At 38.1% G+C, this 244139-nt stretch overlaps 7 protein-coding genes and 1 long non-coding RNA gene across 12 annotated transcripts; 6 read left to right on the forward strand and 2 right to left on the reverse strand.

Moving 5' to 3' along the window:
- The first annotated feature begins 53815 nt into the window (after nucleotides 1-53815).
- Nucleotides 53816-73519, forward strand: shd (shade). Its single transcript, XM_065234941.1, has 8 exons — nucleotides 53816-53974; nucleotides 71134-71656; nucleotides 71719-71909; nucleotides 71971-72172; nucleotides 72235-72397; nucleotides 72524-72760; nucleotides 72818-73042; nucleotides 73103-73519. The coding sequence occupies exons 1-8, from the start codon at nucleotides 53971-53973 to the stop codon at nucleotides 73208-73210; spliced, it is 1653 nt and encodes a 550-aa protein (XP_065091013.1). The 5' UTR covers nucleotides 53816-53970; the 3' UTR covers nucleotides 73211-73519.
- On the forward strand, nucleotides 59954-61151 carry LOC135711978 (uncharacterized). Its single transcript, XM_065234953.1, has 2 exons — nucleotides 59954-60341; nucleotides 60414-61151. Exons 1-2 carry the CDS (start codon nucleotides 59954-59956, stop codon nucleotides 61067-61069), a joined length of 1044 nt encoding a protein of 347 aa, XP_065091025.1. The 3' UTR covers nucleotides 61070-61151.
- Nucleotides 73520-84502: 10983 nt separating the features above from the next.
- Nucleotides 84503-85562, forward strand: LOC135711968 (uncharacterized). The gene is made up of 3 exons (XR_010518517.1): nucleotides 84503-84614; nucleotides 84851-84977; nucleotides 85456-85562. It is a non-coding gene; the product is annotated as an uncharacterized LOC135711968 (long non-coding RNA).
- Nucleotides 85563-100712: 15150 nt separating this feature from the next.
- On the reverse strand, nucleotides 100713-152434 carry Klp64D (kinesin-like protein 64D). The gene is made up of 5 exons (XM_065234940.1): nucleotides 152290-152434; nucleotides 152017-152229; nucleotides 102167-103311; nucleotides 101691-102108; nucleotides 100713-101629 (listed from the first exon to the last, which is right to left on the reverse strand). The coding sequence occupies exons 1-5, from the start codon at nucleotides 152293-152295 to the stop codon at nucleotides 101372-101374; spliced, it is 2040 nt and encodes a 679-aa protein (XP_065091012.1). The 5' UTR covers nucleotides 152296-152434; the 3' UTR covers nucleotides 100713-101371.
- On the forward strand, nucleotides 115540-137469 carry LOC135711973 (uncharacterized). Of its 2 annotated transcripts, none has more exons than XM_065234947.1 (5): nucleotides 115540-115656; nucleotides 131094-131230; nucleotides 136907-137067; nucleotides 137126-137254; nucleotides 137321-137469. In XM_065234947.1, the coding sequence occupies exons 2-5, from the start codon at nucleotides 131111-131113 to the stop codon at nucleotides 137427-137429; spliced, it is 519 nt and encodes a 172-aa protein (XP_065091019.1). In that variant the 5' UTR covers nucleotides 115540-115656; nucleotides 131094-131110; the 3' UTR covers nucleotides 137430-137469. The 2 variants fall into 2 exon arrangements, with proteins under 2 accessions (XP_065091019.1, XP_065091020.1); XM_065234948.1 differs by having other exon boundaries at nucleotides 115654-115720.
- A 5003-nt stretch (nucleotides 152435-157437) lies between the features above and the next one.
- Nucleotides 157438-158688, forward strand: LOC135711976 (protein OPI10 homolog). Its single transcript, XM_065234951.1, has 4 exons — nucleotides 157438-157664; nucleotides 157727-157856; nucleotides 157925-158157; nucleotides 158224-158688. The coding sequence occupies exons 1-4, from the start codon at nucleotides 157626-157628 to the stop codon at nucleotides 158419-158421; spliced, it is 600 nt and encodes a 199-aa protein (XP_065091023.1). The 5' UTR covers nucleotides 157438-157625; the 3' UTR covers nucleotides 158422-158688.
- A 7838-nt stretch (nucleotides 158689-166526) lies between these two features.
- Nucleotides 166527-175199, forward strand: LOC135711977 (acidic amino acid decarboxylase GADL1). The gene is made up of 5 exons (XM_065234952.1): nucleotides 166527-166875; nucleotides 173511-173698; nucleotides 173763-173985; nucleotides 174045-174791; nucleotides 174879-175199. The coding sequence occupies exons 1-5, from the start codon at nucleotides 166759-166761 to the stop codon at nucleotides 175059-175061; spliced, it is 1458 nt and encodes a 485-aa protein (XP_065091024.1). The 5' UTR covers nucleotides 166527-166758; the 3' UTR covers nucleotides 175062-175199.
- An 11301-nt stretch (nucleotides 175200-186500) lies between these two features.
- Nucleotides 186501-243194, reverse strand: LOC135711972 (muscle calcium channel subunit alpha-1-like). Of its 4 annotated transcripts, XM_065234942.1 has the most exons (9): nucleotides 241360-243194; nucleotides 241212-241299; nucleotides 240881-240988; nucleotides 203726-203833; nucleotides 187917-187969; nucleotides 187714-187860; nucleotides 187183-187654; nucleotides 187021-187122; nucleotides 186501-186836 (listed from the first exon to the last, which is right to left on the reverse strand). In XM_065234942.1, exons 1-9 carry the CDS (start codon nucleotides 241587-241589, stop codon nucleotides 186516-186518), a joined length of 1629 nt encoding a protein of 542 aa, XP_065091014.1. In that variant the 5' UTR covers nucleotides 241590-243194; the 3' UTR covers nucleotides 186501-186515. The 4 variants fall into 4 exon arrangements, with proteins under 4 accessions (XP_065091014.1, XP_065091016.1, XP_065091015.1 ...); XM_065234944.1 differs by lacking the exon at nucleotides 240881-240988; XM_065234943.1 differs by lacking the exon at nucleotides 203726-203833 and having other exon boundaries at nucleotides 241360-242096.
- Nucleotides 243195-244139: the final 945 nt, after the last annotated feature.

Genomic DNA, 244139 nt, shown 5'->3' on the forward strand with positions numbered 1-244139 from the left:
TTAAAATCAAATGTAAAATTCATGACTCCCTATTATGATAATCACCCGAAATGACTAAAAGGAACCTGATGATTAAACTGCAGCATCGCATGTGAAAAACTTATATCAATGACACATAACCAGTTTTAAGTAAAACTGACACCTTCTACTTCCCTATTTACGTCAATTCATGATCATTTCCTCCTTCGGTGCCCCCTTTCAGATTCACATCAGCAAGTAAGTGAGAGTTGGCAGAACATCGCGAAAACGATTTCTTCTCCCGCCATCCTTCCAAGAACCTGCGGTATACGGGTATACCTGCAAGCAATCGCACGGCCTGGGCATTCGCTCCAGCCAAGGTCAATGTCCTGCGACCCGCGCAAATTGCCGCCACTGCAGCTTCGTCGTCGGCACGGGAAACCCACGGTAACAGTAAAATCTCTCACACATTCTGCCCGTGTCGGAGTGTTATGTAATTTCATCATGACCATCATTGGTTACGATCGGCTATTTGTTGTTGTTGTTGTTGTTGTTGTTGTTGTGTTGGTTTGTTATTCTTGTTATTGCCATTTGGCATGGCTTTCGTTTGTGCCCTGCGCTTGTGCTGTTATTCGTTCTTGTCTCTTAGTTTTTCTTCGTTTTTGTTCTCGATGGTAGCTTATTCGTTTGTTTGCTGGGAGTTTAGGTATAGCAAGCAAGAGCAGAGGAGTACGGCAAGTGCCAAGATAGCATACAAACACAACATTCCAGTATCACTCGCACCATGACTAATCGTTACGACTGATGACTGCAGAATATCATATAATTACTTGCCAGGGTTACTGATTTTTATTTATTCAAATATGAGCATAAACATACCAAATAGGTGAATCAATTTGTGTATACAATGATTTCAATAGCCGATTTCTCATGAATCACTTATGGTGGTAACTTCCAAGAATGTCCAGCTGCCTCGATATCGACAAGATCACCAAACAGGGTCGCTATTAAGAGTTGGAGCTTACCGTCATTACCCGAGTAACACAAATTCATAGAATTGTGTTGAGTAAACTGCTATACAACCAAAACTAGTCATACAAAGGTTATTTTATGTTATGCTATTTTGAGTGGGTTAGCTTTTGTTCTTTGGAAATGAAATGAGGAACAAAAGCAATGTGGCCGTTTTGGAGTGTTGGTCATTATATTTTTGATAAATTATGTTTGTGCTAGGTTATGTTTTGGCTTCTCACACTTGAGTGAGTTTAAGCTACTTTATGTTCTCTTAACCCGACGTTTTGTTGTTTTTTTTAGTCCGATATCGTTTTCGAACTTTTAATCATCGCTTGAGAGTTACATTTTCTTATGCTGTTTGATCAGAAAATTTTCATTACAGATCACAGTATCGGATTTCGGTCTACACTTTGTACTTTCTTTTACTTTGGTGCAATAGGAAAAGTTAACAAATAACTAATTTTAATGTAAGTTTGAAAATGTCAAAAATTATATCAAAAACGATAAAAATCGAGATTTTGGAATTTAAAGTTTATCAGACAAAGTAACTAGAAGTATTACTGTTCAGTTATTACGATGGATCCCAAACTACCTACACGCGCTACAAACAGCAAATAAATCATAATGCAGATCTTCTCCATAAGAACTTACCTTCCTCTTTCATTGCCCCCAGAGCAAATCGATCCATTCAATCTTAGCAGTGCAAAACACTTCTTCTAATGACTATCTGTCACTCGAAGCCAACCACAATTTATTTTTTGCTTTCGGTACCTGACCGACAGTTGGTAATGGAAAGTAATTGTACAAAAGCCAACCAAGAATCCAACCGAAGAGTATTGGTAGGTACTGACGATGGTAAATATTTACTTGATCGTGAAATAACAGGAAAAAAAAACGCAACAACACTGCCAAACAACATAGATCACAAACACATTGGCAGAAAAATCGACCGGCCAATGAACTCTGTCATTCTTGTGCTCTGGCGATGATGGCAGCAGAGCAGCACTCGGTCGGTCAATGGCCAGTTTTGGCCAGCTGAGCGAGCGCGCACATGTGGAACACTAATTTCAGTGGGACGAAAGTAAGCAAGCGACGAACCTTAAATTCGAAGTTTGCCAGTCGAAATATTTACCATAATTATATAGGTAGCAGAACATACTTTTTTATAATTTCCGATGCGCATCTTTGTGGTTCAAACTTTGTTTGGAAAAAGCGGATAAAAATAAAATTTCAAAAATTAACTATAATTTGTGATATTATTTGAACCCACTTCTAGCCAACATCTGTTTCATTTTATTTACCTTTGGTCCATATATGTACAATACATAAAGAAAACCAATCAACATTGACAGATTGACAATGCAGATGAGAATATTTCAGCTTGGCAGTCTAATAGCGATCAAATCGGTGCTCTAGGCTCAACGATCTATAACATTGCAAGGGTTAGTTAGAAACATGTTTTTTTTGTCAGGTGGTGGTAACTACACAATGTTGAACAATCGATAAATCAATTGACAAATTGGGGACCGCCCCGGCGTATTTAGTGGTAAACATCCATACTTCTCACGTCAAAGTCACGAGTTCAAATCTCATCCGGACAAGTCACGAATGATCCATTGAGAGTTAAAGTGACAATAGTGCTGATCCAAGGTTTTATTTGAATTTTATGTCCTTCGAAAATAACAAAATATTTAAGGGCAAAAAAATCAGTGCTATTCAGAATCCTCACTCGCTCTGCACTTACATTCAAAATTACACAATTTTGTTTACCCATTTATTAATGAATTATTAAATGAGTTGTTCAGACTTTTTTTTTCGTACTATCCTTACCAACCAAGCTAAGGCCTTGATTTCCTCTGCTGTTAGAAAAAGTCTTGCCCGCTGCGCACCTCTTCTTCTTATTCCTGATAGATCGCTTACGAGAACCATTTTCACTGGGTCGTCATTCGGGATTCTTACTACGTGCCCAGTCCACCATAGCTGCCCAATTTTTGCAGTGTGAACTCCCAGCAGCTGGTGCAATTCGTGGTTCCTTTGCGTTCCGTCATCCATCTGCATTGCACCGTGGATGGTACGCAACACTTTCCGTTCGGAAACACCGTTGGTCATCCACGAGCATAGTCCAGGTCTCGTGAACGTAGAGGACCACCGGTTATCAGCGTCTTGTAGATAGCCAACTTCATGCGGTGGTGAATTTTATTCGACCGGAGCGTCCTCCAGAGTAAAAAAAAAGTAGGCACGATTCCAGGCACCAGTGAGCTCAAATACACAAACTCATCGACCGCCTCGATTTCACCACCATCAATCTGAACTCGGAGTGGGAGGCTAACATAGTCTTCCCATGAACCTTTTCCATGTATTTCGTCTTCGATGCGTTGATGACAAGTCCAATCCTCGTCGTGTCAGCATTCAGTCTGCTATACGTTTTCGCCATCGTATACAATGTTACATGCCATGATGTCAATGTCATCGGCGAAGCCAAGAAGCTGGATGGATTCCCTGAAGATCATGCCACTCGTATCTATCCCAGCTCTTCTTATCACACCTTCTAACGCGATGTTGAATAGCATACACGAAAGTACATCACCTTGCCGTAACCTCCTTCGAGATTCAAATGTACTCAAGAGTGTCCCCGATACTCGAACAACGCACATCTCCTTAACCAACCGCGCCCGTTTATCCGGAAATCCGTACTCGTGCATAATCTGCCATAGCTGATCAATTGTGTCGTATGCGGATTTGAAATCTATGAAAAAAAATATTTATACGGTGGTATTACGAGCACCCACGAATCCCGTTTGGTATTGGCCCTCGAACTCTCTTGCAAATGGTGACAGGCGGTGGCATAGAATTTAAGAGAGTATACCTTGTAAATGGAGCTCAGCAATCCAACTTGTCAACCTTTTTTTAGATTGTGCATACAACACCTTTCATCCACTCCTCCGGTAACATCTCCTCCTCCCAAATCTTGGAAATTACCCAGTGCAGCGCTCTAGCCAGTGCTTCTCCACCGTATTTTAGTAGCTCGCTTCGCTTTTGGCCAACTTTTGGGTTAATAACTCCTTTGTGACGTCGATTGATTCAACAGAAAAAAGAAAACCATATACAATATATCGGGACGCCCTGCTGAGAGAATAACTGGAGCGGCCTGTTGATTTGACAGGAGTTGAAAATTAACTCCCACCGCACGAAATTGTCTATCTACAAAACGCTAATTGAACCGGTGCGGTAGTCCTCTACGGCCACGAGACCTCTGCTCGTGCAAAACCACACGTAGATGTTTTCGGACGGAAGATGTTGCGTACCAACTAAGAAGGTATGCAGATGAATTATGGAACGAAGATCAGCTGAATGAACCGTATATTACACCAGTTGCCGGGCCATCGTCCACCATTTTGGGATACATCCCCAATCAATTTTTGAATTCTTTCCAGAATTTTTTGTCATATCTACCTTGACACACTCACTAGAATTGTATTGAAGATCATTTTACAATTATTTAAGATTTCTTCTCTGAATCACTTTGAATTCTAGTCAGAACTTCATCGGACATCTTTCTTGGAATTTTCCTCGGAATTTATTTGGCGGCGCCGATGGTGTAGTGGTAAACGTGATTACCTCTCACCCCTAGCAGGCCTGTGTTCAATCCCAGTCGGCACCGCCAGGATGTTTTGAGGCATAACATCTCTGATGACGCTTGAGGGAAGTAAAGCCGTTGGGCCCCGGTTCATGAGTTGATGGGTCAATAGGTAGGGTCCAGGTGTGGGAGCTGCCTCCCTGGCGTCGGTGGCATTTGTGCTCAGCTCGGAAAACAATATCGACGGAAAACAAATCAAGGAAAAAAAAGGTAAAATGAATCTAGTGTCTGAATCTTGTCTGCATATTTGCACCTACCTGCCGTCAAACCGACACACTGGTCGCAATCATATTCGAGTAACAACTATGAATGTTATCAACTAATACTACTGTGTTACCTGACTTATAACGAATATACGTTGTATACAAGTACCCCGAATACAACGTATAACTCGTCTAATTTTACATAGCATTTTCAATGTAAAATTAGATAAACTATACGTTGTTTTCGTTGAGTTAAGTTGAGAGCATGCAATAAGCTAATATGCGATGAACAATAAGGTTGAAATGCGAAGAAGAAGAGGAAGAATGAGAAATCCCGACGGTGACGACTAGGTTTGAATCCAGGCCCTTTGGAGTGAGAGGCAGTCACGCTTACCACTACACCCTGGGCCGGATTTGAGGAGCGGGCAAAGGGAGAAATAGCCATTTTTAATTCAGTCCGCATCGTGCTCTCTTGCCGTGCGGATCTATTTGCTTTTTGCTGAATGAAGTGTTACTACTACCTAAAGCTACAACAAATTTAAAAAACACTTCAGTGCTCGACCTGTAAAAAATTGTCTACATTGTTCAACTCTTATTCCTCTTCGATCCTTGTTTGGACGCTACCCGAAGTAATCCTTCTTGGATATCGATTTGAAAAATTCCTCTTCGATCCTTCAGATTCTTATAGTAATCTGCTTGGAAGTCGATTTGGATAAAAATTTACTGGCGCCATGGCGCCTAAACGCAAAAGAAAAGGGCAAACTCTTGACCCCCCTTCTGATGAAATTAATTTGAGTAATCAATTTGATTTGCTGATGGATGATGAGAATGATCCATCATCCAAGAAAAATTCTAGTAAACTTTTCCGGCTTAATGCCAAGAAGGAAAAGATTCCCCCTATTGTGATAACCACTTCCGATTTCCATGCTCTTCGCATGGAACTTTTGAATTTCGTGAAAGTTAAGTTTTCACTACAAATTGGACGTCAGGGTGAATGCCGTGTATTGGCTGAAACCTTGGACGGATTTAAATGTCTTCTCAAGTATCTTACTGAGAAGAAGCACAAATTTTTTACTTACGACACCAAAACTGAACGTGTGTTCAAGGTTGTCATGAAAGGACTGCCCAGTGGTGAATCCCTGGATCAGATCAAAGATGAACTGGCAAAATTACTTGGAGTTGTGCCACTCCAAGTAATCAAAATGAAAATGAAATCCCGTCCTGGCGATTCGCGCAACGGGATTTCTAATGATTTTGATTTAGTTCACTTCAAGTCTTGTGAACTAAACAACCTTAAGGCCTTAGAAAAAGCTAGCCTTATGCTCCATGTCCCAGTGAAGTGGGAACACTTCAGGAAGACTGGAGGAAATTTCCAAAACCTCACCCAGTGCCGTAAGTGCCAAGGATGGGGTCACGGAACTAAAAATTGCTACATGCCAGCTAAATGCATGAATTGTGGTAATTCCTCTCACGCAAAGGACGACTGTCCTGTGAAGGAAGATCCTAAGAAATTTAAATGTTCAAATTGTTGTGAAAACCACAAATCCAATTTTTGGGAATGTAAGACTCGCAAAGCGATCCTACAATCTCGTTCTAACCGTCAGGTAGGAAACGCTCCACGTTTCCGACCAGGTACAAATTCCTCTGCTGTTAACAACGGTCAGCGAGGAACAAATTCTACATTCGTACCCGTAGGTACAAATATCACCCCTGCTTCAAATGTTTCATCTGTACCTACTCCCCTCGCTGCTAACAATGTTCAGCGAGTTAATGGAGCTACCTATGCTGCTATTGCAGCGGGTAGAAATCAAAACATTAACCAACGTTCTAACGGAAATTTTGACAATTTTGACTTAGGAAGCATTACTGCCCCTAAAATGGAATTTTTACAGAATTCATTAATTGACATGATTTCTGATTTGCTTAAATCTAACTCCATGTTTGATGCTATTCAAACTGGAGTAAAATTTGCTAATAATATTGTCATGACTTTAAAATTCAGTAATGGATTTTAAAGCTTTAAATATTTTAAATTGGAATGCTCGATCTCTTAAAGATAATGAAGATGAGCTATTTAACCTTTTGAGAGTTCATAACGTGCATATTGCCGTTATAACTGAAACGTTCCTTAAACCTGACCATAAGGTTAAGAAGGACTCAAATTATTTAATTTATATGTAGAAATGATCGTCTTGATGGACCCTGTGGTGGCGTTGCCATCATTGTTCATAGACGAATCAAACATAAAATTCTTTCTTCATTTGAAACCAAAGTTTTTGAAACTTTGGGAGTTTCTGTTGAAACAAAATTTGGACAACTTACGTTTATAGCTGCCTATTTGCCATTCCAATGCGTAGGCAAGCAAAAGAATTTTCTCAAGGGTGACCTACAGAAACTTACCCGTCATAGGTATAAATTCTTCATTATTGGTGATTTTAATGCAAAACACCGCTCATGGAATAATGCTCAAAGCAATTCCAATGGTAATATTCTGTTTGATGATTGTTCTGCAGGTTATTACACTATTCAATATCCAAAAGCCCAACATGCTTTTTTTCTGCAAGAAATCCCTCCACTATTGATTTGGTCGTAACTGATTCATGTCAACTTTGTATCCAATTGGTTACCCATGCTGACTTGGGTTCTGATCACCTTCCAGTAACTTTTGAAATATCCCAAGAAATAATTTGTAATCCCAACAGCTCTACTTTCAATTACCATAGAGCTGATTGGGAGCAATATCGAACATTTATGGAATATAACTTCGATCCAAACATTCCTTTAGACAATATCAAAGAACACGCGATCTGCCATGAAAGTTATCTGGCGGGATTTGCAAAAACAAATTAAAAAGCGATTCTCTGCCCTGAGGAACAAAAATTTTGAAAATAATGTTTCTTAATTAGACCCGAGTTCCAAAATTTTGAAAAAACCTCAAAAGCCAATTCCAATGCTTAAAGAAGGTGGTAAAATTTTGATCACAAATTTGAAAAAAGCTCAGAAACTTGCTAAGCAATTTGAGAGTTCCCATAATTTCAGTTTGGGTCTTACTAGTCCTATTGAGAATCTGATTTTCTGAATATTTTCTCTCGGGAAAATATTTTATTCCTAGGGGACTGATTTGGACAAAGTAAGGTCTATAACTAAAAAGTTTCAAAATATGAAAGCTCCAGGTGATGATGGAATTTTCTATATCCTCATCAAAAAACTCCCAGAGAGTACCTTGTCTTTCTTGGTAAAATTATTTACCAGATGTTTCCATTTGGCATACTTTCCTGATAAATGGAAAAATGCAAAAGTTGTTCCAATTTTGAAGCCTGATAAAAATCCAGCTGAAGCTTCTAGCTACCGTCCAATAAGTTTGCTTTCTTCAATAAGTAAACTTTTTGAAAAGATAATTTTAAATAGAATGATGCTTCACATCAATACGAACTCAATTTTTGCAGATGAGTAGTTTGGATTTCGCCATGGGCATTCAACTACTCATCAACTCTTAAGAGTTACCAATTTAATTCGTTCAAACAAATCTTAAGGCCACTCAACTGGAGTTGCTCTTCTAGACATAGAAAAAGCATTCGACAGTGTTTGGCATGAAGGTTTCATTGCTAAATTGAAAAAGTTTAATTTTCCATTTTATATTATGAAATTAGTTCAAAATTATTTAACTGACAGAACTCTGCAGGTAAATTATCAAAATTCCAAATCTAATCGACTACCTGTTAGAGCAGGAGTTCCTCAGGGTAGTATTCTTGGGCCTATATTGTATAACATTTTCACTTCGGACCTCCCTGATTTGCCTCAGGGTTGCCACAAATCTTTGTTCGCTGATGACACAGGCATTTCCGCTAAAGGTAGAAGTCTTCGTGTTATTTGCAGCAGACTGCAGAAAAGTTTAGATATTTTCTCTTCTTATTTACAAAAATGGAAGATTTCTCCCAACGATTCCAAAACTCGACTTATAATATTTCCACATAAGCCTAGAGCTTAGCTAGTAGTAGTCACATAGTCACTGTGAACGGAGTTCCAATTTCCTGGTCAAACCAAGTGAAATATCTTGGATTAATACTTGACCAAAAATTAACTTTTAAAGATCACATTGAGGGCATTCAAGCCAAATGTAACAAATATATAAAATGTTTGCATCCTCTTATAAACAGGAAATCCAAACTTTGCCTGTCTAATAAACTTCTAATATTTAAACAAGTTTTTAGACCGGCCATGCTTTACGCTGTGCCAATATGGTCTTGTTGTTGCACTACCAGGAAAAAAAGCACTTCAAAGGATTCAGAACAAAGTTCTGAAAATGATTTTGAAGTTGCCTCCCTGGTACAGTACTACCGAAGTACATAGAATTTCGAATGTTGAGACTTTAGAACAAATGTCCAACAAAATAATTAATAGTTTCAGGCAAAAATCGTTGCAATCCTCAATTGCAACGATTAATTCCCTTTATACTTAGATAAGATTTAGTTTTAGTTTTTAGTTTCAAGATATCAATTGTTATACTGACATGCAGGTTTAAAAAACCTGTTTAAAATACTGAATTGCCAAGACAGGAACAATGTAAAAACACATAGCTGTATATCATAACAATTAAGGCTGGTAAGTTACTGTAGTAACTGGAGCACCTAGGTTAAAATGAAATGTAATTTATTTTGAATTTAGAACAAATAAAGAGTTAAAAAAAAGCAATTTTTAAAATATCATATTTTTCCTGCTAAAGCAAATAATTTTCATTTTACATTCAATCATAAAGTTTAGTTCTGAACTTCTGATTTAATTTTATACGTAGGCTTGCCAATATATCTGAGCTTGTTAGTAATCGAAATTGTTTTGCAAGCTTGTATACAACATTCCTGATTTATGCAAAATCGCGCTTACATGATATATCGTATACATTTACGCCACATATAGGGTTAATTAAGTGTGTGCTAGATATTGCCGAATGTAACATGATTTTTTTCAAACGGTGTGAGGTAAAAGATCTTTCAGCAAATTAGCTTTGAGTGATTGCAAATTAAGGTCATTGAGGACATCGATAACTGAGTGATGACTGAGTTCTTTTTTTTTAGCTGTGGTAGTTCGCCGTATGGGTCATTTCACCAAATTTCACAACTCGAAAGAACTGCTCATGTTTAAAAGAAGGAAAGCATTCCATTTTTTTTTTGTTAGAGAGAAGCATTCCAATAAATCAAAAATTTTGATTATTGAAAAATTTCTGAAATCAGTAGAACTCGAAAGAACTCCTCATGCTCAAAAGAAAGAAGCATTACATTTGAATAGCTTGCAAGGTTGAAAAAAAATCGAACCTTCTCAATCTTTTTTCGAGACTGATTTGATAATTTACTGTGCTTTGAGAAAAGTTCACACCCGTGGAAATGGCCCATTCGATTAATTGACCTTCGATGAAATGTCGCCCTACCCTTTTTGTTTGCTGAACATCGAAAGTAATGCTCTTAAGGAGACTGATTTTGAAGCATTGAAGCTAAATGTAGGCATCAATGCTTCATGGATGTTTCCAATTATTTTTACTGATTTGTATTGTTTTTATGTAGCATTAACAAAAAGAGGGTAAATGCAACTCTAAATTGAATACCGTTATTAAATTGATCACAAAAAACGTAAATATGGAAATTCATTCCTACATTAAATAAAACTGACAAACATATGAGCATGAGCATGATTGACCGCCCACGATTGCTGCTCTGTTATTGCCAGATCAGCTGTAACTACACAGAAAACCAATAGACAATGCTTGGGACTAGAAATAATCCTCACGTCAATCTATCCAGCGGGACAAACTTAACGAATTTCAAAGTTGATATGTGTTTTGGAATGTACCAATAGCGTACCATAGCGTACCTTCAAGGATTTTGAACGTACCTCAAAGCTTCCCGGAAAACCCGTGTCTTGCTGGATAGACATACGATTTCAGCAATGACCAAGTCGATCGACTAAATTTCTACGGAAATGTGACGTATCAAATGCGTACTTTACGAATCAGTAATTCATTTTTAACGTACCTCTTATTTTAACTTAAATGCTTATACTAAACATTTTAAATCGGTTTATATATGAATCCTGGACACGGAATTGGATTCCTTGGAAAATTTAAGCCCGATTTCATATAATAAATCATTATACTTAAGTGCATTGTAGCCAATTTGAGGACCAAACCAGTTTTTTTTAATTGTATCCTCTAAAATTATACTAATTTTGAACAAAACCGTTAATTTCATGAATAATTATGGAGACGCACGGTGCTGCTTGGAAAACTCCATCATGAAAAATGCCTTGAAAACTTTCTGATCGGACATGACCAACGTACGTAACTGGAATTCACTTTCTGATAAAATTTACCAGTGATTTAAATAAAAAAAATTATATTATTTTAAAAATAACATTTTTTCGATGATACATTACAGCAAACCTGATCAAATGATCAGATATCATTCATAAATTATTTCTGAATATCAATGGAACACTTTCTGATCGAACATGACCAACGTACCTAACTGGAATTCAATTTCTGATAGAATTTACCAGTGATTTAAATAAAAAAATAATATTATTTTAAAAATTCAATTTTTTCGATGATACATTAGAAAAACCCTGATCAAATGATCAGATATCATTCAAGAATTATTCCTGAATATTCCTGGAACACTTTTTGATTGGACATGACCAACGTTCCTAACTGGAATTCACTTTTCGCTTTGATGGAAGCCGAGAACACATCTGCACTTCCACGAGAAACCACGAAGAATTTGGTAAGCGATAAGCTGAGTTGATGTCCTAACGATCATATAACGTGAAGGAGCTTGGGATTGAACCCACGGTCTTTTTCTCAGTAGGCAGAAACGCTTGCCACTAGGCAAACGAGTTCCTTTTTAATCACCGAGTTGCTGTTATCACCAAGTAGTCATGTTAATATGACCATGTAGTCATGTTAATAAAACGATTGACGAATCTTGCATGTGGATTAGCCTAAGATTAGACTCATGATGTTCTGCTCAGTAAGTAAAAACGAACACTCTAAGGCCACCGAGCCTCTCATATCACATCATACCTTTACTCGAGTTGTTGTAACCTTTCAAACCCAGCACCGATGACGACGAATTTTCACAATATACAAAATGAATAAGCGATTTGATCATAAATCCACGTTTTTCTGCTCAGTTAGCAAGCCACTGCAACCGACGATCTTTCAAATTCGAAAACTAAAAGCTAGAAAAAAGCACTTAGGCCTTCATTAAGTTCCACTTTCACGCGACGTTCAATGTTTCGATTTGCTCTTTACGCATTGTTCAGGCTATCATAACAAGCTATGACCGACGTGACGATTGTTTAAACAAGCTATTCAAATGAAATTACGTTTTCTAAAGCGGTCAATAATGTATCCCAAACTGGATCGAGCGTGCGCCCTATTTTTATAAACATTCGGAAGCATTCCGCCCATGATCTATCAGTTACGAGTTTCTACAATAGAAGCCTGGTATACATCGTTATGTATTTTCTCCCACAAGACTCAACTTTGCTTGCATTCGGCTGCACACCTTACCGGAAGTAACGCTTTTCTTATGTTTTAACTAAAACCGCAAAATAGATCACGCTCGGCAGGAAACAAACGGATGTTTTTTAACTGGAACAAGCTCACCAAATGCAATCACCATGGCAACACCAAAACAACCCTAAACAAATTTTGGAAAATTTCATAAAGAAAATGAAAAAAATATACGCAACCACATACAAACAGATATTCAATGACCATGACACACACATAGCATTTGATAAAAATGATTAGGCTCATATCTATTTAATACGCAACTTGCCAAGTTCATTAAGCAACAACCACTTTTACCTTTAATTATAGTCGATAACTGCTGAGCAATTTACATAGTGAAGTATCTCTTCTTTCAAGATATTTCATTTTAATTTTAAACTTGATTTAAATTAACCTCACAATTCAACAGGCATTGTGACTACTTCTTCGAGTCTTGTCACTATTAACACGGCATAACAATTAAAAAGGACTAAAATGTTTCCTTTGATTACTGAAAAATCCTTGTCTGAAGTTGTCAGCACTAGGGTTCGGAGGTAGATCTTATTCCAGTAACGCACAACGAAAAGGTGATCTACCAGCGTTAATGGTTATTAAAGAAAATTGACAAACTTATGGTGATAAAATCAATAGGCTATGATGACGCTATCATTCCGCATGATAACTTATTATATTTAGTGTTGCTTAGTTTTTGGACATTGATTTCAATTCAATGAAAAATGTTACTTTCAAGTTAAGGACAACAATCGTTCCAACCCTATGATTTGCATATTTGAAAACAGACATTGAATAATATAAACGTAAATTATATAAAATTGAAAATTATGTTGAAAACTCTACTTTTCTGTAAAGAGGAACGCATCAAAGCTACCATTGTAGTCTTATAATGAAATACTATCAAGATTTATCCAGCTCAACCAACTAATTTAACCCGGTGATTTTCTTCGGATTTAAAAAAAAATATTTTTATTTCATTTCAACATGGTAGTAGGAAAAATACGATCGTTCATTTACAGTTTAAGCTTTGGCAGCAGATAATATGGGGCCTCCCTAATGATAGCAGCCTCGGACCCCGGGATCCTAAATCCAGCTCTGACTACACTACCGGCGCCGCTAATGGTGTAACATTGATTGATAGGGGATTTATTTGCTTTACTAACTAAACATAATCCACAATTATAGCAGATCTCACGCAACCAATCACACAGGGCTTCCCAACTTGTGACTGATAAGCAATGGCTAATTTGTGATAATAAAATTGATTACTTCGCACATCTAATGCAAACACATATAAAAATAAATCATCAATGGTTCGAATACTCAACAATTGACCAGTAGAGATTCAGATTCCCGTTTATTTGCATGCAAAACATATCACAAGCTTGAAAAAAAAAACCGCTACGATAGGTCAATAATCTCAGTTATATGTTGTTGTTTTTTTTTTAATTCGACATAATCAAGAGACTCAGACTAAGTTGGGAAGCTTGCGGATGGAATCTCTCTAGAGTCATATTGTTAACAATAACACATAGCTGAAGAAATGCCTCACAACTATCGAGCTAAAATAATAAAATGTATCAATAAGCCTATAATTTCTTTCACAAGCAAAGTAATTACAAAAATAAATCGATACAGCAAAATATTACTGCATTAATAAAAACAAAACTATTAGTGTGCATAAACCTAAGCCTATAATAGAAAAGTACCAATGCGACAAAAAAAAATCAGTTCGATGAACTTCACCCCGCTATGAATTTTATATTTTTTGTACACAGAATGTTGTTGCCTGTTGACAGTCTTTTCATAAACATTAAAGCAATAATGCGATAATACGACCAGAGATTGCTAGTCAAATCATTTTACTGAGAGTGAACTATCGGGTCAAGGAAATGTGTGAAACAGGAAGTTTTGACACGTTGGACACCAAACATACATATTCTACGGTCAATCAAAAAGGCACTGCGTGATTAAATAAGGACGGGTATAATATCAATGTTTACATAATACATAATACATAATACATAATGCAGAGATGAACCAGCCGATGACTGAAAGTCTCTTTGATAAAGAAAGAATGAAAGGAAATTAATAAAATAATAAAATTATTATAATATCAAAGTGAAATATTTCTTAAACTCTCTTATTTGCCTTATATTGATTTGTTTTAAACATGTTCGTAATGCTTTAGACGTTTTCCTAAGGCAAACACGTTCTGTAGCAACTGTACCCACATGCGCATAAAAAAGTTCTTTCCCTTGTCCCCTGGGCTAAACAAATACGATAGCACTGGGTCTACCCACTAATCAGGTAAATACCTATGTGATGCCATCTCCTCTTGAACGCCAGTGTTCTATAATTGAAGCATTCTTAATTAGAGTCCAGACATCTAGTCAGCAACAAGCATAGACTCAAGAATGCTGGATACATTTCATGATGCAACTGTACAATTCTGTGCGCAAGTAGATATACACCCAACCGGAAAATGTATGATTCTATTACAGATTTCATAAAAAGCATGCATAATTTGTAATTTTTCACCACATGAACAAATTTTGTAAGGTCGGAAGGTTTAGTTTTTAAATAATTTTGTAATTTTTATGTTAGCATATTTTTGAACAAAGTTTATTTCCCCAAGTTCGCAGCGACTAGAAAACCATCTCGTGAAGATTTCATGTGAAAATATAAATTCTGTAAAAATTTTTACGCTCCAGTTCATTATAAAAACTGCCATTACATTTGTTGTAAGAAAACATGCAGAGGATGTAAGAAATCGACCCTTAAATTTTTTTTTTCGTGTAGGTATAAGTACATATTTTCGTTCTACCGAAGACACACGTATTAGACCAATCGATCGCATAAGTATAAGAAAACGCAAAGAGAGGGCACGCAATGCAATGAGCGAAATCTGGTTTGATCATTAACACTGGAGTCACTTGTTACTGTCACTGCCGTTACATCATCGCAGTAGGTTTACTTCACTTGGCATGGCGACTCACTGCCAGTACTGCCACTACTATGGATGATCAATATCGCATTCAATTCTATAATCATACATGCTGCTTTTAAGATCGAAGATCTGCACTTCTTCGCAGACTATTTCTCTTTGCGATTCACTATAATCATTTCTCGAATTTAAAGCAATTGAAGCATCCCTCGCTTATGGAGGCAGGTCCATGGGTGAACAGATCCGTTCGAGCATACGTCAAGGCAAGGTGTCCGTACGGTAAAGCTCGCGTGTTTTGAGACGGTGCTGATTGGAGTCATCTCGAGACCGGTTCCTGCCACCATCGTGGAAATGGTGGTTGGCTAGGAGGTGGCTGGGGTTTTCTGACCTGGCAGGAGGTATTAGAATTTCAAATTCAATATCAACCAGTTCGCTGTATAGAACCAGGTCGTTTGCTGAATGTCGATGACACTGATGGGGCTCCGAGTGTTGCGTTGGGGGCGCCTGATTGCTTGTCGAGATAGTACAGTATTGGTTCGATAGAAACACGCACTTACGCACTCGAAGTAACTCTAAAACAGCACCAATCTGCTGTAGCAGAGATTTGTTCGTGTAAGTAGGTACAGGTTTATCGGAAACGATTCTATATTAAACGTTAAATGTCTTATTTCAAGGCCTCAATAAATTTGTGGGTAGAACATGTTTCTTAGGACCTAGAATGCGATAAGCTTGTGATTTTAGTATTTATTTCATGGTCAATTTATACGCAACGCTGCTGTGAACTTGAGCTTTCAGATATTTGAAATATAGTATGATACTAAAATTTTAATACACAGGCCAACATAAATAGAAGCGGCGCTTGTGGTGTAGAGGTAAGCGTGATTACAACTCACCCCAGCAGACCTAGGTTCAATCCCAGTCGGCGCCGCCAGGACGTTCTGAGTTTGTTGGAAATGCTAACATGAAGCTTTAGTGTGATGATTTATTAGCTAGATAATGATCTTTAGAAGAGGGTAGGTGCCGTTAGAGTACGGCAGTATGAAAATTGAATAGAAGTTGAAAATGAGCGAAGGGCCATTAATGCGACAGTTTTTAAAGATCGACGCACATTTTTGCCTAACCCGTGCGATGTACGCGGGGACTTGAAGTATGTCTCCAAGTCCACAGGCAAAAATGTGCGTCCCTTTTTTTGCTCATAAACTGACTGCGGCTGTGGAATAGTTCTAGCGACGTTTTCATCACTACCTAAAGTCCCACGTTGCGAGAGCATTTCCAGTCGATGGTGTGTTATAATGCAGTTCTTCTTTAACCTACTATTGTGTTGCTCCTCTCGTCATGACCAACGTGATCATCTCAGAGAGAAAGCAGTAGAGTGGTTGTTGCGTGCTGTACCATCATCAGCATTGTTGACGGCTACTCCCGACTTGAGTTGTTACATTCAAAGTGTTTTTATGTTACTTCATACGCGAAGTTAACGATTTTCAGAGTTGGTTGGAAATGCTAACATGAAGCTTTAGTGTGATGATTTATTAGCTAGAGAATGATCTTTAGAAGAGGGTAGGTGGATAAGTTCCCCCTCTTCACTTCACTGGAAATCCTACACACCCCGTACAGACTATGGCTCATTGCAAGACAGCCTATATTACATGATATAATCCAACTAACAATTTTCGCAATGTAAACGCTTTACTCATTTCATTTATACAGCCTCAAGCTGTATTCAAATGTTATACGATATGAGGAAACCTTTACTCTACCTCTATACAAGCAAATCTGGCGAACTTAGTCAGCTATGGCTGTTGTGACGGTTCGGACAAGCTCTTAATTGCATATCTATTTACGCTTCTATACAGCTGTTATCCTGCTGTTTAGTTGTGTGTGAAAATTGAAAAGCGCTTACTCAACCTTTACCTGATTATCCAATAATCACTACACAGTTTTCTTTTGACGCCAGGTTAAATATTGTTTACGCTCTTTTTTTTTTTTTGTTGGAGAAATTTATCAAGTTTATTTTATTCGAATCAAATTAATCGAAATTAGTTATAAACACGCCACCAAATGATTTACACTGTACCGGAACCTGGAATCGAACTCGAAATGACCGCATTGGCGAACCTTGATACTACCAACTTCACTACGCCAAACCCATTGAACTGACGTAAACAAAAACACATGTCCTTCTACAACAAGATCGCTGAGTAGAGGCTTTATAATAGTGCATATGAATCACTTTTCTCGACTAGTTAATTCCGCTTTGAAAAGAGTAAAAGCTATAACACGTCTAAAAATAAACCTAGTGGACTGTAAAATAGCTTTCAAAGTAGCGCTAACACAGTTTATTAGTTGAGTACAGGTTATTTAGTTGTTGAAAAAGCACTTTTGATGTTTATGTTATTCAGCAAGAGTGGTTGGTTGTGTAGGAGCCATCAAATAAGTAATATATTGCCTTTATTAGTTTTTTTTTTTTGCAGCTGAAGTTGCAAATTGATTAAAATTTGTATAGAAGTGACATTAGCGTTTATTGGCTGCTGTTACTAAGTGCTACTGACAAATTGAATAATATTTGTGAAAATGTTGAGTAATCGCTCTCCACAACTATTTTGCTAGCTTCTGCTTGTAGCTGTTTCGCAGCTTTATTTCAGCTACTTTACAGCACAACGCTGGAAAAGTTGGCTTACAAAGCTGAAAATGTTAGTTGGGAAGCCATAGTATGTACGCGGTATTAGTCTAATACCTCGTTCACATTACAGCCTATATCACGTAATATAGGCTGTCTTGCAATGAGCACTCAAACATAAGATTTCCAGTGAAAACTAGATGTATGAGTGCTCATTGCAAGACAGCGTATATCAAGTGATATACGCTGTAATGTGAACGGGGTATAAAATTAACTATATTTTAACGAATTTCCTTACCGCAACGCATAAAATCCAATTCTCGTCGGATTATCCTGAAATTTTGCATCCGAAGCTAAAATCTATCTAACAATCACACATAGATTCATGTATTCTTTACTCTTGAAGAAAGGACGTTTTATGCGGAAAAATAAGAATCCAAATATTAAACTGACGTACTGGACAGGCCTCTCTCAAGACCTGTTTCTGGATACGGACCAACATGTAGGTGGTGAGAACTGTTTTTCAATAAATGTTTGTATAATTTGATTAAGAGATATGAATGTAAAAAAGTATGTATGATTAGATTAGATTAAAAAAAACACAACCAACATGACTAAGAAATTTCAATCGCCCCTTAAAGTACCACAATCAGCTCTCTGAGGTCATCAATCTACTTAAATTGGTGTCAAGAGCCTTCCTTCTTCATCTACGCAGTTGACCCGGTGTAGGGCATGCTCGTTGCATTTATGCTTCCATTTTTTTTCACGGTATATGTATTACATCGCGGAAGTTCTGCGTGCCTCAAGTACACCCCATTGTGTTTTGTGTCACGTTTGAACTCAATCAGACGAGAGTTAAAGTGGGGACAGTTTACTTTCTGTAGAATGATATTATCACTTTCACATGCACGCGCGACAGAACCGAGATCAAGAACCGTTCGGCCGTCTGGTGTATTAGGTCTCAGCAATTGACCCATTGTACACATCGGAGAGAGATCCTCCGTGAAGAGCGTAATTGTTGCCTTTATTGAATTGAATCAAGCATTAGTTTAGTCTGTTGTGTATAAACTGAATGCAATGTAACTCGTGGGAACAGTTCATCAACGGATGTTCTCCACTGCGATGCATCATCATCATGGATCATCGTGATGATTGAAAATTGGTCGACCCAAAAATCGTTGCATTGTCCCATTTTCAAAAACGAGTAACATCATTTCATCATGGTAAAATTTTCGAGACTGCAATCTGCTGTAATTTCAAACAATAACCCGCATGCCGGTGACGTTGCCAGAGTAATCCAATACGATCTCGTTGAACTCGTTTAAAACGCTCGCGTCCACTCTCTCCTGGGTCATACCATTTCACCACGATACGACATCGAGAGGGACACTTTAAACGAGCTGCAATCTGGGTTTATGTCGGCCTCATTGATGTCAATCGTCGTCGGTGAAGAAGCATATATTCTTCGTTGGCTGCCCACGAATGTGGGTCACCATAAAATCAAATTTATTCATACGATCACGCACTAGCCGGCAGCCTTTTTTTTTGCTGATCATTTTTGCATGGTGTGGCCAAAAATGTAGGCTCTCCAAAGGAAGTACGCAATGTGACTTGTGACGTGACCGAGCCAAATTAGCTGATTGTGCTGGATGAGGGAAGTTGTTTTTTACATCAAAGTGCGTTCTAGGAATCGAAACAAATCGATGCTGGTTTTGTAACCAAAAAGGTTGAATTCCTCTGAAATCAAAGTTCACCAAATGTTGCGTGTCTGGCAGTAAATAAAAAAGTGCGAATGGTGAGGTTCGAATAACATGTCGAAAATAAAACAATTGCACTTATTCAATTCGCTGTAATGTCATCAAGTGTCATTTTGGATTTTGTTTTGCGTTGCTCAAAAACCAATTACAAGACAGAAACGTCCAATTGAAACGTTTGAAACTTTATTTGCTGAGAATGTAGTTGGACGCGTGCCCGACAGGCTGATGGATTTAGTTACAAATTTACGATAGAATTTTTACGTGAATGAAATCAGCTTGTTGAATGAATTTATGGCTGGATCAAGTGTCATTCACGATGCAGTATGCAAGTTTGGTGCATTTTGCTGATCGTTGGACCCGAAAGAATGTTCATGGTAAAAATAGGTTATTCCTGACCTTCACAAAGTAGCTCTCAGTATGGTGGGGCTGTTTACACAAGGATTAGAAATCCCAAATAAAACTTTATCAGGAAGAATGTAGTGCATATTTCATCGTTGTTTCAATGGAACATAATTTAAACTACCGATAATAGGTTCTATTACAAAAATGCAATGATTTTTTCCGAATTCGCAAATAAAACATGCAATTCCCGTCAGGCGAGGTGAAGCACGTGCATTTTTCGTAAGGGACCGGACCATACATAAGGACCCTGTTCCGTATTAGGTATTGGTAATACGCTGCAAGGGAGGAGTATTTCTATAGTTCTCTTGAAGGTTTGAGAAGATCAAATGGAACGTTACTAAATTGATAGCTTTTCGTATATACAGTGAGATATATAAGGTTAATATAAAAGTTCACCACATTCATTGGAATGTCGAAAGAAATACTTGCAGGTAAACTCCGGTGACACAAACGTCGTCCAAGAATACTTTGCTTGAAGCCTAAGTTTTTGTGCTTTGGTTCGATTCTATGTCAATAATTGGAATCCAAAGAAAACATTACGAGTTTCTGTTTCGGTAATGCGTCTGTTTGAATGGCCATGACAACGTTCCGTGCTACGGAATTAGTGAAAATTTATCAGTTGTGGTGTATTTGACGGCGTATATTCTTTATCATTCGGTTAAATTGTATCAACCTTGGCTTCAAAACCAATGATGGTTAGGGTTCTTCATTTAGAAAAATATTTTAGCAATCTTATAGGCCACCCTCCAGATTGATTCATAATCCCAACAGATAAAGATTTATGAACGTTTAGAAGTCACGCAAATGGTTTGAACTTTGTTTAATAATTACTCTAGAAGCATTTTAAGGTGATACTCTAAGGAAGCCTTAGCGTGAAACTTCAAAAGCACAAATGTCAGCTTCCACAAAACATACAAATTTGAAATTGCTACTCTCTGTTTGTAGTAGCACAGCAAACAAGTAGTAGCAATTTCAAATTTGTATGTTTTGTGGAAGCTGACATTTGTGCCCTAAAAGTTTCACGCTAAGGCTTCCTTAGAGTATCACCTTTGTTCACAAATATCGCTCAAAATTCGATTCTAGTTGTCCAAACGCCGACAAAATTTAATATGTGGTTGCTATGACAATAATCAACAAGCCTGGTGTTTTCCAGTTAGATTTGTAGCAATTCAAGAAAGGCAGAAATGCGGAAAAATGCAAAAAAGGTGTTAATTTACAGTTGAATATGTGCCAGATAACAACACCAATTTCATCACAACAACATAAAACTTTAATTACCGGAACTTGGTGAGGAGCACACCTGGAAGATCTGATCAGGTTGTACCATCTTGTCGGTTTTAGAGTACGGTAGCTTCTGCTTTCAATCCACGGCAAAAACACACATCCTGAAGCTGCACGGGTTCAATACCGTTGCTTCTGAATCGCGCTTGGCTGTATGCACTCGACGCATACGATGAGCCTCGAAGTACTCGTACTTTGAGAAGCTGCTCGACAGAAATCCTCAAACAAGATTCATAAGTCTCTATTACGAGATAAAGATTGGCCCTTCTTCGTACAATTCCAATCGTGTTTACCTCCATGACTTTTATAGTTCCTCTGTAAATATTGATTTGACCATATTGTAAGAAATCCTTGAAATCACTGGATTTGGAGTATTCAACGAATTTCATAGCGCCTCATATCAACTGCAAAAACCCTGTTCCGTATACGTTGCGGAACTAGTGAAAGCTGGGTGGACTGAAGGTCAATTCTGTTTTAACGTTACGTTAAAACTTCAGCACCACCATATTTTTGTTTAACATTTTATTCAGATTTTTTAAACACACAGTTGCACAAAATTTTATTGCAATTTGAAATATATAATACATGAGAAAGAAAGCATTGAAATTTCCCAAAAAATACAAGCTATTTGCACGTGTGGCCGAAAGAGTAAATCTTTCGTCACTACAAGCACAATCAACAAAGAGATTTACCAGAACAAGTGCCTGCAGAAGCGATTGCTACCCTTCATCAAAAGCCACAAAGAAAACATTTTGTTGTGGACCGATTTGGCATCATGCCATTATGCTCAAATTGTGAAGGAGTGGTACGAAGCAAATCAAGTGAATATTGTACCAAAAACCACAAATCCGTCAAATTGTCCAGAGTTACGTCCAATCGAGAAATAGTGGGGTCTGATGAAGCGGAAGCTTTCTGGATTTCTTTTTTTTTTTCTTTATTATAGAGATTTTTAGCCATAGGCTAGTTCATCTCTTGGGAAGCTTTCTGGAAAGAAACAAGGAATCAAAGATACCAAACACTTCCAACAAATTAGGACAAAGACTGCCAGGGAGTCTGTACAAACCCTAATGGATGAAGTTAAGCGCAAAGTTCGAAAATTGTATGCAAGTAGCGAATAACTATGTTTTGACTTCATGATTTTTTTTTAAATCCCATGAATCTTAAATAAACAACTACAATCGAAATGTAATGCGAAATATGTGTTTTACTTAAATTTTGAAGTGTCCGGATTATTGTGGGTACAGACCTTACAGCAACCCCTCCATATATGTGATGGGTGGTACCGTCCACCGCCGCTGTTTCTTCGTTGTCCTTCAACCAACTACGCTGATTTGTTGTATGTGATTAGTGTTAGCGTTAGACTTACGGTATACTTCGTAGATTGGATACTAACAACATTCACAACTCTTTTGAAACTCTCAGTCAGACTGCTTTTTGGAATAATACTGATTAGTAAACATTGATTTCAATCTAAATAAGAATACCAAAAGCATGACTGTCGCTCTTCCCGTCTACGCCCATCTTTACCTTAACTAGGGATAGGGAAGAAAATGTTGATGTAGTACTTACTTAACAAGAGGCCACCGACTCAGCGACATCCTCATAAGTGCTACGGAGTTGGAGAATTGGGTAGGGTATTTGGTCAGGATTTGTCTCAAGCTGGCAATACGACCAAAAGCATATGTTGCTATTTAATACTCGTGACAGCCGACAATAGAAATAGTATATTTATTTTATTAAGTGTTTGTGCATTTTAAGGTTCATGGTTTATAGAGAGGTAAAAAACAAAGAAGACAAACAGCTACATCCATCATTCATGCATCAAATTCTTTGCTCACGAGTTAAATTACGAATACTGTAAAATAATTACGGGCTGTGGGAAAACTGATTTAAGGGGGGTGTGCCAAAGTGAAATGAGAGCTGGTGCCACATCCTATTCAGTTGAGAGAATGCCGTTTGTGCGAATGTCGAATACTAAATCTTTCCTTTAAATTTGTCGAACCTCTTAACGGAATCCCTTTATGAAGAGCTTTGAGTGGGTTGGTTTATTTCCTTTAAATTCCGTTATAATTGCTTATCTTTTGACAGATACGCGTATTTCGTCTACTACTTGCAGACTTCATCAGTGCCATCAGTGGTGTTCAGTACTTAGCTCTGATGAAGTATGCAAGTAGTAGACGAAATACGCGTATCTGTCAATAGATAAGCAATTATAACGGAATTTAAAGGAAATAAACCAACCCACTCACAGCACTAAATCTTTCTTTTCCACTAAATGCCATTCGACTATTATATATATATATATATATATATATATCCCGAGACGGACGAAACGCCAAAATGCATTGAGCACGCAAAATGATAATTCAACGAAGTACTCAGCCACAGTTCCATTGCGTACCGCTCCATGCAGTTCAACTCTTCTCAAAACTTTTCATGGATACCATTAATGTCAACCGAAGGTTTCTAGTGGTTCTTCGTTTGACATTAAGCATTTTCTCTCCAAGTTCAACTCAGCACGGCAGTAGTTCTTCACGAATCATACGACCCAAAAGAATTACCTAGTGTCAATTGAAATGATCTTTCCTGGTTTCTGAAAGTGAGCGGCAGAGATATTGCTCTTCATTTTTATATTCATCCATTGCTTTTGTCACTGCTAGCCGGCGGCAAGTATGGTGATCGTTTGGTGATCGAATCTGAACGCATACTATAATTACGTAAATTGACCGAGACAATCAAGGCAAGGCCTCCAAAGCCAATAGCCGACCGACAACGTCTAGTCGTTAGTCACGTCGTCTGGGAGGATCCGATCGTCTACTCTACGTGCTCGAGGTACCGTGGTGCCGTTAGCAGTTGATCGAATTTCAGAACTGACAAGTTTCGGATGACAAATATGTGTACGGAACCTTGTTGCTAGAGAGATGGATCCAGCTCAAATCAAATAATGCGTTGTCACAAAATTACGCCACCAAAAGTGGCAGTGGTGAACAATTTTTATAGCAGGCAAATACTGAATTCTGATGTGATAAGAACCAAGGCATTGTTTTCAATGTCAAATTGTTTTCTATTTGTTATTTATTATTTGAATATGAATTGATAACACTAGACATTCAGGAAATAAAATTAATCAAACATCATCATTAAATAACGCTCACCAGTGAGATTATGCAACTCATCTCTATTTGTTTGGACGGAATAATCAACCTTGCGTACCGTATACCAAATAATTGAGAATCGAATGCAACTGCTTGTACAACTAGGGTGGCCCAGCAATATGTAACGTGCAGCATTGATCAAATTTCAAGATCGAGCACTACAAAAAACTCTGTCTGGTTGAGATACATAAAAGCAACATAAGGCAGTCAGGCATGGAGCGAAAACAAAATCAAAGTATTGATGTAGAAAAACGGTGGGAATGGCGTTTGTCTGTAGTTTTGCACAAATGCCTGCAAGAAGATCTGCACGGATCAGTACGAGGATTACCAGAATATATGTATGCTGAACGTGATTTTGAAAAGAGAACATCTCAACTGAAAACGAGGATGCGGTTGGTTCATTCTTCGTGTATATATATCGTATAATCAAGTTCAATCATCATTATGCTTCATTGTTTTAACCTTCGGCGAAGCACAATTCTCTGGTATACTCCCCGCTCTCATGCTGGCCACAATCAGCCAATGATGCTGAATATCAGTGTTCGATGATACGTTTCGAGGTTATATTTTGTATTTGGTAGTAGGTATGTATTGCAAGTTTAAAATGTAAAAGGGGAAAAACCAAGTAATCATGACTTGCATGTAATATTAAATCGTAGTTGGCAGATTTGATTAACATTTTGGTTTGCAACATTGTTTGAGATGTTTGCAAGTCACGCAATTTGTTAAAGCTGGATTTTTTACCAGAGTATTTTTCAAGACTCTTGCCTTCTTCGTAACGACTATTACGTCCCAACTGTAGCTAATCGCAAGTGCTCAGTTTAGTCTTCTTGAGCAGATTTATAGGTGTTAGTTGAAAACTTTAAAAGACATTGTTGGCTTCTCTACTTTCTTCCTGATTTTTCGAGTTCTTATCATTCGAACTTTTGTCCATTCGACGTTGATGACGGTAAGCATTTTTTTTTTCAATGGCAGTGAATTTCAACTACTCTAAGTTGTGGGACGATTGCAGTAAACATAATTTTAGAATAAATTTAGTACTACACACTGCGAACGCAATATTCTAAAATGCTCCAAAATAGGTATGTAAGCAAACGGAATTAAATCGAATGTGAAATGTAAATTCACATCGTTGTACTCAATCTAATTTAATTTCAATAGATTCGTTGCCTAAAACCCTATTTGTTTCCTTTCGTGGCGATAAAAATTACACCATATTTTTTTAAATAATTATTAAAGAGACTTTACCCTTATGGATACGTCTCTGAATTACACCACATTTTTGACGTTGATGAAGTGCATTCTCCTGAATGTGAAAAAGTTATTAGTTTATGCTGTATAAGTGATACGGATCTAATATTGACCTATGGATCTAAATAATGGGCCCATCAATACAAATCTCCTGTTTTTCAATAAATTAATTATTCAACATCGGGCTTTTCATCAACAACATTCAGTTTGGGTGCTTGGGTTTCTAAATATGTTTTAAAGGCAAATTGAATAATTAACAATTTCATTATAATTTTCCACACAATTAATGGGTACTCAGATAGCCAAGTCATCCTTGGTGGTATAACCTCTTTCAGCTTCAATCTGATTACATTCTGTTATCCTAGGTTTTTCTTCAAATAAATCACACGCACTATAAAATACGGCTGATTTTGAGTTGCCGATAAATAGAACAGCTGGTTAACACGTAGTTCAAATGGATAGGTTGCCGAAGAAAAAGAGGCTGCCGACAATATTTAGCCGCACTCACCTGAGAAGTTTGAAGCGTTGTAAAAAAATTTTCAACCCATTTTGGACAATTTTGTCGATTGGAATGGATAGAGTAGCAAGCAGCAGTTAAATGAAGACAAACAAACACGTAATATTGGTAGAGAAATAGAAGTGCGGACGCTGCTTAAAATGTCGAGAAAACGAATATTTCCCTATATGGATTAGGATTAGTTTCACAGAAGTTCATAATTAAACATTTGGTAAGTAACTATCAAAAAGTGAACTTATTACCTAAAATATATAAACGGATGTTCTAACTCCTATCCGTTTGGCTTTATCATCCCATGGTTCGTTTCCTACAGTGTACCAAATACAAAAACTCGACACTCCAAAATCTTCACGATATGAAAGAAAATACCTTTCCTTGCATTTCAAGCTATTGGAGGTACAGACAAGATTAACTTTTTGTCTCTTAACCTCTAATATAAAGCTAAGTTCATGGCAAAAATCCTTGAAAACGGGTATTTAATAAAATTCGAACTATGTCTCAACTAAGAGGCAAGCATATCAAGAAGACTTGAGCATGCAAAAATGTCTGAGAAATTTCGAATAATCAAGATTGCAAAATTTGCCAAGATACAGACAAAAGGTGAATACAAAAAAAAATATCCGGAGATCTATCGGGCTGACATAATCAAATTTGGCAACGAGTTTCATTCAACATATTTTGCAATCAAGTGTAACATTTTTCTGAAATGAGTGTTGTATGCAACTCGTTGCAAAATTCGATTTTTTTTGTCAGTACTCGTCGTAAATATTTGTCGGGCAAGCCTTGTATAAACTAGGGCTCGTTCTGAAAAGTCTTCTTTTTGTCGCTTGTTGCATAAACAGCTATTTCAACTAATAATTACATTAACTGCGACTAAATATTTTACATTACTTTCAATATTAGGTACTTTTAAATTCATTAATTACTTTAAGAATCTATGCTTAAATTTTTAATGTAACGCATCAGTCTGTACTGCGTGTAAATCGCTTCTAAATTTATTTACCTTGCCATGCTGAATTTGATAAAAAAAAGTAACCAATTGTTGAGACATTGTTACAAATCTAACACTGCTTCTTGATTCCAATTCCGTCATTCGAGTTTCAATGCCATTCAAACACATTGAAACGGCATTGGATTCACTTCGGAATACGGATGAAAGCTGAATAAAATTAAAGCGCTCCTACTACTTTTGTTTTTCAGAAGAATAGATGTAAATATTCATATTATTCGTTCTTATAGTTTATGCTTTGTATTTTTTTCCTTGATTTGTTTTCCCTCGATCTTGTTTTTCGTGCTGAGCACCAATACAACCGACGCCAGGGAGGCAACTCCCTCACCTGGACCCTACCCTATCGACCCATCAACTCATGAACCGGGGACCAACGGCTTTACTTCCCTTCCGAAGGAAGGCGTGATTAGAGATGTTATGCCTCAGAACATCCCGGCGGTGCCGACTGGGATTGAACCCAGGCCTGTTGGAGTGAGATGTAATCACGCTTACCACTACACCATTGGCACCGCTGACTACACATTTAGAAAATTTCTGGGAAATTTAGGTGCTCTGAGACTGACATATACGAGCGTCAATTTTGACATACAATTCAGTCATAGCAAACGCGAAATTCAGCTCAATCAACCGTACTTTTCGACGAGTAACGAATTTTTCAATCTCGGAGCACTTAATTTAACATGACATGTTTGCTTACGTCTCATCTTTTATGTCAAAGATGGATTCCATCACGTGTAAAATTAGTTATTTCTAAGTGTGTATGCTTTGTAGATGTTGTACTCGTACCAAACAATTGATTCGTTCTGCTCGATATGACGGCGTTCCAGGGCTGTTTCTAAAAACTTGAAATAAATTTTGCTCTCCATCTGTCCCAACTTGGTATTAAAATCGTGTCGTATCATTCAAATCAAACGATAGGGGGAGATGGAGACTTGATTCTACATTTTGATTTTTTTTCAATATCTCTACCAGTAATGTGCAATTTCAATCATTTTGTCTTTCGCATCAAAGAGTCGTTACTAAGAAGTTTACGAAAAATATTTTGAAATTTGTAAAAGTGAACCAAGTATCCCACCCAGTTTCAAAAAAAACTTAAAAACTCAAATCTCATGCAAGAGTTTATTCGCCTAGGGTAGGTGTTCCAGTAACAGTGGTGTACCTATAGCTGCGGTATGGAGGTTGTACCGGAATAGTGAGGAGGACCCGGATAAGATTATGTTTCATCGGTAGCCGTCCTAAAATAGAGCATATTTACATATTTCAAATTTAAAATTAGCCCAAAAATTACGGAAAATCATTAATTTTCCTTAAGATTTTCACTCCTTTGCACCTATAGTTGCGGTAGTGTTTGTATAATAGTGAAACCCATAAGAAACCAATGCATTCCACTATAATAGAAACCAAAGTTAGCAACTACCACAACTACTGGAACAGTGTTCCTAATAATGGAGGGTGAGTTTTCTAAAATAGTATGCAAGTTTATTACAATGTAATATTTTTATATCAAAATAGAGGTTGAAAGCTATAGATTGACGTATAACAATTGTGTGTACATCATATATTTATTTTTTAATTAATAAATTGACTTAGTACCTCCACTACTGGCTCACCCACCCTATATGTTTTGCAATGCAAAATTCAACTAGGTAAAAATCAGCGTTGAGTTTTCAGGTTCCAACATTCATTGTGTAACCGTTCACGAATTTTCGTTGAGGTTTTCGTAAAACTCAGTGGCTTAAGCGCCGCTCTCAATTAGGAGAGACCACTGGTCATGTTCGAATTTCGCCCGATTTATGAGACCTTATCTCAGAGAACCTCTTGAACGGTTTCCGATTACTAATGGCACAACTAGCTTTAATATCAAAAGTAAAACGCCAAGTCCTGTAGAACCGCAGATATTATCGGAACGAAAGAATTACTCTGACTTACCCAGAACATGAACGAAACGGAAAGAGAAAGAAGGAATTCTTACTCAACTGAGCGGTAATCGAAGGAAAACTGAACGATATAGCGAGTGTCTTTTATTCCAGGGAAAAAACATTCTAAAGCATAAAAAACTAATCTTCAATTTTCATTAAACACTATTATTGAGTTCGTTTATTCGGGTTGGACTTCTGGATGAGTGTACGGAAAAAGAGCAAATCATGGCCATGAATAAAAACATGCTCTAACATACCTGCGCAGGTTTTTCGACGCGAAGAACGACGGCTCGATGATGGCTGACGGTGGGGACTCGACGACTCGATGATGGCGATGGCGGCGAGGCGGGATGGCGCCGCACATGAGCTGCAGTATGGTGAGCAGCGATGAAGGTGACCCGTGCGCAGTATGGCCGAACTAGAGTTGCGGAGAGAGTGGCGGCTGGACGGAAGGCTTCCGATTTAATACGTCGAGAGCTGAGCATCAACCGTAGTCGTGCTTTCCCGGGAGATTCGCCCCTCAGAGAAAAGAGGGCCAACTTACCGCCGCACGGCTTCGCGTACTAAGCTTCCGCTATGACCGCCCGGGATGGAATGAAACCCACCCTTCTCCTTGGATTGAATCCGGACCGTAGTACGCTCTTGGCTACGCACTCAAACGGTCCACGCTCTCGGAAAGAATGGTCCACAAGGGGTTGTAGCGGAAAAAGGACCTCGTCGACGGTTGATTTGCGACCGTCGGAAAAGTTTCGCTCCGTGGAATAGCGAACTTCACTCTTCTCCGTTTGGCTACCTTTGAACAGGCGGGCCTTCGCTTGGCGCACGAGTCTGATGGTCCGTTTCACACGGACGACGGAATAGATGCCACTTAACAGAACCCCTTGTTTGGCCTTGCGATAGCCGAACTGAAGATAAAAAATCCAGCCCGTACAAAAAAAGCGCAAAGCGCTGGAGATCCAACGCGAACTCACATTAATTAAATAATTACAATATAGACTAAAATCAATTATTACCTTTTTTGTACAAAATTCACTGAAACAAAACGAACAGACTGCGCGGAATTTAAAACTACCTTAGCTACACTGTACAAAGAAAAGAAACGTCTTAGTAAAACTTCTGAAAATAAAACCCACTCACTAAAGTTTAACTACCTTTTAAGGCAATTCTAAATGCACAAACGACTTTTAACGAGAACTTAATTCGCGCACTTCTGTTCACCAGCCGATTCGAAAGCGAAATGGACGAGTCAGAGTACCTTTCGCGGGGAAGAAAGTTCCTAACGACATTCTTCTTTAGAAATTAAGGTTGTCTTTTAAAAAACGATTCTTTTGTTCAAAAATTGCGCCAAACTAATCGAATGGCGAAGTATTTCATGGCGCCTTCCAAAAGCATGTGCAATAAAAGCTACTATCTATAAAGATGAGCTTTTTATAGGAAAAGGTTTATCCAGGACACTTAACTATAAATAACGCGTAACTTCGATATGAAACGCACGAAATATTTCACTACTGAATGAAATCTAAATGAAAATTTAAATAATGAAATGAATTTTATTTTAAATTTAGTTGAACTTAATCGATAAAATATATACAGGAAAAAAAAAGAAGAAAACCGCACAGCGTTACAATTGCTCGATATGTTTGCGTTATTCATTGTTATTATTGTTGTTTATGCATCAGTGGCTGGCAAACTAACACAACATTCATCAGTATGCTATAAATTGATGTTTGAGTGGTTGTTGTGAGTTTTAACCTGAAACGATTTTATGAGTATAAGTGCGTGAAAATGCATAAGAATCTCAAGCGTGAGATTTGTTTGCCAGGTCTGCAAGCGAGTTTATTCTCTCAGGGAGGCTCAATGAATGATACTTGAGAATGATCTTCCGAACACTGATTTCCCCACGGTTTGATATGTGGTATATGTGGTTCGGGTATGCAGCAAAAATCTTGAAACTCAAACTCACTACAATTTGGTGAGAAGTGTAGCTGGTTAGTTTTGTTAGCATGATATCATTGATATCAGAGCTTCCGGATCACTGCTTGTAATATCATCGGCTGTTGTTTGCTTGTTGATTTTTGATAACGATGTTTTAGTTTGCAATGCTTTTCATTGAAAAATGTTTCTTTAATTTTGCTTAAATTCTCTGTTCAGCTACCCTAAAGTACCCTGAACTTTGCTGAGGTTCCTCAAATTTCCTGAAATTTCTTAGAATTTCTCTGATGATCCCTTATTTTACTAAAGATAACAAGATTAGCCAAAAACCCCTCCGTGAGGTGGGAGGACCCGGATTGAAGAAAATAAATCAGTATTATTATTGCGATCTCATGTGGATAAGCATGATATAAGGGACTATCCATAAATGTCGTAGTATATTTTTGACTACTTTTAGACCCTCCTCCCCCCTCGTAGCTTATTTTGCTATACCTAATACATTGCTGGTCACAACTTCTGCAACCCATACACCTCCCCCTCCCCAATGCTACGTCATTTATGCATGTCCCCTAAGAGAGTTACAGGCCAAATAAAGACAAAAAAAATTTCCAATTTTAATTCCCTGAAACTTCGCATAATTATTCGCTACGGGCAATGAACCAAATTTGTGCTTAGATTCGGCCATTTTGACTAACGCCTAATTTTTCAAAATGGCGTGCTCAATATTTTTTAATAAATCATAGCAAGAAAACTTGTCATCTAATCGAAATGTCGTCTGAAATAAAGTTTTATGAAACTTAATTGCCTTTTTATAAAAAAAAACCACTCTGCAAAAAGCATTAAATTTTCGTCAAAATAATAAAAAAAACGGTTACAACTTCAAATACAAAAACATGTTCGTTTTAAGATTTTTAAACATATGTTTATTTGAAAACTTATCGAAGATGTAAGCTTTCTTATATTGGACAGTATCCATTTCATCCAGTATCCATTCCAAAGTTGACCAAAATCGTAAAAGATAAACTCGTAAAGTTTCAAAATTTGTTTTTCTAAGATTTTAAATTTTACTGAAAATATTAAAAATGATTATTTTTCTGAAAAGGCAATCCAATTTCCTACAATTTTGTCTGAGACGTAATTTTGATTAGAAGAAAAATTAGGCTTGGGTCAAAATGGCCGAATTTCAGCTCAAACTTGGTTCATTGCCCCTAGTTAACCACTTATGCATATGTTGTGTTCTGAGAGGGAAAAATAAAATCGATTCGTCAGTTGGCGTGAAACTGCTTTCCCTTATTCCAATTCTCGGTAACAAAATTACTGTGAAACTACTTTTGACTAATGAATTACTGAGACTTCAAAGTATCTACAGTGCTGTTCAATATAACATCAGCGCATGCCAATTTTCATACAAAATTGTCAACTTTGACATGATGGAACTTTGTTGTCTTATGATCAATTGAGCTGAAACCTTAATCACAGATCTGCAAATATGTTCAATTTTACGATTACAAAATACCAAATTTTTGGAAGCACCTGCCTATTATGCCACTTGCTATTTTTTTCCAACAATTTTACCTAGCACCTCACTTTCCGGCAGTTGCTTCCAAAATTTTAGTATTTTGAAATAGTAAAATTAAACACATTTGTAGTTCTGTGGCGAACGTATCAGCTCAATTGATCTTAAGAGAACAAAGTTACAACATGGTTAAGTTGTAAATTTTGTATGAAAAATGGCATGTGCTGCTTTTATATCGAATAGCACTGTATAAATAATGTTTTAGTCAAAACATTCCAATGTAATGATTACGATTCAAATTAATTAGGCAACGGCGCCGGTGGTGTAGTGGTAAGCGTGATTACCTCTCACCCCAACAGGCCTGGGTTCAATCCCAGTCGGCGCCGCCGGGATGTTCTGAGGCATAACATCTCTGATCACGCCTTCCTTCGGATGGGAAGTAAAGCCGTTGGTCCCCGGTTCATGAGTTGATGGGTCGATAGGTAGGGTCCAGGTGTGGGAGCTGCCTTCCTGGCACGTCGGTAGCATTGGTGCTCAGCACGGAAAACAAGATCAACGGAAAAAACAAACCAAGGAAAAAAAAAAAAAAAAAATTAATTAGGCGCAGAACATAAATAAAAAAAGGGTTGAGGTTGGGCTTGAACTAGCGGCCTTCTACTTGGAAAGCACAAACGGTAAACACTATGCTACCAATTGAAACAGAATAGTGAAATAATGAATGAATTCGTCGTTTGTAAAGCATTTACAAAGCATGCAATTAAAACATGGACGCAATTGAAAACAGTCGAATTAAAACTTCAATGTATGTGCACATTACACTTATACAGTTTGTCATTAGATCAAACTTCTGCTGTTGAATCAGGAAAACAGTCAAGTCAACGTTTAAGTAGCTTTTAATTAGTAAATTAATCAGATCAGAGCAAACAGTGGAATAAAGGCGTATCTATCGCTATCAATGAGGTTTTTCAGCACATAATTGAACATCCCGTTTTATTCAGCATTGTACTCTGTTATACAGCATTTATTCAATATGTTGCAATAATGCTTATTTGCGACTCTGAATTGTTTGTTGAGAATGGTACTCTATGCCTAAGGAAGTCGAGGTAATTCCAACCCGGAAGATTTCCTCGACCGGACTGGAAATCAAACCCGTGACCTCCACCTTGGTAATATCGTGTCCTACCGACTAGGCTATCAGAGCTCTAAGAGAAAGTTCGATCATGGAGTATGCGAATTTCTTGATCTGAAATAGTATTAAAGTTAATAATTATGTTTAAAATTTTAAATATAAGAGCTTTACAGTCATAAAAGTATCGATTTTCAAATACTTGAAATTACTTCTAAACCTCAAAATTAAAAAAAAAATCAGCTTGGATCACACGATTATTTTGATGTGTGTTTAAAACATGCCTGGGATATTTACTGAAACCTTAGCCTCAAAAATTGAAATCTTCTTTTCTTGATTGAGAAGCGTTAGTGCGATAACTTATTAGCTAGAGAAAGTTCTGAAGATTATGGATTGATAGTTCCGTAAGAGCACGGCAGTATAAAAATTTACCAGAAGTTGAAATTGAGCGAAGGGCCATTAATGCGACAATGCGCACTCTTCTACCTAACTCACACTTTGATGGGTGAGGGGATTTGAGGTTAAATAGTGCGCGTTTGACTTGCTCATATACTGCCTGCGGCTGTGGAATAGTTCTAGCAACGTTTATCACTACCTAAAGCCCCACGTTGTCGATTCCATTTCCAGGCAATGTTGTGTTATAATGCAACTTTTTCCCAACTATTTTTTTGCTTCTCTCTCGTTGTCATCTCAGAGAGAAGCAGTAGGGTGATAAAATTAGTTTAATCAACAATTTTCCAATTTTTTTAGCATTAGCATTAGCATCGCACAAGTTGCACAATATCGTAGGTGGTACGAATTCAAAACTATTAAGAGCAGGACGGATATCTATTACTGGACAGATAGTAAGTAGGAAGTAATTACTATCTCCCAGATAAAGACATATCCCGCTCCAACAGTTAAGGATTGTCCTGGCCACGTCCTTACAACTGGTAGGGATAGGAAAGGTATGTTAGTCCAACATTTACTTAAGAGAGATGCAGAGAACTCTACGACCCCTCATAAATGTCTCGGGAATTAAGGAATTATGTTAGTTGGGAAGGTAAGCCATAGGATACACCCAGTCAGTGTTGCTCTTTCTTTTTTCTTTTCCTTTATTTAACGTCGGTCTCTGTTCCGCAATCTAGTGCCAATCACCGACGGACATCGATTGCCATCCATTGACGGCAATCGAATGTGCAGGAAGGCAGCTTCCACACCTGCGTAGGATTTCGCACCCATTCAACACACATACACATGGGCCGGGGACCAACGGCTTTACTTCCCTTCCGAAGGAAGACGTGACCAGAGATTTTTATGCCTCAGAAAAATCCCACCGACCTCGGCTGGGATTGAACCCAGACCCATTGGGGTGTTAGAAAGCAGTCACGCTTACCACTACACCACCGGCGCCGGCCAGTCAGTGTTGCTGGCATATGTAGTTTTTTTTTTTTATAAATGTTGAAATTGCTGTCCGGATCATCTGCTGGAAGATAAGGTTGCTGAAATAAAACGAAAATATAACATAGTGAACTCGCCATCGTGGTCACACCCGTAGCTAATTAAAAGGAAGGAAATATGTTGTGTTTTGTTTTTTTTTTTTCTATTGATTAAGAGGAAAACTCGCGGCAGTGAAAATAATTTTAAAGGGTGATACGGTCAAAATTTGGTCAAGGGAAAACGCGTGTAAATCGGTGAAATCGTTTTTTTAAAAAATCAAATTAAATTTCTTTTTCAAGTTCAATTAGTATAAAATTCAGGAAAAATATTCAGTTAGGCTTCCGCTTTTCCAAATCCGAATTGCCGGGCCTTACGCTTGACCCCTGCCATCAGATTTTGTACAGCCACCTTGTCCATCTTCTTCGCCGCAGAAAGCCAGTTTGCCTTGAACTGCTGCTCGCCCTTAGCAGTTTTTTTGGTCTTCTTTAGGTTCCGCTTGACAATAGCCCAGTATTTCTCAATTGGGCGGAGCTCTGGCGTGTTGGGAGGGTTCTTGTCCTTGGGAACCACCTGCACGTTGTTGGCGGCGTACCACTCCATGGCCTTTTTACCGTAATGGCAAGATGCCAAATCCGGCCAAAACAGTACGGAACAACCGTGTTTCTTCAGGAAAGGCAGCAGACGTTTATTCAAACACTCTTTCACGTAAATTTCTTGGTTGACAGTCCCGGAAGCTATGGAAATGCTGCTTTTCAAGCCACAGGTACAGATGGCTTGCCAAACCAGATATTTCTTTGCGAACTTTGACAGTTTCATGTGCTTGAAAACATCTGCTACCTTTCCCCTTCCTTTTGCCGTATAAAACTCCTGTCCCGGAAGCTGCTTGTAGTCGGCTTTGACGTAGGTTTCGTCGTCCATTACCACGCAGTCAAACTTCGTCAGCATCGTTGTGTACAGCCTCCGGGATCGCGCTTTGGCCGTCGTATTTTGTTTATCATCGCGATTTGGAGTCACTACCTTCTTGTAAGTCGATAGTCCGGCTCGTTTTTTGGCTCGATGCACGGTTGTAGACGATACACCCAGCTTATTTGCGGCATCTCGGAGAGAGAGGTTAGGGTTTCGCTTGAAACTACCGGCAACTCTCTTTGTCGTCTCAGCGGCTTCCGGTTTTCGATTTCCCCCCGATCCAGACTTCCTGGCTGTCGACAAACGTTCCCCAAACACTTTAATTACATTTGTAACGGTTTATTTGGCAACTTTTAGCGATTTTGCCAACTTTGCGTGCGAGTAGCTCGGATTTTCGCGATGCGTGAGCAAAATTTTGATACGCTGCTCTTCTTGCTTGGACGGCATTTTGACAACTGAAGAGTGAATTCCAAAATCAAAATAGGAGCAACATTCTACACACACACACCTTCAAAATGAGGGGTGTTCAGGATTTTTAAATGCAAAATTGAAAGAAATACGTCAAGTTGATATTGACCAAATTTTGACCGTATCACCCTTTACTACCTCTTCTCCCGTAGGCCCAAAACCTTTATGTCTTTTCAATTTGAATCATAACCAATTAAATTAAACTTAAGTTCATGTGGTGCACTCAAATTATACGAAATTTATTTCGTATTCGTTTTTGCGGTGCTACACTGCCGTACACCGAAATAATTTAGGGTGTTGATATAGGATGCACCTTTGTTTAAAAACTAATGATGTTAAGCTGTCAAAGACTCGCGCTTATTCCTGTTTACACTACACCGGTGCTACACCGCAATAACGAAAGCGACATAACTGGAACAAGCCCACCAAATACAATAACCATGGCAGAACCAACACAACCTCAATCAGTTTTTTAATACACAACCACAAACGAACAAATTTAATCTTATCTCATTAATTTTTATTGTTTTTGACATTATTAGAAGGAGAAAAGGAGACAAACTATCAAAAGTAAGGAAAAGTGAACTGGTCGCTGGGAACCATTATCTAGTCGTGTACTATCATTACATCTATACATAAAAAAATGACACTAGATGGCATTACAACAAACGCTTCAATTGGTTGTTGTCTCGCCTATCTGTACCATTCTATACTCGGACAAAAAAAGGGACACTAATACAATTCAACACATTTTTATTGACGAATTTCCATGTGAAATTCCACATGATTTTTTATGTGACCACACATAAACAGAATCCACCCAGAAGCCCACATAAAATTTATTAGTCAAAAGAATAGTATGTTTAGTTACACATGGCTTTTATGTGTACACATATTAAGTATGCGTCCGACAAATAGATGTAATTCGTTGATCACATTTCAAAAATTCATGTGTGGGACACATAAAAATAATCTTTGAAATTTTATCAGTGTGCTCATATCAGTTCACTCAAAAAGCGCAAAAAGTGTATCCACATACAGATGAGCAAAATTCCACCCAAATTCGAGGAAACGTCACCCACATTGCTGCAGCTTTTCCGGAAAATCTGCATCCAATTCCCGAGTAAACCCACCCTCTACATTTAACGCAACACAAAACTATTGTACTTAGCTTTTTTTAGGGACAAACATCCATTTCTTCTTTTTCGTCTTTCGGCCATCTTACGCAGAGGACGCAACCGTTTGTTTTTTTTTTCTCGTATTGCACCGTCGTTCAGCCATCCGGTTCCTTCTGCTTCTCGCCATTTTCCTTTTTATTTTTATTTTTATTTTCACAATCTGCACCAACTCTTTTTTCACACTTTTAGACCTTTCTGAGACTTTTAACACTAATCTTTTGCATCAAATCACTTTCCACCGTACTTATTTAAGCCTTACTCATATCTTTTTTAATAAATTCCACCAAAACACATTGGAATTATGATTTAACTGGGTCGGCTATTTTTTCCACTACCACTTGATGCGCCAGTGCCGCCAGTCCTCTCAACAATTTTCCAATTTTTCTTTACAAAATTTTGAAAATTTAGAACGAATGGAAGATTTTTTTTTTCAATTAGGAGTCCACGGAGCCAAGAACCATTAAATTATTTAATAATTACACTAAAATATTAATGAGGGACATTGTTTGTGAGTTCTCTTACTCTTCCTTGGTGGCGACTTGAGTTTAGCGCCCGCTTTGAGCACCGGCCGCTTGGCCTTCTCTTCGTCCTTTATCCGCTCCTTCTATGTATAGTCCACAGTCCCGAATTTGTAGATTAGGAACAGGGTTGCTTCCACTTACTTGCTATAAAAAAAATGTTTTACGGAGCTTTGAAATCATTAGATATTATAATGCTATTTGGTACTTGTAAAGTACAGGAAGTGGTTGTAAAGTATGTGTTTGACACATAAGATCTGCCAATGTTGCTTTCAGCGCGTCACAATCAGCGATTTTACGATTCGTGAACGCTCACTCTGAGTGAACGCTCACGAATCGTAAAATCGCTTATTGTGACGTTCTGAAAGCAAAATTGACAGGTTGTATAAGTCAAACACATACTTTACAACCTCTTCTTGTATCTTGCAAGTACTAATTATCAGTATAACATCTAATTTCATAATACCAAAAAAACAATTTTTAATAGCAAGTGAGTGAATGTAATGATCAGGAAATGAACACATAATTAAAATGGCACAAAACAGAATTTAGGAAACATTGCAAACAACATCTAATATTAAAAAAAACTTTGTTTCCTGAATTAGTGTTCTCCCCTAAAACAAAAATTTAATATTTTACTTTTACTATTCGATTTCTTTTACAAATTTGTCAGAATTTCTCTCGGTTAGTTAATACTTTGCTACAGGAATTCAAGAATTGGCGTGAAAATAAAATTTCACTTCGTGAAATTTGTCAAGAAGTTCATAAACTTTTACACTGAAGTTATTGATAGGCACTTCCCCCCACCGTAAGCTGTTTGATCACATAACCCACACCACCCGGATTAAGTAGATCAAAAGCAATAATTACATGTCGTTGATAATCGGTAGATGTGATCTTCTACCCAACCTGAAACGACGACCCTCGATCCCCCAATACTCCAACTCACTCCTCACAAAAAAAATCGCCATAAAAAGAATTCAGGGAAATAAAAGCAAAATCGAAACTGGTTTCAGCTTCCTTCGCCAGACACGGTTCGACTTGAAGCTTTTTCGTAAGTGTCCGCATCATTAGGTTCCAAACCCGGCAGTATTTTATAGGCACCACATGCTGCTCGCAGTCCGCAGTCCACGCGCGTCTTGCCCAGATGTAGAGGAAAAGAGATCTGGACAGGAAAAAAAAACTATGTAAATAGGCTACATTTACGGGAATTATAAATGTGGTAACTCAATCTCAGCTGTCTGGGGGCCCGGTCGCGTAGAGCCTATAGAAAATCACTTCCTACATTGACCCACCGACGACCACCAGAAGCACCAAACTGCTATGGGGCTTGCGCCTTGCATCGTACTTTATCCATCACTGGCTGCCTTCTTTTTCGTATTCGTAGATCTCGTTAGACGATTCCCTCTCGCTTTCATTTTGAGTCTCTGCCAAACCAGACCAGACGGGACGAGAGACTGTGATTTTTTTTTCGGGCTACTCATGACGTGCAGGCCATGTGATTTCCATTACAGGCATGAATTTGACCGATTTTTCGTCTCTTCGCAGCCCGAATGTATGTCACGCGTCGGAACTGGCCTGGAGAGTTGTCTACCTTTTTTTTCGCAATGACGAACTTTTCTCCAGCATTTTAAATTTTAAACCGTTAATCTTTCAATAGTCTGCTTGGCAACAGGCTTCAAACGGAGAAAAGTGGCGTCTTAAGTGAGAAGCATGATCACGATGCTGGACCGGGCTACAATCAGCTGCAACATATCGACGGCGATGCAAAAAACGACTGAAAGAAGGGGAAGAGGAATCTATGATCATATTCATTCATTCATTCCGGTTTGAACCAATGCATTGGCCAATGCATCGGGCAGCGCAGATCCGATAGAAAACCTGATTTCGTTTTCATCTCTTGTAACACCACACATCACGTCAGAGTCAGTTTTCCCTTTCACGTGGGGCCAATTTTCATAATGAAAATGAAACTCGTCTGTCTAATGTCAGCGATCTTTCTTCCTTTCACAGCTGGCCTGCCATTACTCACTTTCAACTCGCCATATGATTTCTGCTCTTGCTTGCACCACCCCAGATGAGATAGGTTTTCGTAAGATATTAGAAGTATTCCGAAACGTTTAAGGGCGCACATCACATATAACGAAGGAAGCATACATTAAACTTTTATAGGCGGGAGGTGAAAGCTCCCATTCAATTAAACGTAATGCGAGCAAAACACGTGGGCCGATTATTGGATTGAAAGTGAAATTGATGAACTTTCTAAGGTCAACCAAACCACTGACCCTAGGTTTCGGCTTCGGTGCAATGATTCCAAATGAACCAAACGCTTTATTGGAAGGAACTTTATTTGAATATTATATAGATTGCATCATTCCTTTGAAAGAAAAATCAAACGATAACTTAATTTTGATAGAATATGCATTTTTAAGAATCAAAAAATATGTTTTCATTACCGAACAGGAAGCCTGTGCTCTGATGTCTTTTCGCATTTTCTTTATATTAGGTTCTAGAAAACATACAATTTAACAAAGCTGGTTCCGCATGTTTATTGCGACACATCAAATATGGAGAAATAAATTTCATGCATTAATTCGTAATAGTGAATTAATAGTTTATTTCCTACACAATTTTAAGTGGGAACGCAAGTAAGCCGGTGATTTATGGACGCTGTTCCGCGTCATCTTAATTGTAAAATGCAACACCTGAACTTAGCTTAGCTTTAGCTTAGCTTAGCTTAGCTTAGCTTAGCTTAGCTTAGCTTAGCTTAGTCTGACTGCACGTATCGATAGTTGCACTCCGTGATTGATCTGAACCAGTGAAATTGTACAAAGAATCAACTGAATGGGGCTTGGGAGTAACCTGCCATTCTCAGTGTACATGTTCCAGTGACTCCTACCTTTAAAGATCAATAACGTCACCGGCCACGTCCTTGCAATCAGGTGGGAGAGGGAAGGAATGTTAGTGTGTGACTTTTGTTGTTTTGGGACCGTGTTTACCTCTGCATCCCACAAAAGTCACAGGAAGGAGGTTTTGTTAGTGGGTTAGGTTCGTTGGATCAGGATTCACCTTGATAAGTGATGCGATCTTTTGTTTTGTGTAGTTATTTATAAGTGTTTTCGATTTATGCTCTAAACAGCCGGCTGTCTAGAGATGTAGATCATTATTAGATGTGTGTATACCGATTTAAACCAACAATAAGGATACTGTTGGGGCCACTCACAAAGTGTGATGATGGTTTATTTTATTTTATCAATGACCAAAATAATTAATTATAAGCGGTTTGAACCGATTTAAACCAACAGCAAGGATGCTGTTGGGGCCACTCACAAAGTGTGATGGTGGTTTACTTGATTGAATATAAAATAATTATTAGAACCGATTTGACCCGATTTAGACCAACAGCAAGGATACTGTTGGGGCCACTCACAAAGTGTGATGGTGGTTTATTTAGTTCGGAAGAAAATGAATATGTATACTTCTTTTTTTATATATAATAGAACGAATTTGTACTGATTCAAACCAAAAGCAAGGGTTCTATTGGGGCAACTCACGAAGTGCGATGGTGGTTTATACTATAAGGGCATAAAACAAAATCAAGAGCCATTTCGGTTTCCATAATCCGACGGAAACGTCTTGATCATCGCGCGATTTACCGTATTGATTCAAATTCCGAACAGTGCGTTAAAATCATCCTTTGAAAAACACCTTTTTTACCTAAAATATTGCTGATCCGCTCAGAATGTATTTAAACTCACGACTTATCGTAATATGGACATCCTAAAAGAAAATTTTTCAAAATCCGTCCCATACAAAAACACAAGTGCTCAGAATTTGAGCGTGTTCGTAATATGTATCAGCTCTTTAATATAACTTACCGATAAAAACTGTCTGATGAGGATATGAAAGTATAGAGTTGATAGTTCCGTTAGAGTACGGCAGTTTGAAAATTGTATATAGAGAGTAGAAAGCGAGCAAGGACAACTTTGAGGAAGGTACGAATCGAGTTGATCATCTCTCTTTACCAAACTCCCCAGTTGGAGAGGGATGGTAAGGGGTATACAGAGCTTAACAAGTTTTGTGTACAAAAGTTTATAGGCCCGTTTCAAATGTTACGCGAGTTTTGTTCATGTGTTCATTTTTAGTAAACAGAGCCCCGCTGTTGTGTCACTTTTTGTCGAGTGAATGACCTCAAATCCATCCGTGTACTCGTCTATTTGCTCATGTACCGACGATGTGTTTGAAACAGTTCTATCGATTGTACCGCACTCAAATCGTTATCTGAAGGGAGGCATCTAGTCGTAGGTTTGGAAATTGCAGCTATTGTTACCTGTATGTGCTCCTGTCGGTAGCATTGGTAATCAGTACGAAAAATAAGATCGACGGAAAACAAATCAAAGAACAAAAAAAAAGCTTTATACTAATGTTTCTAAAATTACTTGGCTATATATTTTTTTAATGTACTTAGATACCAAATATCCATGCTTGTTAAAGGAACGAAAAGGTAACGCTTCAACGGCTTTAAAAACAGTATGTATGATCAAAACTTGCCGTACTTTCAATCGGTAAAATTCATAAATTTTTAATCATATTAGGTAGGCATAACTTCAAACAAAAACGCTTTCTACTTAAAACAACATTAAATTGTTTTGAACATTAATTTTAACATAATCGGTCAACACTTCCAACAAAGTCAGTTAAAACTTTTGCAAGAAAATGAACACTTATTTAATGCCACAGCTTTGAATGAAAATGGTTAAATCTCTATCAAAATTGATAATATTTGTCATAATTAAAAAAAAAATCGGTCTCATCTTTAAGATCACATATCCCAACATAAATGGTAAGACGTTTAAATGGAGTTTGACCATTTTACAATGAAATGGTTTCATTTGCATACAGAAATTGGAGTGATTTTAAAAGATTCTACAACTTCTTACGAAACTGATAACATTTTTTTTAATAATTTCATCGAAAATGGTTACGGCTTTTGATCAGCCATAAATCCCAAATATGTCGATCAAGATTTTTTTTTTGTCAAATAAATTGGCCACAACTGTTAATGAGATCAATCATTGCTTTATTTTCAAAAAAGCTCATAGCTGTCAATGAATTGTTAAACTTTTAATTAAATTGGAAATATAGCGGGGCCGGTGGTGTAGAGATGTTATGCCTCAGAACATCCCGGTGGCGCCGACTGGGATTGAACCCAGGCCTGCTATTTAGGGTGAAAGGTAATCATGATTACCACTACAGCACCGGCGCTGCTGAGTTTTTAATTAAAAATATAGGGGAAATGTATGTAATGTCTGCCTAGGTGTTCCTAATTTGGGCCCAAATTTAAATTCAGCAATTGACTAAATTTTCAATAGCAACCAAAAATATCCATTAGTACCGTCCCAATGACGCGTTCATCTAGATACAATTGATAAATAGCAAATTTTTAGCTATGGGCCCAATCTTAGATCCATAGGCCAACATTAGAGCCATTTTCCCTATCTTACTTACTATATACTTAAAAACTCAAAGTGTTCCGCTCTTGACTCATCGTGGACCGCAATATTAATGATTTATTGTCCCCGACAATTCATTGTCAAATTTTTTACAATAATTCTTGTTTTTTAATATCATGTGTACAGTATAAAACTGTTGGTTTTGGGGGTAGTATGTTTGTACAAATGTTCACTACGTGTATTACTACCCTGTGTGTTGTATCCCTATCACTATCAATAAATCTATATGCCTCCGCCATAGCAGGACCGCCAAGCAATCGCATACAAGATTTTTTTTTCCTTGATTTGTTTTCCGTCGATCTTGTTTTCCGTGCTGAGCACCAATGCTACCGACGCTAGGAAGGCAGCTCCCACACCTGGACCCTACCTATCGACCCATCAACTCATGAACCGGGGACCAACGGCTTTACTTCCCTTCCGAAGGAAGGCGTGATCAGAGATGTTATGCCTCAGAACATCCCGGCGGCGCCGACTGGGATTGAACCCAGGCCTGCTGGGGTGAGAGGTAATCACGCTTACCACTACACCACCGGCACCGCTAGCATAACAATATTGTTTTATTTCAATTTATATACGCAACGTAGGGAATTTTGAATTAAGTACATTTAACACTCCGAATACGGTGGGTAAAAAACTATACGCCGACTACGAAGCCTCCGAAAAACGTGTAACGGCAAGTTTGCAATGGCACAACTTAGCCATTTCTTAATGAATTTCAAAAATTGTGGTACCTTTAGAATTCCTAGGGGTTTTAGATGATTTTGATTGCAAAAAACTTGAAAATAGAGTCGTCTACATTTTTAAAAAGCGAAAAGAGTTGTTACACGTTTTTTTGAAAGGTGTGTTTGTAGGGTTTTACATGTGGCGCAAGATCTGTAATTTAGATTAATGGGCACAAATGTTCACAATTAGCCAGAATATAGTCATGGTTCCTATATATGGATCCTGGAGACAACGGAACGGTCCTCGAAAAATCCGGAACATCCTTAAAAATGGTCAATCCATGATCCTGATCCAAGAGGTCTGCGTTTTTTTAGAAAACATTAGGAACTGTGATATAAAAAAATATTTGGGGTCGTGACATAAACATGTACCTGTATGGCCATGAGATCGTCCTTCGGAAGATCCGGAACATCCGTAAAAGTGGACAATCCATGAAACTAACCTAGAGTTCCGTGTTTTTTTTAACATTAGGATCTGTGATATAAGAATGAATTTGGGTCATGGACCCATATGGCCATGGGACCGTCCTCCGGAAGATCCGGACCATCCGTAAAAGTAGTAAATCCACGATCCTGATCCTAGAGCTCCGTGGTTTTCTTGAAAACATTAGGAACTGTGATGATAGAAAGAATTTGGTGTTGTGACATAAACATGAACCTGGATGTCCAAAGGACCATCCTCCAGAAGATCCGGAACATCCGTGAAAGTGGTCAATCAATGAAAATGATCCTAGAGCTCCGCAGTTTTTGAAAAAAAACACTAAGAACTGAGATGATAGAATGAATTTGGGGTTGTGACATAAACATGGACCTTGATGGGTATGGGACCGTCCTCCGAAAGATCCGGAACATTCGTGAAAGTGGAAAATTCACGAAACTGATCCTAGAGCTCCGTGGTTTTCTTGAAAACGTTAGGAACTGCGATATTAGAATGAATTTGGGATCGTGACATAAACATGGACCCAGATGGCCATCGGACTGTCCTCCGGAAGATCCTAAAATTCCATAAAAGAGGTCAATGTATGAAACTGACCCTAGAGCTCCACGGTTTTTTCGAAATCACTTGGAACTGTCATATATACATTAATTTGCGGTCGTGACATAAATATGTACCTAGAAGGCCATGGGACCGTTCTCCACAAGATCTAGAACATCTTTAGAATGGTCAAACCTTGAAACTGATTCTAGAGTTCTACGGTTTTTTCGAAAGAATTCAGGGTCATGACATAAACACGGACCGGAGACGAACCAGCCCAGGGCTCAAAGTCTCCTTAATAAAGATAAAAAAAACACGGACCTGTATGGCCATAGGACCGTCATCCGGAAGATACCTCGACCCTAAATTCTTTCAAATATCACAGTTCGAAGTGTTTTCGACAAAACTACGGAGCTCTAGAAACAGTATCATGGATGGACCATTTTTACGGATCTTCCGGAGGACTGTCCCATGGTCATTCGGTTCCATGTTTATGTTAAAACCCCAAATTCAATCTAATATAACAGTTCCACGGTTTTTTCGTTCTTGGATCAATTGTATGGCTTGCAATCGGGCTAAGGCCTTGTTGTCCTCTGCTGTCTGAAGAAGTCGTATCCACTCTACTCGATCCATGGCCAGACTTCGCCAGCCTCGTAGTATGCGAAGTGTCGGCAGATCGCATTCTACTTGGTTGATCCACCTTGCCCGCTGCGCGCGTCTTCTTCTTGTTCCTGTTGGGGCGCTTTCAAAAACCATTTTCACTGCGTCGTCGTGCGCCATTCTTACGACATGCCCAGCCTACCGTAGTCGCCCAATTTTTGCAATGTGAACGATGGATGGTTCTCCCAACAGCTGGTGCAATTCTTGGTTCATTCGCTTCCTCCACGTTCCGTCATCCAAGGGCGCGTTTGTCCTCCACGAGTATAGTCACGGTCTCGTGGCTGTAGACGACCACCGGTCTAATCAGCGTCTTTTAGATAGTCAACTTCGTGGCGAATTTGATTCGACCGGAGCGTCCTCTGGAGTCCAAAGTAGGCACGATTCCCTGCCATAATGCGTCTTTGAAATTCTCTGCTGGTATCATTTTCAACGGTCACCAGTGAGCCCAAATACACGAACTCATCGACCATGAATCCCTTCTGGTATTGCCCAAGAAATCTCTTGCAAATTGTGACAGGCGGCGGCATATAATTTGGGAGAGTACCTTGTAGGCGGCACTCAGCAGTGTGATCGCACCCAAGTAACACATAAAACATCTTTTTGAAAAATAATTAGAACGGCTTGTTATATAACTGTATTATAAGTGATGCAGAAAACATCCCACGTTATATATGAGGTTAATAGATGTTTACTTCCTAGATTCAACATTTTCCAAAATAGTTTTCTTTTGCTTTTATCTTTAAATGTTTTTTAAACGTGCATCTTATAATACCACCACAGACAAACAGACATAACACTCGCAAGTTGTTCATCGAACAAGCAATTAACGGACAATTTAAAAGTATCATAGTTGGTAGTACCGCCACCTGTGGCGCGCATAGTCAATTCCCTTGCGTTTGACGTTTACACACTACCGCCATCTGTTCAGCGTAGTGCCCACCACAATGTACTCAACAGATGGCGATAATGGTTTAGCGACGATGTTTTACCGTGAGAAATATTCAATGTGTTATGTCTGTTTGTCTGTGATACCACTATAAAACTTGTCGTTTACAAAATCAATCTTAGTTGAATTTATAAAGGTCTTGAAGAGATTATGAACTTTCCAGATTGACGTAAACATTGACTGCGCCATTGAGCCGAACTGTCTCTTAACGCTGTGATTAACAGTTTCTTATGTATATTACAGTATTATTGATTCTTTACATAAGTCATTCAAAAGTATTTTCAACTTCTTTACGACAAGCCGTGTTGCTTGGGCGCGGTAGTTGCAGCAATCCAACTTGTCGCCCTTTTTGTAGATTGGGCATAAAACACCTTGCTTAACTCCTCCGGTAATATCCCCTCCTCCCGAATCTTGGTAATTACCCAGTGCAGCGCTCTAGTCAGTGCTTCACCACCGTATTTTAATAGCTCACTTGGTTGTTGATCTACACCAGTTGCTTTGTTGTTCTTCAGCCGACCGATCTTTTCTTCAACTTCTTGAAGATCAGGGGCCGGTAGCCTGTCGTCTTCTACGCGTGCTCCAAGGTCTGTTGCCGTGCCACCTTCGTTTTCCGCAGCATCACCGTTTCATAGTAATGCTTCCACCTCTCAATTTTATGGAGTGACCATTTTACGGATGTTGTTGATCTTCTTGACGACGGTCTCATGGCTATCTAGGTACATGTTTAAGTAACGATCACAAATTCATTCTTATATCACAGTTCCTAATGTTTTTGGAAAAAAACTGCGGAGCTCTAGGATCAGTTTCATTGATTAACCTCTTTTACGGATGTTCTGGACTTGGATGGCCCCATGGCCATTTGGGTCCATGTTTATATCATGACCCCAAAATCTTTCTTATATCGCAGTTCCACATGCTTTCGAAAAAACCGTAGAACTCTAGGATCAGTTTCGGAGATTGACCATTTTTAAAGATGTTCTAAATCTTGCGGGGGACGGTCCCATGGCCTTCTAGGTACATGTTTATGTAACGACCGCAAATTAATTTTTATATGACAGTTCCAAGTGGTTTCGAAAAAACCCGTTGAGCTCTAGGGTCAGTTTCATACATTGTCCACTTTCACGGAATTTTAGGATCTTCCGGAGGACGGTCCGATGGCCATCTGGGTCCATGTTTATGTCACGATCCCAAATTCATTCTAATATCGCAGTTCCTTACGTTTTTAAGAAAACCATGAAGCTCTACGATCAGTTTCGTGAATTTTCCACTTTCACGGATGTTCCGGATCTTCCAGAGGCTGGTCTCATGGCCATCAAGGTCCATGTTTATGTCACGACCCCAAATTCATTCTATCATCTCAGTTCTTAGTGTTTTTTTTTCAAAAACTGCGGAGCTCTAGGATCATTTTCATTGATTGACCACTTTCACGGATGTTCCGGATCTTCTGGAGGATCGTCCTATGGACTTCCAGGTTCATGTTTTTGTCACGACCCCAAATATTTTGTTATATCATAGTTCCTAATGTTTTCAAAAAAACCGCACAGCTCTAGGATCAGGATCATGGATTGATCGTTTTTACGGATGTTCTGGATTTTTCGAGGTCTGTTCTGTTGCCTCCAGGATCCATATATAGGAACCATGACTGTATTCTGACTAATTGTGAACATTTGTGCCCATTAATCTAAATTACAGATCTTGCGCCTCTTGCAAAACCCTACAAACACACCTTTCAAAAAAACGTGTAACAACTCTTTACGCCTTTTTAAAAAGTAGACGACTCTATTTTAAAGTTTTTAACTATTTAAATCATCTAGAAACCCTAGGAATTCTAAAGGTACCACAATTTTTGAAATTCATTAAGGAATAGCTAAGTTGTGCCATTGCAAACTTGCCGTTACACGTTTTTCGGAGGCATCGTATTCGGAGTGTTAATTGAGTCAATCTCAATTTATGGTCACAAGATCCATCCGATAGCCTAATCAGTAAAGGCACGGTATTACCAACAATCAATATGAAACTATCGATTTTAAATTGGCTCACTACTTGGCTAGCCTATTGGTCCCAAGTACATCTATTAGCGTACCCCATTCTAGTCGAAATTCTTGTACTGTACTATGTTTGTTTTGATACGCTATGAAAGTTTGACAGATAAAATGAGGGGTTCGTGGATTTTCCAATGTTTCGAGGGGTGCATCGATTAGCTTGGGACCGAGTTAACTCTAAGGTAACTCTAAGACTAGTAGGTCCAGAAGAAACGTGCGCAATTTTTTGGCTCAGCTGTGGTACTATCTTCGGTCCCAAGCTAATCGATTTACCCCTCGAAACATAGGAAATCCACTAACCCCTCATTTTATCTGTCAAACGTTCATAGCGAATCAAAACAAACATTGTGTAGTACTAGAATTTTGACTAGAATGGGGTACGTTAATCGTTTGCTTGGGATCAATAGGCTTGTCAAGTAGTGAGCCAATTAAAAATCGCTAGTTTCGTATTGATTGTTGGTACTACTTCAGGGAAATCCAAGATTAATAAACTTCGTGGAAGATAGAAAATCAACACAAATCGTAAAAGTACAGTGAACTTTGTAATAGTGCAGCCAACTTCGTAGCAGTTCGAGAAACTTCAGAAAACATTAAAAAAAGTGCAGGGTATTTCTAAAAAGTTCGTCTATCTTTGTAGAAGTTCGTCATACTGATCAGAAGCTCAGTAAATTTCAAAATGCTTGGGAATTGTTTGGCTAGTTCAGATAACTTTCGAGAACCTTCAGGGAACTTCATATCAGTTTTGCAGAGATCTTACTCTTTCTGTACTTTCTGAAACGATCTTAAGCTATCTGAACTTCATGGAAGTTTAGGAAAATTCCTATTAATTTCAGGGACCTACCCAGATGTTCATGAATAATGGTACAAAATGTTGACGGTCTTCCGGTATGATTGAAGAAGTTCATAGATGTTCTAAAATCTTATAAGAGTTAAGTGAGCTTAGCAACATATGTAAATTGGTTTAAGTAGCGGGAGGAAAATATATTCACAGAATTCCAAAAGTCTTCAAATTTAGTATCCCTGGAGTGGGTAGCTTAATGAAACTACAACGACTTGATCTTTTAATCCCCATTTGAAAGACATTGATTTACAAGCTACAAGTTCTTGTAGAATTCATTATGCTAAATTTGATTGTCCCTGAACAGGAAGTTTGAATTATTATAAGGTTAGGCCTAAGTTTTCAGGATACGACCCAGAGAGTAGCAAATGCCTCAGCGTTTCCTCGGTAACAAACAAAATCTTACTGTGTGAACAGTAATGAAGAGTTTGTGCATTTTGCATAAAACATTCGTTCGTTACTGCCATAAAACAATATTGGGAGTTTTTTTTTCATTTATTTGGAAACCTTGGGTTGTGCTCCATCATGAGGAAAACTTTGAAAAATATTTGCAATGGTCTTACTAGACAACAAACAATTAAATTAGTTCTAACATGCAAACCAAAAGCACATAAAATTCAAAAACATTCTATTCTGATTGAAGGTACCAGTAGAACATTTGAAAATTGGACTTAATTGCGTTCTAATTCAATTAAACCCAAACTTATAACAAATCATCTCATTCTCACATCCAAATTGAAGGAATATCATCGAACGCAAGTGTGCGACTAACGTGCTCGTGATTTAAGTCGCATATCCCAAAACCACTGGCAGTCTACCCGAGCAAAGTTTGAGATCAAATTGAAATCAAAATTTGTTAATATGGTGAAACTTTTTTTGATTGCCGTAAAACGGGGTATGTTTGATAATGCGCGTAACTTTGCTAGTAGAATATAATAATTTAATTTACTCTCTGCATTATTTGCGAATTAGAAACATTGGTTCCATTTTGAAGCTTAGGGTATTGCCATTGATAACGTATAGAGTTATATCAACCGGTGGAAACTAACGATTTTAAATTGGTCCACAACTTGAGTAGCCTATTGGTCCCAAGTAAATCTATAAGCGTACCCCATAGGTCGGTGGGATTTTTCTGAGGCATAAAAATCTCTGGTCACGTCTTCCTTCGGAAGGGAAGTAAAGCCGTTGGTTCCGGTCCATGTATGTTTGAATGGGTGCGATATCCTACGCAGGTGTGGAAGCTTCTTTCCTACACATTCGATTGCCGTCAATGGATGGCAATCGATGTCCGTCGGTGATTGGCACTAGATTGCGGAACAGAGACCGACGTCAAATAAAAGAAAAAAAAGAAAGATATGAGCGTATCCTATTCTAGTCGAAATTCTTGTACTGTACTATGTTTGTTTTGATTCGCTATGAAAGTTTGACAGATAAAATGAGGGGTTCGTGGATTTTCCTATGTTTCGAGGGGTGCATCGATTAGCTTGGGACCAAAGATAGTACCAGAGCTAAGCCAAAAAGTTGAGCACGATTCTTCGGGACCTTCTGGTCTTATAGTTATATAGTATGTTTTACATATTTTCCAAATAGGGGAAATGGCTCTAATGTTGGCCTATGGATCTAAGATTGGGCCCATCGCTAAAAATCTGCTGTTTATCTAGATGAACGAGTCATTGGGGCGGTACTAATGGATATTTTTGGTGGCTATTGAAAATTTAGTCGATTGCTAAATTTATGTATGGGCTCAAATTAGGTGCAACTAGGCCGACATTACATCCATTTCCTCTATCTAAAAAAACAACATTTTTCGCCTTTTATATCACTCAAACAATCACTTATTATATGTATTTCCAATATAGCCATCACAAATTCAATGTTTCTGATTATATAGTCATTCAAAGTTTAATATTTTTTGGACTAAATTGTTTGAGATTTACGCATGTTTTGCTACATTACTCGAGTAGTATCAAAGTAACCCCAAAATAAAAAGCTGGTGTACGGTCACAATACTAAAACAAGTAATGCAAATGCAATGATTTCCGTTACACATACGAGTAATGGATTGACTCTAAGATCCTCAGTACTCGTTTCAAAAAATAATATTTAAGAACCATTTATTGTTGTAAAAAATATTTAGAATACATATAGAGGAATTTACGTATTCTCGTGATTCTAAGCAGCGTCCGCACTTCTATTAGTATTTTCTCAGCGTCAAGTGCACATATGACGTGTTTATTTGTATCTGCTGCTTACTTCTCTATCCATTCCAATCGACAAAATTGTCCAAAACTGTTTGAAAGCGTTTCTATAACGCTCCAAACTTCCCAGGTGAGTGTGACTATTGTTAGCAGCTTATTTTTCTTCGGCAACCTTTCAATTTGGGCTGCGTGTTAACCAACTATTCTATTATCGGCAACTCGAAATAAGTCGTATTTTTTAGTACGTATATTTCATTTAAAGAAAAATCTAGCATAACCGGATTGCCCAGTCGTAAAATTGTAATCAAGCTGAACTGAAGCTGAAAGACTAAGGAATCGTTTGAATACACTCAGCGAAGTGTTTTGATGGGGAAATACAGTGAAATTAACATTTAAATTTTGGTTACATACTTAAAAAACTATCAAAGTAACCGGTTGCGTTGCCGGTGAACACAACAAATATGCGAGCAAAATTTTGCACTGAGGAATCAAACGGAAAACTAATCCTGCATTCAATTAAATCAATTTGATTACTGATTTTGCATTTATAATATTAAAATGAATACGGGCCTGGCGAAGATGGTAAGCGTCCTAAGTTCAAATCTCAGCCTGGACCATAAATAACCTAAAATCAAGAACAACATGTGAAAAGGGCATACAAGCTTTTTGTAAACAAACCTTATTGAGCCTTTTTCTCGCCACCAATAACCAACGCAAACCATCAAGATTAACGGGTAGGAGAAGCATTCCCCTTCCCGATGATATTGTTGGTTTGCGTAGGTGACCCTCGGTTGGCGAGAAAAGGGCCCACAAATGTTTGTTTACAAAAAGCTTGTATGCCCTTTTCACATGTGGCTCTTTAAATGTGATAAACAAAACAATTTTGTTCCTCGATTTGTTGTCCGTGCTGTGCACCAATGCTAACACCTGGGAAGCAGCTCCCACACCTGGACCCTACCTATCGACCCATCAACGGACCAACGCGCTTTACTTCCCTTGCGAAATATCAGAGATGTTATGCCTCAGAACATCCTGGCGGCGCCAACTGGGATAGAACCCAGGGCTTGTGGGGTGAGAGGTAATCACTACACCGCTGAAACAAATAAACAATAATCGTTAGCTCAACAACAGATAAAATTAAATTAAATGATCAACAAGACGTTAACAGTAAAACTTGAATTTAAGTTGCTTTCATTTAAACAAAAAACTCTGGATAGCATAATGAACGCTTAATTGGTATCATATTACGTCGCGACAATTGAAATCAAAATGAGATAATCATTATGATAGGAAAAGCAAATGTTTATACCCATTTGCTTTCATTGTGTTTAGTGACTTTGCTCGCGTAGCGATATTAATCGGGTACCGAAAAAAAACCAACGTGTCACCTCCGAGCTAAAACTGATAACATAACGAAAGTCTTCCTGGCTGCAAAAAAGTCACCAAGATAATAGCACGAAGACGAATCCGATGGCTAGCCATTCTATCGAAGGCAACCACGGGCTAAACAATAGGAAAAATAACGACAAGGTCATTTCCTTCGGTGCTTTTATTTGTGTCTTATCTGGTGTCGCGTGTGTGCTGCTGCGTGTGTGCAGGATTCAACAATTCAAGCCGATTACGAACTAGCGTACGATTCAGCAGTCAGTTCAGTGTTGCCCACAGGCCGTTCAATTCTAAACTCGTTAGTGATAAGCTCATCTTCTCATTGAGCAGGTCAGCAAGCCAAGTCTAAGCAATTTTCTGGTTGACTTCAGAGGCGACATTCAAGAAATAACCCTTCCAACGCCATGGGTAAGTAAAAGAGTCTCATTGATGCGAAATGCTTTCCCTTTCGTTTGTTATCTGGGCTCTCGTCGTATTCGAGGGCTGCTGCTCAACTTCTCTCCGTCGATCGCCCCGATTGAGGTAGAAGATTCACACAGCAAACAAATCAATGAGAGAGGCAACATCGGTAACTACATACCTACAACTGCTAGCTGCTGTGGTGTGCTGTAGGTAACTGGACCAACGACCGGAACATTGGCATTGGCATTGACAGTGAACGCGGCGTGTGATGAGCGGGGTTGTTTGCAGTTTTTTTTTACAACAGCACACGCGCTGGAAGTTGTTGCAGTTTGAGCTGTGTTTCGCGCTCGTCATCTTGAGTAATCTCGTGCGAAAAAGAGCCACTCGAAATGAAAGTGCAAGTGCAAAAGTTATCTCCAGTGGAATCTGTTTTGGAATATTTTTCTTCCAGCTGATGAGCGTATTATAAAGTAAGTGGAATACATCCATACCAGAGAGATTCCATGGCAATCGGGTGATCAAGTAGTGAAGATTGACAGGGGTATAATTTGGGATTTTGAACATGATTGAACAAGTCTGCTAGCACAATAGACGATTGTTTGCGCGTTCATTCGGCCTTGATTTAGCTGTGGTGATGCAGTTTTTTTTTGCGGGTAGAACACTCGAGTGATATAACCATGTGATTACTGATAATTTTGAAACAGTGGAATACAAATTAAACGTTGATAAGAGGTGATAAGTGCAAACTCTAAAAGAAGATACAAGTGTGATTTTCAGACATGTTTATTTTGACACGCTTAATACGGTGTAAACAGATAATTTGGCGGTGATAAAAAAAATACAGGTGTATCTTAGTTCAAATTGGGAGGATTTAATTTGTGTTGGTAGGTATTTTGCTTCGAAAAAAAAAACAACTCTGATTATTTATAAACCTGATTCAACTGATGAACCACGTGTCTCTCTGAGTAGCTGTCAGCAATTTGTTCAACTTCTGATGAGAATCTGATGGTTTTAATTATTCTTCATCGTTAATTAAGTGATCTTCTTAAGATTGTACGTACAGTTTTGCTTTCGTATAATAGCAAGCATAATGATACTGTAAGACCAAGAATATCTAGACCATATTCAAACCCGGTGGAAGAATCGGTCTGGGAATCGAACCCCCAAAACCTCCAGTATAGAATGTGCTGTCTTTGCTGACTTCGCTATCAGGAGTAGAGATGTTTGATTTTCTTAAATACAATGAACGCTCTACAACATATTTGAAGGGCCGAGTTATAGAATAATAATCGCACAAACTCGCGTAGCCATGAAATGCATGTTTCCTATGGTTCGTGATCCAGTGGTCAAACTAGTGGATATCGAGTTGTGGAGAGTTTACTATAATCTATTATTTTTTATAATGATTGAAATCAAATCAACATCGATGAATAGCGGCGCCGGTGGTGTAGTGTTGAGCGTGATTACCTCTCACCCCAGCAGGCCTGGGTACAATACCAGTCGGCGCCGCCGGAATGTTCTGAGGCATAACATCTCTGATCATCACGCCAAGGGAAGTTAAAGGTGTATTCAGACTTGAGCGAGAGCAAGAGTAGCGGAGCAGACTTCGGGTATTCGGGTGCGCTCGGCTCTCTGAAGATGACTTGATAGCTACCACGCCACAGCGGGCTTCAAAAAATACGTTTTCGCGATATTTTTCTAGCTCCGCTTGGCGGAAATTCTTGCTTTCTCGCTATCTCTGCATAGCATCGGCCGAAGAGAACGAGAATTAACCGTTGGTCCCCGGTTCATGAGTTGATGGGTCGATAGATGGTAGGGTCTCCCTGGTGTCGGTAGCATTCGTGCTCAGCACGGAAAACAAGATCGACGGAAACAAAACAAAAAAAACAAACTTCGATAAATGCCAAGGGGGGAGTGGACAAAAGGGAATATGCTTCCTCAATTGTGTTTAGGCAAGAAACTAAATTCACTTATGTGATTTAACTATATGTATAAATGTGGTACAAAATATCGATTTTGCTCCACCCTTCTCAATCGACTCTCAATCAGGTCCTGGTCGTTCCCTCAAAATTTGAGTTCATTTAGTTGCAATCTCATGCGGCACTGGACCTTCACGTTTATATGGGAACTAGTATGGGAAAAGTGAACATTTTGTCCTTTTTGCCCTAGCCTTCTTCCATAATTATTTACGGATAAGTTTGCTATCTGCTCATAAGTGAAATTTTATCAGCTTCAACTTAGTTGTTAATAATTAGCTATTAATTGATTTCGAAGCCATTGATATGATTAAATAACTGCTTTCAATGGAACACTGCATCTTGCACTATGGCATAGAAAGGTGTCGACTATCTGAAAAAAAAACTTGGAGAATCAGGGGATATCAGGGAATTCATTTTTGGACCTGGGAAGTCAGGGAACTAAATTCAAATGCAAGGAAATATTTTTTAACCACAGAAACTTACTAATAAGTATACTCAGTTGACTTTGCTAGTTTCAAACAACTTAATTGCTCGGTGTAGCTTGACGATGGTTGTTTATTTCAAATTTTAAATACAGTTGCGGTTTTTGTGGTTTCTCAATGTTTGATGTTACATGTTTGCAAATTGAGCATAAATTATTCAAATAAAGTAGTATTTTGATGATTTTGAGTCTAATTTAAATTCAGCTCTCACTGGGTGTTGGTACATTCCTGAGTTGAAGTGAGATTGTGAGGGTTGATAAAAATCCATATCCGTTGTGTCTACGGAAATGGATTTTTATCAACCCTCAGGATCCCAGCTCAACAACGTTATTCATTGTTATTAAATGTAACCTCCAAAAAGGTACGTACGTCTCTTAGCAGTCAAAATTGGATTCCTTAGCAACAAAATTAAAGAATGACACCGATAATGACCATGCATCAGAACCCTAGTCTTAACCACTTCAAACTAGGGAACAACAAATAGAACATTAGGAATCACATAGATGAAGACTAACTAACTCATTGTTTCCTTGTTTCAAGATCATCCTCGGTGGACAAAGCCAAGTCTTGTCACTATCAACAAGGCATAAAAATAACAAGGACTAAGAAGTGTTCTTTTGATTACTGAAAAATCCTGTTCCCCCAGTTTGAAGTAGTCAGTACTAGGAATCGATTGTAGATCTTACATCCCGTAACGTACCATGAAAAGGTGTTCCACCCACGTTACGGGGTGATAGATGTTACACCTAATTGCATCTGACAGAATTTAACCTTCGAGTAGCTTAGTGCGTATGCTCGATACAGCTGTGTCCAGAGTTAAGAGAAGAGGATAATTTTTTGCTCAATACTTGTAGTTCTTGTGGTGCTATTGGCAGCCTGATTAGCTGAGAGGATAAGCTATATGATAATTTGGGAATTGGTCTTGCTTCGTGGATTTTTTTTTATTGCTTAGAATAGCACTTTTATGACTGTATAATGATTTAAATATACGTAGACAAGCATTTCCTTGACAGCATAGAGTGGCTTTAATGAGTATTCTAGGCATCCATTGAAATCTTGGTTAGCTAAAAAAAATTAGCTTCTCAGTGAAGATTTAGTAAATTGCTATGATGCTGCTATTGTAATTGCAAAGGAACCAATTTACAGAATTTTTTTGGAGGTAAAAGCGCTGTTCTTACGATTTTTCTCCAGAGGAATACTTCCGTGAATTAGCGTTTGGTTAAGCGTATTATTCCTAAAGCACTATAGTAAAAGTATGGACAACTGTTATCACAAAACTGTCAAATGTTTTTTTCTTCTTCTACCTTTTTATGGCACAGACCTGTTGGTCCATATTTATTGAAAAAAGTTGTTCCAAACGAACAAAGGTTCGATTGGAACAACTTTTGACAGACGTCCATACTTTTACTCAGAGGACTTTAACTATCCTCGATAATCCTGTATTTTGAGATACTGTTTTCAAGAAAAACTTTTTCAAAGAGTTACGTCTGTTTGTCTGTGCTTCCATGCTTCCATTTATTAACGTCCTTTTAAACGAACCACCTTGAGGAGGTGGAAAAAGTTCATTCAGGACGGCCAAGTCGTAACCAGACCCAGCCGGTTAGCATACCCAGGTAGCGATAATCACAGGCTACTTAGAGTTGGCTATAACCTTTTTGCTCTGTCATCGTCATCACGGGCAGTACCGATTTATTGACAATAGTGCATTGGTGACAACGATGATCCCCCGTTCTTGTTCGCATTACTGACGGCAAATATCACCGCCAGCAACCCCACCGGGCACCGCGTGGAGATGAATCGGAGTTCAGGTGCACAGAGGTCGCAAATCGCCGGTCAGGGCAGAACCCAACAACCATTGATAGGCGTTCTTATGCACCTACTTTACCCGGCCTCTCTGATGATGAATCCCACATAATTGTAAATAAATCTTACATCCCCCGGTTGGGTGTACATGATTTCATGAACATATCGTATTGTCATGTTATGAAAATACATTATGAATAATATTCATGATATCATGAGCTATTTTTGCGTAACGCAGCTAAGATTCCCGAAATCATGAATCATCCAAGTTGAAATTATAAGCTAAATTCATGAATTTATTTATTTATTTATTTGTTATTACCCTTCTTACAAAGAAGGGTATAGATATCACTTGAAAAACCGACTTTCGATCCGAGGCACGGAGGGCCGAGTGTCATATACCATTCGACTCAGCTCGACGAGATCGGAACATGTCTGTGTGTGTGTGTGTGTGTGTACGTGTGTATGTGTGTATGTGTGTATGTGTGTGTGTGTATGTAACGAAATGAATGCGCTCACGTTTCTCAGCAACCGCTCAACCGATTTGGACAAACTCGGCGCCAAATGATAAGTCTTGGGGTCCCATTGAACGCTATTGAACGGTTTTGGAATCGGTGAACCGGTTCCGGAGATATGCCCGGAATAAGATCCGGTGAATATGGGCCTTCACGCTGGATTTAACGGAAAACGTATCAAAACCATCATGCGACACATCAAATTACTACAGAATTCAGAAATAAGATCAATGCAAGTCGTGTTAAGTGTTCCAGACCACATTGGACACACTTGGACATGTTCCGGGTACCCCGGGGAAGTTGCTTGAATATGAATTGAATTAAAACCCATTAAATCACATTAAAATACGATGATAAGTTGATTGGTAGCCTCACCAAATAGACTACACCCGGATATATTCCGGGTACCCCCAGGCAGTGGCGTAGCGTCACTGGATGACACGGGGGTGGGGGGCTTGGTCACTGATAATGACAATAAAATAAATAAACATGAATAAGTAAGAAGGGTCTGATCACACCATCGGTGGATAAATTCGGGTTTTTATAAATGCTAAAGGTGTAACCTTAGAGCTAGGGATAATTCAAGGCCAACAATTGAAATGGCCTTAACTACATTTTGTAAACAAACCTTGCAAGGCCATTTTCTCGCGAACCGAAGTCCGCAAAGGCAAACCAACATAATGAACAGGTAGGGGAAATTCTCCTCTACCCGATTGTGGTTTAGGTTTGCGAATGAAAGTTTCGGTTCGCGAGAAAATGGCCTTACAAGGTTTGTTTACAAAATGGAGTTAAGGCCATTTCAATTGTTGGTCTTAAATTATTCACGACTAATTATCGAAGGGTGTAAAACACTGCCATCGTCATGACAATTATTACATCAGATTTTTTTTTAAATTTGTTGCAATATTAACCTAAGTGCAGTGACCACCCCTCTCCCGCACACGCTCATGTTCCAATTTTTTACATCAAGGATATTTATGTTGCTCATTTTTTCCAACCCTTACTAGTTCATAGTGCTGGTTTAGTAATCCCAATTCAGTGTTTCGCTTATCATCCCCTTAACACTGGTTGTACAGATTCATCTAACCGTAAATCAAATTACTGTTAAACTTCATTGGAAAAAAGGAGATTGAAAACTCGTTCAAGTGGAAGCCCAGGACACATGTGCCATTTCCCGATCTCAATATCCGCTCAGTCTGTTTCAAAATGTCTTCACCTACGGAAGGTTTGGATCAGCAGTTTGAAAGTATTATTCAATCGATTGACACACTGGAACTATCGGATTTGGGAATCTACAAGGCCTTTGCTCCTCTCAGATGGCATTTGTTTCGTTGCAAATTGATCAAAAGAGCAACGCTAGCTGCAGTGATAGCAATTGTTGTGCTGGCTGTATACTACGTTCCTGTGCTGAATTGGAATGCTGCTGCCGTTGGACGACTTACCATGATTCAAATATTGCCATATTGGGATTGGATTCCTCTTTACAAACAGCGATGTTTGATTAGAGATTTTCCCGAATTCATAGAAAAGCAAAGTTTATCACGTACAAACATTCTACTCTCATTTGATGACTGTGCAGTGTGTGAAAGTGTTGGTGAGTTTAGAAAAAGAATGTGATATCGTGGCAATGAAACATTGGGACCTTTTTCTTTTCCATTTATTACAGAATATGTGCCCAAACTTGAAGCAATTTCTTTTGACTATTTGAATGAACATCATTTAATGAGAAACTTACCAGTAGTTATTGCCGACTCTCATGCTCTATGGAAGGACAGATCCTGGAAAAACGAGACCATTTTCGTGGAAGCATTAGAACCATTAGTGTTGGCCAGACCATGCAACGTGCAAACAAATTTGATATTTGGTTCCCTATCATCCGGTAAAGCGGAAAACACTTTGGTCAATCTGTTTGAAATACTCATTAATGTTCACCGTAACGATTCGTGGTTCCTGCATTTTCGTAATTGTGAGCTGAAAACGGTCAAGCGAACACGCTTGTTGATTGACAAACCCTATTTTTATCCGCCACATCTGGAGATGCCATATACTACGTGGATATTGATGTCAAACAATTATCGAACGAAATCACCTAAACATTTGAAAATGCAAGGATTAATTGTCATCATGCAGCTGAAGGAAGTGCTTCGGGTTGTTTTGAGAGCTAAAGCAGACTGTGATCGAGTTTGCAGCGAGTTATTGGTGGACTTAAATGAAGGAGAGTCGTTGCTGTACTCAACAAACCTTTGGACGATGGAATATGTACTATCCGAAGCTCTAAATGGAACTACGATTACTTTTGTAACAGAGACGTATCAGAATTAGTGTCCGCAGTTTGATACATTTCAGTGAAATCGAAATTGTATTTCTTCTTAAACGTCATGTTTTAAGTTGATATAATGATTATTTAGACAAAGCACTACAGGATGGATTTATTTTTTTTCTCCTTGATTTGTTTTCCGTCGATCTTGTTTTCCGTGCTGAGTACCAAGGCTACCGACGCCAGGAAGACAGCTTCCACATCTGGACCCTGCCTATCGACCCATCAACTCAGAGATGTCATGCCTCAGAACATCCCGGCGGCGCCGACTGGGATTGAACCTAGGCCTGCTGGGGTGAGAGGTTATCACGCTTACCACTACACCACCGGCGCCGCTTGGTTGTCTTTAATAAAAAATAATTATTATTACCATGACTGCATTAATTTATATTCGTAGTATTGTTTGACATGATTAATAAATATATATAGGATAAAACATTTAATATTTAATATAAGGAATGTATATATACACCCGATTCTTATGTTACACGTTCGTATTTTTCCTCCCATGGTCTTTAAATGACACCATAATTGAATGTAGCTGGTTTCAAAATATCATAATTCAATCAAGGAAAATATAGTACCACCAAAAAGTTTCTGCTATAAGTTCAGCACAGAACAAGAAAATTAAACAAATGCAACCGTGCAAAAAAAATAACCAGGTAAACTGTTGTATTACTTTTAACAAAACTCGAGTAACGTAACAAAAAACTTATGGCAACAATGGAAAATAATTTTTTATTAAATATGACCGATAATTATATCGTTTTTTTTTTGCAATATCTGACGTGAAAATGTTGGACTTTTGAAATTTTAATACAAGTACTATGTACACTGGAGTCGCTTTTTACACGGTTTTTTTTACGCGGATTTCGGAATTCACGCGGTTTTTTTTACGCGGATTCCGGAATTTACGCGGTTTTTTTTACGCGGATTTCGGAATTCACGCGGTTTTTTTACGCGGATTCCGGAATTTACGCGGTTTTTTTTACGCGGATTTTGTTTTTTTTTTACGCGGATATCGGAATTTACGCGGTTTATCATTATACACTAGAGTCGCTTTTTACGCGGTTTTTTTACACGGTCTTTTTTTACGCGGTTTTTTTACGCGGATTTCGGAATTTACGCGGTTTTTTTACGCGGATTCCGGAATTTACGCGGTTTTTTTTACGCGGATTTTGTTTTTTTTTTTTACGCGGATATCGGAATTTACGCGGTTTATCATTATACACTAGAGTCGCTTTTTACGCGGTTTTTTTACACGGTCTTTTTTTACGCGGTTTTTTTACGCGGATTTCGGAATTTACGCGGTTTTTTTACGCGGATTCCGTAATTTACGCGGTTTTTTTTACGCGGTTTTTTTACGCGGGACGTATCACCCGCGTAAAAAGCGACTCCAGTGTATACTGCATACTCTGAAGTCATAATTTCACTAAAAGTTTTTATGGATATGAAAGTTAAATGAAATTTGCTAACGGAAGTCAAAGTCAACAATTTTTATCAAACGGTATAAATCCTTCACACGTTGCGATTTTGTCAAGCCAAACTTCTATGCAATGTAGTGTTTAAAATATTTTTTTTAATAGCATAGATTTCACTAAAAAAGCATAAGCAAAAATAGTGGAAAATTAATATATCCTCACAATTTTTCATGCACCATTAAAAAAAGGTCTATCTATGTTAATTGAGAATTATTAAAAAATGGTTTTAAATGTATATTTTAATCTGTTATTGCATATTAAAATTGATACAATGCAATCTAACTGTAAAAAATAATAACTCGTGACGTCGCAGCAATTTGATATCTTCGGAAAAGTTGTTCAGCTATGCAACGCCTGCTTATTGAATGAATAATTTCGGTTCATTGGATTCATGTTCTCATAGACAACAAATTAATGTTCTGGTGTGTCCTTTGAATTTAATCCTTTAAATTTGTCGAACCTCTTAACGGAATCCCTTTATGAAGAGCTTTGAGTGGGTTGGTTTATTTCCTTTAAATTCCGTTATAATTGCTTATCTTTTGACAGATACGCGTATTTCGTCTACTACTTGCAGACTTCATCAGTGCCAAGTACTCAACACCACTGTGGTTTGCTAACTCTTCTGACTCCAACCGCTTAGAAAATCAGTAGGGATCCTACACAATTCGAATTTATATTGAAAAAAGTGATACTGCAATGTTAATAAGCTTATAATGTTTAAAATTTTCTTCTATTCAAAACCATTTCATTCTTCAGCAAAAGTTTTGTGTTTAAAGCATTTACATAATTTATTTTGTCGAATACATCAAGTCTTAAGAATGTTAGATTGCAACGTTAGATTTTGGTGTCATGTATGAGGATGAGTATTAGACTATCTGTTTAAGTCTATAGATGATCTTTATTATAATGAGAAACTTTGCTCAAGACACCAAATCTTGGATATTTTTAGTTTGGGTGCTATTAATTATGTCCCACTTGATCGCATTATTGACCCACTGTGCGATGGAAGCAAATACAATCCGATGATGACTGGTACTGAAGTGAGAAATGCCTTTTCTTTTGATATTGCAAATGGAAGTGCGAGACCTACCTTGGGTGAGATTGACAATTTTGACAAGCCATTAGGTGCGAATGCTGGAGGAGAAAGCGGTTTTCATTAAGTTCAATTTGGAGAACTTTATGTTGTATGCACTTCAATTTACTGTGATAAATTTTTTTTCCGTTATGTTTATGGAAAGCTACGTCTAATGTAGCGTCAACTTCGTGTGCCCTAAATATCGTATAAATTTAGGCTTGCTGTGAAGGCAGCCGTGCACAGCGGTCGCATATTCTCACGTGTAATAAATTAATTACATTAGATTTTCACATACATTTTCTCGAGTGTTCCGCTATTACCTTGTTTTTTGCCTACGCGAGGGTGGTGAAAAACTAGCTGAAAACACATTCGATCTTGGAGTGTTTGGGCTGGGCGGGAGTGAAGGTGATATGGAAGAAGTGTTGATCATATCGTGCAGAGGGTGTGTGTGGAAGCTTCTGTCTAGGTCGCCACCGGACGCTGATCATGAGTTGAGTTGATGAAGGCGATCCAATTGAAAGGAATCCTTATTTAAGTTAAGATTATGTTTGTGTTAAAGCATGATGCATTTTGGGGGATATGATGAATATCGCGGTCGCGATCGAGAATGTACACTAATAAAATTCCACGCATTTTTATTGACGAATTTGCATGTAAAATTCCACATGATTTTCATGTAACCACACATAAACATAAACCACCCAGAAGCACACATGCCATTTATGAGTTAAATGAATAGTATTTGTGCTTACACATGGCTTTTATGTGTACACATATTAAGTATGTGTCCGACGCATAGATATAATTTGTTGATCACATTGCAAAAAATCATGTGTGTTTTTTTTTTTTTTTTTTTATTATTATTTTTTTTTGTCCGGGTGAGATTTGAACTCGTGACTTTTGGCGTAAGAGGTATGGATGCTAACCACTATGCCGGGGTCGCTCCCATTCATGAATTTAACTTTCAGTTTTTACAGTAAATATGTAGAAAATAAAATAAAGTATCAGACTGGATTCGCACCAAGAAACTTACGATCACACTTTGACCACTAGACTATCAGTACACGCAAACTAAAAATCTATTACAATGAATGTTAGTTCTGTTTCCTATCATCCTCTGTTCATGAACATCGCAACAAATGTTAGAAATTAACCATGCAGGAGATGTAATGGTTTTTTGTCTTTTTTTTATTTCGTGTTCTATCTGCACTTTCGACTATACCAGTAAGCTTGTAGAACGACGCACATTGTAGAACATTGTAGAACGACGCACACACTTGCCTCGAATCTCTCCAGCAGAAAAAGCATACGAAGTCGAATATGCGAGAAAATGAGCACTTCATGTTTGCTATTAGGCTATCCAATTCAGAAGCATGGAGTCTGCAGCATGAAGCATGTCTGATAATCGCAACGTTCGTGGTTCTTCGAGTCCAGTCGGCAATCTGTTTCCTATTTTTTTCGACATAGCTAATTTACCTCACTAATACACTCTACATTTTTCGGTCTCCAATTTTCTTGCATTGGACCGCAGCAGAGCGTAAAATTATTGACTGCCTAGGTTGAGTGTGAAAGCACTGCACTATTCAATCCATTTCTCTGTGCAGACCGTTTGTACCAAACGGTAAAGCTGGGTTTAGACAGGGCAAGTCAATTGATCAAGTCAGTTGAATTCAAATGACTTGAACGTGAAGTGAACGTGTAAACCATGCCATTCAACTGACTTGATCAACTCACTTGAATTGAAAAAAGTTGGACCAGACTCAAATTTTCAAGCCAATTGAATTCAACTGAGTTGATCAATTGACTTGAATCATCTAAACCCAGCTTAAAGGACGAGGCAATGAAAGAGCCAACAAAAACATTCAGTTACTCACGAGCAGGCGACGCACACCGCTTGCCTTCGCTCACGCAGCATGTAATTGAGGCATTCAAAACAAATATCCAGAACAACATGTGAAAAGGGCATGCAAGCTTTTTGTAAACAAACCTTCTTATGCCCTTTTCTCGCAACCCATATGACACCAACGCAAACCTTTAACATCACCGGGTAGGGGACACTTTCCCCTTCCCGATGATATTGCTGGTTTGCGTGGGCGACCCTCGGTTGGTGAGAAAAGGGCCTACAAAGGTTTGTTTACAAAAAGCTTGTATGCCCTTTTCACATGTTGTTCTGGATATTGGGTACCATCACGGCAGAATAAACGTGTTGACTGAGCTACTGACTGAGTGCTCGGCTGTCAGTGACTCGTTTACCTCTCAATCAGTCAGACTCTCACGAGGCAGTGAATGATGAGGAAGATGGCAGTTCATATTCATATCAAAATGACTCAATGAACCTGACTGTTTTGCACACTGGACCGCAGCTAGGTATATAGCATCCTTGGTTCATGCGGTCTCCACTAACATCCTCTGATGATGAATCCCACATAATTGTAAGCGAATCTTACATCTCCCGGTTGGGTGTACTTGTCTAAGATGAAGGCAGAAGGCGTATAAAAGATACCTACACTAATAAAATTTCAAAAATCGTTTTAATATGTGTCCAACACATAAATTTTTGCAATGTGATTAAGAAATCATATCTATGTGTCGGACACATGCTTAATAACTGTACACATAAAAGCCATGTGTGACCACACATTCTACTCATTCGACTCATAAATTTCATGTGTACTTCTGAGTGAATTCTGCTTAAGTGTGGTCACATGAAAATCATGTGAAGTTTCTCATGGAAATTCGTCAAAAAAAATCTGTGGAATTTTGTGAGTGTATGTAGTGCGTTCTATGAATACGGTTTGCCAGGTACGTGTAACGCTTGTAGCGGTCATGCTTCTGCTGTATTAGAAAATCATGAATTTCCATCACGAAATCATGAATTAGTGTTATGATTTTATGGGTTGGCAAGTATTTTCATTTCATGATTTTTTATTCATGAAAATGTAATTGGATTTGTTCCCGTGTATAGACATGATTTTGACACTTTTGGGCAAACTGACGGAGGTATGAGCTTACTCTTTCACACTTGCATCGTAATGCTGGATGCTATAAAGAGTAGTCTGTTCATCTGTTGCAGTTATCCTAACCCCTATATTCATCACATTGATGTGAGTTACGATGAAATGCTTGATTGTTGCCCCCATGTATTATCCGGAATAATTTTCTTGCGGAGTTGAGTCTCAAAATGTGCTCATGGGAAAAAAAATATAATGGGTTAAAGACAAGTGTTTCATATGTAAGGTGTAGGATAATTTATACCCCTAGCGATGAGCTCGGAAACTGTCAGAAAATAACTTCTAAGGGTGAGAAAATGATCGTGCCAAGGACCTTTTCTCGCATCATGGAGTAAAACGAGATAAGAAACGGATTTGAAGATTTATATCGAGATGGTTGCAGTTCCCTTAACACAACGCTATAATTTATAGTAACGTCCCGATTACTGCTTGAACTTATTACCTGACGCTTACCACGGTTCAAATTTGTGAATTTAACCTTGGGAGAAAATGCTATACTAATATAAACATGAAGTTTTAGTGCGATTTATCGGCTAGATAAAGTTCTGAAGATGATAGACTGATAGTTCCATTTGGATACAACAGTGTAAAAATTGAACAGAAGTTGAAATTGAGCGAATGACCATCAATGTTACAATACTAATCAAATGCGCACACCTTTACCTAACTCACACATTGATGGGTGAGGGCATTTGAGGTATTTCCTGGAGGATTTGGATTTTGTATTCTATAACATGTATCGAACGTTTTATTCAGTTTAAGTTTTTTTTTTTTTAAGAGATGAACTAGCCTATGGCTAAAAATCTCTATAATAAAGGAAAAAAAAAAATACAGTGTTCACTCGGCTGTCGACAAAAGCAGGCCACTCTCGATGTGTGCTACGCGATCGTCTGTTTACTCGGCAGCAACCATTGTGTGGTCCTCCTCATTGTTCTTCATCAGCAGTTCTTTCGGTCGATGCGTCGTCGACTTTGGAAAGCAACCGTTTCGTGATGAGTGTGTGAGTGCTGACCACGTTTTGCGTCGATTGCTGCAATGGACGCGCTCTGACCCTCGTTGGCGTACAACAATTTGCCATACAATGAAACTACTGGAAGCGGCTCCAGTTCTGATGGAGGAGGCTTTTTGGATAGCGGAAGATAAAGTGTTTATTGTGTTGTACCTTTTGACTATAGCTTTAAGATGTATTGTATAGTGACCATGAACCCTCGGCTCTGTTAAGTTAATTCGGTTGAGCCTTATCAAATAAATTAATAAACAAAAAAAAAAAAAAAGGAAAAAAAAAAAGTTTAAGTTTTTACTGGACCAATCTTTATGGGTTAGAGGTCCATGCGTTTTTTTTAAATATCATTATTATTGACATTTTTAGTACTTGGCTAGTTTATCTAAGAAAGAGGTCCATGTGGTGTTTCTTGAAAAAATGTCTAAACAGTAGTACTATTACAAATCTGAGAAAACAAATAGCTGATGAGACCGTGTTTCCAGAAACAGAAAGGCACTGTACCTGGAATTTTGATTTGAAGATTACTGGAACATCAGGGAAATCAGGGAATTTGGTTTTTATAATTGAGTCGACACCATGCATAGTAGCACGCCCCCTTCACTCTTTGGAATGTATAGAGACATATAGCAGCGTCAAATGGTTTGTGACGAGACAACGTTGAACTTCAGTGTTGGTAGAAGTCACACCACTGAGCGGACGGTAGTCATCACTGCATTGTCAAATACCTTCCTACGTATTAAAATAGGATAGAATGGAATGCGTGCTGCGCTTGCCAACGAAAACGGCATATTTTATTACGGTTGCTTAGCAATGATTTTGGATACGTTGCATTTCTAGTGCCTGAGGTTGAAATAATTCTTTAGGGAAAGGAAATGTACTTACATGTTTACTTCTGTCCTGACTGCTCTGCTTATAAATCTTATTTTGAGCAACATTTTCGCAAATCATGAATTACTATTTTAAAATAGTGATAAGCCCTCAGTTTCAACTTGTCAAAATTGTAAACAACCAGCGTCAGCAAAACATTTTTTTATTATTTTGTTTATTAACATCAACAGACTCAATATAGCCCCGATACGGGTTTGAAAAAGCAAATAATCATTGGAGTTGCACTGAACCTGTTGATTTGTAATTTATTGCTAATAAACGAGAACCTGCCAGTTATATAACTTTACATCAGGCCAAGGAACACACATTCAATTTGAATTTGAATTTAACGTGTTAAGTTAACTAAGCTAAAGGCTATTGTTGATAGTGTTATCTACAAAAAAATCGGCTCTCTGAAGCGCCATCTTGAGCGACGTAAGCGTCGGCTGCTGCCTTGTAGCTAGTGGTGGTGCACTCCAAGTCGATGCTCCGAAAACAAGGACACTTTTTGGGTACTTGTGGTGTGATTCGGCAGGACAAAGGATCTTGCCCGCACGTTACGACCTCTAGGTGTGCATTGCCTGATGTACTCTGGATGGTTTCCATGGTAGGCCCGATACATGAAGCAGCAGATACGCCGTTAGTAGTTTTCAGGAAGATCGCATCCTAGTATGGTGTGTCGCACTTCTCTGGTCGTATTCTACCTTCTAATTCCATACACAAATCGCACCAACGACTTGAAGCATCGATGCAGTTGGGCTTTGAGTGCGCTTGGACGAGCTTCCTACGGGTCTGCATGGAGAGTACTCCACGAAAAAACTGGAACGTACAAAGAGTATTGTGAGCCTTTCTGGTGACCTCGTTGATTTAATCAGTCTATTTCAGGTTCGAGTCCATAATGAGCCCAAGGTTGGTGACACTGTTGGACAAAGCAATAGCCTCACCGCAAAAACGAATGTCGTTCTGAGGGATAGTGGCACCGTTTTTGCAGAAAACTATTGGTTGTGTCTTCCTTGGGTTATTCTTCTTCTTATTTTTTCTTCTTCGCATTTCAAGCTTGCATATCGCCTATTAGCTTATTGCGTGCTCTCAACTTAGTGTTCTATATGCACTTCCACAGTTATTCATTGGGAGCTTTCGATGCTTGTACCATTTTTGCATTAGTATAATTGTGTGGCAAGTACAATTATACCCTATGCCTAGGGAAGTCGAGAAATTTTCCAACCCGAAAAATTCCTAGACCAGACCGGGAATCGAACCCAGCCACCTCCAGCATGGTTTTGCTTTGTAGCTGCGCCTTTACCGACTGAGCTAAGGGAGGTCTTCTTCTTCATTCCTTTATTTAACGTCGGTCTCTGTTCCGCAATGTCAATCACCGACGGACATCAATTGCCATCCATTGACGACAATCGAATATGTATGAAGGCAGCTTCCACACCTGCGTAGGATATCGAACCTATTCAATTCAACACACATGGACCGGGACAACGGTTTTACTTCGCTTCCGAAGGAGGACGTGACCAGAGATTTTTATGCCTCAGAAAAATCCCACCGACCTTGGCTGGGATTGAACCCAGACCCATTGGGGCCCATATCAATTGTAAAAATTGTATATGGACAATTGTCTACGCGAGGGGGGCTAGAATTCCAATAAAACTGTCTACGTAGATAATTAACAGCCCCTTAGGACCTAATACATTATTCAGCTTGATGTGCTCAATTTATTAACGAAAGAGAAACTCGACGAAGAGAATCGATCAATGTTACTGAGGACCTAATGCAATGTTCAACTTGAAATGTTCTAACTGACCTATCTTTCCCCGTGTGGCATGTTGCCTCACCTTACCCAACATATTGTTTTTAAATTTGCTTAAAGGGCTTTCGAAATAAAGTATACGAATTTATCGGAAGGACTAAAACCAAAATTCTGGCAATAGAGCGTTAAGTAAATTATTTAACTGAAAATTAGCATTCCATGTTATTTCAAGCTGAACATTGATCGATTCTCTTCGTCGACTATCTCTTTGATTAATAACTTGAGCAAATAACCGTTTTTTGTTGTGTTTGTCGTATTATATGCTAGGCTAAAAGGTTCTTTTATCGATCTGTGTGCTGAAAATACCTGGTAATGTCTTTACATAGCCGTGGCGATAGAAAGAGAAAGTCGACGAAGAGAATCTGTCAATGTTACTTAGGAACTAATGCAATGTTCAGCTTGATTTATGCATTGAAAATACCGACACCACTTTGTCCCTCTATGGATTAGTGTTGAACAAAATCATTATTGTTAAGTAAACAAATCTTTGAAAAGAGAGCTTATAAATTTACTAAATCCCCCAATCCATTGTGATTATCGTTCTTTCAAAAACTGCATTGTAATCATGATGAATGAATGGAACAATAAACCATGAGACTCCATGGACGCCTCATATTCAAACGCCTTCAGTTATGCACCCTTTTTGACACAGGCCGCACCCCTTGCAATAAGCACATACATATGTACTGCCCATAATCGCATATCAGTCTCATCTTTGCATGATTTCCTATCGATATTGGACACTTATGCGATGATGGGCAGTGTAGCTCTCTGTATAACAGCACTAAACATATTTCCGTCTCCCTTTCTCCACAGACATCTTCAAACCACCGGATCAAACGATGTCGGTGACGATTATTCTTTTCTACGTGTTCATCACAGCGTTCATGCTGCTATCGTACAACCCGAAACCGCGCAAAATACTGGAATCGATCAAAAGCTTCCTGCTACATCTGGCTCATCTTAGTAAGAGCGTCGTTTCATCGACCATACACGTCGCGCCGGATGTGATACCAACGAATCAAACGGAGCCGGTTTACACCGTTTGGGACATTCCGGGGCCGAAGCGGTGGCCTCTGGTCGGAACGAAATGGATGTACTTCACCGGACGATACAAGCTCAGCAAAATGCACGATGCGTTCGTTGATCTGCACAAGCGCTATGGGAAAATTGTGCTCGAGCTCGATTCCGTACCGGTCGTCAATCTGTTCGATCGGGCTGATATGGAAAAGGTTCTGAGATATCCTAGCAAGTATCCCTATCGGCCGCCGACGGAGATTGTTGAGTACTATAGGAGAAGCAGACCGGATCGGTTTGCTAGTACGGGAATTGTGAACACGTAATATAAAAAAAATTATTTGAAAATTGTTTGAGATTTAAAATAGTTTGTTTCCTCACCAGGCAAGGCGAGCAGTGGCACGAGTTACGCGTAAAGCTAACATCAGGGATTATGTCCCGAAAAATGTTGCAGGCATTTATCCCGACGTTGAACGAAATAGGAGATGAGTTTGTAAACCTAATTCGTCAGAAGCGAGATGAAAATAACTGCGTGAAGGATTTTCAGGACGTCGCAAATACGGTTGGACTTGAAAGTATGTTACTAGGTGGTCAAAATTATGTGCAAACTATTGAACAAATCTGATTTCTTTACAGTTATATGTTGCTTCGTGTTAGGTCGTCGGATGGGATATATGAGCGGAGACAAGCAGAAGAATGAAAATTTTGCTAAATTAGCCGAAGCTGTGAAATCTACTTTCGTATATATCAGCCAGAGTTACTACGGGGTGAAGCTTTGGAAATATTTCCCAACCAAGCTGTATCGAGACTATGTGCGTTGCGAGGAAATCATTTATGAGTAAATATTCTGCTTGAGAAACATTTCCCAATTGTTGAAGTATATATACTTTTACTTTGCAGCACAATTGCCGACATTGTCAATGAGGCACTCACCGAGGAACAGGAGAAGTGTGCGGATGACGACTTGCGAGGCATTTTCCTCGACATTCTTCAATCCGAAGGGTTGGATAAAAAAGATAAGATTGTTGGCATAATCGATTTGATTCATGCTGCGATTGAAACGGTGGGTATTGTGTCTATTCAGTTTTCGTTTCGATGGATTAGATCTCTTGATCCTTGACGTATATCATAATAATAATTTGCCCTACTACTTTCAACTAATCTCATCGACTTCTGTGCCTCGTTGCAGTTTTCCAACACCTTCTCGTTTCTACTGAACAACCTGACACATCATCCGGATTGGCAAGTTCGCATTGCCCAAGAGTTTAGAAGTAGTCCCGAGGCCGTCACTAGCAACGACCTGACAAATGCGTCCTTCACAAGGGCCTGCATCAAAGAATCGTACAGAATTTCCCCCACGACACCTTGTTTGGCTCGAATTCTCGAGGAAGATTTCGTTCTTTCGGGATACCACCTGAAAGCGGGGGTGAGTATAATTAAGACTTAGTAGAAGGAACTAGTTTGACGATTTTTATTTTCGCAGACGGTAGTTCTGTGTCACACACGGGTGTCATGTCAGAGTGATGATAATTTCCAGCAAGCAAATGCATTTCAACCGGAGAGATGGCTTGACCAGGTAGACGAAAACCACAACGTGTACAAATTAGACGAACCAGGAGCTTCGCTGGTGCTTCCATTCGGAACCGGTCGACGAATGTGTCCCGGTAACAAAATCATCGAAATCGAACTAACGCTTATTATGGCGAAGGTAGAACGTTCTCGCTTTGTTCTTTATACATTATATACTAATTCAAAATTCTCATTTAAGATTTTCCAACAATTCGAAGTTGAATACCACAGCCAACTGGATACGCAGTTCCAATTCCTGCTAGCGCCAGGCACACCCATTGAGATTATCTTTAGAGATCGCGACTGAGAGTATACTAAATAGTCTAAGGCTTTCCAGCAAATTCCCTTCAAACAAACCTGTTATCTATTGTGATTAAGTGTTCTAGTGTTAACTATGCGTAACGTGAATTCTTTGGTACGAAGCAAGGGAGACAAACCGATAGAATCATATTGATTATTTCTGTTCAAACAGATTGTTGATCTGTGTACTATTACAACTGATTGTTCGCTAGCAGTTTATGCAACTGATTCAAGTAGATGTGTATATTAAAGTTAACGTGTAACACCTTTAATTTATTGCTTTTGTACAGACGATAAGGTATACTTTTTATAGAATCTAAGTAAAGACGTAGTTAACTATATAGACATAAACTAATTATATTCGAAAGAAACCATTTGTTCAAAGCCTTTCCTTACGTGACGTGTCCTAGAGTAACATGCCTGTAGACGTCCTGTTGAAAAATCTGAAAATATCCCGCTAATTATTTGAGTGATCAACACTTCCCGTCGTAAACCGCCATAATTCTGCGCAGTTAAGGAAAACGTAAATTCAACTAAGTTGTTACCACGATCACGTTTTTTTTTTAACTTGATTAAGGAGATTTTTAGCCATGGGCTAGTTGATCTCCGAAAACCGCGATCACGTTTCGGACTAAGGGAATCAGTGTTCTTAATGAGAGTTAGATCGACACAGTTTTATCCGTCCGTAAACTACGTTGTGCGTAAATGATGAAAAAGTTTTAAAGCTACTAGCGATAAATTTTTTCTACCAAAAAGCAGTGTTGCTGAGAATATAAAACTACCAATATCATTTTCATTTTCATTTTATGATGTACAAGGGGATCAGGGGCCATGTCACCGATGTGAATATTCACACCATCCATAATACACCAGGAAAGGGGAGAGCAGTGAGCAACACAGCATCTTTACCCATGGGGGTTAAAAAAGTTCTACGAGGTAAACTTATGGTAAACCAGCTGCTCAGGGATTGTAGAAAGGAAAGGGTTGGGTAGGTTTTGTGTGAAAAGCGCACAAGTTATTATCGTATCGTTGAAAAATGACCTCGTTTGGTTTGCGCTCTCGTCACATAGCGCATCGATTACATCACACCGTCAATGAAAAAGAAATTAAAAGAGATTGAAAGAGATTATTAGTGAGTTTTAAACTGTGATTTACCTATTAGAAATACATTTCTAAAATTATCTCCGTGTACTGAACAGCCATCTCTCTCGCCCTCCCGCCGCCTAAACATCTGATGGAGTGTGACGTCAAACTCCGTCATCCATTCAATCAGCCGGAGAACGAAAGAGCGTGCAATGAGCGTCAGCGACCCTAATAAAAAGTGGGGGGAACACCATACATGAACGATACCACAAATCGTGCCACCGTATCACATGTTGTTGGGATGATAACCCGAATAGGTTGTTAGGCACTCCTTATGGTAATCGTTCATGCGGGTGTTTCAAAGCAATTTATATCTAATCAACCCTCTGTGCGACCCAGCCCGTGCAATGTATTTAATGTTGAGAGCCTTGTGTGCTTTATCATGAGTGGTCACGGATCTGGCAATCTTCACATGACTATGCGTCCCGGTGACGACGAACAATAGGTTTTATACAAGAGTACTAGAATAGATCGTAGTATACTTACAGTTTTCGACGTTACCATGTACTCCTTGTTTACCTTCAGTACTTCTTTCTCTTGTTGTATTGTGCTGAATCATTTCTACTAAAATATCAAATGCTGTGCTTAATCACTTATTATTAGTACAGAGCAATAAACAATGTACGGTGATGATTAATCAGTTAATATGCTTTTATATGCGGGTTCAAATGCACTTTTGGTAAGCATCAACACTGATCTGGCAACACTAGTGTGCATCTTTCCAATGTGGTAAAGATCCAGATCAGCCCTGGGACCTGGTAGCCTAATTAATTTACCTCAAAGGTTTGCCAAAGCCCAGGGACAATATAAAACTACCAATATCTGTAACATTATCTGGCTAAAAAATGTTTTTCGATATTTCTTTGCGCCTAATTCCGCATTCCACCCATTTCAAAAGTGGGAATTCTAACTCACTTTTTAAATCGTTATAATTGTTAAATATTTGTGAGTTTTTACTATCGGAATCAAGTGGCACATTTATGGGGCTGTTCATTAACTACGTAGACAGTTTGCCAGATAATTACCAACCCCTAACAGGCATGGAAAATCATTTGCATTCATTTCGTGCATTCATTTACATTCATTTGCCTCTAACTTTTCTCTTCAACAGAATTCCGCAAAATGATGTATAGAGCTTTTGTAGGTTTTGTTATTGTTGACAAGTCGAATCCGTTTCTCTTATGCATGACGAACCAGAGCGAACAGAAGCCACTACTGTTTTTCAGTGAATGTATTTTACATTCACTGAAAAATAGTAACAAGTTCTGCCCGCTCTAGTTCGTGATGCATAAGAGATACAGATTTGAGTAATGAGCAAAAATTGTAGCTATAACAAAACCTACAAAAGCTCTATACATCATTTTGCGGAATGCTGTTGATGAAAAAAGTTAGAGGCAAATGAATGTAAATGAATGTATGAAATTAATTCAAATGATTTTCCATGCTTGACCCCTCCTAAACTGTCTTCGTAGTTAATTAACAGCCCCTAAAGGGATATATATACATTCCCACCTGTATTTGACGGGAGTGAAGGCTATAGGGTGACTGGATGCGAGACTATAGAGTAACGGGATATGTTCTTGGTCTATGGCCTTTTCCGAACACTTAATTCGATTTTTTTTTAATTGATGCTAGTTTACGTCATAGTAAAATTATGTTGAAAGAACATTTTTAGGTCAACGAATACAAATAGCTTACATTCAACATTCTTACAGCAAATGCTTTGCTCACGAGTTACATTACGAATACCTGCACACTTATTAAATTATTACCATATTCGGTAATTTTTTAACGAACTTTCAACAGATGAACGTTCGGTAATCAGTTCATATTATCTGTCAAAATTACCGAACAATTCGGTGATTTTCTGCAGAACAATTCGGCAGTTATTACCGAACTTCCGTAAAAAGAGAACTCAATCTTTTTTAAATCAACTACAATCGTTTGAGCCCTTCAAGAATAGTCCTCTGACAAATAGAACGGAGATATTGTATTTTGGATGGTAAAAATATTTTCGGTCTACAAAATAGTAATTGTTGTAGCAGCAGAAGTATTTTGCTGTTTATAATACTGGACTTCGTTCCATTCATCAGCACTTTAAGTTCATCAAAGCAACTGTTCACTTATAACCAAAGTTTCTTATCGATTTGACAGTTTGTACGTACAGAAGCTCGATAATCTGATTTATGATTTACAGTTTGTTCGGTTTTTTTTTTATATTTTAAACAGTTATTTTTCTCAAATAGTTCGTCATTTAAACTATCAAATCGTTACTTTGGTAAAACTTTACCGAATATTGGTAATTTTTTAATGTTTCACCGAAAAATCTGTTATAATTTTTGTACACGGCTGTCCGAATACTGATTTAAGGGGGTTGTGCTGAAGTGCAGTGAGTTATGCTGAAATGCGGTCAAACCCAAACTGGTTATTCGACTGAACACTGCACACTCAGGCATATTCTGCGTAGCGTGTGCGGTGAGGTGACACACTGTTACTTGTGTGACAATCGTCACCTCACCCGCGGTGACAATTAATCATGTTTTGTTGTTTTTGACATTATCCTCATCCAGAGGGCCAGTCACTTTCGAATGTATGGGAATGGTAGGAAACCATTTGGAAATGCATGAAAATTTTCAGTTTTTATTCATTATCGTCTTTATGGGCAGTTTTAGATGCACAAAAATTGCACGAGTACATTACTATACTCGTTTATTTGTTTCCTTCATTGAAAGCATGTTTAGTCACAAATCATAGATTTTCTGATATTCTCCATACTGAAGGGGCGACATCTCTCGGATCTTCAGTACCTCACTTCACTTCAGCACAACCCCCTTAAATCAGTCTTCGGACAGCCGTGTACAATTTATTTTAAATTTAAAAAAAATGGGAGGACAATTGTCTCAAATCCCAAAAAACAGTCTACGTAGCTTATGAACAGCCCCAACATTTTAAAGATTATTCAATCATTATGTAGCGGTGCCGGTGATGTAGTGGTAAGCGTGATTGACTCTCACCCCAAAAGGCCTGGGTTTAATCCCGCGCCGGCGGGATTTTCTGAGGCATTTAAATTGCCACTCTTATACGATGAAAAATTAGTACATCGTATAAAGGTCAAAATGTTGCATTATATATGTGTGTGTATTCAATCTAACCCCCACTGGCCGGCAGTGTTATTATGGAAGAATTCTCTCTACAATGTCGCATTTATGGTCATTGTAGACAGATTTAGTCCGGGAGCTAGAAGGTGATAGCTCTATTGCAGATCCAGCATCCCATTTCAGAATGTCTGGAGAGTCACGCCCATTCCGAGGTTACTTTCACTTACAATAAGCCCCGCATGTATGCATCACCGTTATCAAATGGATATTGGTATTACATACACGCTTCCAGGTTTGAAAATATATTTTTTCAAACCTGGCATGTATTTAGTTTATTTATGATATATATTTTTTTAATAATTGGAAAGCTCTCACCATATTCTGCTCTTCCGCCGTCGTTGATTACTTCTTTTGAAAATCCCTTGGACTTTTTCTCTAACGCTTCGTATTTCATTCCGTGCTTCACCGGCAATTTCCTTTCGTAGATCGTGCTGGTTGGTTCTTAAATGATTCCGCCTTTTTTGGTGGACTTCATTAAATTGAATTGAATTGCCATGGTGATCTGGGACGAGGCTCACGTCCAAAGTCGCTGTTCCACCAAGCGCTCCGTGTGCGAAAAAAAGAATGAAAGAAATACGAAAGGGATCAGTTTCAAGAAGTGACAGTTTCATCAGATTCCCCAACTAATCATAGTCAAGCAAAGTAAGAATATACAAGCTATATTGCGACTATGTGGTTACTTGGGTACTCATATGGCCGTCAGAATGGTTCATCGGTTGCGAAGTGAATATTTCTGAAAGTGATGCGTTATATTTCTCAATGTTTTGATTTTATCCTAACGTTACCTCCATGTTATATGACAGACAAGCAGACACAACACATTGAACATTTATCATTGTAAACCCTACTGCCATCTGTCGTATATACTTTGATGGGCAATACACTCAACAGATGGTTGTAGTGTGTAAACGTCAAACGCTAGGGAATTGATTATGTGCACCACAGGTTGCGGTACTACCAACTAATAAACATTTAAATTGACCGTTAAAAACGATTTCGATGAAGGTTTTAAGAATGTTATGTCTGCTTGTCTGTGATCATACCTTCACTATTGCAACTTCGGTTAATCTGCGAAAGTATTTGCATTTTTCTCAGGCACTTTTGATCTAACTGCAATTACTCTCTCATACTCGAAATGTGCCACGACCAAATTGGCACAACGACGCCCTATACGCTCTCTGACCGAAGCGCAGGAGTCAAAATGTTGCATTATATACGATGTGTTGCAATTATTTGACAACCGTTATAACATGTTATAACTCTCCATACGATTTTTACATAACCTGTAATATTTTACGATGCTATCTGTGCATTGTTATACGACTTCTGGTTTACTGGGATCGGGTTCATTTATTTTCAACATCGTTGCTTAAGATATTTCTGAGGTAAGCCAACAAGCCACAAACCGCCCCCCTCCCCCGCCCCCTTACATCATTCATAATTTTGTCACGGCACAATCTGGATCAAAGCTTAAGGGTTGGTAAATTAGACTCTTAGACCACTAGTAAGTAAGACGTTGTGTCTCACATCGTATATTACCGAAAGCATGTCGGATCGGATTCAAACGGACGTTATTTATTCAGACCTATCCGCAGCATTCGACAAGTTGAACTATGCTATTGCGATTGCTAAGCTCGGCACTCGGCAGGCTCGCTGTATGCGGTAATCTTCTTTGTTGGTTTCGATCGTATCTTACCGGTCGCCACCTAAAGCCATAGGAGATTGCAGATCAGCTAGTTTCATTACCACATCAAGTATACCGCAGGGAAATAACCTGGGACCGACGTGCATTTGGTCATCGAAGTTCCTCGGTTACCATATGTAGATAACCTCAAAATCTTCTTACGTATCCGCTCGAATGCTGACTGTCACTTTCTCAACGTAAGCTGAATGTATCCGCTAGTTGGCGCAGTTTAAACAGAATGGTAGTGGACCCAGCCAAATGCTCCGCTATTACGTTCTCACGAAAACAACAACCGATAATATTTAGTTATGACCTGCTTGGCTCGACAATCGAACGCGTGAATCAAGTGAAAGACTTGGGTGTGATCTTGGATTCGCAGCTATCATTCAAGTAACACATTGCATATGTTGTCGATAAGGAGTCAAGAACTTTAGGGTTCAGTTTTAGGATAGCTAAAAACTTCACCAACATCTGCTGTCTAAAGAATCTTGTTTGTTCGCTTATTCGATCGACGCTTCAGTATTGATCAGTGTTTTGGAACCCAAACTACAACAACGGTGCCGAGAGATTCGAATCTGTTCAACGTCGCTTTCTTCGTTTTGCGCTACTTGGGATGATCCGTGTAGATTACCCAGTTACGAAAGCCGTTGTCAACTTATCGGCCTAGAACTTTTCCGGACTAGCCTTAACTGTGACCGATATCCTGCAGGGAAGGACAAGTTGCGAGGCTATCCTGAGGCAGATTGATCTGAATGTTCAACCCCGACCGCTTCGTAATAACCGTATGCTAAGACTATAGCCTTAGTCTACGTCGCACAAATTATGGAGCATACGATGCGATTTGCGGACTGCAGAGAGTAATCAATAGAGTTGCATATGTCTTCAACTTACACGCTAACTTGAAAGTACCCATTAATGGTTGAAAATGACCCATTTTGAAGAAAAGTGGCTTAACTCATTAAATGAGTAAATTTTTTACCCATTAATGAGTATCTGTTACCCATTAATGAGTAATTGTTAATCATTAATGGGTAACAGATACTCATTAATGGGTAAAATTGTTTAATCATTAATGAGTTAAGCCACTTTTCTTCAAAATGGGTCTTTTTTTACTCATTAATGAGTACTTTCAAGTTAGCGTGTACATCTCTCCCGTGAAAGTTTTCTTCCGTTTTTCGCTGGCAGGAGTAACTGGCTATAACATATATGTTTTTTAATGTTCTTTGTGTTATGACCATGCTTGAATGTATTTTTTGTCTTACTATAGTTGATAAGGTTAACATCATTATGGCTTCATCCAGTCTGTTGATGTAAAACAACAATAAATAAATAAATAAATAAGTAAAGCATTAATTTCAGGGCATATTATATAAGTATAGAAGAGTGAAGAGCAACTAATCTGCAAACATTTTTTTTTTAATTTGTATGTGTACTTAACAAGGCTGAGATTCTTCATTGCCGTTGACATACTTTCGCGCGATATTGACCAAATTGTTTTTCACATATACATAATCCTAAAAAAAAACTTTGTCAAAGTCTCATTAATGTTTCCGTCAATGACATAGATTCACCTGGTAACAAAAAGTGCATTGAGCCACATTATTGTTATCTAAGCAGTTCAGGACGTAGATGCTTGTTCACTTTATCAGCTCTATGTAATTGTTTTGCCAAGTCATTTAATTTCGTTTCGAATTTAGCTAATAAAAAAATCTTCACAGGTTCGTCACTGACAATTGAGTTTTTTTTTTAATTTTGTAAACAATATCGGATTTTATACATTATATGAAAGAACTTTGTTTGATGAGCACAATTCATAGACTTTCATCTCGATTTTTAAATCAAGATTTGAAGCAAAATAAGAGCTTTATTGCTTCTTCTTTCCTTTATTTAACGTCGATCTCTGTTTCGCAATCTAGTGCCAATCACCGACGGACATCAATTGCCATCCATTAATGGCAATCGAATGCGCACGAAGGCAGCTTCCACACCTGCGTAGGATATCGCACCCATTCAACACACATGGGCCGGGACCAACGGCTTTACTTCCCTTCCGAAGGAAGACAGACGTTACCAGAGATTGTATGCCTCAGAAAAATCCCACCGACCTCGACTGGGCTTGAACCCAGACTTATTGGGGTGAGAAAGCAGTTACGCTTACTACTACACCACCGGCGCCGGCTTTAAGAGCTTCACTGTTTGATACTAAACTAATAAATTGACCAGCTCGCTCCCATACAAAGTCCCACCGAGGGGCGTTAATATTGTGAATTTTGCTAATGTAATCGCGCTTATTTAAAATAGTTCCAGTGTTCTAAAATTGATGAACTTTAGAATTTCGGTTCCATTTTTAATGCATATTACGCATATGCATTTACCTCAATACCCTTAAAAAACCCAATTCATCATGTTTTGTTGTTTTTGACATCATCCACATCCAGAAGGCCAGTCACTTTCAAATGTATGGGAATGGTAGGAAACCATTTGAAAATGCATGAAAATTTTCAGTTTTTATTCATTATCGGCTTTATGGGCAGTTTTAGATGCACGAAAATTGCACGAGTACATTACTATACTCGTTTATGTGTTTCCTTCATTGAAAGCATGTTTAGTCACAAATCGTGGATTTTCTGATATTCTCCATACTGAAGGGGCGACATCTCTCGGATCTTCAGTATAGCTATTACTCAAGTCATATAATTAATTGCCATACTTTGGATTGACGATTGTTAGCTTAAATTAGTTGCCAAAGCAGAATTTTGAATATCTTCGTTTTTTTTATCTAGTTCGATTATTTGGAAGGCTCAATCGCGTTAGCTTTACGGAGCCGATAATTCATTGTTCACTGTGTGTAACAAAATTCACTTAATTCTATGTCTAGTAGGAGTTGGGCCGATTACTCGTGGCTTACTCGAGGTTAGAAGGGTACATTTTCGAAGGATAGGATCAGGGGAGGAGCTTGGGGTAGGGTTTCGTTGTCTCATCAGAGCGTTGTCGCCAGTATGAACGGTAGTGCTGTTCTAGCTTCGTCCGGAGTTTGACCGGCTATGGTGGGTGACCAGTGGGCGACGATGAGACTCATCGAGACGGGGGGACAAGACAAACAAAAACTAATAAAGAGAGACAAAATACAAAAGGAATTAAATTCTTATACTAGACATTTGAAGAAAGACATAAACGGAATGCATATAGCAGAGATCACGGGTTGCCAACACGTCTCTGATAGGAACATAGGGTTGTCTTCCTTGGGCCTCGAGGGTATTCAAAAGTCGCTCTCTGGCGGCGTCATTATCCGTACATTGCCAAACTGCGTGTTCGATGTCATCGTAACCGTTTCCACACCGACAGATGTTGCTGTCCACGAGGTTTATTCTATTGAGATGAGCATCTAGCGAGTAGTGGTTGGACATAAGTCTACTCATCACGCGAATGAAGTCACGACTTAAGCCCAACCCAGACAACCAGAATGCACGTATATTTAAAGTTGTTTTCGTGATATACAAACATATATACAAACAAACAAGTCGTATAGAATGCAAAGAAATGGCTTATACGTACAAAAGTGGAGGCCATATACGTGCATATTTTCGTTTAATTTTAAACGAGTTGATTTAACATCATATGCAATTTGATCTGTAATAACAAATCCATTTTGAAAAGTCTTACGATGTAATCCGATTAAATTTGTGATACAGTACGACGGAAAAATGAGTCATCGCATATAAGTCGGAAATTTGCATTCTATACGATTTAACTTAAACATAATGCGAGGTATGCCATTCTAATATGCGATTTTGACTTAAATTGTAGCAATTTACGATACTGTCTGTACATTGTTATACGACTTCTGGTTGTCTGGGAAGCCTTTAAACCACGCTCTCGAAGAAACATTAGGAATAATTGAATGTAACCACCGTCCAAGATTTCCAGTGTCCCAATCGGTTTGCCAACTCGAAAAGGTACTCTGACGCACTAAATGGTAAAATTCATCGTGTGAAATTTGCCTGTCATACAATTCGCCTTCCTGCGCGCCCACCTTTGCGAGAGAGTCCGCCTTCTCATTGCCTGGGATTGAGCAATGTGAGGGGACCCATACAAAGGTAATCATATATGATCTTTCGACCAGCACACACATCTGCTCCCTTACCTTTGAAAGGAAATAAGATGAGTGCCTACCTTGTTTCATCGACCGAATAGCCTCAATCGAACTGAGACTATCCGTAAAGATGAAGTAATGGTCTGCGGGCATGTTGGAAATCATCCCCAATGCGAAGTTGATTGCTGCCAGCTCAGCAACAAAAACGGAACAAGGTTCCTGAAGTTTGCGGAAGGCGCTAGAGTTTTCATTGAAGACACCGAAGCCAGTGGATCCATTGAGACGGGACCCGTCTGTAAAATATCTTTTCATGCAATTGACTTGTTGGCACTTTTCAGTAAAAATACGCGGAATAATAATAGGTCGAAGTTGATCGGGAATCCCATGAGTTGCTTGTTTCATGGTCAGATCATATTCAATTGAGAAACTGCGATTGGTGAAGTGAACACGGTCTGGAGTATAACAAGGAAGACACATATCTGATGATATGTAGTGGTGGTAGATTCTCATAAATCGAGATTGTGTGTTCAGCTCAAGAATTTCTTCAAAATTAGCAATTATAAGTGTGTTTGTCACTCCGCATTTGATTAGTATTCTGAGAGAGAGCTCCCAGAAACGGTTCTGGAGGGGTGTTACTCCTGCCAGAACCTCGAGACTCATGTTATGCGTTGAGTGCATACAGCCTAGAGCAATACGCAGACAACGATATTGAATTCGTTCCAATTTTATTAGGTGACATTTTCTTGCCGAGAGAAAGCAGAAAGAGCCGTACTCTAGAACAGAGAGAATTGTTGTTTTATAAAGCGTTATGAGGTCTCCCGGATGAGCACCCTGAGGTGTTTGCAGCTAGCGTGTAGTGGTATAATAAACCATTCGAGTTAAACGTACACTAGAATGGGTTGTTTGTAGTTAGCGTGTTTCCGTTTAACGGAAACTCACACACATGAAAAAATGTGTAGTCGATTCCGCAGACGAAGGTCTGATCGAAAAGCAAAATAAACTCGAGGATGATTAGTATCTGACACCTCCAAGTAACAAGTCGTTTTTTTATTACCTCTTAAAATCACGGTTTCACTTTTAGTGTTTCAATTAGTAGTTCGGTGAAATAAATAAAAAGTCTATAGGTCCAACATACGGACTTTTCAGTTGGCGACGACGGAAAATAGGTTCAGTGGCAAGTGTTGAGAAGTGTTAAAGTGAAGGTGGAGTATAATTTTCGACCTAGTACGACGAACGCCATCAAGATAGAGCTTTTATTGCGATTCATCTGTCGGCTGCCGGTAGTTTGCTCTATTATCTTAATTATCTACAAAAAGCACTTCGATCCGGAGTGGTAAGTTTTTTTTTTCGTCGGGAGATTTTGAAAACCAATTTCGGTGGGTTTGGCGTTTTACGGATCGCAGTGGCTTAATTTCGGCTTCATTTTGACCCGGTAATTGAAAGGCGCTTTGTGTTGACCTTCATTTTATTTTCGATGCGCAAATAATAAATTGAGGAATATAAAAGAAATTTTTCGCAGCAATAGCCTTTTATTTTCTTTTATTAAGAGTGTTTTCTTTTATTTAATAGATAGTGATAGTCGGCGGGATTCACCATCGCTGTACGTCGATTCAGTGGCACTTCTGGTGATTTTCACGGCGCATCAATAGCTTCCGCATTTCCTCTCGTCGATCCTTCTTGGCCAGTTCCGGTCCAGGTAGCATAGCATAGCATAGCATAGCATATGCGATTGTACAAATCGTGGGTGGCTATATAATGGTCAACTAATACGTTTTGCAGAAAATATCGAGTGTTGACGCAGAAAATATCACTTGGGATTAGTGATTTTCCCCACACGAAAATAAAATCTACAATAGAATCATCGCATTATACACCTGGCCACATCCTTACAATCGCAGGGGAAGGGAGGGAAAGTTAATCCAACATCTACTTAAGAAGGTGCAGGGAACCCATACTACCTTCATAGGTGTCACAGGAAGGAAAGAGTTGTGTTAGTGGGAGGGTGAATGATTTGGCAACTCTATTCGTCAATATAGAGCATTTGATAAATCAGTGACAAAAAATAAAATATAAATAGATAAAATGGAAAGATCTCACCCGATTGGCCTAGAGACTTTGCAGCGTCATGTTTTCAGAAATGCTTTATTTAATTTTCTTGGCCAGTTCCGGTCCAGGTAGTACCCAAATCTCGACGTCAACTGACGGCTTGCGTGGTTGCCAAAGGGTAAGACCGCGAGTAGCGAAACATTACTCTTATCCCCGGTCGGCAAAGGCTGAACAACATTTTGGTGAGTAATTTTTTTTTTAACATTGAGAGGCCAGTTAGTGCATCCATTTGTAAGCAGACATTGTTTTATTGTAGAAGTGATTGCGCTATTTACCAGTGGAAAACATTTCTTTTTCACATTTAACATGGCTCAATCCACTTTTAGCACTACATTAGAACCTTTTCGCAAAGGCAATTCGTTTGGAGATTGGGTTGAACGTTTGGGTTTCTTTTTTAACATGAATAAAGTACCCGATGAAGAGAAGAGAGATCATTTTATTACGTTGAGTGGCCCTGTAATTTTCAGGGAACTAAAATTGTTGTACCTCAATGGTAATCTAGCCGAGATTCCTTATTTAGAAATGGTTGCCAAGTTGAAAGCAAGACTCGATAAAACCGAATCTGATCTTGTGCAACGTTTAAAGTTTAACGTTAAGGTGCAGCAACCGGATGAATCGTTAGAGGATTTCGTGTTGTCTGTGAAACTTCAAGCAGAATTCTGCAATTTTGAAAACTTTAAACAACTGGCTATTCGTGACCGTATTGTTGCTGGTATCCGGGACAAATCTCTTCAGCAAAGATTGCTCAATGAAGAGAAGCTAACGCTAGAGACTGCGGAAAAAATAATTACTACTTGGGAAATTGCCAGAAATAATGCAAAAAACATGGATCACAGCAACAGTGTGGACTTAATAGCGTCTTTGAAGGCTTCTGGTTTTCCTGGGGCCAGGCTAAATACATTGGCGGCCACAATGGAGTTAGCGAGGGCGAATGCCAATACAGAGGTTCCGCAAAACCGGGGACCGGTCAAAACTAGATAAGGTTATTCCCCTTATCACAAAAATCAATGGAAACAAAGGCAAGGGCAGAATATGCAATAGCGGAACCGAGGTCAAGACAAAGAGGAAAGAAATCGTCTTTTGAATCGCCCTAACTATTCACAAATGGTGTGCGATTTTTGTGGTGTCAAGGGGCACATTAAACGGAAGTGTTTTAAATTAAAAAATATGCATAGGGATGCTGTGAACATGATCAATCCGAATACTTCTGGATCCAACCCGGACGAGTTTTTGAGCGATATGTCAACCGAATGCGAACGGATTCAGACAGTGAGAATGATGCGAATGGTGAGAAACATGTTCTTCAATGTATGCATGTGTCGTCTGTAGGGAAAATAAGTGAATCTTGTCTTTTGAGAGTAGCAATTGATAATGTTTTGTTTGATATGGAAGTGGATTGTGGTTCGTCTGTAACTGTTATGAGTAGAAAGCAATATTTTGATAATTTTTTAAAAGTTTTAACAAAGAGTCAAAAAAATTTGGTTGTTGTAAATGGCACGAACCTTGTGATAGAAGGAGAAGTAGATGTTTTGGTTAATTTAAGGGGATTTTCGGCAAATTTGAAGCTTTTGGTGCTAAATTGCGACAATAAATTTACCCCTTTATTGGGAAGAACATGGTTGGATGTATTTTTCCCGGATTGGAGAAACTTTTTTGTGAATTCTATTTTTTCTAGTTCTGAAACTGACCGCACAATAGTTAATGAAATCAAAAATAAGTTCAATGGTGTTTTTGTTAAAGATTTTTCTTCTCCAATCCAGGGTTTTGAGGCGGATTTGGTTTTGAAATCTGAAGTCCCTATTTTTAAGAAAGCTTACGACGTACCGTACCGTTTACGGGAGAAGGTCGTTGAATATTTAACAAAATTGGAAAATGAAAAGGTGATAACACCAGTAAAGACGAGTGAATGGGCTTCTCCTGTGATTGTGGTAATGAAGAAGAACAATGATATAAGGCTAGTAATAGATTGCAAGGTTTCGGTTAACAAGTTTATCATTTCAAATACTTATCCGTTGCCCACAGCTCAAGACGTGTTTGCTGGTTTGGCTGGGTGTAAGATTTTTTGTTCATTGGATCTTGAAGGTGCTTACACTCAGTTGTCATTGTCAGAAAGATCTAAACAGTTTATGGTAATAAATACTATAAAAGGACTGTACGTATACAACCGGTTACCGCAAGGGGCATCATCAAGTGCTTCGATTTTTCAGCAGGTAATGGACCAGGTTCTAAATGGAATTGAACATGTTACGGTATATTTGGATGACGTTTTGATCGCAGGAAAGGACTTAAATGATTGCAAGAAAAAGCTATTTATAGTGCTTGAAAGACTTCAGAAAGCTAACATCAAAGTAAATTGGAACAAATGTAGATTTTTTGTCTCAGAATTGGTCCATCTAGGACATGTTATTAGTGATAAAGGTTTGATGCCATGTTCAAGATTTCTACAATTGAAAAAGCGAAAGTGCCTCGAAATGAGACGGAACTAAAGTCCTTTCTAGGATTGATCAATTATTATCATAAATTCATTCCTAATTTGTCGTCAAAGCTTTATTATTTATATAATTTATTGAAAACAGACGTTAAATTTAATTGGAATTACAACTGTGATAAAGCCTTTGAAGAAAGTAAAAAAGCACTAGTGGAGGCGAGGTTTTTAGAGTTTTATGACCCGAATAAACCAATAGTTATAGTTTCTGACGCTTCTGGATATGGATTAGGTGGAGTAATGGCACATTTGGTTGATGGAATTGAAAAACCAATCTATTTTACATCTTTTTCGCTGAATACAGCCCAACAAAAATATCCGATTCTTCATTTAGAAGCCCTAGCTTTAGTTTGCACCGTGAAAAAGTTTCACAAATTTGTGTATGGAAAAAAGTTTTTTATTTACACAGACCACAAGCCATTAGTCGGAATTTTCGGTAAAGATGGAAGAAATTCAATTTACGCTACAAGATTGCAGAGATTTGTGCTAGAACTGTCGATTTATGATTTCGAGATTCAGTATAGACCCTCAAAACACTTAGGAAACGCTGATTTTTGCTCACGTTTCCCTTTGGATCAAGCGGTACCTGTTGAATGCGATAAAGAATTAATCAATAGTATTAATTTTAGTAGGGAATTCCTTATTGATTTCGCAGTGATAGCTAGTAAAACCATAGAGGTAACTCTAAGACCACTGGGTACCGAAGAAAATCATTATTATTTTTGGCTCACTCAGTACCAGAACAACGGTCCCAAGCAGTCCCAAGCTATTTCACTCACCCCTGCATGTTCTGCATGAATCCACACACCCCTGATGTTATCTGTCAAACTTTCATAGCGAATCAAAATAAACATAGTGTAGTAATAGAATTTCAACTAGAATAGGGTACGTTAATCGTTTGCTTGGGACCAATAGGCTACTTAAGTGGTGAGCCAATTTAAAATCGTTAGTTTCGTATTGATTGTTGGTAAAACTAAGGAGGATGAATTTTTGCAAAATGTTATTTCTTTCATAACTAATGGTTGGCCAGATAAAGTAAACAAGCAATACATTGATGTGTACGCTAATCAACAGGATTTAGAATTAGTAGATGAATGTCTACTATACCAAAATAGAGTAGTAATACCTGTAGCAATGAAAAATCGAGTTTTAAAGCTTTTGCATGCTAACCATGCAGGAATAGTTAAAATGAAGCGACTAGCTAGACAAAGCGTGTATTGGTTCGGCATTAACTCAGATATTGAGGGTTATGTGACAGCTTGCGAAACATGCAATAGTATGATGATAGTTTCAAAATTTAAAACTGAGTCTAAATGGATACCAACGACGAGACCTTTTAGCAGAATTCATATAGATTTTTTTTATTTTGAGCACCGTACATATTTGTTAGTAGTTGACAGTTACTCTAAATGGGTTGAAATTGAACTAATGCGGAATGGCACAGATTGTGGTAAAGTTTTAAAGAAATTGGTGGCTTTATTTGCTAGGTACGGATTACCAGATGTTTTGGTATCAGACGGGGGTCCTCCATTCAATGCACATGCCTTTATGGACTTTTTGAAGCGGCAGGGAATCAATGTTCTAAAGAGTCCGCCATATAATCCTTCCAGCAATGGGCAGGCAGAAAGGTTGGTGAGAACTGTAAAAGATGTGCTTAAAAAGTTTTTGATTGACCCTGAATTTTCTCATTTAGACGTAGAGGACCAGATTAACCTGTTCCTTGTCAATTACAGAAACAACTGTATTACTGTTGAAGGAAACTATCCTTCTCAAAAGATCTTTTCCTATAAGCCTAAAACAATATTAGATTTACTTAACCCTAAAGCTCATTATAAAAAGTTTTTGCGAGAAGAACCTGTGCATGATGATTTAACTACTAATAAAAACTTAGTCCCAGTGCATGATGATCTCAGTACGAAAGAGCGTGGAAATATTCCAAAAAAATTATCGGATCCTTTTGAAAATCTGACGCCTGGAGACGAAGTATGGTATAAGAACCATAATCCCCATCACACAGCTAAATGGCTCAGAGCAAATTTTATTAAAAGAAATTCTCGCAATACCTTTCAGATTATGATTGGAAACGTGCCAACCATGGCACACAGGGGCCAGCTTCGCGTATGTAAGGGTGGTGATTCCCACGATAAACCAAATATCCGTTTGGTCCGACACCAGCCAAGATTAGACACTGACCAGGAGGAGTTTTACGGGTTTACGGAGGAAGAGATGAGACGAAGTCGGAAGAGGAAAATCGTGGTAGATGACGCTAACCATGATATCGACAAATCGCCGGAATTCTTTCCAAGGCGATCGAAAAGGCAAAGAAGAGCCAAAAATGAGAATGATTTTGTGTATTTGAAATAGTTTAGTATGTGACCTCGAATCACAGTTCTGATACTTTCTTTTTGAACCTTGTAACTAAAATTGTAATTCTATATTTGAATGATCTGAAACATGAATTGATAAACTGAAAATTGTTCATATGTTAAGCTTCCCCAGGGGGAAGGGCAGAGGTGTTTGCAGCTAGCGTGTAGTGGTATAATAAACCATTCGAGTTAAACGTACACTAGAATGGGTTGTTTGTAGTTAGCGTGTTTCCGTTTAACGGAAACTCACACACATGGAAAAATGTGTAGTCGATTCCGCAGACGAAGGTCTGACCGAAAAGCAAAATAAACTCGAGGATGATTAGTATCTGACACCTCCAAGTAACAAGTCGTTTTTTTATTACCTCTTAAAATCACGGTTTCACTTTTAGTGTTTCAATTAGTAGTTCGGTGAAATAAATAAAAAGTCTATAGGTCCAACATACGGACTTTTCACACCCCACCATGTGCCGCAAATTGAACGGAGAAAGTTGATCCTCTGTTGACATTTTTGCTTCAAATACGTAATATGGGTATTCCAAGTGCACTTTGAATCAAACCAGACCCCAAGGTACTTGAAAGACAATGATTGGGTAATGTTTCTGCCCAAAAGATTAAGCTGCATTTGGGCTGGGTACCGCTTTCGAGTAAACACTACCAGTTCAGTTTTCTGCGGCGAGAATTCGATCCCTAGATTCATAGCCCAAGAAGACAAGTTATCTACGGAATTTTGCAATGGTCCTTGCAAGTCCACGGCATGTGGACCTCTTACGGAAACCACACCGTCATCTGCAAGTTGTCTTAGCGTGCATTGTTCTGCCAAACAGTTGTCGATATCTTTGACATAAAAGTTATAAAGAAGAGGGCTGAGACATGAGCCTTGGGGCAGGCCCATGTAACTAATTCTGGAAGTTGTCAGTTTTCCAAGAGAAAAGTTCATTTGCTTTTCTGACAACAAATTGTACAAGAAATTATTTAAAATTCCAGAAAGTCCACATCTGTGCAGATTGTCTGACAGAATTTCAATGGAAACTGAATCAAAAGCCCCCTTAATGTCCAAGAATACTGAAGCCAATTGCTCCTTGTGCGCAAAGGCCAGTTGAATATCTGTGGAAAGCAGCGCTAGACAATCGTTTGTTCCTTTGCTCTTGCGGAACCCAAACTGTGTATTTGATAGCAAGTTATTTGATTCGACCCAGTGATCGAGTCTCCGAAGGATCATTTTCTCCAACAATTTCCTAATGCACGAAAGCATAGCAATCGGACGGTATGAGTTATGGTCAGACGCTGATTTGCCAGGTTTTTTAATGGCTATTACTTTGACCTGTCTCCATTCAGGCGGTACAATGTTGTTTTCTAGTAAGGAATTGAATAAATCTAGCAAACGTTTTTTAGCGATATCTGGGAGATTTTTCAGAAGATTGAATTTAATCATATCGCTTCCCGGTGAGGAATTGTTTGATGAAAGAAGAGCCATAGAGAAATCCAGCATTGAGAATGGTCTATCCAGAGAGCCGCCGCTAGGAGACGCTTCTCGAAGAATATTTTGTGCTGGAACTGAGTCCGGACAGACCTTTTTAGCGAAATCGAATATCCATCGGTTGGAGTATTCTTCACTCTCATTGAAAGATGAGCGGTTACGCATGTTGCGAGCCACCCTCCACAAGGTGTTCATTGAGGTTTCTCGTGAGAGTCCCTCGACGAAATTGCGCCAATAACCGCGTTTTTTTGCTTTGATTAATTGTTTCAGCTTTGTCTCAAGCTTTGAATATTCCTCGAAGTAAGTGGAGGTTTTGTGTCTACGGAAAGCTTTGAAAGCATCAAATTTTTCTACATACAATTTTGTGCATTCTTCGTCCCAACCAGGTGTGGCTGGTCTCCTTTTAAAGGGTGCACTTGGAACTTTTCTTTTTTGTGCTTCCAGTGAGCTTTTGTAAATCAAATCGGCGAGGAATCGATATTCTTCCGATGGTGGAAGCGCATCTATCGATTCGACACCGATTGTCACCGCCGTTGCATATTTCTGCCAGTCGATGTTCCTTGTAAGATCAAATGGAACCCGAGATGGTTCTGCAGAGTGAGGGCCACACTTTATTGAAATGATGATTGGCAAATGATCGCTACCATGGGGATCATTGATAACCTTCCACTGACAATCCAATGATAGCGATCTTGAACACAAAGATAGGTCGAGTCGGCTTTCTCGAGCCGGAGGTTTTGCTATACGTGTCGCTTCACCAGTGTTCAAAATAGTCAAATTGAAATCGTCACATAAATCGTAAAAAATAGCCGCTCTATTGTCGTCATATAGATCGCCCCACCCAGTACCATGGGAGTTCTTATCACCCAGAATTAATACTGGGGATGGAAGAATCGAAACTAGATTCCAGAGTTGACTACGGCTAATGGAGGTTCTTGGTGGAACGTATACTGAAGCTATACAAAGATCTTTGTTCTTTACATTTATTTGGCAAGCAACGATTTCGACGCCGGATAGAGCAGGAAGGTAGCACTTTTTGATCCCTTAAAGATCTCCTCCATAAGAATCGTCTCTATCCAGGCGTATAATGTTGAAATCGTGGAAGTTGAGTTCTTTATCGGAAGAAAGCCATGTTTCACAGAGAGCAAATATATCACAATCAGAATTGTGAAGTAAAAATTTGAACGAGTCTAGTTTAGGCACTAGACTACGGCAGTTCCACTGTAGCACCGTGATCATATCTTCAACCTCGTTCGACGAATTATCCATCGAAAGATATGATTGATGCAAGGAGGGGCCATGACACAGTCAATTGCTTAAGATATGATTCTAACGTTGGAAGCAAGGCAGAAACTAAGCTTCTAAGAGGGTCTTGTATGTTGAACATATTTAATATGAATTCCACAATGTCCGAAAAAGCTAGCAAACCTCGTTCGGACTTGGATTTCTTTTGAGAAGTTTGAGGAGCAGCTTTATTATTTTTCTTATCTTTTTTGGGCAATGGTGGAAAATTCCTGCTGCATCCAGGGATTGGTTCAGCAGGAGCCTTCGGTTTCGTATTTTCATCCCCATTACCCTGGGAATTTGCCAATCTTCTGGAGGTGACTTTTGTTTTCTTACGGCGCACTTTCGGGGAGGGGCATTTTCTTTTTGAGGATCCGTCCATTTTTGAAGGTGCGTGTACCACCGTAGAATCACCTTCATCGGATGAGTCAGAGTCCGATTCTTCAACAGACAAAACCGAAAATTGGTTTGCATTTTAGACGGCTGATGCAGCCTTCACCATTTGAGCATATGTCTGCTTGGAGCGTCCAGAGATTGAACGCTGCACCTTATCGGAGTGCTGCTTGTACATCGGGCACTCCTGCAAAGGGTGAGGATTCTCACCACAATAAGCGCCTTTTACTGATTCTTTGTGGCAAGAATCCCAACAAACAATTCAAAGTCACAAATAAGCATACACATTGAATAAATGCTGTATAACAGTGTACAATGCTGAATAAAACAGGATGTCGAATTATGTGCTGAAAAAAGCTCATTGAGATCGATAGATGCGCTTTTATTCCGCCGTTTGCTCTGATATGATTAACTTCCTTATTAAAAGCTTTATAAACGTTGACTGTCTTCCTTATTCAGAACCAGAAGTTTGATCTAATAACAAACTGAATAAGTGTAATTTGTACATACATTGACACTTTAATTCGACTGTTTTCAATTGATTTAATAACATGCTTTATTAGACGTCTAATAAATGTTCTCCAGCTACTTTATTAGATTTCATTGCATTACTTTACAATATTGCTGAATAAAGGTGAATACAGTCAGCATAATAGCTCTTATACCACTATGCGTCCATGTTGTAATCACATGATTTGTAAATGCTTTATAAACGACGTATTAGATTCATTATTCGACAACACTGATTCAGTCTTACAACAAGGCGAAATCAGTAGAGTAGTGGTTACCGTTTCCGCTTTCCAATTAGAAGGTCGTGAGTTCAATCCCAAGCTCAACCCTTTTTTTATTTGTGTAGAACATAATTAATTTAAATAGTAATCATCGATCACATGACTCACGATAATGAATGCATTGATCTAGTTTAAAATATAACCGAGCATCCTTTCTTTCGACTTGGAGATGTGAAGAGGCAACATTGGTCTCATTTAAAACAACGATGAATGAATTAATCATTCCCACAGGGCCTTGAAGGAGCTAGAGTTGCGATCGGGAGTGCTGATAGGTATTTACTTTCATGCAAGCTTTTATAGATTATTGAGGTGCCCATATGATGAATTCTAGGATAGCTCAGATGACAAGGCAAGCGGCTGGTGATCGGAAGGTACATGGTTCGATTCCCATACAACGGAATGTATAAGTATTTAACAAATTTTCTAATATCTGTGTGGTGAGAGAAACGTCAGAAATATTGAAATACAATACACTTAATTAACACGCACACCCTTCCCTTGTCTCTGTCTGTCCTCTAATTTTCGGGTTAATTTTCCCACAGTTGAATAATCGTTTAATAAATGTATAATAATGTCTAATTAAACGTTACTTCACATGAGAATCAAGCGTATACAGAGCATCACTGTTTTAAGGAAGCAGTGATGTCTAATAAACGCTGAATAATCAAAAATTTATCATATAAACTCTGTTACAACTCTCATATAAGTCGAATAAAAGCTTCTCGACCATACCTTATACAACACCAAGTAGTTCAATGTTGTGGTTGAATAAATTCTCCAGATTTGTGTGAACAAAGCCTGAACAGAAGTTATTATTAAAAATAGTACAAGTACTATTAAGCATGCAGTTGAATAAAATGGCCAAGAAGTCGTTTATTCAATAGATGATTGTTTGTTGGGATCCTCTTTGTGGTTTTCACCACATTTGCCACAACGAGTTTTGTTGCCGCAATGGCTGGCCGAGTGTCCCAGCCTTTTGCAGTTGGTACAATTATATACCCTCTGTACAAACAGCCGCACCGGAAAAAAGCACCATCAATTTTAACAAAGTTTGGGAGAACCGAACCTGCGAAAGTCACGCGAAACGAGTCTGAATGCCGATAAACTTTTTTACCGTCTAGCAAAGATGCTGAATGCAGTTGCCTTACATCCAGTATCTTCACTAGCGCGGTAGCGAATGTGGAGTTTTTAAAACTTCCCGAGGCACGTTTCAAGTCCTCGACAGTCAGACTCGCGTCGGAGACCACGCCTTCTATCTCCACATCTCGAGAAGGGATGTAGATGTTATACTCAACACTAAAAAGCTCGTGTTCAGCAATTTTATTTGCCACATCATAAGTCGGTGCTTCTACCCGCAGTTTGTTGAATCTTTCCTTGTGTATCAAGATTCCCGGATACTTCCGCAGCAAATCTCTCGTAATGTCGAGAGTTTTCAAAGGTTTATTTTTGGGCCGAAAAAAGACAACCCATGGTCCTTTCGAAGACGGTTGGTAGTATCTGGTTCGCGCAACGTAGACATCCGAAGACGCCATAAGTGTTGCGCAAAAGCGGTGCACAACCGCTTAAAAAGGAAAAAAATATATAAAAAAAACCTTCACCAATTAATCTACTTAAGAGGCAACTAACCATCACTCGATTTTCTTTTGCTTCTTCTTCTTCTTGTAATCCTAAATCATCACTTTCTAAAAGTATTGGTAAAATTCGTTGGTAGCGTGCGTCGCCGTGCCAAAACAGTCAATGAATCGTATATATCAACTGGTATGGTGAGCAAAATCTGCCGTCTCTTTTATTCTTTTACTTATCAATACAACAGCAAATGTGACGTCACACATGCACGTGTATAAGAATGTCGTAGACAAAACATTCACACTGCCAGACTACGGTGTATGACATTTCGTTTACACCCCTGAGCGGGAAAGCAAATAACATGCTACATGCAATGCTGCCATCTCCCCTGTTTGTGTTTAATTCAATCTTTGTTTACTTTTGTAATTGGAACGTTTAAGTTCCAAAAAAGGACCTTTTATTTTTATTCATTCAGTTTTTGATATTTATTCGCCATTAAAAACATCCACTCATCTAAGTTATTGGGTTAAACTTCGTATTGGCATGTTTAAAAAAAATTATATTCAATGCTAGAGGTAATACATCTGGCAACGCTTGATCTAATGATTCTTCTACGTTCGCTAGCAAAGAAGTGGAAACGAAGTGATTTTCTTAGTGTTTTGTTTTGTTCACCAAGAGATTTGACTTCCAGTTTTAATAAATTTAGTGTATACGATTACGTGAAATTGTGGAATGCTATGAAGAACACAAGTAAGTAAATGCAGTGATAGTGTTTTACCCAGAAAATATACGATGTAAAATCATGAAATACTTGCTTTAAATTTTCGGATGGCTTGTGTGTGAATGTATGTGTATATTAATGATGATGATTGAAGAAGATTTCAAAAACAAGAAGAATCCCAATTGATTGACTGTGTCTTGAACCTTAACTACTAGTTGTTAATGTTTCGTTGCCATGCAACCATACAAAAAAAAATTATATAAAAAAAAATAACTTTTTACTAATTGCAAAAATGCCCCACCCTATTAGGGAGAGCACACTACCACATGGCAACTTTGCTATACAATAGCAAGGCAATCGTAAAAACTATCCTATTATACTTATGCCGTTTGCTACTGCTTGCTTGCAGCTGCAGGTGGCGATACAATGGAGACGTCGATAACTGCGATACAATGGAGACGTCGTGATGATGGTGATCTTTCACCGGGATGGGTAGAGATGGACACTCGAAATAAACGGGCTCGCCGAATTTCGGTGCTTCCGAGACACGCGCGCTTATCACCTGGACACTGCACTGTGATGCGAAAAAAACCACGCGGATGGAAAAAAAAATCACAACTAATACTTTATGTCGTGTGAGAGACCGGGACCGTGTTAACCGACTCAGCGCTCGATACGGAATGAATATCTTCGTGTTTTGTCGAGATTTTACAGCACTGGTATTTAATGTTTAAAATCTAAACAAAAACGTTATACGTGGTTTATGAACAACCCCTATAACAGATGCGTATTTCGTTTACTGCTTGCAAACTTCTTCAGTGTCTGAAAACAGTGTAGAAAACTCTTAAAAGAGTATCTTCAATTTATTTACAAAAAAAAACTACAAGGGACAGCCCTATGAGGTTGTACGCAACTACGTGGTCTTATATAATAAATCTTATTTGTTGACTGCAGCAGGAGCTTGTGTTTTGTGTCGGAATAGGAATTTGAGTGGTGTTCTCTCTGTTTATACTCTTTAGTATGACGCGCTTGACAGTATGTATAATGGCCCACAGCGACTCACGAAGAGCTACTGATTCCGATCAATAGCGGTGCGGCTTCTTCTTCCTCCTTCTATGGATGCTCGTGTGGGCTGCAACTTGCTGCTTGCGGGGAGCCTTTCGTTGTGTACTGGAGAACACCACCACTCATCACGTGGTGTTTGAATAAACACCGTTTGGTGAGACCGGATGGAATTCAACTTTGAAATCTGTATAATGAGAGAGAGAAGGATTAGTATTTTCCATTTAATTCCACTACTTTATTTGCTTATCCTTTCAAGGATAAGGACGGACAGGACGGACGCGCCAACGAAAAAGAAATTCGGATTGTAAAGGAGCTAAAAAGTAAAGCAGTATACTACGTAAAGGCAGACAAGGGAAACGCGGTCGTTATCATGGACAAGGACGATTACGATAATCAAATGATAACGAAGATCAACAACGGACCGTATAGACAGCTTCGAGTAGACCCCTTACAGAACATAGTGAAACGCGTGGAGAAAGCACTGAAGGAGTGCAAATCGATATTAGGAGATGGAGCAGGTCGTATACGGGAACCCAATCCCATTCTACCCAGGATCAAAGGTCTTCCCAAAGTCCACAAACCAGGAAATGAAATGCGAGAGATCGTGTCTGCAGTTGGTTCCCCCACCCACAAACTAGCGAAGTGGCTAGTCAAAGAGTTCCAGAGTATGCCGAATCAGTTCCAGAGTAAAGCAGTTAGTAACACCCAGGAGTTCACCCAGCAACTACAATCTTCAGGAGACATCAACGAGGACGAGATTATGGTATCTTTCGACGTCACAGCTCTTTTTCCCAGCGTACCGGTCAAGGAAGCGATCAACCATTTGGAGGACTGGCTATTAACACAACGAGAGGATGCAGCATGGAGAAACAAGGTTCGGACGTACCTTAAGCTGACCCGCCTTTGTATGGAAGAGAACTACTTCTCTTTCCGAGGTAACTTCTACAAGCAGACGAAAGGAGCCCCAATGGGAAACCCCCTATCCCCCTTCTTGTGTGAACTTTTCATGGCCAACTTGGAGACAATCCTGAAGGAGAAAGGACTATTACCAAACCGTTGGTGGAGGTTTGTTGACGATATCTTCAGCGTAGTTAAACGGGAAGCCCTTCCACAAATTTTAGATGAGATCAACAGAATTCATAAGGATATCAAATTCACTCACGAGGTAGAAAAAGACGGGAAACTCGCATTTCTCGATCTTCTAGTCATCAGGGAATCGTCATCATCTTCCTCGCTTGAATACGAAATTTACAGGAAACCAACAAGCACCAAAAGAGTTATCCCCTATACTTCCAACCATTCGTTCCAGCAGAAAATGGCCGCCTTTCACCACATGATTCACCGAATGCAGACTCTTCCACTCAGCGATACAGGAAAGGTTAAGGAATTACAGTACATCTTCGAAACAGCAAGACTCAACGGATACAAGGAGACCACAATCCAGGCAATCATCGATAAAAAAGCGAGAATTCTACAAAGGAGATTATTTACAACCCTCACCACAGCACCTGAACCATTGAAACGAGTGTCCGTTCCATTTGATCAAGATATTACTTGTAAACTAAGACCACAGTTAAAACAATTCGGATTAGATTTAGTTTTCACCAGTAGACATAACCAGTTGAAAACATTGTTAGGATCCACTAAAGACCCAGTTAATGTTTTAGGTAAAGCAGGTGTATATAAAATAAGCTGTAATCATTGTAACAAAGTATATGTAGGACAAACCAAGAGAACTTTAGCAACTAGATTTAAAGAACATATAGCGGAGGTTAATAAGGCCAAAAAACAAGAAGAAAAGGGCCTAACATATGATTTCAAATCAAAGGTTGCAGAACACATATTCACAGAGGACCACCAACTATCGACGGAGGACATAACGATTTTACGAACCGTATCTACACCATGGAAATTGGATGTTGCAGAAAGCCTCGAGATCAACAAACAACGTAATTCAACTTTACTCAACAGGGATCAAGGAAACGGACACACATGGCTTTTCAAGTTACTACCTAGGACACATCAACGAGTAAGCAGCGGAGTACCTGTTCCTATAGAAAATTAAATTTAAGTTTACCTAGTTTCTAAGTGAAAATGTACCTGTGTTAATATATATTCGGTAAATGCGATGTTTTTCTTCAGTCGAGTATTAGTACAAGACACTGAAGAAGTCTGCACATTGTAGACGAAATACGCGTATCTGTCAAGGATAAGCAAATAAAGTAGTGGAATTAAATGGAAAATACTAATCCTTCTCTCTCTCATTATACAGGTATTCCACTAAGACGCCCACATTCATCAGGATTTGAAATCTGTGTTAGGGAAATCGCTTTTCGTAGGCAATCGCTGATAATTTTAACTATCATAGCAACAGTTGCACATTCGTGCAATTTTCCACAGTGACATTTTGAAAGATAACCACCCCTATTCTGTATTTCGTTTCGAACGAAATTCTCATACAAAAAAATATTTTTTTGTATGAGAATTTCGTTTGAAACGAAATACAAAATAGGGGTGAACGTCTTATATTTCTGATCCATTGGTGATAAAATTATTGAAATTGGTCCAGTGGCAGCTGAGTTATTAACGTTCATAATCTTTCATAATTGTGTTACGTTACATGTTCCATTTTCGGTTTTCATAAAGTGTACCCCCATATAGAAATCACAGACGTAGTCCTACGTCAAAATCGTATGAAAAATAAAAACTGGTTCTATTCCGCTTTTTTCCATTACATGTGCTAAATGACGTTTTAGCTATTTGCAGTTTGCAGGGCTATATTTTGTATGCTATCATCTGCTCTTGTCTTTCTGCTTATAACACGATTTTCCGTCCCTTTCCACCAGTATACGTCAGCAGGCGGGCTGTATTTGTGAAAACAGATTCTTGATCGCCCACGCTGTCATCTTCTGGAATATCCTCAGTTCTGGTAACTTTGGATTCAAAATTACTCAATTCTACGTTCTTCACCCGCGAATAATGCTGCTCACGCACTCCAGTACACTCTGAAAGCGAGTTAACGATGAAAACCCGCATTCCGCGCCACTGATGTTGCTATAATGTTTGTTGGGCTACCGAACTCCACCTGAACTAAAATAGTTTAAATCGGTTTTATCATTAATTACGGTACAAGGCTTTCTCTAAAAATGTGCAAACCATTCGAAGTGAGCCAAATTTTATTTTTCATGTGTGGATATAAATATCAATGTGAGTATCTTATTTGCAAGCATTGTTTTTGTGAGTTAGCGTGATAATCTCTATCCTTCATATATAAACATGCTATTTTTCAATGTCCATAACAAACGTGATTTCCTTTCAGTGCAAAAATATCAGATTTTGGGGTGTCCACTTATTATATTGTTAAGCACGAATCATATAAAATACTTTTCTAAAATAAATATCAATCAGGACAGGTGTATGTTCCCAACCTAGCTGAACGCTCAATCATTATGAACATAACATAACCTACACGGAGAATATTGTCAAACCCACAGCATCATTTCAGGTCCTATGTTGTTAGCTGATCAAAATGTGATGCACTTTACCAAACAAATCTACATATGTTATCAATGCTCCTGAGCAATGGTAGAGTAAACGAGACTATAAAAAATTAAATAAACACAATAAAGTCTTCGGACGCCACTGGACTAGTAGAGAATTGCACATGGCTTAAAAAAGCTATGAATGTTTTGATTACTTGTAAATGGACGAACCTACACGCTAAAGAAACAAACATATACAACAACACGAGTGCACCTAGAGGAAATGAAAAGTTAATAGTCTTGATCATTCGGCTGTGCGTTTTTAAAAGTACAAATTTGAGTGCCTACAACTTAGTAATACTTTCTGGCCGTTGTTGGGCGAGCTATTCCTGATGTACGTGGTCTAGCCGTCTTGGCCCGTACGGGTTCGATGACTGAATCGGTATTGTAGCTCAAATAAACATGCGACAAGTCGATCAGATCCGTTTCTTTGGTATTAACTTTCGGCTCGGCTACATTTTTGCGCATATTATTTCCCGTGTAGGCAACGCATTTGAGCTGCCATTCTCCGATGTCCTCGTTCCAGTGGGTGAACTTTTCGATCATGTTCTGAAAATTGCGATAGAGAATATAATTGAAAAAAAAAAAACTAATCATTACACCAACTCACCTGATATTCTTTTGGAATGTACGAATTGATTACCAACTCACAAAGTGCCAGTTCCCGCGAAAGGCTACGAATGTTTTCATAAATGCCTTCCTTTTCACGCTGTTGTTCCTGCTGCTGATCAGCCAGCTCTGATTTGATACTCATCAGCATTGACATGACGCGCTGTAATTTCTTGGTTTTACCAACACACTCCTCCTGAAGCGAACTGTAACGTTCCTCTATATCGATTCGTTCGGCTTCGATCTTTTGGAGATTTTCTTCAAGTTCACGCTCAGTTTTCGTGCGTCGCTCCAGCTCTGCAATTGACTTCTCCAAAAGTACCTCTTGTGCTTGGGCTTTCTCTAGTAAGTTTTCACCACCCACGAGAATCTTGTTTTCCAACGACGAAAGTTTTGCACGTAGTTGATCTTGCTCGGACCTGTAAAAAAATTAATACAAAGTTTGACAAACATAAAAATAATGAACTATTTTCATACTTTGCTCGCTTAATTTCCTGCTCATTTTCAATTGCCTTCATTTCCAGAAGTTCCTTCTCTGCATCAGCCTTCTCTTTCTTCTCCATCGCTTTCTCTCGACGTTTTTTCTCCTTCTTTTCCAAACGCTCTCTCTCTTTGTCTTCATCAATTTCTATTTCTTCTTCCTCTTCCTCCTCCTCTTCATCTTCAGCTTCTTCATCGTCCTCATCTGTGCAAATGCCATTAACAAACGTTCCTTCCTCCAGTTGACGCTTGAGTTCCTTAATTTCCTCTTGGAAATGACGCAACAATGCATCCTTCGGTTCGTCATTCACATGCGCCAAATTCTGGATGCTCTTAGCGCGACATGCATAGCGCAGTGTAGATATCGTTTCAACGTAGTTCGAATCAGCCGGACTAATACTGGCACACATGACGGTTTTACTATTACCACCAAGTGAATCTTGCAGTAATCTGGTAAGCTTCGAGTTACGATACGGAATGTGAGTGCTCTTTCCATCCACCAAGGCACTAATTACATTGCCCAACACCGATAGTGACAAATTGATCTTCGTCGCTTCCTTCAATCTTAATCCAGATGATTGAGTTTTGCTCTGTCTCTCCGAACCTGCCAGATCGACCAACTGCAACTTTCCCATTTTAACGAACTGCTTCCCACTTTCATCAGTTTCACTGGATTCGATCGTAATCGAAAAGATAGCATGCGATCGTGAAGATTCCGAATTCATCTTGGTAGCCCCAACGACTCGGTTCTTGTTGCCCAACTTCATAATATTATCCAAATCGTCCGCATTGTGAACCACGTAACCGCTCAAATCCTTCACAAACACGCCAATGTCGGCACGTTCTTTTACCTCCAGACTTTTGTTAATTTCCTTGCCAAGCAAATCGCGAACCTCCTCGTTATAGATCTCCATATAACTTACCCGTACCAAAAACTTCTGGTTCTCCTTACCTCGGGCGATGTGCCCGAAAATATGGGCAAACGTGTTCGGTATGATGCCCTTTGTTTGCGGAGATTCCGGATTGCCAGACATGGTGTAGGTTTTACCGGTGCCGGTTTGACCGTACGCCAGGATGGTACCATTGTAGCCTTCCAGAACCTTGTCGACGATTGGCCGGGCAGTGTCAACGTATAAATCGATCTGTAAACGAAATAATGGGAACAAATATTTAGGGTATAGACAATCAATAAAACCATCTGTAGTTATATATTCATCATCGTGAAGGATCGTCATAGTCTATCAATCGACCGTTTAAAATGACAGATCGAGGATTATGTAATGACTCTGCATCCGAGCCTAAATGCGGTATTCTTTTTTATCCCATCAAAAGCTGGTTAATATTACAGCCGTCTTGTGACAATGAGAAAACAGGTCCTCCACTATCACGAGACGAAACTACCTAGGGTAGGTGTTCCAGTAATAGTGATGTACCTATAATTGCGGTATGGGGGTTGCACCGTAATAATGAGGGAAAACTGGATTTTCATTGATAGCTCTCCTAAAATAAAGCAGATTTGCATTTTTCAAACTAATAGCCCAAAAATTAAGGAAACAATTGATTTTCCTTAAGATGTTGATTCTTTTGCACCTATAGTTGCGGTAGTGTTCCTATAATAGTGGAATCAATAAGAAACCAATGCGTTCCACTATTATAGGAACCAAAGTTAGCAACTACCACTACTACTGGAACAGTGTTCCTATTGATGGAGGACAAGTTTTTGAAAAATGTATAAAATTTAGTGTAATATTTTTCTAGCAAAATAGAGATTGAAAGCTAATATGAAGTATAAAAATTGTATATTGGGGAAATGGCTCTAATGTTGGCCTATGGATCTAAGATTGGCCCCATCGCTAAAAATCTGCTATTTACCAATTGCATCTAGATGAACACATCATTGGGATGGTACTAATGGATATTTTTGGTCGCTATTGAAAATTTAGTCGATTGCTGAATTTTTGTATGGGCCCAAATTAGGGGCATTTAGGTCGACATTACACCCATTTCCCCTATATCGTTTATTAGTTAGTTCCTTAGTTCCTCCACTACTGGCATACCCACCCTATCTTGAGCTGTCTCGTCATTTTACAATGTTACTCTATAAGAACGCTGAGTAAAAAGTAGGTGTAGCCATCAAAACAATTTAAACGCTATCATAAATACTATTAGCTGTACTTTACAAACATTTATTAGTGAGATTCATATTTGTTATGCCTCGAATACACTTGTATGACCAACTATGAGGATGAGCCTTATTTGTATAATAAAACTCATGCTCATGCATGGCCACACTTGAATAGTTGTTGTATATATTTTGTAAAGCACTCATTATTATTATACAAATAATGCTCGTGTTAATAGTTTGCCATACAAGTGTATCCGTGACATTAGATATGCAAAAAGGATAATTTATTTGTTGTTCTATTTAGTCGTAAATTAAGTTAATTAAGTAAGGCTTATAACGAAATATTTAGGTTATTTGTCCGGATATTAGTGCTACAATTCGGTGCAACACTAATTCTAATAGTCAAATCGTAATGGAAGCGTTTAATTTTTAGTAGATTTGTTCGATCAGTGTTCTCTTGAACGTGTTATAATGATATGTGATAATCGTCATCATCACTTACGTACAGAATGACAAGTTTCATACAAAATAATATTCCTATTACCAATTAGAATTCCGTAGACTGATTCCAAAGGCACTTCCAGTCGGAATAAATCCAATTAACCACAACTCTCTTACGTACCTACAAGCCTGCATAGCTGTCACTATTCACAGCTCCGGTTGATTGTTAAATTAATTAACGCCCATCCTGTTGGTTTTCTCCCAACTTAAACGGCGATCTGTAGCCGACCTTTAAGTTCAATTCATTTAATTTTGAATTCGGCCTGGCAATCATTCTAAATATGGGTACAGACGGTGATGATGCAATACGTACTAGCCCAACCAACCAACCAATTCATTCATGCACTTGAGCGTCGCACCCACCAAGAACGGTCCAAATGAAGACACCACTATGGAACGGTTCTACACTCAGCAATGCTTGTGGTAGTCGACATACTGTCAGTGACCCATTTTAAAGTTGCGTGAGTAAATGCAAGAGTGTTGTATGTACACTAATGTAGCGATTAATAATAAATGGAGGATATTGTAGTTGGCATGAACCGTTGATGAAGAAATGAAAAATCTATAAAACACGTGGATACTAATTTTATGAATGTTTGAGTACTTCTAACACAGGTGTTTATTGAAAGCTCCGGTTGCATTGACAAGGTTTTCTTATTTTGTATTTGATAATGAGGGTGAAAGAGATTTTAATTAATGGTCCTCATAGTATGTATGCTTGTACGTGATTTAATTGCCCTGCATCCCCATTTGAAAAAAAAACCTTAACTAAAATTGATGCATTGCATTAGAAAAATGCAACACAGAAAATCTTCATTTAAAAACAAGGTTCATGGGCGAATACCCACAAGTATTGAATCGATAAGCCTGTGGTTAGTGTAATCAAATACACATTTCCAGCTGCATTTATTGAGTGGCACACCTACAAGGTCAGCTTAGAAAATGAAAGTACTCGCCTGTCTGGCTACGAATATACTTTCATGTTTTTCATTGAACCTTCTAACCACTAACCTTCGGAAAATATTGTGAAAGAGATTACACGGAATTATAATTTTTGTTACCATGTGAATCTTTGTCATTGACGAAAACATTAATCAGTTTTTGTTCATGTGAGAATTCTTCCAGTGACAATGTCTAAAATAATACTTTCAATACAGGGCTGATAGCAGTGTTAAGCATTAAAAATAGTGAATTAGTGACTTAAATCATTTAAAAAAGTGACGAAAATGTAACTTAAACATTATTATAAAACTTTCGAATATAGAATCATGAAAATTGATTTGCTAGTCATCCAAAAAGGCAAGCATCGATTGCCTATCTATACGTATTCTTCAAAAGTTTATATTGCAAGATCTTACACAACTAGATTAACAACCAACAACACGACTTTCAGCGGCGCCGGTGGTGTAGTGGTAAGCGTGATAACTTCTCACCCGAGCAGGCCTGGGTTTAATCCCAGTCGGCGCCGCTGGGATTTTCTGAGGCATAACATCTCTGATCACGCCTTTCTTCGGAAGGGAAGTAAAGCCGTTGGTCCCCGGTTCATGAGTTGATGAGTCGATAGGTAGGGTCCAGGTGTGGGAGCTCTGCCTCCCTGTCGTCGGTAGCATTGGTGCTCATCACGAAAAACAAGATCGACGAAAAACAAATCAAGGGAAAAAACACGACTTTCAATAACGGAGACATTTTACCATAATCTAATCTAATACAAACGCAGCCAGTACGAGAAAGCATTCTGGAAAATGATTAGGTTATATAACGCCATAACATTGATGTTTGCAGCATATCTAAGATAGGGTTTTTGATCTAATTTCCGTCCTACTAAGCACAGCCCGCGCTTTACCTCGCTTTCTTGAACGGGTTTTAACAATAAATGAAATCAGAGTTGGTTGGAAATGCTAACATGAAGCTTTAGTGTGATGATTTATTAGCTAGAGAATGATCTTTAGAAGAGGGTAGGTGGATAGTTCCGTTAGAGTACGGCAGTATGAAAATTGAATAGAAGTTGAAAATGAGCGAAGGGCCATTAAAGCGACAGTTTTTCAAGATAGACGCACATTTTTGCCTAGCCCGTACGATGTACGCGGGGACTTGAAATATGTCTCCAAGTCCACAGGCAAAAATGTGCGTCCCTCTTGTTGCTCATAAACTGACTGCGGCTGTGGAATAGTTCTAGCGACGTTTTCATCACTACCTAAAGCCCCACGTTTCGAGAGCATTTCCAGTCGATGGTGTGTTATAATGCAGTTCTTCTTTACCCAACTATTGTGTTGCTCCTCTCGTCATGACCAACGTGATCATCTCAGAGAGAAAGCAGTAGGGTGGTTGTTGCGTGCTGTACCATCATCAGCATTGTTGACGGCTACTCCCGCCTTGAGTTGTTACATTCAAAGTGTTTTTTATGTTACTTCATACGCGAAGTTAACGCTTTTCAGAGTTGGTTGGAAATGCTAACATGAAGCTTTAGTGTGATGATTTATTAGCTAGAGAATGGTCTTTAGAAGAGGGTAGGTGGATAGTTCCGTTAGAGTACGGCAGTATGAAAATTGAATAGAAGTTGAAAATGAGCGAAGGGCCATTAAAGCGACAGTTTTTCAAGATAGACGCACATTTTTGCCTAGCCCGTACGATGTACGCGGGGACTTGAAGTATGTCTCCAAGTCCACAGGCAAAAATGTGCGTCCCTCTTGTTGCTCATAAACTGACTGCGGCTGTGGAATAGTTCTAGCGACGTTTTCATCACTACCTAAAGCCCCACGTTTCGAGAGCATTTCCAGTCGATGGTGTGTTATAATGCAGTTCTTCTTTACCCAACTATTGTGTTGCTCCTCTCGTCATGACCAACGTGATCATCTCAGAGAGAAAGCAGTAGGGTGGTTGTTGCGTGCTGTACCATCATCAGCATTGTTGACGGCTACTCCCGCCTTGAGTTGTTACATTCAAAGTGTTTTTTATGTTACTTCATACGCGAAGTTAACGCTTTTCAGAGTTGGTTGGAAATGCTAACATGAAGCTTTAGTGTGATGATTTATTAGCTAGAGAATGGTCTTTAGAAGAGGGTAGGTGGATAGTTCCGTTAGAGTACGGCAGTATGAAAATTGAATAGAAGTTGAAAATGAGCGAAGGGCCATTAAAGCGACAGTTTTTCAAGATAGACGCACATTTTTGCCTAGCCCGTACGATGTACGCGGGGACTTGAAGTATGTCTCCAAGTCCACAGGCAAAAATGTGCGTCCCTCTTGTTGCTCATAAACTGACTGCGGCTGTGGAATAGTTCTAGCGACGTTTTCATCACTACCTAAAGCCCCACGTTGCGAGAGCATTTCCAGTCGATGAGACTTCATACGCGAAGTTAACGATTTTCAGAGTTGGTTGGAAATGCTAACATGAAGTACCGAAGCACGACCCGAAGGATCAAGAGATTTGTCATCGTAACGATGTTTTTCATAGATCACACTTTTCACATCAGCCAAAAGGAAAATGTTCGTTTGAACTTCATGCAAAAGATTGACAGTGCAAGAAATCTGAACCATCCACTCATAACAGAGACATTTTACCATATTTAAAATTCTTATGGTGTCCTGAATAAATCTATTCTCTAACACGTCACGCTTTATAGAGGGGGAGGTAGCTCATCGATTCTTCCGGTTCGCCTCCTAGCATCGTGCTATAAGGTACCAGGCGATAACCAGGGTAGTTGATCGATAGCTCGATGACGTCATTTCGTTGGCGTCTGCTATGGGAAATTCTCATAGCAGGCGTTGACGATGGGACGTTGTCGAGTTGTTGAATAGCAACTATCGTGGTAACTCACCGATTACCTGTCGATCTGCCAAATTTGGAAAGACGTCTGCATTGAATTGTCTCATATAATAATATTCCGCCCACTATATCACAAGAAATTGCGAGTAGCTGAGTGGAATGGAGATAAGTTAAGCATTGGGTACAGGACCAAGTCTCCCCTGGGTGGTGCCAGAAGATGAGCGCAATAGAATCATCAAGTTGCCATAAGGCACGGAATGAGACTATTGCATGGCTGGGTAGTCAAAGTCTTCCATTCGTTAGTCATTTCAGGTGGATTAGAACAGGTTTAGGTTTAGGGTGGGCGTTGGCCAGATTTGGATTTTTCAGATATAATCCTAAATAGGACCTAGATTATTTAATACACTAGTAACCTCAACTTCTGTCACAATGTTTCATTGTGACTAATCAACACTCAATGGGTAAAATATCAAATTTGCGGTAAATTTGAAAAAAGGGAACTTGGAGTGTAGAGTGCACTGCCCACTGGACGATTCTGAAGCCTGACCAAGTGAGTGGGTTACGGGTTTATTTGATTGTACGTCATTTCCAAGTTACATAGATACATTCATACCATTGGCATTTTGTATTTGATACAGATACATGGATTTGATGTACAGATACATTCATACCATTGGCATTTTGTATTTGAGATAAGACAGAGACAGGATGCGGAGGGCCTGCTTAGGGGGAGCGTAACCCATGTTATGGCTTCCATTTATTAAATAGTTCAGATAGGCTGGAAATGATAGGTTCATGGTGAGAAAATGTACCATATGGTGCCCGTTCACTGATCAAAATTAGATTCAAATCGTCAGGCCCTGCCCTGGAATAAGGGAATTGACGATGATTTGTCAAGTTTCATTTTGCATTTGCATATAATTGTAAGTTTAGGTTTGCTTTTGTAATTGTAAGATAGATAGTTTGCCTCAATTGAAACATTGAGTTAAACATGACGAATCATACCTCTAAAATAGTAGTAGTTACAGTGCCGCATTATCTAACTTTTGTTTTGTTTGTTTACATATAACTAATACTAATACCTCCACGATGAGAGATGAGCTACCGTACATGGTACACGCTCATATACACTCCCAAAATAGTATGCCGCAAGTAAGTATATCACAGAGGCAACTAAAGATCCAGAAACAAAAACCGAAAACGCTGAACGGCAGATTGGTTTACAGTGGTCGACCAGGGTGTGTGCTGATAAATTACAAAATTACAATTACATCATTATTTCATACATCAGCTTGAATTGCGTTGATCGATATTACATTTTTTTTGCTGTGCACTACACCACCGGAGCCAGCAAAGTTCAACAATCCATCGTTGCTTATGCCTTTGTTGTCGTTTGGAACCAGTTTTGCGAGGTAGGTGACGATTGTGCGTATTTCTCGCGTAAATTTTGAAAAGAGCCTAGCCTGAACAATACGTAAAGAGCAAATTGAAACATTGTACGTCGCGTGAAAGTGGAACTTAATGAAGGCCTAAGTACTTTTTCGTAGTTTTTAGTTTTCGGATTTAAAAGATCGTCGGTTACAGTGGCCTGCTTACTGAGCAGAAAAACGCGGTCCCAGGTCCTTACATATCAAAGAGATTTATGGTAAAATCGCTTGTGTATCGTGTATTTTGCGAAACTCGTTGTTGTCGTTGGTTCCGGGTTTGAATGGATACACAAATTTAAGCAACGGTATTATGTGATATGAGGGGCTCGGTGGCCTTAGAGCAACCGTTTTTGCTTACTGAGCAGAACATCATGAGTCTATTCTCAGGCCCATCCACAATCAAGATTCGTCAATCGTTTTATTTGTTAATATGACTACATGGTAATAATAGCAACTCGGTGATTAAAAAGGTGCTCGTCTGCCTAGTGGCAAACGTTTTTGCTTACTGAGCAGAAGACCGTGGGTTTAGTCCCAAGCTCCTTCGCGTTATATGATCGTTAGGACATCAATTCAGCTTATCGTTTACCAAAACGAACCCTGCTGCAAACCCAACCCTCTTATCCAACATCCCAGTGATTCCTCGTGGAAGTGCAGAGGTGTTCTCGGCTTCCATCAAAGCGAGTGTCATGTCAACACAATCCTTCCCATTCCTTTCTTGACCTGTGTTCGGGCGCGGCCGGCGCTGGTATTGCCTAATTTAAGATCACCAGTTTTTACACATTGAGGATGATTGCTAGTCCCAAGCATCGTCTATTGGTTCTCTGTGTAATTACAGCTGATCTGGCAATAACAGAGTAGCAACCGTGGGCGGTCAATCAAGCTCAAGCTCAAGCTCAAGCTCTCTAACACGTCACGCTTTATAGATACCACCCAAGTAACATTTAAATTTTTATGAAATACTACAAAGCTGCTATAAAACAACATTCATACAACTCTGGTCAAGACTGCATTGCCATTGATGCATCCACCAAAACGTCTAGAATTTGTCTAGTTGGAAGTTGGGCACTCTGAAGAAGGTTGTGAAGGGTGTATTCTTGGAGCTCTTCAAGATTGATTTACTGTAAAAAGGCTGTATGAAGAACGCATTGAGAACCATTTGAAAACCACATTTAAATACTACAATAAAAGCTATTGGGCCATTTTCGAGCCATTTTCCCATTTTCCATTTTTGATAAATTCACTAGAAAAGTATCAATCAAAATAGAAAAGGATTCATAAATACCATCCGATCTTATCAACATAATTAAAATAGAAACCCTGCTGCATTTCTAAAATTATTAAAATAGTTTTCATAAAGCGACTTAGTTTTCGGTGCCACATTAAATCTTAAGTGAAATATACGTTGAAGCATCGAAAAAATAAGTTCACCCTCGGAAAACGTCGATTTTACTAATTGTTTTGCATTGAGTAAAAAAATCTTCAGATTGAGAAATTTTCGCATTTTAAATGTTTGCTCATTGCTAAATTGGCCAAAATAAAGTTATATCCAAGGAAATATAGATTGAAAATCAAAGATTGTAAAAAACAAACAAAATAATTGTAATATGGCGGTGGCATAAAAGTTGATTTCCATGGGTCATTTGTGAAAAAGTTATTTTGCTTTCAAGAAATCCCTAACAAATTCATAGGGGTCTAAAATTAAAGAAAACTTGCAGACTGAATTGTATTTATCTAAAGCCATTTTGCTTGATCTTAACCCGTTCTGATTTATGGCAGCACTTATTGAGACAAAGTTGCCTGTAAAAAGTTAAAGGTCAATGTTTGTTTATCTTTCGATAGTTGCGCTGTGCGATCCAGCGTTCTTCCAGACAATTTTCTCCCGATGGATTGGAGGAAAGGGTAACAGGAAATCTTCGAAATGCTGCTCCCAGTGTCTGTCTTAATCATTTACCATCACACGCAAAGAGTAGCGCTTCAACCCAGTGTAGATGAGTTGCGTTTTTTTGAAAATTTTCGCTGTTATGTACGAGCGCAATAAACAAATTAGTTCATTATAGGGGAATTTACGTATTCTCGTCAATATAAGCAGCGTCTGCACTTCTACTAGCATTTTCTCAGCGTCACGCACATATATGATGTGTCTGTTTGTTTACATTCATCTGCTGCTTGCTTCTCTATCCATTCCAATCGACAGAATTTTTCAAAACGTTTTGAAAGCGTTTTTACAACGCTCCAAACTTCTCAGGTGAGTGTGACTATTGTCGGCAGTCTCTTTTTCTTCGGCAACCTTCCCATTAGAACTGCGTGTTAACCAGCTGTTCTATTATCGGCAACTCGAAATCAACCTCATTTTGTAGTGCGTATGCTTTATTTGAAGAAAAATGTAGCATTACTGGATTGCTCGATCGTTCAAATATAATCAGATTGAAGCTGAAAGGCTAAACAATCGTTTGGACACATTCAGGGAAGTGCGTTGATAGGAAAACATAGTGAAATTAACGTTTAAATTTTGGTTGCCGAAAACAGTCAATGGGTGCCGAAGCCAACATTTACCCTACATCGACGAATACACATCGCACGCATCAATTCAGCATGAGGAAATAATTTGTCATCGATCTGTGTGTAAAAACTAACACGACACGTTCTTCAACGCTACATATATTTGTTTAAAAAATGCTTAAAGATGATGTTAGTTTCCGTAGGCAAGCTAAGAGTTTTCACAAATCGAAGTTTGAATCATTCATCGTAACCAGCAAATCCTGATGCAAAATTTTCCGTTTTTTCCCGGAATTTTGTAAATTTTCTCGGTTGTGCGATATACATTTATATAAATTGAATATAAAACCGAATGCAATTGAGCCGAAGACATCACAAGGTTAAATGGGGCATTACTAAGACAGCAACATTTTTCCTTGGATCTTGAGTGTGGTTTTGCGTTCAAAGTCTTCATTACTTGCGTATGTTTTAGCTACTTTGATTATTCACTCAGAACTCTGTACATGAATTTCAATGTTCTCAAGTTTTTTTTTCTTTTAGAATCTATGCCCATCCCAGAGTCCTTCTTTTCTCTGGGAATCGCTTGAGAATTTCTTCTTAACACTAAAAGTCCAGAAATTCTCCGCAGAGCACCATAAAATTCATGAAATTAGATTCTCTTCGAATTATAAAGATATTCAAAGTGTTTTCATGTTACTTCATACGCGAAGTTTGCGGTTTTCAGAGTTGGTTTGAAATGCTATCTAACATGAAGCTTTATTGTGAAAATTTATTAGCTAGAAAATGATCTTAGAAGAGGGTAGGTAGAGTACGCCTGCATGAAAATTGAATAGAAATTGAAAATGAGTGAAGGGCCATTAATGCGACAGTGCAAGTCAAACGCACACTCTTTGCCTACCCGTACGATGTACGCGGAGATTTGAAGTATGTCTACAAAACTACAGGCAAAAAGTGTGCGCCTTACTTTGCTCAAATACTACCTGTGGCTGTGGAATACTTCTAGCGACTGGAAATGTTTTCGGCAACGTGGGGCTTTAGGTAGTGATGAAACGCCCTTCGCTCATTTTCAACTTCTATTGCATTTTCATACTGCCGTACTCTAACGGAACTATCTACCTACACTCTTCTAATAAATAATTACTAATAAATTATCACACTGAAGCTTTATATTAGATAGCATTTCCAACCAATATCTTTAAAGCAAGCTTGCAAATGCTCATTACAGCTAAAATACTATTTTTCGGATTTATGAAGCTATGAGATATTTTAATGATAACTCTTATTTACAAGATTCAAGAACAGAAGGTAAAGTGTGTGTATGACACATAAAACATGTCAATTTAGCTTTCAGAGTCACAATAGCGATTAGCTGTAAGGATGAGCAACGCGATGAGCGAGCAATCATAAAATCGCTAGTTGTGACCTTCTGAAAGCAAAATTGACAAATTTTATATGTCATATACAAACTTAACCACCTCTTCTTGCATCTTACTAATAAAAATTATCATTATAGTATCCCATTGTTTCATAATACCGAAAAATAGCATTTTAGCTGTAATGAGCAATTGCAAGCCTACTTTAAAGGTATTTTTATAAATTCACTGAAGCTTCTTTTGTATTGTACCCTCAATAATTAAATTACTTTGGTATTTTCACCGATCCTGGAATCATCTTCACAAACTTCATGAAATTTTTAACAGATAAACTTAAATACAACTGTGTTCGATAAAATAGCAGCGCATGCCGATTTTCATACAAAATGGTCAACTTTGACATGATGTAACTTTGTTAACTTATGATCAATCGAACTGAAACGTTCGCCAAAGAACTACAAATATGTTCAATTTTACGATTACAAAATATTACATTTTTGGAAGCACCTGCAAGAAAGTGAGACACCAGGTAAAATTGTTCAAAATAATAGCATTTTTTTATTTGAAAATTTACGTGCTGCAAATATTTTATACATTTTTAACTATTATGTACATTTGTTAATTGGGTGGGGATTGTTAGAATTTCGAGAAAAGTAAAATTTAAAATCTCAAAATAAAGATAAAATAAAAATTATTAGTACTGCCAATTTTGAACAATTTAACCTGGTGTCTCACTTTCCGGCAGGTGCTTCCAAAAATGTAATAATTTGTAGTCGTAAAATTGAACATATTTGTAGTTCTTTGGCGAAAGTTTCAGCTCGATTAATCATAAGTTAACAAAGTTACATCATGTATGAAAATCGGCATGCGCTGCTATTTTATCGAACACAACTGTATATTTACTCTGAACTCTCTCAATTGACTTGTAGTTCTACTCAAAAATATCATAAAGTTCATCCCAAAACTCATTTAGAAATGTTCTATTAATACTATGATGTTATCCCTTGAATATATTCTAAAATGCCCTCCAAATTGCTCAAATTCTCTTAAGTGACTTTATCATGAAAATCTAGTCCAATCTAAGGATCTTGATTTTTTTTTTCAGGGTTTAAAATCTCATTTGTTTTTTGGAGAGAAGACGAAGCATATTTATTCCCGATTTGTCATCGAAATTCACGTTTTTTCCAGGTTTTTTTCCCCAGCGACTTCGAATTCCCGATTTTTTCCCGTTTTATCCGATTTCTTGGTTCACTAGTCACATCTTTATTTACAAAGGGTGATACGTCATATTTGAATTATTCGTGAGATTCGATTATCCAGAATGCAATCTTTAAAAAAAAAACTAGCTGAAACGTGTACAATTGTTTGCAGAATAAAAATTCTACGTCGTAAATTAAGAAAATAGTGATTCACTAAGAACTATTATCCATGGTAAACAACAGACTGAAATCGAATCTGATCGTTTCAACGTGAATAAGATACAACGCCATCATGAACCCTTTCCGGCCGTCCCGCAAGGTATGTGTTCATTTTGAATTCATTTCATTGAATAAAACCACCCAATCACACTACCCACGAGTAAACAAGCACAACCAACAATCCACTGCGCTACCCAACAGCGACAAGTTCATGCGAGCAAGAGAAGATTCCAAACATGACCTCCCCCTCGATCGGATCCCAGTCGTCGCACCGCATTCAGTGTTTTGAGCGCGTTCTTCGATAACGGTCACATTCGAATTAAGTTGCCGCGTGCATTCCGAGCTGTTCCTCAATCATAACTATCGCGTGCAGCAGATTAATCACGTTAGTTTTTTGTTGTTTTTCTTTGTTTTATTACAATCGTACCGAACCCGGGTCGTCTCTTTAGGTTAGCATTGAAAACATAAACAAAGCAATAAGTGAAAATAATGCTACGCTGGAAAATGCCGATGGGTGTGTCCCCGTATTTCGTACGGTTCAAAGTCAACGTCGAGAAGAGTCCTTAGTGGATGGAGCTATCGAAGCTATCTAAGAAACAAGGAACATGAATAGTTTCACGAAACGTATGGATTCGAGTTATCACAGCAAAAACTGCAAACGTGATTCTTCAGAAACAATTAGATGGCTGTTATAGACTGTTGTGTGTGATATCATCTCAACTTATATCTATGAGAAAATGATGAAATGCTCCTTAATTCTTAAATAATGCTCCTTTACTGCGTAGCTTTTCAGATCTCCTGCCCTGCCCGTGTTGTTTTTTTAGTCACAAGAATGCAGCGACGGGCAAGCGTCAAGAATAAGCTTCTAAAAGATGATTCTAAAATCGAAAATTCCAAAATCAAAGATTCTAAAATCGAAGATTCTAAAAGAAACTTCTTTTTGGAAACTCATTCTATACGCTTGCCCGTCGCTCCACTCCTCTGATAAAAAAAACATAGGCAGGACAGTAAATCTGAGTAGCTACGCAGCAAAGGAGTATTTTTCCAGGTTTTAAGGAGTTTAATATTACGTTTCTAAAGCTGCCTTATATTTATACAAAGACATTAAAAAGTGAACGAACAGGTTGTGATCGATAAATACGCGATATTTGAGCATTTTTTATTTTGTTTTTTTTTTTTTTTATGATGGAAATACCGTTTTTCTATCATTTGTATTTGCTTGTTTTATGTAACACCTACATGCGTATCAAATCAAATTCTTTTGTTTATTGTTATACATTTTTCTCAAACGACAAGAAAGTGGTTTTAAAACAGGTTTGTGCTTCGGCTACAAAACAATGCATAATCGTGATGCTTTTGTCGTGACGCCTTCATACTGAAACACTGGCGCATAAAATGTAAATGAATTCTATGCTACGAGTTGCACGTGGTAATGACAAAGGCAAACAAACATTCACTCCTCTATTTGAACAACCACGCCAAGAGAAATTGTTCAAAGTGAGGTCTACCTACTGCATGCTTTCTGGAACTAAATATCATTCCTTTCTCGGCACCTCCAAGTGCTTTAAGTGGCGGCGACTGTCCCACATATTTGAACCACGCCTTTTTGGGTATAGGAAAATTGCACTTCCTACACACATCGACTGCACATTATAGAGTGTCGCGCGCCATCGACAACATGCGGGCCAAAGGAAATCATGTTGCCATCAAACCGCCAGTAATAGTTGTCGCAATTTCACTTTCAAGTCCAAACATGAGACACTGCGGGGAAGCAGCATAATTTCATAGTGAGCTTTCATCATCAGACCATCACGCGCAGTTGGCGTGTAGGATACCGGCGATAGCCGAAGCCAAATGTGGCAGTGCACGATGGCATTTCAGGGCTTGTAACCCGTACACATAAACGGAATGCTCCCTTCTAGCATAGAGAGCTACTGTGGGAACGCTGGGTAATTGCTACCGATATGGCGCAATCTATGATGAGTGGTTGATACAGGAGGAAAATTATGTTTGTTTTATGACATTTCTATCTTTTAACATTGCGTGGTAGTGAATAATAGGTGTAAATTAGACTATGGAAGACCAAGCAATTGCACAAAACACTTGTAGGCTATCTTTCCAGCTCCGAAAGTGTTAATTGAATGTGCGCAGCTATTCCTGAAAGTGTGAACTACAGAAAACAGGCGAACTACAATGAAGCATGTGTGGCTATTTGCGTGTCTGGAATATGGTTTATTTTGATCCCGGCCAAAAGCTGACGAAAACGCCTTCAGGAAATTTCCAATCTGGTAGACTTTTGGGAGCAAGTCCAAAAGACGTCAAACGTGGGTCTGGTATGATTCCAAGGCGAGTCCGAAAGGTTTAAAAGGCAAGTTCATGATGCTTTGGGGACAGGTTCGCATTTGAAGCCATGGCATGACATTTGATTAGCTCTTTGAGTTTACTTTTGAGGTTCTCTAGACGTTCTATGAGCTTTTCTTGAAAAGTTAAAAAAAACATAATCACATAGGGGAAAAAGATGTACTGTCGGCCTACATGCCCCCAATTTGGGTCCATACATAAATTCAGGAATCGACTAAATTTTCAATAGCGACCAAAAATATCCATTAGTACCGTCCCAATGACGCGTTCATCTAGACAAAATTGATAAATAGCAGATTTTTAACGATGGGCCCAATTTTTACCAGGAATGTAGAAAAGTGATTCGATTTGACAGTTCACAAACCGTTCGATTCTGAGGTCCATCTCCACATCACCAGGGTTTGACACAGAAAAAATGTTAACTAGTCAAAATGAAGCTTATATATTGCTTTTTTAAGAAAAATGTCTACGTCCATAAAACATTCAAAACTTGGACAATTGTCTACGCAAGGGGAGGAGATGTTAAAAATTCCTTAAAAACTGTCTACGTCGTTAATGGACTGCCCCTAAGCTGCCAAACCGAAATAAACCCAGTGAATTTGGTCACAACAGCCACAATTCTCCCGGACTAGTATTTATGCTATGACACACAACTATGCTGCCAGAAACCAGTAGCATTCGTCAGAGCATAGCCAATCTCGAATGGAAAAAAATGAGCGGGAAATGAAAAATCGCTGCACGAAAATAGAGATTTTAATGAACTTGCCGCCAGCTTTCTCGTGGGTAGCATTTATGTAACCGCAGGACAAGCATTTTTATGCTACAACATCGCATTATGGTGGCCAGTTGTTTTCTCCGGACAGCTCATACAAAACTGGGTTTTGAAAGCCTCGCACCGCTATAATCGGAGTCGGAGATGAATCAAACAAATTGAGAGGTGTCTAATACTAACCAGGTTAATGATAGTGCCGAGATTGAGCCGAAGCTGACTGAAATTTACATGAAGATATGTTCTGCTCTTTCATAACTAAGTTATCGCAGTACGTTTTCTTGTTTGCAATTGCGTTTTTTGATATACCATGCTGATGTTTGAAGTAAACTATTACGAGATAAATAACTACAAATGCAAAACCGGAATGTAAATTTATATAAATCTTCACAGTAGATCTCTGATGATCCAGCTCTGCATGGACTATGATGAATGGATGCAACCACATCATTCCAAGCCTATGTAATTAAAAAAAACTGTATGCAGTTGATTCACGTATGTAAAGATGTGGTTGATGGTGGTAGTGGATGAACTCTGAACTAATACAAACTACGCTAGAGTCACAAGAAGTTAGGAACCAAAATAAAAGTTCCGTAAAAATAAGCTACACTACGCCACGAAGAGATATAATCAAAACAAAACGGAATTCCTTTCGCTATGCGAAAGAAAACAATGGCGAAGAGGGGTCAGTAGTGGACACTCGGTGATGGAGTGCAGGCAAACGGGTTTTGGATTGGGCGGTTTGGATTTAAATTACATTTCGTCGTTTCTATGGCGAGGCTCCCTCACATACATTAAGGCAACACATTCCCGCGCATTTTAGAGAAACGTATTCAAATTCGTTCACGAGGTACGCATTAGAAATCAACAAAATCATAGCACGGTATTCTTGATGTGTAGAAATTGATATTCCTAAATAGGAAAAGAAAACCGTGAGAAGAAACCTTTTCGGTATTTGACCGTCAACCACCACCATCGATTGAAAGATAGAGTTTCAGTGCATTAAATAATGCATGAACGATGTGGATCAATTTACACTTTCGACCACAGAAGAGAATTTGAACAACGTTGCATGCGAATATCGATCCACATTTCGCACTCGATATTCAAGGCCTATATTACCCGAGCAGGAACGAATATCTCGATACCTTAAATTGGTATGGGTGAGCATGACATAAGAAGTAAAATACCAATAAATAATACCAAAAAAATGTTCCCACAATAACATTCCAATACCAAATTATGCAATTGCAATACCAAAACAATACCACACTGAATACCTGTGTGGTAATGTTTTGGTATTGCAATTTGGTATCGAAATATCAATTTTTTTTTATTTACAAAGTATTTTGCATGCAATTTTTTTGTATTATTCTTTGGTATTTTAACTCTTATATCATGCTGATCAATACCAAATTTTGGTTTTAGATCAAAATTAGGTATTGAATAACTATTTTCTCCTGCTCGGATAGGAGGGTTCTAATGAACTGCATCCAGCTGGAGAATGTGAGATTGATTCACATTTTTGTGTAAACGTATTTTATTAAATTAATGCCAAGAGATTTTAAGTTTCATGTCGATAACCTTATAATGCCTTTATTGTGAAGCGAACTCCTTGGGAATTTTATAATGATGATACTTTCAGGGTAGCCACTAAATCGAAAACCCAGGGAAGAAGTGGGAATTTGATTGGAACCTTAATTTGAATATTTTTAATATATTCTAAGCCCAATAGCTTAAATATTTTTCATATAATCTTGAATATTTCTGTTTATTTTTCCATAGTACAGGATACCAGACATTAAGTCTTAGATCTAAATAATAGTAATGTCTAGAGTCTGGAATGAATATTTTTGTTAATTTTAGTGGCATGAAAACTGTTCAAGTAACGGAATCTACTAAATCTATATATTTCTTGGATAATAAATTCCCTTCCGTTGAGATTTTTTTCTTAATTTGAGATCCCACATACCTTACTGTTGAATTTTCTGAAATTTCTTCCAAGACTTGAGATTTTTTTTGCTAATCCTGGATCTGTAATAGCTGTGCACAAAATCTTGGAAAGTTTTCAATTTATTTCTTTGAAATTAACATCAGGTTACTTTTGAAAATTTCCCAAGGTTTTCCTTAGGATCATATCAAAATGTCTTCAGAATCACTTTTACTTTCAGGATTTACCTCAATAATCAATCTTATGATTCTGTCCGGTATTCCCTAGAAATGTTCTATATAACAATCTAAGAATTCTGTGCAGAGCACTTTAGGAATTCACTACTACTCTTGAAATTGACTAAATATTTATCTTCATATTTATGTGAATTAATTCTCACGAGAATTTGCTATAATTTCTCACCTTAATTGTGTTTACAATTAACTTGATTCTTCAAAAGTCTCTTGGTAGGGGGAGACGGGGTAAGACAGGGTGGCGGAATAAATTTAGTAAGTCAAAATGAGCAAGAAATGAATAAGCATTCATTTATCTATGGACAAAAGTTATAAAATTTTCTGATTCATCACATTATTTATGCTTTTCCATCCATTTTTGAAACGATCAAAAAATACTCGTTCTTTTACAAGCGCGGTAAAAAGGACCACAAATGGGGTAACACGGACCATGACGGATTTTTCGTCAACCATTGCACACAATTGGACACAACTATGAATGGTACTATGGTCACTATGGACTGAATATCTTTGGAATCGGTCAACTGGTTCCATAGATATGACCGGAACAGGTTCCAGTAAGCACAGGTATAGAAATGATCAAAAACGGTACAAACATATATTGTGACATATTTAATCGCATGAGAATTAGAAAATATGATCAATATGAGTCATTTTGTGTGTTCCAGGTACCCCCTGGGAAGTGGTCAAAATCATATTAACTCGAAATCCATCATGCGACACTTCACATCACATGAGAATTCTAAAAAATTGTCATCGGTGGTTAAATTGAGTATGGTGGACCACATTGGTCACTCACAGACATGTTCCGGATACCACCCGGGAACCAAAACAAATTTATTTTATTACAGGAATGTAAATTAGTAAGAATGGTCACATCTCACCATAGATGGATGAATTCAAATTTTAATGCCATTTAATACTTGATCTGAAATATCATTTCAGTTTCAATCAAAGTCATTTCGCAATAAAGAAGTTGTAAAGTTGACCGTCTTACCCATCGTATGTTCATCAAACAGTCTTATAGGGGAAATGGCTCTAATGTTGGCCTATGGATCTAAGATTGGGCCCATGTATATTTTTGGTCACTATTGAAAATTTAGTCGATGGCTGAATTTATGTATGGGCCCAAATTAGGGACATTTAGGCCGACATTACAATCATTTCCACTATTTTTTGTTTTGAAAATAAGATCGTGAAAACCCCACCGAACGAGAAGTTTGATTTTATTTATTGTTTTGAAGATTCATAAGATCGGGGTATAAGGTGTTCCAGAATGATAAAAACATGTTGTTAATCTTTTCTGTATTGAGTATTGGTAAGGATCTTGAGGATTTCACATAGAACTGGCTGTAATCCCTCTTAGCCCACCGGGCGTTCTTATCCCGTCTTCCCCATTGAGTCATTTAGTATTTAGAAAAGCATTCTTCCAAAAATTCCTTGGATTTCACCTCAGAATGCCATGGATTTTTTTCTCGGAATTTCCTTGAACTTTTTCTTAAAAAACACTTGAGGATCTCTGGGAATTTAATTAGAATTTTCACCCTCCTTCAAATTTCCTTGAACCTTTTTTTCAAAATCTCTTGGAACACTACTCAGCGTTTCTTTGGAAAAATGCTCAAAATTTCCTGCCAAACACTCCCGGAAACTCCTTGGGAATTTCCTTTAAAATTCTTATGAATTATCTAAGGAATCCTCTTACATCTATCTTCAAACTAGCTTTAAATTCTTCAAATAATTTTTAGAGCTAGGTATATTATGAGTTTGATTTATTTCCTTGGAATTATTCTCCAAATCCCCTTGCGGCTCTTCTCAAAATTTCTATTTGATTGATTGATTAATTGATTGATCGATGAACATTTAAGGGATTTTCAGCCGCAGGTCATTAGGTGTAGTTTCAAGATTGTAGTCCTATCATCATCAAGTTTGCCGTAGGGTTTTTTTATTCATTTTTTTTTTTGACGTTTTCCGTACTGAGCACTAATGCTACCGACGCCAGAGAGACAGCTCCCACACCTGGACCCTACCTATCAATCCATCAACTGGACCGGGGACCAACGGCTTTACTTCCCTTGCAAAGGAAGGCGTAATCAGAGATTTTATGTCTCAGAAAATCCTGACAGCGCCGACTGGGATTGAACCCAGGCCTTTTGGAGTGAGAGGCAGTCATTATTACCATTACACCAACGGCAACGCTGAAGTTTGCCGTAGGGTTAATTCTCATTGAAACCTCCTCCGAATTCCTTTGAATGCTCCCAGAAATTTCTTTCGATTTGTTTTAGAGTTCCCTGTAATTCTTTTTAAATTCCCACAATAGTCTCTTCAGAACTAGCTCGGCATTCACCATTACAATTTTCTGGAAATACTTTTTAAAATTTTCCTCCGAATCCCTGTAGCATTATCCCTGGAGTTCCTCTACAATGCCCCTCAATTTACTTGACATTCTCATCATAATTAAATGCTTCAAGAATCCTCAAAATGTGTCCGTGTCCAAGAACTTTGATTTGTTTTTTTTCAATCTGAGATTTTTGAAATACGCCATATTGAAGTAAAAATCTTGCTCTCAAGAATATGAAAATGAACCCTGGCTCCAAATCTTGAAAATGTTCTCATGTAATCTCCGAAAAATTTCTTAGTACGTTATTCCGTAGATTTCATTGATTTCAAAAATTATTTCTTGTCTCAATCTATAAATTCGGCCTAGTGCCCTTTGAATATTCTACTTTCAAGAACATTTCAAATTTGGGACGTCAAAAATTTGATTATTAAATCTAATTTTACAATTATTTGTTTCAATCTTAAAACATAATATGTTCGCGCACGTCGCGGGAAATCTTTTCGGACACACATAAAAGAACTCGCGGTTTACATACAAACACCTTTTATTACGCGAACATAAAAATACATTTATTACAGGACGAAATTACTAAGGAGATGTTTCCTCCGCGACGGTTTATTGTAACTGATATTTTAATTAGGGATGCACATGCAAAACTGTGGCATCGATATTTCTTTTCTTCTCGCTCTAACATATGCCGGCCGCCTTGAAATAATATATTTTAATTTTTTTGAAAATTTATTTTATGTCGCTCATTTCTCATTTCTCTGATATCTCATTTTTTCTACCCTAAAAATAACTCCGGTTTTTGGCATTGAACATTAAATTCCATAACTTCTTTTTCCGATGACATAAAGTCCGATGACACTTCTTTTTCCGATGACATCAATCAATAAATTTTCTTACCATATTTAGCAATTTATATGAAACCAAGAAAAATATGTTGGGCACCCGTGAAAACGATGAAAAAACAGGAAATTTAATTCTTAAATTCAGTGGCCACCCTGTACTTACTTTCAAGGTAATTTGAAGGATTCCTAGGCTATACTAGTGAAAAATTTTTGGGTTTTATTCCAAGGTAAGCGGAATTCCAAGGTGAAAATCATTAAAATAGTTTTGTCAATGTCATGGTAGTTCTGAAGAGAATTCCAGATGAATGTTGAAGAGGAATTCTGATGAGAATTTATAGGGAATTTTGAGAATAATTTCTAAGAAATACTGAGGAGAATTCCAAGGGAGTTACAAGGTAATTTAGAGAAGAATTCCAACGGAAACTAATTCTGAAGAGAGTTTCAAGAAATGCAAAGTTTACTTGGAACCAGTGCGAAAAACAGTCAGAATCAATGAGTTATTTTCATATGAATATGAACTGCCATCCGCCTCATCATTAACTGCCTTGTGAGAGTCTGAATGATTGGGAAGCAAACTAGGCACTGACAACAGCACGTTTATTCTTCCGTGATGGTACCCAATCCTTGATTTGAAGGACTGAGCGTACATTTTCTATGGAAAAATACCTCAATTACACTAAGAGAAGCGAAAACGAACCACTTCTCTGTCAAACGCGAACCAGCTCGTGATTGGCTGATTTGTAGTGCGTAAGATAGAGATAGAGATAGAAATAGAGATAGATAGAGATAAAAGAGCAAGAAGCCAGTTGTCTCCTCTTCCTCTTAGCAATTACATGCTGTGTGAGCTAAGGCAAGCGGTGTGAGTCGCCTTTTTGTGAGTGACTGAATGTTTTTGTTGGTTCTTTCATAGAGATTGCTAAAGTATGATTGTGTCAGTGATTTTTCATCAGGAAAATTTTCCGCTATGAAATTTTTTTCCCGTTGAAACGACGTAGACGTAGTGTGCGTACGATAAACGTCAGCAATCTCTATTACCTCGTCCTTTACCGTTTGACAGTTCATGAAATGTTGCAAATATTGTATACAAAAGCCCATATTTTTAAACAACATTGCTTACAAGCTGCTCGTTTGAGTGAAATGAAATACAAGTTTATGTGAATGAATGTTTACATCACAATTAAAATTCCGGGATTTTTGCATTGTAGGGAAAAATTCAATTTAGCTTTCGACTGATAGACAATTCAGAAGATGATTTTCTCGGCCTTGCGATTAAACCGATTTATCTTCTCTACTCCAAACGTTTCAGTGCTATATTACATCTTTATCATGATGGATGGGTTAATTCTACGAAATAATCAGGAGAATTCAAGGATAATTTAGAGAAGAATTACAAGGCAAATGTGAGGTAAATTCTAACGACATTCTGAGAAGAACGGCTAAGGAAGTCTGAAGGAAGTTTCTCAGGAATTTTTCAATGGAAGTTTAAAAAGAATTATTCAGAGAAATTTATGTGAAAATTTGTTTATGAATAATTAAGAATCCTTAAAGAAGTATAGTGAATTCCAAGAGTTTTCAGAGAACAATTTTAAGTGACAGCTAAATGTACTGTCTAAATGCCAGATTTACCGTAACGCATCAGACCCAAGATCTGATCTTAACGTAACCGGATCTGAAAGAAAACAATTTTGCTATTTTAAAATGATTTCTTCTCATAGTCGTGCAGACTGAAAAACTAAGAGTTTGTATAACATAAATCTGGATGCATAATTATTCAACTTTTATTGAGAGAAAACATTTAAGAGAGCGACCATGCTGAATGCTCGATGCATGCTCGAAAGCATTATTTTTTCTTAGAGATTTATATGAAATACTTCAAGATAGTCCTCAAACGTTGTATGTAGATGGTTAAAATGGTAGATGGTTTAGAACTTTATTAACTGACGAGTTCTTTAGCCTAAAACTACACCTACTCTTACAGTAACAGTTGTAGAGTAACCGTTTCTGACACCTTTACCAGTTACAAAAAGCCGTAAACTGTGCTCATTTTGCGTGGCTTTTTATGTGTTCAGCATTAAGGAACAAAGTGTGAAAAGTTGTGCCATATTTTAAACACAGAGTATCACAAGGGGAACTCTTAAATAAATCGGAAGAAATTTCTGGGAGCATTCAAAGGGAATCTCATTAAAAATTAAATTAAGTTTACCGATTAAAGTTTAATACACAAATCTACAGTTATGGTACTATTCTTTACTGGAAAATGATTACTTTATGGTTTAATTACAACGTAAATTATTAAGTTCGTCATCCATTAATAGCCACATTTTTTTTATATTTTTGGAAGTTCGTTATTTTGGCTTCTATAATAGAGAAAACCGTTGCTTCCTATGGATTCTACTATTTCAATAATATTTTAGAAATTATAGGTGCAATAAAAATGTATTCCTTTCCGAGAAAATATCAAACCGTGAATTCAATTCATGAAATTTCTTATTTAATATGGGGACTAAATACTACAACCAACAGATTCTATTTGACGAATTCAATTGATATATTTAATAATCAAGTTTAGATTTTAAACTAATTTTTTAAGTGAATTGAGCATTCAACTTCTAGATCTAAAAAAGTTTATCAAATTCGGGATCTTGGTAGGTTTTTAAATGCTACCGAATATTGAAAATAAGTACAAATCCGAGATCCATTTTTTCAAGTCATACAACTCAAATTTTAGATTGAGTTTTGGAAGCTGATCATTGTTTTTTCCACACCTGGATTTTAATTTTTGAATCATATTTTAAGTCATTTTTTCCAAACCCCAGGATATCTTAAGTCACATTATAAATGTCTTATTTAGAATTTTTTAAATGTTTCTTACTCTAAAACCTCTGGGTTGAAGATATTTTTTTCAAAGTCCAGGATCATAGAAAAATTGGAAAATTCAGGATATTGAACAATCTTCTTAATTTGTGATAATGAAACTTTTTACAAGTACGGGGTTTTTTTTTTTAAATTACGTCAAGCTCGAGATGTTGCTCAGTCTGAAATCTTTTTAATATTTCAAAGCCCGAGATTTGTTTTTTTTCAATTCAGGAAAATGTAAAACTTTACTTTGCGCCTTAAATTTGTTTTTTTTTCGAAAATTGAAGATCCTAATTAAGCTGTTTCCAAGTCCGAGCTCCGATAAATTTCAAATGACCCGCAACCTTAGTTTTTTTTTGACTGGGGTCTTAAACAAAACTAAATTCAAAATTCAAAAAAAAATCATGAGAATCAAACCTTGCAGAACGTTCTGGTTAAGAATATGTATTTAAAAATATTTATAACTCCAGAATCCAAATGGTTCATGTCTTAGATCTTCAAAAAATGTTTAAAGCCCAAATTGATCCTGGATTTAAATAGTTCAAGTATAAGACATCTTAAATAAATGCACCTTGCTTCATGATTGGTGATATCATTATAGTTTGTAAAGCAGTTATGAATAAGGATTGCTTGTAGTAGTAAGCATGACTGCTTTCTCACCCCAATGGGTCTGGGTTCAATCCCAGCCGAGGTCGGTGGGATTTTTCTGAGGCATAAAAATCTCTGGTCACGTCTTTCTTCGGAAGGGAAGTAAAGCCGTTGGTCCCGGCCCATGTGTGTTGTGAATGGGTGCGATATCCTACGCAGGTGTGGAAGCTGCCTTCCTGCACATTCGATTGCCATCAATGGATGGCAATCGATGTCCGTCGGTGATTGGCACTAGATTGCGGAACAGAGACCGACGTTAAATAAAGGAATGAATTAAATAGTTCCCTGAATTTAAAGACAACTTCTGAGTTTCCAGGTAATAAATAAAATTATCTGAGATTCCCTGATTTTCCAGATTTTTTTTCAGATAGTCGATACCCCGAAGTAGCACATTTACAATAGTTCACTCACTAGAACCATCAAGAAATCAACGAAAAATGTAGAAAACAACTTACTATATTAATTTGTTACATTATAACTTGTTTTGATCAATACTTTTACTTTATTTCGAGTCTTCACTGGAAGCCGAGAAGTCCTCTGCACTACCACGTGCCTGAAAAAAAGCCAAGAATATTCCAGCTGAAATCTGAAAAGAGCTTTGAGAAAATTTTAGGATGATTCTAAGTCAATCTTTAAATTTGTCGATTCTAAGGAAATTCTTGGAATACCGTGAAGGTAGTTGAGGATTATCAAGATGAATTATCTTAGATGCCTGACTTCGAAAAAGTTTTGCAATCCTCTACATCGAAACCCTTGACTGCATTGTTGTTCAATAGTGACCAAAACCACATGTCTCGTTGTGTTTATCAGAAAAAAAATCCGTACCCTATTGTCAATGGGTTCTTGAACTTTGCGAAAATCGATTTATGCATTCATGAACCTGTAGGCTTGTGATGGCATCAAAAACAAATTAGGTGACGCGCCATAGGCACGAGACGAACCTCTATTAATGTGCCACGCCCGTAAAAATGCCAGACGACAAAGTGAAACGCTTAGTCGTACACTACAATCCACTATATGTGAAACAGCGAGCATAAGAAGCAACCCATTGTCATGTCATTAACATAATTCAATTGGGTTGACACTCGGTGCCTTTCCAATACTGACACTGGAAATAGTCTTTCCTTGTTTTCGTTCAATAAACGACAAATACCTAGATTGAACTTTCTACAAATTGAGCGCAGTAGAAAAATAGCCAACCGTGCGGCAAATGCACCCGACCTAAGTCAAAAGAGAACTCTAACGAAATCGAAGCATAACAATGACCGTGATTCACAGTCGCGCAAAGGGCCTGCATACCTGCTAGCTGATCTTTGTGACCTTCTGACCGACCGCCCAACGGACGGTCGAACGATTGATGTAACTTCAATCAGTGTGTATACAGTGTAGCAATCGTAAACAGAAGGGAACAGGTGTGTTAAATTCAATCTCGCGGCTGAAGCACGATACCAATCATTTATAGTCATAGAAAGGGACCACTTGCGCTGCAATGAAATAAATCTCACGCGTTAGATAACTAGAAGTGCCAGTTGTAGCAACAGTAGCAGCAGCGGTAGTTGTGCTGTAGAGGTGAATAAATATACGTGAGAGAACCGGTTATGGACCCATCCGCAGCAGTTAGAAGAATCGAAAGATTCTTATAGGCAATAAAAACATGGCCTTTCACGGCCATCCTGAAAAATGGCTTTATGATGCAGATTCCAAAATTTTGCACGGCATGGTATGGGAGAGAAGCTTATATTTTTCGAATGTTCAAATTTATTTGATTGTTACTGTGGGGGATAAAAGTCGAAATCTACCTAATTGAAACACTTTCAACAACTATTTGCGAGATTTTGAAATCTCATGCCGTTTAGCAAGATGGCCGCAAGAGGCCAGGTTTTAATAGCCTATACACATTCAGACACTCAACAGATTTGTTTCATTCAGAAGATATAGGTTACTGGGTAAAGTTTGGAGAGCAGCACTATTTAGTAGATATTGAAAGAACAAACCTAGATAGAGCTGGAATTAGGGCGTAACAGCCTTTACAAACAATTACTTCTATCGATGATGTCTAGGAACTCAAGGCATATCCACGCAAATCAACATAACCGTCGGGTAGAAGAACTCTTCCCCTACCCGATGGTGTTGTTGATTTGCGTTTGCAAGCCTTAACTTTCTAGAAATCATCAAAGTAAGTCATTGTTTATAAAACCTGTTACGCCCTAATTCCTGCTCTATCTAGAAATAGAATGTAAATGTATAACTTGAAGTTCAATGCTATTGCGATCAATGGAACAGTTATCAATGTATCAATGGGACAGTAATCAATTGAATGCCGATTTGAATTGCTGTATGACAAACTATCGTATTAAAATTTATTACTTTGTGATATAGGGGAAATGGATGTATTGTTGGCCTAAATCCCCCTAATTTGGGCCATTACATAAATTCAGCAATCGACTAAATTTTCAATAGCGACCGAAAATATCCATTAGTATCGTCACAATGACGCGTTCATCTAGATAAAATTGATAAATAACAGATTTTAAGCGATAGGCCGAATCTTAGATCCAAGGGCCAACATTAGAGCCATTTCCCCTATATTAACGAGTTTATTTGCGAAAGTTGAAGGTAATTGCTAATTCAGTTTTCTAATGTCTAATGATCACTTAATACTTCATGGATATCGGAGACCAAAGCAACAGATATTAGGGTGATTCCAAATCTCCGTTTTCCACATTCAGATAACAAATAAAAATCAAAAAGTTCAAATTATGGGAGGATAAGAATTTATTCTACACAGCAAAAAATAAATTTTAATATTACATCCAAAAGGATGCACTTCAATCATGTCGAAAATCTCATGTAATTTTTATGGTCACAACAATAAACAAATGCAGTAAAAGCAGCGTAATGTCAGTTCATGCACTGTATTAATGACAATTTTACCCTTTTTGGCAAGTAATATTACACCATATTTTCGACACGATTGAAGTGCATCCACTTTGATGTGATATTAAAATTAATTTTTTGCTGTGTAGACGAAATTGCGATTGGTGGAGCAAAATGGATAGACGGAACCACCCTATTGTCATCTTGCGGTTAAAATCAATTGATGACAAAATGCATTGCAATTTTCTTCCTAACTTTAGAAAGCTACAACCTCAACCACCGCAATGTATTGAGTGTAGTCATAAATAGTAGTAGTTTGTTCATATCTGTCACTCGATGTTAGTGCTCGAAAATCAATACACGAGAGGCAATTGCCACCGGCATTGATGGTTTTATATTTCCGCAGGGCTAGCAAACAGACTCAAAACAAAATCACAACTTCTAAAACGTCTTGCATTGTTTTAGGTTCCCATTAGAAAACGCCCTTCTACTAGTGAAACATGAACATAGGTACAGTTGTTGAAATGAATTCACATAACACAACAAGCAAAGCTAATTCAATTAAGCACCCACCAATTTTGATGTTGTCAAAAACCAGAAACCCTAGAAATAATCACAAACAACTTATAGGTAGCTAATTCCTAACAGCCCCTGTAATTTATCCATATTTTTTCGGAAGTCACCTTATGAAATTATTCTCTGAACGTTTTGCATAAATGAATAAAAACACCGAACTTGTCAGTCAACGGCACGCAGTGTGAAACATCACCAATTTGTGGTAATCATGAATGCTGATGACAATAGACCTAATTAGCAATTAGAAAAATTATCTTACCGGCTAATATGCGCATGTGAATGTGACCGATAAACTACTGTTGCGTCTTTCTGATAACACTGCAAGGAATAACCAGTGACTTTGGGATGTTCTTGTCTTCTAGAAATTTCCCGCCTCACAATGGCCAGCCACGAGCAGGGTGGAACCGATCAGACCGATCGAGGGCTACGGAAGGAATACTTTGGTAATGGTGGTGGTTTCGGAAGGTTTCTGCCTCCCGTTTTCAAGCTGCTCGAGTTGGTAAGTTTTGGTCTTTCAGAGAATTAGTCGTTAATGTACTTTAGATCAACCTAACCAATCGTAACTAATTACACTGTGCAACACGACTTTCTAGAACAGGTTTTATTGTACCACTTTTTATGACTTTCTTTAATTATCCTGAGTTAACAACTAGAATATATTTTAGCCCTAGCACGTCATGTTTTTTAGGAACCGCTCCCAAAAGACATTAAATATAAGAAATATCACCGAAATGAGGGGTGAAAGTGATAGCGGTTTTCATAAGTTCTAACTAAATGTGCCTTGCGTCATTTTCTACACAGCAAAAAATTCTGAATTTTAATTGTAATATTAATATTCATTCACGTAAACTTGTATTTCATATAACGCAAACGAGCAACTTGTAAGCAATGTTGTTTACAAAGATGGGCTTTTGTATACAATATGTGCAACATTTCATGAAAAATCTCAGAACTTTGCACGGTTTATAATGTAAACTTATATGATATGTGACGCTCCTTTATGTGCATCATATTGAACAGAAATTTACTCTACTTTTTAGAACTGTGTACAAATGGTCCTTCCAGAACAATAGTGACGCATGCTTCGGTTGACAGTAAATGGCTGAAATCGTGAATAATATCCCGATTCAAAAAAGGGCGCTACCTTTCAATTGTGACGTGTTAGAGTAGGGTGGTTACTTAACAAAAAAGTGTTTGTAATATAATAAAGACTGTACTCGCAAAAAATTCAACAGACAAAAATGATCACCAAAAATTCATTATAAGTCGGATATTTTTGAAACTCTCAGGGAATTTTAACATATTAGCTATGTTTTTGCAAAGTTGGCTTATTCAACCTCCTCTCCTAGGCTAAATGCCCGCACCTTGGACTTAACGCTACCCATGAAATCATGTGCAACACTTGCGCCCAGTGCTGAGATTTGTCATTGTCATAGTCTGTCATGTCGCGCGATATTGACAAAATTGTTCGTCACATAGTCACTGACAGACTTGATCCTCAAAAAAACCTTCGTCAAAATCTCATTCATTTTTTCGTCAATGACGAAGATTCACCTGGTAACAAAAAGTGTAATTTAGTACATTCTGTGTCACATTATTGTTATCCAAGTAGCTCAGGACGTAGATACTTGTTCATTAAAATGGATCCATGTAATTGTTTTAGCTAATAAACAAATCTGCACATGTTCGTCACTGACACCATTGTCATTGACAATTGACATGGTTTGCCTTGACTATGACTGTTAGCTCAAATGAGTGACCAAAGGAGAATTGTCAATATCACCGTGTACTGTCGAGATTTTGCAGCACTGCTTGCGTAATTTTTCCCCCCAGTTTCATCCACTCTTTCATCAAATCCTTGCCGTTTTTGAAGACCTTCCTTCTTTTTCTATTGGACGAAGTTCAGACGAGTTTGGCGGATTTGTCTTCTTCGGCACAAAAACAACATCGTTGACTTCGTACCACTCCATCACCGGTTTCGCGTAATGGCACGATGCCAGATCCGGCCAAAACAGAGTGTAACCTTCGTGGGATCGAAGGAAGGATAGCGCTTTTGGAGGCATTCTTCCTTATATATTTGGCCGTTGATGGTGCCGGTCGTTATGTACGGCTTGCTGAATTTGCCGAACCCACAGATCGCCTGCAACACTAAGTACTTCTTGGCAAATTGGTCGACCTTCTTCTTTCGGAACTTCTCCGAAACATCCAGGCGGGACTTGCCGACGAAAAACTCCAGGCCGGGGATCTGCTTGGCTTCCGCTTTAATGTACGTTTCGTCGTCCATTACGATGCATTTCGGCTGAACCAACCGCTCGCAGTACAGCTTCCTGGCGAGGGATTTGGCCACCGTATTCTATTTATCGGTTCGGTTAGGCGCCTTCCTTACATTGAAGACATGAAGTCCGGCCCGCTTCATTGTCTGCTGGACGAACCAGACGGAAGAATTGACCTTCTTGACCACGTCCCGAATCGAAATTATGCAGATAGATTTTTTTTTTATATGTTTGTTGCTAAGGTTCTTTGATCTGAAGTTCAGAACGATTTGGAGAACCTAGAACATTTTAAATACATGAAAATGGATCATTTATGATTTGCATAGATGCTTTGAATATGCTGGGACACTGTTTAAGTCATGGTTAATTAAGAAGATCATCATGTCAAAACTCCAGGACGGTTTGGAGAACATTCTTTTATTTCTTATTCTTCTTCTTCTTCTTCGCATTTCAAGCTTGTTGTTAATCGCATATTAGCTGATTGTGTGCTCTCAACTAAGTGTTCTAAAAATGCACTTCCACAGTTATTAATTGAGAGCTTTCGATGCCAATACCAATGCATGACATTGTATATTGTATGACATATCATTGGCAAGCACAATGATACTCTATACCCAGGGAAGCAGAGAAAATTTCCATCACGAAAGATATCCTCGACCGGACCTGGGGTCGAACCCGCCGCCTCCGCACACTGGGACGAAATCAAAAAAAGTGGGACATGACCGAGGGGAACGACTCTATCTACGATGCAGGAAAAATTGTATTTTGTTGTGGTTAGCTGCGCACACGTTGAGTAGATAGAAAGAACATTGATGACGATTCTGAAGATTTCCTGCAAAAAGAAGATGTACAATTCCAGTAGATGCGAGAAATGAAAGAAGATTTTGCGAAGATTGATTCGCTAGTGTGAGATTTGTTGAGCATCTTTAATTGAGATTTAGATGTGTCGCCCCCTAGGACATGACCATTTGCGACGAAACTATTGAGTGTGCATTTTGACGTCTTCTAGAATGTTCCTTTAATTTTTAAGTACTTTGGTGGTGAATTTTTTTGCTTTGGGTATACACTAAGATAAAAAATACTTTTTTTCTGTCTTGTTAAAATCGATGAACATCTATGAAAACATTAAACATGACACCATTTTAAGAAACTTTGTCGAACAGTTTTTTTTTCCTTGATTTGTTTCTCTTCTTCTTCTTCTTCTTCTTCTTCTTCTTCTTCTTCTTCTTCTTCTTCTTCTTCTTCTTCTTCTTCTTCTTCTTCTTCTTCTTCTTGTTCGCATTTCAAGTTTATTGCTTAGTGTATATTAGCTTATTGCGTGCTCTCAACTTATTGTTCTAAATGCACTTCCACAGTTATTAATTGAGAGCTTTCGATGCCAATACCAATGCATGAATTTGTATATTGTGTGGCAAGCACATGATACACTATACCCAGGGAAGTCGAGAAAATTTCCAACCCGAAAGATTCTCTCGACCGGACTGGGAATCGAACCCGCTGCCTCCGGCTTGGAAATACGTGCCTTTACTGACTAGGCTATGAGCCTCTGTTTGTTTCCCGTCGACCTTATTTTCCGTGCTGAGCACCAATGCTACAGTCGCCAGAAAGGTAGCTCTCACACATGAACCCTACCTATCGACCCATCAACTCATAAATCTAGGACCAACGGCTTTACTTCCTTTCCGAAGGAAGGCGTGATCAGAGATGTTATGCCTCAGAACATCCCGGCGCCGCCGACTGAGATTGAACCCTGGCCTGCTGGAGTGAGTTTGGTTTTGTTAAGGCTAATTTGATCTTATCCAGGATATTTGGACGTTTTCTGGACTAAAAAAGTAACCATAAGTTTACAAATCTTAAAAATGTACTTTTTTGCTATAAAAATTTATAACGGTTTGTTTGCTATTTTTGACAAAAATTTGCGGTTTTGTTCCAGCGCGTAGTTTTTTTTTCTGAAAAGGCAATCCAGTTTCCTACAACTTTATCTTAGTCGTCATTTCGATTCGAACTGTTTACGTTGCTACGATTTATTGAAAAATATCGATTGCGCCATTTTTTTTTTGTACCGAATTCCAGGACAAATTGTGGTTTATTGCACCTAGCAAACAATAATTATGCGAAATTTTATGGAATTCTGATGTGCCATTCCATAACAGATATAGTGGTTCTCCGAATTTCGTAAAAATTTGTGGTTTGATTCCTTATTGCAAAATATTAGACCCTTATCTTTTTATTTTGTCGTATACTACCCATAATCGCATATCTGTCCCATCTTTGCTTGATTTCCTATCCATATGGGACTGATATGCGTTTATGGGCAGTATACCATTTCCATGTTAGGTGGTCCAAAAATCGATTTTTTTTTCAAAAATGACTTTTTTCAAAAATTTATACCCTGGGCTGATTTAAAATGAAAGATAATTAAAAATACTTTTAAATATAAGAATATTAAAAAAAATGGGATGTTGTATTGAAAAACATTGATTGTATTTGTTTTTTATATATTTGTAATGGTATGTAGACAGAGGGCACAAAATGTTTTTATATTTTTTATTACAGTTTAAGAGGGGGGGGGGGGGGGGTTGCAATTATCTACGGCCCATTATAAAAATTGTGTATGGACAATTGTCTACGCAAGGGGAAGAGGGGTAGGAGGTCAAGAATCCCAAAAAACTGTCTACGTAGTTAATGAACAGCGATGTGTTTTTTTTTCGTTTTTGAGTTATCAAGTTTTGGGATTTTGCTTAATACTCCTATGCGACTAGACTACCATGCGTCTTCATTGAAACATAGCTAACATAGTCACATAATCTATGCCTATATGATTTGCTTTATATTTATTTGAGCGGAAACCCAAAAAAAAAAATATAGCTCAAAAACAAACAAAAAACATCGCTAATTTTTTATATGTTTCAAGGAAAAATATAAAAACATATTGCGCCCTCTGTATACAATCATGAAAAGAAAGTCTCCTTAATAAAGATATAAAAAAAATCATGAAAACCATAAAAAAGAACAAATCCAATCAATGTTTTTCAACACAAAATCCCATTTTTTAATATCATCATATTTTTCAATATAAGGAAATACGGGTCTAATATAAGGAAATACGGTCTAATATTTTGCGATAAGAAACAAAACTACTATTTTTTATGAAATTCTGAGAACCACTATATCGTTCAATTTTTCATATTCAAACATCAAAAGACCTAACCTTACATTTGAATTGAATGATCACCAAACGTCCAGTGATAGTTACATTCATGAATCATCGGACGCTATGAATCACCATACCTTCGCAAGTGCGGTATGAATCGTGTGCTCGATTCCTCTGTTAGAAGTAATTACCACGGAGCCGGTCAGTAGACCTCTGGCATTTTCCATTATTAACGAGTCGATTGTTTTCGTTCCCTGTGATGATAATCACGTGTAGTGAGGTTCTATGGAACGCACGATATGCACCTACTACCATCTTCATAGTTTTCACAGCGTCGTTGTCGTCGCAAAACTGCGCAGCAGCTTGGTGTAAATTACATGTGTGGAAGATCGCGATAATTGCATAAGATCTGTTATTCTTGAATGCTTGAAAATACATGCATCTTGCGTATGAATATCTACAACCAACAGTACTTAATCCATCCAATCAATGGATGGATGTCTTTGGATGACTAGGCATAACAGATCATCAATAATGTTTGCTTCAAATCTTGCTACGAGTACATACGGCGGTGAGCGCAGAAATTGCCCGTTGGCACCGAGTGGGTGGCACAAGAATGCACTAGCATGTAAGTGCACCTACGTAGGCAATTATTACTACGGCAACACCTCGTCTGGCAAAGTAACCCAACCAAATGATAATTTTATAACTTCCTTTTTTCTATCTGTTACCAACCCTATAATTGCAGGCAGTTGCCATTATCTGTATTGGCCTCATCGACGACCCAGCCAATAATTCTCGGCTTCGACCATTCGCGGCAGCACGCACAATCGCTCTGGCTTATTCCACATTCGTGCCCTTCTTGATCTTCTCGGTGATCTATCTGTTCGGCAAAGTCATCAGAGAGAAGTAAGTCCTAAGCAGCGATCCACAACCGGTGCTAAATCATATTCTATTTACCAAACAGTATCCCGTGGAAGCTACAATCGTTGCTGAATCTGACGGCATTTATTCTGTACCTGGCATCGGCCGTATGCATCCTGCATGACTGGTCGGAAACGAAAAATCGAAATTATTGGCCACCTAATACACAACGGTGAGTTGCTCATGTTCGACGTTTCATGGCATCTACAACTAACTAACTAAGGTATTTTGTTCCCAGAATGGATTTCTTGTGTGGCGCAGGTTCGGTTGCCGTCGTTGGTGCTGTACTGTACCTTTTGGATCTTATTGTTACAACCAGGTTGGGTGCGAAGGGTGACATTGAGTAATTTAAAGGAAGTTGCGTAATTCTAGTTGTAAATATACCTACATACTGAAAAGGCGACGCATTTCCCCTATTGAGTAGTCACATAACGATTAAATAGTCCGCAGGATTCACTCTAATCGCAGTAGAACTACTACAGAATCTCTTTCTTTTTACCGAGGACATGTACACTTACGGACCAAAAACTAGATATTAAGATTAAATAAAAGTAAATTTTAAATTATGTTATACCTACTATACTAATGAAACCGTCCAAGCATTTCAACATCGAATAGTAAACGATCGAAAAGTAAACGAGCAGATGAACCTCATACACAGTGGGAGTAAATTTTTGAGGTTTGAAGCCATACATAACATTTGTTAAACTGCAGAAAGAATGTACAAATTACGCACTTTGAGTTTTGATAAATTTTAAATCATTTGCAAGCCATTTTAATAAAATATTAAAAGATAACAAAATAATTTTACTGACAATATGATGACTAGGTAGCGTAAACAGCGGCGCCGATGGTGTAGTGGTAAGCGTGATTACCTCTCACCCCAGCAGGCCTGGGTTCAATCCCAGTCGGCGCCGCCGGGATGTTTTGAGGCATAACATCTCTGATCACGCCTTCCTTCGGAAGGGAAGTAAAGCCATTGGTCCCCGGTTCATGAGTTGATGGGTTTATAGGTAGGGTCCAGGTGTGGGAGCTGCCTTCCTGGCGTCGGTAGAATTGGTGCTCAGCACGGAAAACAAGATCGACGGAAAACAAACCAAAGGAAAAAAAATAGGTAGGGTAAATGACGGCTTCGAGAGGCAGTAGGGTTGCCGGATCCTTTTGTGAGAGTACCGGTATTTTGGTACTTAGAAGTTCAGTACTTGTAATACCGGAAATTACCTGTACCCAAGGATTTTAATTCAAAAATACGTGAAAGGTTTATGTTTTTTATGTTCGAAATGCCATTTATTCATTCAGTCACGTAGGAACGATATAAGGATATTCTGCATTATACTTCGTTTCCCATGCGAGAAGAAATTATAGTTGGTTGATCAAGAATTTATTGATTTGTCGGTGAAGCTTTGGAGTTGATTGACTGTGTCTGTGTTATAAGGAAAACGCTCGTGTGGTTACTTTTTTTCGTAGTGAACGAAAAGTAGAAACCAGTAGAGTTTAGTTCAGTAGAGTAAATGGTAGGGCAAAAATTCGACCATAGTTCAGGATGGGCACTGAATTTAAGAAATTAAATTCCCGGTTTTTCCCGGGTGCCCAACATATTTTTCCCGGTTTCATATAAATAGATAAGGTAAACGCTCCTACAGTTGCATTTCGTTAGAACCGTTAGGATCCTATAGTTGCGTCTACATAAATATGGTAAAAAAATGAATACAGGGTGTCAACGCAACGAAGAAAACCATATTCTTTGATAATCCCTGATTTTCCAGCAATTTAAAAAAAAAACAAGGTGCAGTGCCTACCCGTTTTTGGCAGCACAACCCAATCAGCTATTACTTTCCTCAGATATATATTAGTGCTTTCTGGACATTTTTTCGTAAAATACCACACGGACCTCTAACCTATGAAGAGTGGTCTAGTACAATTTCAAATTGAATAAAGCGTTCGATACATTTAATAGAATGAAAAAAAGACAGCCACACGTTGGGCAGCGCTGGTCTAAAGCAAGCAGCCAGGGTGTGGAATCAGAAGCTGCATGATAAACTTGAATGGGCTGGTTTCGAGCGGTGCAAGTAGGATCCGTGCTTGTATAGGAAGAGGAGGAGCGGTCGCTGGTGCTACGTCCTAGCCTACGTCGATGATCTGATTGTAACAAGCGAGGAACGACAACTGGCTGAAACGCTAATTAGTTCCTTGAAGCAGTTTTTCGAGATTAGCTAACTCGGAAATATTCACTACTACCTGTGTATCGACGTTGAAAAAGACGTTAAAGGTTATTTCTTCTTAAATCAACGAGGTCTTCGAGTCGAGTGGTCTGGCAGAAACAAGATGTCCAGTATTTTGCTTGATCCAGGATACGGCAAGAAAGAGGATGTTAGTGAACCGTTGCCAAAGAACAAGGAATATCAGAATCAGTCCGCATCGTGCTCTCTTGCCGTGCGGATCTATTTGCTTTTTGCTGAAGGAAGTGTTACTACTACCTAAAGCTACAACACATTTAAACAGCACTTTTCAGTGCTCAACCTGTAAAAAATTTTCTACCTTGTTCAACTCTTATTCCTCTTCGATCCTTGTTTGGACCCTACCCGAGGTAATCCTTCTTGGATATCGATTTGGAAAATTCCTCTTCGATCCTTCAGATTCTTATAGTAATCTGCTTGGAAGTCGATTTGGATAAAAATTTACTGCAGCCATGGCGCCTAAACGCAAAAGAAAGGGGCAAACTCTTGACCCCCCTTCTCATGAAATTAATTTGAGTAATCAATTTGATTTGCTCACGGATGATGAGAATGATCCATCATCCAAGAAAAATTCTAGTAAACTTTCCCGGCTTAATGCCAAGAAGGAAAAGATTCCCCCTATTGTGATAACCACTTCCGATTTCCATGCTCTTCGCATGGAACTTTTGAATTTCGTGAAAGTTAAGTTTTCACTACAAATTGGACGTCGGGGTGAATGCCGTGTATTGGCTGAAACCTTGGACGGATTTAAATGTCTTCTCAAGTATCTTACTGAGAAGAAGCACAAATTTTTTACTTACGACACCAAAACTGAACGTGTGTTCAAGGTTGTCATGAAAGGACTGCCCAGTGGTGAATCCCTGGATCAGATCAAAGATGAACTGACAAAATTACTTGGAGTTGTGCCACTCCAAGTAATCAAAATGAAAATGAAATCCCGTCCTGGCGATTCACGCAACGGGATTTCTAATGATTTTTATTTAGTTCACTTCAAGTCTAGTGAACTAAACAACCTTAAGGCCTTAGAAAAAGCTAGCCTTATGCTCCATGTCCGAGTGAAGCGGGAACACTTCAGGAAGACTGGAGGAAATTTCCAAAACCGCACTCAGTGCCGTAAGTGCCAGGGTTGGGGCCAGGGAACTAAAAATTGTTACATGCCAGCTAAATGCATGAATTGTGGTGATTCCTCTCACGCAAAGGACGACTGTCCTGTGAAGGAAGATCCTAAGAAATTTAAATGTTCAAATTGTGGTGAAAACCACAAATCCAATTTTTGGGAATGTAAGACTCGCAAAGCGATCCTACAATCTCGTTCTAAGCGACAGGTAGGAAACGCTCAACGTTTCCGACCAGGTACAAATTCCTCTGCTGTTAACAACGGTCAGCGAGGAACAAATTCTACATTCGTACCCGTAGGTACAAATATCACCCCTGCTTCAAATTTTTCATCTGTACCTACTCCCCTCGCTGCTAACAATGTTCAACGAGTTAATGGAGCTACCTATGCTGCTATTGCAGCGGGTAGAAATCAAAATACTAACCAAAGTAATTCTAACGGAAATTTTGACAATTTTGACTTAGGAAGCATTACTGCCCCTAAAATGGAATTTTTACAGAAATCATTAATTGACATGATTTCTGATATGCTTAAATCTAACTCCATGTTTGATGCTATTCAAACTGGAATAAAATTTGCAAATAATATTGTCATGACTTTAAAATTCAGTAATGGATTTTAAAGCATTAAATATTGTAAATTGGAATGCTCGATCTCTTAAAGATAATGAAGACGAGCTATTTAACTTTTTGAGAGTTCATAACGTGCATATTGCCGTTATAACTGAAACGTTCCTTAAACCTGACCATAAGGTTAAGAAGGACGCAAATTACTTGATTTATAGAAATGATCGTCTTGATCGACCCTGTGGTGGCGTTGCCATCATTATTCATAGACGAATCAAACATAAAATTCTTTCTTCATTTGAAACCAAAGTTTTTGAAACTTTGGGAGTTTCTGTTGAAACAAAATTTGGACAACTTACGTTTATAGCTGCCTACTTGCCATTCCAATGCGTAGGCAAGCAAAATAATTTTCTCAAGGGTGACCTTCATTGGTGATTTTAATGCAAAACACCACTCATGGAATAATGCTGAAAGCAATTCCAATGGTAATATTCTGTTTGATGATTCAATATCCAAACAGCCCAACATGCTTTTCTTCTGCAAGAAATCCCTCCACTATTGATTTAGTCTTAACTGATTCATGTCAACTTTGTAGCCAACTGGTTACCCATGCTGACTTCGGTTCTGATCACCTTCCAGTAACTTTTGAAATATCCCAAGAAATAATTTGTAATCCCAACAGCTCTACTTTCAATTACCATAGAGCTGATTGGGAGCAATATAGAACATTTATGGAATATAACTTCGATCCAGTGTTCACTCGGCTGTCGACAAAAGCAGGCCACTCTCGATGTGTGCTACGCGATCGTCTGTTTTCTCGGCAGCAACCATTGTGTGGTCCTCCTCATTGTTCTTCATCAGCAGTTCTTTCGGTCGATGCGTCGTCGACTTTGGAAAGCAACCGTTTCGTGATGAGTGTGTGAGTGCTGACCACGTTTTGTGTCCATTGCTGCAATGGACGCGCTCTGACCCTCGTTGGCATACAACAATTTGCCATACAATGAAACTACTGGAAGCAGCTCCAGTTCTGATGGAGGAGGCTTTTTGGATAGCGGAAGATAAAGTGTTTATTGTGTTGTACCTTTTGACTATATTTTTAAGATGTTTTGTATAGTGACCAAGAATTCTCGGCTCTGTAAAGTTAATTCGGTTGAGCCTTATCAAATAAATTAATAAACAAAAAAAAAAAACTTCGATCCAAACATTCCTTTGCAAACCAAAGATGAAATTAATTATGCTCTTGAATCTCTGACTACTTCTATAGTTGAAGCAAGAGCTGCCTCAGTACCAAAATGCGAGGTTAAATTCGATTCAATTATAATAGACGACGATCTTAAGCTTTTGATCCGTCTTAAAAATGTCTGTAGGAGACAATATCAAAGAACACGCGATCCTGCCATGAAGGTTATCTGGCGGGATTTGCAAAAACAAATTAAAAAGCGATTCTCTGCCCTGAGGAACAAAACTTTTGAAAATAATGTTTCTAAATTAGACCCGAGTTCCAAACCCTTTTGGAAACTCACAAAAATTTTGAAAAAACCTCAAAAGCCTATTCCAGCGCTTAAAGAAGGTGGTAAAATTTTGATCACAAATTTGGAAAAAGCTCAGAAACTTGCTAAGCAATTCGAGAAATTCCCATAATTTCAGTTTGGGTCTTACTAGTCCTATTGAGAATCAGGTTGCTCGGGATTTTCGGAATATTTTCTCTCGGGAAAATATTTTTGATGATTCCTGGGGGACTGATTTGGACGAAGTAAGGTCTATAACTAAAAAGTTTCAAAATATGAAAGCTCCAGGTGATGATGGAATTTTCTATATCCTCATCAAAAAACTCCCAGAGAGTACCTTGTCTTTCTTGGTAAAATTATTTAACAGATGTTTCCATTTGGCATACTTTCCTGATAAATGGAAAAATGCAAAAGTTGTTCCAATTTTGAAGCCGGATAAAAATCCAGCTGAAGCTTCTAGCTACCGCCCAATAAGTTTGCTTTCTTCAATAAGTAAACTTTTTGAAAAGATAATTTTGAATAGAATGATGCTTCACATCAATACGAACTCAATTTTTTCAGATGAGCAGTTTGGATTTCGCCATGGGCATTCAACTACTCATCAACTCTTAAGAGTTACCAATTTAATTCGTTCAAACAAATCTGAAGGCCACTCAACTGGAGTTGCTCTTCTAGACATAGAAAAAGCATTCGACAGTGTTTGGCATGAAGGTTTGATTGCTAAATTAAAAAAGTTTAATTTTCCACTTTACATTATGAAATTAGTTCAAAATTATTTAACTGACAGAACTCTGCAGGTAAATTATCAAAATTCCAAATCTAATCGACTACCTGTTAGATCAGGAGTTCCTCAGGGTAGCATTCTTGGGCCTATATTGTATAACATTTTCACTTCGGACCTCCCTGATTTGCTGTGAACACCTGGATATTTCAACTGCGGTGTCAATGCTGAGCAGGAAAACAAGTTGTCCAGGACGATGAGCAGGCGCTGAAATGTGTGGTGCGGTATCTGAAAGGAACTGTTCATTACCGGCTACAACTAAGCAGGAACGAAGAATAGCATGGGATTGTTGGCTATTCGGACGCGGATTGGGCGGAGAATCGTGCTGACAGGAAGTCTAACAGCGTATTTGTCTTCAAAATAACGTTGGAACCGTAAGCGGGGCTTGCAGGAAACAATCCTACATGTCCTTATCGACTACAGCGACAGAATTGACAGCCCTATCTGAAGCGGTTCAGAAGGCTTTGTGGTTGAAATTACTCCTACAGGACCTAATCGACGAGCAAGCAGTTACAATTCATGAAGATAATCAAGATTGTCTGAAGATGCTCGTGTCCAAGAAGTTCAGCAATAGAACGAAGCATATTGCTACAAAGCTGCACTTTACTCGTAATCGAATAGAGAAGGGGGAGAGGTTAGGCGCTGTCCATAAACTACGTAGACAGTTTAGAGGGGGGGGGGATTTTTTGTATGGGCAATTGTCTACGCAGGGGGAGGGGGGTCAATAATAATAATAAAAAACTGTATACGTAGTTAATGAACAGCCCGTACATGCGTCTACTGTCCAACGGAGAGCATGATAGCCGACGTGTTAACTAAATCGTTGCCAAAGTTGAGGACGAAGAAACTTGCAGAGATGATTGGCCTGACCGTCTAGGAGGAGTGTAGTAGTTGAAGGAAACGATCGAAGTAGTCAAGGCTATGTTACTTGACTGACATATTATAATATTAGTTCACTTAAATATAGAACTTCGTACAATACAGACGTTAATAGAAGTGTTATGCGTACTACTGAACAATAAATCTCTATTTTGAATCCGCAAAACACACGCTGAGACATTTGCTCATCTGCACCAGGATTTACAACTAGAAAAACCTACACACAAAAATATAAATACACTCAAAAAATGTAAGTCTAAAATTTTAATTATATCGAACCTCTAAGGCTTAGAGTCTACGGTAGTAGTACTTGAGTATTTGGCACTGAGGAAGTTTACATGTAGTGGACGAAATATACACTAAGAAAATTTCAAAGATTGTTTTTATGTGTCCCAAAATGTGATCAACAAATGATATCGATGTGTCGGACACATACTTAATATGTGTACACATAAAAGCCATGTGTGACCACATGTTCGAAACGAGAACTGTAGAAACTCGCGGACACTCGCGGGATGAAGGCAAACGGACCGAGTCTTTCTTCCACCGAACGTATTCAACACTTCGTATTTAGAACGATATTGTACGACCGATAGCAAGTGAGCGATAGAGTGTAGGAGTGTAATTTTTTCATATATTTTATCTTAATTCCCCATACAAAATTCAAACTAAAAGTGCCAGCTCGCGTTACATCCGCTGAAATTTTCAGAGAGTGGTTTTCTCACCTAATGGCACAAATCTAGGGGTTGACTCGTGGAAAATTAGAACTTTTATTTTTGTGGACCAGTCTAGTGTGTACGTCCAGATCGGTGACCGGGTCTTCTTTATGTATCCCGATCTCGGCTACTACCGTCTGCTACACTCTCGATGACTACCTACTATCCAGAGATGCTGGTGTTGGTCTGCTATCACAGAATAGGCTATTGTGATAATCCCGGGTCAGTGAAAGTATATGAGGCACATGTCAAAGGTCGGCATCGATTTACGGGTAATAGGGTGGTGCGAAAAGGATTATATATAATTGACTTTAGAATTTGTATTTTAATGTAAATACTTTTAAGTGCATGTATCTAGTGGTAAGTTTACATTTAAGCAATGGTATTTAAACAAATTTAGAACTAAGAATTAGACCTAAACGAACTAACTTACACACCGGCCTCTTGAATTACATTGGTACTTGAGACTGCGTCAATGGTTGTACCAGCTGCACCTGCGGAGGCCCTGTGGTGACCAGGATCGCCTGTTGGTCCTGTGGAGTTTGCCGGTGCGACTGAGGGATCTGCGCATGGACCTGGAAGGAGCGCTGGATCAACCTCGATTGGAAGGATACACAGCTTGGAAATGGCGCTTTTCGTCCCGGCAAGGCATTTAGATGCCGACCAATTAAGAAATGCCCTGGTGTTAGGGCTTGCAGATCATTTGAGTCACTGAAAAGCGGTGTGATGGGTCTGGAGTTGAGGCAGCTCTCGACTTGCGCTAAAGATTTCGCGTGGCAAGAAAGCGTTTCCCATGACTCGTCGTAGATGATGTTTCATCGACTTGATACAGGTTTCCCATAACCCGCCAAAATTGGGTGATTTGGCCGGGATGTAATGGAACTAGATCGATTAGGAGGTGGTCTAATTAGAAACGGCATGGCGATGCCCTAGCGAGCGAAACAGATTGCGAAGTTCCCGTCCAGCTCCCACAGAATTAGTCGCATTGTCGCAATATATGTGCTCTGGCCGACCCCTCCTGGCTTTGAAGCGACGAAGGCTGCCGATGAATGCTGCTGTCGTTAGCTCGCTCACCAGCTCCAGATGCGATGCTTTTGTGGCCATGCAGACGAAAACAGCCACCTAACTTGTTGTCGGTGAAGATCGAGGGCTTGGTCGTTGGAGATAGAATGGGCCAGAAAAATCGACTCTAACATTTTCAAAAGCGAAGGACTATGTGACACGAACCGCTGGTAGCGACCCCATTAACTGCACGAGATTGAGTGACCGTGCCTTCACGCATGTGACACACGAATGTACTATTGTAAGGAGGATCCTGGTAGGGCCTCCAAAAATTCTGACTTATGCGCCAGACGACGAGAGTCGTCTGTCAGAACTCAGATCGGTTTGCCCTGCTAGCTGTTTGTCCAACCCTACAGCAGAATCCACCTCCAAGGATGTGCTAAACCTTCAACCAACTTCCCAATATCCTTTCCCATAAATTCTCCCCAAATTCGATTTGATTAGCGTAATAAGTTCGATTTTGATTCACTAATTTGAAACGAAAAGCATAGTGTTTATTGAGACAAAAACAATAAAAAGTTTTTTTTTGTACTTCCATTCATGCAATATGTTTATCTCCAAAGTCTATTTGTTAAGATTGATATCTGTATTGTAACTATTAAAACATTTCCCTCACCCTACCTTCTCCTTACTGTGACGTCATTCCATGTATCTGGTCCCTAAACGTGAGTCAACCTGGGATTAAATCCCCTCTCCCCTTTCTTCCCCTACTACTATAAACTGTCTTCCCTACTGCAGGTGGAATGTGTTCGTGTGGGTACTAAAGAAATGGTTCAGGTACTTACAGCGTCCGTCGATCGTTGGATTACCTTTCACCAGCCACGGAGTGGGTTGGTGGTGGACGCCGTCGTCGCTCGTCGATCACGGGTGTCTCGACTATCGCCACGTGTGTCCGGACGATGCGAGCCGGTGGATTACCGAATCCGATGACCGGGCGGTTTGTGCGAAAGGGCGACTTGGACGCCAAGACAGCGTTCTAAAACACCCGGAAGGGGACTCTCGGCTTCCTTAGGGCGACGGAGGTGTACACTGGGAGAGCAAGGATCTGATCAGGACTGGTTCTTGAGTTTTACCCGGGACGTGAGTCTGGACGATTCACTCTGGCAGTGGCTAACTTTCCCCAGACATACTACTCGCGGATTGTGGCAACCACTTGGTAACGGGTGGTGCTCGCGAGGCCGAACTTTCCTTTCCGATGACCACGCACTCTGAGGTTATTCTTAGCGGCACGCAGCCACGAGACGAAGAATAAACCCAGGGGATCGCCCCAGTCCGATCAACAGCACATGGTTAGCTTTGGGTGCTGATTTAGCTACTTCAAGATGGCGGCAGCTCACACCAGCGGCCCGATAAATCTGTCGCCAATATGCCAACAATGGACGCGACCACGTATGGTGACTCGCGTAGTTTCAATTTTATGGTTGCGTTTCCTTTTTAGAAGTTTCTAAACTCACGTTTTTATTTTTTTTTACAAATTTCCAATTAAACACGACTCACGATTTAATATTAGCTTTTCATTTAATGTCAACACATTTAGACAAGTTAGACTATTTAAATTGTTTTTCACAATCACTTAGACTTGGTTTCGATTATCTTCTAGATACACTTTGGTCTGAACGGAAAAGATCGAGTCGGTGCTCTTTCCGTGATCAGAAGCCTATTTTTTTTCCAAATTTCATTTTTATTCCGGTTCTATCGTGCTTGATTCCAAATATTCGTATTAAAATTTTCTTTAAGGTCTGATCAATTAAATGACATGCTACTCCCCTTAATACCATCCTTACCTACTGATTCGAGCACTTTGGTTGCCTATTTCTAAGGCGCAAATTAATTCCACAAATAGGGTTCTTAATGAAACATGGACTGTAAGTCCGTTTCACTATGTACATCGAATTTTTGATGAATGACTGCCAGCAAGAGTTGCGGACCACAATGTAGCTACTGCCGGTGGAAAGAATCAGCAATCAACCGGGGGCGACCCCGGCGTAGTGGTTAACATCCATACCTCTCACGCCAAAGTCACGAGTTCAAATCTCACCCCCGGACAAGTCACGAATGACCCAAGAGTGTTAAAGTGACTATAATAATAAAAAAAAAAAAAAAGCAATCAACCAGGTTAGCGGATGCTTGTACGGTAGTACGAAAGGGTTTTTCCCGTCACTAGCGACTCCGGCGTGTTCGAGCCGGCCACCAACTCGAATAAGACCAGCACGGAGTTCCGGATTGAGGTAGCGTAGCTTTGACGAATGCGGGACGATTCATTCGGCCTGAAGAGCAGCAATTTCTGACGGGAAGTATTCCTGTTGGATCACGCGAAGTACTCCGAGCAGAGTTTGATTTTGCTCTTCTACGGTAATTGGACCGTACTGATAGGTTTTCGCAGGAGGAATGGTTGGTTGATTGCGCCGGTCTGCAAGGCTGCGACAGTTATTAGCAAAACGCCTGCAGAGTGCACCAATCCGTAGGAATACGGGGCGAAAAACGAGTTATGATATCGCTTACTTGCGATTCCGTGATAGGAAGCGCTATTTTTATTTTTAGTTTCAAGGTCTTTTTCCTTCAGTCGGCCGAGATCTTCTGGTGGTTGCGGCCAAGGGAGGTTAGGAGCACCGAGCCACAGTGGTCCAATTCCACCAAAGTGAATCGTCCAAAAGTTGACTCACATCCATGCCCCGTGAGATGATATCAGCGGGATTTTCTTCGCCGGGCACATGGTTCCAGACATGCTTGGCATACACAGTTTTGGTTACGAACTGCTCATTTGCTAATAACTTTGCACACAGTTGACGTAACATAGTTATTTTTGAAGCAGTAGATAGAATAGAGTGTATGCTTTTTATAGATACGTAAAAAACAGTAGATTTTAATTCTAGTAATAAACTGTTAAAATGAAGTGAGAAATGCTCGCTGCACATGTCGGACTTTAAGTGTAAAAAATCATTGGTGTTGATTCAAATGTTAAAATGTATCTACTCTTTGCATACCTATAGTAAACTATGATCCTAATCTATCAATTATTTTAAAGAAAAACAAATCTCAACAACTGAGCGATTTTGTCTCTCGACACTCTTCTGGAATTTCGTTAAGAATTTCCTGGTTGCATCCCAGCACTCTCGAATATTCCGAGAAGTTGGGAGCAGAGTTGCTTCAGCTTCTCAAGATCGTCGCATCCCGTGAGTAGATCATCCATATACATGTCCTTGCGGATAACCACCGCTGCCAAAAGAAATCGATCCTGTTTACCATATATACTATTCATTTGACTCATAAATTTCAGGTGTACTTCTGAGTGGATTCTGTTTATGTGTGGTTACATGAAAATCATGTGAAATTTTACATGGAAATTCGTCAATAAAAAATGTGGAATGTGTGGAATTTTTTGAGTGTACATATCCCGGTACATATCTATCAACAGACAGAAAAATATAACGGAATTAAAAGGAAACTACTCGACTCACTCTAAAAGCTCTTCAACCTTAAGCTTTGAAAAAATCAGAGCAGTTTTTCAAAGGAATGTAAAATTTAGGAAAGTCCTATTAAAGACCAGCTTTCTTAGAAGAGGACAGAATTATGAAATGATGACCTTGGATATTTAAATTTGTTCTGAGCCTGAGATTTAATTAAAAAAAAATATCTCAGTTCATCATCCTTAGATTCCTGTAGAATTTAAAACAATATTCTATATCTGAGATTTTCAACATTATCCATGAAACCAGAACTTTTAAAATTCTTGCGATTTCGGAATTTTGCCATCGAAACTTATCCTAGAGCGTCACGTTTTTTTAACACTTTGAATTAAGGAGAAAATAACGAAAATGAAACTGTCATGCATTTAGTACGGATATTCCAGGATTTCTACAGAACTAATCCAACGGTTAACAGAGCCTATATTCAGGTCACAACTCCAAATCATTCACAATAATATAACAACTACAAGTGTTTTCGATAGTGATGCACTAAATATTCTGTCGAATATCAAGCTTGAAATTTCTCGCAGGCAACTTGTCGGCCACTTGTTAGTTGAGAAAAGGCCGAGTATGAGATAGTTTTTTGGTGTAAACGCCGAATAGCACTATTCGGTGCATAACTAGTTTTTACTGATTTTCCGGAAGACTACCTTGTGGAATTCACGGCAACGTATCAATTTGACAATTTTTAGGAAGTTCCAGAGCATCATAAACTTTGAAAATACCAGAAACATCCGAAGCCTAAGGAGCCTTCGAGGCTAACAAAACTTTAAGATCAAAGATTAGAGTACTTCTGGAACACTCTGAAGGATTTCGGAAATTATTGTAATTTTTAATGTTTCAAATCCTTAAAGTCCAGGAAGATTCAGAAGGTGTGGGTATGGTAGACAGAGTATAGTATGAAATACTGATTATATTTAAAACTAAACTCTGTCTACCACTGAGGAGTTTCTGGAGCTCTGATGCAAGAGATTTTACACACTATGAATAGTAGGGTTGGTCATCATGATCATTTTTTCAGAACAATGTTTTTTTTTTTTTTGATTCCAACCCAAACTGATGTAACGGCGCCGGTGGTGTAGTGGTAAGCGTGATAACCTCTCACCCGAGCAGGCCTGGGTTTAATCCCAGTCGGCGCCGCTGGGATTTTCTGAGGCATAACATCTCTGATCACGCCTTCCTTCGGATGGGAAGTAAAGCCGTTGGTCCCCGGTTCATGAGTTGATGGGTCGATAGGTAGGGTCCAGGTGTGGGAGCTGCTTTCCTGGCACGTCAGTAGCATTGGTGCTCAGCACGGAAAACAAGATCGACGGAAAAAACAAACCAAAAGAAAAAAAAAAAAACCCATGCTGCAAAATTTGGGGACGATTGGTTGTAACCAGGGTTGTGAATGACGTTAACGTCTTCAATGCAAACGCGTAAACGATTAAAGCCCATGTTTGTAGCCCGGCTTTCCGCAATGCAATTCAAGTTTGTATGGAAATTAGTATGGGAAAACCTTTTTTTTTTTTGGATTTTCATTTTTAAACACCACAATTTTGCTTGAACAATGCAACTAATCATGTAAAAGTATAGTCCATATGCATAACAACTTTGCCGAAGGATGTCTCTAAACGCTCTAAATAAAGTTATAGCTGTTGCGATGTTGCGAAATAAATGTCAAAAATCACTATTTCTGCCAACACTGCCAGGTTTACCAAAGTCAGATTCCAAACTAAAAAAATTTCGGAGTTTCTTATCTTATCGATTTGGTATGCTCAGATGCATTATTCAAAAACAATTGCTCAATCTCATAAGCGTACTTAGAGAGGGAGGAGCATACTATACCCCCCGCTTTTCTCACTCATATCAATGGAAGTAAAGCTTCAAACTGAAACAACTTCGGAGTTTCCCATCTTCTCGAGTTGGTATGTTCGAATGCGTTATTCAAAAACATTTTGTCTGGCATAGTCTATACTATCAGGTAAGTAAACAAACTTTTGGCTTTTGTGCATGAATTGAAGCGTTGTCGAAGTTTTGCAGCATTAAAAAGCATCAAGAAACTATAAAATTTTACAACTTTTGTCAAATGAGCCATACAAAATCCGTAGTTGGGAGAGTATGATACAAAAGAAAATACAAATCCCAAAAGAAAAATTGAAATTAATAATAACTTGATCAGAAAAAGCCTGATTAAAAAAAAAGCTATTAGTCAAAAATGACGTTTGAGCGCTACCTTACTAAGAATGATTAAAAGCTTTGAAATAGAAAATAAATATTTCTCAAAACGAGTGCTGTACTCAAGATAATTTATTTACTTTCTACTTCACATGAATTATGCAATCATTGTCTGTATGTTTGTTTTGTTTGAATAACATCCAAATACTGTATCCACAGTGGAATGGGCAATAAAAGAAGAAAAAAAAAAAGCAAAATAGAGGTGAATTGCTGCAAAAGAAGATTGCTACTGAAGATTGTATTGAAGATGGTTATCAAACAAGTCACAGAGCCCAATACAGGTACACCTCTGCTGTTGACTAAATAGTAAATAAAGTAACAATCACAGTAGCGAAACGCTGGGAGACCATGGAAAGTTAACAGAAAGAAGAAAAAAATACGCACCTGTGTGGATTCTTCGCCGAACACATTGTCGAAGTAGTAAACCTTAGGAGGTTCGCTAGAGTTTGCATTCGGTTTGTACACGGTAACGAAACGGTTGCACTTATCCGTTTTGATTATGTTCTGGCTACCGGATTCAATTTCATTTTTATCCATTGGTCGAACTCGAACCACCACCCGAACATTTTCAATTTCACCTTCCGTCTTGGATTCCTCCTGGAAAGAAACATTGCTTAGCACTGAAACCACAGCTGGGATTAATTTTCCTACACTAACCGGCATTTTGCACTAAATATGACTAGATATTCGACCAATTTAGTCGGAAATTTCACTTATTTACCACCAGGCGAACAAAATTGGAATCTGAAAATTCGATCCGTTTTCAAGTTTAGCTGCACCTAAATTGTTTTGACAACCAGCTGACAACAAACAATGAAAAAAGGTAAGTCGAGGTTAGCCCGAATACACGACAAAAATAAGAAACCCATTCATGGGTAAAATTTCAATTTGAATAAAAAGGGGGTCTCCCGAAAAAAAATATTTTCTAGGTACAGTTGAAAACGAGGTTGAAAACCGGAAACGCGACAATCAATTTTAATCTTGTTCTGTACGTTAAGCCGCGTTAAGCATAGTGTCGGACTCGCAAAAATCACCTGTTCACAACTTCAAAGTGCGCCATTTTGAACTTTGGAAAAAATAATAATAAAATAATACGTTTACTCATGTTTTGACAACTCCATAGAGATTAGTGACGTTTAAAGCACGCACACTAATCACAGATACGAATTTTGTTCAATTAAAACAAAAATATAAATTAATATACTCTAAACATATGCATTATTCAAGGTAAATTGAAAGCATGTTTAAACCTGAGACTAGATGAGACTCACCCTATGTGGCTCAACCAAGACTCCCGGATATCTAGCTCAGTAGCATGAGACCCCTGAACTGTGTCACAGGGCCGGCATGCTACTTGGTAATTTGTACAACTGTCAAACGAAAAGCATGACAATCTGAAATTAAAGCGGTCTATTTTTATAAAAAAAAAAAAAAAACATTTTTGTCAAGAAAGTTTGGTATATTTGATTACATCCCTAATAAACGGGTACCATATACTGACGATATCTTAGATGGTGTGACCACACCACATAAAGTTGGGATGATATCTCGAATTAGTGGTTAGGTGCATCTTATGGTTATTGTTTATGCGGGATATGAGCTGCTTTTAATTAAATAATCAATCTTTTCAACATTAAAACACAATTTTTCATTCTAAGTTCTAATAATTATTAAATCAAAATCAATGTTTCATTAATTGTTATAAAAAAAAGTCTACGAATATAAAAACACGAACACGCAGCTCTCCCACTCCATCTCAACTCACCAAGAATAGATTCCCCTTTCTGATTCCAGATGAAAATGCCACTCATCATCGTCAGCAACTTCCCACTCGGCGACTATCAATATTGTTCCGCATACCGCGCGCTCTGTGCCATGTACAAAATCTGTATGTCGTTTCCACCTTAGTCGACCAACGGATACGGTTTTTCCCTTAATATGTATTGCTAATATTTCCTGCAAACCAAACCAAAACTTTAAAAAAGTTACTAACTGTTAACTAGAGATTGCAACGATGTTTCGAGCGCGTAAATTGACATGCAGGCCAATGAGTACATAGAGAGGTGGAACAGATTGTGAAATATTGTGGTTTAGTAAACTAAAAATAACGTAAACGCAATTATTGACGCCACTATTTGCTTGTATCATGTCTAGCATTTTACGAGCGCTTATGGCCGCCACAATCTGACTGAGTTTTTAGTAAGGAACATATGAATTAACGTTTGGGTTGTGTCGTTTGACGTGTAAACGTTCAAATTTGAACGTTTACACGTCAAACGCCACAAGCCAAACTTCAAATCTTATGTTCCCTACCAGAAACTCAGCCAGATTGTGGCGGCCATAAGCGATCGTAAAATATTGGATTGTGGTTTTACTCACACAACTTAACAGATTGCTTCACCCCGGTAATCCATCTCATTGGTGGCAGGCGACAAATGAGGGATCAGTAATAGGTGTATTTTTGACAGTTGAACAAGTTTTCTTTTAAAAAAATCACTTTTAAAATTACATGTTGCAAGTGAAAGAAATACTTTCATATCAAAAGCATAACTTTCATTTTGAATAGTTACGTAGTTGAAACTACGAATTTTGGGAAACTTTTAATAAGAAAATGCATTATTTTCATAGCAATAATTTTTGTTCTCTGTGTGTAATGGATATTTTTTGGATGCTATTGAAAATTTAGTTGATTTCTGAATGTATGTATGGGCCCAAATTAGGGACACTTAGGCCGACATTACCTGCATTTCGCCTACATTCTGAAAAAAGTTGCCCCCGCTTTGCTCAATTCTACAGAAAACGGCCCGAAAGTGCAAACCGAAGATGGATGCGGAAACCAGCTCAACTAAACCGGCGCAGCCCCACAGTATCAACTTCACTCCGTCGTTTCTGATACCGATCGTTATAACAACAATCAATACGAAACTAACGATTTTAAATTGGCTCACTACTTGACTAGCCTATTGGTCCCAAGCAAACGTTTAACGTATCCCATTGTAGTCGAAATTCTACTACTACACAATGTTTGTTTTGATTCGCTATGAAAGTTTGACAGATAAAATGAGGGGTTAGTGGATTTCCTATTTTTCGAGGTGTGAATCGATTAGCTTGGGACCAAAGATAGTACCAGAGCTGAGCCAAAAAGTTGAGCACGTTATTTCGGGACTTTCTAGTCTTAGAGTTACCTCTATGGTTATATCACCGACACTGAACGTACAAAGAAACCGTTATGAGGACCAGTGGCAGAAACGACAAAACGACGCCGGACACCCACCCCAACGGGTCCTTGTATCCCGGACCAGGACCCCATTACTTACAGATCACCCTTAATCGCACCCGAAAAAGAGCAGGAATTTAGATGCCCTGCCCGAAGATCTTTTTTTTCCGTTTCTTAGCAAACCGTTTAATTTTGCTTTACCCTGCACTCAAGTACTAAAATAATTTCAAAATATGTATGTTTATTTTAAACATGAGAAGCACCCTTATAAGCGGGTACCACAGACAAACAGACATAACACATTGAATATGTATCACTGTAAAACATCGTTGCTAAAACATTACCGCCAACGGCGCCGGTGGAGTAGTGGTAAGCGTGATTACCTCTCACCCCAGCAGGCCTGGGTTCAATCCCAGTCGGCGCCACCGGGATGGTCTGAGGCATAACATCTCTGATCACGCCTTCCTTCGGATGGGAAGTAAAGCCGTTGGTCGCCGGTTCATGAGTTGATGGGTCGATAGGTAGGGTTCAGGCGTGGGAGCTGCCTTCCTGGCACGTCGGTAGTATTGGTGCTCAGCACGGAAAACATGATTGACGGAAAAAACAAACCAAAGGAAAAAAAAAAACAACATTACCGCCATCTGTTGAATACACTGTGGTGGGTTGTACGCTGAACAGATAGCGGTAGTGTGTAAACGTCAAACGCAAGGGAATTTACTATGCGTGCCACAGGTGGCGGTACTACCAACTACGATACTTTTAAATTGACCGTTAAATGCTTGATCGATGAACAACTTGCGAGTGTTATGTTAGTTTGTCTGTGCGGGTACCATACACATATGAAATCATAGATGGTGCAACCATACCACATATATTTGGAATGATATCCTGAATTGGTGGTTAGGCGCTTCTTAAGGTTATTGTTTATGCGGGCATTTCTTTAAATTTTTCGAACCTCTCAACGGAATCTCTTTATGAAGAGCTTGTTTTTTCTTTGATTGTTTTCCGTCGATCTTGTTTTTCGTACAATGCTACCGACGCCAGGGAGGCACCTCCCACACCTGGACCCTACTTATCGACCCATCAACTTATGAACCGGGGACCAATGGCTTTACTTCCCTTCCTAAGGAAGGCGTGATCAGAGATGTTATGCCTCAGAAAATCCCGGTGGCGCCTACTGGGATTGAACCCAAGCCTGCTGGGGTGAGAGGTAATCACGCTTACCATTACACCACCAGCGCCGCTATATGAAGAGTTTTGAGTGGGTTGATTTATTATCTTTGAATTCCGTTATAATTGCTTATCTTTTGACAGATATGCGTATTTCGTCTACTAATCTGTTTCCCTCTTGCTCGCACTCGTTCGATTTAAATTGTGCAGTAGTGTGCGCCGATTAAACGTCAAAAAGCTCTATAGTAGTTTACATTAGACTACGGCAAAAATCTTGATAGAGCTGGAATTAGGGTGTAACAGCTTTTGTAAACAATGACGCCCTAATTCCAGCTCTATCTAGAAATAATGATTTACTCATTTCTACCCAAAATTAAGTTCAATTGACTCAAATTTGAGAATGTCTCATATACTCACCAATAGCTTATTGAACGATAGTCATGAGAAAATCGAATCTCTCGTTCCGTTTTTGACAACAACAAAAAGTGAGAGTGGGATGCAAGACTCAAAATTACCCAAAATACGCCTTTTTAATAGAAACTAAGCGATCGATTCAATCCCTGGTGGTGAATATGAGAACGTCAAAAAGAGTGTTGTGAGCAGAATTTTTTGCCGTGAGACATTGGAAGTGGAACACTTTTTCACATTTCTTGATAAATAAATTCATTTTAGGTGCTTGAAACCTTGATCTATAGTTGAAAAATTTATTTGTGTATTATTTTTGCAAGGATTCTGCTAGTGTTCAGGATTTTTTTTTGTTGAGAAAAATGCAAAATTCCAATAGCGACTTAGTGGTTATGATCTTCAGAATTTCTTGTGTTAGTTTCATAGTTTAGGTGCAAATCAGTTCAGATGTGTGGAAAATCGTAAAATAAGACAATATTTGATGGAAATTCGCAAGATTTTCAATGAAAAATGCTTTAATTTGCGTTGGGAAAAATCCTTCTTATGATGCAAACAAACGGTTTGGTTGACATTTCCTCTCGAACTCGCGTGTTGCCCTCTACGTTGGTGGTGCATTAAAAAGGCCTATTAAGTAAAAAGAACTTAAATTTAGGGGAATTCACCCGCTATTTAAAAACTATCAAAATTTGGATATAATCCACCCAGATCGTTCAAAACTGAACCTACACGGTAAGGCCGCGGCCAGAGTAGACGCGACGCGATGCGACTCACGCAAGGAATAATAATAAATAATAAGATTCTTTTGAATTTCGAATCGCGTCTACCCTGGCCGTACCCTAAGAAAATAGTATCCAACGGCTAGATCACTTTTACCTACTTTTGACAGCGAAATTCGGCTTTACTCTCTATCTCGGTTTTGTGTTGTTTCGTTTCTCCGTGGAATAATGGGCTTGTGTGTCTTTTGAGCGTGCATGGGCTAACTTGGAATACACAAACTTCACGCATGAAGCTGCGAGCTCGTTTTTCGTTGTTTTGTATACATTCAGATGGCAAAATATTTATCTCCTAAACTACGGATTCTCCAGTGAAATTGTCTTTCATCTAGTTATCTTTAATGATAAACGGTCTGGTTTAACTCATTTGGTTTAGCTAAATAATCTTCAGTTGTCGGCAATTACATTGTTAAAGGCTATCCACTGAAATGTTAAACGCATTGGGAGTCATTGTTTCTGGAAGACTGGTAAAGTTGTGCAGCTGCTCATTGCCGCTACCTGTGGAATCATTACTCTCCGTTACTTTCAGGTGCAAACCGATTTCCAGCAGATATCTGAAGCACAATTTCTGATAAATATCGCAGAAGCGGACAATGTAAACCACGTTGTTGTGTTTCTGACGGGAACCACGCCATTCCCTGAAGGGATGGCTGGTGCTGGTAAGTTGCCTTTACATGGCATTATTTCGTTAGGGTGCAAACTTTGGATCTCATTTGCTATTTTATAGTTTACTTCAGCTGGCCAGACCCAAATGCACCTCCTGCCTGGCAGTTTCTAGGATACATCTCCAATTCAAAACCGTCAGCCATATTCAAAATATCGCAGTTGAAGAAATTAGATGAAATACCCAATAGTTCATCAGTGAACGTGTTCGGTACGAATTTGCCTATATCTCATATTGCGCAAATTGGTCTTTCCATAGAACCGGAAGGGAGCCTAATGCAGCAAACGCCTGCAACGGTTTGTATTTTTTTTTATGATTTCGTGCTTATTGATGCCTATTTATTGATGTTATTTGCCTTACAGACCACGACCGACACTTACTATCAGTTTGGACAAAAAATGGTTGAAAATTTCTTCAACTTTGTTAGTAGCTTTTCCGTCACTCAACCGCAAATGGTTCCGAACCCGAATGAAACATTCGTACCGCTATCGACGGTTCAGACTTGGTTCACCAACTTCCAGCGTCGATTGCAGCAAAATCCTAGCTTCTGGAAAAGCTAAGCAAGTCGACGTTGCATGACACTAGTCAACACACGATGAAGCACTCGGGAAAGGTTTACACACCACAACGATGCGATGCGGGGATTTTTTTGAGCTACGCCGACAGTCTACTACCATTTATTAGAGCAATAACGATATAGAGCGCCAGTTTTTCATTAATGTAAACCCATGTGTTTTCAAATTTTTCCGTTTCTTTCAAGCATTTCCTTTCAGCCCGAAGATTGGATGGAAATTAATACTACATATAATAAATGATTTTGGATGAAACTTGGATGCAAAGATCTCCTTCCTTGAAGACTGGCCACTGATACACTGTGATCCCTAGAGCACTTGAACTAATATTTGCAGTAGTAACATTTCAAAAATATACATTAAAACTAGTCCAAAATTATTGAGTGCGACGAGTTTGAACCGCTTCAAATATGGTGCCTCCACGGTATGGCAATAACTGGAAAACAACTTTCGATCTGTTTTGTGGCGACCAATTTTCATCTCACTTTCTTCAACAATGGCTGAAGCCACCCACAAGATGGTTTGGGTCCATGAATACTCACAACACTTTGAAGCCACTCAACAACTCATTGCTTCCCAAAGCTGTGCAAAATTTGATCGAATTTGATTAAGATCTGGATTTGCGGAAGAGCTCTCAAGTTTGTTTGGGAAATAGAACAAAACTGTTCAGTTTCCTGTCAAAAATGTTTGACCAAACCTCGGATATAGATTTAATTTATTCATTTAATTATTGGTTTTGTCAAATAATGTAGACTACATAGGTATAAAAGGGTATAAATACATATTCTAACACCAGATGCGCCACCTTTAAAAATGTGGGTGTAACAAGATACTATGGTCTCTTAGAACTATTTGATTATGTTTGGAATCATGAATTAGTTTCGGAGAACTGGAACATTGTTTTTTCCTTGATTTGTTTTTCGTCGATCTTGTTTTCCGTGCTGAGTACCAATGCTACTGACGCCAGGGAGGCAGCTCCCACACCAGGACCCAACGGATTTAGTTTCCTTCGAAAGGAAGGCGTGATGAGAGATTTTATACCTCAGAAAATCCCGACGGTGCCGACTGGGTTTGAACCCACGCCTGCTGGGATGAGAGGTAATCACGCTTACCACTACACCACCGGCGTCGCTTTTTTTTTTTTTTTTTTTTATTTTTTTTTTAACTCTTTATTTGTTCCAAATTCAAAATAAATTACATTTCATTTTAACCTAGGTGCTCCAGTTACTGCAGTAACGTACCAGCCTTAATTGTTATGATATATATCTAAGTGTTTTTACATTGTTCATGTCTTGGCAATTCAGTATTTTAAACAGGTTTTTTAACCTGCATGTCAGTATAACAATTGATATCTTAAAACTAAAAACTAAAACTAAATCTTATCTAAGCATAAAGGGAATTAATCGTTGCAATTGAGGATTGCAACGATTTTTGCCTGAAATTATTAATTATTTTGTTGGACATTTGTGCTAAAGTCTCAACATTCGAAATTCTATGTACTTCGGTTGTACTGTACCAGGGAGGCAACTTCAAAATCATTTTCAGAATTTTGTTCTGAATCCTTTGAAGTGCTTTTTTCCTGGTAGTGCAGCAACTAGACCATATTGGCACAGCGTAAAGCATGGCCGGTCTAAAAACTTGTTTAAATATTAGAAGTTTATTCGTCAGACAAAGTTTGGATTTCCTGTTTATAAGAGGATACAAACATTTAATATATTTGTTACATTTGGCTTGAATGCCTTCAATGTGATCTTTAAAAGTTAATTTTTGGTCAAGTATTAATCCAAGATATTTCACTTGGTTTGACCAGGAAATTGGAACTCCGTTCATAGTGACTATGTGACTACTACTAGGTTTCAAAAACGAAGCTCTAGGCTTATGTGGAAATATTATAAGTTGAGTTTTGGAAGCGTTGGGAGAAATCTTCCATTTTTGTGAATAAGAAGAGAAAATATCTAAACTTTTCTGAAGTCTGCTGCAAATAACACGAAGACTTCTTCCTTTAGCGGAAATGCCTGTGTCATCAGCGAACAAAGATTTGTGGCAACCCTGAGGCAAATTAGGGAGGTCCGAAGTGAAAATGTTATACAATATAGGCCCAAGAATGCTACCCTGAGGAACTCCTGCCCTAACAGGTAGTCGATTAGATTTGGAATTTTGATAATTTACTTGAAGAGTTCTGTCAGTTAAATAATTTTGAACTAATTTCATAATATAAAGTGGAAAATTAAACTTTTTCAATTTAGCAATCAAACCTTCATGCCAAACACTGTCGAATGCTTTTTCTATGTCTAGAAGAGCAACTCCAGTTGAGTGGCCTTCAGATTTGTTTGAACGAATTAAATTGTTAACTCTTAAGAGTTGATGAGTAGTTGAATGCCCATGGCGAAATCCAAACTGCTCATCTGCAAAAATTGAGTTCGTATTGATGTGAAGCATCATTCTATTCAAAATTATCTTTTCAAAAAGTTTACTTATTGAAGAAAGCAAACTTATTGGACGGTAGCTAGAAGCTTCAGCTGGATTTTTATCCGGCTTCAAAATTGGAACAACTTTTGCATTTTTCCATTTATCAGGAAAGTATGCCAAATGGAAACATCTGTTAAATAATTTTACCAAGAAAGACAAGGTACTCTCTGGGAGTTTTTTGATGAGGATATAGAAAATTCCATCATCACCTGGAGCTTTCATATTTTGAAAATTTTTAGTTATAGACCTTACTTCGTCCAAATCAGTCCCCCAGGAATCATCAAAAATATTTTCCCGAGAGAAAATATTCAGAAAATCCCGAGCAACCTGATTCTCAATAGGACTAGTAAGACCCAAACTGAAATTATGGGAACTCTCGAATTGCTTAGCAAGTTTCTGAGCTTTTTCCAAATTTGTGATCAAAATTTTACCACCTTCTTTAAGCGCTGGAATAGGCTTTTGAGGTTTTTTCAAAATTTTTGTGAGTTTCCAAAAGGGTTTGGAACTCGGGTCTAATTTAGAAATATTATTTTCAAAAGTTTTGTTCCTCAGGGCAGAGAATCGCTTTTTAATTTGTTTTTGCAAATCCCGCCAGATAACTTTCATGGCAGGATCGCGTGTTCTTTGATATTGTCTCCTACGGACATTTTTAAGACGGATCAAGAGCTGAAGATCATCGTCTATTATAATTGAATCGAATTTAACCTCGCATTTTGGTACTGAGGCAGCTCTTGCTTCAACTATAGAAGTAGTCAGAGATTCAAGAGCATAATTAATTTCATCTTTGGTTTGCAAAGGAATGTTTGGATCGAAGTTATATTCCATAAATGTTCGATACTGCTCCCAATCAGCTCTATGGTAATTGAAAGTAGAGCTGTTGGGATTACAAATTATTTCTTGGGATATTTCAAAAGTTACTGGAAGGTGATCAGAACCGAAGTCAGCATGGGTAACCAATTGGCTACAAAGTTGACATGAATCAGTTAAGACCAAATCAATAGTGGAGGGATTTCTTGCAGAAGAAAAGCATGTTGGGCTGTTTGGATATTGAATAGTGTAATAACCTGCAGAACAATCATCAAACAGAATATTACCATTGGAATTGCTTTGAGCATTATTCCATGAGCGGTGTTTTGCATTAAAATCACCAATAATGAAGAATTTAGACCTATGACGGGTAAGTTTCTGGAGGTCACCCTTGAGAAAATTCTTTTGCTGGCCTACGCATTGGAATGGCAAATAGGCAGCTATAAACGTAAGTTGTCCAAATTTTGTTTCAACAGAAACCCCCAAAGTTTCAAAAACTTTGGTTTCAAATGAAGAAAGAATTTTATGTTTGATTCGTCTATGCATAATGATGGCAACGCCACCACAGGGTCCATCAAGACGATCATTTCTATAAATCAAGTAGTTTGCGTCCTTCTTAACCTTATGGGCAGGTTTAAGGAACGTTTCAGTTATAACGGCAATATGCACGTTATGAACTCTTAAAAAGTTAAATAGCTCGTCTTCATTATCTTTAAGAGATCGAGCATTCCAATTTACAATATTTAATGCTTTAAAATCCATTACTGAATTTTAAAGTCATGACAATATTATTTGCAAATTTTACTCCAGTTTGAATAGCATCAAACATGGAGTTAGATTTAAGCATATCAGAAATCATGTCAATTAATGAATTCTGTAAAAATTCCATTTTGGGGGCAGTAATGCTTCCTAAGTCAAAATTGTCAAAATTTCCATTAGAACGTTGGTTAGTATTTTGATTTCTACCCGCTGCAATAGCAGCATAGGTAGCTCCATTAACTCGCTGAACATTGTTAGCAGCGAGGGGAGTAGGTACAGATGAAACATTTGAAGCAGGGGAGGTATTTGTACCTACGGGTACGAATGTAGAATTTGTTCCTCGCTGACCGTTGTTAACAGCAGAGGAATTTGTACCTGGTCGGAAACGTGGAGCGTTTCCTACCTGACGGTTAGAACGAGATTGTAGGATCGCTTTGCGAGTCTTACATTCCCAAAAATTGGATTTGTGGTTTTCACCACAATTTGAACATTTAAATTTCTTAGGATCTTCCTTCACAGGACAGTCGTCCTTTGCGTGAGAGGAATCACCACAATTCATGCATTTAGCTGGCATGTAGCAATTTTTAGTTCCGTGACCCCATCCCTGGCACTTACGGCACTGGGTGAGGTTTTGGAAATTTCCTCCAGTCTTCCTGAAGTGTTCCCACTTCACTCGGACATGGAGCATAAGGCTAGCTTTTTCTAAGGCCTTAAGGTTGTTTAGTTCACTAGACTTGAAGTGAACTAAATAAAAATCATTAGAAATCCCGTTGCGCGAATCGCCAGGACGGGATTTCATTTTCATTTTGATTACTTGGAGTGGCACAACTCCAAGTAATTTTGCCAGTTCATCTTTGATCTGATCCAGGGATTCACCACTGGGCAGTCCTTTCATGACAACCTTGAACACACGTTCAGTTTTGGTGTCGTAAGTAAAAAAATTGTGCTTCTTCTCAGTAAGATACTTGAGAAGACATTTAAATCCGTCCAAGGTTTCAGCCAATACACGGCATTCACCCCGACGTCCAATTTGTAGTGAAAACTTAACTTTCACGAAATTCAAAAGTTCCATGCGAAGAGCATGGAAATCGGTAGTGGTTATCACAATAGGGGGAATCTTTTCCTTCTTGGCATTAAGCCGGGAAAGTTTACTAGAATTTTTCTTGGATGATGGATCATTCTCATCATCCGTGAGCAAATCAAATTGATTACTCAAATTAATTTCATCAGAAGGGGGGTCAAGAGTTTGCCCCTTTCTTTTGCGTTTAGGCGCCATGGCGGCAGTAAATTTTTATCCAAATCGACTTCCAAGCAGATTACTATAAGAATCTGAAGGATCGAAGAGGAATTTTCCAAATCGATATCCAAGAAGGATTACCTCGGGTAGGGTCCAAACAAGGATCGAAGAGGAATAAGAGTTGAACAAGGTAGAAAATTTTTACAGGTTGAGCACTGAAAAGTGCTGTTAAAATTTGTTGTAGCTTTAGGTAGTAGTAACACTTCCTTCAGCAAAAAGCAAATAGATCCGCACGGCCAGAGAGCACGATGCGGACTACCGGCGTCGCTTGCATTATTAGGAACAAGTCAGCAACAGATAGAATTTTATTACTATGCGAAGTCGATGAACCTGTGACCTAACGGGAAGGACGTCCACACTATTAGCAAGAGTTACGGAGTCATATTCATCAGAACGTATTTCCCTCAGATAGGATGCAACAAGTGAATCGCCGGTTCGTGGTTGTTCACCCAAGTAACAATTTCCAGTTGAAGAAACGCTTTCGTTTTGATTTTGTTCAGCTGCATGTTGTATAATAATTGCACAATGTGTTCACCACAACTTTTATAAAACCCTTGTTTACACTGGTTTGGAGAACCTATACAACTGCAACACAAAGGTGTTGTCTAACGTATTCAGTAAAACGTTTACCCAAAATCAATTTCTTGTTGAAGAAACGCTTCCATTGTGATTTTATTCAATTGCATGCTGAATAATAACAGTACAATTTGTTTATTACAACTTCTGTAAAACTCTTGTTTACACTGGTTTGGAGAACCTGTTCAACTACAGCATTATATGTATACGCGGTATAGGAGTAGAACGAGGCCTGTTGCAAATTTTATTTTATTCTATGTTACCCCTCCTTCAAAAATTACTAAATATTGAAGGAGCGAAAATAAAATTCTGCCCTCTTCAAAAACGTCACTTTCTCTGGACTATTTCCTTAAACGACACAATGTTTTTTTTTATATTATTAATTTATTGATTTATTATTAAATTAGTTGCTTAGACATTGAATATTTAGTTACCCCATGTTTTTTACACCCCCCCTCCCTCAACCTATTTGAGTGATGACGGACATTAAATGAAAATAATATTTTGCATCAGCCTCATGTAATCGAATATCATCGCTATCAGAGTTACAGCAAATACCTTTGCTATGTACATTGTTATCTTAGCACTAACTATACAGTCCTAACCCGCATTTTTGCCGGATAAGTTCAAATAGCTGCGATTATTTCAACAATTATTTCATCACCGTTGTCTAAAGATACACCATTTATGCACTGTTTGCAGGCATATTAAGGATTTAAACATAGCTATGCTGCAAAAAAAAAGTATTTCACTGAATTAAGCTAAAACGCTAATTCCATTTAAAGCATATTCAATAATGTTGGCTAAAATTAAAACCAAGGATTATGTGCAAAATTTGGGTGAAAATCGAAAAATCTCATGTGTGAAGATTTTAATAATCGGTTTCAATAAAAACTGCTTACACAGAGAAAAAAAATTACCTCAAATTTAAGTTCTATTTACTTAATTTTAGGTAATTTTGTGTTTTGCATCCCACTCTCACTTTTTGTTGTTGTCGAAAACAGAACGAGAGATTCGACTTTCTCATGACTATCGTTCAATAAGCTACTAGTGAGTATATGAGATATTCTCAAATTTGAGTCAATTGAACTTAATTTTGGGTATAAAATACTCACGAGTAAGTAATTATTTTTGCCGTAGTCAAATGTAAACTACTATAAGCGGTTTACTGAAAATTAGCTTATTGAACGGACCATGAGAGATGAGTGAAAAGAACTTAATTTTGGGTAATTTTTCGGTTCCGTGTAAGGTATGCTATATTTATCTAGATCAAAATAGAAAGAATTTTGATCTAGATAAATATAGCATACCTTAAGCAGTTTTTATTGAAACCGATTATTAAAATTTTCACACATGAGATTTATTAATATGATTAATTTAATAGTACGATGATATAAATTCTTGTAATTCAATTAATTACTCACTCATTGCATTATTTTCTTATACCTCAGAAACAATAACCCATGCATAATTGTAGTGCGGGACTGTTTATAAATTACTTAGACATTTTTTAATGCTTAGTTGACGAGATTTTTAGCCGTAGGCTAGTTCATCTCAGAATAGTCGAGAGATTTAAGACCTTTCTCCCTATTCGTAGACAATCGTCCGTATAAACCTCGTCAATCTCCCTCCCCATTCAGTGTTCACATTGCTTATGACAGCCTCAGTGGTATCGATTAACAAAAAAATATAACTAAAACGCAAACGCATAGTGACTCAGAAGTTTGGCTTACTGAATGTTTGTCTGTTTAACTTTATGTATACTTTTACTTAATGCGTGGATTAACAAATTTAAAAACAAAAAAATAAATTTTAATACAAAATTGATTCATTCGCGTAATAAAAATTCGATTGTTTGATAGATGCATTTTCAATTTTAAATATTATACTATTTCTGTTCTGCCATTAGTGCTTGTGTATCATAAGATGCTAAAATTTTAAAATCTTATCAAATTTATTTGAATATGAATTGCATCAGTTGCATTATTTGATTGTCCTTTTGTAGCGCTGAGTAATAAATACCCACATAAATCATAAATTAAAAACTGCATTGTCATGGCAGCGTGTTTCTCTCTTTCCTAGGTACTGGGTACGATCTACACACAATGAACGGTCGATCAGCTGATTTGTAAATGTTTCCACTCTTATGCTGGTCGTTTTTCTGTTACCTCGTTCATTCAGCAAAAGGTGCGCTCCGGTCGATTTCGTAGCTCAGTCTGCAATACGATATAAACGAAAACGGTTGGCTATCGTAGCTGCCTATTTTTAGTCTATCATCCCGTCTACTCACTGTGATTGTGCAAATATTGTAATATCTTGATACGCCTTGAGAACTTGAAAAATTGCAAATCCGGCGAGCGGTGAAATCACGAGGGTGTGAACATTTGATTTGATTTGGAAAAGTGAGAAAAACAGAAATGAGTGCTGAATGGAACATATTGTCCAGAGTTCCGAAAATTCTGGAAGAACATCATTTCATTGGCACGCCGGACGAGGAACCAGTTGTTCGATTTGAGCACCCCGACGATTTGAAGGTATGTTAAAGCTTTGACCGGTAGAAGCCCAGAATGTTTCAAATGGAAAAACAAAGATGCATTGAAAGTGTTAATTGATTTTGTTTTATCACTTTCACTGCTTGGTTACCATCCTTTGAAAGCAGATGCTTTAAACTCGTTTGAAGAATGAGCGGTTTCTGAGCTCACGATGAGTGATGGCAGGGGAAGACGGGGTAAGATGGCCACCCTAAGCTTGAAGTAAAATTTAACCAAACCCGTATAACATTCCAGGGATAAAGTTTTTAGTGAATATTGATCTGAGGAGTACTTTCCTTAATTATATTGCTTTTCAGAAAATTTCCATTTCATTTAATGATGTTTTATAACGAACCAACCTGGGATAAGACGACCACATGGCATATCACATGATCCTGGCCATATAAAAGGTTACTGTCTTCGGCAAATCCTTATAGTAACGTTACATTTACTAGTTAAATTATATAATAGCTCTAGAACAATAAACGCCGTAAACACAAATTAATAAATGCACATACATAATGTTTGTTTTTGTTATTTATTTGACGTTTCACTTGTTATCAAGCTAGAATGTGTTTTACAACACCAACAGCAAAGAATTCAGCATCATAATTTTTTTTTTGAAGAGTAGATTATTTCAATAATATAAAGGGTGGCCGTCTTACTCCGCCGTCCCCTACGTGGTTAGCTTATTTCAATTCCAGTCACGTTTTCGGCTGCGTACTGATTATATTCATGACGTTCGCGGATATTGTAGAGTTTAGCTAATTGAAAATAAATGCTATCAGCGTCGGTGTTCTAGTCTAGTTTTAATCTCATTGAGTAATGTGTGAGATAGCTACTTGATGCGGTAATCTATGGTGACCGGTTGTGAGCTTTCCTTTAGTCTGGAATGCTGAACCCAACAAAAAATTATAATCTTACATTTGACACAATGATGTATTTTCTGGCCTTAGTTGAAACATACAGCAGTATAACTTTAAGTTTACGTGAAAGAATTTAACAGTCGAATCATATTTCACATTTTAATTTTATAATTTTGAAAAGTATTGCAGTTCGGAAAAAAATAAATAAATAAAATAAAGCTTTCTTGGCAGTAAGTTTTTTGTTCATAACTCAGAAACGCCATAATACTTCACTTTGAGATATTAGATAAAAAAAATTGTTAGACAAAGTTTAATCACTCAGAAAATGCTTTTTCCTGGTTTTCTTTATGATTTTCCTCCATCGTAAAATTTTTGAGGGGAACATTTTTCAGACTATATTTTATATGGATTGCTCTTTTGAATTTGTTCTACAATGCTTGGTTTATGAGTTATGAATATTCAAAGTACGTGATGTCCGGGATAATCCGAAAACTACATACTTAGAAAAAATCATGTAAATTTAGGTGCTCTGAGACTGACATATACGAGCGTCAATTCTGACATACAATTTAGTCATAAAAGACGCGAATTTTGGCTCAATCAAACGTACTTCTTGTCGAGTAACGAATTTTTCAGTCTCGGAGCCCTTAATTTTACATGAAATGTTTGTTTGCTTCTCATCCTTTATGTCAAAGATGAATTCCGTCACGTGTAAATGAGGTATTCCTAGGTTTGTACAACTAAAGTTTTCCGTGAAAATGGGCAATTCCAATTTTTTCGAATTTTTGTTTCATTCATATGATCGTAAACTCCACCTGCGGGTTAAATTTCATATCATGCTAAGAACCTTCGGCCTATTTTGCCCGATAAAAAAAAAAGAAATCCCTAAATGGATCTTACCCGTTCAATAGTGAACAGTTTAATAAAGTGAGTGGAAGCAACCCTGATGCCAATCCTGTTCCCGGGAAAGTGGTTGTCATAACGAGTATTCAAGACGGACAAGTTGTGCACCCTGGGTAGTTTCCAGTTTCTGTCATGAGCCAAAACTCATTATACGACACATTAAATCACATGGCATATTGAATTCCCAGACCCACATAGGTCACATCCGGATATAGTTCGGGTACGTTCGGGGAAGCCAAAAGCTGACACGGTCAAAACCCTTCATACTCCACATCAAATCACATGAGGCTTTAAAATAAACATTTCTAGCGATTATGTATAGTAGTACTGTGTTACCTGCTTATAACGAATAAACGAGTACCACGAATACAACTCATGACGTATGCAATGCAAAATTAGACGATTCGGATTGTATTCGGGGTACTCATATACAACGTATAGCGAATTTGTTTTTGATTCAGTTGCAACCTGGATCGGGTATCAAGATTGGGTCTACTTGTTGACTGTCAAACGTCAGTGTGAACGTTTGTTTTTGTAACCTGGCTCGGGTTGAGGTTTTCACTGACAATAAGCTCGGGTTCGCACGGGTTGGAACTGGTTCCAACCTGGATAATAAACAAATTCGCTAGTAGATTCGTTATAAGTCAGGTAGCACAGTAGAAACCACATTTGCCATATCTGGCCATGTCTCGGTGGGGAGCCAATTAGAAAGTGATCAGATTGATTTCAGCCCGCATCGTGCTCTCTGGCCGTTCGGATCTATTAGCTTTTTGCTGAAGGAAGTGTTACTGACTCTTATTCCTCTTCGATCTTTATTTGGACCCTACTCGAGGTAATCCTGCTTGGATATCGACTTGGAAAATTCATCTTTGACCCATCGGATTCTTATACTGCCGATACTCGCATAATTGTCCCATCTTTGCTTGATTTCCTATTCATATGGGACAGTAATGCTTTTATGGGCAGTATAGTAATCTGCTTGAAAGTCGATTTGGAGAAACTTGGTTCTGCCGCCATGGCGCCTAAGCGCAATAGAAAAGAGCAATCGCTTGATCCCCCTTTGAGATGAAATTCAATTGAGCAATCAATTTGATATTCTTACGGATGATGAGAATGATCCATCATCCAGGCAAAATTCTATTAAACATTTCTGGCTTACTGCCAAAAAGGAAAGGGTTCCCCCTATTGTTGAAACCACTTCCGATTTCCATGCTCTTCGCAAGGATCTTTTGAATTTCGTTCAATTTAAGTTTTCACTTTAAATTGGCCGACGGGGTGAATGCCGTGTCTTGGCTGAAACCTTGGACGGATTCAAACGTATTCTCAAGTACCTTACTCAGAAGCAACGCATATTTTTTACTTATGGCACCAAAAATGAACGTCTGTTCAAGGTTATCTTGAAAGGTCTGCCCAGTGGTGAATCCCTGGTTCAAATCAAAGATGAATTGGTAAAATTACTTATAGTTGAGCCTGTGCATGTAATCAAAATGAAAATGAAATCCCGTCCTGGCGATTCGCGCTACGGGATTTCTAATGATTTTTATTTAGTTCACTTCAAGTCTAGTGAACTAAACAACCTTAAGGTCTTAGAAAAATTTACCCTTATGCTCCATGGTAACACTTTAGGAAAACTGGAGGAAATTTCAAAAACCTCACCCAGTGCCGTAAGTGCCAGGGATGGGGTCACGGAACAAAAAAAATGCTACATACCAGCAAAATGCATTAATTGTGGTGATTCCTTTCACGCTAAGGACGACTGTCCTGTGAAGGAAGATCCTAAAAAATTAAATGCTCAAATTGTGGTGAAAACCACAAATCCAATTTTTGGGAAAGTAAGACCCGCAAAGCGATCCAACATACTTATATTTTTTTTACATAGTCAGTAGTTTTTACTGGGGTTTTGAATTGCTGAAAAAGTCGGTAAAAATTCGAACGTAAGGAATCAATTAAATTGACAAATTTTATTTTCTATCATTAAATGGGGTTAACAGAAGTAAGTCTGAACAAGTTCGGAATAAATGGTCTCATTTTTGAATTTTTCTCAGGTTTTTTTTCCACATTTCAAAAACCTAGTTAAACTTTACTGACTGGATTAGTGTCTACAATCTCGTTTTAAGCGACAGGTAGGAAACGATCCACGTTCCCGATCAAGTACAAATTCCTCTGCTGTTAACAAAGGTCAGCGAGGAACAAATTCTACATTCGTACCTGTACTTACAAATATCACCCCTTTATTTAATATCTATACCTGCTCCCCTTGCTGCTAACAATGTTCAGCGAGTAAATGGAGTTACCTATGCTGCTATTGCTGCGGGTAGAAATCAAAATACTAGCCAACATAATTCTTACGGAAATTTGGAAAATTTTGACTTAGGAAGCATTACTGCTCCTAAAACGGAATTTTTATAGACTTCATTAATTGACATGATTACTGATATGCTTAAATCTAACTCCCTGTGCAACACTTCAGAGGCCATAATCGATGACGAAAAGGCCCGGATTGTAAAACTGGTCGTAACGGGTTTTGGAACTGGGTAACCGTGTGGCAAGCTTTGTGAATACGGGGATCAGTTGCTCCGCTGTGAACAGAGCATCTATGTTTTCGTTCAGAGGTGGTGCATCGTCGTGACGCCTGGATGTCCCGGAGGAGTGATGTGCTGCGAGATGCAGTGGTTGCCGCATACGTTTGACGACAATTGGCACATATGGGATTCTTCCATCATCTCGCAAGCGCTGTAGTTGTGTTTTTTTTACCACATTGACCATGTGGAAATTTTTGGTTCCATGCCCGAGCAGTACAGATCGGGCATTGCGTGACGTCACGATGGAGCGGTTTGTACCGTTCCTATTTCTCCACTAATGGAATAGGGCTTGTATATTGTGCAGATCCTTCAAGTAAGTTGATTTCTTCTCAAGGTGGACCAGATACAGCTGATCACGAAATTAATGAGTAGGGTCATGGCGATTTGCACCAGTTTGAGGCAGTTTGCCTTCAATATATCCTACAGTGTGTCGGTATCCATGTCCGGGAGGCCACGCAGGACCACCTTGAGCATGGCTTCGAGATCATGGGAGAAATATTCCACCTTCAGTTTGTCCAGCATAACTTGAACCGCCTTGTAGTGGTTCATCGCCGGACACTTTTACTAATGTAATGGCCTTTATAGCTTTACTAATGTAATAGTCTATAGTCTCCCGCAAGCCATTCGGGAATCCCTTTACGAAGAATGGCGGAAGTTTCTCCTTCCTTCCACCTTCCATATGGCGTGACGGTTGTTCGCCAGCAGCTTTTTCGAAGCCAACTAAACGTCGGTGGCATCTGATCCGTTTTCCCATTGGCTGCTGTCGGGATTTCTCGCATTACTTTTCAAATAGACCAATCTAAATTGATCAATTATCTTCATTAACTCTCCCTTTCGCTAATAACTCGGCTCCAAAAAGCTGTTCAGCTTATCGTCCAATTCGCTAAATAATACTTTCTTTTAACATACTATATAAAAATGCCCGAAATATGAATGCAACTAAGTTATTAACCAAAGAGAGAGTCGATGAAAAGAATTGATCAATGTAGATTGGTCTATTTGAAAAGTGACGGTAGATTTTCCCTCACGATGTTTCACACCAACGAGATTTTACTCAAATTGAGTGTTTCATTACTCGATTTAACTCTCATGTGTTTTTGTAATACTTTCAAATAAAGTTCTAATTTTTTATCATTATTATTCTACTCTATATACCAGAATGCCAGAATGTAAAGTAAACTAATATCACATTGAATCACATAAAAAATTAGCATCGATAGTCGTCTTGGTCACACCCGGGCAGGAATGGATCCACCTCTGAATAAGGCAGTTCGGATGGCCTCTTCATCTGAGGAAACCACATTTTGTACCGAGGGGGGCGACACATCTAAATCTCAATTTTAGATACTCAAAAAATCTCACACTAGCGAATCAATCTTAGAAAAATCTTCTTGCATTTCTCGCATCTACTTGCATCGCGCATCATCTTTTTGCAGGAAATCTTCAGAATCGTCATCAATCTTCATTCTATCTACTTAGCGTGCGAGCAGCTAGCAACAACACAACACAATCTTTCCTGCAGCGTCCCCCTCGTTTTGTACATAATTGAGAAACTTTTTGGCTTGATTGAATCCGTTGATGCGATGAATCAAGGAATGCATGCTTCTAATTTGGTTTTTATCGCAGTGTTCTAACAAGAATCGCTGGATTAACTGGTTAGGTACGTTCCTTTGGATCCCTGGGTGTTTGGTTCGTATCCCGGTTGTAACTTTTTTTTTCTTTTGCTACTTTTCTACTTCATACCGGGAGGAAATTCAAAAGCTTCTCAATTAAAGAGCACATTGAAAAAAATAACTCTTATCAAAGCACACCTTTCTTTCTTCGGTTATTTTTTGTGTTTGCCTCTATTTGAATGTGTTTTCATAAAGCTGTGCAATCATTCTCCTCAATTTGATAAGCAGTAAAGTTTGCTCTTTGTGCTCAATGTGTGATGAAATAACAAGCCTGCATCCGGGCATGTTTATCAGCGTGCTTTCTGGTCATAATTTATCATAAGGCAAACCGTACTGGATGAAAATTCAGACACAGAATAATATATAATTCAGAAATTATCATTATCTTTTCAACGAATGCGAACTTGAGCAATTTTGTCGGAAATTTAAATTAGTACGAATGGTCATATCTCACAATAGGTGGATAAATTTCGGTTTTATTAAGAGGATCGTAGCGATAAGCTAGCGAAAAAAGTTAAATACTTGTATGTTTTTTTTTGGTTAGGGAGCATGTCAGCGTTTATAAAGAACAACAATATGGCTGCCTGAACATTCAAGTTTTTTTTTACTTTCAGAACCTCATTGACTTCACACTTGACAGTGCTAAGCCACGGGATCAGTCAGATGTCGAGCGGATAATCAAAGATGTACTGCACTATTCAGTGAAAACCGGGCATAGGAATTTCCACAATCAGCTTTTCGCAGGTGTTGATCCATATGGTTTGGCCGGTAGTTGGATCACGGATGCACTGAATACGAGTCAGTAAGTTTCGTCTTCATTATAGATGTCAAATGTTACAGCAATCTAATGACCATATTCCATACAGGTACACCTTTGAGGTTGGTCCAGCGTTTACGCTGATCGAAGATGCTCTTATAAAGAAATGTTTAAACATGTTTGGGTTCAACGAGGGCGATGGAATCCTTTCACCCGGTGGATCCATATCGAACATGTACGCAATGGTTGCGGCACGGTACAGAGCGGTACCGGATGTGAAACGTACTGGTTTAGCAAATCACGTTGCACTGGTAGCTTTCACTTCAGAGGATGTAAGTTTTAAGATGTAGATAGTATTCTCACATAATAAACATGTTTTTCCTATAATCAGGCTCATTACAGTATTAAGAAAGCCGTACACTGGCTGGGCATTGGCATTGACAATATGGTGCTAGTCAAAACCGATACTCGAGGCCGAATGATCCCGGAAGAGTTGGAGAAAGCCATTGAGTCAGTTGTTGAATCTGGACGGAAGCCCTTCTTCGTGAATACCACTGCCGGTACCACAGTTATGGGAGCATTTGATCCATTTCATCGGATTGCTGACATCTGCCAAAGGCATAACATTTGGATGCATGTTGATGGCTGCCTGGGTGGAACGGCAATCCTATCAAACAAGTGTGCTCATCTTCTGACAGGTGTTGAACGCGCCGACTCGCTAGCTTGGAACCCGCACAAAACATTGGGAGCTCCATTGCAGTGCTCAATTGTTGTCTTCAAGCACAAAGGTCTGCTCCACGAGTGCAACTCTGCTAATGCGGATTATCTGTTTCAACTAGATAAATTCTACGATGTATCGTATGACACTGGCGATAAGAGCGTTCAGTGCGGAAGGAAGGTAGATGCGTTCAAGATATGGCTAATGTTTAAAGCACGAGGAGCTAATGGTTTGAGTGAGTTAGTTGATAATGCTTTTGATTGCGCGCGATATTTTACTGACGAGATTAGAAACCACTCTGGATTCCGATTGGTTATTGACGAGTATCAGTATACCAATATCAGCTTCTGGTATATCCCCGAGAAATTACGAGTGGACGTTGAGCAGCAAAGCGAATCATGGTGGGCTCGCATTTATGAGGTACGGTTTACTACAAGTCCAGTTATCTGTTTATGTGTCTGTCTGTCTGTCTGTCTGCTATACCGACTGTTTTTTTTTTGTTCCTAGATAACAGCGGAAATAAAGGAGAGACTGGTGAAGCAAGGAACCGTGTTGATTGGCTACGTTCCTCTGCCCCACAAAAAGTTGGGAAACTTTTTTCGAATGGTTGTTACCTGCCATCCAAAGCCAACGTACGACTCCATGCGGTTTGTGATAGACGAGATTGAACGAGTTGGTGAAACGCTTTGAGTGAATTATGCACTATGTTTTTTTTTTATGTAAGTGATCTTCAGTCGAAGGCTGGTTCATCCCGATGTGCGGTATAAGAGGTGAGGAGAAAGGAAACTAGTGGACTCTTTCATTCTGACGGTGTTCTTATGCAACAGCAGACGTGACGTCACGTCTGTTGCTGCGTAAGAAGACGCGAGAACGAAAGAGTCCACTAGTTTCCTTCCTCCTCACCTCTTATACCGCACATCGGGTTCATCCCTCATGTACTATGATATATTTATGGAAATTCTATATGAACAATAATTTTATAAGCAGGTTAATAAGTAGCAAGTACCAGAAATAAGTAGTAGTTAATACTAGCTTGTCGTACACGACGTGTACGCTGCCGTTATACGCATAAGTATCCCACGGTCCATAAGGCTTGCATATAACATCTGGCATAGAGGTATCAGAAAGTAATCGATTATTGCGATTAATCGATTATTCGTCGTTAAAAATTCACATTTATGTAATTACCACTATGTATATTAACCGCCATAATCGAATGGATGTCGATCGATAGTTGACTATGTTAAATCCTTTTACTTTTTAATTGATTGAATAAACAAGAACTGGTTTTGGCTAGTGAATATTGTTTGATTAATTGTACTTATAAGATTCGCAATGGAAAACAATAACAATTTATCAAGAAAGATCCACGACGATTTTTTAACATTAAATGAGCTACATATAACATACTTCATAACAACTATACTGCCTATAATCGCATATAAGTCCCATATGGAAAAATTAGGCATTGAGAAAATGGCAGTCGAAGCTACGAAAAGCAATTCTCATGTAAATATTTAAAAAATTATAATTTTTTCAAATTAAAATCTGCCACAATGAAGCATGCATTTTCTGTTATATCAGCGAAAAATATGGCAATTCGAAAGCAGAACTTTAACTTGAACTATGGACGATTGAATTTCAGGATGGGACTGATATGCGATTAGTCCCATCCTGACAAACTGACGCACAATATGGGTATTTTCGGAATCGGGGTTACTTGTAGGAACCGAAAATCGATCCAAGATAGTGGCTTCCGCTTCCAGAAAAACTTGGAAATTCAGTCAAATAGTTGTTTGCTTGTTGATTTTTGTTTACGAAAATCCAGCGTGATTATGTGCTTTGATTAGGTTTGATTTTTTTGATATTTTTTTTCAACACTGTCTCACCAGATAGGTATTTTTGGAATCGGAGTGACGTTTAGGGGCCAGAAATCGATGCCTGACGTCATTTTTAAATCCAAAATGACCGCTTCTGGTTAGAGCTTAGAAATTACCCCACAATACAGCGTGTGTAATTTTGGATTTCAAACTGGCATCAGACATATATTTCCAGTCCTTACATGTCACTCCAATTCCAAAATTACCCATATTGTGTATTTACGAACCCTAATAACGAGTTTTTTTTTCACCAAGTTCATTCCTGATAACGAGTTTTTTACGCACTAATTCGATTTACGAACCTTCAGCTTGGTTCGGAGGTTCCAGTGAACTAAATTTTTGCATGTGGGTCTGATCTGCGATTTTAGGCGGTATAACAACGTAATAAAATGAAGAAAGAGAGAAGGATTAGTAATTTTCTCTTAATTCCACTAACTTATTTGCTTATCATTGAAAGATATGCGTATTTCGTCTACAATGTGCAGACTTCTTCAGTGTCTTGTACTATAATACTCGACTACACTGAAGAAGTCTGCACATTTTAGACGAAATGCGCGTATCTGTCAAGGATAAGCAAATAAGGTAGTGGAATTAAATGGAAAATGCTAATGGTTCTCTCTTTCTTTATACAGGCACTAAGACGCTTTACTCACTTTTGCTCGAATATTAGGAAAATCAGTCGAAATTTTACTCAGTTTACATGTACATATACATATACTTATAAAGATTTAGAGTTAATCGGCCTATAGGGAACTATAAAATCTCCATCAAATCTCGCGTAACATTTGAACTCCGCCTATTATACTTTCATTGATGATTACCAACAACATAGTTCTCATAACTAACGGCTTGTCTTGAAATATTTGTGTTGGCACATTTCCAATTCCTGATGTTGGTTTAAGGTCTTTAACGAATTCAAAAACATCACCCACGTGCATCCACGGGATAAATGAGAATCTCCTTCCAATAATAGCATCATACAACCGGTCGAAAAACAGGAGGATGTCCCAATGAGTGGGAAGAAGAGCCCGCCCTCTTTTCACGAAATTTTAGGCGGGGGACAGAGAGTTGGCATTTCCACTCTTCCCATCCATTTCGCTTCGGGTGCAGTGGTGGACCGTCCCACCCTAACATTTAATGTTTCATATCATAATGGAATGAAAGTTAAAGAAAAATAAAGGAAAGATCTCACCCATAGGCGTAGCCAGATAGGGGCAGGGGGGGGGGGGCGACTGCCCCCCCTAAACTCGGCAACACAAAGGCTTTCGAGGAAATGGCGTTCGGTGAAATGGCATTCGGCCAAATTTTCCATGGTAATTTTTTTTTCGCCCCTCCCTAGCTCGAAACCTGGCTACGCCCTTGCACCCGATGTTGAAAAGGAATCCATGACATCACGATGATTTCGAAGAGTTCTCATGCTGCCCCTACTTCTTTAACCGGTGTTAAAACATCACTCTTTCCATTCGTTCCTCACACAGAAGCGTAAACCCCCATCAGCCATCAACAACGAAACACACTCTAGCTGCTGCAACTAGAGGGACCTCAGCAGTGAAAAAAAAGGACTACGTCCACTTTCCACACAAATCGCTCGCGACACCACGGTTTCAGATCCCCATGACACAGTCTGTAAGATGCAGTGCCAGATCCTCACCGGCGGAATCAACTCACCGAAATCAGAACCGACAACTACACTCAAAAAATATTGAAATCTAAATAGTATAAAAGTTACGCTAAAACGCTGTACAGACTGGAGAGTTATAACATGTTATAACGGTTGTCAAATAATTGCAACACAGGAACCACCATCAAGATAGCGCTATAACATGTTATAACTCTGTAGTCTGAACGTACTATAAATCGCAACTCTCCGTACCGACGCAAAGGTCGGTATAAAGGGAGAGAATGCAAACTTAGTATAAAAATTGTTTATGCGTGCCATAGTATAAAATCGAAATATACTTTCAATGCATAGATACGGTTTATTCGAGAGAACGTGTTTTTCGCTTTTTTATTTTATTTATGGAAAATATTATTGTTTTCAAATAAAAATAAAAATTGTCTCAGGAAGCCTTTTTAATTAGTTTATTTTTTGTGAATATTATTTAAAAAAAAATACTTACAATTTCGATGCTGCCCAGCAGATCACAAGCGCAGTAGAAATCCGTCGGGACAAAGCTCTTCATCAGCACGAAGCTCCGAAGGGAATCCAGATGTTCTTTTTCTGTCATTTTAGTAAACACTGAGCGAATTCCACTCCGTTATTTGGACTTAGTATAATTTTGACGAAAATTTTAATCGAACCAATATATACATTTTGAAAAACCATAAAATGCATAATATCGTTTTGCTATGGAATGTTATATCTTTTTTTTTTTTTTTTTTTTTTTTTTAACTCTTTATTTGTTCCAAATTTAAAATAAATTACATTTCATTTTAACCTAGGTGCTCCAGTTACTGCAGTAACGTACCAGCCTTAATTGTTATGATATATATCTAAGTGTTTTTACATTGTTCATGTCTTGGCAATTCAGTATTTTAAACAGGTTTTTTAACCTGCATGTCAGTATAACAATTGATATCTTAAAACTAAAAACTAAAACTAAATCTTATCTAAGTATAAAGGGAATTAATCGTTGCAATTGAGGATTGCAACGATTTTTGCCTGAAATTATTAATTATTTTGTTGGACATTTGTGCTAAAGTCTCAACATTCGAAATTCTATGTACTTCGGTTGTACTGTACCAGGGAGGCAACTTCAAAATCATTTTCAGAATTTTGTTCTGAATCCTTTGAAGTGCTTTTTTCCTGGTAGTGCAGCAACTAGACCATATTGGTACAGCGTAAAGCATGGCCGGTCTAAAAACTTGTTTAAATATTAGAAGTTTATTCGTCAGGCAAAGTTTGGATTTCCTGTTTATAAGAGGATACAAACATTTAATATATTTGTTACATTTGGCTTGAATGCCCTCAATGTGATCTTTAAAAGTTAATTTTTGGTCAAGTATTAATCCAAGATATTTCACTTGGTTTGACCAGGAAATTGGAACTCCGTTCATAGTGACTATGTGACTACTACTAGGTTTCAAAAACGAAGCTCTAGGTTTATGTGGAAATATTATAAGTTGAGTTTTGGAAGCGTTGGGAGAAATCTTCCATTTTTGTAAATAAGAAGAGAAAATATCTAAACTTTTCTGAAGTCTGCTGCAAATAACACGAAGACTTCTTCCTTTAGCGGAAATGCCTGTGTCATCAGCGAACAAAGATTTGTGGCAACCCTGAGGCAAATCAGGGAGGTCCGAAGTGAAAATGTTATACAATATAGGCCCAAGAATGCTACCCTGAGGAACTCCTGCCCTAACAGGTAGTCGATTAGATTTGGAATTTTGATAATTTACTTGAAGAGTTCTGTCAGTTAAATAATTTTGAACTAATTTCATAATATAAAGTGGAAAATTAAACTTTTTCAATTTAGCAATCAAACCTTCATGCCAAACACTGTCGAATGCTTTTTCTATGTCTAGAAGAGCAACTCCAGTTGAGTGGCCTTCAGATTTGTTTGAACGAATTAAATTGTTAACTCTTAAGAGTTGATGAGTAGTTGAATGCCCATGGCGAAATCCAAACTGCTCATCTGCAAAAATTGAGTTCGTATTGATGTGAAGCATCATTCTATTCAAAATTATCTTTTCAAAAAGTTTACTTATTGAAGAAAGCAAACTTATTGGACGGTAGCTAGAAGCTTCAGCTGGATTTTTATCCGGCTTCAAAATTGGAACAACTTTTGCATTTTTCCATTTATCAGGAATGGAATGTTATATCTATATCTATATCTATATCACTATAACGGCGCCGGTGGTGTAGTGGTAAGCGTGATTACCTCTCACCCCAGCAGGCCTGGGTTCAATCCCAGTCGGCGCCGCCGGGATGTTCTGAGGCATAACATCTCTGATCACGCCTTCCTTCGGATGGGAAGTAAAGCCGTTGGTCCCCGGTTCATGAGTTGATGGGTCGATAGGTAGGGTCCAGGTGTGGGAGCTGCCTTCCTGGCACGTCGGTAGCATTGGTGCTCTGCACGGAAAACAAGATCGACGGAAAAAACAAACCAAAGAAAAAAAAAATCTATATCACTATATCGTTTTTCTATGGAATGGCTGTATATATATATATATATATATATATATATATATATATATATATATATATATATATATATATACAGCAATTCCATAGAAAAAAGTAATAGTGGGTCTCAGAATTTCATGAAAATTGGTATAGTTCTTCCTTATCAAAAAATATTAGACTCGTATTTTTTAATTGCGCCATTAGGGTGACCATTTCCGTGTTAGGGTGGTCCAATTTCAAAAATGTCTTTTTTCAAAAATTTATAGCTTCTGAACCTCATGACCGATTTTTACGATTGACCCTTCAAATGAAAGATGTTTTAATGTAGTTTTAAGAAAAATTATGAAACACTCAGAGATATTTGATTTTGTAGGAAAAAAATATGTTACAAATGCTTTTTCTTGATTTTCACTGCGAGGGTCTTCAACAACTTCTTATTTTAGTATTTTTAATTGAAAGATCATTTAATTTTACATAAAATATCAAAAAGCAATGTCGAAGAAGTAGTTTTGGAGATACAATTTTTTTTTTAAATAAAAAATTATTGTTCTGCAATATATGCACCACACGTGCATGGAAACGATGAAGACGCAAGGTAGTTCACAATGCGTCTCCATCGAGTCACAGCAGCTGTGACTAATGAAATCTATGAGTAACTTACAAGCTGGGTGCAACATTCAGTTCAACCTGCGGGCCGTCCATAAACCACGTAGACCAAGTTTTAAACATTGCAGATCCTACCTTTCCCTTCGTATACTCAAATTTTAAAGCGTTTCGTTTCAATACTCCTCCCATAGGGCCTTTTCCATGACAAGTTGCGAAAAAATGCCACACGGCAGCAATGCCAAATTTTTTTCGCATGTTGCATCAGTACCTAAGAGTCCAAGCTGTACCTCATAGGTATATCACTCGTTCGTAGGCAATGACTTTTACATAAGCTCCAGCCCAATAGGCTTCGCGGTGTTAGTGACATTTGGAAATGTTTGGTGGTGTTTGTATTTATTCGCAATATTCATCTATTTACCTGAAACAGCTGTTTGAAGTGACGTCATTGCTTACGAACAGGTGATATACCTATGAGTTACAGCTTAGACTCGTAGGTATATCACTCACTCGTAGGTACGATATAATGCTTCACATAAAACAACGAATGTTATGAAAGAAATGATCAGTTAGAAATCAAAGTTTCCTACTAGAACAGTTGAATTGAAGAATACATATCTAAAAATGAAACGTAAGTGTTCAATGTGTGATGTTTGGATGTTGAGTTCATGTGCCAGAAAAATCACCAATAAATTGTACGATTATGCAGTGGAAAAAAAGATTAAAATAGATGAGAGTAGCTCCTTCATTTGTCAACGATGCTACCACAAACTATATGAACCCAATGATGCCGTGACCGAAGAAGCCGTTGCAGGACCATCCAGAATCGCTGCTGCAGGTACGTTATTTGAAAATTTATGTGATTCTTCTTTAAATTTCAATTCTTTTCTTCTAACTACTAACTTAAACTCTTCTTTTTTGCAATCATTTTTCAGAGTCCATCGAAGCAACCAGCATTGAATCAATTTCCGTTGCGGGACCGTCCAGAATGGTTCCTTTTCCCTGCCAAGGTAAATAATAAAAAATAAATCATTTGTATGTTTTTTTTCTAATAATCAATCATTTTTTATATTTATTTTCAGAATCAGTGGAAACAACCAGTTCTGAATCGATCGTTACCACCTACAACGCACCTTTGTCGGACGAAAATGAATTCCTTATACAACTTAAGGATAAATATAAAGAAACAAGAGACAGCAATGAGCGATACAGGATTTTAACCACACTTCCCAAAAGTTGGTCTACATATAGAATTATGAAGGAGTTCAATGTTTCCCAACATATGGCCAACCAAGCAAAAGCACTGCAGCAAGAGAAAGGAATAATGTCGGTGCCTGTAAAGAGGTTAAGCAGAGCTTCATTAGGAGAACCAACGATAATGCTTGTTCGTGATTTTTACAATAGTGACGATATAAGTCGTGTTTGTCCGGGGAAAAGAGATTATTTAATATCTAAAAATGATGAAGGCGAAATCTACATACAAAGAAGATTAGTTTTATGTAACTTGCAGGAGGCGTACTCCATCTTTAAAAATACATATCCTGATATTAAAATAGGATTTTCCATGTTCGCCAGTAACCGTCCGAAACACTGCATTTTGGCAGGGACAAGTGGCACGCATACCGTACGCGTTTGTATATATAATCAGAACGTTAAACTTATTTTTAAAACACTACAAAGCAGACAATCACTCCCAGATGGTGTTGATTCCTATCACGATTTGTTTAAAAAAATAATTTGTCAAAATCCAAGTGAACAATGCTGGCTGCAGTGTTGCAAAAATTGTTCAGGAACGCAAATTTTGGCCACAGAACTAATGACTATTCTTAGTAACGGACATGTTGAATCAATACAATTCAAACAATGGCGTCAAGTAGAGAGATGCATTATGGACTTAGTTGAAATGGACACACAGGAATTTATTGATACTTTTTTAGAAAAATTATTCAATTTATTGCCGCATAACTTTATAGCTGAGCAACAGGCAAATTACATGAAACACGTCAAAAGCAATTTGAAAGCTACAGAATGCATCATAATCTGTGATTTTTCGGAGAATTATTCTTTCGTTGTGCAGGATGCAGTTCAAGGCTTTCATTGGGCGAACGCCCAATGTACTATTCACCCTTATGCTATTTATTTTAAAGACGAAGAATCTAATGATTTGAAATTTACTAGTTTTATTGCAATTGCTGATTTCACTAAACATAATCATGTCGCAGTTCGTTTATTTCTTACGCATTGTCTAGCGTTCATAAAATGTAAATTGCCAAGCTTACAACAGATTTACTTTTTCTCAGATGGATCAGGAAGCCAATATAAAAATAAGATGACCGCTTTTAATTTATGCAACATGCAAAAAGATTTTGGCATTGCTGCCGAGTGGAATTTTTTCGCAACTTGTCATGGAAAGGGCCCTTGTGATGCTTTGGGAGGAGTATTAAAACGAAACGCTGCGAAAGCGAGTTTGCAAGGCCACCATATAACAACGGCCCAAGAACTTTACTCATGGGCTATTTCTAAGCCAGATTCAAAAATACACTATCAGTTTTTTTCGGAATCCGATTACAATAAAATGGAAAGAAAATTGAAAAACCGTTATATACATGTGAACCAAATTTCGGGGACACAGTCATTCCATAGTTTTAAGCCTCAAAACGAAAAGTATATTATTGTCAAACGGTATTCATTTTCAACGGAAGAAAAATGTGTGAAATTGTAATTAAAGAAAATAAATGCTTCATGTTTTACTTATTTTTCTTCGACCTCGTCATTATTTGTAGCATTTAAGTACTTCTCCCAGAATTTTGATACCAAAATTAATAATGTCAAACTGGGGCCTGTTTTAAAGCCACGAAGACTTCAATGGGGGAGGGGAGTCCAGCCACAGTATACGCTCGGTAAAAATATTTTAAAATTTTAGTAAAGTATACGAGGGGGAGGTAGGATCTGCAATGTTTAAAAATTGGTCTACGTGGTTTATGGACAGCCTCCAGGCTGAACTGAATGTTGCACCCAGCTTGTAAGTTACTCATAGATTTCATTAGTCACAGCTGCTGTGACTCGATGGAGACGCATTGTGAACTACCTTGCGTCTTCATCGTTTCCATGCACGTGTGGTGCATATATTGCGGAACAATAATTTTTTATTTAAAAAAAAATGTATCTCCAAAACTGCTTCTTTGACATCGCTAATTTTTGATATTGAATGTAAAATTAAATGATCTTTCAATTAAAAATACTAAAATAAGAAGTTGTTGAAGACCCTCGCAGTGAAAATCAAGAAAAAGCATTTGTAACATATTTTTTTCCTACAAAATCAAATATCTCTGAGTGTTTCATAATTTTTCTTAAAACTACATTAAAACATCTTTCATTTGAAGGGTCAATCGTAAAAATCGGTCAAGAGGTTCAGAAGTTATAAATTTTTGAAAAAAGACATTTTTGAAAAAAAAATGATTTTTCGGACCACCCTAACACGGAAATGGTCACCCTAATGGTGCCATAAAAAAATACGAGTCTAATATTTTTTGATAAGGAAGAACTATACCAATTTTCATGAAATTCTGAGACCCACTATAACTTTTTTCTATGGAATTGCTGTATATATATATACATATATATCCTTATATAAGGAAAAACCACTTAAATGTTTAGGGTTTTGGACGCTTTTGAACCAAACAGTTCTAAAAGTAGTGTATATTTCTGTTACTATGATGCACATAAATGATGCGTCATATGGCATACGAGTTTACATTATATGTCGTGTAAATTTAAAATAATCCAAAAATTTTATGCAACCATCCATCTTTGTAAGCTATATTTCTTGCAAGTAGCTAGTTTACGTGAAAAGAATGTTTACATGCATGCATGGATCACCATTAAAATTTATTTTTTGTATGCATAGTGCAATGGCACGCAGTTCTTCGCCGAGGCTTCCTTGTAGATGGTCCAACTAATGTCCATTTGTTTTTATTTATTAAAATTACAGGTAAACCTAAGTATAACTGTCACTTTTGATTTTTCTTTTCTTTTATTATAGTCACTTTAAAACTTTGCGGTAACTCATGACTTGTTACTTTTGATTACCATAGACGATCAAATTAACATTATTACCAATAGATGAGGGATTGTCACGTGATTGAAAAGTTGTTTGCTAGAAATTGGCGATAGGAGTGGAAAGTGACAGTTACGTTATATCGAAGACAACATACAACTTGATATAATGTCTTCGGTTATATCGAGACCAAACCTGTGATCATGGTGTCCCTGTAACCATTATCATGTTGTTATAAATAAAACTGTCCATTAATTTAGTGTATACCAGTTGATAGAGTCATATGTAAAATAAAACAGCAAAAAAATGTTATCTTCCATTTAATTCAACTTAATTAACTTTGGTATCCATGACAGATACGTATTTCGACTACAATGTGCAGTCTTCATCAGTGTCATTTCCACTTAAGAACTTATCAAAATCTAACCCCCTGTGCGTTTTTATTTTTCTAAAAATATTGAGAAAAAATATCAAAAATCAAAGAAAATTAGTTTCTTTCTTAGATTTTTGTCAAAAATAACATGTAAAAATATTTTTCCTATCTCATCATGAAATAAAATTTGACTCTCAAAAAAACCGATAAGTCGATGTTTTGTGGTTTTTTGAGTCCAAATTTATGCCATAATGACTTATAAAAATTGTTTTTGCACGTGAATTTTTTTTGAAAAAATATAAAAAAATGTGATTCTTTTAGATTTTTGATACCTTTTTTCAATATTTTAAGAAAAATCAAAACGTAATTATTTTTTCCGGAGCGGTGATCTTCTTGATTTCGTTTCACGCGGTGATCTTCCCCTTAGGCATTCAGCTAACAACCCAATTTTATAACACACCATCGACTGGAAATGCTTTCGCAACGTGGGGCTTTAGGTAGTGATGAAAACGTCGCTAGAACTATTCCACAGCCGCAGTCAGTTTATGAGCAAAAAGAGGGACGCACATTTTTGCCTGTGGACTTGGAGACATACTTCAAGTCCCCGCGGCCGCGTACATCGTACGGGATAGGCAAAAATGTGCGTCTATCTTGAAAAACTGTCGCATTAATGGCCCTTCGCTCATTTTCAACTTCTATTCAATTTTCATACTGCCGTACTCTAACGGAACTATCCACCTACCCTCTTCTAAAGATCATTCTCTAGCTTATAAATTATCACACTTAAGCTTCATGTTAGCATTTCCAACCAACTCTGAAAATCACTAACTTCGCGTATGAAGTAACATAAAAACACTTTGAACCCAATTTCATTACTTCAAAAGAGTCATATGGTCAACCTACGTATTCGCTATTAAAATCAAAATATCCCTTATGATGAAATATCGCGACTTTAACATTTTAAGCGATTTTCCCCTGAAGCATCGATTATCAGAATAATAATAAAATTTGAGTGTCGCGTTGCTAAAATCGAACACTCCCTGTACATTCTTATAGGAAACTTGCAGAATTTCATCTTATGGCAAGGTTTGTAAATACAAAATAATATTTAAAAATATGTATGTTGAATTCGAATTGAGCTAAATTTACAAAAAATCTGATCGAATCGTTTGACCTGTTTCAAGATGTACAATACAACTAAGTAAAAAAAAAGAAATATAAGCAAACAAATAAACGTTACCTGCATTCCGATTACAGCGTAGATGAAAAAGAGCATCACTATCAGAAGTGCTACATAAGGAAGCGCTTGGAAAGATTTAATGAATGTCCACAACAGTGTTCTTATGCCTTCTCCTCGGGCCAATAATTTTACCAATCGCATTACACGAAACAACCGGAAGAAATTGATTGATATGATACTGGATCCTCCCTAAAAAAACATGATAAAAGAAAAATCAAATACTGTATTAGGCAGATACATGACGTGAAACATGATTGGACACTTTTTCGTGTATGAATATTTGTATTGATGAAAATGAGTTGATTTCGTTTCACGTATCATTGTGTAACGTTGAAAACAAACATTTTTTAACAATAGCTCTCCGCATGCTTACCTTCATACCTTTACTAACATTAACTTCTGAATAGACAATGTCAATGAAACTACCCAGAACGATAATAAAATCGAATACGTTCCACGCATCTCCAAAATAATTCTGAAAAAATTAAAGAGATAATACATTTCGAGCTCCTAGATTGTGAAATGGAAAATCTACCTTAAATCTAAATGCAGCTAGTTTGAATACGAATTCTAATGCAAAAACCGCAGTGAATATTAAATTAAGCAAATCCAAGACTTCTGTGTATATTTCGGGCTGGCGGTAAAATTTCATAGAAAGGGTGATGGTGTTGATCATAATTAAAATAAAGATCATATATTCAAATGGCTGCGATGTGACGAACCACCAGACTTTATATTGTATCCTGTGCTTTGGAATATACCGTCGTATCGGTTTGGCCTTCAGAGCAAATTCAATACAGTTTCGCTGGTTTTTATCCAGATCGCAATTTTTATACTCCTGTTCACCTTCGTTTTGGAATGTAACAATAACGAAACCAACAAATATATTAACCATGAAGAAGGCAATAATGATAATATATATAATATAATAAGCTGCCACTATTGGTCTGAAGTTGTGGATAGGCCCGGAATCCTCCTCGTGGGAATCTATTGAAACGTATAACAATCTGAAAATATATACAAAAATTCATCATTCTATTTTACAAGTTATCTTCAGTCAACATACCCAGGCCATCCTTCAAACGTAGAAACAGTGAACAACGTAAGCATTGCTTTCGAAACATCATCGAAATGGAAACGATTTTTCGACCACTCACGTTCCTTAGATACAGGTCTATCTACATTTCCATCCTCAAATACCAAATATGTCCCACTGTAATAATAAAACTGTTATTATAGTCAATTATTTGCATGTTAAAATCTACTTACTGGCACTCGGATTCTTGCATTTTTGATCCATCCGAACAAGAGAAAAATTTTCCCTATGAAATAACATGGATAAAGAAAAAAGTCTTTTTTAGTCATACAATATTTTTTACTTATTGGTATATAAAGTACCGCTCACGTTTATTTATTGTATCACACTAATAATCAATCGATCAACATGTTTGTTTAGAAAAAGATAAACAACAATGACGCTCAATCATTCAACAAAGTTTTATACATCTTTATAGTAAAGCATTCGAAACACTCATAAAACGCTGTTAGATGCTAGTTAGGTTCACATTATTGATTAAATACTACAGAAAAGCATTAATAAACACTCAAAAATACAAACCGTATACACAGAACTTTCAACATTGAATATAAAAAAAAACTTATGTAGCAGAGCAGTTCCACGCCAAATGACGAATCGATCTGACGCGACATTCTCCGATTTGCATGAAACATTGCAACAATTGTTTGCTACGGTCAATCATTCACATTTGAGTTAAAATTCGGCGATGTTCATTCTTCCAAAAATTTCAAAATGGCTTCTTCGATATTTTTCAACAAATAATAACTCGAAAACACCACTTTCCATCGAATTGTCGTCTGAAAAATAAATAATTCCTCTTAAGGATAAATATACATGGTAAAAAAAATTAAAAAAATGTTTAAAACTTAACTAACAAAAAAAAAATAACCCCCTTGAATATTTTTGAATATTTTTCATTCAAAAGTTAAGTTCAGTGAAATTTTCAAAGTTGGACACATACAAATTAACAAAAATCATAGAACAACAACTTATGGACAAGTTTTTTAAAATTCATATTTTTGCAAATTCTAGGATGATTTCTTGGGCAACGACCTAAGGATTGCATGTCATTGTAACATTGTAACAAGTAACATTTTAAGTTTTATGAAATACTACAAAGCAACTATAAAACAACATTCATAAAACTCTGGTCAAGGCTGTTTTGTCATTAATGCATCCACCAAAACCTCATTAAGACTAGAATATGTCTAGCTGGCCCACTCTGGAGAAGGTTCTGAAGGGTGTATTCTCGAAGCTCTTCAAGATTGATTTACTGCAAAAGGTTACAACAAAAGCTATTCAGCAACAATAAAAACCCTTTCCGAGCCATTTCCCCTAGCTTCTTGCTAAATCCACTATGAAAGCATCAATCAAGATAGAAAAGGATTTATGAATCCAATCTTATTAAAGCAATTAAAATAGAAACTGATGGTATGAAAATCTTGTTGAATATCCAAATTTATTAAAATAGTTCTCATTATGTGGCCTAGTTTTAAGTGTCTTATTACATTTTATGTGAAAAAAAGAAGTGCGGCTTCGTAAAACGTCGACTTGACTAATTATTTTGCATTCAAAAAAATTAATTATTTTTTAGATCGAGCTAGACCGAGATTGTTTTAATGATTTTCGCATTTAAATGTTTGCTCATTGCTAAATTTACCAAAATACAGTTATATCCAAGGAACTATAGATTGAAAACCGAAGATTGTAAAAAAAACTAGCAAACTAATTGTAACATGGCGGAGGCATAAAAGTTGATCTTCATGGGTCATTTGTGAAAAAGTTGTTTTGCTTTCAATAAATCCCTAACAAATTCAAAAGGTTTAAAAAAGGCTTCTATGAAGAAAACTTGCAGGCTGAATTGTATTTATCTAAAGCCATTTTGCTTGATCCTAACCCGTTCAGATTTATGGCAGCACTTATGGAGGCAAAGTTGCCTGCAAAAAGTTAAACGTCAAAGTTTGATTATCTTTCGATATTTAGTTGCGCTGTGGGATCCAGGGTTCTTCCAGACGGTTTTCTCCCGATGGAGCAGTTACTCAGATAGTTTGCGATACTGTTTTGCAACATTTCGCATTTCGAATAACTGGAAGCGCAATCATTCCCGAAAAAGATTCCCTTCTTCCGGATGGTTACAGAAGTGCACCATCCAATGATGCAGTGATGTACGCTGGAATAAAATTTTCGAAGAGTTGATTCTTTCGCCGAATAAAATCGCTGCTTTGGATCGGAAACCAGCTAATCTCCGCTAACTACCAGTTTCAGTGGTTTACTGTCAATTGTTATTTCGATTGGCAAATCAAAGTTGCCCCTCGTGGAGAATAGAAGAACTATGAAAGTGATGATGGTTTCAAAATTTTCCACGTGAAGGTATACGAATGCAATCTTAAAATGCTTTTATTTTTCAAATGGAGCATTTTATTTAAATCTGGTTTCTGCTATAGTGGTAGAAAAGCTGAAATCTATGTTTACACTTAAAAATCTAAAAAGAAATTATATTTTCTATATTATACGTCTATTGAGTAGTCCTTAAGTTTTCTACTAACGTAGCATTAACCAGATTTAAATAAAATGCTCCATTTGCAAAACAGAAGCATTTTAAGATTGTACTCGTATACCTCACCGTGTAAAATTTTGAAACCATCATCACTTTCATAGTTCTTCTATTCTCCACGAGTACCAACTTTGATTTGCCAATTGTCATCGCAAGATCTGGAGAAGGCTGGTATGTTTTTCAACTTTCGACAATGTTTTATGAGTCTGAGGGCCCCGCTCACTTTACTCTTCTCCGCTAGATGCTCAGTCGTGCATGGTGTGCTAGTTCTTCTAAAGAAGTAAATTTTGCTGAAATTGACTTGATTTTTTCATCCTACTTCGTCTATCCTTCGAGATTTCCTTGCATAAATTTGGTTTTTATTAACTATGAGGAACCATCTTTTAAGCTCAATTTGTAAGCAGAGTAATTGGGGAGTTTATGATGCACTTTAAAAAGCCTAAAAAGCAACAATAAATGTTTTTTGCTCTTATGCAAAACCTAATGGTTTTACGGTTGCTTTTATAATGATAGAACACGTTTATAAAGTATTTTATCAAGACATTAATAAACAATTGCTAATGACGTTTTTGCTTGAATTACAGAGCAGTTTTGAAGAGGGATTTAGAACTGTTTTAAATTTAATTTCAAAACAAGACAGTGTTTGACTTTCTTGCCAGACTATAAAAGGTTTTTAAAACAGCAAAAAGCTGAATTACTAAGCAGGAATGTTTTACACTTTGAAATGCTGTATTTGTACTAAATGGATTGATCATTGCCGTTATAAAACCATCATAAATCAGAGTGGATGGCAAATGGTTACTGAATTGTCACTTGCGAAAGAAAAATGTCAGGGCCTTCATTTCGAATATTTAGAATATTTGGCGGCCATATTGAGCTTTGCCATCATATTGGATTTTGACGATGAAATTAGTTTTTCATAAGCTTTTCCCAACAATTTATATACATAGCACGCCATTTGAAACTTTTTCCTTTAGGGAAACCTTTTCGAATACTACGCAAACATTAAGATTTTTTGCATGATTTTTTATGAATATATTTATTTAAGAGAAAGTTTGAACATACTGAGAGGTAAGCACATATCATCGGTAAGAGACGTTATTTAAATCATTCAATAATTTTAGAAGAAAATTCTGTAGCCGTGTACTTTATTCTGTTGACAAATCTCAGTAATTTCAGCACCATCGAGCAGTGATAAGTTCTACTGGAATATCAGTTATTGGGAAATCAATTAAACATTTTGATTTCTCTAAGAAAATTTTTATTGAAAAATTATTGTTTGCAAAATTTCAAGAATAATTAGGAGAGAGGCTCTTACTAGCGAGATAACTAAACAAAACTAGAATTTTCGTTTGAAGCTCTTAAAAAGAGGCAAAAAAGTTTATAAACATGAACAATTGACAGCTTTCGATACCTGTACCATTTATGGATTAGTATAATTGTGTGGCAAGTACAGTCATACTCTATGCCCAGAGAAGTCGTCAAATTTTCCAACCTTAAAAATTCGTAGACTGGACCGGGAATCGAGCCCAGGATGGTCTTGCTTTGTAGCTGCGTCTTTACTGACTGAGCTAAGGGAGGCCCGGTTATGCTGTATTTGGCTTTTTTATGTCTCTTTAGTGAGCCTAATACCATAGAGGTAACTCTAAGACCACTGGGTCCCGAAGAAAATCATTATTATTTTTGGCTCACTGAGTACCAGAACAACGGTCCCAAGCAGTCCCAAGCTATTTCACTCACCCCTGCATGTTCTGCATGAATCCACACACCCCTGATGTTATCTGTCAAACTTTCATAGCGAATCAAAACAAACATAGTGTAGTAATAGAGTTTCAACTAGAATAGGGTACGTTAATCGTTTGCTTGGGACCAATAGGCTACTAAAGTGGTGAGCCAATTTAAAATCGTTAGTTTCGTATTGATTGTTGCTAATACCAACAATCAATTCGAAACTAACGATTTTAAATTGGCTCACTACTTGACTAGCCTATTTGTCCCAAGCAAATCGATTAACGTATCCCATTCTAGTATAAATTCCAGTACTACACTATGTTTTTTTTGATTCGCTATGAAAATTTGACAGATAAAATAAGGGGTTATTGGATTTTCCTAAGTTTCGAGGGGTGAATCGATTAGCTTGGGACCGAAGATAGTACCAGAGCTGAGCCAAAAAGTTGAGCTCGTTTATTCGGGACCTTCTGGTCTTAGAGTTACCTCTATGGTGGTACTGTTTACGTGGACTTAGTTGATTTTTTCTAGGGTAGATTTTCTCGATAATTTTTCAAACTGCAGTGAGATGTAAACGACGCTTCTGCACTGTCCACGAGCAACATCATTTCCCGCGCTGTTCCTCAAGGAGTGCTTCTTGTTTGGATGGCATATGACCTGTTCCCATACGTACTTGTTTGCTTTTGCTGTATTTTGCTGCAGCTTTCTGTCCAAGTTGCTATAAGAGGGGGTCTAGCAACCGTTGGAAACAAACGATTTTAAATTGGCTCACTACTTGACTAGCCTATTGGTCTCAAGCAAATCGATCACCGTGCCCCATTCTAGTCAACATTCTAGTACTACACCCCTCATTTTATCTGTCAAACTTTCATACCGAATCAAAACAAACATAGTGCAGTACTGGAAGTTCGACTAGAATGGAATACAATACGTTAATCGATTTGCTTGGGACCAATAGGCTAGTCAAAAAGTGAGCCAATTCAAAATAGTTAGTTTCGTATTGATTGTTGGTAGTACCAGAGCTGAGCCAAAAAGTTGAGCACGTTTCTTCGGGACCTACTAGTCTTATAGTACGTTCAGACTACAAAGTTATAACATGTTATAGCGCTATCTTGATGGTGGTTTCTGTGTTGCAATTATTTGACAACCGTTATAACATGTTATAACCAACAATCAATACGAAACTAACGATTTCAAATTGGCTCACTACTTGACTAGCCTATTGGTCCCAAGCAAACGATTAACGTATCCCATTCTAGTCGAAATTCTACTACTACACAATGTTTGTTTTGATTCGCTATGAAAGTTTGACAGATAAAATGAGGGGTGATTGGTTTTTCCTATGTTTCGAAGGGTTAATCGATTAGCTTGGGACCGAAGAAAGTACCAGAGCTGAGTCAAAAAGTTGAGCACATTATTTCGGGACCTTCTAGTCTTAGAGTTACCTCTATGTTATAACTCTCCAGTCTGTACAGCGTTTTAAACGCCGTATAGACAGGAGAGTTATAACATGTTATAACGGTTGTCAAATAATTGCAACACAGAAACCACCATCAAGATAGCGCTATAAAATGTTATAACTCTGTAGTCTGAACGTACTATTAAACGCTGTACAGACTGGAGAGTTATAACATGTTACAACGGTCGTCAAATAATTGCAACACAGAAACCATCATCAAGATAGCGCTATAATATGTTATAACTCTGTAGTCTGAACGTACTTTTATTTTTTTTTTCCTTTGGTTTGTTTTCCGTCGATCTTGTTTTCCGTGCTGAGCACCAATGCTACACCTGGACCCTACCTATCGACCCATCAACTCATGAACCGGGGACCAACGGCATTACTTCGTGATCAGAGATGTTATGCCTTAGAACATCCCGGCGGCGCCGACTGGGATTGAACCCAGGCCTGCTGGGGTGAGAAGTAATCACGCTTACCACTACACCACCGGCTCCGCTAGAACGTACTTTTAGAGTTACCTCTATGGTAATACGACTCCATCACTCCATCACGACTCTAATTGAAAGGTCCAACTATTTATACCCTTCGGAGTATTGAAACACCCTCTAAAGGGATCGTCCATTAACAATGTCACACTTTTAGGAGAGGAGCGGTTTTTGAAAACGGACGAGCTATATAACACAAATTTAAGGTCCATACAAAAAATGTGACAAAGGGGAGAGGGGGGGGGGGTGGAAATGGGCCAAATTTGCGTGACATAATTAATGGACCTTCCCAAAGGCGCGCCCCTTTGTCAGTCAAAATTGGATTCCTTAGCAACAAAATTAAGGATTGACACCGATTATGACCATGCATCATAACCCTAGTCTTAACTACTTCAAACTAGGGAACAACGAATAGAAGATTAGGAATCACATAGATGAAGACTAAAACGCTGTCCAGACTGGATAGTTATAACATGTTATAACGGTTGTCAAATAATTGCAACACAGAAACCACCATCAAGATAGCGCTATAACATGTTATAACCATAGAGGTAACTCTAAGACTAGAAGGTCCCGAAATAATGTGCTCAACTTTTTGGCTCAGCTCTGGTACCATCTTCGGTCCCAAGCTAATCGATTCACCCCTCAAAACATAGGAAAATCCAATAACCCCTAATTTCATCTGTCAAACTTTCATAGCGAATCAAAACAAACATTGTGTAGTACTAGAATTTCGACTAGAATGGGATACGTTAATCGTTTACTTGGGACCAATAGGCTAGTCAAGTAGTGAGCCAATTTAAAATCGATAGTTTCGTATTGATTGTTGTTATAACTCTGTAGTCTGAACGTACCATAACTCATTTTTTCCTTGTTGCACGATCATCCTCGGTGGACAAAGCCGAGTCTTGTCACTATCAACCAGGCATAAAAAGTAACAAGGACTAAGATGTGTTCCTTTGATTACGGAAAACTCCTGTTCCCATAGTTTGAAGTAGTCAGAATTAGGAATCGGTGGTAGATCTTACATCCCGTAAAATTATAATTCTCACGTATCACCAAATAAGGTGTAGCGGTAATACAACATTTTACTGCAATTATCGTTTGTTGCGGAATATTCAATTGTTTTTATTGTTCCCACATATATCGTTGATAAATTTTCGGTAGGTACATTAAAATAATCAAAAACTAACGATAATATATCTTCTTCCGTTGGGGTAGACTTTAAGATGTTCATACTGCCCCGTAGGAGTGTCCATTTTGCACCGTTAACTTTACGATGGCAATGTCATGTATCAAATTTTAAAATTGTTTTTTAAGATGAAAAAAGTTATTTTTAAAATTTGCTTCAACTGTTGCTAAATTAGTGACAAAAATGTGTAGTAAATAACACATAGCGCGATATATTGATTCCTATCAAGTCAAACTCGGCAAAATCCTTATACCCCGTTCACATTACAGCCTATATCACATAATATAGGCTGTCTTGCGATGAACGCTCATACAAAGGATTTCCAGTGAATACTAGATGTATGAGTGCTCATTGCAAGACAGCCTATATTATGTAATATAGGCTGTAATGTGAACGGGGTACAACCAACAATCAATACGAAACTAACGATTTTAAATTGGCTCACCACTTTAGTAGCCTATTGGTCCCAAGCAAACGATTAACGTACCCTATTCTAGTTGAAATTCTATTACTACACTATGTTTGTTTTGATTCGCTATGAAAGTTTGACAGATAACATCAGGGGTGTGTGGATTCATGCAGAACATGCAGGGGTGAGTGAAATAGCTTGGGACTGCTTGGGACCGTTGTTCTGGTACTGAGTGAGCCAAAAATAATAATGATTTTCTTCGGGACCCAGTGGTCTTAGAGTTACCTCTATGGTACAACCGTACTTTAAGACAATTGTGTTTCGGTTTGCGAATCGTCAATTTTAACTCTCGATCAGCCATTTTAGAAGCACATTTGGCAGTCATTTCGTCGTCTTTATGGTGAATTTGTCAATTTTCAAAATAATTCAGTCGTTTTGAAGTCCGTTTTAACGTAGTTAGGCAATTTTTGATGCCTTAAACTTTTTTAGTCTTTTAAAAAATAAAATTTAACCCTTTCGTGCCGAACAATTGTGTGGAAGGTAAAGCGACATTTTAATCCCATTAGGCATAATTGCATAAATTGCATATTAGGCAATTGATCAATTTGGCATTATACCATAGAGGTAACTCTAAGACTAGTATGTCCCGAAGAAACGTGCTCAACTTTTTGGCTCAGCTCTGGTACTATCTTCGGTCCCAAGCTAATCCCAAGCTCGAAACATAGGAAAATCCACGAACCCCTCATTTTATCTGTCTAACTTTCATAGCTAATCAAAACAAACATAGTGTAGTACTAGAATTTCTACTAGAATGGGGTACGTTAATCGATTTGCTTGGGATCAATAGGTTAGTCAAGTAGTGAGCCAATTTTAAATCGTTAGTTTACACCGGTTGATTATACCACGTTCACATTACAGCGTATATCACGTGATAAACGCTGTCTTGCAATGAGCACTCATACATATAGTTTTCACTGGAAATCCTATGTATGAGTGCTCATTGCAAGACAACCTATATTACGTGATATAGGCTGTAATGTGAACGGGGTATTAGTCATTTTCCCAAACATGTGCCAATTCGGAATTTTTATAGCCCATTTGGTATTCTTGAGACTGTTTTGATGTTTATAAAGTAATTTTGTTTGCTTTAAGACAAATTCAGTGTTTTAAAAGTCCATTTGTTGTTTTCCAGGTTATTTGGGCATTTTAAAGGTGTGTAACAGGTGGGGTACTCCTTGCCCAGCACTAATGAGACCCCCCTTTACACTTCATCAGGGTTGCCATACACGTGTGACTATCGTGGCCAAGGAAACACTCAAATACTCTTAACACACCCCGATGAACTTTCACACAGGTCTCTTTTATTTCCCTAACTTTCCTACTTTCTTATCGGCTATCTCCTACCTTTGCCCTCACTAGTTATTCCTTCGTCTTCCGTCGTCGATGGGGGCCCCTTCTCCTCCGTTCCGCTACACCTTCAACTTCACTTTCTCCTTTCTTTTGTTTCTGTTCTTCGTCCCTCGGTTTCGACTGTGGGTCGCCCAGTCGATTTACCTCTTAACACTTCACTCTTCTATCCTCCTATGGGTGCTCCCACGATACCGTTTGCCGAGCCGTTCGCGAACGGTATAACGAGTCCACGACGCTCAAGGCAGATCCACAATGGCGATGAACACGGACTAGTAAAACGCGGCTGGTTCTAGGATGGATCGGAATACGGTTGTATTTACACGATAACTCTGGGGTTTGACCGCAGTAGGTCGAACACAACGAACACTACGGGGTCTGACCACGCCGTAGATAAATGTTAACGGTAAATTACGGGGTCCTATGGGCACAATAGGATACCATGATGGCGGTTAATGATGAGAACAATTCGGGTTTTGGCTTGAAGGATTTTTTACCTGGATATTTTAGTAGATTGGCTCCTCCTCCACTACTGATCGAGTTTCACGCCTCAAGACTCGTGCAGACTAATAACTTTATTTCCCTTTTCGAATAACGATCTTTCATTCTGAATAGATGTACATATATCACATTCGTTTTGGGTTTGTCTAGCTTGGTATTCGACTACCACTTTTGACTTTGGCCAGGAAATTGGCTAGCAACGATGGCGGGTGATTTCCTTGCGCTTTCGATCATTGATCCATTTTCCTTCAGCCCAATTTCGCCCCATCATGGCCCCCTTTACACCACCTCCCGATGGTCTGCCAATTTTACTGTCAGCGGCATCTGGCTGTGAGTAGCGGAACTTCGTGGAATGGTTGCGTGCTGTCCAGTGAGTGGTGGGCGGTGTTGGCACTAATATTTGAATCCTTTCCTGGCATTCATAACATTTAAAATAAATCGAAACACTAAATTCGCGACAATCTCACCAATCTTAGACAGACAGACACACCACTGGTTACAGGTGATTCTAGTGTTTCTGAATAACAAAATAATTTCATGGATTACCATGGAGAAGGTTTGAATTACCAAGGGTACTAAATTGTTTTTTTATTATAAATTTATTCGTTCTATTTTTGTAGGTTTTGAGATGCAATGATTTCGAAAACAGTGCTTGAACAAAAGTATTAGCATTTTATTTAATTGTTGATCACTTGATTATTTAAGGAACACAAAGAATTGAAGATAATGATGAGCACACTGAGAAGCAAAAGTAAAAGATGACTGTTGTAGACTTTTTCCCCTTTAACTAACGTCGGTCTCTGTCACGTATACCACTCAAACACCAGTGTCGTTGGAATTCTTGATTGATAATCATGAGACGGACAGAAAAGTTAGGAATGACCTATACTACCATGGAAAAGAGAGGGTCAATATTATCGGTGCCATTGAAAACCGAAATAACCCACTACTAGTGGGCCACTATCGACAATCGATTTAACTCTAATTCTGTACGTTAAAACGATTTTGTCGAGCCTAAAAAGCCATTCATAATATGGATAATATGGACGACACTCACTCGGAGTTTTCGAGCGACGTGTGCTAAGTACGATCTTCGGCGGTGTGCAGGAGAACGTTGCGTGGCAGCGAAGAATGAACCACGAGCTCGCTGCACTTTACTTTGAACCCAGCATCCAGAAGGTGGCCAAAGTTGGAAGGATGCGGTGGGCAGAATGCCGGACAACAACCCTGCAAAGTTGGTGTTCGCCACTGATCCGGTTGGCACAAGAAGGCGTGGAGCGCAGAGAGCACGATGGGCGGACCAGGTAGAGCGTGATCTAGCGAGCATTGGGCATGACCGAGGATGGAGAGCGGCGGCCACAAACCGAGTATTATGTCTTATCTTAAATGTGATGTTGTACAAATAAATGTATGTATGTATGTATGTATGTATGGACGACATTCCGTGCATTTTTAGTTTGACCTTCTAGTAACCCTGACCATTAGAATAGCGAGTTTCTGGTAGCCTCTTCCTCAAATTAATAGGAACATTATTTCAGTTGTTGTGGTAGTTGTTAACTTTGTTTCCTATAATAATGGAATGTTGATTGATTCCAATAATGTTGAATGCACAGTGGTGGTTCAAACCTACCAAAAACATGTACACTCAGGTCTTTTTTACACGGGGAATACGTACCATGTAGAAAAAACCTACGAGATTTTGATTTTTCACATGTTAAAATGTTTTAAAAAATCGGATTTTGATGCCATTTGTAATTATAGCATGCTATGGTCCATATAGACATATTTTAAATTTTTTGTATTTGCACCAAAAATTGTGATTTTTTTAAGTATGCCATTCGATTACCTATAGCTTGAAACGGATAATGTGATTGGAATCAAGTCGATAGGTTGTATCGTTGTCGAGAAATCGTTAAAAACGTAACGTGTAAATCGCGAAAAACCGTGTAAAAATACCGTGTAAAAAAAACCGCGTGAAAAAAAAACGGATAAAAAAGACTTCAGTGTATTTTTTTTAAATTGAGGTGTGCAAACGTTATTTTAGAAGCGTATTTGCTTCAGAAAAGTTGATACAGCATATTTTGATGATAGTAGAACATAGATGATATATCCAGCTAGAGAGTACTGAAAAAATAAAATATTCTAAATAGTTTAAAGGTGTTTAGTGCCTTCAGATAAGTTTGTAATTCTAGCAACTTTTCTAAAGATGTATACTCAGTATATTGACTGTATGATGTGTTAATTAACGTTTTTATAAAACCCTTCAGAAATCGATTTTTGTTAAAAAAAAAACTACGAAATCTCATTTTAGTAGCATGATGTGTTCTAGAACGTTTTGAATATCATTAAGTCATAAGTTTTTTTAGAAGATATTAAGGTGTTAAAATTAAAAGTTCAAAAGTTATTTAATCCATAAAAATAGGCCATTTTCCATCCAAATATATGATCCCTGACTTTCTAGAACATATAATGTTGCTAAAATGAGATTTCGGAAAACTTCTAACAAAATTAGGGTTTTTATACAGTATACGAAATTTGAAACTTAGGAGATCGTAGTGAGCTGTGCTCGAAGGGAGACTTAGAAAATTTTCAGCCGTCAATTTTTGCTCCGTTTTTTCTAGACTTTTGTGAAGTTGTAATTAGTGTTCCTTCAACTATTTGCCATCCCAGAGTTCTTAAACCACTGATCATCTCGGAACCTAGCACCATTGGTTGTTCTTTGTGGCTCTTTGTGTTCCTTACAAGTGGGTCAGATTCTCAGATTAGCAGCCTGAATCCATTCAGCCACAATTGTGCTTTCATCATCTGACTAATCAACTGATTGGCCATACAGGATTTTTGGTTCGCTTGTCCGATACTAAGAATAGGAAAACCTATTTTCGAGCCCAGTCAACCAACCCTTGAGTATGGAGATCACTGTAACAAGACATCGTTCATGGATCAATTTGGTGAGTCCGTTGCAATTTATTCTGGTGCTAATAATTGGCAGGATCCAATATTTCCGCACAGTTTGATGTTTATAAAGTACTATCAGTTAAAACTGTGTTTTTGAGATTTGTCTATATATATTCTTTGGTGCTTCCTACATCGGTTGCAGGACAGTGTTACCGATTTATATTGGATAATCCAAAGCTATGTTGATCATTATAACATTAAATTTTGAATAACAACCCTAATAAACAAATACCATAAACGAACTGTATCTCGGATAGGTAAACCATCCCACATAGGGTTTGGATGATACCCCGAACACGTCGTTAAGCTCTCTTTTATGGTTATTTTTATTAGGGAAATGATAAGACAATCTTATTCAAATGTCGTAATAATACCTCTGACCAAGGAAGAATGATTTATATAGTTTTCATAAAAGTTGACGATACAAATACTAATGAGGAAAGGAATTCCGCATTTCCTTTTCCCAAGTCCTTTTCCTCTCCTTCCCTTCCCTTCTTTTCTCTTCAGAAAGCGAGTAATGGCGCTATAACCATATGCCATATAGGGCTAGGACAAGAGTTAGTGCTCAGGTCCCAACCGCTAGAAGAAAATGGTAGCGAGCAAGGGCGCTATAACCTAGGCAAATACAGCATTCCCTCCGTATAGGTTACGTCCGCACACCGCTCTCTGTTGTCCTTCGACTGAGGTCGGCTGGATCGATTGAGGGATGGCAGTGGGTTGGCGGTGCCGTCCACGCTTGTACGGAGGGAGGACTGTACGCTCGAACACAAGGGGTAAATACCTGTGTTCCATCCCAGGAGATCGGACAATCAAGGAGTGTACATTAACTTTCTTAGCTCTGTCACTCCCAACGATTTATATAGCCCTGCATACGGAGCGGTTGGTACGGTATGTCCCCGCTCTTTGATTACCTGTGGATTAAATGTTAACCACTGTCTATACTTATTAAGTAGACATGGTAAACATTCACTTCCACAAAAATTAACTTAACGCTACACAGTAGGCCTGGCCGCTTTATTGTTTGTTTCACATCCTTGATGTGCAGCAGGCATTAATAATGACAAGAAAAATGATAGATGTATCATTTTCCAGGATTCTTTCAAGTACTGGCTGTGTATGTGTAGACTAGACTAGACTAGACTAGACTAGTATACGAAATTTGAAACTTAGCGAAGTTGCTAGAATATGCATTATTTATAACTTTGCTGAGGACAATGACCACTTTTAAGCCAATTTAGAAAATCTGATGTACCAGGTGTAAAATTTGAGTTTAGAAAATTTGATTAGATCATTGTTCTTCTAATTAATCTACCAACTTCTCTTAAAAGCTACCCTTCTAAAATATCGTTTACCGTTTACGTTCAAATAAAAACGCATGTTTTTGGTAGTTTTGATTCGCGCTGGCTACTAATTTTTTGATCGAAAGTCACTTAGTCCAGCCAAAAGGGAAGTTACCCAAAAATAGGAAAATAAGGTTTTACTCAAATCTGAGAAAACGTGCCTATGGAGGAAAGTGGGTAAGGTTTACTCAGATGATGACATTTGTCAACTGAGTAAACTTTACCCATTTAGATAGAAACGAATGAATGCCCCATTATTTCGTCCAAGAAGAATATAAAAAATATGTAAATTCTGTATTTTTTCTACCAAATCATTTCGTAACTCGTAAATTGTAAAAATAAAAAATAAAAATGAGATAATAGGGGAAATGGCTCTAATGTCCATAGGCCAGGATCTAAGATTGGGCCCATCGCTGAAAATCTGCTGTTTATCAATTTTATCTAGATGAACACGTCATTGGGACGGTACTTATAGATATTTTTGGTCACTATAGAAAATTTAGTCGATTGCTGAATTTATCTATGGGCCCAAATAAGGGACATTTAGGCCGACATTACATCCGTTTCCCCTATGTATTTAAATTGCTTCAGTCTGGATGGTCTCCATCAACTTCATCCAAAAAATCCTAACATACTTTCGGGAACTGTTTGTTACTTTCATGAATCACCAACTAGCTGCTGAAGTAATGACATTTGATTGTTAGTGAAATGCTTTGAAACAAAAAAAAATATCTTCTATTTAATTCCATGCTATAGATCAGGGGATGAGTACTATATTTTGATAAGTCTTTAGTAGGATTGACACTGATAAAGACTGCACATTGTAGTCAAAATACGTATGTGGATACAAAAAAATAATTAAGTGGAATTAAATGGAAGATAACTTTTTTTGCTGTTTAGCTGCTGATGGTTTCGTCATCCAGGGCTGTTACGGAACTGCTCCATTTTCACTGCTTCACTTCTATAAACGGATTTTAGACTCACTGCGCAAAAATCGCTTGTTCACAACTTCAAAGTGTGCCATTTTAATATCATTTTCCAAGAATATCTATCCAGATTCTCACTCTCCACTTATCCGAACAAAACCTCATTTTTTGACATCTCCATACAGCATGCAAAAATGAGTGCGATCTACCCAGTTACTGAGTAGCCTCAAAATAGCATTTAGCTTATACACGTTGAATGTAATTCAACCAGAAATGGTGCAAATATAAAATATTACACAACGGTAATCGACAATCGTCGATACATGGATATAAATCCCCTTATACCCTGAAGTAATAAGCATACGCCTTGCATATAAATGGTCACACATGTCTTCTTTGCAAATTTGGACCGTCTTGAAGCTTGTATAGTGTCCAGCCATTTGTCTATTAGATCCATCACCAACCTGTGCGAATATAAGCGTGACAGAAAAATAAACAGACAGACAGACAGACAACACTAGTCTCTTACATACATATAATTATTATCAATTAATAATTTCTCGATCAGAATTCATCGTTATTCCTTGGATGCCTTTACTACGTTAATTTTGAACTATTTGATTAAATGCACATCATTTTAAACAATTGATTAGTAGAAAGATTTTGATAATCTTCAACGGTAAGTTGATATAAAGCTATTTGCAAAATTGCGGTTATAAATATTTATTTTCATTCAGTTTGCACTGAAGCCGTTATTCAAACATGTAAGACAGTATCCTTTCATCCTAAATTTTAGTTTGTGTGAAAATAAACTGAAAGCGATACGCAGAACACTATTCTATACAACCAGCAGTAGATGAATTTCAACGTTTGGTAGTAACTGAAACAAGTCATATTGCATAAATGTAATGTAATTGTATACAACCGTGTAATTATAACCTCCAAACAAAAACATTCTTACTAATTCTACCACAACATTTTATAAGTGCATATATTGAACAAAGTAAAAGAACGCTTAGCCTATTTAAAACATAAAATTACCTTGAACAATTGTACTCCAATAACAGCGAACATAAACTGAAGTAGATATGTCACAAGCATAATGTTGCCTATGGTTTTTATAGCAACTATCACACATTTCACTACGTACTGATGAGAGATCGCGTTGGAAGGCATATTATCAGGTTGAGGCGTTGGATATGATGTGATACGTTTTTGTCCATCGTTGTTTTTGACGTTTTACACACAATTCGAAATTTGGGTTTCAATTTTGTTATGTAGGGAATGATAGTAATAAATGAATTGAAACAATGGAAAAGATTATTGATTACTGTAAATATAGAATTAAACCTTAAGGTGCTGAATTAGTGTTTATTATGATAACAATCTGGTCATTTGTCAGCCTATGAAAATGCAGGGGTGTTCATGTTTGTGTTTTTAAGTGCTGCGCTACCTTATCAACCTTATAACAATGTACGACGACGTGTGTGCTTACCGAGTTTTTTTTAATGTATGTTGATGAGGAACAGAACATAGCTTTTCAATATTATTCAAATTTATAGATACCCTATTATATATATATTAATGCTATGACAGATTTTAGTTTCTACATATGATGAGATCATGCTTACCTAAAATTGATTGGAAAAGTTGCTTGTTAATTAAGAATGCACGAAACATAAAACTATCATTTAAAATATAATCTGTATTGTCGTTTGTTAACACTTTACCTTGAATACAGCATTATTTGTTGTAGAGAAATAATAAAAATAAATAATACAATACAAAATATACGAGTAAAGAAGCAACTATTTATATTATGATTATCAATAATCCTGCAAATTAATTAGCCAGACGATCTTGTCTGGTGGGAAAAATAGCCATATTTGAATGGCCACAAATATATATGGTATATATGACACACATATCTTGAACAACATATAAAATCAGACACACGAATGTCACAGAAGTGATAAAGTGTCACTAATAAATAATAATAATAATAATAATATAACATCAACTTTACTCCGGAAAATTTTAGCATGCTCATTAGGGTGGGTCCCCCTGCTCTCCACCGCTCTTCGCTTTGTATTGACGTCTCCAGCAACTCTGCCAAATTTGAAAGAATTTGGCTTTGATCTGGATTTGCGGGAGAACTTTAAAGTTCGTATGGTTTTGATGAACATTGGGCAACTTTTGAATTTTTTACACGCAAAGATCCATTTCCGATACATTTGTCCATACGAAATTTAACATTCTCCCGCAAATCCAGATCGTATCCTAATTGATTAAAATTTGACACAGTTGTTGGGGACCTCAATGCAAATGATATTCTCCTTAATAAAGATAACCTAACTAACTTTACCTCAATACGAATTGAAAGGGTACAAATGATGTTGAGTTGTGAATGATCCACGCTTATTCCTTATATCGGAAAACGATAAGTGCCAAAATCTTGGTCGAGTGATACTTTATACCCCGTTAACATTACTGCCTATATCACGTAATATAGGCTGTCTTGCAATGAGCACTCATACATAGGAATTCCAGTGAAAACTAGATGTATGAGTGCTCATTGCAAGGCAGCGTATATCACGTGATATACGCTGTAATGTGAACGAGATATTACTCAAAATAAATACGTTACTCGCGCCATTTTCCCTAGATTAGATACCCAGCTAAATAATATTATCACACCAAAAAATGTTCACACCGTCACCCTTAGAACATAAGTTGGCCATAACCTCAAAATTGTTGCAAATAGGCAAAAAAAAAAACAGTTGAAATAGATGTTTTTTTAGCTGTACACACTTAGATTTTTTTGCCGAGATGGGCACCACCGAGCAGCTCGGCATTTTATTTAGCTGGAAATTCAGCAAAAAATATGTTTGTTAGCTGAGATCTCGGCAAAATTCCCGTTTGTTAGCTGAATCTCGGCAAGTTTTTCACTGAGATGCAGCAAAATAAAATGCCGAGCTGCTCGGTGGTGCCCATCTCGGCGAAAAAATCTAAGTGTGTACGAAGAAAACTTGACAATCAAGACGTCACAAAAATAAGTATAGTAGAACCAAAACCAATGCACAATGGTCCCAAAGCCGTATTTAGGAAGACAAAAATGTTTGCGCCCAAACCGTCAGTTTTAGGTATATGCTTTCTTGGGGAAAGTTGCTTCATATTCTTTGTTCAATCTTTATGTTCGTAAAAGTAGTGAATTAAAAATACAAACTTTTTTTATTATTTGAGGTAGACCAAAGCAGTGTTCTAAACAGTTGTAGTACTATAAATTCAAAGCAACTTTGTTGAAGACACAACGTTTTTATCTCTTATGGTTCATGAGTTATGATTTTTTTTTAAACAGCAGGTTAGGGTGGCCACTAAAATATAATTTCTTGAATATATTTTCATGCGTTAATTTCTCGTAAAAACATTGTTCTGATTACATTTAGAACTTTTAATGACGCAGATTTTTGCTCAAGCAACTAGGTTATTATCTTTTTTGATTAGAAAGTTAAAGGTTATTTTTTTTCGAAAAAATGGCTCTTTTCAATTGCAAATATCTCAAAATGGAGCAAACCGATTTTGAAACATTTGATTTCATATATCTGCAAGAGCTTTTTCTGTTTAAAGCATTTAAATTAATTAAAAAAAAAGTAATATTTTTCAGGAAAAACTAGCCATAACTTTTCAAATAAAAGAGATAACAACTTAGCAAAAATATGCGTCATATATTTAAAGAATGCCGATTGTCTAGGGGCCACCCTAACCTGCTTGTTTTAAAAAAAATCATAACTCATGATATGGTATATGGTATATGGTATATGATAAATATATGGTGCGTGTGTGTATGTGTGTGCGTGTTGGTGTGCTTTGAAAAAGGCATTGTAAGCTTTGCTACAGTATACACCGCAGATTATATAACTTAGAAGACGTAATTGTAATGGCTGTAAAAGCTCTCTATCTTAATCTGCCAAGCCTGTTTGTCACTAGCGTTTACAACGCACGATGCCAGCGTCCCAGGAGATATAAACGTCATCCAAGTGAGGATACATCCCAAAAAACTTCTCAGTTTATTTTTTAAAGACGTCAGCTTGATCATGTATCATTTTAAAGATCTTCATCTGCCCAACAATTCAAATCACATCTCTCAGATATTCTCTCATCATATCAGGTTGCGCAGAAATTATTGCAAAGGCCTCCAGGTGATCAAAGATCTACAATATTATACTGCTCAACATTCAAAATCATATCTCCCATGCATTTTTCAAGATACCAGGTTGCTCAGAAATTATTCAAAAGACCTCCATGTCTCCAAAATATCAGTTGTCATCCTCGCATTTATCGCAAGGATCCGACTCTAATTGAACGGTCCCGCTATTTATACCCTTCGGAGTGTTGAAACACCCTCCAAAGGCGCGCCCCTTTGTCAGTCAAAATTGGATTCCTTAGCAACAAAATTAAGGAATGACACTGATAATGACCATGTACCACGAAAAGGTGATCTACCCACGTTACGGGGCAACACGGCAGCTTGAAAATTATTCCAAAGTCCTTCAAAGCGTCTGCTTTTTTTTTTGTTAAACTTCAGGATTGATCAGGTACAATTGTACTGAAGACGTTCAAACTGTTCATATCTCTCGGATATATTCTCATGATGCAAGGTGACTCCAAAAATATTCCATCAGGTGATCAGAGATCTTTGTTTCGAGACATCTGGCTGACCAAGATTTGTTCTGAAAATCTTCAACTATGTAACAATTCAAATCAATTTTTCAATTATGCAATGAGTCACGTGGTATGGCCCCTCACAGCTCAGTATGTATGGTCACCTCAGAATGTCTTCGTCATCTTATCTTACTACATAACTTTTTTTTTATCTCCACAAAGTACAAATTGGCTCAAAATTATTAAAAAAATTTCGTGCTCTAAATTAATAGCGCCATGAATAGCGTGTTTCAAGAGGCAACGTCTTGAGCAAAGTTGATGAGCATGATCTGTGTCATCTTTAGAAGGCATGAGTTTTGGGATTAATCCCCCTAAAATGATATGAGATATTTATTTTTTCACAACATTGAGATAGATGGTTGATGTTTTGAGAAATATTGTGGGAAAATTAAAACTAACAACTATGTATAAAACGTCAACATTTTAACTTGCTTTGTAGGAGGGATTGTTTTTTCAAAAATGAACCCCAAAAAAACAGTTTTTATTGCAAAATGTAACGTATTTTTAACTTTTACATGTTTTCAATTTTCTACATAGTTTCTTTTTAGTTATAATACGCAACTTTCTCGAAGATACTATTGACGAATTTCACGCTAACTCGACAAATGGTTGGCAGCACCCTCTTAGATGTCAATGAAACTTTGTAAGTGTATGGATTTCCTCTACTTAAGCAACTTTGCATACTTATTTTCTTCAAAAAAAATCTAGACCAACATTTGGAAAGGGCAGAACTTTTTTGTCATGATTTTCTTCGAAACATTATTACTCAATAATGTCAAGTCTTACAAAAATGTTGCCAAAAGATGATTTGTTTTGAGAAGAAAGTATAAAAAAAAAACAAAGTCTGTTTTCTGCACAAAATAATTTTTAAAACTTAAAAATGAGATTTCTAAAAACACATTTTTTTTAAATCTGAAACTTTTTCTAAAGACAGACATACCATTTATCTACAACTCGTTGATACATCCCAAGATGGGCACTTTTAAAGGAAAAAAGTGATTCAACAAAAACTTTTTCGTGTCCGCACTGAATAAAAACTATGATTTTTTTTTTCAGGGTGGGAACGACAAATTTAAAAATTTTGATAGACGTTTTTCACGTCTACCACTAAATAAGATTGAGTTAAACTCCAAATGCAAAATAAAATGATCTTTTATAAAGCTTTTGAATATTAAGGAAGGGTCAACTAGTTTCGGAGATATGGACGGAACATGTTATAGTAAATATGGGTGTCGATATATCAAATCACATAAATCAAAAACAATATATTTTTAACGAGTGAGAAAACCAGTTTCAATGTCACAAAATGTACCTTTAAAATATATATTATTTCCCGTTTAAGATGTAGGTACAGAAAAGGTACGATGTAGGTACGACCACAAGCCTGTCTATAGGTACCGTAAAACGGGGTATCTTTGATAATGCGGATTACTTTGATAGTATAATGTAAAGATTACATTTAAATTAAATTAAATTTTAAATTAGAACATTGGTTCCATATTGTAGCTTAGGGTATTTCCGTTGATATTGCATATAGTTTTTATATAGCATGTGTAACATATTTTATTAAAAAACAATTTTCGTGTTTTTCGCCTTTTTTAAAAAGCACTCAAACCATCACTTATGAAATGTCTTTCCGATGTAGCCATCACAAATGGCAGCACAATTAATCATTAATAAAAAAAGCGAAATGAGCAATAAAAAAAAAATCTGAAATTGGCCACTAAATACTACAGGGGTGCACCAATAAACAAAAACAAAGTTGCAATAGAAATGAAGAAAAAGGCTTCTTTTAATAATTTGAACGTGGGCGGTGAAAATGGCAAAAAGGGCAACAGTAAATAGAATACGCTCAATTAAATAAGGATGAATCTTCACTAAATTAGGAAATTTGAGCACAAATAACTTACCGACGTCACCTGCAGTTGAACATATTTTCCCATAAAAGTGTCAAAATGAGCAATGTCATATTGAATAACCGCGATAAATAAATCTAAAATGTCCCACATAAAGCGCACAGTTATCACTGTTTAAATTCAAATATGCTGTAAAATCGTGATTATTTCCCCAAAAAGAAAATGAAAATATCTTTTAGAAACTGAAAAAGTTCCAGAAACCAGGAGATAAATGTATGCTTGAACATGAGGATGAGCCATCGTAAAATATGAATCGTTCTTAATGAAAAGAAAATAATTCATGCAGATAAGTAAAAATGAGCAATTAAAAACGAACACTGCTCAATATAAAATAGTAGAAAGGTAAATGAATCATTAAACAATGACGATGTTCCTTATTAAGTTAAAAAAATATCCTTAAAATAGATCGGGTTGCTCCTTAAATGATTGATCAAAATACGTTAAAAATCTTAAAATGCTCAGTAAATATTTAAAGTACGCTCCCTAAAATAGAGAAAACTGTACATTAAGCATTTGAAAATGCTCCTTAGTATGCACCGCTTTGCACCATTTTGAAGTGTAATTGTACCATATATCATGGGAAAAGCTGCTGTAGAAAGGTTAATAAGTACCATGAAATCAGCTGAAATGTTCAGTAAAAATGCACAAATGCACACAATGATGAGTTTGAGTTGAGTTGAGAATGAGTTTGAGTTGAGTTGAGAATGAGTTTTCTCTATTTTAGGGAGTTTACTTTAAATATTTACTGAGCATTTTAAGATTTTTAACGTATTTTGATCAATCATTTAAGGAGCAACCCGATCTATTTTAAGGAGATTTTTTTTACTTATTAAGGATAATTTAATCTGTTTTATTGAGCAAAAGTAGGGCTACCATATAAAAAAAAGATCCAATCATATTCAGGAAATATTCCATTAGATTGAAAGTTCATGAGCCAATAACGCAGATCAATTTCCATATGGTATTTTCAAGATAGCGATAAGTAATGATACTGTGTCTTTGCTAACAAAGGCGATGTCGATAAAGAAGATTAACGAATGAGGGTCTCATTGAAAAAGGTATCATTAAACAAAATCAAAAGAGCACTAAAAACAGCTGTTTGAGCAATATATATGTCACAAAAGAGCACTAGAAAATGCCATTATAAAGGTAAAAAAAGACGCAAAAAGCACAATGAATGTCCCAGGGAAAATTTCAAAAACGCTTAACAAAAAATAAGAAATGAGCTAGAAACGTATAAAATTAGCACTTTGAAAAACTAATTGAGCATTTTATAGGCCATGAAGGTCACTAAGAACGAAAACAATATCTTTTGAAAATCTGCAAATCTTCATAGAACCACAGACAAACAGACATAACACTCGCATCTTGTACATCGAACTCGCATTTAACAGTCAATTTAAATATGTGTTAGCTGATAGCACCTCCGCCAGTGGTGCCCATAGTTAATTTCTTTGCGTTTGACGTTTACACACTACTGCCATCTGTTGGGCGTGCTACCCATGACAGTGTTCTCAACAGATGGTTTTTGGAACTTTTTCAGTTTTTAAAAGATGTTTTCATTTTCTTTTTGGGGAAATAATCACGATTTTACAGCATATTTGGATTTACACAGTGATAACTGTGCGCTTTGTGTGGGACATTTTAGATTTATTTATCGCGGTTCTTCAATATAACATTGCTCATTTTGACACTTTTATGGGAAAATATGTTCAACTGCAGGTGACGTAGGTGAGTTATTTAGTGCTCAAATTTCCTAATTAAGTGGAGATTCATCCTTATTTAATTGAGCGTATTCTATTTGCTATTGCCCTTTTTGCCATTTTCACCGTTCACATTCAAATTATTAAAAGAAGCTTTTTATTTGTTTATTGCCTTTTTCTTCATTTCTATTGCAACATTGTTTTTGTTTATTGGTGCACCCCTGTAGTATTTAGTGGCCAATTTCAGATTTTTTTTTTATTGCTTGTGCTTTGTTAATTAGGGTACGTATATATTTTAGTCATCACAAATTCAATGTGGTATTCTTATTGCTTATGATGCTTTCTGATTATATACTCATACAAAGTTTCATAGTCAAAGAACTAAATTGTTTGAATTTCAACCATGTTTTTCTACATTCATCGAGCATTATCAAAGTAACCCCTAATCAAAAAACTGAAGTTTGGTCACAAAACTAAACACATAGTACAAATGCTTTAATTTCCTTTAAAAATATTACTGACGAACTGACTCTTGGATCCTCAGTACTTGTTTTAAAAATATAAAATTTGAAAAACATTCATTGCTGTAAATATTATTTAGAATATATTAAAAAAAAACTATCAACGTTACCCCGTTTTACGGTATACATTATTTGCTATTTAAGTGAAGATGTAAATATGACCCTATTCAATGTACATAGTGTAGAAACAGTGACAGTGAGAAAGTAAATTACTGTAACGTTTAATAACAATTATTCTCATGGATGCCTTAAGTGTTTTTAAATGCGGTGCTGGTATTTCGAATCCCAAGTGCAACCGAAACAAACTACGTTACGTAACACCAGCATTAATTAAAAGAATGCAATCTATGGGATATACTTACCAACTGAATGTACAGATGCACATTTGTCAGTCATGCCGTGCATTGGTTCAGCACAATAGATATACATCCAAAAAACCACGCTCGGATCTGTGCGATCCACAACCATCCATAAGTGGGTATGAACCACCAACAAGTGATGAACAACCATCAACAAGTGGCCACCTACCTGATATATACCAGGTAAGAATACTCAGATCGATATTTTAAATTTACACCTTTTTTATTTGTAGGCTAAAAAAATACTTGCTTAAACCTTGCACACTTATTAATTCATGTTTTACTTTTCTTGTCTTACAAAAGTACCGTCAATTCCATCATTAGAATTAATTGCATCAGCGGACCAGTTACAGAGACCATATAATGTGGAAATATTCAATAGCATCGTTCACACATTGAATGTTTCACCAATTTCATTAAGCAACATGAGGACCATGGATTACCGTGTAACAAAATCAGCAAACATCACACAAGCAGTAGACAGAATTTTTTTTAATATGGATCCAACAGATATCAGTAAAGCAGAAGCATTCGACGAAATGGTAACACAATTAAAAAATAAGTTTAATTCATCTCCTGATGATAGAAACGAGCAGATAAAAGTTGTATCAGTGTTACCGCACTCTTGGTCAATAAATAAAATCGTAGAAGAGTTCAATGCACCGGTATATATATGGTAAGACAAATGAAAAAATTAGTGAAAGATCAAGGTATTTTTTGTATAACTACCCGAGCAAAGTTAGAGATCAAATTGAAATCAGAATTTGCTGTTATGATGTAACTTATTTTGAATACTCCATTTGATCTCATTTTGGTTGACTTAACGGTTAACACATCAAAAATGAGAGCAAAATTTTACACTGTTGAATCAAACGGAAAACTAATCCTGCTTTCAATTAAATCAATTTTATTACTGATTTTGCATTGATAATGTTTGACTGAATACGGGCCTGGTGTAAATGGTTAGCATCCAAGCTTCTCACGCTGAAAGACTTGAGCTCAAATGTCACCTCGGGTTGGTTACGAATGACCTAAAATGTGTTAAACAAAACAATTAAACAATAATCGTTAGTTCAACGACAGATAAGCTTAACTTAAATTTTAAACAAGACGTTAACAGCAGAACTTCAAGTTGAGTTGCTTTCATTTAAAATGTCTTGACTGCATAATGAAAGCACAATATGATATCAGACTAATGTCGTGACTATTGTAATCAAAATGAGTATTCATTATGATAGGAACTGCAATCTTTAATATCGATTTGCTTTCATTTTGTTAACCGACTTTGCTCGGGTAGTGCACAAAGTAGACACGGAATTAGACAAAAAGACTGTTATAGATTTCTTTGACAGTAATGATATATGCATGCCAATGCTTGGAATTAACGATTACGTGTCTGAAATCCGAAATGGCCTAAAAGAACAGGTTCAGAAGCGACTTCTTATTATGTCTTTCAAAGAGGCATATACAATATTTGAAGAAACGTATGCGAGTATTAAAGTTGGCTTCACCTTATTTACAACGTTGAGACCTAAACATTGTAAGCTACTTGATAGTAAAGGTACTCATAATGTATGTGTGTGCGCAATCCACGAAAATGTATAATCAATGTTGAATAGTTTAGGAATCGTATCTCAGGAAAAAAATAATGAATAAACTGCTTTGTAATTTTTCTATTAGGACGACAGAGTTTTATTTTCGAGCTTGTTTGAAGTTGCAGATGAACTTGCTGCACTATCAGAAGAAAGTGGTAAAGAAGATGTCATTTTTCAACAGTTGCTAACTACGGATCGTTGTAACTGGGAGAACATTATGAAACCTGCAGATGAGTTTGCCACGTACTTCGTAGATAAAATTGATAAGTTAATCACTCATGACTTTATTTGTAAAGAACAGTCTTTATTTCTAAGGAACAAAAAAGATTCTCTAAAAGAAGATGAATTAATTGTAATTTGCGGTTTTTCTGAGAACTATTAATTTATTATTCAGAACGCTGCTCAGGGTTACCATTGGAATAACGCTCAGGCAACTATTCACCCTTTTGTGGTTTATTATATGAAGGACAGTAAAATAGAAAACGTTAGTTTTATAATAATATTAGAGGTATTGGCCCATGATACAATAGCAGTTCAATTGTTCATTTCAAAACTGATAGAGTTCTTGAAACTATCAATAGATTTCTCCTAAATTACATTTATGTCAGATGGAGCAGATGCTCATTATAAGAACAGAAAAAAATTTTGCCAGTCTATGTATCACAAATTGGAAGCAGATTGGCATTTCTTTGCAACTTCTCATGGCAAAAGTCCCTGTGATTCTATTGGTCGAACGTTAAAACGAATGGCAAAAAGAGCAAGCGTTGCCCAAGAATACGGAAATAATATTACAACCCCACGAGAGCTCTATGACTGGGCAGTTAAACAAACAGAGAAAAGCATCACAAAATTGAATTTCTGTTATATATCTACTGAGCAATACGAAAAAATGTCAGAAGAACTAGAAGATTTGTTTCACCACGCAAAGACGATATCTGGTTCACAAAAATTTCACAGTTTTCAGTCTATTGCCGATAATCAAATTGCAGCTACGAAATATTCCAATTCAACGAAGCATCCAAAAAATTTACTTTGTTTGACAATGTTAAGAAATAATATATATATATATATAAGTTATTCTCTAAATAAGATAAAATAAAAATTTATGAAATAACAACACCATTTTTTCATACTCTGCCAATTACACATAACATTAAAATTTAGTTTTCTATATAATTCACATTAGGATTGAATACGTCCTCAATATATTTTTTGGTGTACCTTTCATTTGGAGCTTGTTGAGTGAAATCCGGTTGAGCGGAAGGTTTCACATGAGTCTCAACATTTCAATATTTTTTATGTCTACACAAAAAAAAAAAAAATTATTGATTATATTCAGTGCGAACACGAAAAAGTTTTTGTTAAATATTTTTTCTTTAAAAGTGCCCATCTTGAGATATATGAAGGAGTTATAGATAAATGGTCTGCCTATCTGTAGAAAAATTTCCGAATTAAAAAAAATATGTTTTGGAAAATCTTAGTTTTAAATTTTAAACATATATTTCTTCAGTGTAGCAATAATATTTTTAATGTTTTGGTATTTTATTATGGCAACATTTTTGTAGGACTTGACATTATTGAGTTATAAGTTTTTGAAGAAAGTATTAATAAAAAAAGATCCGCCCTTTTTAAATGTTGGTCTAGCGTTTAAAAGAAAAATAAGTATGCAAATTTGCTTAAGTAGACGAAATCTACACACCCACAAAGTTTCATTTAAATCTGAGAGGGTGCTGCCAATTCCTTCGTCGAGTTAGCGTGAAATTCGTCTATATTTACTCTTATCATTTCAATTAAATGAGTTATTGTTAAATGTTACACTTTTTTGACCATATTTTCGACGTATATATCTTTTTTAGTTGGGGGCGACCCCGGCGTAGTGGTTAACATTCATAACACAAGTCACGAATGACCCAAGAGTGTTAAAGTAACAATAATAAACAAGAAAAAAGAAATCTTTTTTAGTTGCAGTTAACTTCAAATGTGATCAGCTGCATCTGAAAGTACACCAAAAGAGCTTACAAACGATGGTGGTTTGCTGGAGAGTTGTGTTTATTTCAAATGTTCATGTCTTATGACTATATTTTACCATTCAACGACTATAAAAGTGGCGCCGGTGGTGTAGTGGTAAGCGTGATTGCCTCTCACCTCAAAAGGCCTGTATTCAATACCAGTCGGCGCCACCTGGATTTTCTGAGGCATAAAATCACTGAACACGCCTTCTTTCGGTAGGGAAGTAAAGCCGTTGGTCCCCGGTCCATGAGTTTGAGGTGAGGGTGCTCTGCCTCCCTGGCGTCGGTAAGTACCAATAGTACGGAAAACAAGATCGACGGAAAACAAACCAAAGAAAGAACGACTAGAAAAACCTAAATAACTTAAATATGATCATAGTGGGTCATGGCTGGTCACAACCCCTGCTCCCCAATACTCTTCTGATGTGTATTGAGGTCTCCAAAAAGTGTGCCAAATTTGAACGATTTTTTTTAAAGCTGGAGATTTTAATGAACAAATGTGGTTGTGATCTGAATTTGCGGTATTTTTTTGAACTTTAGCCAATGGCTAGTTCATCACGGTAGGTTAAAGTTTGTATATGAACATTTATGGGAAGCAGTAGTTCAAATCGTTCAAATCCCGCACAGTTGTTTGGGAACGCAATATTAATCGAAAGAGCAGCAACTCATAATGACCTCTATATTCATACATTTTTTTCAATTGTTTTTATCATGTAGAAACATAAAATTTCAAAGAATATTCGTCTTACCCCTAGTACCTGTCCGTTTTCCCCGTGCCTAAAAAATATGTTAATTTTTTCATAATTTTTAATGTTTAAAAATAGTGTTAAGATTTAGGATTAAAAATCAAATAGTTTGTGATGCTTTCTATAGGATGAGTTTAACTGATATAATTAGTACTTCATAAATGCTTTATTTATTGTCAAAAAACAATAACAATCCTTAATGTGTACGTCGTACCCAGTAAAATGAAAAAAACATCATAGCAGGATTTCAGCGGCTGCCAGCTATGAGCCTTTTAGCTTCTGAGCTATGGCGTCTCTGGTAGGATAACATTATTATAAAAAAAAAATCGGTATCGGTGAAACACCCACCAAACAAGACCGTCGGTGCCCTTCTTTCGTTTGAGGTTAGCTTCAAAATGTTCTATCACGATAATTGTGCCTTAAGCAGGGTTTAGATCAGGCAAGTCAATTGATCAAGTCAGTTGAATTCAACTGACTTGAACGCGAATTGAACGAGTAAACCATGCCATTCAACTGACTTGATCAACTCACTTGAATTGAAAAAAGTTGAACCAGGCTCAACTTTTCAAGCCAATTGAATTCAACTGAGTTGATCATTTGACTTGCCTAGTCTAAACCCCGCTTTACATTTTTTGCGCTTCAATTTTTTTTTTGTTAATTATTGACACTTAAAAATATGAAAAAAAAATGTACCGTTAAACTTGTACAAGAGTCGCTGTCGATTGACAGAGTTAGAAATAGAGGTTTCATTACCGGTATTACCGTTACAGAAGTCCGGTAATACCGGTCATAGACCCATCACCAAAATACCGTTTTTTATGGCATGAATGCCGTATTTCTGGAAAAACTTAAAAAAATATTCACAAAATTCAAACTGAATATTAACTTTCCGTATGCAACTTCGATCAGGGTAAATGGAACTCATATTAGATACTTTTTCCGTTGCGTGTAAATATGGTTCCGTTCTAGCATTGATGGTAGCCAAGGGCTAATCAATTCTGCACACTGCCGTAACACAGCATGGCACACTGTTCGACACGCTAAGGCACACGTCTTGAGCCTTTTTTTTATCTGTTCGGGACATAAAACCACTACGACCTGTAATTTGATCTATTGTAGTACTTCTGTCTTGCTAATACCACAAACGAAGTGACAGACGACTAACTGGCGAAGAAATCCATTAAAATAATGTGGTTCACTGTAATAGAATTTTCTTGGAAGCTTGTGCCATCATCCACCAGATGGGTTAGTTTTTTTGTTTTGATTTGAACAAAGTTGATTTTGTGTACAATGATTCTTTGACAGTGTGCAAAGAGTGTATCATTTTGTCATTTTTTTTATGCATTTCAGTTTTGAGTAGAGTGAAAGAGATAGAACCAAAACATTCTTATACATTTGGTGAAAATGCTAGTACATTCATAGAGGTAACTCTAAGACTAGAAGGTCCCGAAATAACGTGCTCAAATTTTTGGCTCAGCTCTGGTACTCTCTTCGGTCCCAAGCTAATTGATTCACCCCTCGAAACATAGGAAAAACCAATAACCCCTCATTTTATCTGTCAAACTTTCACAGCGAATCAAAACAAACATTGCGTAGTACTAGAATTTCGACTAGAATAGGGTACGTTAATCGTTTGCTTGGGACCAATAGGCTACTAAAGTGGTGAGCTAATTTAAAATCGTTAGTTTCGTATTGATTGTTGGTACAATCCAGTAGTAGTGTTGCCATGTGGTACAATCCAGTAGTAGTGGTGTTGCCATGTGGTACACTGAAAAATTGAAATAGCAGGTTAGTCACCAAAGTTTTCGAGCCGCTCCGTCTGTCACTTCGTTTGTGCTAATACCTTGTACAGACATACAAAGTACACTGTTGTACCAACAATCAATACGAAACTAACGATTTTAAATTGGCTCACTACTTGACTAGCCTATTGGTCCCAAGCAAACGATTAACGCACCCCATTCTAGTCGAAATTCTAGTACTACGCAATGTTTGTTTTGATTCGCTATGAAAGTTTGACAGATAAAATGAGGGGTTAGTGGAATCTCCTATGTTTCGAGGGGTGAATCGATTAGCTTGGGACCGAAAAGAGTACCAGAGCTGAGCCAAAAAGTTGAGCACGTTATTTCGGGACCTTCTAGTCTTAGAGTTACCTCTATGGTACAACCATAGAGGTAACTCTAAGACCACTGGGTCCCGAAGAAAATCATTATTATTTTTGGCTCACTCAGTACCAGAACAACGGTCTCAAGCAGTCCCAAGCTATTTCACTCACCCCTGCATGTTCTGCATGAATCCACACACCCCTGATGTTATCTGTCAAACTTTCATAGCGAATCGAAACAAACATAGTGTAGTAATAGAATTTCAACTAGAATAGGGTACGTTAATCGTTTGCTTGGGACCAATAGGCTACTAAAGTGGTGAGCCAATTTAAAATCGTTAGTTTCGTATTGATTGTTGGTTGTACCATAGAGGTAACTCTAAGACAAGTAGGTCCCGAAGAAACGTGCTCAACTTTTTGGCTCACCTCTGGTACTATCTTCGGTCCCAAGCTTGTCGAATCACCCCTCGAAACATAGGAAAAACCAATAACCCCTCATTTTATCTGTCAAACTTTCATAGCGAATCAAAACAAACATTGCCTAGTACTAGAATTTCGACTAGAATAGGGTACGTTAATCGTTTGCTTGGGACCAATAGGCTACTAAAGTGGTGAGCCAATTTAAAATCGTTAGTTTCGTATTGATTGTTGGTTGTACTACCGTTGTACTTATTTAAGCTAGTACCTCAAAGTGTACCTTTTGAGGTACTTGATTAAAGGAGTACAACCATAGAGGTAACTCTAAGACTAGAAGGTCCCGAAATAACGAGCTCTGGTACTCTCTCTTCGGTCCCAAGCTAATCGATTCACCCCTCGAAACATAGGAAAAACCAATAAACCCTCATTTTATCTGTCAAACTTTCATAGCGAATCAAAACAAACATTGTGTAGTACTAGAATTTCGACTAGAATGGGGTACGTTAATCGTTTGCTTGGGACCAATAGGCTAGTCAAGTAGTGAGCCAATTTAAAATCGTTAGTTTCGTATTGATTGTTGGTACAACCATAGAGGTAACTCTAAGACCACTGGGTCCCGAAGAAAATCATTATTATTTTTGGCTCACTCAGTACCAGAACAACGGTCCCAAGCAGTCCCAAGCTATTTCACTCACCCCTGCATGTTCTGCATGAATCCACACACCCCTGATGTTATCTGTCAAACTTTCATAGCGAATCAAAACAAACATAGTGTAGTAATAGAATTTCAACTAGAATAGGGTACGTTAATCGTTTGCTTGGGACCAATAGGCTACTAAAGTGGTGAGCCAATTTAAAATCGTTAGTTTCGTATTGATTGTTGGTACAACCATAGAGGTAACTCTAAGACTAGAAGGTCCCGAAATAATGTGCTCAACTTTTTGGCTCAGCTCTGCTACTCTCTTCGGTCCCAAGCTAATCGATTCACCCCTCGAAGCATAGGAAAAACCAATAACCCCTCATTTTATCTGTCAAACTTTCATAGCGAATCAAAACAAACATTGCGTAGTACTAGAATTTCGACTAGAATGGGATACGTTAATCGTTTACTTGGGACCAATAGGCTAGTCAAGTAGTGAGCCAATTTAAAATCGTTAGTTTCGTATTGATTGTTGGTACAACGGTACTGCTTTGTATGTCTGTCAACGGTATAAAGAAAACAACAGATTAGCTATTGAAAAACAATTGAAATCCATCGGGGTTAACCTCAATCGGATGACAGTTCAGTAGTACCACATACGAAGTGACATAATTTTTTATGCATTTCAGTTTTGAGTAGAGTGAAAGAGATAGAAAAAAAAACATTCTAGTATATTTGGTGAAAATGCTAGTACAATCCAGTAGTAGTGTCAACAATCAATACGAAACTACCGATTTTAAATTGGCTCACTACTTTTTTTTTTTTTTTTAACCAGTATGTTTATTTGGAAGGCTCAATCGCGTTAGCTTTACGGAGCCGATAGTTCATTGTTCTTTGTTTGTAACAAAATTCACTTAATTCTATGTCTAGTAGGAGTTGGGCCGAATACTCGCGGCTTACTCGAGGTTAGAGAGGTACATTGTCGAAGGATAGGATCAGGGGAGGAGCTTAGGGGTAAGGTTTCGTTGTCTCATCAGAGCGTTGTCGCCAGTATGAATGGTTGTGCGGTTCTAGTTTCGTCTGGAGTTCGACCGGCTATGGTGGGTGACCAGTGGGTGACGATGAGACTCATCGAGACGGGGGGACAAGACAAACAAAAACTAATAAAGAGAGACAAAAGACAAAGGAATTAAATTCTTATACTAGACATTTGAAGAAATACATAAACCGACTGCATATAGCAGATATCGCGAGTTCCCAACACGTCTCTGATAGGAACATAGGGTTGTCTTCCTTGGGCCTCAAGGGTATTCAAAAGTCGCTCTCTGGCGGCGTAATTATCCGTACATTGCCAAACTGCATGATCGATGTCATCGTAACCGTTTCCACACCGACAGATGTTGCTGTCCACGAGGTTTATTCTATTGAGATGAGCATCTAGCGAGTAGTGGTTGGACATAAGTCTACTCATCACGCGAATGAAGTCACGACTTAAGTCCAAGTCTTTAAACCACGCTCTCGAAGAAACATTAGGAATAATTGAATGTAACCACCGTCCAAGATTTCCATTGTCCCAATCGGTTTGCCAACTCGAAAGGGTACTCTGACGCACTAAATGGTAAAATTCATCGTGTGAAATTTGCCTGTCATAAAATTCGCCTTCCTGCGCGCCCACCTTTGCGAGAGAGTCCGCCTTCTCATTGCCTGGGATTGAGCAATGTGAGGGGACCCGTACAAAGGTAATCATATATGATCTTTCGACCAGTACACTCATCTGCTCCCTTACCTTTGAAAGGAAATAAGATGAGTGCCTACCTTGTTTCATCGACCGAATAGCCTCAATCGAACTGAGACTATCCGAGAAGATGAAGTAATGGTCTGTGGGCATATTGGAAATCATCCCCAATGCGAAGTTGATTGCTGCCAGCTCAGCAACAAAAACGGAACAAGGTTCCTGGAGTTTGCGGAAGGCGCTAGAGTTTTCATTGAAGACACCGAAGCCAGTGGATCCATTGAGACGTGACCCGTCTGTAAAATATCTTTTCACGCAATTGAGGTGTTGGTACTTTTCAGTAAAAATACGCGGGATAATAATAGGTCGAAGTTGATCGGGAATCCCATGAGTTGCTTGTTTCATGGTCAGATCATATTCAATTGAGGAACTGCGATTGGTGAAGTGAACACGGTCTGGAGTATAACAAGGAAGACACATATCTGATGATATGTAGTGGTGGTAGATTCTCATAAATCGAGATTGTGTGTTCAGCCCAAGAATTTCTTCAAAATTTGCAATTATAAGTGTGTTCGTCACTCCGCATTTGATTAGTTTTCTGAGAGAGAGCTCCCAGAAACGGTTCTGGAGGGGTGTTACTCCTGCCAGAACCTCGAGACTCATGTTATGCGTTGAGTGCATACAGCCAAGAGCAATACGCAGACAACGATATTGAATTCGTTCCAATTTTATTAGGTGACATTTTCTTGCCGAGAGAAAGCAGAAAGAGCCGTACTCTAGAACAGAGAGAATAGTTGTTTTATAAAGCGTTATGAGGTCTCCCGGATGAGAACCCCACCATGTGCCGCAAATTGAACGGAGAAAGTTGATCCTCTGCTGACATTTTTGCTTCAAATACGTAATATGGGCATTCCAAGTGCACTTTGAATCAAACCAGACCCCAAGGTACTTGAAAGACAATGATTGGGTAATGTTTCTGCCCAAAAGATTAAGCTGCATTTGGGCTGGGTACCGCTTTCGAGTAAACACTACCAGTTCAGTTTTCTGCGGCGAGAAATCGATCCCTAGATTCCTAGCCCAAGACGACAAGTTATCTAAGGAACTTTGCAATGGTCCTTGCAAGTCCACGGCATGTGGACCTCTTACGGAAACCACACCGTCATCTGCAAGTTGTCTAAGCGTGCATTGTTCTGCCAAACAGTTGTCGATATCTTTGACATAAAAGTTATAAAGAAGAGGGCTGAGACATGAGCCTTGGGGCAGGCCCATGTAGCTAATTCTGGAAGTTGTCAGTTGTCCAAGGGAAAAGTTCATTTGCTTTTCTGACAACAAATTGTACAAGAAATTATTTAAAATTCCAGAAAGTCCACATCTGTGCAGATTGTCTGACAGAATTTCAATGGAAACTGAATCAAAAGCCCCCTTAATGTCCAAGAATACTGAAGCCAATTGCTCCTTGTGTGCAAAGGCCAGTTGAATATCTGTGGAAAGCAGCGCTAGACAATCGTTTGTTCCTTTGCTCTTGCGGAACCCAAACTGTGTATTTGATAGCAAGTTATTTGATTCGACCCAGTGATCGAGTCTCCGAAGGATCATTTTCTCCAACAATTTCCTAATGCACGAAAGCATAGCAATCGGACGGTATGAGTTATGGTCAGACGCTGATTTGCCAGGTTTTTTAATGGCTATTACTTTGACCTGTCTCCATTCAGGCGGTACAATGTTGTTTTCTAGCAAGGAATTGAATAAATCTAGCAAGCGTCTTTTAGCGATATCTGGGAGATTTTTCAGAAGATTGAATTTAATCATATCGCTTCCCGGTGAGGAGTTGTTCGATGAAAGAAGAGCCATAGAGAAATCCAGCATTGAGAATGGTCTATCCAGAGAGCCGCCGCTAGGAGACGCTTCTCGAAGAATATTTTGTGCTGGAACTGAGTCCGGACAGACCTTTTTAGCGAAATCGAATATCCATCGGTTGGAGTATTCTTCACTCTCATTGAAAGATGAGCGGTTACGCATGTTGCGCGCCACCCTCCACAAGGTGTTCATTGAGGTTTCTCGTGAGAGTCCCTCGACGAAATTGCGCCAATAACCGCGTTTTTTTGCTTTGATTAATTGTTTCAGCTTTGTCTCAAGCTTTGAATATTCCTCGAAGTAAGTGGAGGTTTTGTGTCTACGAAAAGCTTTGAAAGCATCAGATTTTTCTACATACAATTTTGTGCATTCTTCGTCCCATCCAGGTGTGGCTGGTCTCCTTTTGAAGGGCGCACTTGGAACTTTTCTTTTTTGTGCTTCCAGTGAGCTTTTGTATATCAAATCGGCGAGGAATCGATATTCTTCCAATGGTGGAAGCGTATCTATTGATTCGGCACCGATTGTCACCGCCGTTGCATATTTCTGCCAATCTATGTTCCTTGTAAGATTTTTTTTTTTTTTTTTTTTTTTTTTTTTTTTTTTATAAAAGTACGTTTATTTGTCGTTTGTATGTTTAGTAAAAATTATTCACATAATTAATAAACCTCGACTTCAAAATTAAATTTTAATGCATCAATATCTATCCTGCCATTACTGTTATCAATGAAGGTGATATAAACAAATAACAATTTCAATATCCGTGTTCTGTTATACGCTGCAATCCCCTCCAGTGAGGGCCGAAGGAGATCATCGAAACGAAGAGAGCGTCGACTGCCAGTCACAACCAACAGCCTTTGTTGAAGTACATCGTAAGCAGCCCGTACTCTAGGGCAGCCAAAAAATTTGTGTTGAATGGTTTCAACGGTTTGCACAGCACAGTGTATGCATTGTTCACCATCCGCACGCCTTATCGTAAACAGCAGCCGTCGGTGAGAGATTTTTTGGTTTACCCACAAGTATAGATAGCTGCGCTGCGTAGGTAGCAGACCACGGGCAGCGATATTTTTCCACACTCGGGGCCAGTTGATCTCGGGGTTTGTTGTTTCCACTTTCGGTTTGTCGGTGCGTTCTACGAAGAAGCGATGGATGAGATCGGCGGAAGGGTGTTGGCGTATTTGGAAAGGGAAGTTTGAATAATTGTTTAGGATTAGCTTTAGGCAGGGAAGATCTGTAAGGGAATTTGGTTGTGGTGGATTTACTTGGATGAGAAGGGAATTGTAATAAGGAAGGGAAACGATCTCGTGTAAATGCCGATTGATGAGCAGCGCCTTGCATTTCATTGCTGGAAGATGTAGGTTGAGGCCACCATCCTCCCGTCTGCGTGCCAGCTGCTGCATGGGTACGGATGCACATATTCCACGGAAAAGATATTTCCGCATGTTGGTTGTCAGTTTCGCCACGTGTGCTGCCGTCGGGTGTAAATTTGCCGCCATATACCACATTTTCGACGACAGGAAGGTGTTCAAGAGTGTCACTTTCTGGTGTAACGACAAACTGCGCAGCGAGTGTAGCCATATTTGCCGAGCAAAGTTTGTCACGAGTGCGTCCCAGTTCAGCTTAACCATTAATCGAACTGGATTAGCGAAAACTACACCAAGAATTTTGATTGTGGTTTCAGTTCGAAGCCAGGGCACAGTCACAGGGTTATTGATTTGGCCGACGTCAATTGCCGTTGTTTTGGTTTCATTCAGGCGTGCTCCGGCTATTCGTTCAAAGCGCCTGAACAAATCTCGCATTGCATCCAACTGCTGGGCACCGGTTACGATAGCACTGATATCATCTGCGTATGCGACGATCAGATCTGTCCCACAAACTTGCTCCAAGCGCCGCAAGAGAGGGTGCAAATAAATCACAAATAAGTGCATCGAAAGAGGATCCCCTTGGCGCACCGATCGCTGTATCGGGAAGGAAGCAGAGAGGTGTCCATTGATCAGTAGGCGAGACGAGGAAGCCACTGCTATTTGGGAAAGTAAGTCCACAAATGCCGTGTTGAAGCCCAGACCTCGCATTGTTTTGAACAAAAAACTTTGGTCGACACGGTCAAACGCATGGTCGAGATCGAAAGAGACCAATTTCCCTCTCTGTCTGTTTGCTTTTAACTGTGCGATTCTGTCCTTCACTGCGAGTGTGGCTTGAAATATATTTCTTCCATAATTTGAGCACTTTTGAGAGTCAGTTAATACACCGTGGGTACGTAGCACATTTTCAAGCCGTTGCTTAAGGATTCGCGAAAGAATTTTATAGTCCACATTGACCAGGCTGATTGGCCTGTATGAGCGTGCACTTTCCCCAGTACCACGTTTTTTCACTAAAACAATCACCCCATCGACAAATTGCGCTGGAAAGTTTGATCTGATGGCATCATTCAAGACCAGATTCAGCTCACGGTGAATCACGTCGAATGTTCGCAAATAAAACTCTTTAGGTAGCCCGTCGGGGCCCGGTGATTTTTTGGATGCACTTGTCCGGATGGCAGAAAGGATTTCAGTCGTTGTTATTTCGTTCATGGTGGCTTCATTCACGGCATCTTGTTCGGGGATAGCTCTCCCACAGTGGAAAGGGCCGCATTCTTCTTCTTCATCTACGTTCCCACGAGCGTACAGGTTGGTGAAATATTGGACCATATGATCCCGAATAGCAGTTGAATCGTCGATTATCTCATCTCTCTCGTTCCTCAGACGCTCGATGGTGGTTCTTCGTCGGGTTCGCTCACCCAGTTGAAAGGTTGATAGAGGCTCACCAGCAACGTACGTCTCGTTTATCCGAACGAACATTTCGGAAAATCGCCGCTGATGTAAAAGCATTTCAGCCTTTATTCGGTTGATGGTGGTGAGCGTGGAACGGTTGTTTTGGTAGTTGTCGTACGCATTTCGCAGTAAATCGAAGAGACGCTGCTGTTCGTGGTTGAAACCGTCGTATGCGAGTTTCGATTTTCATCGGAAGAAAGATTTTATTTTCGGCTTTGCGCACGACAACCACCATTCCATCCACGACGGGTAATACCGGCGTTGACGAGTCCAGTATTGCCACCGTATTTGGAACTCGTCGATATTTTCTGCTGTTAGGAGATGGGGACGGAGAGACCAGAAACCACGACCGTGCGCTCTGTCGGGGAGAGGGAGGCAAATTCTCGCAGTGACGGCTTTGTGGTCCGAGAAGCAACACACATGGACAGCTGTCGATCTCAGCTGTTCTCGCAGACCAGCACTTACATACAGCCGATCGAGCCTGGACGAGGAGTTGTGTGAGATGTAGGTGTACTCCATCTCTCGTGGACGGAGCTGCAGCCACACATCATGCAAGTGTAATTGGGATACGGTGGCTTGAAGAGCGGGACTCATGTTTTGTCCCATTGCATCGCATTGTCGAATCACGCAGTTGAAGTCGCCTCCAAAGATGATGTGATCGGTGCGATGACGAAGGTAATAGGCGATGGTGTTGTTGAAGAACCGCTCTCGTTCGGCACGAAGAGCGGAACCCGATGGGGCATACACATTGCAGAGCGTAGTGTTGTGTATCTGTAGGGCGAGCAATCTCCCGTCCAGGCTCTTTTCTACGTGCGAGAATTTGATATGTTCCTTGAGGGCAATCGCCGTTCCTCTCCTCGCGTGGTCGACATTGCAGACAACGTTGTAGCCGGGCAAAGCAAGTTGCTCGTTCTCAACCTCCTGCAGAAATACGATGTCGAGATCCATCGTGTGGACGAACGTGCGAAGGGCGTTTAGCTTGGTTGGGTTGGTTATCGTGTTGATATTGACAGTTCCGATGTTACAGCTGATGTACTCCATCATTGTTGCATGTCTTCATCGGAAATCTGTCCGTGTCCGTGTTCGGCAGTGGTAGTGGTGTTTTCTCCGGAGTGCCGCATCTTCTTACCCGGCGGTCGGCGAGAACTGCGTCGGCTGCTGTTTGAGAGCTGCGATGCTTGTGAGCTGTCCGTTTCGTTGCCATCGGTCCTGCGATTCAATACGATAGGGCCGATCGGGATGGAAATCGGCGATAGTTCAACGACAGCTTGCGCTGTGGTGGATTTTTGTTGCGCGGCAACGGGAGCAGCGGGGGGCAGCATCGTGCTCTTCTGCTGTGCAGCTACAGCGCGTGTCTCACTTGTTGCAGTGAGGTTTTGAGGCAGACCCGATGGGCCTGGTTTAACGATCGGCGGTTTTCGCAGATCCGATGGGTTCGGTGAAGGCTTGTGTGGAGGTTTGGTCGGTGTAGGCTTGGTCGGTGTTGGCTTGGTTGGTGTAGGTTTGGTCGGTGTTGGTTTGCCTTTCGTAACGTTCGCGTACGATTGGTCTGCTTCGAGCTTCTGTACCAGCAGTTTTTTGTTTTGCACACATGGAATGCCAATGTGTGCAAACTCACGGCAGTGCAAGCAGGTTTGCCGCTGCCCCTTGTACCCCACCGCAGTTTCTTCGCCCTGGATGGTTACGAGAGAAGGAATGTTCTTCGTTACCACCATGCGAGCCACACGAACACCGGTTTTGACACCGCCGAAATCGCTATAACGGTCGTCCCACAGTAAGTCACGAACACTGATAACCTCTCCGTAATCGGCGAGGAAAGCTGCGACCTGGTCGTTGGAGATGCCTTCGGGGAGCTCCAAGAACTTCACCTCCACCGCTCCGTCCTCCATCGTAATGCGTAGCTTGTACGACTTTCCATCAAACACGAACTCGTGCTTGCCATCGTGTTGTTCCACGATCTTCTCGGCTAGTTCGAGGCTGTTGACCTTCACGAAGGTACATCCCAACCGCCTGCTTGGCTGGAGTTGAAGTACATTTTCGCGCGAAAGACCGAGTTCTTTTCCGACGAACTTATGGATTTCGTCGTGAGTGAGAAGCTTCGGAAACTGCGAATAATCGACGCGAAACGTATTTTCGCGACGCGACATCGTGGCGCTTGAAGTCGCGGTGAACCCCGAACACAAAACTTATTGCGACGGTCGAGAAAAACTGACAAAAACGTACTATATAGTCCGTGATCGACTCCCGAAATTGCTCGTCCGAAAACATCGACTGATCGGCTCGGAAGTTGAGCGCTAACTAAGATCAAATGGAACACGAGATGGTTCTGCAGAGTGAGGGGCACACTTAATTGAAATGATGATTGGCAAATGATCGCTACCATGGGGATCATTGATAACCTTCCACATACAATCCAATGATAGCGATCTTGAACACAAAGATAGGTCGAGTCGGCTTTCTCGAGCCGGAGGTTTTGCTATACGTGTCGCTTCACCAGTGTTCAAAATAGTCAAGTTGAAATCGTCGCATAAATCGTAAAAAATAGCCGCTCTATTGTCATCGTATAGATCGCCCCACCCAGTACCATGGGAATTCATATCACCTAGAATTAATACTGGGGATGGAAGAATCGAAACTAGATTCCAGAGTTGACTACGGCTAATGGAAGTTCTTGGTGGAACATAAACTGAAGCTATGCAAAGGTCTTTGTTCTTCACATTTATTTGGCAAGCGACGATTTCGACGCCTGATAGAGCAGGAAGGGAAATTTTGTAGAAAGGGTAGCACTTTTTGATCCCTAAAAGTACTCCTCCATAAGAATCGTCTCTATCCAGGCGTATAATGTTAAAATCGTGGAAGTTGAGTTCTTTATCGGAATAAAGCCATGTTTCACAGAGAGCAAATATATCACAATCAGAATTGTGAAGTAAAAATTTGAACGAGTCTAGTTTAGGCACTAGACTACGGCAGTTCCACTGTAGCACAGTGATCATATCTTCAACCTCGTTCGACGAATTATCCATCGAAAGATATGATTGATGCAAGGAGGGGCCATGAAACAGTCAATTGCTTAAGATATGATTCTAATGTTGGAAGCAAGGCAGAAACTAAGCTTCTAAGAGGGTCTTGTATGTTGAACATATTTAATATGAATTCCACAATGTCCGAAAAAGCTAGCAAACCTCGTTCGGACTTGGATTTCTTTTGAGAAGTTTGAGGAGCAGCTTTATTATTTTTATTATCTTTTTTGGGCAATGGTGGAAAATTCCTGCTGCATCCAGGGATTGGTTCAGCAGGAGCCTTCGGTTTCGTTTTTTCATCCCCATTACCCTGGGAATTTGCCAATCTTCTGAAGGTGACTTTAGTTTTCTTACGGCGCACTTTCGGGGAGGGGCATTTTCTTTTTGTGGATCCGTCCATTTTTGAAGGTGCGTGTACCACCGTAGAATCACCTTCATCGGATGAGTCAGAGTTCGATTCTTCAGCTGACAAAATCGAAAATTGGTTTGCCTCTTGGACGGCTGATGCAGCCTTCACCATTTGAGCATATGTCTGCTTGGAGCGTCCAGAGATTGAACGCTGCACTTTATCGGAGTGCTGCTTGTACATCGGGCACTCCTGCAAAGGGTGAGGATTCTCGCCACAGTAAGCGCATTTTACTGATTCTTTGTGGCAAGAATCCTCTTTGTGGTTTTCACCACATTTGCCACAACGAGTTTTGTTGCCGCAATGGCTGGCCGAGTGTCCCAGCCTTTTGCAGTTGGTACAATTATAAACCCTCTGTACAAACAACCGCACCGGAAAAAAAGCACCATCAACTTTGACAAAGTTTGGGAGAACTGAACCAGCGAAAGTCACCCGAAACGAGTCTGAATGCTGATAAACTTTCTTGCCATCTTGTAAAGACACTGAATGCAGTTGCCTAACATCCAGTATCTTTACAAGCTCGCTTGTGACTTTTCTGTTTTTAAAACAACCCGAGGCACGTTTCAAGTCCTCGACAGACAGACTCGCGTCGGATACCACGCCTTCTATCTCCACATCTCGAGAAGGGATGTAGATGTTGTACTCAACACTAAACAACTCGTGATCAGCAATTTTATTTGCTACATCATAATTCGGTGCTTCTACACGCAGTTTGTTGAATCTCTCCTTATGTACCAAGATTCCCGGATACTTACGCAGCAAGTCTCTCGAAATATCGAGAGTTTTCAAGGGTTTATTTTTAGGCCGAAAAAAGACAACCCATGGTCCTTTCGAAAGTGGTTGGTAATACCTGGTTCGCGCAACGTTGGCATCGGAAGATGCCATAAGTGTTGCGCAAAAGCGGTGCGCAACCGCTTAAGAAGGAAAAAAAATAAAAACCTTCTCCAATTGATTAATTTCAATTACTATTAATTAAATGTTTTGCACGGCGTACAAGCAAATTTAAGAGAAAAAAAAATCGAGAAAAAAAAACTTATATCTAGTTGCAACAAGTTGTCTCACTATGAACCATACTCCCTTACCAGGGGTGAGAGACAGAGCCACGCGCCACGAGGCAAAACAAAACTACAATAGGGAGGCAATGGACTTGCAAAATGTATTGTACTATACTTGTGCCGGTTGTGTAAACAACCTATCAGCCGGTGCAGCTAGGTATTCCGTTTGCTGCTGCTACTATTGCTGCTATTGACGGAGATGGTGCGATGATGATGGTGATGATTTTATGATGATCAATCACTGGGTTAAAGATGGACAGTCTATACGTAAGACTCAGCTTACGATAGCTGCTTCCGAAAACCGTGCGCGATTCACCTGAACACTTTTTTTAACACGAGAGCGATGGAAACGCGGTAAAAAAACGAGTGTCGTATGAAGAGACCAGGACGCTGTTAACTGGCTCAGCGCTCGATACGGAATGGCTCACTACTTGACTAGCCTATTGGTCCCAACCAAACGATTAACGTTCCCCATTCTAGTCGAAATTCTAGTACTACGCAATGTTTGTTTTGATTCGCTATGAAAGTTTGACAGATAAAATGAGGGGTTATTGGTTTTTCTTATGTTTCGAGGGGTGAATCGATTAGCTTGGGACCGAAGAGAGTACCAGAGCTGAGCCAAAAAGTTGAGCACGTTATTTCGGGACCTTCTAGTCTTAGAGTTACCTCTATGGTAGTGTTGCCATATGGTACACTGAAAAATTGCAATAGCAGGTTCGTCACCAAAGTTTTCGAGCCTGTCACTTCGTTTGTGCTTTGCACACTGTCAAAGATCATTGCACACAAAATCAACTTTGTTCAAATCAAAACAATATTACTAGCTAGACTAGAGCTGGGACTGCAACTATCCGGATATTTCAGTTTTTTCAATATAACTTCTTTCAGACACATGAAATATCGTTGAATTGATATTCAGTATACAGAATATCATGCTTTCTAGTGCTAAATATTGAAATAAAATGAAATAAGAAAACGTTGAGATGGTTATCAGGCGGATAGTAACTATCCGGATATCCGGATAGTGAAATTTCAAATTTATTCTCCCTTATACAGTTTTCTTTTATACTGTTCTAAATATTTGTTTTTAGGTGCCAATGTGACCTGATGTAGAATGGCACATCTGTTAATTGCCAAAATTTAATAAAATTGAAAAATAAAAATATCCGGATAATCTGAGTCTCAGGACTGGTGAATTTTTGTTCATCTACTGAACAAAAATTGACAGAACAGCGGGGCCCTGCTTACTAAAAATGAACACACGATTAATGCCCGCGTAACATTTGAAAAGGGCCTATCAACTATTGTAAACAATTTGCTAGGTTCTTTTCACCAGAACCGAAGTACGCCCACGCAAATACATACATGTTTCGTCAAAGTATGTTTAACTGTTATTTCGTTACTTTGGATTACTTTTAATACATTTGATTACTGAGATTACTATGATTATTTGGATTACATGAGGAATTACAATTTTACAGATGATTTTAAACAAATACTACAATCGAGTCTTAGCGGTGCCGGTGGTGTAGTGGTAAGCGTGATTACCTCTCACCCCAGCAGGCCTGGGTTCAATCCCAGTCGGTGCCGCCGGGATGATCTGAGTAAAGCCGTTGGTCCCCGGTTCATGAGTTGATGGGTTGATAGGTAGGGTCCAGGTGTGGGAGCTGCCTTCCTGGCGTCGGTAGAATTGGTGCTCAGCACGGAAAACAAGATCGACGGAAAACAAATCAAGGAAAAAATACAGTGGAGTCTCATTATAACTAAAATAAAAGATTGACAATAAAACTTTTAAATTTCGGTTTTGCTATGATTTTCTGTTTTAATTCGGCGCAAAGATTTGTTGTTTTGGATGGTCATGCTTACGTTTCAAAACTATAGCGTGTATTGTTGTCATGTTAGTCATTAAATCCTCAATATGTGAGATTGAAAATCTGTGAATAATTGAGTAACATGATTGTAATTCCACATTTTATTCAAGTAATCGTAGTAGTCCCAGTAATCGAAAGTAACAAAAGGAATATAAAAGTAAACTAATTTTCAATAATTGCTAAAAATCACAGCAATTTGTGGTACTTTCATAGGCACTGACCGGTACTCAATGTTGGTAGAAACCCCAAGAAAATTTACGTTCAATCCATGCATCCCAGCTTCACCGTGAAGGCCACCGGAATGGATCTTATTCAAGCCGATTTGCAATATGGAAGGCGAGAACATATTGAAGTTCACCGTGTACCAGATCCTTTACATCTTCCCTTGGTATTAATCTCAACGAGGATCTCAACACAGGAGTGAACATTAGTAGCGTAAGTCGACCGTGTGTGAAACCTACTGGCTGCATCAATAAATTCATACTTAAAAACCGGGTTTTCATTTCTAATTAAAAATATTTACAGATAAACGAAAAAGAACACATTTAGAAATGGTTACCGACTTCGATAATTTTTTTACCGAACTTTCAACAGCTGAACAATTGGTAAAGGTTTAACCCTAATTTCAAAAGCTGTTTCACTAAATTTAAATTTCAAAACACTGCCAACCTTGTTTAAATAACCAAATCTTGCCATTGTGTAGAAGCTTTCCTTGTTTTGAAGCTTTAAAACTAATGAATAATTATGCATGATTTTTACCGAAAAGTTCAGATGTTGAAAGTTCGAAAAAATTACCGGACTCGGTAATCATGGGTAAACTATCCCACAAATGGTTTGGATGATACCCCGAACACGTCGTAAAACTCTCTTTTATAACGATAGCGCTCGTGGCTGGAGTAACATGTCAGAAGGGCCTATCTAGAATTTGACAGTTTTGAAAAAAATAAATTTCAAATTTTGGTATAAATTTTCAAATCCTATTTAAAACAGTAACATTATAGAAAACATTAAGGAACACTAAAAGAAGCACAAAAACGAAAGCTTTAAGTATAATGCATCATATCCGTCGAAAATCCACTACCAACATGTAAAAAATGCGAAAATGTGAAAATAAACCGTAATAGTCCCTTTATACTCGTTACCCTGAGTTAGACCCTTTCTGTTAGCACGTATTTTGTCTTTAATTTTAGTTAGAACCTTTTAGTTGAATCTTTATTTACATGGCATTTTGATTAGATCTTTTTTGACTAGCTGCAGATTGTTTTGAATTCTTTATTTATTGTGATAAAACCGGTGGGTTGGGTATTAATTGGCCGATACGGCCGACGATTTAGTCATCTACGTATCCAACTGACACCCTTAAATGGACGTACAGGCTATGGACCGCCTCTATCGTATTGTTCAGAAAAAGCAGTTTCATCAACAAAAATACCGTTGAAAAGATTGTAGAACGGGCAGAAAAATAGAAATCAAGATTGTTATTATAAGCTATAGCTTTGTAGAATACAACACCTACGTGGCGATCAATGAAGAAAGCGGAAAGTTAGACTGATAATGTTTTCCGTTATAAGACTACGGACTACACTAATAAGAGTTAGATTTGTAACGTTCAACATATTTTATTTAATAAATTGTATTTGTATTAATATATGTGGATAACGATTGATGACAATGCTGAACAATAATTGTAGAACGGTTGTTTGGGTTTGCTGGGTTGATGGGTTTTTGCTGGGAAACCAGTGAGTGATTTGTACTACATAGGCCACTCGTTGTCGACTGCCTCTAAATATTCCACTGGCCAGTCGTCAGTGTTTGGATCCAAATCAGCATCGAAGTGGTCTTTTTCAATCAGTTTTCTTTTTCTGCCTCGTTTTGGTGCCACGAGATTTTTAAGTAGCGTGTCATAATACTGCTTGTTCTGAATGAATGGCATCAACTTTTTAAGATCATTCAGCTTCTCCTTGGGTAATGGAATCGGTTCTTTTTCTATTGGCAAAAGCTGAGGGAGAGGCATATCTGTGTCTTGAAATACTTTCTCATCGCCCAAAGTGAAACTAGAGAAGTCTTGTTCCTTAATATTCGTTTTATAAAATACAACGCCAGGAGAGGTAGTGCGGTATTCAAACTGCATGATTTGTTTGAATTTGATTAGGTGTCCTGACGAGTTATGCTTTGGGCGTTTATATCTGGCTTCAAGTGATTTTAAAGCGAAAAAATCGCTTTGCTCTAATTCCGTAACATTGAACGGAATTTTTCTTTTAACCTGGGATATAAAAACCGCCCAGTCCCGCGGCGTTTCAATATCCATCGTGTTCTGCTTCTTGGCCCGTTCAATGGCAGCGTGTACAGAGTCCACCTCCATATGGCTATGGCCACTGACCATAAAGTTATGCTGAATGGTCATTTCTCGGTTTGCTCTTTTGCACTCCTCAATGAAAAGGCTCATTGTCATGCACATTGTAATATTATGATTCTGTCCACCGCACCTATCTGAATAAAGTTTGACAACACGAACTTTAGAGTAAGAATCTTCATTTAGTAGAGACCGAAGGTTGTGTAGGATACACGACCCAATTTCTTGTGATCCCCGGCGAGCCTTTGATTCATCCCACAGGAAGCATCGAGCGGAGTTTCGTCCCTGGCAAGTTTCGAAAATGGTGAGATTGAGAGTGTATAGTTGCCGGCTGTAAAATGCTTGCCCGCACAAAAGATGGGGTGTTGGCAGGCATTTTTGTAAATCGAACGATGCGGTATATACCGTATGATCGACCTTAGCATCTTGTACATCCCTTTTTTTCGCTGCGTATACATACTGCGCCAGTTCTTGATGCTCTCGCTGGATGGCTTGGATTTTTTCAAGTTCCGCCGTGTTAGCATGTTGTTTTATTTGTATATTCAGTCTATCACACTCGCAGCACGTATCCGTTTTAGGCTTGCGGAAGCTCATATTAAACTGTTTAAATATAAGCCGAAAGCTATTATAGTGGACTGGATTTAAGCTGTCTTTTGTACATTTTGATTTGTACATTTCATACATCTTTGCAACGTTCAGGTCACTTGACAAATACAACTTTGATGACTTTTTCCTGCTGTAGTGGGACGTATAGGCTGGATATGATAGAATATGATCCTCGATGTATTGTTTTGCTTCGATGCTGATTGGATTTCTATTACTATTATCACCTCGTTTATCGTCGGCACTGACTCCCAAGCCGTTCAATTTCTTCACGGTTAAGCATCTCATTTTTTTGGATGTAACATCCAACGTGGCCAAAAACATCGACTTGCACACTCGTGCCATCCCACCAACTCCTGGAAGAAAATATCTTACAGTGTATTCTCTTTTCGAATTGACAACCTAAAATAAAATGCAGAATAAAATTTAAAGCATACAAATATAAATATGTTTTTAGCTCACCGTATGAGTGTTCACATGCGATACAGCGATATGGCAACTCAAAAACTGATTTTGCGCAGAAAACGAAAGCTTCAAAAAATTATTCAAAATCTTTTTACGTATATCGTCGTGATATTGTTCGTCACAGCGAAGCTTTGAGCAGGCACATGCTTGCTTAACGCTGCGTGCTGCAACCTTGGCACCATTGTATCGGCTGTATTCCAGTCCTTTCTCTTTTAAATTTCTATTTTTCGTTCGTTTCCGAAGAGCATTAAGCTTGACTATGACGTTCTCTTTTTCCAACTCGATAAATCCAAGGTCATCTATTCCAACGACAGCGGATCGGGAAGACGGACCTGTTCATAAAATCTATATTCATAACCACAACTTAATCAGAACAAAACATTATTAAATACCTGCGGAGTAATCAGACTGTAAACACTTCTTTGGATCAACACAAGATTTTACGCCAACGATTTCTTCATCCTCGTCCCCAATCACTGCTTGGTTACGATACGGCTCAAAGTATTCGTGTATCGAAAAATCGTTCAGAAGAGTAGCGTCACCAACTTGTTCATCATCATCTTCATCACTTCGTGGAATCCAGTCCTCATCTGTGATTAGCGGAGCTTCCTTCTTCTGATCTGTTCCCGCTGATTTTTCTGAACATAAATTAATACTATGTCCATGATCGCGATCATTAAATGAAGTACCTGAACGACTGGTGTCGCAAGAATCCGTGTTTCGCATTGGTTGACTTTTCTCTATTGTGTGAGCACTGGTGATTGAATGTTCCGGCTGAGCCACGGCTTGGACACTACCGGCAGAAGTATCGTGCATTGCATATCGTGGTTGGACTTTGTAACCAAAACTGCGAGCTAATGCCGGACTGGGTACCGTAACAGCACTGCTGTTTTTGTACGGACCTGTGTGAGAATGTGTAATAACATTCATGTCCAGATGTGCCAGAGGGCTACGAGCATAAGCTTGCTGGCTGCTGTTAACCGATTGATAAAATGTAATAGGCAATCTAGAAATGATTTTATTCACAGGAGCCAAATTTAGTGGAGCACAGTCATTCACTGGCATAGATGCAGTACGTTCGTTACGACTGACAGGAGCTAAGTCCAGTGGGGTATCGAGAACACTACACGTCTCATTGCTTCTGTACGACAAATCGAGTGGTGCTTCTTCTATGAAGGACTGGGAAAGGTCCAGAGCAGGAAATATCACTGGGTCTCCAAATTCTCTAATTGGAGTTGATGCAGCAATATTGGCGAAAGAGACACTCGTGTTCCGGGAACAATTTCCAGACGCCAGACAGCCTGTGAAATTCACTTCCTCATACTGCGCTACGGTTGGTGTTTCGCAAACAACACCGATATTGACATCAATGTCTTCCTTGAGGATAACTTCTGCCGCTTCTGGAATTGAATATTTTTAAATAATGCTACAATCTCGGCTACAATCATGAATTAAAAGAATATTTACCCAACAAAAGCTGTAATCCTCTGCTATGCTCACGATTGTTCTCCATCATAATAAACTGACCGGCGATTATCACGAACAATTAATTCGACTTGCAATTAATACGAAAAATAATGAAAGAAATACAACAATGAGAGAGAAAATATAAACAAAAACTTTTAACAAAAAGGCTTATCTCGTGAAAAGTTCCGATTCTAATTATACCCTTTTGCACTAAAAGGGACTAACTCAAAAATTGAGTAATATGAGTTAGGCCTTTTCTTTCAAAATAATTTATGTATGTTTTCATGTATTTTACGCATTTTTTTATTAATGGAAGCGTAAAATGCCCACGTCATCATGCGAAACACACAAAAAAAAGTTTGTTTACATTTTCGAGTTAGGCCCTTCTGACATGTTACTCCAGAAACGTGAAAGCGACTGAAAGGCATAACTCAATAGTAAGTTTAAAGAACTCAACCGCTGGGTAGTTTTGTCTTTCCTTTTTCAGTTCGAGTGAAAAATCATGAAATTTCGCCAGCAAAAAAGGTTGTGGTTTCAATTTGCCCTTTTCGTAATTCACAGTTCACGTGAAGAATCGATCAATTTACATCTTGGGTGAAGGGAAAATCTGGCCGATACGCTCTTTTTAGAAACATCGACTTTTCGCTTAAGGCCTGTATAGAGGTCGAAGTGAAAATCTGTTATAAAATACTCAATTTTTCACCAGCGTGAAAAATGTAATTGACAAAAAATTTACTGTGCTTGGAACTGTAAACAGATACGATCCCGTGAAATCGAATTTTGTGGAACAGATGTTTGTGGAACATTTTCCAGTTTCCTTTTTTCGCAGTTTACAGTTCATGTGAAACGAAATCGATCAGTTTACACCTCCGGTGAAGTGAAAATCTGACAGATACGCTCTTTCTTTGTACTTTGTACTTTGTACTTTGTACATCTATGCGGATTTGCTAGCGCTAGCTACCCTAATAAACAAATACATAAACTAACTGTATTCCGGATGAGTAAACTATCCCACAAATTGTTTGGATGTTACCCTGAACACGTCGTTAAGCTCTCTTTTATGGTTATTTTATTAGGGTAACTAACACGAATTTCAGTGATCATGGAATTTCGCTAGCGAAAAAGGTTGGATGTGAAAATCTGATAGATACGCTCTTTCTCGAAACGTTCACTTTTCACTTAGCTGCTGTTTTTCACGAGCAGCTGCATGCATAAAATAAGTAAACGTAAGCGAAAAAGATGTTATCCACAAACATCCGATTTCGCTGGATCGAATCTGTTTACATTTCCAAGTCAAATATTTGCGAATTGCGTTTTTCACGCTGGTGAAAAATGTAGTATTTTGTATGACATTTTCACTTCGCTTAGATCTATATACAGTTTCACGTGAACTGTGAACTGCGAAAAGAAAGATTTCCACAACCATTTGTCCACAACCATTCGTCCACAACCTTTTTTCCTAGCGAAATTTCATGACTTCCACTTGCTTCCGATTTCACTTCACTTTGAACTGTATTAGCTGCTATATGCTTTTCACGAGCAGCTGCATGCGTGAAAAAGTAAACGAAGTGAAAAATATGCGATCCACAATATTAGATTTCGCTGTATTGTATCTGTTAACAGTTCCAAGTCTGGTTCCAAGCGAAGTGAAAGTTTTGTCAATTACATTTTCAAGCTGCACAGAGGGTTACTAGGACTACTGGCAAACATTATTTACTGCTGTTTTGAGTGATATTAGGCATGTTAAAAGTAGGTATTACTGATTTTGAGTCAAATTGGACTAAACAAGCTAAAACATTAAAATATTGGGACTATTACCCATCATCTAGTTGGCATTGAATACAAGGAAGTCATTTCCTGAGAAATATTGACCAATGATCATTTTGTTTACGTCTGGTATGAGCTGTTACTAAATAGTAGTTTTTTGAAAAAAAATATAGCGCTGAATAACATCAGTGTTTAAAGATCATTTAACGTATTTGAATCGTGGTCACATTGTGCAGCATATACAACAAAAATAAAACCACATAGAAAACCTCAAAATATGTTTTTTTCTTACTTTGGCCAGCTTTTTGTTCTAGGTACTTCTCTATGCGCTGGTGAAAAATCGGGTATTTTATGTAAGATTTTCACTTGGCTGCGATCTATATACAAGCCTTTGTGGACCATTTTTCAATTTCTTAATTACAAGAGCCACATATGAAAAGGGCATACAAGCTTTTTGTAAACAAACCTTTGTAGGCCCTCTTCTCGCCAACCGAGGGTAGCCCACACAAACTAATAACATCATCGGGAAGGGAAAAGCTTCCCTATCCGGTGATGTTGATGGTTTGCGTTGGTGTCATATGGGTGACGAGAAAAGGGCATAAGAAGGTTTGTTACAAAAAGCTTGTATGCCCTTTTCACATGTTGTTCTTGATTTCGCAGTTTACAGTTCACGCGAAACGAAATCGATCACTTTACACCTCCGGTGAAGTGGAAACTGATCCAAACCGACAAATACGCTCTTTATCGAAACGTCAAGTTTTCGCTTAGCTGCTAGAGTGGGTGAGCCAGTAGTGGAGGAACTAAGATGATTTATTTATTAAAAAAATTAATTAACGATGTAAGTACAATTTTTATATGTCAAACTGTAGCTTTCAATCTGTATTTTGCTGAAAAAATATTACATCGTAATTAAATTGTATACATTTTTCGAAAACTCGTGCTCCATTAACTTTTCCAGTAGTAGTGGTAGTTACTAACTTTGGTTGCTATAATAGTGGAATGCATTGGTTTCTTATGAGTTCCAGTATTATGGGAACACTACCGCAACTATAGGTGCAAAGAAGTCAAAATCTTCAGGAAAATAAATTGTTTTAAGTCATTTTTGGGCTAATTTTAAGTTTGAAAAATGCAAATCTGCTTTATTTTAGGAGAGCTATTGATGAAAAATAACCTTATCTGGTTTTCAATCATTGTTCTGACACAACCCTCATACCGCAACTATAGGTACAAAGTAAACGTAAGCGAAATAAAAAGTGATCTACAACATCCGATTTCCCTGGATCGTATCTGTTTACAGTTGCAAGTGAAATCATTTTTTTTACATTTAATTTTTTTATATGTAAAATTTAGAATTTTGTATGAAACCTTTTCTGAAAAGTCCCACTGTACGCGATGGATTTAATGGTTCAGACTTGTGATATCAGTGAGCTGAGCAGAGATGAGCTGAGATTCGTAAAAAAAAAACCGCCGGTCATCAGCTCACTTTAGTGAATCGGGTCTTTAGAACAACTCGGGAGCAAATTGCCCATCTCAAGTTGGTGATCAATTTATTTTAATTAACCGGTCACGTTCTACTTTCTTATTTTAAGGAAACTCATGCAATTTTTATCAGAATTGATTTTGTTCTGAAACATATAAAAATTTAAATTCTGTATCAGTGTGGTTAGCAATTCATTTAAAATCAAAACCGAAATTTGTTCATAAGCTATCCTCTACCATCGCATGGTTCGAATGTCATCGAAATGATGTACACGTTTTAGAATGTTTCACGAATTTGTCACTAAATTTGGGATAAATATGATCAAGATTTACAAATATCTTCGTGTAATTTTGTGCATAAAAGACAAAACGTTAATTCAATTCCATTCTTAGAATGTACGGTCTCTTGTTTGTAAGTAACCGCGTATTTATTATAATTTGTTAATAATCAAACCCAAAAAGTTTTACTTAGCTGCTTAAGTTAATAATAAAACGAAAACTAGAAACAAACAGTTTTCAAGATATGAATAACACAAAAAAAGAAAGAAATCCAAACAGTATGTTTTCTTAAATAAGCAACTTTCCTACCTTGTACAATTGAACTCCTATTACCGCAAACATAAACTGTAGTAAGCAAGTTACTAGAACAATATTTCCGATTGTCTTAACTGCTACAATAACACATTGAACTACATGCTGAGAAACGAAAGGAAATTAAAATGAAATAACTAATTTCTTTTACCATGTAAGTCGTATTGTCCGTTTTTATATTAAAAAAAAACAATTCTGTAATACAGAATAAGTTAAAAGTTAATTACTCATGGCTGATGAACAATGATCGACCCCTGCACTTGATATAAAATGAATGATTATGACTTTATTTACAAACAAAAATTATCTTTATGATTCTGAAACTTACCTTCAAACCTTTAGCTCTATTGATGGCACGAAGTGGTCTCAAAACCCTCAAAACTCGAAGAATCTTAATTACAGATATGGCACCAGAACTGGCAATGGATAAAAACAAATTATATTATATTCTGGTAATGATTGAGATCATGTTGTACCTGAAAAACATGGATATCAGCGAAACGCATACAACCAGTAAATCTAGAAGATTGAAGGCTGATCGACAAAATGCACCATCGTGAAACAAAAACCCATAAGAAATCACTTTTAAAAGCAACTCAATAGTGAAAACTGTAGTGAAAAAATAATCGAAGTAATTTAAAATTTGATTGCGTTCAGAATTTGCATTCAAAGGGTCCTCTGCTGCCAGCATAGCAGATGAAAACATAATGCAGACCAATATTATGTTGCCAAATGTGCTGTGATTGCATAGCCAGTGACAAAAGACTCGGAATCTGAAATGAAAAAAATCACAATTAGTAGTGATGCTCAGGATTTGTCCAATAAACTTTTAAATGAAAATGATCTACAATTCTGTTTTCCTGATTCATAAGGGCTATACTAATTCCATCGATAAAAATACTACCAGTTTTTTTCACGAACGATGTTTGATGTTTGATTTGTTCTTCTGATTCTGACAAACAAAATAAAAAATAAAAAAACGCTTATGTTGCTAAAGTGTAGCTAATGCAACAAACTGTTTGTTTGGTTAGTAAGGCCCTTATGATTCTGAATCCTACAATTGTTTGAAGTTCAGATTTCGTTTTTTTCAATATCATTAATCGTTGTATCATTTTCAATAAATAAATTTGAACCAAGTGTAAGCAATAGTTTTAGGCAATGATTTTAGTATTTAGGAGGAAATGTTACTTCAAACTCTTAAACTTTCATATTTTTTTTTTCATTATGCACCTTATTCCTTATTATTATATTATGTTATTGCTTAAACCTAGGAACGAATCGATTTCTCTCTAAATTCTACATGCCGATGAGATTATACCTACACACAAACGGGGAATGTAAGATTCTCTTGCAGTTTTGTATAAAAAATCTAACTAAGACTTTAAGGAGTACACCACAATAGATCAAAGTAATGGTCGCGGTGGTATTATGTCCCCAACATGGAAAAAAAAAAAACCTTTTAAGGAATCACGTGAACATATTCTATAGTGTGTTCGTCGGAAGACATTTCCAATAATTGTATAAAATTAGTATTCGCTTATTTCATGAATTAAATACATTAACCCTAGACAATTATTCTTGAATGGGTTTGTATGAAACAATTAACTCTGAAAAAAGTTGTTTGTTCACTAAAGGCTGTTGTAAGAACTACCATTACAGTGCTCGTATGCAAAATCTATAGGAGATCATCTCAGGGATGTAAGAAAATCAAGATAACAGTTTTTGAAAATGCCGTTTGTTTTGCGTGTAAAATTTACTCGGTCAATCTGATATACACAATTGGATAGAAGTAGTGTAGATCCTGGGTTTAACATATATGTCAAATATTAGACCTGTTCACTTTTTTTCATTCTCAGAGTCAACGGACCACTCCAAAATTTGGATTGAAATCTCACATGTTTTCGAAGTGGTAATTTAGGGTAGATAAGTTCTTATGAAAAACCATCCTTGATGTATGACTCAGAGATCAACAGTTTAGGGTATCCCTAAAAAGCTATAAATATGCAGACAGCGTATCGATATTCTTGATTATTTTTAATCTTCAGATTAGTATCTTCTGAGAAACATACAGAAATACTAGAAAATTTTGCGGCTGTTGATTTTATAACTGATGTAAGAACTCAGCACTCACCAACTACCTACTCGGAGATCAAACATACAGCACCCGGTCGACTCAGGCAACAAGAGCAAGCTCCGGAACACCGAGGGTCGGCTAGCCACCGGGTAATCAGAGGGTTTCACGATACAAAAACGAAGACCTCTAGATTGATTTTAGAATAGGTCCTATCTCCATTTTTTGATCAAAGAATCGATTAACTTAATTCGGTTTCTACCGCAACCTGAGCGATGGATTTGTAATATCGACACATGCAATCAAAGGCTCAAACCTTGAACTGTTGAACATGTATCAATATTGCAAATCCATCGTTTAGATCGCGGTAGAAAGCAAATTTAGTCAATTGATTATTTTATCGACAAATGAGACAAATGAAGATAGGACCTATTCTAAAATCAATCGAGAACTTTCACTTTTCTTTGAATGCATTTATTCGTCACTTTCTGTATTATGTGCGTATTGTTCTGTGTTCATAATTTCGTGTAATATGTGTCGTGTAGCCTACTCGCGTTGTTCGCTGTACCGGTACATACCGCTGCTGGTGAATCGGGATGGCCAATACAGTGATTCCTGTCCTACTGTGCGGCCGAAACTCTCGATAGATTGGCGAAGCGAGCGGATGACGGGCCATGCGGGCGTTGCTGGACGGTGGGATGGCAAGCGTCGTCCTTCGTTAGTACGATCGGTCGACCGTGGCAAGGCCACCTTGGTCACACCGAGAAGGGAAAACTCCTTTGGGATTATGGCCTACGTTTGGCCAGATAATAGTGTTTGGTCCTTGACAATTAGGCTCGGAAACTGTTTCCAATTTCACGAGCCGGCCGTGTGCTGACGGCCGTATGCTGACGGATGACCTTCGGTTTATTTTTATATTTTTTGTTTAGGTTGAAATTTTGCAGAAACGTTCCTTATGACCGACAATGCCATTTTGCATCTTTTATCGACAAATGAGACAAATGAAGATAGGACCTATTCTAAAATCAATCGAGAACTTTCACTTTTCTTTGAATGCATTTATTCGTCACTTTCTGTATTATGTGCGTATTGTTCTGTGTTCATAATTTCGTGTAATATGTGTCGTGTAGCCTACTCGCGTTGTTCGCTGTACCGGTACATACCGCTGCTGGTGAATCGGGATGG

The sequence above is a fragment of the Ochlerotatus camptorhynchus genome, unplaced genomic scaffold (assembly GCF_037179485.1).
Source record: "Ochlerotatus camptorhynchus isolate MF236.1 unplaced genomic scaffold, CSIRO-AGI_Acam_v1.1 ptg000448l, whole genome shotgun sequence".
In the NCBI taxonomy this organism is placed as follows: Eukaryota; Metazoa; Arthropoda; class Insecta; order Diptera; family Culicidae; genus Ochlerotatus; species Ochlerotatus camptorhynchus.

Bases quoted from the DNA above. Each gene is read 5' to 3' on its own strand.
- shd (XM_065234941.1), top strand. The intron at 72,173-72,234 runs GTAAATATTCTG...TTTACTTTGCAG, and splicing joins TGCGAGGAAATCATTTATGA to CACAATTGCCGACATTGTCA. The intron at 73,043-73,102 runs GTAGAACGTTCT...TTCTCATTTAAG, and splicing joins TAACGCTTATTATGGCGAAG to ATTTTCCAACAATTCGAAGT.
- LOC135711978 (XM_065234953.1), top strand. From the start codon at position 59,954: ATGTCTTCACCTACGGAAGGTTTGGATCAGCAGTTTGAAAGTATTATT. The intron at 60,342-60,413 runs GTGAGTTTAGAA...CATTTATTACAG, and splicing joins TGCAGTGTGTGAAAGTGTTG to AATATGTGCCCAAACTTGAA.
- LOC135711973 (XM_065234947.1), top strand. From the start codon at position 131,111: ATGGCCAGCCACGAGCAGGGTGGAACCGATCAGACCGATCGAGGGCTA. The intron at 131,231-136,906 runs GTAAGTTTTGGT...CTATAATTGCAG, and splicing joins TTTTCAAGCTGCTCGAGTTG to GCAGTTGCCATTATCTGTAT. The intron at 137,255-137,320 runs GTGAGTTGCTCA...TTTTGTTCCCAG, and splicing joins TGGCCACCTAATACACAACG to AATGGATTTCTTGTGTGGCG.
- Klp64D (XM_065234940.1), bottom strand. The intron at 103,312-152,016 runs GTGCGTATTTTT...TTTCGTTTACAG, and splicing joins TCGGCGAAGAATCCACACAG to ATCGATTTATACGTTGACAC. The intron at 101,630-101,690 runs GTGAGTTGGTGT...CGCAATTTTCAG, and splicing joins ACATTCCAAAAGAATATCAG to AACATGATCGAAAAGTTCAC.
- LOC135711976 (XM_065234951.1), top strand. From the start codon at position 157,626: ATGTTAAACGCATTGGGAGTCATTGTTTCTGGAAGACTG. The intron at 157,857-157,924 runs GTAAGTTGCCTT...GCTATTTTATAG, and splicing joins TGAAGGGATGGCTGGTGCTG to TTTACTTCAGCTGGCCAGAC. The intron at 158,158-158,223 runs GTTTGTATTTTT...TTTGCCTTACAG, and splicing joins TGCAGCAAACGCCTGCAACG to ACCACGACCGACACTTACTA.
- LOC135711977 (XM_065234952.1), top strand. From the start codon at position 166,759: ATGAGTGCTGAATGGAACATATTGTCCAGAGTTCCGAAAATTCTGGAA. The intron at 166,876-173,510 runs GTATGTTAAAGC...TTTTACTTTCAG, and splicing joins AGCACCCCGACGATTTGAAG to AACCTCATTGACTTCACACT. The intron at 173,986-174,044 runs GTAAGTTTTAAG...TCCTATAATCAG, and splicing joins TAGCTTTCACTTCAGAGGAT to GCTCATTACAGTATTAAGAA.
- LOC135711972 (XM_065234942.1), bottom strand. From the start codon at position 241,589: ATGTTTTCATCTGCTATGCTGGCAGCAGAGGACCCTTTGAATGCAAAT. The intron at 203,834-240,880 runs GTAGGAAAGTTG...ATCTCTCATCAG, and splicing joins TAGGAGTTCAATTGTACAAG to TACGTAGTGAAATGTGTGAT. The intron at 187,861-187,916 runs GTAAGTAGATTT...TTATTATTACAG, and splicing joins ATGCAAGAATCCGAGTGCCA to TGGGACATATTTGGTATTTG.